The sequence below is a fragment of the Bos taurus genome, chromosome 11, assembly GCF_002263795.3.
Source record: "Bos taurus isolate L1 Dominette 01449 registration number 42190680 breed Hereford chromosome 11, ARS-UCD2.0, whole genome shotgun sequence".
Lineage (NCBI taxonomy): Eukaryota > Metazoa > Chordata > Mammalia > Artiodactyla > Bovidae > Bos > Bos taurus.
Window position 1 is genome coordinate 73184662 of NC_037338.1, and position 274464 is coordinate 73459125.

General features: G+C 42.5%; 6 protein-coding genes, 1 long non-coding RNA gene and 1 other non-coding gene across 20 annotated transcripts; 5 read left to right on the forward strand and 3 right to left on the reverse strand.

The window, feature by feature from the left end:
* The first annotated feature begins 12286 nt into the window (after positions 1–12286).
* On the forward strand, positions 12287–12768 carry LOC101906131 (immediate early response 3-interacting protein 1). The gene has a single exon (XM_010810273.4). It carries the CDS (start codon positions 12374–12376, stop codon positions 12620–12622), a length of 249 nt encoding a protein of 82 aa, XP_010808575.1. The 5' UTR covers positions 12287–12373; the 3' UTR covers positions 12623–12768.
* Positions 12769–20083: 7315 nt separating this feature from the next.
* Positions 20084–36239, forward strand: ADGRF3 (adhesion G protein-coupled receptor F3). 4 transcript variants are annotated; one of them, XM_059891809.1, is made up of 17 exons: positions 20084–21447; positions 23404–23553; positions 25520–25599; positions 25822–25980; positions 27653–27713; positions 28101–28241; positions 28687–28860; positions 29326–29544; positions 30085–30294; positions 30789–30932; positions 31109–31305; positions 31694–31873; positions 32737–34119; positions 34585–34626; positions 34700–34762; positions 35400–35455; positions 35582–36239. In XM_059891809.1, exons 4-17 carry the CDS (start codon positions 25897–25899, stop codon positions 35610–35612), a joined length of 2985 nt encoding a protein of 994 aa, XP_059747792.1. In that variant the 5' UTR covers positions 20084–21447; positions 23404–23553; positions 25520–25599; positions 25822–25896; the 3' UTR covers positions 35613–36239. The 4 variants fall into 4 exon arrangements, with proteins under 4 accessions (XP_059747792.1, XP_059747789.1, XP_059747791.1 ...); XM_059891806.1 differs by lacking the exons at positions 29326–29544; positions 30085–30294; positions 30789–30932 and having other exon boundaries at positions 28083–28241; XM_059891808.1 differs by lacking the exons at positions 29326–29544; positions 30085–30294; positions 30789–30932.
* Positions 36240–41571: 5332 nt separating this feature from the next.
* Positions 41572–71670, reverse strand: HADHB (hydroxyacyl-CoA dehydrogenase trifunctional multienzyme complex subunit beta). Of its 10 annotated transcripts, none has more exons than XM_024998284.2 (17): positions 71619–71670; positions 71055–71119; positions 65193–65267; positions 65040–65084; positions 62698–62797; positions 57753–57797; positions 55820–55919; positions 52749–52836; positions 51423–51610; positions 50909–51089; positions 50248–50369; positions 47237–47316; positions 47112–47159; positions 46326–46413; positions 45932–46006; positions 45197–45361; positions 41572–42345 (listed from the first exon to the last, which is right to left on the reverse strand). In XM_024998284.2, the coding sequence occupies exons 2-17, from the start codon at positions 71062–71064 to the stop codon at positions 42310–42312; spliced, it is 1446 nt and encodes a 481-aa protein (XP_024854052.1). In that variant the 5' UTR covers positions 71065–71119; positions 71619–71670; the 3' UTR covers positions 41572–42309.
* Positions 71671–71969: 299 nt separating this feature from the next.
* On the forward strand, positions 71970–114253 carry HADHA (hydroxyacyl-CoA dehydrogenase trifunctional multienzyme complex subunit alpha). The gene is made up of 20 exons (NM_174335.3): positions 71970–72071; positions 77405–77446; positions 77540–77610; positions 78893–79026; positions 84180–84318; positions 85276–85395; positions 86731–86833; positions 89760–89882; positions 90348–90466; positions 92442–92498; positions 97515–97624; positions 101851–101985; positions 104045–104216; positions 107353–107439; positions 110180–110320; positions 110962–111030; positions 111806–112001; positions 112694–112808; positions 113483–113628; positions 113716–114253. Exons 1-20 carry the CDS (start codon positions 72005–72007, stop codon positions 113859–113861), a joined length of 2292 nt encoding a protein of 763 aa, NP_776760.2. The 5' UTR covers positions 71970–72004; the 3' UTR covers positions 113862–114253.
* Positions 114254–116112: 1859 nt separating this feature from the next.
* On the reverse strand, positions 116113–133266 carry GAREM2 (GRB2 associated regulator of MAPK1 subtype 2). Its single transcript, XM_024999488.2, has 6 exons — positions 133074–133266; positions 129982–130122; positions 122102–122232; positions 120127–121182; positions 119026–119189; positions 116113–118500 (listed from the first exon to the last, which is right to left on the reverse strand). Exons 1-6 carry the CDS (start codon positions 133183–133185, stop codon positions 117477–117479), a joined length of 2628 nt encoding a protein of 875 aa, XP_024855256.1. The 5' UTR covers positions 133186–133266; the 3' UTR covers positions 116113–117476.
* LOC132346607 (uncharacterized) lies at positions 132523–170127 on the forward strand. Its single transcript, XR_009496498.1, has 3 exons — positions 132523–132703; positions 147857–147906; positions 168898–170127. It is a non-coding gene; the product is annotated as an uncharacterized lncRNA (long non-coding RNA).
* RAB10 (RAB10, member RAS oncogene family) lies at positions 158807–224161 on the reverse strand. Its single transcript, NM_001101288.1, has 6 exons — positions 223541–224161; positions 177701–177761; positions 167127–167265; positions 162670–162759; positions 162266–162367; positions 158807–160070 (listed from the first exon to the last, which is right to left on the reverse strand). Exons 1-6 carry the CDS (start codon positions 223665–223667, stop codon positions 159987–159989), a joined length of 603 nt encoding a protein of 200 aa, NP_001094758.1. The 5' UTR covers positions 223668–224161; the 3' UTR covers positions 158807–159986.
* On the forward strand, positions 212640–212712 carry TRNAC-ACA (transfer RNA cysteine (anticodon ACA)). Its single transcript has one exon. It is a non-coding gene; the product is annotated as a tRNA-Cys (tRNA).
* Positions 224162–274464: the final 50303 nt, after the last annotated feature.

Below are 274464 nucleotides of genomic sequence, written 5' to 3' on the forward strand. Positions count from 1 at the left end.
TGAGTTGAGGTAAGGCAAGAGGGGAGGTGAAAGGTAATTTCCCAGGAGGCCTTGCTCTTCGTCCCTGGGGAATGCAGGTGGTATGGTGGCGTCTGTGCGTGGGTAGAGATTTGCGGGTACAGTTTTAGTCTCGGGGGACAAGGTAGAATGGTTGTGTGCGAATCAGTTCAGGAGTTCCTCAGAAAAGAGGACTTAGTCCTCCTAAGTCGTAAAGTAAAAGCAGAAAAAGCAGCTGTGCCCAGCCCGCTTCCAGCTCGTAGCGCGGTATGCGGCACGCAGTGACTTAATGACTGTGACTTGCTGTAGAGAAGCCGGTGAGAGGCTGTTTGCAGTTGGTAAAGGGGCGTGAAAGGGCGTTGGAGACAAGCCCCTTGGGTCTGCGTTGTTTGTGAATTTTGAGCACAAACTCCGCTCTATTCCAAATGATAGTTGTTAGTGTCTTCCAAGCAGAGGCGTTGGCCTCTGAGTCTCTTGTTGTTTAGCCGCTAAGTCGCGTCCCACAATTTTTGCAACCCCGTGGACTGTAGCTCGCCAGGCCCCTCTGTGCGTGGGATTTCCCAGGCAAGGATACCGGAGCAGGTTACTGTTTCCTTCTCCAGGGGATCTTCCAGACCAGGGACTGACCCCGAGTCTCCTGCATTGCGGGCTTCCCAGGTGGCGCTAGTGGTAAAGAACTAGCCTGCCAATGCTGATAGACATAAGAGACAACGATTTCGATCCCTGGGCCTGGAGAACCCCAGGGACAGAGTAGCCAAGAGTCGGACAAGACTGAAGCGACTTGGCAGGCACGCCCGCATTGCAGCCAGATTCTTTACCACTGAGCCACTTGGGGATCCTTAAATGCGTTTGCAAGAAGTTAGTTTATATAACTGAAACCAATTGTAGAAAAAAATTATATCAATAGCTAGTGTGTATCAGTCTAGTAAATAATAGTAGTAGTTGATTGTGCTATTATTAATAGCATAATTATTAATTATCCTTCCATGTGGATCTATGTGGATCCTTACATAGCTTATCACCAACCTCTGTCACAACACTGAGATGGAAGACACTTTCCCCACTTTGCAGGCTAGGAAACCAAAATTCAGATGACCTAACCTGCCCAGGATCACTTAATTACACAGCTTGGAAATGGTCGACTCAACAAGGAATGTGGTCTTTGGTATGGAAAACCTTCACCTAAGGGAATCTCTCAATCTCTCTGGGACTCTGAAGCAAGGACAATTATTTTGAGATCTCATGTTCTTTACATTCATTCATTCAACAAATACTCATTGAGGACTCATATATATCAAGTATAAGTATTTTATTGTTTCTGCATATGTCTTACCTTCTAGACTTTAAGATTCTTATGAAGTAATAGATGTAAAACTATCATCATACTTGGTGCATGGTACATGATCAATAAAATTGGTTGTTCTTCCTCACTTGCCCTAAGGGGAGGAATTATATCTTAATAAAACCAAGTTTTCCACATGTTCCATAGACTTTTGTCATTGAGTCACTAAGTCGTGTCTGACTGCGACCTGGTGGGCTCTAACTCACCAGGCTCCTCTGTCCATGGCATTTTCCAGGCAAGAATACTGGAATGGGTTGCCGTTTCCTTCTCTAGGGGATCTTTCCAGACCAGAGATCGAACCCATGTCTCCTGGCATTGGCAGGCAGATCCTTTATCACTGAGCTACCAGGGAAGTCCCATAGCCTAGCAGCCTGCAAATAATACATGATCAATACATTTTGTTCCATGAATGAGCAAAGATCTCTGATATGCTGTGAAGTGCCCAGCTTTGAGAAGTACATTGGAAATGTGAATCTTCCTTTAAGAAGGAAATTGGCATAATTTTCATAATGAAAATTATGAAACCACCTCCCTGGATGTACAAGTATTTTCCTTCTGCCAGTAGGGTATTTAAATTCCTTCTGTGTACTGATAAGAAAACTGAATCAGGGTTTTAGACCATCAGACTGAAGCTATTCTCCCAAGTAATACACTACAGATTTCCCCTGTTCTGTGTTTCTTTTAATCCATATGAAGAGGAAAAAAACCTTGTTATTAAATTATTTTTAACAAAAGACCTGTGCTTACCCATCTGAGATTTAAACTTCATACTTTGAAAGATATTTAATTGTGAAAAACCATAAAATGTGACTTGAGTACATGAACCTAATAGTTAATAAACTGTACTTATTGTAAACCCCTTCAGATGTAAGCAAACTCAAAGTAACATTTCTAATTTTGTAAAATTTTTCCTAACTCTGATATTTTCTTCAAAAGTGATGTTTTAAAAAGAGCAGATTTTAATTTTGTGAAAGCAGCTTCAATTTGCGGCCTCTCTTCTGCAGAAGGAGGGGCTTCCCTGGTGGTTAAGTGGTAAAGAATCCACCTGCAGTGCAGGAGACTCGGGTTTGATCCCTTGGTCCAGAAGATCCCCTGGAGAAGGAAACAGGAACTCATTCCAGTATTCTTGCCTGGGAAATCCCATGGACAGAAGAGCCTGGCATAGCCTACAGTCCATGGTGTTGCTGAGAGTCAGACATGACTTAGCAAATAAACAACAACAACAAACAACTTCTGCAGAATGCTATAACAAATCAGAATCCGTTATGAGTCAGTCTGAGAATTTCTAAACTGAAACACAACACAGAACTTTGTTTATACTTTGACATGTTGCATACTGGCTTTGTGATCCTAGACAACTTAATTACCTAACCGTGTTCTCTTTTGTTAAAGAGCAGGCATTAGATGAAATCTTTAAGATACTGTTCATCTCTGAAATCTGATTAAATTATCTCATTTAACTTCTCTAAGATGAAATCAACTGATCTGTAAAGTGATCATGATGCTTGTCCTATCTTCTACACTTATTACATAAGAGCATGTCATAAGCCTGTTAAATTAAGCCCATACAAATTTAGAAAGACAGTAACAACGACCCTAAATGCAAGACAGCAAAAGAATCATAGATGTAAAGAACAGACTTTTGGACTATGTAGGAGAAGGTGAGGGTGAGACAATATGAGAGAATAGCATTGAAACGTACACTCAGTTCAGTTCAGTTCAGTCGCTCAGTCGTGTCCGACTCTTTGTGACCCCATGAATCACAGCACGCCAGGCCTCCCTGTCCATCACCAACTCCCGGAGTTCACCCAGACTCACGTCCATCGAGTCAGTGATGCCATCCAGCCATCTCATCCTCTGTCGTCCCCTTCTCCTCCTGCCCCCAATCCCTCCCAGCATCAGAGTCTTTTCCAATTGAGTCAACTCTTCGCATGAGGTGGCCAAAGTACTGGAGTTTCAGCTTTAGCAAAATGTACATTACCATATGTAAAATAGATGACCGGTGCAAGTTCAATGCGTGAAGCAGGGCACTCAAAGCTGGTGCTCTGGGACAACCCAGAGGGACTGGGTGGGGAGGTAGGTGGGAGGGGGGTTCAGGATGGGGGGGACACCTGTACACCCGTGGCTGATTCATGTCCATGTATGACGAAAACCACCACAATATTGTAATTAGCCTACAATTAAAAATATATATGTTGAGTTATATCTGAGTGGAAAAAGAAATTAAACCCATACAAATGTAAGGTATATATGGTAAGTATAAGCCCATATAAATATAAGGTATTATTTTTCAAAACCCCACGAATCCTAGGCCTGGGTGAGTTTTACTAGGCACTCTCACCTAAAAAGAAAACATCGTCAGGTAAACAAATTTGCCTTTGCAAGTAAATCACCTTCCTGTCTCCTCTTTCTTGAATTCCAGATCAGGGTGCATTTATCCCTAAGCCTGCCCAGGGCTGGCAGGGACCACTTCACATTGGCCTGGCTATTTACTCCTTTGTATACCCCCATGCTGTCTCTTCCTTCTGCATCATAGTATGGAGCATAATTTGGCACTGCCTGCTTCTCTTGTCTGCTTCCTCATCTGTTGAAGTTTATCTGTGCTATATCTCAAGATCAGGCTTTTTGCCTTTCAGTATGATAATCATAAAAGAGACCTATGCTCGAAACAGTGTCATCACCTTTGTAATATAACCTCAGGATAAAAAGTAGTATACTTCCTACAATTCCTGTTTTACTTAGTTTGAAGTAAGATGGTGTCAAATACATGGAGATATCTAGAAAATTGGAATAAGTTAAGGACTAATATAGGGCTTCTCGTGGCTCAGCTGGTAAAGAGTTCGCCTGCAATGTGGGAGACCTGGGTTCAATCCCTGGTTTGGGAAGATCCTCTGGAGAAGAAAAAAGCTACCCACTCCAGTATTCTGGCCTGGAGAATTCCATGGACTGTATAGTCCATGGGGTCGCAAAGAGTCAAGACACAGCTTAGTAACTTTCACTTTCAAGGACTAATATAGTTAATACCTCTGATATAAGTTATTCAAGCCATAAAAATGGGGAAGTTTTCCCAAGGAAGCTTATAAAAAGATACTGATTCGGTTTTAATTTTTAAAACAATAATAAAGCCTTATACTAAAGCAGTTTGACCTCTCACTCGATCATCCTAACAACCCTGCACCATAGCCAGATAGCTGATCTAATTGTACAAAATGGAACAACAGAAGAATTACATATCTAGTCCAAAAGTTTATGGCAAAGCTGACACAAGAGCACAGGTCATCAAACTTCTAGTTGAATAACTTTCTACTACACCCTGCTTCTACAAGTTACCATGGTAAGATGTTAAAAAAAAATCACAAGTTGACTTTTAATCAAGTCTAGAGGGGGAAAAAACTAGGACAGAACTGAACAGAGTCATTAAGTTGCTTGTTGTTTGTTAAAGATGAAATTCCCTACCTAGGGTAAACCTTCTCAGGTTAGGTTATGGCTGCTGGGTTTTGGCTGTTTTTTATATTTTTAAAGCATAATCCTACTAGGTAAGAATATATTGAGAACTCTATTTGAGTGAGTCATCAAATAACTTTATTACAGAAAAGGGCAGTGTGATATACTGAGTTTCAGCAGAAACAAATGCTGCCTTGTACCTTCTACTGCCCATGTCACTGGAGGAGGGTGGTTTCTCCATGATTCTGTGACTTGTCCCACTGGTTTTCTGGCCATTTTTCGTGCTCTTAACCTTTGAACGCCAACTCAGTGGTGTCAATAGTCATTCAAAACCAAAAGAAGCAGTGTAAAGATTCAGAGGAACTTAGAGGCCCAAGTTTTGAAGATGAATAAATGAACATGACTGTTAAATAAAAAGAATAATTTTTAAAAACTGACCTCAGCAAAGTTTTACACTGGGCAAAGTCTTATTGTCAGCATTCTTTGAAGTGTTGGTAGTGACCCAACATCTGTATTTTCTGAGCAGAGAGAGAATTGATACCTGTGCTACACACCCATCCTCCTCCCCATTGTTATTATACCAAAATGGAAGCAGAACTCTAGGTGTATCAAGTACACATCATTCAGATGGCTAGCCTAGTGGCATCACCCCGTCATGCCTCTCTCCTTATTCCTTTTTGCCTCATCTAATGTCAGGTCAGGAAATATAACCACACATAACCACTATTCTTCTTATTTTTCTTTCTCAAATTTGAACATACAGCCATGCAAGGGACTTCATTGGCTGTATGTTGGGTAGGGATCAATTTTGTCTTCATGAAACTTTGAAATCATTGGAGTTCAGGTGGATAGTTATTTAGTTTGCATAGAAGAGAAAGGTGCTGGGGGAAAAAAAAGACACTAATTGGAGAAAGTGAGTAGGCAAGTTTGCTATAATCCATTTTCCTGTAAGAATTATCAAAAACCTGGGGCAGGGGTTGAGGTAATAGTTGCCAACATAGATACCTACTACAGTAAGGCTTTGAGGTTGTTGCTGAAATCCCATGGCGTGTAGCCTGCTTGACCAGAAGTCTAGCAAAAGTTAGGAAGCAAGACATACAGATATGAGACAATGTATAAAAGTAGCAACTTCATTATCTCTTCATGTATCCTAGTTGAACATTCAGTTCAGTTAAGTCGCTCAGTTGTGTCCAACTCTTTGCGACCCCATGAACTGCAGCACACCAGGCCTTCCCGTCCATTACCAACTCCTGGAGTCCACCCAAACCCATGTCCACTCAGTCGGTGATGCCATTCAACCATCTCATCCTCTGTCATCCCCTTCTCCTTCTGCCCTCAATCTTTTCTAGCATCAGGGTCTTTTCAAATGAGTCAGTTCTTTGCATCAGGTGGCCAAAGTACTGGAGTTTCAGCTTCAACATCAGTCCTTCCAATGAACACCCAGGACTCATCTCCTTTAGGATGGACTGGTTGGATCTCCTTGCAGTCCAAGGGACTCTCAAGAGTCTTCTCCAACACCACAGTTCAAAAGCATCAATTCTTTGGCACTCAGCTTTCTTCATAGTCCAACTCTCACATCCATACATGACCAATGGAAAAACCACAGCCTTGACTAGACGGACCTTTATTGGCACAGTAATGTCTCTGCTTTTCAATATGCTGTCTAGGTTGGTCATAACTTTGCTTCCAAGGAGTAAGCGTCTTTTAATTTCATTGCTGCAATCACCATCTGCAGTGATTTGGAGCCCAAAAAAGTAAAGTCAGCCACTGTTTCCCCACCTATTTGCCATGAAGTAATGGGACCAGATGCCATGATCTTAGTTTTCTGAATGTTGAGCTTTAAGCCAACTTTTTCACTCTCCTCTTTCACTTTCATCAAGAGGCTGTTTAGTTCTTCTTCACTTTCTGCCATAAGGGTGGTGTCATCTGCATATCTGAGGTTATTGATATTTCTCTCGGCAATCTTGATTCCAGCTTGTGCTTCCTCCAGCCCAGCATTTCTCATGATGTACTCTGCATATAAGTTAAATAAGCAGGGTGACAATGTACAGCCTTGATGTACTCCTTTTCCTATTTGGAACCAGTCTGTTGTTCCATGTCCAGTTCTAACTGTTGCTTCCTGACCTACATACAGGTTTCTCAAGAGGCAGATCAGGTGGTCTGGTATTCCCATCTCTTGAAGAATTTTCCACAGTTTCTTGTGATCCACACAGTCAAAGGCTTTGGCATAGTCAATAAAGCAGAAGTAGATGTTTTTCTGGAACTCTCTTGCTTTTTCCATGATCCAGCGGATGTTGGCAATTTGATCTCTGGTTCCTCTGCCTTTTCTAAAACCAGATTGAACATCTGGAAGTTCATGGTTCACATATTGCTGAAGCCTGGCTTGGAGAATTTTGAGCATTACTTTACTAGCGTGTGAGATGCGTGCAATTGTGTGGTGGTTTGAGCATTCTTCGGCATTGCCTTTCTTTGGGATTGGAATGAAAACTGACCTTTTCCAGTCCTGTGGCCACTGCTCAGTTTTCCAAATTTGGTGGCATATTGAGTGCAGCACTTTCATAGCATCATCTTTCAGGATTTGAAATAGCTCCACTGGAATTCCGTCACCTCCACTAGCTTTGTTTGTAGTGATGCTTTTAAGGCCCACTTGACTTCACACTCCAGGATGTCTGGCTCTAAGTGAGTGATCACACCATCGTGATTATCTGGGTCATGAAGATCTTTCTTGTACAGTTCTTCTGTGTATTCTTGCCACCCCTTCTTAATATCTTCTGCTTCTGTTAGGTCCATACCATTTCTGTCCTTTACTGAGCCCATCTTTGCGTGAAATATTCCCTTGGTATCTCTAATTTTCTTGAAGAGATCTCTAGTCTTTCCTGTACACCGAATCTAGATACCATGTCATACCTTGGAGATACAAAATTGGATAAAACATGGACCCCAGTCAAGGAGTATGTTATTTCTACATTCTGTGAATGGCTGGTTTTATCATATTTCCTGGCTCTTCACAGATGCTGTCTTTTTTCCTTTCTCCTTATTCTTCTCTTTCTGACCCAGCCCCCTCCTCCCAACACACACACATGCATAGACACACACACAACACACACTCTCAGTCTCCCGGGAATACAGGAGTTTTCATAAATGCTCAACCACTTCAGACTGTACTTTGTAAAATTTCTATTCCTTTTCTCATGCCTGGCAAAATCCATCTCAGTCCTCAAGATTCACCTGGAATTTCATTTCTTCCTTCCAGCCTACTTCCACTGCCCCTAATTGAAGACAGTTCTGTTCCTCTTGTATAGCTACAGTGTCCTGTGCATACATCTCCCTTCATACTTACATGTTATGAAATTATCTATTTTCTCCTTATCTGTCTTAACTGGACTATAATGCCTGGCACGTAAGGACCACATCTGTAAACACCTGAACCTAGCATAAATGCCAAGTACTGAATAAGCCCTCAGCAAGCTTTGTTTGGGGCTTACTAGGTGGCGCTAGTGATACAGAACCCACCTGCCAATGTAGGAGACATAAGAGACAGGATCCCTGGGTCGGGAAGAGCCTCTGGAGGAGGGCATGGCAATCCATTCCATATTCTTGCCTGGAGAATCCCATGGACAGAGGAGCCTGGTGGGCTAGGGTGGCAAAGAGTCAGACACTGAAGTGACTTAGCATGCATGTGTCAACTACTAAAGCCCACTCACCCTAGAGCCTGTGCTCTGTAACAGGAGAAGCCTCCACAATAAGAAGCCTGCACACCACAACTAGCGAGCAGCCCCCATTTGCTGTGACTAGGAAAGCCCAAAGGCAACAATGAAGACCCAGCACAGCCAAAGAGAAATTTTAAAAGAAATTTTTAAAGGCAAAGTAGATTATTGGTGTTATACTAAAAAGAAAAGCACAAAATAACACAGATAATTTTTACAACCATAGGAAAGACAAAGGAATATCATGAACTGGTCTTTTTAATTAATGGGCTTTTTATCATCTTAGGTAAAGTTGTTTCAAATTTTGTACTGATAAAGGCATAGCTGCCAGGACATTATAGCAAATTGTACAAAGATAAACCTGTATAACTATAAAGTTCTAAAATATAACATAAAACTATAAAGTCCTTCTATTTTATAAAGTAGGAGGCAACAGATCATTGTGTTAATAGGGTGGTTATTAAGGATAACCTGTGTTTTGTTGGGGGACTTTCCTGTAGCTCAAGTGGTAAAGAATCTGCCTGCAATGCAGAAGACCCAGGTTTGATCCCTGGGTCAGGAAGATCCTCTGAAGAAGGGACTGGCAATCCACTCCAGTGTTCTTGCCTGGAGAACCCCATGGACTGAGGAGCCTGGTGAGCTACACGCCTTGGGGTCCCAAAGAGTCAGACAAGACTGTGTTTCATTGGTTGGGGGATGATCATAAGGATTTGATGTCAGTTCAGTTTAGTTCAGTCGCTCAGTCATGTCCAACTCTTTGCGACCCCATGAACCGCAACACGCCAGGCTTCCCTGTCCATCACCAACTCCCGGAGTCTACCTAAAGCCATCCATGTCCATTGAGTTGGTGATGCCATCCAACCTTCTCATCCTCTGTTGTCCCCTTCTCCTCCTGCCCTCAATCCTTCCCAGCATCAGGGTCTTTTAAAATGAGTCAGCTCTTTGCATCAGGTGGCCAAAGTATTGGAGTTTCAGCTTAACATCAGTCCTTCCAATGAACACCCAGGACTCATCTCCTTTGGGATGGACTGGTTGGATCTCCTTGAAGTCCAAGGGACTATCAAGAGTCTTCTCCAACACCACAGTTCAAAAGCATCAATTCTTCAGTGCTCAGCTTTCTTTATAGTCAAATTCTCACATCCATACATGACCACTGGAAAAACCATAGCCTTGACTAGATGGACTTTTGTTCACAAAGTAATGTCTCTGCTTTTCAACATGCTGTCTAGGTTGGTCATAACTTTCCTTCCAAGGAGTAAGTGTCTTTTAATTTCATGGCTGCAGTCACCATCTGCAGTGATTTTGGAGCCCAAAAAAGTAAAGTCAGCCACTGTCTCCACTGTTTCCCCATCTATTTCCCATGAAGTGATGGGACCAGATGCCATGATCTTCGTTTTCTGAATGTTGAGCTTTAAGCCAACTTTTTCACTCTCCTCTTTCACTTTCATCAAAAGGTTCTTTAGTTCTTCTTCACTTTCTGCCATAAGGGTGGCGTCATCTGCATATCTGAGGTTACTGATATTTCTCCTGGCAATCTTGATTCCAGCTTGTGCTTCCTCCAGCCCAGCATTTCTCATGATGTACTCTGCATATAAGTTAAATAAGCAGGGTGACAATGTACAGCCTTGATGTACTCCTTTTCCTATTTGGAACCAGTCTGTTGTTCCATGTCCAGTTCTAACTGTTGCTTCCTGACCTGATATAGGTTTCCCAAGAGGCAGATCTGAATTTGGCAATAAGGAGTTCATGATCTGAGCCACAGTCAGCTCCTGGTCTTGTTTTTGTTGACTCTATAGCGCTTCTCCATCTTTGGCTGCAAAGAATATAATCAATCTGATTTCGGTGTTGACCATCTGGTGATGTCCATGTGTAGAGTCTTTTCTTGTGTTGTTGGAAGACCAGTGCATTTTCTTTGCCAAACTCTATTAGCCTTTGCCCTGCTTCATTCCGTATCCCAAGGCCAAATTTGCCTGTTACTCCAGGTGTTTCTTGACTTCCTACTTTTGCATTCCAGTCTCCTATAATGAAAAGGGCATCTTTTTTGGGTATTAGTTCTAAAAGATCTTGTAGGTCTTCATAGAACCATTCAACTTCAGTTTCTTCAGCGTTACTGGTTGGGGCATAGACTTGGATTACTGTGATATTGAATGATTTGCCTTGGAAACGAACAGAGATCATTCTGTTGTTTTTGATACTGCATCCAAGTACTGCATTTCAGACTCTTTTGTTGACCATGATGGCTACTCCATTTCTTCTGAGGAATTCCTGCCCGTAGTAGTAGATGTAATGGTCATCTGAGTTAAATTCACCCGTTCCAGTCCATTTCAGTTCGCTGATTCCTAGAATGCCGACATTCACTCTTGCCATCTCTTGTTTGACCACTTCCAATTTGCCTTGATTCATGGACCTGACATTCCAGGTTCCTACACAATATTGCTCTTTACAGCATCGGACCTTGCTTCTATCACCAGTCACATCCACAGCTGGGTATTTTTTTTTTGCTCTGGCTCCATCCCTTCATTCTTTCTGGAGTTATTTCTCCACTGATCTCCAGTAGCATATTGGGCACCTACTGAACTGGGGAGTTCCTCTTTTAGTATCCTATCATTTTGCCTTTTCATACAGTTCATGGGGTTCTCAAGGCAAGAATACTGAAGTGGTTTGCCATTCCTTTCTCCAGTGGACAACATTCTGTCAGATCTCTCCACCATGACCCGCCTGTCTTGGATTGCCCCATGGGCATGGCTTAGTTTCATTGAGTTAGACAAGGCTGTGGTCCTAGTGTGATTAGATTGACTAGTTTTCTGTGAGTATGGTTTCAGTGTGTCTGCCCTCTGATGCCCTCTTGCAACACCTATCGTCTTACTTGGGTTTCTCTTGGGGTATCTCTTCATGGCTGCTCCAGCAAAGCACAGCCGCTGCTCCTTACCTTGGACGAGGTGTATCTCCTCACCGCCGCCATTCCTGACCTTCAACGTGGGATAACGCCTCTAGGCCCTCCTGCGCCCGCGCAGCCACTGCTCCTTGAACGTGGGGTTGGTTCTCCCGGCCGCTGCCCCTGACCCTGGACTTGGGTAGCTCCTCTGGACTGCGCTTAGTGTGCCGGTCGCAGCCGCCAGTGCTTATTGCCAAATTCAGACTCAAATTGAAGAAAGTAGGGAAAACCACTAGACCATTCAGGTATGACCTAAATCAAATCCCTTATGATTATACAGTGGAAGTGAGAAATAGATTTAAGGGCCTAGATCTGATAGAGTGCCTGATGAACTATGGACTGAGATTCGTGACATTGTACAGGAGACAGGGATCAAGACCATCCCCATGGAAAAGAAATGCAAAAAAGCAAAATGGCTGTCTGGGGAGGCCTTACAAATAACTGTGAAAAGAAGAGAATTGAAAAGCAAAGGAGAAAAGGAAAGATATAAGCATCTGAATGCAGAGTTCCAAAGAATAGCAAGAAGAGATAAGAAAGCCTTCCTCAGCGATCAATGAAAAAAAATAGAGGAAAACAACAGAATGGGAAAGACTAGAGATCTCTTCAAGAAAATTAGAGATACCAAGGGAACATTTCACACAAAGATGGGCTCGATAAAGGACAGAAATGGTAGGGACCTAACAGAAGCAGAAGATATTAAGAAGAGGTGGCAAGAATACCCAGAAGACCTGTACAAAAAAGATCTTCACGACCCAGATAATCACGATGGTGTGATCACTTATCTACAGCCAGACATCCTGGAATGTGAAGTCAAGTGGGCCTTAAAAGCATCACTACAGAGGGCGCGTTTTGGGCCTCGCTAGCTGCCGTAGGAAGCGCCGGACGTGGCGGCGCCACGTCCCCTGCCGCCGAGGGAGAGGAGTCAGTTGGGCCTTGGGGTGGGTGGCCATGGCTTTTACGTTGTATTCGCTGCTGCAGGCGGCCCTTCTCTGCGTCAATGCCATCGCCGTGCTTCACGAGGAGCGTTTCCTCAAGAACATTGGCTGGGGAACAGACCAGGGAATTGGAGGATTCGGAGAAGAGCCAGGAATTAAATCTCAGCTAATGAACCTTATTCGATCTGTAAGAACCGTGATGAGAGTGCCATTGATAATAGTAAACTCAATTGCAATTGTATTACTTTTACTGTTTGGGTGAAGATCAGTGGGGGAAACGGAGACTCCGAAGAAGAGCTGCCAGCAGAAGTTATTACTTCAGTCTTTATTGAAGTATACGTATCTTAGCTGGCTCTCCTTGGACTTGACAAAAATGTAAACCTGACAATAAAACCAGAGTCCCTATTTACCTGATTTTTAAAAAATGTTGTACTTAGAGTTTTATTGTAAAAAGATCGTATCATCAGAGGCCATAACTGTCGAGGATTGGAATACATTGGATTGCTGACTGCTGATAAAAGTTCATGCTATGGAAAAGATTGTTAAAAGGGTGCAGGACTGTCACTTCTGTGTTTTTAGAGATTTCTCTCTTTGACTTCTCAGGGATGAATTTTTTTTCAAAGTTCTTGTAACTTAGTTATGATGTGAGAACAATTATCCTCCTAGATAAAATTTAAAGGATTTTTAAAATATAAAATGTTAGATAATTTGGATTGTTTTATTTTGAACTCGTTGGTTAAGTATTCTGTCTGTATACTGTCTCAGCTATGAAAAATTCAAATCTATAGTAACTATTGAGGACCAATACTCTGATTTTGGGGAGAGTTCTAATTTTCTTAGGTTGGATAGTCACATGTTGATTGTGTTTTTAAGTTTCACTTTAAGTTTTATTCATGCATTTGTTATTTTATTAATTGGCCTGAATGATGAGACCAGATCAGTATCTACATATTTCCAAAGGTTAAAGAAAAATCTGTATAGAAAAGTCTATGCCCTTTTTAACAATGATGACTTATTTTTAAAAATCAGCATAAATAGTAGCCTGCAAGAGCAATCCTAAACAATCACCATTAAACCACACTATGTAAGAAGACTTTATTGTTAAGCATTTACCTCCCTAAATTATCAGGTTTCTTGGAGTAGCACATTAAGGGGTGTGATTGGTGATTCTTCATTCTGTCAGACACTAGAGCATTCAAGGTGGATAAATTGTCTTTTGTTTTGTTTTTAAGTCTTAGACCATCCCATATTTGTTTATCCCATAATACCGTTTTATGCAGAAAGATTAAGATAATGTAAATGGTTTTTCTGGAAATTAGTTAATAATGCTTTAAAAGGGGTGGAACGGCATCTGTGTTTAAAAGAGAACATTTGTAAATAAAATTCAATTTCCAAGTCAAAAAAAAAAAAAAAAGCATCACTACAAACAAAGCTAGTGGAGGTGATGGAATTCCAGTGGAGCTATTTCAAATCCTGAAAGATGATGCTATGAAAGTGCTGCACTCAATATGCCAGCAAATTTGGAAAACTCAGCAGTGGCCACAGGACTGGAAAAGGTAAGTTTTCATTCCAATCCCAAAGAAAGGCAATGCCAAAGAATGCTCAAACTACCACACAATTGCACTCATCTCACACGCTAATAAAGTAATGCTCAAAATTCCCCAAGCCAGTCTTCAGCAATACGTGAACCGTGCACTTCCTGATGTTCAAGCTGGTTTTAGAAAAGGCAGAGGAACCAGAGATCAAATTGCCAACATCTGCTGGATCATGGAAAAAGCAAGGGAGTTCCAGAAAAACATCTACTTCTGCTTTATTGACTATGCTAAAGCCTTTGACTGTGTGGATCACAAGAAACTGTGGAAAATTCTTCAAGAGATGGGAATACCAGACCACCTGACCTGCTTCTTGAGAAATCTGTGTGTAGGTCAGGAAGCAACAGTTAGAACTGGACGTGGAACAACAGACTGGTTCCAAATAGGAAAAGGAGTACATCAAGGCTGTACATTGTCACCCTGCTTATTTAACTTATATGCAGAGTACATCATGAGAAACGCTGGACTGGAAGAAACACAAGCTGGAATCAAGATTGCCGAGAGAAATATCAATAACCTCAGATATGCAGATGACACCACCCTTATGGTAGTAAGTGAAGAGGAACTAAACAGCCTCTTGATGAAAGTGAAAGAGGAGAGTGAAAAAGTTGGCTTAAAGCTCAACATTCAGAAAACTAAGATCATGGCATCCGGTCCCATCACTTCATGGGAAATAGATGGGGAAACAGTGGCAAACTTTATTTTGGGGGGCTCCAAAATCACTGCAGATGGTGATTGCAGCAATGAAATTAAAAGACGCTTACTCCTTGGAAGGAAAGTTATGACCAACCTAGATGGCATATTCAAAAGCAGAGACATTACTTTTTCAACAAAGGTCCGTCTAGTCAAGGCTATGGTTTTTCCTGTGGTCATGTATGGATGTGAGAGTTGGACTGTGAAGAAGGCTGAGTGCCGAAGAATTGATGCTTTTGAAGTGTGGTGTTGGAGAAGACTCTTGAGAGTCCCTTGGACTGCAAGGAGATCCAACCAGTCCATTCTGAAGGAAATCAGCCCTGGGATTTCTTTGGACGGACTCATGCTAAAGCTGAAACTCCAATACTTTTGGCCACCTCATGTGAAGAGTTGACTCATTGGAAAAGACTCTGATGCTGGGAGGGATTGGGGGCAGGAGGAGAAGGGGACGACAGAGGATGAGATGGCTGGATGGCATCACTGACTCAATGGACATGAGTCTGAGTGAACTCCGGGAGTTGGTGATGGACAGGGAGGCCTGGCGTGCTGGGATTCATGGGGTCGCAAAGAGTCAGACACGACTGAGCGACTGAACTGAACTGAACTGAAGAGGCAGGTCAGGTGGTCTGGTATTCCCATCTCTTGAAGAATTTTCCACAGTTTCTTGTGATCCACACAGTCAAAGGCTTTGGCATAGTCAATAAAGCAGAAGTAGATGTTTTTCTGGAACTCCCTTGCTTTTTCCATGATCCAGCAGATGTTGGCAATTTGATCTCTGGTTCCTCTGCCTTTTCTAAAACCAGCTTGAACATCAGGAAGTGCACGGTTCACGTATTGCTGAAGACTGGCTTGGGGAATTTTGAGCATTACTTTACTAGCGTGTGAGATGAGTGCAATTGTGTGGTAGTTTGAGCATTCTTTGGCATTGCCTTTCTTTGGGATTGGAATGAAAACTTACCTTTTCCAGTCCTGTGGCCACTGCTGAGTTTTCCAAATTTGCTGGCATATTGAGTGCAGCACTTTCATAGCATCATCTTTCAGGATTTGAAATAGCTCCACTGGAATTCCATCACCTCCACTAGCTTTGTTTGTAGTGATGCTTTTAAGGCCCACTTGCCTTCACATTCCAGGACGTCTGGCTCTAGATGAGTGATCATACCATCGTGATTATCTGGGTCGTGAAGATCTTTTTTGTACAGGTCTTCTGGGTATTCTTGCCACCTCTTCTTAGTATCTTCTGCTTCTGTTAGGTCCCTACCATTTCTGTCCTTTATCAAGCCCATCTTTGTGTGAAATGTTCCCTTGGTATCTCTAATTTTCTTGAAGAGATCTCTAGTCTTTCTCATTCTGTTGTTTTCCTCTATTTCTTTGCATTAATTGCTGTGGAAGGCTTTCTTATCTCTCCTCACTATTCTTTGGAACTCTGCATTCAGATGTTTATATCTTTCCTTTTCTCCTTTGCTTTTTGCTTCTCTTCTTTTCACAGCTATTTGTAAGACCTCCTCAGACAGCCATTTTGCTTTTTTGCATTTCTTTCCATGGGATGTTCTTGATCCCTGTCTCCTGTACAATGTCATGAACCTCAGTCCATAGTTCATCAGGCACTCTATCAGATCTAGTCCCTTAAATCTATTTCTCACTTCCACTATACAATCGTAAGGGATTTGATTTAGGCCATACTTTAATGGTCTACTGGTTTTCTCTACTTTCTCAATTTAAATCTGAATTTGGTAATAAGGAGTTCATGATCTGAGCCACAGTCAGCTCCCAGTCTTGTTTTTGCTGACTGTATAGAACTTCTCCATCTTTGGCTGCAAAATATATAATTAATCTGATTTCAGTGTTGACCATCTGGTGATGTCCATGTGTAGAGTCTTCTCTTGCATTGATATAAGCATCAGCAAAATACTCATATTGGATTTCTCTTCCTAGTTTGGCATGAGACTAGGAACAGGAAAGATTAAAGGGATAATTTGAGAAGCTAGTGCTTGAGGTAACTGCCAGCAAGTTCCCTCTTGAAAGCAGAAAGTAGGTAATCAGGAAAAAGTGAATTAACAGCTTCTCTAGAGAAACTGATATAAAGAATGGAAGCATTAACATGGACCCTAGAGCTAAGATTTCTACGAAGAAATAAGCCCGCAAATAGGAAAATTGATAAAAACCAAAGAGAGAACTAAGGAGAATAAAACGCTTTTCCTAGGTAATTTTTTTTTAAACCCCATCTTTGTACAGGCACAGCCCTTTAAATTTTATAAACTGCTAGAAGTAAAGGCTTTTCTTTCAGAAATGAAAACCTAGGTGTGTATTAGAAGAAACACTTTTCTCATAAAAAATGCATCTATGGCTAGGGTCCCTGAGGCGGCCATCGCCACTGTCCCCTCTTTGAGGAGGAAATGCTCTGCAAAGATGTGTGAAAAGATGAGGAGGAGCTGGATGGGGATGAGCCAGGAGCCAGGTAATGCCATGTCAGGGAGACCATGGAGTCTGACAGAGATAATCCCCAAGAGGCTCCAGCCCAAGGCAGGAGCCACTTTTCATCACTCTCTCTCTGTCTGTGGCTCCAATAAAGTACAGGTTCTGCAGAACAGCCTTGTGAGTTGAGGCCACCTCCTTCCTGATCTGGGCTCTTCCTGTTGTTTTCCACACTGAAGAGATGCTTCTAACCTCATCATAGGACTGTCAGGAGGAATGCCTGTAGCTCTACCTTCACTTCCTGGAAAGGTCTAGATGGTTCCTGCGATAGCTGAGGTGTCTTGGTGGGAAAATATTTGAAATTCAGTACTGTTTGGATTGCTGATTCCTGAAATAAAATAAAATACTTTCATTTTAAATGATGACACCTTGATCTCTCTAAACCTGGTGAGGAGAATTCTCTCGACTTTATCTCACACAGGGACTCCCAAGCTCATCTGTGCACATCATGTTGTTTTGACTTATACCTCCTGTCCTCACTCTGATGACAGAGTGCGGAGTGCAGACCCGTCCTCCCGCTCTGGCCATCCACTCCTTCCCCGGCATTGTTCCAAACCAGAAGATGTAGTGTAGAAGCCGGTACCAGTGGGAGAGATGTCCCCTGCCCCTGATGACTCTTTGGTTTTTATTTTAGAATGGAGATGCTGGGGAGAGACATGCACACATTAAGAAACAGACCAGATACATTACAGTTGTAGCATAAATCAGCCGCTGTGAATGGAGAGGGCGAGGGCCCACAGCAGTCAAACACCAGCTGGGACTGTGGGTGACAGAGCAGGTGCTCATTCCCTGTGTGCAAGTTGGCAGTTAGACCTCTGTGCCTGTGTTAAAAAAAAAAAAAAAAAAAAAAGCACTCACTTTTTGTCTTTAAATATTAAAATGATTCAAACTGGAAGGAAAAAAAGAATATATCTGTATGTTTAACAGTCAAGGTCAAGACCAGGAAAGGTTCCCCATCCCTCTGTCCAGCATCACCAGCATCATTACGCAGCTTAACTATCACACATAGAAAGGAATATAATTGATATCCAAATAGCCACCACCAGGAATTAACAGGGGTTAGTATTTTGCCATGTGTTCTTCGGAGCTCTTTTTTTCTTAATAATTTTATTTATTTATTTTGGCTCATTGAGCCTTCGTTGCTTCATGCAGACTTCCTGTAGTTGTGGCAGGCTTCTCATTGTGGTGGCTTCTCTTGTTGCGGAGCACAGACTCTAGTCACCCAGGCCTCAGTGGTTGCTGCACAGGCTCAGTCACGGCTCATTGGCTCTAGAGCATGGACTCAGGAGTTGTGGGGCACAGGGTTAGTTGCTCTGTGGCACGTGGAATCTTCCTGAACCCAGGGATCGAACCCATGTCTCCAGTCTCAGCAGACAGATTCTTTATCACTGTACCACCAGGGAAGTTTGAGTTGTTCTTTTTTTATGTTTCAGCTAAAGCTCCAGCTCTATACCATCTCTTTCCCACTTGGTCCCAGAATTAGCCACTATCTTGCAGCTGTTGTTTATTATTCTTATTTTATACTTTTATTACATAGGTTTCTGTCTAGATTCAGTGCAGTATTATATGGGGCTTGTGTGTGTGTACTTAAATAGGATCCCACTTTTTGGACTTCCCAGGTGACTCAGATGGTAAAGAATCCACCTGCAATGCAGGAGACCTGGGTTTGATCCCTGGGTTAGGAAGATCCCCTGAAGGAGGGCATGGCAACCCACTCCAGTATTCTTGCCTGGAGAATCCCCATGGACAGAGGAGCCTGGCGGGTCGCAGAGTCAGACACGACTGAGAGACTCGCCATAGCACAGTATACAGTTCCTAATCTCTTACAATATTTTTTACACTCAATATTGTTTTGAGGTTGATCTGTGTCTATAAGTCTAGTCCACTCATTTTAATTTCTGTGTGGTTTTGAAGAATGGAAGTAAAGCTGTCTGCAATTTGTTTATCCATTCCACAAGTGATGGATGTTAGGTTGTTTTCACATCTTAGACCACTCTTTAATAAACTTCCAGTCTAAAATTTTGTTTGAATTCACAGACTCTCAAGAAAAAAAATACAATCACATTCAAGTAAAAAACAACTTCTTTGCATATTTTTTTGTGTATGTGTGTGAAAGAGCAATATGAAAAGTTGAGGTCTTTTCATTTAAAAAAATTAATGGAATTTTTTTTTCCAGTAAAACTAACACTTTTCCAGTAAACAAATCAAAAGCAAGATATATATTGTGGTTTATTTTATGACCAGAAAGAGAGTCATAAGTACTTTCAGTTTCTAAATTACACATTTCTCAATTGTTTTAGGTTTTTTTCAACAAGCTGACATTGCTCTGATAATCCAAAGTCAAAACCACTTTAATTTTCTTATGTTCATTTGTTTACTTTCATATATATACATATATATGTATACATACATCAAATCTGGGCCCACGGAGGTGGAAGTGCAGAGCCCTAACCATTCTACTGCCGGGGAATTCTCTATCATATTTGTAATGCAGATATTGTGTTGTTCAAACACAGTAGGCTCTTAATTGAACACCATCTCCTATTTGGTAGGATTTATTCTTGAGCTTTGAGATAAAGGCCCAAACTAATTCTACCCAAGATATGAGGAGAGGGAGTGGTACCCAGTCTCACTTTTATTAGACTTGTGTATTGTATGGTCATTTCACTTCCCGTTGGTGATTGTGACCCATGAAATGGCCTCCACCTATCTCATTAAACCAATTAGACTTGAGGAAGAGGGATTTTATCCTGTAAACTTTACAGTGTAAAGAATATTTTCTTAATAAAAGGGAATAACTTGAGTGTTCTAAGAAAACTTGAATGTTCTAAGAAGTTTTTCTCAGAATACTTGAATATTTTAAAGAATACTTGAGAATATTCTTAAACTTTTCTGTAATGCATTTAAAGTGCTTTTTAAAACGAATAATAATGTTTATATGTGCTAAGCTCAGGCTATAAAGAGAACAGTGTTTTGAAGGAATGGATGTGGTTGCCATTCTCTAATTCATTTAAAGAAGTATTTAAAAACACATGTAATAACGGTAGATATAAGTGTGCTATGTTCATGCTACTTTGACAAGAGTATTATTTCAAGGGAACTGGAGTAACTTGAGAAAAAAGAAACTCAGGAAGATGACTCCTAGAGTATTATGAAGTCCTGGGAGTTTCTCCCACCTGTACATCCATATACTTGACCCTAAAGAGCATACCACAGACTTTGAGAATTGCGCTAAGACATAGACCTTCACCCAGGTCCCAGATGGGTTGCTGGGTGGCACATATATGCAGTAGATCTGAATAGTATCACAAAGACTTTGAAAAGGGAACCAATGTTGAAAATACAATTCACAGTAGATGGGTCAGAACTTGTGACCTGAACCAAACTAGGGCAGTTGCTTGCTAAAATAAAAATATCAGTATTTTCCATAGGATTTAAATAAGATCCAGAGTCTTATAATATTCAAATGTCGAGGCTACAATCCAAACTCACATGGCATATGAAGAGCCAGGAAATCTCAATTCGCATGGGAAAAGGCAATCAATAGACATCAGTGATGACATAGATGTTGGAATTATTTTTAAAAAGCCACTATTATAAAAATGTCTTGAGGGGACCTTCCCTGGTAGTCCAGTGGTTAAGACTCCCACTTCCAATGCAGGTTGGAACCTCAGGCTCTCCCTAAGGTCCCACATCCAGTTACACTGGAAGAGAGAAGTTGTTGGCATTAGATGTGTAACACGGACTCTACTGTTGGCAGGGGGGCAGCATGACCTTGTATAAAATGACCGCTTCTGTAGCAAACCTGTGAATAAGGGTGGAGGACACTTTCTACCAATTGGTTCAGAAAATATGTAAAATAAAGCAGAAACAACAGGTTTTTGCTCAAAGTACCTGCTAATTTTTGTTCTTGGCACACATTTCTCTAGGGCTTCTAACAAAGTATTCAAAAATATTCTCTAGGTTTGTTGACTTTACAAAATCCTCTTATGTGTATATGTTGACATTCGTTAAATGTAGTTTTTCAGTTTTCTCTGACTAAAATATTGAAATCAATCTTGTTATAATCAGTAAGTACTGCGTGGTATTGGTGCAGAATGCTATTCCTTTCTTCTTTCATTTCCGCAGAACGGAGGGAACTTCATTCCCCATAAGGATATAGTCTCTCTTTCCTCTCCCATTTCCCCAAGTGAACAGTGACCTATCGGATGGCTAAGAAGTGGAGAATAAGCCAAGAGACCTCCCTCTTCTGAAGTGGCCAGTCCTCCAGACCCACTCTCAGCTCCCCCATCTTCACAAGGGAGACCTGGAGATGCCCAGCTATGCCAGTGTAAGTAGCATAAGGGGTAAGTAGATTCAGTTCAAGGAGGATGTCTGGGAAGTGCTTCTGGCTCACATCCAAACCACCATCTCTCTCTCATTCAGCTTTTCCAGTAATGAAGCTAATTTTGATTTCCAGCTATCTGACTCTTATGTCTGCTTTTCCATTCATTACCTCTTTGCAAACCTTAGCATGTAGTTGTTCCCTCAGAGAAAATTGTTCTTCTTCATGGAGTAATATTACCATCTTGTAGCCTTCTGTAATTTGTATAAACCATCTCATATTTTTCATATTCAAATTGGTCATCCTGTCCTATGTGGTTTTAGGATTTCATTTCATGCTTAGGGAGGTCATCTATATCTCCATGTTATAAAATGATTTTCATAGATGAGTCTAAATAGATAGGGTGTGTGCTTAATAGATACTTAAACTTATTAACATTTTGATAGCCTGAATTGTACATTAAAATCAACAGGCTCCAGTATTTCCCTGGTGGTCCAGTGGTTAAGAATCCACCTGCCAATGCAGGAGCAGGTTCAACCCCTGGTCTGGGAACTAAGACCCCACATGTTGCCAGGCAACTAAGCCTGTGAGCCACAACTGCTGAGTCCACATGCTCTAGATAGAGCCCATGCTCTGCAACAAGAGAAGCCGCCTCAATAAGAAGCCTGCTCACTGCAACTAGAGAAAGCCCATGTGCAGCGACAAGAGCCCATGCACCACAGCAAAGACCCAGAGAAGCCAAAAATAATAAATAAAAAAAATAATTTTTTTTTAATCCATAGGCTCCTGCCTTAGAGGATTTGAAATTTTTTTGCCTTTGAAAGAAAAAATTCTGTTTCATTCCAATGTCCTAGTCCTCCCCGAATGTTTATTCACACACACATACCCCTTAAATTTTTTTGATGTGAGAAATACCCTTAGTTTTTATGAAGACATATACAGCACCTGCCTTTTTGTTAAAATACTTTTTATTGTCATATATTTCATAGATCATACATTATATGGCATCAAGCAATTTTAAACATGTTCTTTCTGTATTGGACCTTTCTGTCTCAGTCAAGAATTAGCTAATTAGCTATTACTGAAACTGTACTGCACCAAGGTTTCCAACTGGGTAAACAGCTGTGCATTTTCCCCTCCTCTCTGCACACCGTCCTCTGACATGCCCTGACACTGGCCAAGCCTTGGTAGCAACCAAAAAAAAAAAAAAATACTGTATTCCATAATAACTGTCACAGTCTTTGTGCCCAACCCTTGTTTTGGTAAATGCTCCAAGATGCATTTAGTCCACCATACCACTGAATGTCTAGGACCTAGCATAGCATCGGACACCAGTGCTTAATAAGTATTCATGTAATGGATATATGAATGAATGAATTAACAACAGAGTTCTTTTACATTTTATGTACTCTTATGACATTGAAAATATAGCTTGTTTCATTAAATGGGAGTTATACCATTTGTACAGAACACATTCATAGACCCATAATTATGGCAATATTCTCACTTCTTTAGTTCTAGTCGTAGTTTTATACACTTTGGACACCTCAACTTTCATGGACCCAGGAATATGTTATTCCCCTTGTTATACTCATTTCTCATCATGAACTCAAAGGGATTAAGATGAATTGAGTACCAATTAGGAAAAATTCTGTTTTGGGGCTTGAATCTTTAGGGGTCTCTCCAGCTCCACCTCTACTGACTTTCTTTTAAAAAAATCATTACTAATGTTATCATTTACTTTGGCAATTCTGGGTCTTTTTGCGGCACACAGGCTTCTTTAGTTACAGTTCTCGGGCTTAGTTGTAGCTTGTGGGATCGTAATTCCCTGACGAGTGATGGAACCCGGGCCCCCTACCTTGGGTGCCTGGAGTCTTAGGCACTAGACCATCAGGAAAGTCCCCTCCACTGACTTCCTAATGTCCTCTGAGTCACTTGTTCCTTTGGTGTTTCCGCTTCTAGATAGAGCATCTTCTCTCCAAGTGGTCTGTCCTTGCCTCTCCTAACTGGAAACTTCTGCTGCTCAGTGTCCACCCAGCATGGAAGCAGCTCACCTCCACGTGTCTCAAGTCCACCTCTCTCTCCTGTCATTCCTGTCCTCCAGAGCCCCTGGTGAGCACTGTCCAGGTCCACTCAGTTCTCTGACTGACCCCCCTTGCCAGCAATAGTTGATGGTGTTGGTGTCCATCTAAGACCACCTGCAGCTACAGTAGACACTTGCCAACATGCTAACAGTGTCCCACTGCAAGTACCTGTGTCTTGTCTCTCTGGTTCTCAAATCTGATTCTTCTTCATTATCATGTTTTCTGAAATCAACTATTTACGAAGTCTTTGCTCTCATGAATGTATTTTGCTCTATGTGTTTGCTATTTTTTCAGCAATGATTCTAACATGGGGTGGTGGAGAAAGTAGAAATGTATCGAGGCTAAATGTATCGAGGCTAGGTGCTGTGTGTGTGTGTGTGTGTGTGTGTGTAAGTCAGTTCTTTCTTTTCTTTTTTTGGCCATACTTTTTTTGGCCACTTAGTTCCCCCACCAGATATCAAACCTGCACCCCCAGCATTGGAAGCATAGAGTCTTAACCACTGGGAAGTCTCAGCTCTTTCTTTCTCTGTAATTAAAAAAGAACATGCCTAAAGTTAGAAAATATGTATATCAAACAGCACAGAGAACAATTCAGACTCCTAATCTCATTTTCAAGAGGCAACAATTATTGCTAACTTTCTAATGTATTCTTCCAGAAATATTCCAAGTATAAAATGCACAAGTATCTAATATGGATTCCTTTTTTTACCTAAAGGAAAGCATAACATACAGTTTAAATTTCACCATATATATCATGGTTCACTCCAAATAGCTACTTTACTTTTTTCCCCATAACAATGTTCTATTTGGAAATGCCATAACTTACCTAACCTATCCTTTTGGGGCATTTGGGTTGTTTAACTCATTTGCTATCACAAGCTCTGCCTTGAACATCCTTGTTGTTGTTCAGCTGCTAAGTCGTGTCCGACTCTTTCCGACCCCATGGACTGCAGCACGCCAGGCCTCCCTGTCCATCATCAACTCCTGGAGCTTGCTCAAACTCATGTCCATTGAGTCGGTGATGCCATCCAACCACCTCATCCTCTGTCGTCCCCTTCTCCTCCTGCCCTCAATCTTTCCCACCATCAGGGTCTTTTCTAATGAGTCAGCTCTTTGTATCAGGTGTCCAAAATATTGGAGCTTCAGCTTCAGCATCAGTCCTTCCAATGAATATTCAGGATTAATTTCCTTTAGGGTTGACTAGTTTGATCTCCATCCTTATACACATATTTTTGTACAAGTACACTTTTCTTAACACTTAAGATAACCAGTATCTCACCTTTTGATAATTAGTGGGTGAAAAAGAATATTCTATTTCAATTTGCATGTCTTATATCTTAAGTTGGGTGTTTTTATATGTTCATCAAACTATTGATATTTCTTTGATTTTTTTTGCCCATTTTCTTACTGATGTGTAAGATAAAAAATTTTTGTGTTAAGATTAGCTCTTAATCTTCGCTAGTGGTCCAGTGGTTAAGAATCCTCCTGCCAACACAGGGGACATGGGTTTGATCCCTGGTCTGAAAAGATTCCGCGTGCCGTGGGGGAGGGGGCAACTAAGCCAGTGCACGCAATGAAGAGTAGTCCCTATTGCTGCAGCTACTCGAAAGCCTGCTCGCAGCAGTGAAGACCTAGTACAGCTGAAAATAAATAAGTAAATAGATAACATTTTAAAAAGATTAGCCTTACAATCATAGCCTTACAAATATGTTGTCTTTTGCCTTTTTATCCCAACAGTCTTTTCACCCCAAATTTAAAACTTTGTATACTTTCTAATTTATTATTTCCTCTCTGGCTTCTGGGTTTTGTGTCATACTTAGAAAAGCCTTCCTCACCATGAAATTATTTTATGAAACTCCTTGATAATTTCTCCAGGTATTTTCCCAGATTCTTTGTTACATTTAAGAGTCCAGTCTATCTAGAAATTATTTCAGCATAGCCATCAGCTCTGATGTTTGTCTTCTCTAATCTTGCCTTTTTGATCAATGACCCAGCTTCATGGGAGCTTCAGAAAAATCCAGATTTTCCGGACCCTTGGAGATGTGATGGAACCTGGCTGATGGACACATGGCTGGTATTGTGACCTAGAGCCCCCAGCTCCTCTCCTGCTCACTGAGTCCTGGGCCCAGACTCCAGCAGGGAACCTGGGCAGACCACTCTCACTGGAGCCTATGAGCTCCAGGGAGCCCCACAGTGACCTGGCTGCCCATTTGACTGTAGCATGGGCTGTAACACTTCCTCTGTAAACTCAGCCTGGCTCCCTTCCTCTCTTCTCTCACATTCCATCTGTGCACAGCCCTGCCAGCTCTCCTCGGAGGACATTTGCATCATGCGGCAGCAGGTGGGCTCTTGAGGACAGCTTCAGTGAGCCATGGTCTGCTCAGCTGCCCCTGTGCTGCTCCTGGCCATGACTCTCCCTCTGGTGGAGCCACCAGCTGTCCGAGCATTCCAGCCTGTGAGTAAGCCTGGGTGAGGACCACGAGAAGGTCTGCAGAGATGACAGTAGGGGCCTCTGGGTGTGACAGGCAGCACGGTGTAGGACGAATGGATGGGTGGATGGGAGAGGGCTGCAGGGTGAGAAAGTCATGCTTTTTTTTTTTTTTTTTTTTAATATTTATTTGCCTGAGCCGGGTCTTAGTTGCAGCATGTGGGATCCAGTTCCCCGACCAAGGATTGAACCCAGGTTCCCAGAACTGGGAGCACAGTCTTAACTACTGGACCACCAGGGAAGCCCCTGTAACATATTTTTTTTAAAGAGGATGGTTTTTTATGAGAGTTCAGCCTAATTTTTCAGAGTGTGAGGATAGCTTTTGTTTCTTTATTTGAATTCCTGTGAACACCAGTGATGCCTGCTGCACTTTAGGTAAAGGCTCTTCTAGTCAAGCTTGCCACTTAAAAATGAAAATTAAAACTTGCCAAATTTGGGAACCATTGGCATAGAGGAGGAGAGAATCTGAGGCAAGTCAGCAGTGTCTAGTCTGGCACTTTATGATTTGTGTGTTCTCCCAGGTGGGTATCCATCTAGCCACATACTCATCTAGTGCATATCTGTTTTTAGACTGACCTCCTCACACACATGCAATTTTGAGAGAGGGAGGTGTGGGTGAGGAAATATTTACACACACCAGAGACCTAGGTATTGCTTCTGCTCACCCTCATGGCAATTGCTATGGAGGGAATAATCCCCAAGCTTCCCTGATAGGTCAGTTGGTAAAGAATCAGCCTGCAATGCAGGAGACCCCGGTTCGATTCCTGGGTATGGAAGATCCTCTGGAGAAGGAGTAGGCTACCCACTCCACTCCAATATTCTTGGGCTTCCCTGGTGGCTCAGCTGATAAAGAATCCACCCGCAATGCGGGAGACCTGGGTTCAATCCCTGGATTGGGAAGATCCCCTGGAGAAGGGAAAGGCTACCCACTTTCTGGCCTGAAGAATTCCTTGGACTGTATAGTCCTTGGGGCTGCAAAGTCAGACACGACTGAGCGACTTTCACTTTCTTTCTGGGTGCCAGGCAGCTCCACCCAGCCCTCCTCACTGGAGCTCCAGACCCAGTCATTTCAATCAGCCTAGAGGCCCAGGGATGGGCTTCCCAGGTGGCACTAGTGGTAAAGAACTCTCTTGCCAAAGCAGGAGACGTAAGAGACATGGGTTCGATCCCTGAGTTGGGAAGATCCTCTGGAGGAGGGCACAGCAACCCACTCCAGTATTCTTGCCTGGAGAATCCCCATGGACAGAGGGGCCTGGAGGGCTACAGTCCATGTGGTTGCAAAAAGTCGTGGAGGGACTTAGCACACACACACACACACACTCACAGACCCAGGGATGGGTGCATTCAGGAAGCAATTAAGCAAAGCTTGTTGACTCCCAAGGGTGTGTCTGGTTCCTGGGTTCGGGTGGGCCTTGCCAGCCTGGGAGGGATCCCTGGGGCTGCAGTCAGGCACCTTCTACCAGAAGCTGGCTTTCCCCTCCTGTTCTGCCCGCTTGATTCCAGTCAACAAGAGGAGCTTCCGAGAGACCAAGTCACAGCAGATTACCCAGGCTGCCCCCGCAGCGGCTTAGAGAAGAAGGTGTCCCTGGACAAAGGCAGGGTTCAGCTCTCCCCAGAGTCTCCCTGTGCTCTGTTTCAGGGACAGAATCAGGCTCGAGGGGGATCAGGGCCACAGCTGGACCCCGAAAGTGGAGCAGGTGGTGAGTGGACGAATGGGAGGGTGGGGAGCAGGGAACGAGGCAGAAAGGTCTGGGAGAGGCACCGCCGAGGGGGAGGGCAGTGCAGGTCAGAGACCGGGTCTGGCACCAGTCACAGGTGTGAAGGCAGCTCTCTAGCTGTGAGGTCTTGACAAAACCTTTTGCTCCTGGAGAGTCTCACCTGTGCAAGGGGGGTTGTTGGAAGGGCAACATGAAGTGGCAGGTGTGATGGGTGAGCAGAGACCACCTTCCTGGGTCCTGTCTGTGTGGACTTGTCTGCATGGGCTGTGGGAGGAGGAAGGTGGGACGTCTTCGGGTTCCTGGAGGGGACAGCTAGTGTCCGGTCCACAGCAGCCGCTCCTTTCCCTCCAGCTCTCCCCTCTCCTGCAGAACTGGTCCTGGTCTCCGTCTACATACAGCTGGACTTCTCTGATGAGCCCTGGCCGGTGGCACTCTCCCAGCCCCTGACTGTCCCGGCTGCCTCGGCTTCCTCGGCCCCAGTGACTCTCACTGGCCTCAACTTCACAACAGGTGGGGAAGAACCTCTCCTGACCCCCGGCCTTTCAATGGCTTTTAACTGCTCAGGTGGGAGGGGGAGCTCAGGGTGCGAGAGCTGCCCAGCCCTCCCACAGTGTCCTGATCTGAGATACTGTGGGGAGCTCCTCCCTATTTCTTGGAGGGTCTGCGTGCCCAGCTTCTTCCCCACCCCTCATCGGACAGATCTTCCCTTCCTGCTCCATGTCCCCATCTTCTAAACTTTGGCAGAGGCTCAAGGGGCAGATGATGCTGAGCCGGGGCTTCTCCACTCCCACCTCGGATGCCTTTGCCCAGCATGCTCTGCTGCTTTGAACCCTGGCTGGGAAGGCAGTGACTTTGGGATTGTTCCAGAAAGCTAGCCCTAGGGCCTCGCAGACAGCAGGCATTAGCCTTTCCTGGACACCCTGCTCACTTCTCATTTCCCTTCCTTCTGTCACAGAGTGCAATGTCACCCACGACAGGCGCAGCTACTGTGCTTGCCTCTCTGGGTACCAGTGGAACGCCAGCATCTGCAGCCATCGCCAGCCCTGTCAAACCACCATCAAGCACCGGCCGTGTGGCTGTCTTGTTCTGAGCCCTACTGAAGCCGGGTACTGCGAGCTGCTGCCACCTGGTGAGGAGGGCTGGGAACTTGGAAACCAATAGCCCCGAGTGAACAAAACCCTCTCTGTGTTTTTCCTCTCTGAGGGCTGTATCTCTGCCAGCTGGTCCAAGCCCAGCGGCTCCTCTGGGTGAGAGAAAATGCCAGGTATCACAGCAGATCACAGGCCCCGCGCTTGGGACAGGAATAGTGAGACTAACCAACAACAGGGCTCTGGAGACAGGTGGACAAGGAAAGTTTCCTTTCTGGTGGAGGGGGAAGTCTTAGGTCAGAAAGCTTCCCTGTGTGGTTCCTACTGACATATAGGGTCTTCCAGGCTGGACTGCAGCAGCCACACTCCTCCAGGGACAAAACAGGACAATTAGTGTTGGGTGGGGAAGGAGTGAGGAGAGATGGGCTTCGGAAAATGGGGGAGGAGGGCGAGGCTCCAGGGCCACAAGTTTCTGTTCTGGGGGTCCTGTCTCCTGCCTCCTGCAGTCCCCGCAACCCTGAACCTTGACTCCTGGCTGCAAATGCCTGGCAACACGCTGAACCTGACCCTCCTCATGAACCAGGAGACCACTGACCTGAACTGGTTCCTGTGGCCCACAGGAAGCCCCAGCCCCGTCCTCCTGCAGGCAGGGACCTGTGTGTCCTTGACCTCCAGCCGGGGCCAGACTGTCCTCAGCATCGTCAACATCTCCCATAGATGGGCAGGTAGCCCGCCTGTCGCTCCCTCCTCCTCTCCTGCCTTCTCGCTCCTCCCCTTCTTTCTTCCCTCCTCTTCCTCTGCTCCCCTCCATCTCCTCCTCCTCCTCCCTCTCTTCTTCCTTCTTGTCTTTCCTCCTCTTCATTTTCCTTCTGTCCATTTATTCATTCTGGGGAAATGAAGGCTAAGAGGCCCATGGATGTGAAGAATTTTGATGAGAAAACGCGAAAAGCATGGTCTCAATTTCAACTGAGGACAGATGTGGGCTTTTCTTCATGATGCCAAGATGGCAGTGGGTGGTGCGGGAAGAGCATCTCCTGGAGACAGGGAGGTTCATCTTAGGATGCACGGCAACAGGCTCGTGACAAAGCGTCAGGATCTCCTTTTCCTCCTAGCAGTCCTTGAGGGCACGGGGATCTTTCCTGCTGGGGTTTAGCTCAGGCTGGATGGGGAGGGCAGACCTAGGGAGTGGCTGGGGAGGCAGGAGGGACCCTGTAGTACATGTCGGGGCTGAGCAGCTGGGAGGTGCAGCAGGCGTGTGTCTGCAGGTGAGTACATATGCCGCTTCGAGGCCCAGGGATTCAGGTGGGAACTGCACCAGGTGGTGAGGGTGCCCCTGCAGGCAACAGACGTGACTGGGCTCCCAGACCAGCTCTCCGTCTCCTGTGCCACCTCCCCCGGCTTCCAGCTGAGCTGCTGCATCCCCAGCACACATCTAGGCTACACGGCTTCCTGGAGCCCCAGAGAGGGCGGCCAAGGTATGGAAAGGGGCTGACTGTCTCGGGGGTCCAGGGAGAAAGGGCAGCTAGTCGCCTCCAGGCAGCTGGGGCTCCGGCCCCCAGGAAACAGGCTGCAGTTCAAGCTGGGAGTTCCAGGTCCAAGTCCAGTACTTTTTTGACCCCAGTTCTATTCAACAATAACCACATGTGTGTAGACAACTTTCACATCATGCTGTCATCCACACGATCTCCTGGAACCCACCCAATGCTGCTGTGCAAGCTTCCTCTAATGCTGGTCCCATTTTACAAATAAGTCCACTGCGGCTTCAGGGCCTGGAGCTTGTAGGACACCCCCGACACACCACCAGGGTCTCCCGGCCCCAAATCTCAGCTCAGCCTGCAGTAGTCTGCTGCCCACATACCACTCAGCTTTTCTCCACTGTTTCATCTGCTTCTGAAATTGCTAGAAAGACCCCGAGGGGTCTAGGCGTGTCCCTGGTCCGGAGACCATTCCCTTCTCGTGTCCCCCTCAGCCTCCGTATTCAACAAGCCGGACTCCCAGTGCTTCATGCTGGCTGTTCAGCACTGCCCTACAGCCAACACCACATACATTTGTGAGCTGCAGAGCCCGGGTCTGAGCCCTCTCAGGGTCACCGTCTCTGTCACCATCATTCAGGGTACGTGGGGCCTGGGATCCGGCCAGCCATCTTCTCACTGCCCACCCTGGGAGCTCCCCCTGGGTGTCTCCCTGAGCTGGGCAACACAACCAGACTCAAAAGCCTGCAGGGGTTTCTGCTCAAGGAAAGGCTTGGGCTTGAATGCGCTGCTAAGCCCTCCCTGATGTCATTTTTAGATGGAGACACCACCTGCCCTGAGGACTCTTCAATTGCTGCCTGGAACGTCACCAAGGCTGGCCATGTGGCACAGGCCCTGTGTCCTGGGGACAGGACGGGCATGGTAAAGAGGCCCTGTGGGCCTGATGGGGTCTGGGGACCCATCCACAGCAACTGCACAGACGCGGGGCTCCTGGCTCTGCTCCTCAGAGCCCAGGTAAAGCTTCTGACCCTGCTGCCCACATGCCCCATCCTCCATGATCTATCCCTTCCTCAATCAGGACCCAGCTTTAGAGTCCTTTCCCCCCGAGGCCCAGCAGGAAGGTTATTCAGCTTCTCTGAACTGGAGCCCTAGCAGAGCCAGGAAGTAGGTGTTGAGACCCTACTACCCAGTGTTGGTGTAGTCCCAAACCTTCATGCCCTCAGGTATCTGCTCCACAAACCTTGGTGTGAATTCCTCCCACGTGGCTTGTTCCCCTCTCTGCTTCCTGCTCCCCTGGGATGGGATGTGGGGAGAAAGAAAGGAGGTGCTGGGCCGGGAAGGAGGTGGCCCTTCCTTCTTGACGGCTTACCAACTCCCCTCCTGCTGTCTTATCTGTCTCAAGCTGCTACAGGCAGGCCAGGGCTGGCCTGAGGAAGAGGTGTCACAGATCCTGGCTCAGCTGCAGGAGCAGGTAGAGGCAGTGATCTCCCCCTCTGACTTACTGGCCCTGGTGGCCACCATGACAGTCCTGGCCAAGGTGGTGGCAGACACCGGAACACAGCTCAACTGCAGCGCCCTGGAGGTGAGATCTCTGAATCACAGCAGGGGCCAGCTGGGTAGTATGGGCAGGAAGCTCTTCCCCCAGGCATTTCTGTCCCTCTGACATCGCCATGGGCTGTCAGATGGCAGACCTTTCTAGAGTCCAAGTGTCTGCTCTCCTGGTCCCTTTCTCCTCCTGCCTACACCAAGGCCATGGAGTGTGAAGGCCTGATGCTGGGAACACATGGGAGGCTGGGGAAAACAGGAAGGGGTGTGGAGACAGGAGTTCAGAGGCGTTCATGTGTGTGCAGGCATGTATGTGGACTTGATCTGAATCCCCCCAGGCCCACACACAAGGTACCTGCATGAGGATACTCAAACGCACTTGGCTTTGCGGGACTCACCTAAACCAGCTCTCAGTATAGGCACCAGGTGGTGACCCCTAAGCTGCAGCCAAAGGAATAATCAGGGACAATGGCCCGGCACATCCTTCATGTCTGGAACATGCATCACTTGTGGCTACAGACATGCAGGTGGTCCTCTACTTCAGAGAGTGTGCCCTCTACCACTGGGCACCACTCCTAGCTTTACAGATCTGGAGGGGCCCCCTTAGGACATTAGAGGCCCCAAGGGATGGAAGGGGAAGGAGGGTTGTCATACAGAGGGGTGGGGTGTTCCTCAGGAGCCACATATTGAAGGCACCCCAGCAGTTGGCTGAACAACCCCCCACCCTTCCCATTTAGAAAGGCTCTCTTCACAGGCCTGTCTTCCTCTTCCTCTTTCTTCCCATCCTTGGGTCCTGAGCTAGACTTGGAAGGATGGGTTTGGGGTCTGTGGTTCCCAGCGCCCCAGCTCAATACTGTGGGCTCTGGCAGCCAGGCCTCATCTCTCTATTGGGTGTTGCAGGCTGTCCTGAAAACCACAGACAAGGTCCTTGGCATGAACTCCAGCTCTCTGTGGACTCTAGCCCAGAGGCAGACGCCCTCAGTGGGCTCCAGTCTCCTCCTGGCGGTGGAGACCCTGGCACACAGCCTGTGCCCACAGGACCAGCCTTTCTCCTTCGTCTTGCCCAACGTGCAGCTGCAGAGCCAGCTCCTCGAGCCCACATTTCCAGCTAACTACAGAGTCTCCTTCCCTACTCAGCCCCCGCTGCAGGCATGGATTCCCAGGCACTCATTGGCGCCCCTGCGCCATAACAGAACCAACGTTAGTATTACTAGCCTGGTGCTGCAGGAACTGGACCACCTTCTACCCTCAAACTATGGGCAAGGGCTGGGGGACTCCCTCTATGCCACTCCTGGTCTGGTCCTCGCCATCTCCATCATGGCAGGTGGCCAGGTCTTCAAGCAGGGAGAGGTCATCATGGACTTTGGGGACACAGATGGCAGTCCCCACTGTGTCTTCTGGGACCACGATCTCTTCCAGGGCAAGGGAGGCTGGTCTGATGCAGGGTGCCAGGTGCAGGCAGCCAGTGCCAGCCCCACCACTCAGTGTATCTGCCGGCACCTCACTGCCTTCTCCATCCTCATGTCTGGACACACGGTTCCAAACAACCCCACCCTGGAGCTGCTGAGTCAGGTGGGCTTGGGAGCCTCCATTCTAGCACTGCTCCTGTGCCTGGGCGTGTACAGGCTGGTGTGGAGGTTTGTGGTACAGAACAAGGTCGCCTACCTACGCCACTCGGCCCTGCTCAACATGGTCCTCTGCCTGCTGGCCGCAAATGCCTGCTTCCTAGGAGCTCCACTCCTCCCTGCGGGGCCCCGCAGCCCACTCTGCCTGGCTGCTGCCTTCCTCTGTCACTTCCTCTACCTGGCCACCTTCTTCTGGATGCTGGCTCAGGCCCTGATGTTGGCCCACCAGCTTCTCTTTGTCTTCCATCAGCTGTCCAAGCTCCGAGTACTCTCCCTGATGGTGCTCCTTGGCTACCTGTGCCCGATGGGTTTAGCAGGTATCACCCTAGGCCTCTACTTACCCCGAGGGCAATACCTGAGCGAGGGGGCATGCTGGCTGGACAAGAAGGGAGGAGCGCTCTACACCTTCGTGGGTCCAGTGCTGGCCATCGTGGGCGTGAATGGGCTGGTACTCACCATGGCTGTGCTGAAGCTGCTGAGACCCTCGCTGTCAGAGGGACCCCAGGTGGAGAAGCGCCAAGCCCTCCTGGGGGTGATCAAAGCTCTGCTCATTCTTACACCTATCTTCGGCCTCACCTGGGGGCTGGGGCTGGCCACTCTGCTAGAGGAAGTCTCCATAGTCCCTCACTACCTCTTCACAGTTCTCAACGCCTCCCAGGTGGGTGACACGGTGGCAGGCATGCTCTTTGCCCTGTTAGACAGCCTAGGTCACTGCCAGTCCCTTCTCAAGGAGGTATCACGGTGGAGCAGAAAAACACAGGCACAGGAATTTTAAAAGGCTTAATTAAGTCTGTATCCCAGTTCCTCCATGGACTGCTAGGTAACTTTGGACAGACTTCTTTGAGCTTTGGTTCTCTTATCTGTAAAATATCTGAAATTGCTATTGAAGTCAGGGAATTGCCAGTACCCAATCTTTTGATATTCATCTTCCTCGTAACAGTAAGAAAAGCATCTGAAATGGATCCTATGCATCAAGTGATGTTAATGCTCAGAACTGAGATGGGAAGCCTCAGGATGGGAATTAGGCGAAAGGACAGAGGTTGAAGGAAGAAGAAAGGCAATGAGTTGATTTCAGTTGATTCCTTCCTCCTTGACTAACGGATCCCCATATCCCTCTTTTCAGGGTGTCTTCATCTTACTGTTTGGTTGCCTCATGGACAAGAAGGTGAGTCTGCTCGTCTCCCCATGCCTGACTTGCACTGGAAGGCCGGGCATAACAGCATTCACCTCTCTTGCAGGTCCAAGAGGCTTTACGCAAACGCTTCTGCTGCAGCCAACCCCCCAGATCCACCCTCTCCTTGGTGAGTTGCTGGCTTCAAGTTTTACTTTGACCCCTGAGAGCAGGTCAGAAGTAGATGTTCCACAGCCTTTGAAGGAGACAGGCACAGCTAGAATCCAAGAGAATACTGGGGATTTAGGGCCAGCTCTCCAACAGCAGAGAAAGCAGCCCAGGCAGAGGACAGATTCAGGTTCCCGGGCTCCTGATTGTATCCTGGACTCTTGGTAACTCTGGATTGTCCCTTGTTCCCCCTCTCTGAAAATCTGCCTCCAGTTGGCATTTGAAAAGTAGGATAGGTATGCATGGGAGTCACTGCAGCTGGGAGCAAAGTTTCTGCTGCCCAGGCAGGAAGGCAAGTGAAAATATAGAAATGGATACAATCCATCAAAGGAGAGATGGCAATAATAATCGCTCTGCAATTGGGCCTTTCCACCCCCTTCAGGCTTCCCTGGTGGCTCAGATGGTAAAGCATCTGCCTGCAATGTGGGAGACCTGGGTTTGACCCCTGGGTTGGGAAGATCCCCTGGAGAAGGAAATGGCAACCCACTCCAGTACCTTTGCCTGGAAAATCCCATGGACAGAGGAGGCTAGTAGGCTATAGTCCATGGGGCTGCAAAGAGTTGGACATGACTGAGTGACTTCACTTCACCCCTTCCTAGGCCACAAATGAAACCTACATCTCAGAACACAGCAAAGGAAGAAGTAAAGATGCCAGGTGAAAATGAAGTGTTCTTAGGGGCAGCATGCATAGCATGTGGTGAGGCTGAGTGCACAAAGGGCTTTCCAGCAAAGCTCTAAAAGGAAAACTCCTCTTCGTATACCTGTCCCAACCCAATGGCAGAAAACAGATTTCTTCAAGTGGACGTTTCTAGATGGGCTGAAGAAGGTGGAGGCCTCAGCTGTGGATAGCATCTCCTATTGCTTTCCCAGAAAGGTGGAGGAGGTGTCACCACCACCAACCCTTGACTCAGTTCACTCTGAAAATTCCTTTTCACACTATCAAAATTTTAATCATCCTGAAAAACCATTGTTTTGAAGGAACTGCTGTTGGTGGGCCTGGAGTGCAGAGGGGAGAGGGGCCTGCAGAGGCTTCAGGGAGAGCTCCTTGGTGGGGAAGACAGAAACTCTGAGTGACCCACAGGCAGAGCTGGTGTTCCTTCAAGGAGGCTGAGGGTATGTCCTTGAATCCAGGGATGGGTCCTGGCCAACGATCTGAACACTTTCCCCCTCCCAGAGCTCAGCCAATGGGAAAGGTAGCCCTCTGTTTCCCATTAGTCACACTCATTTCTCTTGTAGTCATCTGTCTCCACCTCTAAACTATCCAAGCAAGAAAAGCATGAAAAACTAGCTGAAGCTACCTAATGAATAAGCCTGCCTTTGCTGTAAAAATGATCACCAAAGTTCAAAGTAATTACAAGCAAAACTATCTCAACCAGGTTTTTAACTAATCAACAGTTTATGTTACAGAGATATTTGATAAAATGGTTTTATTTGAACTATTCAGTGATTTCTTGTCTAATGATTTCTTCCCTATAGTTACAAAGAAAGGATGACTTTAAAAAAAAATAAAAAAGAAAGGATGGCTTAATTGAAAGGAACGCTGATCTTCCAAACACTGGAGGCAAAGGACAGAATTTGGTTTCTTTTCAAAATATAGGAAAAAGTGAAGTTAATAGGTCTCTCTTTAAGCTTTATAAAACACATCACTATATGTAAGTTTCATACATATGTATGTATATAAAAAGTCGTTGATAGAAGGCATTCATAAGCAGGAGGCAGCAGTACTGGAATCAGCGGGGGCTTTGCCTTGCCGGTTTCCCTGACAACAGAATCATGTCTCAATTCCACTTTTACATGATTAACATTTACAGTCTTAATTTTTTTAATTATAATTTTTTTAAATTCAAGTAATATAGAATAGAAGCAGCAGACTCCTTTTCTGAGCATGCTTCCGAAGATACATATGTGTTCTCATCTTCCTTCTAAAATGATTACACATACTCAAAACACGCTCTGCTGCTAACAACACACTTTAGAATGGATAAATGAAATGACATTAAGCCTTTGTTTACTTGGCTTTCATCATTTAAAAAAAAAAAAAGTGGAATAAACAGAATGCTCTGGAGGTAAATCCAAGAAGGCGAGATTTAGCAGCAATTGTATTTCTAATAAGAAGGCTTAAAGAAATAAGTAAACAAGTGGACAGATAAATGTGCAAAGGATGTGTACTCTATGTTTGCACCCTTAAAAAAGAGGCACTTGGTGAAACCAATTAGGATATATCCATCCCAAGGAATGCTATGTGGTCACTAAAAATGATGACACTCAGCTACACCTACCAAAATGAAACAATATTTAGGCTACATATCTAAGTAATAAAAAAGGGTTCCAGAACAGTGTACTAGGCAATTACGTTCCATATGTCCATATAAATATGTATGCGTTAAAAAGAGATAGCAAAATATAAAGAGTGGGTATCTCTACTTGATTCTTCATTTTCTTCTTCTACTCTATATTGTTTGAATTATTTTTTTATAATGAGCATGTATTTTTATGTTAGAAAAAAAGATTTTCAATAAGTTTTCCTGACCATTTTGCATATTTAAAAATAGAATCTTCACAAGCAAGGAAACACAAAAAAATACATCCTGGAATTTAAGTTTGTACAGAAGGATAGACTACATTAGGTGTTCCTGGGAAAGCTCTGAACTTTCTATCTGGAGTTCTGCTTTGGGAATCAACTGATCACTGATATTCCTTTAAGTGTGAAAGGGGAAAGGGCTTCTAGTTGAGTATGACACTGAGTACAAACACTGCCAACATGTCTGAATGCTTCTTCTCTTTGACAATCATCTATTTTCAGAATAGTACTACTATTTTTGTCCTCCAGTCCCCCCATTCTCCAATTTCCTCTCAATCAATGATCACTCTTCTTTGAAGAAGCACGATATACCGGTTCAGAGTCCCCAGAAAACCACAGTGATACAGGCAGAGAGCCTCTGAGTCACCGACTAAAATCTGAGAAAGCCCAGGAGACCCTGATACCACCTTTTACTCCTCAAGAGAGACCAAAATTTGAGAGGCCTGAAGAAATATACAAAACTGAGAAAGGACACAGGGAGGAGCCAGGCAGAAAATTAAAATTCTTCTCTCAGGAAAGATGGAAGCAGAGACTGTTGGAAGCAAACAGCTGAGGGCAGGGGAGAGCCGAGGGGAAAGGGTAGGGGAGCCAAACTTCCAAAGTCTGAATGAAAGAAAATAAGGGCAAGTAAAGGCTCCACTCGCAATTGGTTATCAGGTAGAATACAGAGTGTAATTAAAGTTTTACATGGAAGACACTTTAAGTTGGGATCTTTACGAAGAATATAACCAGTTTCAGCTATTTAAGAACAAACTTTAAGGAGACAACTGTAATCACCACAGCCAAGGATGGGCTTTTGTAGCAGTCATGCAAATGAAAATAACGCGGGTGTCTCTTGTATGTATAAAATGTTTTGAAATGGTACATAGCTTTAACCTATGTGCTCCTTTCCAATCCAGTTCCACTGCCCCCCACCTAGAGGTAACCTCTGTTCTGAATGTTTTCCCTTACCTTAAAAAAAATTGTTTTTAACTGTGATAAAATACACATAGAATTGATTAACCATTTAAAAATATACAGTTCAGTAATATTAAGTACATTCACACTGCTGTGCAACCAACCTTAAGAATTCTTTTCATTTTTCAAAACAGAAACTCTGTACCCACTAAACAACTCCTCATCATCCATCCAAGCCCTGGCAACCACCATTCTACTGTCCTTAAGAATTTGTTCTGCATATTTAAATACCTGGTACAAGTGGAATCATACAGTATTTCTTTTGTAATTGGCTTGTTTCACTTAGCATATCCTCAAGGTTTATCCGTGTTGTAACATGTGACAGGATTGCCTTCCTTTTACTCATCCATTGGTCCATCAACGAACACAAGTTGTTTCCGAGTTTTAGTAATTGTGCATAACGCTGTTATGAACATGGGTGTATAAATATTTCTGAGACCCTGCTTTCAATTCTTTTGGCTATATACTAGAAACTTCTAGGTCATATGGTAATTCTACCTTTAACTTTTTGAGGAACTGCTATACTATTTTCCATTCCATCTGCACAATTTAAAATTCCCATCAGTAGTACCAAAGATTTCAATTTCTCCATATCCTCATCACTTGTTATTTTCAGGGTTGGTTTTTTTTTTTTTTTTTTTTTAAGTAGCCATTCTACTGGCTGTGAAGTCGCAGTTTAATTTGCATTTCTCCAATGACTAGTGTTGCGAAATATCTTTTAATGCACTCATTGTTCATTGTCAATCTTCTCTAGAGAAATGTCTATTCAATCATTTGCCAATTTTTAAATTGTGTTGTTTTTCTAGATGTTGAGTTGTAGTTCTTTATATACTCTGAATTAATAACCCTTATCAGATATGATTTTCCCCCATTTCATAGGTTGTGTTTTCAACGTGTCCTCTGATGTACCGACGTTTTCTTGTGAACTCCAATTTTTTTTTTCTTTCCTGTGCTTTTGGTGTCATATCCAAGAATCACTGCCAGACCCAGTATCATGTAGCTTTCCCTCTGTTTCTTTCTAAGGGTTTTATCATTTTAGCTCATGTTTGTGTCTTTGGTCTGCTTCGAGTTCATTTTGTAGAGTGTAAAGTAGGGGCCCAGCTTCATTATTTTGTATGTGTATTTACAATTTTCCCAACACCATTTGTTGAAAATACTGTCCCTACCCCACTAAATAGTCTTGGCACTCTTCTCAAAAATAATTTCACCATATATGTGTTCCTTTATCTGGGCTCCTTTTTAAATACTAACTCCAGATTTCATTCAAATTTCATCAGTTTATTAGTGTTCACCCAGGATACTAGCATTACCTTTAGCTGCCAGATCTCCTTAACCTCCTCTGGTCTGTGACAGTTATTCACGACCTTGATAGTTTTGAGTATTGGCAAGAATTTTGTAGAATGTCCCTCAATTTAGTCTGATGTTGTCTAAAGATTCAACTAGGTTATGGGTACTCGGAAAGAATACCACTAAGGAGAAGGGCCCTTTTGATTACATGACACCATCAGGTCTGTGATATCCACATGCCAACACTATGATGATAACCCTGGGCTCTTAGTTAAGCTAGCGTCTGCCAGGTTTCTCCACTGTAAGTTTGCCTGGTTTTCCATCTTCATACTTTTATTTTTTGGAGTTGAGTCACTAAGTCCAGCCCACACTCACCAGGGGAAGGGCGTGCTCCACCTGCGGGAGTATGGGGTCTACACATATTATTTGGAATTCTTCAATAAGACTTTTTTTTTCTTGTTTTGGAAAATATTTTCATCTCATATGTAGGCATCCTAGGAGTATACTTAGTTTTGCTTGTTTTTGAAATTTTGCTGTGGATGAACATTTTTTATTTATAATATTTTGCTATTAAAGAGCAATGCTGCTATCAACACTCTTGTACACGTCTCCTGATAACTCGTGTGCACGTTTCTTCAGGAAATATACCTAAGAGCGGACATGCTGGACTATAAGCCATGTGTCATATTCAAATGTACAAGATAATGCCAGACTGTTTTCTACAATGGTTGTAGCAATTTGTATTCTTACCAGCAGGTATAAAAAGTCCCTATTGTCCACATTCTCACTAACGCTTAGTGTTCTCAGTCCTGTTTATTTTTGCCAGTCTAGCAGGCATAAACTAATACCTCATCATGATCTTAGTTTGGTTTTTCTTGACGACTAATGAGCATATGAGCATCTTTTTATGTTTATTCTCCATTTGTGTATTATTTTCTTAAAAAAAAAAACCTGTTAATATCTTTTGCCAGTTTTTACCATGCTCTCTTCTTACTCATTTACAGGAATTCTGTATATATCCCAGATCCTTTGTAAAATATATCTATATCATGTATATTTTGTAAGATATCTATCCTATGTATATGACAAAGATATAAAAGAGATATCTCTATCACATGTATAATATACCTTTGTAAAATATATATATATATATATATATATATATACATATATGCACATTCTTTGTTAAGTTGTATCTGTATCTTCACCACATTTGTGGCTTCTCTTGCTGCTCTATCATACAAAGAACAAACGTTCTTATTTCAACTTAAGCCAACTTATACATCTTCTCTTTTATGGTAACACTTTTACTGTCTTGTTTTAAAAAAAGTACCCATCCCAATAGCGGTATTTTTCCCTAAATTTAAAAAAGTTTTTTACCTTTTATATTTCACTTATCTAGAGTAAATACTTGTGATTTGTAAATATACTGATTTACAGCATTAAAAATTCAAGTTATGTAGAATTTACCAATGAAATCATGGGGAAATGATGCTGGGATCCTCAAATAACCTTTTAAGAGGTTAGCACTTGCTCCCTTGCCTAAACTGTCCCTGAACTAGAGAATGATTCTGATTGCCAGTAACTTTCATACATCTAAACAACATTCACATAAATGGTTGCAGCTGAGACTTTGCTTCAAAGCACGAGCACACATGTTATTCAATGCAGTTTGGTTGTCAAAAAACTGAGGATTTTTAGTATGTGGACCAAATCTTTAAAATTTCTTTACACCTGGCAAACAGAAACATCTCCAAACAGTAATAAAATAAATTTACTTCAATTGGACAATGGGGAAAAAATGGTGTTATTCTAAAGCAGGACTTTATGTTCCTAGCAGCCTCATGGTGGACCAAAATGGTTAGAAGTTACAAATGAGCAGTCCAAGGCAAAATCTGTCTCTAAAACAAGAGAACCACCTCTTACCTCTAATAAAACAAGGCAAATGATTCTCAAACTTTTCTACTTTATTAAGGTTAACCAACATGGGCGTCCTTGTTGGCTCGGATGGTAAAGAATCTGCATGCAATGTAGGAGATGTGGGTTAGATCCCTGCATCAGGAAGATACTCTGGAGAAGGGAATGGCAACCTACTCCAGTATTCTTGCCTGGAGAATTCCATGGACAGAGGAGCCTGGCAGGCTACAGTCCATGGGGTCACAGAGTTGGACATGACTAACACTTTTAACAAGGTATTTATACATCTAAACATTTACTGTAAATTTTCAGTGATGCTTAGATTCTGAATTATTTTCCCATAATTAAGTTAATTTAGGCACACCGGTTTTGTGTTTTATAGGAAATGTTTATCGTTAGGTCACAAATAGGAATGAGTTATAATTTGCAAATGTTACAAAGGTGATCCCAAATCTCACCTAGTTTCTTTCCAAAACTGCAGCCACTCATTCAGTCCTTAATGAAAATAGAGACCAAAAACAATTGCTTGAACTTATCACTGTGAGAGATTCTGGTAACTAAGGAATCCCTGAAAGAGGAGTAAGCTGTGATTCTTGGAAAGCTCAGAACACCGGAAAGGCTTAATTGCAAAGTATTGAACAAAAGGCCACAAATTTTGCTTTCCTAAGAGGAGCTGGGAACTAGAGATATCATTGAATAGTGCATTGAAATGGCATTGCCTAGGCCGAGTGCTGCACAGAAACTCCAGGTCACCTCTTCTGGATCTATTATTTTGGATAAGCTTCTACTATCATAGCATGGCCCTGTAAAAGAAAAAAGAAGTCCAATTAGAGCAATGAAAGGCAATGAATCCAGCCAGTATGGAGGCAGCAGAGAACCATGGGAAAAGTACAGGCTTTGGAACTCAATCCTGACTCTGCCATTCAAACACTGTGTGATCTTGGGAAAATTATTAGCCACTCTGAACCTCAACTTCCTCTGTAAAATGGGGCTCATGGCGCCCACATCAAAGTATTTTTGTGAGCATTAAATTAAGCGATAGCATACAATGTGTGTGTATACATACACCACACACACACATACATGCATACACGTGTGTATCAAAGTCTGCCTAGTAGAATCTGATTTCTAGTAGATGCTCCATAAGTGGTTGCTATTAAAATAAGCCACAGTGGCTTTTTTTAGCTGTATAAAAATAAACACAATACAGTGAATTTGACAACAGTTTTCTTTCTTGGGAGAAAGATAAGAAAAATGGGGGCTTTTTATTTAAAAATGTAAAAAGGTTACATTACTCACCAAATCCAGAAAGCTATCAAATAACAGGGTCAGGACTTGAAACCAGATGATTCCAAAGCCTGGTCTATTCTTTACTACTCTATGCATGTGGAGATGATAAGCTGCGGTCCCACAATAGTCAAAAAGTAGAAAACCCCTTCCCATGTACTAGGCACAGTACAGTTACCTCCCTAGTTTAACCCTAGTATAGGAATGTATGATGTCATGAGTCTAAATCCTATCTGATAATCATAATCATTCTTTCTTCTGGACTGTTATCAATCCAGTTAACAGTTTAACTAATCTCCCTACTTCTAGATTCAATTCAATCCCCACAATATTTATTCAGTTCAGTCGCTCAGTCGTGTCTGACTCTTCGTGACCCCATGAATCCCAGCACGCCAGGCCTCCCTGTTCATCACCAACTCCTGGAGTTCACTCAGACTCACGTCCATCAAGTCAGTGATGCCATCCAACCATCTCATCCTCTGTCGTCCCCTTCTCCTCCTGCCCCCAATCCCTCCCAGCATCAGAGTCTTTTCCAATGAGTCAACTCTTCGCATGAGGTGGCCAAAGTACTGGAGTATTTATTAAGGAACTATTATTTACAAGGCACTGAGTTAAACACTGTGTGGGTACAAAGTTTTGTTACGTGGTTTCTATCCTCAATCTAGTATACACTGTAGTTCAAAACAAACTGTTAAATGCCCTTGATACAGGCACAATCAAACAAAAGAACAGGGGTGGGAAGGTCTGACTGACTTGGGGTTGTCCTAGAAGGATACATAATAAGTTAGAATATTTCTTCTCCTGTTTTATTTAAGCTGTGTTATTTTCATGTCCCAAATCTATTATAGTATTCTACATCAGTGATGCCCAACTGCAGTGATTTTGCTCCCCACCCTCCCCAGAGGACATTCAGCACTGTCTGGAGATATTTCTGATTGTCCCAGCTGTGTGTATATGGTGAGACAGGGAGAGGGGGTAATGAGGGGGGTTGTTTGCTACTGTTATCTAGTGGACAGAGACCATGCTAAACACGCTACAACACACAGCACAATCCTGCCAGCCAAACAAAAAATTACCTAGCCCAAAGTGTTACTAGTGCCAAAGCTGAGAAATCCTGCTCTAGATCCAATGACGGATTCCTCCTCTGATCTAATCATGTCTATACAGCACTCACTTGGCTCTCAATGAAACAATGCCAAGTTGAATCTAGTGTCTAGAATGCATCATCTCCTTCCTCACTACACTTAAACTTCTAGAGGAAAGTAATAACATTGGATATTATTCTTTGTTCATTTGCAAACCATCTAGCATTAGGTTACTAATCCTCTATGTGCTAGATTAAAAAATTAGGGAACAAACACTCAAAACCAAAGGACACTGACTGGTGTGGACTACGCACTATGTACAGCGTTGTGCACCAGTTATCTCCCCCAGTGAATCTTGGCATAGAAAGATAAGGAGGGCTCCAGTCCCGACCAACCATGGTTTTCTGTAAACGAAGTTACCCAGATTAGAAATACTTCCAATCATGAAGTCTAAAAGATTCTAACCTAAAAATAACTGACCCCTTGCTTTTTCAAAGTCTCTGAGGAAAAGCTATAAATAAAGGCTTTTAAATGCAAGATGTTTATACTTTTACATATCTTATTCATCTTGGTCAGCAACAGATAGATTCTATTATCTGGTGAAAAATCAAATCTGTTTCCAGCAGGGTTAAAAAAAAAAAAAACCAGATTACAGCCAGCCTTCCTTTGGATTGTAGTCCCACAGTGAAATGCTACAGGTAGGAAGTTTTGTCGGTAACACAAGTAAAACAGATAGAAAAAACCTGTAGAAAACAAAATTTTCCCCAGCTAAATAGCAATAAGTTATCCAGAGGTAAATTAATTCTCCATTGTATAGTTTACTTCTCAAGAAAGACAGTTTTCCTCTTGGAGAGATTTTATAGATAAGGTCTCAAGGTGACTAAATGAATAAAATTTTATTATTAAAGAAGAAAATATATCAAAGTATGATTAATGATAGTGTCTGATGAGATTATAAGTGATTCTAGTCTTATTTTCTACATACTTTTTGTATTTTCCATCATTTCCATAATGAGCACATGTAACTTTTATAAATAAAACCTGTAAACATTATTTTAGGGGGAAAAAATTTTGGATTTAAATAGCTTCTTTCATTCAAAGTACTCTCAGGACTGAAGTTGTACTCCCCAGCCCTCAAAAATGGGCTTTTTTTTCCCAGTTGTGTGTCATCAGAAAAATCACTCTAAGACTGTATCGAATTAAGATAAATTAAACATTCTTGGATGAGTTTGTTTCCAGAAAATAACTTTCTGGAAACTCCTATTAAGCTTCTGTGACCTACCTGCCCTCCAGCTGCACAGGCAGCTACTAGACCATACTGGCCTCCTTCCTTCCGTAACCTGTTGGCAGCTGCCATGACCAACCGACAGCCAGTGGCTCCAAATGGGTGCCCCAGAGACAGTGATCCACCCCAGTTGTTAAACTTCTCCAAAGGAGGCAATCCAACCTGGCTCCCACAAAAATAAACACAAATAAAAAGGTGAATTTACTTAAAAATCAGGCCAGGCTCTGAGTAACAGGAAGTAATAGCAATAGAAGGAAATAACTTTCTTAAAGACCCACCATATGCTATTTGACTACAAAAGAAATTCCAAATCAATTCTGAAAGCCAAGAGCCCTGTTTATTTTTCATCTGACATCAGAGTGGATAAACAAAAGACAATTTGAGTTTTTGCTTTTATTTTTTCCAAAGAATTTCCAGGAGGTATTTTTCAACTAAGAAATAAATACATGAAATAACACACAAAAATTTTCCTAAGAAGCAGCAGCCTTCCTCTTCATATTTTTATTAGCAGGTATTAAAGCTCCAAATATCATAGTGCTTTGGAAATTCAAAGGTTTTGGTGGGGGGGGGGGGGTCCCACAATGTGTGGCATACAGGATCTGAATTCCCTCACCAGGGATAGAACCCACATCCCATGCAGTGGAAGCATGGAGCCTTAACCACTGGACTGCCAGGAAAATCCCTCAAGCATATCTTTTTTTTCCTCAAGCATATTTTTAACCAGAAACTTACCTTGGCTTTTCTACCCATGTAGTTTTGTGCAAACCAATCAGAATCCATGGCCTTCAAATTAGCCAAAATCTGACCCTAGAAAGGAAAATAACTCAATAAAGACCTTCTTGTAGTAAAATCCCTCAAGGCTTTCTTTTATGCATGAGTTTGTCTAACTTTAGAGCTAAGGAAATCTTTATATCAGTTTTCCATGAATATTTTCTAAAGAAACAACCTGATACTTCTGAAGGGCCTCAAAGAAATAGCTTCAAAAGATATGTTTTTCAACACTGTGGGTGTAGCCCTGGATTTCCTCCCAGTAGTGTTAAGTCAGTACTTCAAACATAAAGCTCTACTTGTTTCACACATATTAAATGATTATAGTCCTTTGATATGTGTCTTTAAAGTGACTTACTGAGAAAGCTTCATGAAATTCAAAAACATCAATATCATTCATTGTTAATCCTGCCTTTTCCAGAACTTTTGGAGTAGCATACGTTGGTCTGAGAAGAAAAAATTTAGTGATACAATATTAAAACTTTCATTTTAAACTAAAGAACTCTTTCATATTCCCCAAACTGAATTTTACAGTTATTAGAAAGTCCTCTACTCATTCACTGATTCTACTCTACAAACAAAGTGTTGTTGATACAACAGTAAACTGAACAGACATGGCCTCTGCCCTCTGCAGTTGATATTCTAGACTCAGAGAAAGAGATAATAAGCAAGTAGACAATAAAAGAGAAGGGCAAGTTAATAATGTGAAGAGCCAGAAGAACACAGAGCTCAAACAGCAGAGCATAAGGGGCATGGCTAGTCAAATAACATGATGGAGGCTAGTGAGGGTACAGCCTTGTGAGGAAGGGAGAGGAGTCTATCTAAACATTAGGAGGGTTTTATAAAAAGTTATTCTAATTGTGCTGCAGAGTAAGTAGCAGTATAAAAAAATGCTTATGACATCTTAATGTAAAAAAGGATATAAAGTTGTATATATATGATAACTGTAGTAGAAAAGCATAGGAAAAAGTAGAAAAGTGATAAAACTATAAAACGATAACACAACATAAAGGATTATTATTTTAAAAACCCAACTTACAAAACAATTATGAACTCAGTGCTTTATATACTTTTAAAATCTATGTAATAAACATGGGTAACCAATATTTTCTAGAATAATCCAAGAATATACATTGCTACCTACCCAAGTAAAAGCTGATCTTTTGGATCCTGGGACACGTACATGAAATCCCTAGGTAAAAAACAGAAGGGTGAGCTCTGTACTAAAGTAAAGAAACCAGAGGAAACTTACTTGAATACTTACTTTACCTCAGATATGCCTTCGGCTTATAACCCATGGCCAGAGCTTTTTCCTCTGCCATAATCAGCACTGCAGACGCACCATCGGTCTGAAATGTTAATTGGAACAAAAATGTTAAATAACTGCAGCCTACCTGGTGCTATTTCTTCAGCCATCTTCTATGCTCTGTTCCTAAATTTACCAACACATCACACTTACAGAGTGACTCTCTATAACAAAATCTTTCCATTTTATCCATCATTAAGTCACAATTTGACACACACACACTGACCCATTTTGGGCAGATGAGGGTAGAAAAGTCTATTCAAAAAGTATCATAATTATCAAAATGAATGATGAGAATTGGTAACTCAATATGTATTCATAATAAACTAGAAGTTTTTTGCTTTTGGCACAGAATACGAGGGATTTTGTGAATTAATCCTCCCCCAAATCTCTTCTTTACTGATTTATTTTTGTATTTTCTGGATTGCTTCTCAGCTGTTTCTTGCCTGTGGCTTGTACATGATTTTCTTCAATTTAAAGACTCTATAACAAGCAAACCACGAAGAAGAAGTGGAGGACAAATTAGTACTACTCACAAAAGGCCTTTACTACTGTTTCAAAAGAAAAAGCTCAAAAAAAAAAAAAAAAAAAAAAAAAAACCCACAAAATTCCAAAGAAAAAGAAACTACTCTCTAGAATTGACAAAATTAAAATAATCTCTACCGTAATTTCAGACCATATTTTTTTAACTCAGTAACTCTGAAGAGGCTATGCAGCCACTACCAATAAGGTGGCCATAAAGTCTGGAAACACAGGTGACTATACATAATAACATCATATTACTATATTCAATGTGCAATTGTGAAAAACCGCAATGAATACGGTGCATTAACAGCATCTCTGAAAACCCATGTATCTGTGATGTATTACCTCTAATGACTTGTGTTTCTGATTTTGATGAATAAACCTGAACCTTTTGCACACCTCACAAGTATTCAAGGGGGTTCAGATCTGCCAAGAGTGTAACCGATGCCATATGAACCTATCATCCAATTTGGTTTTAGAAATAACCACCTAACCAGTCCTTCACTGCTCAGGCTTTACCAGGTGGTACACCATCCTGTTAAAATCACCTCAGGTATCCTTTCCTAAGCTCAAGAGCAGGCATTAAATTGTCATTTATCAAGGTCAAATATATCAAACATTTGCCTGTGTTTCTTTCTAGACTGTATGTCTGGGTAGGAGAATGATACTGTAAAAAGAAACACTGACCAGATGAACTATATCCTGAAGACTGCACCCAAGGTAGAAGGAGGGAAATCACATCTCACAAGCAGAAGCAGAATCAAGAGGGACATTTAATAGAGGAGGAAAGAAAAAAAAAACCCAAGCAAGGACATGAAGCTACCTGCATACAAGTAAAATAACAACCAAAAATGAGAGTAGATTTACTCCATGATGCTTATAGGAAAGTAATTTGGGGGTCAACATAAAACATAATTTTCTAACAATCAGAACTAGAAAAAGTATCTTGTCATTCTCTCTGCCTACTTTTCAAGTCTTATGTTGCTCAGTTGCTAAACTGTATCTGACTCTCTGTGACCCCATGGACTGCAGCATGCCAGGTTTCCCTGTCCTCCAAGTCATAGAGGACTCCCTAAATTCATATCCTGTGTTCCAACCAGGCTTTTCTCCAAAGAGGCCCTTTGTTCTCCTAACTCCCAAAGTTGCATTCGCCATTCCCTTTGCCTAGAAAGCCTTTTATACACTTCTTAAATTGACTTGTACCCTTCCTTCAAGATTCACTGATCAAGTATTACCTCCTCTAAAAAGACTCTCTTACTCACCCAACTATGTATCTTCTCCAAGAGTCAATGCTTACAGTCATCACAGAACTTTCTCACTACAATTAACTATTCTTTTTACCTCCAGTGCCCAGCACAGGCAGGCAAAATTTTTTGACTGCTGAAGTGACTGAAGAGAACAGCTTTTTTTTTTTTTTTTTTTGAGAACAGTGTTTTTGTATTAGAATGGTGACTGGATCAGGTGATTTTTATGGTTTTAAAAACAGATTCTGTTTTAATAGTGTTTGTAATAGATAAGTATATTCTATTTATTTTTGGCTGTGTTGGGTCTTTGTTGCTGCGTGAGGGCTTTCTCTAGTTGTGACAAGTGGGGGCTACTCCCCAGTTGTGGTGGGCAGGCGTCTCATTGTGGTGGCTCTCTTTGTTGTGGAGCACAGGCTCTAGGCATGTGGGCTGTGGCCAACGGTAACTGTGGCAGGTGGGCTCATGAAAAGTTGTTGCTGAACCACAAAAAGATGCCGGGATTCTTGGCCTCCAGAGGAGAAGAATTCAATCCGGGGCCAGAGACAAGGCTTGATCGCTCAGAGCTTTTGTGTACTAAAGTTTTATTAAAATATAAAGGAGATGAAGGGGGCAGAAAGTGTTAGGGTTAGCAATGTAGTTATATACTCTCCAATTAGTCGTTACAAGGAATCAAAAGAATGTCTGGAGGTTGTAAAGACCTCAGCAGACCTACTCCCATAATTTACATTTTAAGATAACAGGATTAGCTAGAAGGTTTAATCCAGAGACTGTCCTCAGGCAGGATACATTATTGTTATATAATCCTAAGGAATGTAGAGGAAAAAAAAGAAAGTTTGTCCTTTCTTCCTCCTTGAGAATTCCAGACCCCTCTCTCTTTGGGGACCCCTAGACTTATCAACCTGCCTAGGAAATGACTCTCTCACTCAGTAGTTGCGGCTGGTGGGCTCTAGAGCTCTGGCTCAATAGTGTGGTGCATAAGTTTAGTTGCTCCACAGCCTACAGAATCTCCCCAGACCACAGATTGAACCTGTGTCCCCTGCATTGGCAGGTGGATTCTTATCCACATCGCCACCAGGGAAGTCTGAGTAAGTATGTTTTTAAGTCTCTATTCGTAATACACACAAGTACATATATTTTAGGCTTTCCTATTGAGAATACACAAATATAAAAGATCACTAGTAAACACATATAGCACACATAGTTACCAGGAAAGAAGAATTTGCAGCTGTCACTGTGCCATAGGGCTTGATGAATGCAGGTTTTAGTTTGGCCATCTGATCCAGAGAGGAAGGACGAATCCCATTATCTTGTGTAACTGTATCTCTTCCTATAAAAATATGGAATTTTTAACTCTAAGCTCAATAAGCTTTATATATCTTCTACAGAGAAATATGCTTTAAAATTACAAGAACAAATAAAATGTAAACCATAACTATTCACTAAAAAGAAGGCTCTTTATAGTTATCAAGATGTTACCAAATACGAAAGCAAACTCTTAGGACATTTGGGAAATAATCTAAATGATTTAACATTAAAAAGGATCACTTATTTTCTTAAGATATTCATTTACTTTTGGCTCTTCTTTACAGAAGACTTATAAATACAGAACTTTAAAAACAGGCATGCACGTAAGAACTAAAATATATCTGCCAGACCTAAAGGAGACTTACAAAACATCTCTTTAAAATGCTTACGTATGTTACAACAAAAATTGAAACCTGAGTCAATATTTAAGAATAAAAGCTGAGTATTTTGGAAATATTCATTGAAAATCACTTAGGGTTTTTGGAGTTTTAGAAGAAATTCAGAACTCTCTAACAATATCAAGAAACATTTCCCTTTACAAAGCTGAGCGAGCTGTTTTACCTGGTACTTTGAAGGGCACAACATCAGAAAGGAGTCCTTCATCCTGTGCCTTTTTGGCCAGGCTGTGAGAGCGCAATGCGTATTCATCCTGCTCCTCCCGAGAAATAGCAAAGGCAGCAGCCAGTCGGTCTGCAGAGTGGCCCATGGTCTCACTGGTGGAGAACTCACTCACTGCAGGAAGCTGGGAAAGGAGATGTTCAGGACCAGGTACACTGTTAACAGGTGCTATACCACACCTAGGGCTATCTGGGAAAGTTAAAGTCTACGATCAATCAGGATTAGGACAAGGGAAGTTCTTTGTCCGCAAGGCATCTCTAAAAAAGGGGCTTCCAAATTCAAATCTTCTAACTGCTATTTTTTTCTCTGTCTTGACCTAATAATTAACCTTTCCTTGTAACTAACAGAATTCACAGCTATAGAACATAACTGAACCCATGCCATCTTATCTATCTAAATCTCTGCAGTGGGATGCTTTGGCAACATAAGTCTTTATGTTAGCATTCACGAGTCTTACCTCTGGCGATAGGAAATTCAATCTGAATTTAGAGATTATAGAGAGTCGCTGAGCCAGAGTCTTGGCCTTATTGAGATCCAGCATCATTTTCCTCATTTTCCTTGAATGGCGAATAGGGATGTCAGACATCAACTCTACACCACCCGCCACGACCACGTCACATTGGCCGGAAGCAATCAGGCCGACAGCTACAGGGCACGGGCACAGGTCATATGCACATGAGCATCTTTTGCATAAACTAACAGACCTCTGGTAATTTAAGCTTCTTTTTTTTTCCTTAAATTTAGGCTTGACTTAAAAATTGTACAATAGTTATTAGCACTGTACAACATGTGTAATTCAGGTTTTTATCTTTTCAGAGGGATTAGGATAATTTTTTTGACTGACTCAAAATACATTCAGTGCACTAGAGAAAACAAATTTCATTCAGGCTACAGGGACATCAACTTTTGGAAGTATCCACTGGACCAATTCTCAAACAAATCATATTCTAAAGCAGAACATGTGGCATATTTCACATGTTTCCAGCTTCAGTTTTGGTAACAACTCTTTTTCCTATAATTTCAGTTTCTACTACAAGCTAGATAAAGTATGGCTTTTAGATGTAAGGCAGCCCCCTGCCCTCTGCCCTTTGGCCACTGGCAAGTACTATGTTGCTCTAATTGGAAGCAGTCACATCCTGTGCAGAGTGGAGAATGCCCCCATTTCTGCCTCCAGCTTATTCCCTGCCACCTTTATGCTGGACTGGCCACTTGGCCTTGATGTCACTAAGAGAGCACATGATTACTGTATCTTTCAGGTTTCCTGTCTTTTCACAGTAAGGGCTGGTGTTACAAAATGTTCCACAGATTTGCTAAGTTTGTTGTGAGAATTTGTAAATAATTATAAAAAGGCCAAGATGTGGGGGAAAAGTAGAGCAAAGAGCTGTACCATCCAAGTCAGTGATTTATCGCTATGATGATGGTGGAGGGAGGGCCACCATCTTCATGGGGGAGTATCATGCTAGAATCACCTAATCTTAAAACCTAGCAGGTGATAAACTCCTCCTGCCTCAAATCCAGAAGCACCCCCTGCAGTTAATAATCCCTGTGATAGCCAGCCACACTACTGATGGAGACATTACACAAATGGTTGTGGTCCTCAGGTATGGAGGGCAAGAAAAAGGTGGAGAACTACCATCAAAAATAAAAAAATGTAAATGCTACCGTATTTTCTGAAACACACAAATTCAGAGATCATTTATTTCTGTTAAGAATAATGTTTAATGATCATAGAAAAGACAAAGGAGAACCAACATGTACCTTCTGCTGTCAAAAAAATACATACCTGTGGTCATGGCTTGGTTGGAAGAGATGCAAGCCATGGTGACAGTGTGAGCAGGAGTCTTGTCAGAGAAGCCGGCTCCGAGGGCAGCCTTCAGGAAATACAGTGAATGCAATGATCACTTATAAAGGAAGTGCAATATGTGAGTGAGTACTTCACTGTGAGCAATGCTGTGAGCAGTACTTCACTGTATGGTAAATCAGGAAAGGAGCTAACATCTCACAGAGGAATATTTAAAATACAACTAAGCCCATTATGGAAATGGTTTACGAATTTTTTATCTAGCTGTTAATCAATAAGCACTGCCAAATTCCTTGCAGTGATTTTCTAGTGTGGTATACAAACCTACAGTCCTCTGGCAGTTCACCTCCTCTCTTAGCAATGCTTTCCCCAGCACTTCTAAGAACATTAATATATAATTTGATTTTAACTCATTTAAATTTTCAAATAGACCTAAAGTAAACCTGCTACATATGGTTGGTGGAATGATGAAATATATCATGGGGTGAGATTCTCATGACCTGTGTTCCTGCAGTTATAAGGCTTAGAAGTAAAGCAAAGTTTTCAGATATGAAAATAATTTCTAAAGAACTGACCATTCATCAACAGATTCCCACACAGGTCCCTGGCTTGCTCTACATTCGTCTCTACTTTCACTGACTGCCTGATATTTCAGACAGCTCACTGTCAATCCAAAGCAAAGCCGAGTTGGAAAACATGCCAAGTATCCAAGAGTTCAAGTGAATGAAAAAATTTTGGAAAACTGCTTTGGCTACAAGTGAGTCTCTGAAAAATAAGGACTAGACAAGTTAACAACTGGAAACAAGGAAACTGGTCAGGAAGACGACATAAGAGGTGTTTCAAAAGAGAATTAATTTGAAGGACCTTGAGAAAAACTGAGGCCCTCCATTAATCTTGCAAAAATGGAAAAAGGATATCTATTATTTTATTATGCTATTTATTGAGTTAATTACACTGCCAAAAAAAAACAATGAACGCCTGATGCTATTTTTGTTCATGTAAAGAACTGATGCATAGGTGCAAAAATCAAATATTCAATACTTATTTTTATAATATTAAAGTTTCACTTTAAAAACAAAACTCTCAACACGTCATGTCCCCGACCACCACCACTTACTGTGAAATTCTGGTTCCTATTGAGGGAATTAATTTTTTCTGAAACTATTTAACAATCCTCAGAATACAAGATTTCCTATCACTTGATAAGATTAACATGCTTCCAAAGCCGAAATCAGAGGGTTCAGTTTTTTAACTGATTTTCAGCTTTATGCTTCACTTTGCTGAAAAGTACCTATTGGCAACTGCACATCAGCCTCTTGATGTAAACCAACCCAAAAGGAAGAGAAAGGCAAGTCTCCACCGGGAAGGGGAGAAGAGCTCCCCAGTAAGGCAAGGGTAAAGGGCACTCAGGTCGTACTGGCCTGATCCTCATGCAATCCTTTCTAGCAAGTGTCACACCCTTGGCTCCAAGTGACTCTCAGGACTGAAGGAACTTTAAATAGAAGTGGTTGCTGGTGAACCTTGTCTCCGTGCTTCTATTTAAAGTCTGAATAGATCTCAAGGCAAGCTTAGGCTCTAGATGGTGCAATGAAGGGAAAGGAGGAAGATGTGTCTTAGGTAAATTGGAGAGCAGGGAAATAAGCTGAGGCTTTCATTAAAGTCAGGTTCATGGGAACTCAGCATCAGAAGCCTTTCAGGATTTTATTATTACACTTGCTGGAAGTCACAGCAGCCTTCAGGTTGCAAAACAACTTTAAAAAGACATTCTTATATTCCCTGAATTCAGCCTTCAGTATTATTAGTACAGGGCCAGGAGAGGGATCTACCACATGTCAATCAATAGCTGAGATTTGCACATGGATATAAAATTTCCAGAAAAAAAATTTAGAAAAAAATAAGGCTAGATATATATATCTAGATATATCAAGAATAGATATATAGAGAAAATTGAAACAGATTCAACATTTACTTTTAAGTGCTCCTTTAAGAGTCACTTTGGTTTTTTCCCTAGAATATAAGAATTGAAAATGTATTATGAATAATTTGATATATTCATGAAATTGTCATGTTTGATACATTTAGAAGTGTGAAGATCAAGAAAACTCCAAAAAATTAGGAGGTGGGGGAAAAAACCTCTTCCTGTTCTTAATTCTTTCCTGCCTCCCTTACAATATACAACAGTTGATTATTGTAGACTTGAGTAACACCAGGCCTTCAACAGTTTGAACATTTACTTTTGCACATTTACTGATGAGTAAAAAGGTGGGACAAAACACATACTTCTAGTCCTATTCCTTTTCCTTTCTCTTGGCTGACAGTGGTGAAAGTTACAGCCCTTCCAACTATACTGAACGCAATAGTATGGCAAGCACAAACTAGAAATACAGAAAATGCTCAGCACACTGAAATGTGCTTTGGAGCCAACTTTATCCAAATAGCCACTTGCGAATGGAAACAAAGCTCAGAAAACGTTTTTGGAGTCTTCATTACGAAATGACTGTGGGACATGCCGCAGAAGTGCCAAGGCCTCTCATTATCTCAGTTGCTCAATAAACAGTACGTGGAGCTCTGCCAACTGGGGTAAAGGTAAACTTCTATGAACTAGTTAAGAAAAAAAAATGCCCTATGTGTCCACTAGTCAAAGGGAACAAATGAATAAGCACAACTCCCTCCAACAAAAACCATGGGTATGAAATAAGTTCTCTGTAAAATGGAAATTTTAAGTTGATTGGAGGTTGCTATATCTCACATTACAAAAAGTCACATCAGCCATGCTTTGCCCAAATCTCTGTTTTCCTAAAAGAAACACAAACATATCCAAAACCAGCTCAAATAATTGATTTGATTTATAATATAGCATAAACATATACTAGTAAAGTGTACATCATTTGATTTATAATTTTTTAAATATAAAATAATTCAAATAGTAAAATCATTTTAAATTAAATATAACTTTAGTGAATTTTAATAGCTTTTAAAGAGTAAATTCTATTAACTAAAATTCAAATTGATTCTCCTATCAATCTCTTCAAACAACATAAAGTTTGACTCACCTCTCTAGCCACATTGCTTGTTTTCACTTCCTGTATAACTGTGCCAAAGATGATATAATCAACAACATCCTTTGGGACACTGGTCCGATGCAACAAACCCCTGCAAGCAGAAGTTAAAAGCAAAGAAACATTTCATACATTCAAGACAGTGCAACAGATCATCACATAAAACATTACACTTAACTCTGGTTAAAAGGTTAACTTTGAATTAAAAAAAGTAGAGACTATCTTTTCCTTAATTTGACAAGCATGTGGCACATTATCAAATAAATTAAAGACTGATTTAAAAAGTCAACTTTTGATGCTCAATTGGCAATAAGAAGTTAAATAGAAAGAATCATCAATAATTTGGAATATAATCTATAAAAATTTTGAATCACTCTGTTGTACCTGAAACTAATACTGTAAATCAACAATATTCCAATAAAAAATGAAAGAAAAAAATAATTTGGAATAGGATAAAACAGATACATAAACCAAAATTTTCAGTCAAAAAGAAAAGAGAAACAACTAGAAAATTAGAAGAGATGGAGTAAAATCCCAAATATGTTAAATTTAAATTTGAAATATCAATATAACCACATCATTTTTTTGAAAAGGAAAGCTGCTCTTTACATAAAAATACCAACCAATAAATATAGGAGGAATAAAAGAATAAGTAAAGTCAAAATTGTATAATCTCTAACATAATAACTAATCCAGGCAAAAATTATCAATGAATGCTAAAGTCACTTGGTCAAAGGTTGCTGGGGAATATGGTCTTAAGATATCACCTTACAGATGACTTACTAATTGCAAAAGAAAAAAAATGCACGTTTATCACCAAAAGATCTGGTGGTTTGACCACTCTGACCAAAGGGTTCGATTTAACATTACACATCATGTGCCTCTTGACATGATGCAATAGCCATGTGCTTTACCTATGAAGCATTCTTACCAAAAAATGTTTAACCTGAATCTAATCAAGCTTAGAGATTAACTTTCAGTTTACAGGAAATTCACCGAGGAAAGTTAAATATTACTACAAAGATACATCCAGAATGTGGGACATTCTACAAACAGCTGGCCTGGACCTTTCAAAAAGTCATTATCATGGGGGGTGGATTGGGGGGATGTCCTAAATTAAAAGAGACTAAAGATATACATTCATTTGCATAATAATATGAATTCTGACCAGATCCTGGTCTGGGGAAAAAAAAAAAATTAGAGCAGGAGACCTGGATTCAATCCCTGGATTGAAAAGATCCCCTGGAGGAAGGCATGGCAACCCACTCCAGTATTCTTGCCTGGAGAACCCCCATGGACAGAGGGTCCTGATGGGCTACAGTCCATGGGGTCTCAAAGAGTTGGACATGACTGAGCGACTAAGCATAGCACCATTGGCAAAATGATAACAATTACTAAAACTAAAATGAGGAATCTTCATGTCTCATTCTAGGCTTCTTTCTAGATAAATACACACCTCCACCCCCACCCCACCAGGGATACGAAATTCTGAGGATGCTTATGTCCATTAGGTAAAAATGGCATAGTACAGTTGGTCTTCTGTATACACAGGTTCTGCATCTGTATTTGCATAATCTGTTCAGCTATCCTCATATAGTAATGAAGTTTCTGAGGTAACCATTAAATATACATATTGGTTTTTAGCCTGATCTAGTCCTACACTATAATCTGCAGCTAGCTACAGTACGTTAAGGAATACTATCATGCCAAGAGATCGTCAAGCCTGCAAAATAAAGATCACTGACATTCACCACCTGCTTGAATTTGTGTAGCACACACGGCTAAAATGAAGACTATATGAATCTTATAAAATCTACTAAGTGTTTTTTCTCACCACATAAAGTTAACATATCTTAGCTATGGGAATTCTATTAGACATGCTATTTCAAATGTAAATAAGATCTAAAATGCAACTGCATTTACTTACGAAAGTGCTGCTCTAGCCAAATCATGTGGCATCAGGTCTTTATATCTGGAGGAAGAAAATAAATCATTTAACCAAAAGCCTAGAGCTTTAATAAAAAATGTTTTTCATTCTATTTGAAATATCTAAAGAAATAAGCTAACTATAAGTTGCTATTAATATAAAAGCACTTAACATCATTCCAAAGTAACAGTGTGACTTTGCTATTTGTCATCCTTAAAACTCTGACAAGTCTTGACTCATCCTGCCCACTGTCTTACTGTTCAGCATGACATTGGCAAATATTCTTTAAAACTAAACCCCACTGTTTTAAGTTCCCTTTTATTTTATTTTTAAAAAATTCTTTAGTTATTTTGTGATGTCTAAAGGGACATGAGGGATATATTAGGACTTTTAAAGAAAACTTTGTTTTGAAGTTATCTGAGGTTTTACAAAGAATTGGAAAGATAGAACAGAGTTCCTTCATACCCTTCATCCGGCTTCCTCTAATGCTAATCTTATGTAAACATAATGCACTTGTCAAAACTAAGAAATTAACACCAGCACAATACTACTCGATAAGCTTGATCTGACCACATCAGTTTTTCCACTAATTCCCTATTACTGGTCTGTTCCAGGTTCCAATCCATGTATTTACTTGTCATGCTTCCTTAATCTCCTCCAGTGTGTGACAGTTTCTCAGTCTTTCCTTATCCTCCTTGACCTTGACACTTGGAAGACTGGGGTTATGGACACCAGGGAAGAGTATCACAGAGGTAAAATACCCTCTGCTTCTTATCAGAGTGAACTTGATAGCAACATGACTTCTTTCTAGTGATACTAACTCGATCACTTAGTTGAAGCAGTGTCTGCCAGTTTTCTTCATTACTTTTCCCTTTCTGAACTCAATTTATTAGAAGAGAGTCACTTCTGGCCCTTACTCAAGGGAAGAATTAAGTTCCACTTCCTAGTGGAAAAAGTAACAAAGAATTTGTGGACACATGTTAAAATCCTCACAGTAGTTAATAAATATTTCAAGGGAGAGAATTGAGGCTATGCCAATATCTTGTTCCTTCTTAACCTTTCTCACCCACGAATTTTAGCATTCATTCCTAGATCCTGGTTGCAGCAGCTATTCCTGTGATGATTTATCTATTTTCCTCATTCCTTCTGTATTTATTAATTGAAACTGAAGAAAGACTTGTCTTTTCTCTTTTATTTCTTTATTCAATCATTTATTTATATCAGATTGGAGTCATAGATATCTCATGTTTTGAGTTATAGTATAATATTATACTATTATAATTTATTTTATTAATCAAATTTTCCTAATTTTTGTCATTGGAAGTTATTTTAGGTTGGCCCTGTGTTTTTTTGGCATGCCCCTTTTTCTAAGCATTTCTTTACTTCCTGGAACTGAAATGTTCCAGATGCATCTGGATTAAATAAGAATATTTATTCTTTAAATTCCTGAAAATTAAAACCTGAAAATTCAGAAATGTTTTTATTTTTACTGTGAATAACTAGAAGAACCATCAGTGATTTTATTTTATTTTTTTTAATTTAATTTTATTTTTAAACTTTACATAATTGTATTAGTTTTGCCAAATATCAAAATGAATCCACCACAGGTATACATGTGTTCCCCATTCTGAACCCTCCTCCCTCCTCCCTCCCCACATCAGTGATTTTAAAAATCTTTTATAGGGAAAACCAGTTCCCTACAATTTAGAGCAGAGTAACTTGGGCAAAAGTGTATCAATTTTAAAATGCCTAAACCACAATTATCTATCATTTTACAATTTTTCTTCTCATGCTCCTATAACTCTCTCTCAGCCAGGATGCTGAAAGATTCCCACATGCCACGGCTGGAGTATATTCCTAAGAGTGCTTCCAAAATATTTCCAAAAGACCTATAGGTCTTTCAAGTGACACAAGTTGAAAGCAAAGCTTCTTCAAATTAAACAGAAAAAGATCTTTTTCCATCTAGAAAATTATTTTCTATTTTAGAAGACTCATTTTTACCTCAATCATAAGATTAATAATATGATTTAACTATTTGTCTTCTTTATAAATTCTTCTCTTTGTATTATTTTTAGTCATTTTTGTTTTGCACATGAATAGTACCTTAAAATTTTTATTCCTTCTTCTCTATTAACTATATTTGCCTACCATTACTCAACATTCTTCTCTGTGCTACTAAATTACTCATGAACTTTATCTTCTTCCTCAATTAGGATTCTAAATTAAACTAAAACATACTAATAAAAAATAACAAAAGGAATATAGCCTATACCAATGTGCTGAATATCTCAAATTTCACCTTTGGTAGTTTGATACCAACTATCAAAGGAAATGTGTAAATGATATCTTTGAGCATGTTCATGTTTTTTTAACAGCTAGTCAAACAGTTGGAATCAAACTTCTACACAGTATACAAACAGCCTTTACCACAAAATGGCCTTTCTAGTCAAGAATTTTCTTCTCTTGATGGAAGTTTCTTTTCCTACCCTGCTGCTGCTAAGTACAATAAGGATCCACTCTGCTGCTAAAGCTTCAGGTTCTTATTCTTACTACTGTTGTGTCCATACAAGAAAGTTATTATATTGAGAAAAGAGGGTGAAGAATCTTCACCATTTACTTACCTAAGAAGATATTCTCTAGGTCCTAAACCACTATTTAAAAATGAATGTTTCTTGTTTCTGTATGTACATGCATACATGCGTGTACATACATATACATACACACACATGCACACACACATCTGTATCTTCCATAAATGGTGGCATTATACACAATGCTCTGAACTTTGCTTTTTACACCTAACGTATCTTCAAGATTTTTTCATATTAGTATAGAAAGGTCTCATTAATTTTAACAGATACTCAACTTTTCTTAGCTTATTTTTAAGTTAGTGACTGCTAGTTCAAAACATGAACATCAAAAAATCTTAACAGAATACAACTAAATGTTTCATTTAATTTTCACTTAGTTCCCAAAGTCCATCATCAATTTTTAGAAAGACTGGGCCTCAGTGGGGAACAGAAAAGGAGAAAGGAAGTCTAGGGGGAACAGTAGTTAGGTTCTGGGGGCCTTGAAGGTTGGTCTAGGACCATTGTTATTCCATATATTTGGGGTTGTGCTATACCAGGATTTGGACCAGTCCATCAACTCCAATTCTGATAACTTCCAGAAAGCCAAAGCAGCAGATTAAAGTCCCTTCAAGATGCCCATGGGCCCACGGCCTCAGTATTTAAACTTCTGAAGAGGCACAGAAACAATGTACTTCTCTCCAGATGAGGAAAGGGCATCTGTTGGAAGCAAGCTACCTAGTTCCACACTAGGTTTTCAAAATACAGCTAGTTCAGTCTAACACTACACTAGACTAGCTCATGAGAAAAGATGAAAAACAGATTCTGCCACTCTATTTCACTACTGACTTGCCTTATTCTGTATTAATTTCATGAAAATATTGTTTATATATTAGTTGACCAGCAATATTATTAGGGGCTTCCTTGGTGGTTCAGATGGTAAAGTATCTGCCTACAATCCAGGAGACCTGGGTTCAATGCCTGGGTTGGGAAAATCCCAGGAGAAGGGAATAGCCACCCAGTCCAGTATTCTTGCCTGGAGAATTCCATGGACAGAGGAGCCTGGCGGGCTACAGTCCACATGGTCACAAAGCACTGGACACAACTAAGTGACTAACACTTTCAGCAATAGTATTACCTACTGGGTTAATTCACAAAGGTTCCTTTTGAAAACACCTTAAAAGAAGGAATAAATAAACTATATGGGGTGATGGATGTGTTAATTAACTTGATTGTGGTAATCATTTCACAATGTAGATACACATTAAATGTAGGTCAAGAAGCAACAGAACCAGACATGGAACAACAGATTGGTTCAAAATTGCGAAAGGGGTACATCAAGACTGTATATTGTCACTCTCTTTATTTAACTTATATGCAGAGTACATCGTATGAAGTACTGGGCTGGATGAATCACAGGCTGGCATCAAGATTGCCTTGAGAAACATTAACAACCTCAGATACGCAGAGGACACCACTCTAATGGCAGAAAGCAAAGAGGAACTAAATAGCCTCTTGATGAAGGTGCAAGAGTGAAAAAGCTGGCTTAAATGTAAGCATTCAAAAAGTTAAGATCATGGCATTCAGTCCCATCACTTCATGCAAATAGATGGGGAAAAAAGGGAAACAGTGACAGACTTTACTTTCTTGAGCTCCAAAACCACTCGGATGGTGACTGCAGCCATGAAATTAAAAGAAGCTTGCTCTTCGGAAGAAAAGCTATGACAAACCTCAACAGTGTATTAAAAAGCAGAGACGTCATTTTGCCCACAAAGGTCCATATAGTCAAAGGTATGGTTTTTCAAGTAGTCATGTACGGGTATGAGAGTTGAATCATAAAGAAGGCCGAGTGCCAAAGAATTGATGTTTTCAAACTGTGGTGCTGGAGAAGACTCTTAACAGTTCCTTGGACAGCAAGATCAAACCAGTCAATCCTAAATGAAATCAACCTCGACAATTCATTGGAATAACTGAGTTGAAGCTGAACCTCCAAAACTTTGGCCACCTGATGCGAAGAGCCAACTCACTGGAAAAGACCCTGATGCTGAGAAAGACTGAGGGAAGGAGAAGGGGGCAACAGAAAATAAGATGGTTGGATGGTATCACTGACTCAAAGGACGTGAGCATGAGCAAACTCCAGGAGATAGTGAAGGACAGGGAAGCCCAGCGTGCTGCAGTCCATGGTGTTGCAGAGAGTCGGACACAACTTAGTGACTGAACAACAATATACATTGAATCGTCACATTGTATTCCTTAAAAAACAATCACATTGTATAACCTAAATATATGCAGTTTTTATTTGTTAATCATACCTCAATACAGCTGGAGAGAAAAAAGAAAAAAAGGAATAACAAGTAACAGAATCATTTCATACTTACGAAGTGCCTGATAGCAAAAATGGAGTGCGAACACCATCCACCACCACAATATTCCTTATGTTGGGTTTGGCTAGGGTTTTTTTCGATTTAGTCTGGGAAGCTTTAAGATAAAGTTCAGAGAAAAAATTAATTAAAATACAAGAAGTCAGGTAAGTTTTTACATTTTTAAAGATAGACATTCTAAGAGGGATTTTATCACTCCATGCCAAATTGCATTAGTCATTTACCAAACCACTACAACTAAAAAAAAAAGGATTAAGAAATTAGTGAGCATTTTCAAGTTTCCAAATAAAATTTAAGGCAAATATAGAGATTATACCTAGTGATAATATCACTTATGCCATTAACAAATTATTTTTATCAAGTGCTTGACAATCCATTTCACTGAAAGCAACCAATTTAGTCTGCCCTTAATACCTTAATACTCTTGCTTTTCTATGTAGAAATAAAGGCATCTGGTTGGTGACTACTGCAATTTGACAAAAACCTAGCACGCTTCCTGACTCTGTCTGACACAATTTGTGTAGCTATTTTGTAACATCTAAAAAGCAACCTTTCTCTAATGTTTTAATTAAAAAAACAAAACATGAGTGGTGGTTAAAAAAGAAAAAAATAAATAATACTAAAATATGGAAAGTAAAACCCAAGTTCCCTCTTTATGCCCTCTGCTGCCCTATTGCAAACTAAAGCCTGTTCAGCACGAGTACATTCCCTTTTCCTCCCATCAAATCAGCTGATCACATTCCTTTGTCTTAACATGTGCCCTCTTGTACCACTATCAACATCAATGTTAAAACAAACCACTTGTAGGACAGTGTTAAACACCAGTAACATGACAAGGCTTAAGTCTCACAAAGGTTTACAATATAGTTGGGGAGAGAGAAACACAAAAACTGTTTAAGAGCAATATAAATAAGAATATTCTAAATGCCAGAAAAATGGTATTTAACGTGGTATTCAATGTGACTTTCTCCCAGCTGGCAAGAAACAGATCTATCTGTGTGACTGCAATAAGAATTTCTGAGTAAACATTAGAATTAGGTGAAATGTGAAATGAGATGGAAAGGAATTATTATTATTCTTTGTGAGGTTAATACATATCTATATTCTAGTTAGAGTTTAGAAGCCAAAGAAAATATATTTTTTATATGACAACATGAAACTTTTCTGGGTGGGATTAAATAACAGACCCCTGGGAATACACTATATGTAAAACAATATAAAATATCATCTTGTATTTCCACTGAATTTACAGATTTCAAAGTGTTTGAGATATCTTAATAACTACTTGAGGTTAACATGGCTAAAATTATTATTCTTTGTTAGATAAAAAACTATAAAGCAGGGAAATGACATGATGAGTTGAAGGTCAAACTGCCCAGAAAGAAGTAGAACTGAATCAAAGCAGAGTTCTTCTGAATCTTGGTAAGGTATTTTTTTTAATTAAGTGATTATCCAGGTAGAAATACCACAACAAGACCAAAATCAGAAGTCATAGATCAATATAGGACCCAGGCAAGTGAATATACAAAACTACTGCAGGTTCTACAAAAGTATGTATTCAACAGTGAAGAAGCCTAATCCGCTGGGTTTACCAAGGGTCTAAAAGACCATATAGTATCAACAAATTTCTTTTTTCACTTCATATTGACTAAACAACCTTCTTTTATTAACTAGTCACACCTATTTCAGGTATGCATCCTCTTGCACATGCACTAAGATGATACTCAGTAACAGAAGCCTGTCACTGAAAGTGTAAAAAGTTAACTTTTGGCTTCACAATCATTTTTAGGACTGGGGCTTCCCTGGTGGCTTAGCGGGAAAGACTCCACCTGCCAATGCAGGAGACACTGGTTAGATCCCTGGGTCAGAAAGAGCCCCTGGAGGAGGAAATGGCAACCCACTCCATTATTCTTGCCTGGGACAATCCCATGGACAAAGGAGCCTGGTGAGCTACAACCTGAGGCCACAAAGAGTTGGACATGAGTGACTCGCACACATGCATCTTTAGGACTGACAGCCCATAGCTGAGTAAACTAACCAGAACCTGAGCAAACTAACAAAGAACAAATGAACAAACACAGAACCTCAGTGACTCCATAGGCTCCAGATCCCAGAAAGAAGCCTCCTGCCAACATCCTCAAGCCACCTTACACCATGCACTATCATTACTGATTGGTCCTGTATTGTTTTAATTTGAAGGCAACAGTGATGTTCTTATCGATCATAAAAAGGGGAGAGTTAGAAAATTAGTTTTTGTTTTTATTCAAAATTCACAAATCTAGATCCTATAATCTAACTTTTAAATCAGAAATATTTTTATTTTTTACAAATTACTGTACCTGCGGCAGCTTGTAGCTGGGAGGAACTGCTCAGAGGTCTCATACCTGGAAGACAAAATCAAGTGTTTACAAAAAGCAGTACAATTCCATGTTTGCACAAGATGCTTACACATTCAAGTCTAATCTTAAAAACAAAGAACAAATGAAACTTACAAAATCTGAGGGCCCATTTTGATGTATTGGGAAGATTTTTTAAAGTGTAAGTCAAGAGGGAAATCATTCTGAAATCTGAAAAAGAAAACAAAAAGACTTTCTGGGTTATTTGAACAACCTGCAGTTTAAACTGTAGGCTATGATCTCTGATATCTCACCCATGGGTTACTATAAAATACTTAAAAATTTACTCTATTACCAACTACCTTTCCCCTAATATTATAGCTATGTAGACATAGCTTTCATAACATGCAAACCACTAATCTAATCATTAATTCTCATAAGGACCTGTGAAGTAAGCATGATTATTGTACTTTTTGTGAGATTAGAAACTGAAGTATACAGGAATTGAGTAACTAGTAAGAGGCAGAGCTATGATTTGAAGCCAGACAGTCTAGTCCAGCAGTATTCTTGGCTGGAGAATCCCATGACAGAGGAACCTGGTGGGCTATAGTCCAGAGGATCACGAAGAGTTGGACATGACTGAAGTGACTGAGCACGCACGCATGCTAGCTCCAGAGGTTATGTTTTTCTCTAGGGTCAAAGGGGTACAGACTATTCGATAGGATCAGGAAGCCACCAGTGTGACTTTCCTGATTTTGATGCTTGTATTGTGATGATGTAGAATGCCTTGTGTAATATTTGTATTTGAAGGGGATATACACTAAAGAATTCAAAGTATCACTTCTTACCTGATATAAGAAAAAAAGTTCATATACTACACTTGCTACTTTTTTATAAGCTTGATATTATTTCAAAATAATAAAAATACAAAACTCCTACATATTAAAACATATTTAAAATATATTAAAACATTTTCCTAAATTCCTCATAATGAGTTCCTATGAAACAGTAAGAAAAAAATGGGCAAACGATATGAACAAAGTGTTCATGGAAATGGAAACACAAATGGCTCTTAGATACATGTTCAATCTCACTCATAAAAGAAATACAAATTACAGCCACAGAGAGGTATACCATTTGACTTAGAGGTCTGACATTCACTGTGTGGTAGAGGCTGCACAAACAGGCTCTCTCATATATTGCTGCTGAGAGTATAAACTGCTGCACCTCCACAGGTACATTCCTATGGAGGCCAATTTGGCAATTAACTGTCAAAAAATTACAACTACACCTAACTTCTGATCAGTAACTCCACTTCTCTGAATTTTTATTTACATGGTTGGTCAGTGTAAACAAAGAATACATCAGAAGTGATGCTGCTGCTAAGTCACTTTAGTCGTGTCCGACTCTGCGTGACCCCATAGATGGCAGCCCACCAGGCTCCCCCATCCCTGGGATTCTCCAGGCAAGAACACTGGAGTGGGTTGCCATTTCCTTCTCCAATGCATGAAAGTGAAAAGTGAAAGTGAAGTCGCTCAGTCGTGTCCGACTCTTAGCGACCCCATGGACTGCAGCCTACCAGGCTCCTCCGTCCATGGGATTTTCCATGCAAGAGTACTGGAGTGGGGTGCCATTGCCTTCTCTGAGACGTCACTTTTTAGATTCGGCTGTAAGAGATCCTGCAGTTCCCATCTTGGTCTGTCTCTCAGATAACTCGCTCCAGGAGAAGGCAGCTGGCATGTCAGGAACAGCCCCACAAAGAGGCTCTCATGATGAGGCAGGAGGATGACAACTCCTGTCAACAGTCATGTGAGTGAGCTTGGAAGTGGATCCTCTAGCACAGACAAGTTTTCGGATGACTACAAGCCTGGACAACATTCTGAATGCAACCTCATGAGAAACTCAAAGCCAGAACAACCCAGCCAAGTCACTCCAGATTCCTGGCCCTCAGAAACTGTATGAGATAACAAATTTTTATTGTTTTAAGCTACTAAATTTTGGAGTAATTTGTTACACAACAATTGTTTGTTGTTCAGTCACTAAGTCATGTCTGACTCTTTGAGATCCCATGAACTGCAGCATGCCATTCTTCCCCATCCTTCACAACGTCTCAGAGTTTGCTCAAATTCATGTCTGTTGAGTCGAGGATGTTATCTAATCTCATCTCATCCTCTGCCACCCTCTTCTTTTGCCTTCAATCTTTCCCAGCATCAGGCTCTTTTTCAATGAATGGGCTCTTCCCACTAGATGGCCAAAGTATTAGAGCTTCAGCATCCAATGAAAATTCCTTCCGATGAATATTCAGGGTTGATTTCCTTTAGGATTGACTGGTTTGATCTCCCCGCAGTCCAAGGAACTCTCAGGAGTCTTCTCTAGCACCGCAATTCGAAAGCATTAATTCTTTGGTGCTCAGCCTTCTTTGTGGTCCAACTCTATACAGCAATAGCTAATATAAAAGCCTTATTTAATTTCTCTTAGGTCTTCATAGGCTAAAAAGAGATGTCCTGTGGCTTCCAAAAAGAAAAAAAAATCACGTTTATCAAATATATGGATTGAAAAGAGGAGTCCAACCTCTCACCAGCTCACCAGCTTGTATATGTTCAACGACTCTGGCCAGGAATACACAAACTGGCCCATGAGATGAGGACCACTTTATCCAGAAGCAACATTTGATGCCATTTGAGTCTGGAATACAAGTCTCCTTCAGTTCAGTTCAGTTCAGTCACTCAGTCGTGTCCGACTCTTTGCGACCCCATGAATCCCAGCACGCCAGGCCTCCCTGTCCATCACCAACTCCCGGAGTTCACTCAGACTCACGTCCATCGAAGTCAGTGATGCCATCCAGCCATCTCATCCTCGGACCTCCCCTTCTCCTCCTGCCCCCAATCCCTCCCTGCATCAGAGTCTTTTCCAATGAGTCAACTCTTCACATGAGGTGGCCAAAGTACTGGAGTTTCAGCTTTAGCATCATTCCTTCCAAAGAAATCCCAGGGCTGATCTCCTTCAGAATGGACTGGTTGGATCTCCTTGCAGTCCAAGGGACTCTCAAGAGTCTTCTCCAACACCACAGTTCAAAAGCATCAATTCTTCGGCACTCAGCCTTCTTCACAGTTCAACTCTCACATCCATACATGACCACAGGAAAAACCATAGCCTTGACTAGACGGACCTTTGTTGGCAAAGTAATGTCTCTGCTTTTGAATATGCTATCTAGGTTGGTCATAACTTTCCTTCCAAGGAGTAAGAGTCTTTTAATTTCATGGCTGCAGTCACCATCTGCAGTGATTTTAGAAACTGGTCAATCTAATCACACTAGGACCACAGCCTTGTCTAACTCAATGAAACTAAGCCATGCCCGTGGGGCAATCCAAGACGGGCGGGTCATGGTGTAGAGATCTGACAGAATGTGGTCCACTGGAGAAGGGAATGGCAAACCACTTCAGTATTCTTTCCTTGAGAACCCCATGAACTGTATGAAAAGGCAAAATGATAGGATACTGAAAGAGGAACTCCCCAGGTCAGTAGGTGCCCAATACGCTACTGGAGATCAGTGGAGAAATAACTCCAGAAAGAATGAAGGGATAGAGCCAGAGCAAAAACAATACCCAGCTGTGGATGTGACTGGTGATAGAAGCAAGGTCCGATGCTGTAAAGAGCAATATTGCATAGGAACCTGGAATGTCAGGTCCATGAATCAAGGCAAATTGGAAGTGGTCAAACAAGAGATGGCAAGAGTGAATGTCGACATTCTAGGAATCAGCGAACTAAAATGGACTGGAATGGGTGAATTTAACTCAGATGACCATTATATCTACTACTGCAGGCAGGAATCCTTCAGAAGAAATGGAGTAGCCATCATGGTCAACAAAAGAGTCCGAAATGCAGTACTTATATGCAATCTCAAAAATGACAGAATGATCTCTGTTCGTTTCCAAGGCAAACCATTCAATATCACAGTAATCCAAGTCTATGCTCCAACCAGTAACACTGAAGAAGCTGAACGGTTCTATGAAGACCTACAAGACCTTTTAGAACTAACACCCAAAAGAGATGTCCTTTTCATTATAGGAGACTGGAATGCAAAAGTAGGAAGTAAAGAAACACCTGGAGTAACAGGCAAATTTGGCCTTGGAATATGGAATGAAGCAGGGCAAAGACTGATAGAGTTTTGCCAAGAAAATGCACTGGTCATAGCAAACAAGTCTCCTTAAGTAAAGCTTATTTTGAAATAAAATTCATGAAAACAGTCAAGAAAATAAAAAAAGGGACACCTTGCTCTAACAGATATCAAAACTTTCTACAAAGCACCAGGAATTAAACAGTGCTGAACCTAAAGGAAATCAGTCCTGAATACTCATTTGAAGTACTGATCCTGAAACTCCAATACTTTGGCCACCTGATGCCAAGAACTGACTCATTGGAAAAGACCCTGATGCTGGGAAAGATTGAAGGCAGGAGGAGAAGGGGACGACAGAGGATGAGATTGTTGGATGGCATCACCAATTCAATGGATATGAGTTTGAGTAAGCTCCAGGAATTGGTGATGGACAGGGAAGCGTGCTGCAGTCCATGAGGTTGCAAAGAGTCAGACACGACTCAGCAACTGCACTGAACTGAATCAACAGAACAGGATGTAGTAAGTTCAGAAGCATACTCATGTGTATGAGAACTTAGTATATAATAAAGAAAACATTTCAAATAAGTGGGAGAAAGATGACTTACTCAATAGATTTTCTGGGGAAATGTCTAACCACTTGGAAAAAAATTAGATCCATAGCTCACACTGTATGTACAAATTACAGATGGATTAATCTAAATAAATACTTTTTAACCTGCTACAAGAAAATATCAGAGAATATTTTTATAATCTTAAATGGGGAAAGGTTTCCAACATATGGGATGACACCCAGAGGCCATAATGGAAAGTAACTAAAAAATCTGATTAAATAAGCATTTAAAATATCTACACAGTAAAAGATACTAAAATAAAGTTAAAAGGCTAACAATAGATTCAGAGAAAACATTTGTAACATGGAAAACAAGGGGTTAAAACTCATATTCCATAAAGAGTTATACTTGTGCTCGCTATTAGTATCAGTAGGTGATGGTATAAAGGTCTTTAGTTCCCCTTTATGAAAGCTACAATGAGAAAAATAGCATTTCTGTCCTTGATGGAGCTTATGATTTTGCTCAGAGTACAAGAAACAAAAAAGTCAGAGAGTCAAACAGTGACCTAAATCAGGGGCTGGCAAACTACAACCCATGGGCCTCTAGCTAATATAGATTTCACATTTTTAAAGAGTTGTAGAGCAAAATAAAACAAAGAATATATGGCAGAGATCAATGTGGGTTATAAAGCCTAAACTATTTACTACCTGGCCCTTTACAGAAAAAGTTTGCCATTCCTGATCTAAACAATAAGTACTACACTGAATTAAATGAAAAAGCATTGCATGGGCAGGACAAGCTTTGAACTGTAAAAACCTTATAAGTTGGAGGGCCTTTGTTGAACATCAAGAATCCTTTCTTGTAAATTAAGAGGTCACTGCTCATCCAGATTCTGCTTAACGTGCTCAGTGATGGAAGACTCACCATTTGACTTGAGCTTTAAACAGAAACCTCTCTTCTTCCCATACTCCTCAATTCAGTCTCAACTTCCCTGCCATTTCCCCCTGCCTCTTCCTTCTCCCTCTCCTGAGGAACAATCTGGTGAAAAGTGGCACAAATTTATGCCCGAATCTGGCTCTGCCACCTAGCAAGTAATTTATATAAATCACCATGCCCCCCAAACTTTACCTACAAAACGTTAAGTAACAATTTGGGGATCGTGCGGATTAAATGAGATGGCGGTGAAACGACCTAGAGGGTCCTCAACATCACTTTTTGGAATCAATTAATTTATTCCAGGGCTCAAGCGTCTCTCTCCAGCACAAAAACAGCTATCATGTAGTGCAGAGCTCTTGACTAGAAGTTAGTAGACACAGGCTACCACCTGTGGCCATGGGTAAACTGACTCACTCTGATTCATGGGCTTCACCGATGCAGTGAAGGAGATGAAAGACCAGATGATCTTCGGTTCCCTCCTGAATGAGAAAATTATCTTGAGCCTTGGCTGTCGGAGCCGGACACAGGAATGCCTCAGTTCCTCTGACAATCGAGTTCCAAAAAAGCCACACAACCGAGATTCACCCTCGAAAGCTTTATAAAAGGGGTAATACTCCTGGCCCTGTTGCGATTCTCAATAGCCGCCGACCTGCCTACAGGCAAAATAGGGGTTACAACACCACTGGAACACAGGCCAGCGCTTTTAACCGACACACACACACACAAATTAGTTAACTTGCGGTGATAAATTAAAAGGCATAGGCGACATCGTTGCTCGGAGCTACAGACAGAACGCTAGGCCAAATTACTGCCCAAACTGCACTCGTACCGGAGACCCGGACTGAGAAACTTCCTTCCGCTCCCTCGAACTCCAGGGAGTGGAGGCCAGGCGGCCGGGGGCACAGGCGTAGCAGGCGGGAAACTGAGGACCCCGCCGGAGAAAGGGCAGGCGGTAGCCGAGCGCACGTCCCTTCTCACCTTAGGTCTCGTCGGCTGAGTCTCCAGCTGCAGGCAAGGCTCCCGCCCGTATGACAGGACCCGACGGGTACCAAGAGGCGGGGCCTCACAGGCTTCCCTGCCTGCCCGCCGGCTGCCTGACTGGAAAATCCGGAAAGCTGTCCTCTCTGAGCTTTCTTCCTTCCCTGCGAAGAAAGTGTCCTTTGTTTTCGGCTAACGGGGCGTTAGCCGGAAGCGAAGGGCAAGGTTAAGGAGCCGGCGGCAACTCGCCATCGGGGTTTCAGTCGCGGGTTTTCAGTCAGGCAGTACGTCGGGCGCCTGGGCAATGCCAGCCTGAGGGAAGAAAAGTCCTCTACTCGGCTGCCATCACTTGAAGGGCTTTCCACTTTCGTCCGCTCCCGCTCAAGATGGTGGCCTCTCGAGCAATTGGCAGCCTCAGCCGCTTTACTGCCTCCAGGACGCTCCGTTGCTCAGGTGAGGCCTGGTTGAAGGCACCCCACGGCCCCGGGACAGAACTGCGGAGACCCGGGAGCCGCGTCTCCCCATGGCTGCCACCTCCCTGCCGCGGCCCTGGATGAGGGGGAGTGATGCTGCTCTGAGACCCGGTCTCATTCCCTGGCGCAGCGACTGACATTTTCTCTCTCGTTTTGAGTCCTGCAGCTGTTTCAGGCTTCGTAGCCCCTAACGTCTCTGAGTCTTGTCCACCCGGTCTGGCATTTTCCGCAGGTCTCCTCTTAGTTTCTTTAATGATGGCCTTGAACCTGTCCCTACTGGATTGGGAGGACTAAGAGAACAAGGACAGTCCAATCTGTCACATCTTCGTGCTTCACTGCACCTTGCCTGTAACGGGGAGCATCTTATTTACTTCTTGTATGAAATTAACCAGTCTTGCAAATGACTGCCATTCCCTGCGCTTTTCCCTCACAACCTTTTACCTTTTACCACACTGGGTGGATGCAGTCCATGGGGTCGCTAAGAGTCGGACACGACTGAGCGACTTCACTTTCACGCATTGGAGAAGAAAATGGCAACCCACTCCAGTATTCTTGCCTGGAGAATCCCAGGGATGGGGGAGCCTGGTGGGCTGCCGTCTATGGGGTCGCACAGAGTCGGACACGACTGAAGTGACTTAGCAGTAGCACGCTTCAACAGGAAGCTGAACTTTTGCAGCTCCAGTAATTCCAGTGTGAATGTATAATATGTAGAATTTCAAGAGGCAGATTCTGCAACTTTCCAGAAGAAGCACTTTAAAAAGAAATGCAGATACCTTGTATCTTAAAGAACAAGATGTTAGATAATTTTACCAACTATTTCTACCCTTGTTTCTGACTATACCCAGTTAGCTTGCATTAGCTGTATTGTCTTTTTCTCTTCAAACTGGCAGTGAAAGAATTAAAGTGGGTGCTTGTGGAAAATTAAGCATTTTCCTTCTGTCTGAAATCTGTAAGGTGAAATGTGACTGTTTGTTGCATGTTGTACTTAATATCGGTTACTTAATTAGAAATATAATTTATAAAATGCCTTCCTCCTTCTGAATCACTGTATGCTGTTTTTAGAGGCGTTCCTTTACTGTAAGGGACTAATTTTGAATGTTTGAACCTTTTCTGCTTTGTTATTTTGACCAATGTTTTTAGTCTCCACGGGACTGCTCTGTATGTGTGTGCATACCTGTCATAACACTACAGAAAATTGAAATGTTGCAAAGATTGGGGGAAAGGGTTAAGCAAAAAATAATCACCCTTTCTCTTACTACTCACATACCTACAGTTAGTATTCAGTCATGTTACCTGACAGTTTGATTGTTTTCCACATTTTTGGTTTAACACTTTAAAATTATCAGATGTATATTTTTGAACTTCCGTTTCATTGATTTTAAGGTAATGCAATTAAAAGCATTAGATTTGGAGTGTGACTTCTCAGTTTCAATCTGGCTCTGCCTTTTACCCACTGGTGACCTTACCCTTTGGTGACCTTGGGCAAGTCATTTCTATGTCTGTTTTCTCTTTTGTGAAATGGGGAATAATACCATCTTGTGAGCTTTAAAGGGCGTATTTTAGGTGTAAAGCAATTTTTCATGGAGTAAGTGCTATTATTATTAATAAATATTAGCTATTATTAACTCTTCCCTGCCCTGAAGAATTATGATTTTATATATCTGAGACTTTTTTAAAGTAATTTTTACATTGTGCATGTGTGATAAAGTTACAAGCTTACTTTTTCTATGTTTTTTGTATAGAAATATAGATACACATATGTGTATCTATATTTTGCATTCTGTTTTAACCTGTAAGAAAATATGGCTGAGGGGAAAGATAAATTGGGGGATTGGTACTGACATACACATGCTACTATATGTAAAACAGATAACTAATAAGAACCTGCTATAAAGCCCAGGGAACTCAGTACTCTGTAGTGACCTATATGGGAATAGAATCTAAAAAAGAGTGGATACATGTATGTGTATAACTGATTTCTTTGTTGTACAGCAGAAACTAAGACAATATTGTGTTGATAAATCAACTGTACTCTAATAAAAATTAATTTAAAATTTCTTAAAGAAAATATGACTTATTAGTTATTGCCCCTTTTAGTAACAATGTATAAATTTTGAAAAAAAAAAAGGCCTAGACAGTGAATTTAAAATTACTTGCATACTTGGATTGCCATTTAGACTGAAAAGACTAACACTAATTAAAAGTCTGTGCCTAGGTAGTGCCAGACTTTTAATGAGACTATGATATTTAATGATGGATGATTAAAATTCTTCACACTGATTTGTACTTCTTGAAGTTTTAACCCATTCCTGCATGAGTGCTATAATTCTGAGTATGACTATCAAATGAAGATCACATCTTGATCAAAATATCTTAATTCCCACTCTTATTCTCTACCCCCCACTCCTATTCTAATCCAAATTCCTAATTACATAAGTAGTAGAACAATTTCTCAGGTAATGAATTGAAGGCAGATATCTTAGCAGATGGTGTATATTTAAATTTGACTCTTACTTACATAATCCTGTCCCTTCACCAGGACTAGATATTGAGAAAAACTGTTAATTGTTAACAACCATAGTAACACGTTCATATTTGAAATATGTATCAGCATAATCCAGCTCTCTCCACTGCTATAGTATTAGGTCTTGTAGGTATCTTCTTGAGTTAAAATGATTAAAAAGTAGAGTAAAGGGTTCTCTCTCTTTTGCTGGTGTGGGAAATATGGGTGAAAGTTCACCCAGCTGCTCTGAAGTAAGCTTTCCTAGTTAGGTTAGTGAGTAAGGCTGTATTCTGAAAACAAAGCTACCCTGTATTTCAACTTAATTTAGTTTATTGTGATTTGGAATTGTTTTCCAGTTCAGATATGGTTGTATATTTGGTGATTTTTCTCTTTTTTTTAATCTCTTGATTTAGTGTATGTCTCTATGGGTGTGGGGCAGGGGGTGGCGCAAAGGCAAGTTGTCTCCGATATTTAGTCTTCAGAATTACAACCCTTGTCCCTCCACCTGCTCTATTTTCTTTTTTTTCTTAGGTGCGTATCTTCTAACATATTTACGTTTCTTGTCTTTTGTCTATCTTTCCACCTCACCTCTCCCACCCTGCATCCCTAATCAATTCACATTCACTAATTCAGTTTACCCTGTTCTAGTTATAATTGCTTATTACCTGGTTTCTCCCCCACAGAATGTTTAGTTTATTGGCAAACTCTCTTTTCATGCCAAACCTATTTTCACCTCCTCCACAGAGACAGGGATTTTTACCTTGCTGCTCACTCTGGGTGCCTGGAGCAGTTCTGTTAGACTGCACTAGACTTTAGTTGCACAATGAATGACTCCGAGATGATGTTGGAGGAGATTGCAATTTACTTGAGGGAAACAGCTGCTACAGATGCAATGATTAGAGAACCAAACAGTGAGTAATAAAGATAAAAATTGGGGCAGGGAAGGGAAAGATTGTCGTAGGCAGAATCTCAAAATAAGGCTTTGTGAAACTGCAATACTGTGGTGCTGGAGAAGACTCTTGAGAGTCCCTTGACTGCAAGGAGATCCAACCAGTCCATCCTAAAGGAGACTGGTCCTGGGTGTTCATTGGAAGGACTGATGTTGAAGCTGAAACTCCAATCCTTTGGCCACCTGATGAGAAGAGTTGACTCATTTGAAAAGACCCTGATGCTGGGAAAGATTGAAGGCAGGAGGAGAAGGGGACGACAGAGGATGAGATGGTTGGATGGCATTACCGACTCAATGGACATGGGTTTGGGTGAACTCCGGGAGTTGGTGATGGACAGGGAGGCCTGGTGTGCTGCGGTTCATGGGGTTGCAAAGAGTCAGACACGACTGAGCGACTAAACTGAACTGATACAGATATAAAAAAGGAAGAGTGATAAATACAGATGATACAGATTGCAAATAATGGAAAAGCAAAAGGAAGTTTATCATTAGTGAAACAGAGGCACTGGAGATTGAGGAGATGGCTGGCTTCTCCTATCTTAATTTACTTTAGTGTAGCACTTTGATTTACAGGTACTGTTATAATCATTACATCACTTCTACTTCTATCTTTGTAAGAACACTGAAATGCTCTAAGAGACTTATACATGGCCATACAGCTAGTGAATGGTAAACTTGATGGTTGAACCCAAGGCTTGGGACTCTCAGGTCCTTTGTCTTTGCCCTGTGAGTACTGATTTGGATTGCTTAAAGAAAAAAATGCAGACAGAACCGGTGATCACCCCGCTGTGGTTCTGGCACCATCTACAGTTTTCTTTCTTTAATAGCACGTCGTTTGGCCTTTAAGGCAGTACAAAGCTGCTGCTTTTCTGTGCCTTCTCTTCCCCTCCTTTAAAGAACTGCAGGATGGAGAGACTTGCGGAGTCTCTGATGCGCCTTGATTTTACTCTTCATGACACTGGGAAGTCCATCTCTCCATAAAAATGCAAGAGGACCCGGCTGGAGAATGTGCTTGAGATACCTTTGGAATGCATTTGGAACTGACGTTACAGATTGCTTTGTATCAATAGATTATTTATTGTCTTAGTGTATTTGTTTCCTATTGTGGCCCTAAATTTCCACAAACAGCATCTGAAACAATACAAATTTATGATCATACAGTTATGGACATCAGAAATGAGTCTTACTGGGCTGAAATCAGAGGTATTGGCAGGACTGAGTTCATTCTGGACGCTCTAAAGGAGAATCTGTTTCCTTGCTTTTTCTAGCTTCCAGAGGCTGCCTGCATTTTTTGACTTCTTCATAGCCAGCAGAGTGGGTTCTCATGCTGCCATCTTCTGGTTCTTTTGCCTTTTTCTGCTCCTTTATAATTACACTGTATAGCTGAATAATCCAGGCTAATCTCCCTGTATTAAGGTCAGCAAATTAGCCACCTTCATTCCATTTGCATCCTTTATCTCCGTTTGCCATATAACCTAACATACTCAATTTCTGGGGACATGGACATCCTTGAGAGGCCATTCCAACTACCACATTTAGTATCCAGGTAATCATATGACCTGATAATTGAAACAAAAAAGATACAGTAATAGTCACAATAATGATCTGGAACACTTTGTTCTAATTTTGGTTTTCTTGTTGTTGTAAACTCCAGCGTTGTTATATGTAGCAGGTATTATAGAAATTCATGAATTTCATGAATTTGAACAAACTCCAGGGGATAGTGGAGGACATAGGAGCCTGGCATGCTGCAGTCCATGGGGGTTGCAAAGAGTTGGACACGACTTAGCACCTGAACAACAAGCAACAAATAGAAATTCTGTTTTGAAAATAATTAATTGTGAAATACGTTTCCTTACAGGTTATATTTGCCGCAGTTTTACAAGGTCCTCTGCTTTGCTGAGTAAGTTTGATTTCTCAGTGACATGCTTTCATTGCTTTTTATACTTATTTAGCCATAAACATGTTTACAAATAAGTTTTCCTTCTCTTTTTAGCCAGAACCCATATTAACTATGGAGTCAGAGGGGATGTGGCAGTTATTCGAATTAACTCACCCAATTCAAAGGTACCTAATTTAATTCACTGCAGTTTATTTCTACTCACTGCATTCATTAACGCATTCCTGAATGGCAGAGAAATAAAACCACTAATTTGACGCTAATCTTGTCACATGAGTTTACAGTTTTGATAGAGTTTGAGAACTTGCCCACAGGATGCAGTTTTCTGCAGCAGACATCCTTGTTTAAGAATTATTTCTAGTTCACTGTAGAGGTATCAGATTAACATCAAGGATTAATACATGCCTTCTGTTACACTGTAGAATTATAAGATAGTTTATTAGATAAGAAGCCAAGTGCAAGCTTTGTTTATAAGAATTAAAATTGACCTACTTGTCTTAACTATGAGGTTCTTATGTCAACTTTCTTAACCTGCCTGACATGAGTCATTACTCATAGTAAGTTGACTGAGTTAAATGTCATTAAGGTTCCTGAGGGCCTTGAATGACTTGGTGCAATTCATGTTATCAGAAATCAAATTCCACTCAAAATGGGGCTTCATTTGTTTTTGGCAACTTCAACAAAATATGCAGCATTAATCCAATCTTTTGCCAAGAAAAGCTATATTTGAGGAGCTCATGCTTTCCCCCCACCTAAAGTTGCTGTAAAGATTTCCTGTTTCAGAAATCTTGTTACCAGAGACCTAAATGAAGTAGGAGGACCTAGATGCAAGCAATTAACATCTAACACAAATTAAGGAAAGTAAGAGCCAGTCCCCCTCTCTAGAGTGAGGTTGGCATTTACTGAGCAGTGATTCAGACTTACGGTATTTTTTCAGTATTTTCTAAGTTAAGCATTTTTCCTGAACACAAATATAACAAATGCCTATGGTTGGACATTTGAAAGCGATTAAGAGGAAAATAACAATCATTCATACTCCAAACCCCAAGATAACCACTTTTAACATTTAATCTAGTTTCAGCAAACAGTATTCTAAAAATTAAGATCATACTATTTGTCTAATTTTGATTCTTTTTTTCCCTTAACATTATACAAATTTTTTTCCATGCTGATAAATGTAGACTTACTTTATAGCCTGCATATGATTCAAACTCTTAGGACTATGAGTTCCTCCTTTAAGGAGAACTATTTTTTAGAGGGAGGCATTGGCCAAAGCACCTGAATAAATAGCTGCTGGCATGTTGGTTTGTTTATTTCCCTATTTCTTTTAACAATGTATTTCTCCTGGGTAAATATATTTCCTGTAATCAAAATAGCCTTGGGTGGTGATTTGTATGTCTACTACATCAAATTTAAACCATTAGATTTATGTGTATTTCCCTTTGGCAGGTGAATACTCTAAGTCAAGAACTGCATTCAGAGTTCATGGAAGTAATGAATGAAGTCTGGTCTAGCAGTCAGATCAGAAGTGCCGTCCTTATCTCAACAAAGCCTGGCTGCTTCATTGCAGGTGCTGATCTGAAGTAAGTTTCAGAAAATTTGAAATCACATTTTATCTTGGCTAAAGGTATGTTTTTTAGGCCTTATCATTTCTCATTTGAAAAGAAAGTAGAAGTAAATTTTCTCTGAAAGTTACTTTTTGTGTTATTTTCATGAATATAAATAAAGTTGATAGAGACTTGTTGCTTAAACCTTATAAGACTGAATCCAGCCTTTCTTTAAAGAAGTTGAAAGTAGTTCAAGGAGCAGTATTTGAGTAGAATAATTACTATAAAACCAAACTAACAATGAGATGCCCTTTTTTCCCTATCTGTCAGACCAGCAAACATTTAAAAGTTTGAAAATATGATGTTAGCAAAGACTTGGAAAAATGAAAAAGTTGAGTGTTACTAGGACTGAAAATTGGTATAGCCACCTTGGAGAACAATTTGATAAAATTTAGTAAAACTGAAAATACATGTATCATATAATCTGTTCTAGGTATGTATGCTGGAGAAATCCCATCCTTTGTTTTTTAGGACCCATACATGCATAAGGATGTTCAGTCCTGTGTAATTTACAATAGTGAAGAATTTGAAACAAACTAAATGTCAGTCATGAGGGTAATAGATAAGTAAATGTGGAATATTCTTAAGATAAAATGCTATAAAAACAATTCAAAGGATCTAACTAGATCTACAGCATAATGTTAGAACTCAAAAATATGTTAAATTAAAAAAAGCAACTTGCAGAATATTTGGTACAGTATATAGTTTATGTAAACATTTTAAAACAACACATAAAATACTTCTCTGTATTATTTATGGATACAAATACACAGTTGGTCTGAAGATTGTACTGCAAGTATATGATAATGGATGTTTCAGGGTAAACGAAGTAGCTGATAGAACTTGAGGAGGTCAGAGAATACTTTACCAATACAGCTAATATTTTCTTTCTTTTTTTCATGATATAATATATGTATATATAACTTTTTTACACTTTAAAGCAAAAATAAGGAGAGATGGTATCTTAGTGTTTGTTTAACGGGTTAAAATGTTGACAGTTGTTAATTCTGTAAAAAATAGGTATTTGTTTTATGATTCTTTGAAGTTTAGGCAATGATAGCCAGCATTATTGGCTTAATAATTTGTATTTAAGGTACTTGTATACTTTTAAACATTGTTCAGTATGGCTGTGAGGAGATATCCCACATCCAAGGTAAGGAGCAGCAGCTGCACTTTGCTGGAGCAGCTGTGAAGATATCCCATGTCCAAGGTAAGAGAAACCCAAGTAAGACAGTAGGCACTAAGAGAGGGCATCATAGGGCAGACAGACTGAAACCACAATCACAGACAACAAGCCAATCTGATCGCATGGACCACAGCCTTGTCTAACTCAGTGAAACTAAGCCATGCTGTGTGGGGCCACCTAAGATGGACGGGTCATGGCGGAGAGGTCTGACAGAATGTGATCTGCTAGAGAAGGGAATGGCAAACCAGTTCAGTATTCTTGCCTTGAGAACCCCATGAACAGTATGAAAAGGCAAAATGATAGGATACTGAAAGAGGAACTCCCCAGGTTGGTAGGTGCCCAATATGATAGTGACGATCAATGGAGAAATAACTCCAGAAAGAATGAAGGGATGGAGCCAAAGCAAAAACAGCACTCAGCTGTGGATGGGACTGCTGATAGAAGCAAGGTCCAATGCTGAAAAGAGCAATATTGCATAGGAACCTAGAGTGTTAGGTCCATGAATCACGAAAATTGAAAGTGGTCAAACAGGAGATGGCAAGAGTGAACGTCAACATCCTAGGAATCAGCGAACTAAAATGGACAGGAATGGGTGAATTTAACTCAGATGACCATTGTATCTACTACTGTGGGCAGGAATCCCTTAGAAGAAATGGAGTAGCCATTATAGTCAGCAAAAGAATCTGAAATGCAGTACTTGGATCCAATCTCAAAAACAACAGAATGATCTCTGTTCGTTTCCAAGGCAAACCATTCAATATCACGGTAATCCAAGTCTGTGCCCCAACCAGTAACGCTGAAGAAGCTGAAGTTAAATGGTTCTGTGAAGACCTGCAAGACCTTTTAGAACTAACACCCAAAAAAGACGTCCTTTTCATTATAGGGGACTGGAATGCAAAAGTAGGAAGTCAAGAAACACCTGGAGTAACAGGCAAATTTGGCCTTGGAGTACAGAATGAAGCAGGGCAAAGGCTAATCGAGTTTTGCCAAGAGAACACACTGGTCATAGCAAACACCCTCTTTCAACAACACAAGACTCTACACATGGACATCACCAGATGGCCAACACCAAAATCAGATTGACTATATTTGCAGCCAAAGATGGACAAGCTCTATACAGTCAGCAAAAACAAGACCGGGAGCTGACTGTGGCTCAGATCATGAACTCCTTATTGCCAAATTCAGACTTAAATTGAAGAAAGTGGGGAAAACCACTAGACCATTCAGGTATGACCTAAATCAAATCCCTTATGTTTATACAGTGGAAGTGAGAAATAGATTTAAGGGACTAGATCTGATAGACAGAGTGCCTGATGAACTATGGATGGAGGTTCGTGACATTGTACAGGAGACAGGGATCAAGACCATCCCCAAGAAAAAGAAATGCAAAAAAAGCAAAATGGCTGTCTGAGGAGGCCTTACAAATAGCTGTGAAAACAAGAGAAGCGAAAGCAAAGGAGAAAAGGAAAGATATACCCATTTGAATGCACAGTTCCAAAGAATAGCAAGGAGAGATAAGAAAGCCCTACTCGGCAATCAATGCAAAGAAATAGAGGAAAACAATAGAATGAGAAAGACTAGAGATCTCTCCAAGAAAATTAGAAATACCAAGGGAACATTTCATGCAAAGATGGGCTCAATAAAGGACAGAAATGGTATGGACCTAACAGAAGCAGAAGATATTAAGAAGAGGTGGCAAGAATACACAGGAGAACTGTGCAAAAAAGATCTTCATGACCCAGATAATCATGATAGTGTGATCACTCACCTAGAGCCAGACATCCTGGAATGTGAAGTCAAGTGGGCCTACAAACAAAGCTAGTGGAGGTGATGGAATTCCAGTTGAGCTATTTCAAATCCTGAAAGATGATGCTGTGAAAATGCTGCACTCAATATGCCAGCAAATTGGAAAACTCAGCAGTGGCCACAGGACCGGAAAAGGTCAGTTTTCATTCCAATCCCAAAGAAAGGTAATGCCAAAGAATGCTCAAACTACCGCACAATTGCACTCATCTCACATGCTAGTAAAGTAATGCTCAAAATTCCCCAAGCCAGGCTTCAGCAATACGTGAACCATGAACTTCCAGATGTTCAATCTGGTTTTAGAAAAGGCAGAGGAACCAGAGATCAAATTACTGACATCCGCTGGATCATCGAAAAAGCAAGAGGGTTCCAGAAAAACATCTATTGCTTTATTGACTATGCCAAAGCCTTTGACTGTGTGAATCACAATAATCTGTGGAAAATTCTGAAGGAGATGGGAATACCAGACCACCTGACCTGCCTCTTGAGAAACCTGTATGCTGATCAGGAAGCAACAGTTAGAACTGGACATGGAACAACAGACTGGTTCCAAACAGGAAAAGGAGTATGTCAAGCCTGTATATTGTCACCCTGCTTATTTAACTGATATGAAGAGTACATCATGAGAAATGCTGGGCTGGAGGAAGCACAAACTGGAATCAAGATTGCCGGAAGAAAGATCGATAACCTCAGATATGCAGATGACACCACCCTTATGGCAGAAAGTGAAGAAGATCTAAAGAGCCTCTTGGTGAAAGTGAAAGAGGGGAGTGAAAAAGTTGGCTTAAAGCTCAACATTCAGAAAACTAAGATCATGGCAAATAGATGGGGAAACCGTGCCTGACTACTTTTTTGGGCTCCAAAATCACTGCAGATGGTGATTGCAGCCATGAAATTAAGACGCTTACTCCTTGGAAGGAAAGTTATGACCAACCTAGACAGCATTTTAAAAAGCAGAGACATTACTTTGCCAACAAAGGTCCATCTAGTCAAGGCTGTGGTTTTTCCAGTGGTCATGTATGGATGTGAGAGTTGGACTATAAAGAAAGCCGAGCACCGAAGAATTGATGCTTTTGAACTGTGATGTTGGAGAACTCTTGAGAGTCCCTTGGACTGCAAGGAGATCCAACCAATCCATCCTAAAGGAGATTGGTCCTGTGTGATCATTGGAAGGACTGATGCTGAAGCTGAAACTCCAGTACTTTGGCCACCTGATGCGAAGAGCTGACTCATTGGAAAAGACCCTGATGTTGGGAAAGATTGAGGGCAGGAGGAGAAGGGGACGACAGGAAGGGAATGGCAGAGACAGTTGGATGGCATCCCCGACTCAATGGACATGAGTTTGGGTAGACTCCGGGAGTTGGTGATGGACAGGGAGGCCTGGTGTGCTGAGGTTCATGGGGTTGCAAAGAGTCGGACACCACTGAACTGAATATTGTATACTCTTCTTTGTTTATGTACAGTAATTAGAAATTTATAAATATTCTGTTTATTTTTTGAAAAAAGCAGAGTTATCTACATCAAGGACTTTTTCTTTTGCCTTGGTTATTCCAGCCTAGCAAGACATTGATGTACCTAATAGTAGCCACCTAAATCCTTAGGAAAGTACTTGCAGCTTCTGTGAGGCTAGCTGAGCCACTCCCAGCACACAGGAAATGTGACAGGAAATCAGTTATCTTTGATCAAAATGAAAAACCCACAGCTTAAATGTGTTCAGAAACAGTTAAGTAGCAAATGAAGGAAACTGAAATTAAAGGATGTTGAGGAAACATTGTTGTAAGAGAAGCTTTTTTCTCTGTCATTTCCACTGATGTTCAATCTGAAAGCTACTGATAATTAAAATGTTTAATCTGATCATGAAAATATTTACCAGAAGATTTGTAATCTAATGATTTGCTATCAAAGCAGATATAAATTATTCACCATGTTTTGTTCATGTTCCCTGAATTTTGTAGAGAGATGATGTCACTGATATTAGTGCTATCTGAGACAAAATCATTCTTCTTAAACTTCTGAGTATTTGAAGACTCACTACCAAATATTGATATATGGTACAATAAGGTTATGGTGGATGAAGTACTGAACAAAGTGAGTTATAGTTTTTTTTTTTTTCTGTTCTCTGTTTTCATGTTTACTACAGCATGTTAAATTCTTGTACGACCTCTCAAGAAGTAACGCAAATATCACAAGAAGCACAGAAAATGTTTGAGAAACTTGAGAAGTCCACAAAGCCTGTCGTGGCTGCCATCAATGGATCCTGCTTAGGAGGAGGACTTGAGGTAACAGATTTCTTCCAGAGTCATCGAAACGCGGGCCAGCTCATTGTTGGGATCCACCAGCTGCAAACCTTTAGGCCACTGTTTTGCCTTAAGAAAAGCTCTTGAGGGCGAGTCAGCTTTTTCTGAGTCATTAAACTTCTGGATAGGTTTTTAGTCTTAGTCTCATGGCACTGAGCAAGCAAATCAGAGTGGCACGTTTTCATTTATAAATTAAGAAGAGTTGAACTGGATCCCTAAGTTCCCTTTCAAATATAAAAAACCTTGTTCAAGTTTGCAAGGCAAAAATTCATAAGTGCAGTTCATGCTCTTGAGCTACTTTAGTTAAGACAGCATATAGTGTATGTCGTGTGTTCTGTGTGTAGTAAAGACGATAAATAACACAAGGTCTGAGAGAAGAGATATTTACCAGACTGGAACACATAGAAAAGAAGGAGGCGGGGAAAAAAGAACATTTTTTGGACATTTATCACGTGCTGGGTTCTATACTAGCCACTTTCACACATTAATGAAGGAAAGCTGTATCTGGTTCTAAAAGATAAGCAGAATTTGATTAACGAGAAAACAGTGGCAAAACATTCCACATGTGGCATGATGTGAACAAAGACAAGGATAACAAAGCCTAATTAGGATACCATAAGTAGGCCTACTTGTTGACTGAAGAGTCTTTATAGGGTATAGGGCTTCTAAACCTGAGATAATTGTATGTGCATTTCTCTATTGAAAATTTCCATAGTTTTTAGATAATCAAGGGGATCTGTAGCCCTAAAAGAGTTTAATAACTTAGGAAAGACAAATGAAGGAAGCCAGAAAGGTAAATTCTAGAAAGCATCAAATGCCAGCCTAAGAAATTCTGTGGGCACATTCCTGCCTTATAAGTAATTTTTAGACCCTCACATATCCTAAGATGCTATAAAACTAAGTTTTTTAACATTCTAATTTTCCTTCATTTGTTTGAAGCTTGCCATTTCATGCCAATACAGAATAGCAACAAAAGATAAGAAAACAGTATTGGGTTCCCCTGAGGTCTTGCTGGGAATCTTACCAGGAGCAGGAGCCACACAAAGGCTGCCCAAGATGGTGAGTTTAAGATCTCAATGTGAACTTGAGATCTTCAGTCCTATATATCCATTTGATCTATTTCCTCTTGTACAGAAGGTATTGTATGTGTACTCATGGTAAAATTTATAAACCAAATAAAATATGAATATATGAGATTAATGTCTGTTTATTTTTTTAATTCCTTAATCAAGATGATTGATCACGGGCCTTTGTTAGTCCCTAAAGAAGGGAAGAGATAAATAACATACATGTCTTGCTTTCTGAAACCTAACAGTTTAATTTGTTCCTTCTCTGCACAGTACAATCTTATCAGCTTTTCAGATCCTTGTATCTTATCTCATGATAACTATAAGAGACAGACCTTTTTTTTTGGCTGCACAGCATGTGGAATCTTAGTTCAGCGACCAGGGATCAAACCCTCAACAGTGGAAGTGCAGAGTCTTAACACTGGACCACCAGGGAAGTCCCTGGACGATCTCATTGTATTCTATAAAACCCAAAGGGACCCATCCGGCTTTTGAATTATTAAGAAGGGGAAGGACAGTGAGACCTGGAGGCTGCAGAGCAATCTTAACATCAAACATGAGGACCACCTGAACCTCATAGCCTCTGGCACTATAGATTCTTCAGGAAAACAGCAATCACTCCACAGAAATGCTCTTTGGAGAGAAGTTGATATGAGTTGGACACACAAAAATGGGAAAGCTTATGGTATTCATTCTGATTAAATAGTGTGTATTTCTTCATAGAAATTGTCAAGAGGATTTATTGAAAGAATGAATATGCCTATATGTGTGTAAAAAATATAGCTGAGTTTCTTTGTTATTGCTGGAAGCGGGGGGGCATTTCCATCCCCTACCAGGGATTGAACCTGGGCCCCCTGCACAGGTTGAGAGTACAGAGTCTTAACCACTGGACCACCAGGGAAATCCCAAGTCTGAGATCCTTTCTAAAGACATTTTCAACACAATGAAGTTTCTCAAAGTCTCTACTAATTCCATTGTAGGAATTTTAAATATTATACAAATGATAGAGAAGAAACTCAAAATGACATAATTGTACAATTTTAGAAAACATGAATTTTTTTTCTCCACTTTATCAATCCATAAGACAGAAATCCTACATACTGAATTAAAATATACAAAGGTGTTTTCACTTCAAGTGGAGGTTTCTAAAACTATAAGTTACCTGAATGTGTATCTGTATAAAATTTCATTATTTGATATACAGCATGAAAATCTGTTTTGACTTTTCTTATTTTAATAATTATTTTGCTCAGTTGTATGATTTGTAAATTGTAATTGTCACTCTGATATTTTTCCCCTTCTACTCAAATCCTTGCTTGCCTGTTAGGTGGGTATACCTGCTGCTTTTGACATGATGCTGACTGGTAGAGGCATTCGTGCAGACAGAGCAAAGAAAATGGGACTGGTTGACCAACTGGTGGAACCACTGGGTAAGTGTTAACATGACTCAGAATTGAGCCTTATGAAGTTATATATTTTCTTAAAAGTGTTAATATCTTGAATATTGGTTAAAGTGAAATTCATATACTTAAGAAATGAGTCATTGTATTTCTCTACTGATGAACAATATTGAGCATCTTTTCCTGTGTTTATTGGCCATCTGCTATATGTCTTCTTTGGAGAAATGCTTGTTTAGATCGTCCACCCACTTTTTGACTGGGTTGTTTGCTTTCCTGATATTGAGTTGCATGAAGGTGAAAGTGAAAGCCGCTCAGTCGTGTCCAACTCTTTGCAACCTCATGGAATTCTCCAGGCCAGAATACTGGAGTGGGTAGCTGTTCCCTTCTCCAGAGGATCCTCCCAACCCAGGGATCAAACCCAGGTCTCCCACGTTGTGGGTGGATTCTTTACCAGTTGAGCCACCAGGGAAGCCCAAGAATACTGAAGTGGGTAGCCTATCCCTTCTCCAGTGGATCTTCCTGACCCAGGAATCAAACCAGGGTCTCCTTTTTTGCAGGCAGATTCTTCACTGAGCTATCAGGGAAGCCCCTACATGAGCTGCTTGTACATTTTAGAGATTAATTCTTTGTCAGTTGCTTTGTATTCAGTTATTTTCTCCCATTCTGAAGGTTGTCATTTCATCTTGTTTATATTAATCATTTCCTTCACTGTGCAAAAGCTTTTAAGTTTTATTAGCTCCCATTCATTTACTTTTGTTTTTTATTTCCATTACTCGAGGAGGTAAGTCAAAGAGGATCTTCCTGCAGTTTTTGTCAGAGAGTTCTGTTTTTCTCTAAGAGTTTTATAGTTCCTGGCCTTACATTTAGGTCTTTAATCCATTTTGAGTTTATTTTTGTGTGTAGTATTAGAAAGTGTTCTAATTTCATACTTTTACATGTAGCTCTCCAGTTTTTCCAGCACCACTTATTAAAGAGGCTCGCTTTCTCTTTCCTCCATTGTAGTTTTGCCTTCTTTGTCATAGATTTCTTGACCATAAGTGTGCAGATTTACTTGTGGGCCCTCTGTCCTGTTCCATTGATCTATATTTCTGTTTCTGTGCCACTACCATACTGTTTTGATGACTAGTTTGTAGTATAGTCTGAAGTCAGGGGCCTGATTCCTCCAGCTCTGTTTTTCTTTCTCAAGATTGCTTTGACTATTGGGGTCTTTTGTGTCTCCATGCAAATTTTAAGATTTCTTTCTTCTAGTTCTCTGGAAAAAGCCATTGGTAATTTGATAGGGATTGCATTGAATCTGTAGATTGCCTTGGGTAATATAGTCTTTTTGACAATATTGATTCATCCAATCCAAGAAAATGGTATATCTTCCCATCAGTTTGTGTCATCTTCAGTTTCTTTCATTAGCATCTTATAGTTTTTAGAGTACAGATCTTTTGTCTCCTCAGTTCCCTACCTTTTTTCTGAGACCTCAACCTCATATATGTTAGAAGCTGTTTTTCTTTTTCAGTCTGTTTATATTTCTTTGCCATATATTCAAGTTTCCTGATTTTTTCTTCTTCACTGTATAATTTGCTACTAATCCAATCACCTGTATTTTTTGTTTCAGCATTGTTGTTTTCTCATATTTAGAAGTAACATTTGATTCACTGTTAAATCTTCAATTTTTCCTTATTATGTTTCTGTTTTCCTCTATCTTCTTGAACATACAGCATGAATTTACAGTAACCTTTCTAACCTTTGTATCTGCTTATTCTATCTTTCCATTTCTGCGTCTGTTTCTATCAGTCAGTTTGTCTCCTAGCTATAGGTCATTTTTTCTTACTTTTTTTCATGCCTTTATGATGGCTCTCTCCCTGACCTCAGATAGTTTCCTCTCATGCATGTGTAGAATGATAACTTGGCCAGAGTTTCAAGGGGCCCCTCTGTAGATCTCTGAAGTGCTTCTTTTCTATAGTAACTGATCTCCCATATTCTTCCATAATTCCAGCATTATGACTTCCATGGACCCTGTGCACTTTTGTTATTCGGAAGTTAGTGACTTAGTTCATTTTTTGTCTCCTCCACAGAGGCTGAAAATAGGGAAGAGTTTTTAAGTGTGGCTCTTACAAGCTTTTGATTGAGAGCCTGATGGGTGTGTGTTTTCAAAGGCTGTACAATCAGCCTTTGGGGTTTTTGAGTCTATCTTTTTATTTTCCTCCATTCAGTAAGTTTGGTGTCAGGCAAAGGCCTCAGGTGAAAAGTCAGTTGATGTTTTTGGCAAGTTCCTCTCTCTCTAGAAGTACTGCTATGCTAAACATTATGACACTATGGGAGATTACACTCTAGCTTCCAGCCTCTTGCACCACCTTAGAACTTCACAGATGTTCCATGCAGGAAAACTAGCTTTGTGTTTGATTTTTACTAGTTCTCACCTATTGTATGTGACCACCAAAAGCTCTGATCATTTCACGTTCTCTCAGTAGCATCCTTCTGCCTGAGCCACATCCAGTCCTCAGCCCATGCCCAAAATCAGCACATGCCTGCAGAAAAGAGAATGTCCGCAGTTCACCTCTGACAGGCTCTTCCCTCTCTGGAATTCTATTTATATAACCTTTGTTGCTTCTACAGCTCTCCAGTATCTTTACAGATGTGATTTTGCAATTAACTTTTTTCCAGTTTTGCAGCGAGAATACAGGTCTCATGAAACATAATACATCCTACTCAGAAGTGGAAGCCAGATTTATGGGGCTTAAGATTTGTTTTCTCCCTGGAGTAGGTTGTTACACCTTTGCTCAGCATGACTTCTCTTTTTGAGTCCATAGTTCATGACACTGCCACCCACCAGTTTCTAGTTTGACTTAGAAAACTGTGCTGAAAATGGGTACAAGTCTTTGGCTTTGGTTTTCCTGGGGTTTTGCCCACCTGGGACTGAGCCAAGCCTGACTGACATTCCAGTCTGTTGTGTTCATCTTTACAGGACCAGGAGTAAAACCTCCAGAGGAACGGACAATTGAATACTTAGAAGAAGTTGCAATTACTTTTGCCAAAGGACTAGCTGATAAAAAGATCACTCCAAAGAGAGACAAGGGATTGGTAGAAAGTGAGTGTCATTATTAAAAAACAAAGTCACAGCTTCTTTCCAGGGAATTTAATTTGATTTGCCATGAATTTGAATAAGGAAAAGATAAATGCATTGTTTACTCTTAAGTGTAAACTCAGCCTTAGAGGGTACAATAACTCTGCTCAAAGCTCTAGTCCTGGACCTTACATTGGTTAAAGACATTTTCAGAAAAAACTTTTTATTTTGGAAAATTTAAAGTAATACCAAAATGGAATAATATAATTGTGTAATAAATACCATGTGCCCAACACTCAGCATTAATACTTATCAACTTAAGTTTAAAGAAGTGCTTAGGTTGCAATTTAGATTGTGTATATCAGAGTAAAGAGCAGTTCTTACAGAGAGCTAGAATCACTGCATTTTTGTGGAGTTTACAGAACAAACTAATAAGGGAGGCTGGGCTCTTACCAGTAAGAAGCTAATAAATAGCATTTTACCTTACAGAATTGACGTCATACGCCTTGAGTATTCCATTTGTCAGGCAACAGATTTACAAAAAGGTGGAAGAAAAAGTACGAAAGCAGACCAAAGGCCTTTATCCTGCACCCCTGAAAATAATTGATGTGAGTCTTTACCCCATCCTCCAACATCTCTCATGTTTCTTCCCTCTGTCGAGAGCAGTACTCTTTATTGCCATTCTGCACCATGCATGCCAGCACTAAAGTTCTTCATGCTGCTGTCAAAATACTTAACTAAAAATAACACATGAGCACAGCAAGCTATGAGGATTTACAGAAATGGGTATTTGGGGGAAATTAGTGCCAGGCATACTTTTTAGTTGATGAGCTTAAAACTACCAGTTATAAACCAGGAAAGGAACCTATGTCTTATCAGTATAAGGCGGCCAGTAAAATATCAGGCATTAATTAAGAGATAGTCGAAACAAAATTAATGGCTGTATTTTGTCCTTAGTCAAAATGGTCATTACCTAAAATATCTCATCGACTCTCCAATGCCACAATTATGAAAAAGATGTAATGATATAGAGAAGCTCTGGAAAAGATAAGGGAGGATACTTAAAATCATCAGAGTTGAAGAAACTTCTGTCTAAAGGTAGACTTTAAAACTTATAAATTCTTCAATCTAGAAAGTCTAAGCTTTAAAGAACATAGGATCAAAGACTTCAGAATTGGAGACTGAATTGGTCAGCAAATATATTTGAGCCAAAGACACCAAAATACATTACTTATGAAACATGGTCCCCTACCCTCATTCACCTGATAGTCTGGGTTGGGGAGATTGAACACATGTATGTAATAAGGCAGATGTCAGGATAAAGGTTGGTATGCAGCTGCAGGGGGTTAATGCAGGTAATCAGGATAAAGGAAAATTGCTAAATTCACTGAGAAGGGAACAGTCCCTATAAGCCAGAGAAATTAGGTAGAGCTTCATGGAATTTGACTTGAGCCCTGAAAAACAGGCAGAGAATAGATGAAAAGAAAATAGTGCCAGGTAGCGATGGGCATTTTGAATAAAGTTACAGAAGTTGGAAAGCATGAGGCTCTTCAAGAAACATTAAACGAGATCAATTTTTGTGGAAGGATTATGAAATGTCTTCAGGCAGGCAGACTGAGGCTATATTTTAGAAGATAATGATTAAGTAAGAAATTTGACCTTTGTCCTACATAGGGCATAGAGAACCATCTTCATGGTGGTGAGTAAAAATGAATTAGAAATAGACAAAGTAGAACAATGAACTAGGAAACTATGCTGGTAATTCAGACTTGAAGTTTGAATAAGATCCTGAGATAGAATAGTAAAAGTGAAAATACGGGGGTAGTAAGAGACTTGCCAAAGAGAAGAGTTCAGTTTTAGAAGTGTTGAGATTAAATATTTCAGGAAGTTCAAGCAACAGTAGTTTAGACAGAGAAGTCAGTTCAGGATATAGATTTATTTATTATTTTTTTAATCATCAATAAATTATGGTGCTTGAGTACACAGTTATTTCTTTTATACTTGCCTTTGTACTTAGGATAGTACTTAACCCCAAATGTTAAATTGGATTTCACAGAGATCATGATTAACGTGGTAAACTAAATGATGTTACTGAGGATGGATGAACAGAGAAGGAGAAAGGGCTGAAAGTGGAACTTAGGGGACCTGCTCATATTTGAAAAACAGGAGACGAGCTGGATGAATAATTTGAGGAGGAGGGAAGGGAGAGAAGAGGAAACGGTAAACATACTATTGAACTCAGAAAGGGGTGACAACAACTCTTTCTCTGACAAAATAACAGGATTCAAAGGATAAGGAGGTAGGATTTGAGCTGTGGAACCTCTGTATGCTTTTCATGTTCTGACTTTAATTCTCTTTCCTTCTATTTTATTTCCTCCCATTTTATGCTAGGTTTAGCAGTAGCCTTAGAGATGGAGAATTAACTGTCTTAAGTAATAAGGCACTCAATCCTCTTCTCTTTCTCACTTCAGTTTAGACTTCTGACTTTTTGAAGACTAACAACACTAGCCATCTTTTTTCAGCATTACTGTACATCTCAACAGTCCATTCCAACAAGGAACAAGTGCTCTCTGTGTTTTTTAGGTAGTGAAGACTGGAATCGAGCAAGGGAGTAATGCTGGCTATCTCTCTGAATCTCAGGTAAAATTATTTCCTTTCAGTGTTTTATTATTGGAGACAGGAAAACCAAGATCTAAAATGCTGTGTGTAAAACTGAAAAAAGATAAACTATTCAAAGTCTAGTAAAAAATATATATGTATTTTCTTCTGGTGGTTGTCATTTCTTCTGATTAATCTCACTGAGCCAGTAGATGCTGAGAAAACCATAGTAGTCCCCGGATGTTGGGTTGGACAAAAAATTTATTTCAGTTTTTCCATTAAGATGTTATAGAAGGACTTCCCTGGTGGTCCAGTGGTTAGGAGTCCACCTGCCAATGCAGAGGACACAAGTTCAGTCCCTGGTCAGAAGGATTCCATAAGCCATGGGGCAGCTGAGCCCATGCACTATAGAACCCATGCACTGTAGAACCCATGAGCCGCAACTGCTGAAACCCACATACCCTAAAGCCTGTGCTCCACAACAAGAGAAGCCCCACAGTGAGGAGCCCAAGCACTCCCAACAAGAGAGTACCCCCACTCACCGCAACTAGAGAGGGCCCATGGCTGCAACAAAGACCTAGCACAGCCAAAAATAAAGCCATTTAAAAAGGATGGATTGGCCAAAAAGTTTGTTGGGGGGAGAAAACCCCAACAAACTTTTTGGCCAATCCAGTATTTGAACTTGCTCTCAGTAACGGCTTCCCTTAATTCCCTTGTGGCTTAGCTGGTAAAGAATTTGCCTGCAGTGCAGGAGACCTGAGTCCAATCTCTGGGTTGGACAGATCCCCTGGATAAGAGAAAGGCTACCCACTCCAGTATTCTGGCCTGGAGAATTCCATGGTCTATACAGTCCATGGCGTTGCCAAGAGTTGAACATGACTGAGCGACTTTCACTTTTCACTTGTGCTCAGTAACGAGGGTATAACTAGGAAAAGCAGAGACAGAGTTATAATCCTTTCAAAAGGAATCGTTTGGACTTTTTGTTCTGTGGATGGGCTGGTTTCATTATGACATAATGAATACACTGGTAGGGAAATATGATTCTTACTTGTTAGGCCTAGAGATAAAACAATCCCAGCCTCCCTTTGGTAAACTAGAAGGGAAATTTTTTGCACCCACTAAAACAAGAAAACAGAGTGACTCAGGAACCAACCTCACCCCTTCCACTTACTAACAAGTTGGTGGATCATAAATTTTAGTGGATTCAATTGTTTTGAAGTTTTAAGCAATCACTGAAGAATGATTCAGTTCAGTTCAGTTAGTCGCTCAGTCATGTCCAACTCTTTGCAACCCCATGAACCATAGCACACCAGGCCTCTGTCCATCACCAACTGCCAGAGTCTACCCAAACCCATGTCCATTTAGTCAGTGATGCCATTCAACCATCTCATCCTGTGTCCTCCCCTTCTCCTCCTGCCCTCAATCTTTCCTAGCATCAGGGTCTTTTCAAATGAGTCAACTCTTTGCATCAGGTGGCCAAAGTATTGGGGTTTGAGCTTCAACATCAGTCCTTCCAGTGAACACCCAGGACTCATCTCCTTTAGGGTGAACTGGTTGGATCTCCTTGCAGTCCAAGGGACTCTCAAGAGTCTTCTCCAAAAAAAAAAAAAAAAAAAGAGTCTTCTCCAGCACCACAGTTCAAAAGCATCAATTCTTCGGTACTCAGCTTTCTTTATAGTCCAAGTCTCACATCCATACATGACTGCTGGAAAAACCATAGCATTGACTAGACGGACCTTTGTTGACAAAGGAATGTCTCTGCTTTTCAATATGCTGTCTAGGTTGGTCATAACTTTCCTTCTAAGCAGTAATCGTCTTTTAATTTCATGGCTGCAGTCACCATCTGCAGGGATTTTGGAGCCCAAAAAAGTAAAGTCAGCCACTGTTTCCACTGTTTCCCCATCTATTTCCCATGAAGTGATGGGACTGGATGCCATGATCTTAGTTTTCTGAATGTTGAGCTTTAAGCCAACTTTTTCACTCTCCTCTTTCACTTTCATCAAGAGGCTGTTTAGATCTTCTTCACTTTCTGCCATAAGGGTGGTGTCATCTGCATATCTGAGGTTATTGATATTTTTCCCGGCAATCTTGATTCCAGTTTGTGCTTCCTCCAGCCCAGCATTTCTCATGATATACTCTGCATATAAGTTAAATAAGCAGGGTGACAATATACAGCCCTGACGTCCTCCTTTTCCTATTTGGAACCAGTCTGTTGTTCCATGTCCAGTTCTAACTGTTGCTTCCTGACCTGCATACGGGTTTCTCAAGAGGCAGGTCAGGTGGTCTGGTATTCCCATCTCCTTCAGAATTTTCCAGACGGTAAAGCGTCTGCCCGCAATGTGGGATGTCTGGGTTTGATCCTTGGTTTGGGAAGATCCCATGGAGAAGGAGATGGCAACCCACACCAGTACTCTTGCCTGGAAAATTCCATGGACTGAGGAGCCTGATAGTTTACAGTCCTCGGGTTTGCAAAGAGTCAGACACAATTGAGCGACTTCACGTTCACTTTCAGAATTTTTCACAGTTTATTGTGATCCACACAGTCAAAGGCTTTGGCATAGTCGATAAAGCAGAAATAGATGTTTTTCTGGAACCCTCTTGCTTTTCCGATGATCCAGCAGATGTTGGCAATTTGATCTCTGGTTCCTCTGCCTTTTCTAAAACCAGCTTGAACATCTGGAAGTTCATGGTTCACGTATTGCTAAAGCCTGGCTTGGTGAATTTTGAGCATTACTTTACTAGCGTGTGAGATGAGTGCAATTGTGCGGTAGTTTGAGCATTCTTTGGCATTGCCTTTCTTTGGGATTGGAATGAAAACTGACCTTTTCCAGTCCTGTGGCCACTGCTGAGTTTTCCAAATTTGCTGGCATATTGAGTGCAGCACTTTCATAGCATCATCTTTCAGGATTTGAAATAGCTCCACTGGAATTCTATCACCTCCACTAGCTTTGTTCGTAGTGTTGCTTTCTAAGGCCAACTTGACTTCACTTTCCAGGATGTCTGGCTCTAGGTCAGTGATCACACCATCGTGATTATCTGGGTCATGAAGATCTTTTTTGTACAGTTCTGTGTATTCTTGCCACCTGTTCTTAATATCTTCTGCTTCTGTTAGGTCTATACCATTTCTGTCCTTTATTTAGCCCATCTTTGCATGAAGTGTTCCTTTGGTGTTTCTAATTTTCTTGAAGAGGTCTCTAGTCTTTCCCATTCTATCGTTTTCCTCTATTTCTTTGCATTGATTGCTGAATAGGGCTTTCTTATCTCTCCTTGCTATTCTTTGGATGATTGCTCTTCAGTAACACAAAAGGTATCTGAGGAACTCAGGACAAATTCCAGAGAAAACTTTCTTTATCCTGGGTTGCTTACCACAGTGCACTCTGATGAATTCCTTTACATTATCACCAAGTGCAACAACACATACACATATGTACACTAAGATTGAAGCATGTTTCACAAAATAATTAGCCTGTACACTGTGCTCAGTATTTTCTGTCGGTTCTACTTATTACAACGCACTAAATTGGTGTCCACTGATGGATTTCTGCCTGTAGTTTGAAAAATCACTGACTTACTGAATAGAACCTACTTTACCAAGATTAGCAGAACATTGTTTCATGTTCTATTCAGACATGAAGGTAGCATTATTAGCAGGGGTTCCTCCTTTGAAATGCTATTTGTAACCATGTAATTGAACCAGTAAATTCTAGTAATGTTGATGATGGTAATAGCTAAAACCCAGTCATTTTACAAGTGCTCTCATTGACTCCCTACAACAATACTGTAAAATAGGTATTGTTTTTCCCATTTTAATGATGAAGAAAGCTTCACAACTGGGAAATGGCAGGGCCAGGCTTTAAACCCAGTTCTTTCAAATACAGATTCTAAATCTCATGATCTTATCCACTAACTTGAGACTTGTTCTCTGTAAACGTTAAGATACATTTAAAGTGGTAGATGATGAAGAAGGAAATGGCAACCCACTCCAGTATTCTTGCCTGGAGAATCCCATAGACAGAGGAAACTGGCAGGCTACAGTCCATGGGGTCGCAAGAGTTGGACACGACTTAGTGCACTGTCTCACCCCAGAGATCCTGCCACATATACCACAAAAACCAAACATCCCCCCAATGACCTTGGCCCCACTGTTCCAATCACTCCCAGGTGGGAATTCAGGCACATGTTCACAGAGGTCACAGACAACATACATACGGTTCTGTTATGTCCCATATATTACCCTTTCATGTCCCAAGGAAGACATTTTCGCTTAGAGATTTTCATTTAGTGTAGCTTTAAAAAATCTTGTGTTAAACTTGCCTCCATCTTTTTCTTGGGTAAGGACAACCCAGAAATGGCCCTTTGTGTCTGTGATGTGGCCATTCACAGCTTTCTTGATAGGCCTAGTACAGTCTTGAGAACAGGGTTGCTGTATGCTGAGTGTCAGACGGTAGCTCTTAGCTTTGCCTATTTTAGGTAGTTATGCTGTGCATTTTTTATTGGTGTACCATGTTTGATTTGTCCCTAATACCTTTGAAGTTTTTCTGAGAAATGAATAATGCAACATGAACTTATTAAAATACATTTTAAGCCTTTAAAAAATAAATAAAGTGGTAGATGACACATGGGGCAGCCTACTACCTTGGAAAGAGAACTGAAGTTGGGAATCATACTGCCCGGGTTCAAGTTCGCTTTCTGCCCCTTTGAGGCAGGGTAGCTTTGAGCAAGGTCACTTAATTTCTCTGAGCCTCCTCTTCCCAATCTTTAAAATGAGAGTGGTGGTTGAGATAATTGGCCCACTCTAGTTCTGTGAAAAAAGTTGCCACAACCTCTGATGTGGAGAATCTTGAGAGCTCGTTATATCCAAAACCTTGCAAAGCAGTCATCAGAAGTACAGATGAGGAGAATGAGAGAAAGACCCTCAGTAGGAATGACCGACTTCTGCAGCTCAGGACCTGAGGCTTTGCACATGTTGCCCCTGCTCTGCAGAGGAACTGACCCGAAGGAATCCATGTCTCCAAGACTGGGAAGCTCTACCTTTTCTTCTTCTCCTTTACTTTCCAGACATTTGGAGAGCTTGCAATGACCAAAGAATCAAAAGCCTTGATGGGACTTTACCGTGGTCAAACCCAATGCAAGAAGAATAAATTTGGAGCTCCGCAGAAGGAGGTTAAGTAAGTTCAGCTCTGCCTAGGAAGTCCCTGTGGATTTCAGCACATGCTAAGCTCACTGATGCCTCAGTCTTGCCCTAAACTGCTTTTGCCCTCATCGGTATATACCCCTATCCTACCATGGACTTCGTGGCTTTCAGAGCTGTGCTTGTGCTGAGTTTTCTCCAGACCTCTCTGTTGTTGTTTAGTCCCTCAGTCTTGCCTGACCCTTTTGTGACCCCATGAACTGTAGCCCACCACACTCTTCTGTCCATGGGATTCCCTAGGCAAGAATACTAGAGTGGGTTGCCATTGCCTTCTCCAGGGGATCTTCCCAACCCAGGGGTCGAACCCATGTCTTCTGCATTAGCAGGTGGATTCTTTACCACAGAGCCACCTGGGAGGCTCTCCAGACTTCTCTAATGGCTCCTATAGAGGCATTCGTGTGTCACCATTGATGTCCCCTAGAAATCTGGTTTAGGTTCCCGCTTCCTAAACCAAATACACACATTATGTCCTGATTGATGACCTTGTCTATCCCTGTGACTTGAAATACCATCTCTGGGAATTCATACATTTCCCTCATTAAAAAACATAAAGCCTTAGAAATTCCCTGGTGGTCCAGTGGTTAGGACTCCAAGCTTCCACTGCCAGGTGCCTGGGTTCAGTCCTTGGTTGGGGAACTAAGATTCCACAGGCCTCAGCACAGCAAAAAACAAAACAAAACCATAAAGCCTTATTCTAGCCACTAAAGACTTGTCCTTTGTTTCACTTGTAGCCTAAATATTTGAGTCCCCTTACCTATTTCCTATCTATTCTCTTTAGCGAGGCTTTCAGTGTTATGCTGCCTAAATAGGTCTTCAGCATCTGAAGTTTAATAATGTCCCTAAACTCACCCTCTTGCTCAGTGGTTCTTAACCTGGGCACTGTTGCCACTAGGGGACATTTGACAATGTCAGGAGACATTTTTAGGTGTCACAACTGGGGAGGGAGGGATGAGACTGGCGTCTGGTGGCCAGTGGCCAGGAATGTTGCTCAACATCCTGCAGTACATAGGAGAGCCACAAAACAAAGTAACCAGTCCAAAATGCTGGTAGTGCCAAGGTTGAGAAACACTGTCTAGCTGAATTACACAAAGGGGCTTGTGAAAGCAGCTAATGTTACTTCCTTCTCCTTTATAACCTCTCTCACCTTCAGTGAGATTCAAATCTAAAGCAGAAGAGGAAATCAGTAAGAAGTCCAGGTGAGACAGATAAGATTCTTGCCAAGAGGACTGATTTCCAAATTAGAATATGAAATACAATCTTCACTGCTTGTCCAGAACACATGGTGATCAGTATCAATCTGTTATCAATCTGTATCAATTGGTATCAATCTGCCTGTGAACCACCAACGTTGGCAAGTATCTCACATTCAGTGGCTGAGAGCATTTACTTCCATGTTGCAGTGGCATGATGATAGCACTTCAGTCTGTACTTCTTCACATATCCTATAGAAATTTACCATTAAATTTTAAATTATAAGTATTTACTTTTAAGAAACCTAGTTAGCCACTCCAAACTCTTATTCTAGTCTGCGTGTAACTCTTAGTATTTTAATATGTATGATACCACCCAGAGAAGCTGTTACTGTGTACTAATACACAGAAAAGACAGGCAGCATGCGTATGAAACCCATGGAAGAAGAAACCAATGAGAATCAAAATACTTAAGCTTATGAAAACTCTGCCCCACAACCTCACAGTGCAAAAGAAAACTGTAACAGAATGCTCCCAGACTTGAATTCTGTGACCTTAAGTAAATATTTGCTATAAGAAAAAGAATTACTTTGAATCAAAAATTTTCAAAAACTCAGAACTAAACAGACAGAAAAACAGGATGATGTAAGAGTTGACCTAACTTGAGGAAATAAATTGAAGGAAAAGATAACATCGTGTTAGAAATGAAGAATAAATTATAAGGTATGCAGGGCAGACTAGGTTGAACTGAAAATGTAATAAATTGAAGAAAGGGTGTCCTCCTTCCTGCTTCCCTAGTTATCAGTAATAGTTCCACTTCTGTTTCTCTAGGCCTCTTCCCTTTGACTTTGGGGGGTAATTTGAATTCCTTACCTATTTTCTCTTTTCATAAAATATTTTTTTATATGAAGAATGCATTCTTATTATCCTTTTTTAAAAAACTTTTTAAATACTAGATGAATCTGTTTTGTGTTTATGATTTGAATGTTTTATTAATAATATAAAAGGTCTATCAGTATGGATCCTGTAACTTGCTCTTTTTAGTCGGTGGTACAACTTGGAAGAGAGACTGTGTATGATGGTTACATACCAGTTAACTTGTTCCTTTTCATCGCCTACTGATGGACTGGTGGTTATTCCCAATTTTTTCATTATTGTAAACATTACATGACTCTTCATCCTAGCATATCATCTTATGCATAAGTCCATTTCCTTGGAGTAGATAGTAGAATTACTGGGTCATAGAGGATACAATTTTTGGTTTTAATACATTTGACCTCCTAGAATGGGAAAGACTAGAGACCTCTTCAAGAAAATTAGAGATACCAAGGGAACATTTCATGTAAAGATGGGCTAAATAAAGAACAGAAATGGTATGGACCTAACAGAAGCAGAAGATATTAAGAACAGGTGGCAAGAATACACAGAAGAACTGTACAAAAATCTTCACAACCAAGATAATCACGAAGGTGTGATCACTCACCTAGAGCCAGACATCCTGGAATGTGAAGTCATGTGGGCCTTAGAAAGCATCCCTACGAACAAAGCTAGTGAAGGTGATGGAATTCCAGTTGAGCTCTTTCAAATCCTGAAAAATGATGCTGTGAAAGTGCTGCACTCAACATGCCAGCAAATTTGGAAAACTCAGCAGTGGCCACAGGACCGGAAAAGGTCAGTTTTCATTCCAATCCCAAAGAAAGGCAATGCCAAAGAATGCACAAACTACCACACAATTGCACTCATCTCACACACTAGTAAAGTAATGCTCAAAATTCATCAAGCCAGGCTTCAACAATACGTGAACCGTAAACTTTCAGATGTTGAAGCTGGCTTTAGAAAAGGCAGAGGAACCAGAGATCAAATTGCTGACATCCACTAGATCATGGAAAAAGCAAGAGAGTTCCAGAAAAACATCTATTTCTGCTTTATAGACTATGCCAAAGCCTTTGACTGTGTGGATCACAATAAACTGAAAAATTCTGAGAGGGGAATACCAGACCACCTGACCTGCCTCTTGAGAAACCTATATGCAGGTCAGGAAGCAACAGTTAGAACTGGACATGGAACAACAGACTGGTTCCAAATAGGAAAAGGAGGACGTCCAGGCTGTATATTGTCACCCTGCTTATTTAACTTATATGCAGAATACATCATGAGACATGCTGGGCTGGAAGAAGCACAAGCTGAAATCAAGATTGCCAAGAGACATATCAATAACCTCAGATATGCAGATGACACCACCCTTATGGCAGAAAGTGAAGAAGAACTAAACAGCCTCTTGATGAAAGTGAAAGAGGAGAGTGAAAAAGTTGGCTTAAAGCTCAACATTCAGAAAACAAAGATCATGGCATCCGGTCCCATCACTTCATGGGAAATAGATGGGGAAACAGTGGAAACAGTGTTAGACTTTACTTTTTTGGGCTCCAAAATCCCTGCAGATGGTGATTGCAGCCATGAAATTAAAAAACGCTTACTCCTTGGAAGGAAAGTTATGACCAACCTAGATAGCATATTCAAAAGCAGAGACATTACTTTGGCAACAAAGGTTCGTCTAGTCAAGGCTATGGTTTTTCCTGTGGTCATGTATGGATGTGAGAGTTGGACTGTGAATAAGGCTGAGCACTGAAGAATTGATGCTTTTGAAGTGTGGTGTTGGAGAAGACTCTTGAGAGTCCTTTGGACTGCAAGGAGATCCAACCAGTCCATTCTGAAGGAGATCCGTCCTGGGTGTTCTTTGGAAGGAATGATACTAAAGCTGAAACTCCAGTACTTTGGCCACCTCATGCGAAGAGTTGACTCATTGGAAAAGACCCTGATGGTGGGAGGGATTTGGGGCAAGAGGAGAAGGGGACGACAGAGGATGAGATGGCTGGATGGCATCACCGACTCGATGGACGTGAGTTTGAGTGAACTCTGGGAGATGGTAATGGTTTATTGGATGATAACCTGGGCAATCCCACTTTTTACTGAATTAAGAGCTTTTATCAAAAGCCGTTTCATCCTTTCCTTTCAGGCAGCTTGCCGTTCTTGGTGCAGGGCTGATGGGAGCCGGCATTGCTCAAGTCTCCGTGGATAAGGGCCTACAGACCATACTTAAGGACACTACACTGCCCGCGCTGGGTCGAGGACAGCAGCAGGTGTTCAAAGGGTGAGCCTGCTCTCTCTGCCTTTGCTGGGAGAGTAGAATGTGTTTTGATTTTCACCATCACAGTTTGCTTTTTCCTGAACATGATCTGTACTGGATACTCCATATTTAAGTCTTATTTCTTTGATTTTGAGAAACACTAATTCCTTCTTTCACTTTTTTTTTTTTTTTTTTTTTGCTGTTGTTGCAGACAATGTTATTATAAATCATTAACATCATTGAGTCTATAGTCTTTGAGTGCAGAAGAGAAAACCTTATGTATTAGATGTTTTTAAATATCATGTACGTTATGCTTTGGTATCAGACTAGAAATTGTCCTATTTGTGAATTTTAATTGCTGTATTGTTTTAGAATATTGAAACAGCATGACTGGGTGTGTCTATGGAGAGAACTGAGGTTTGGGATATGAGGAAGCGTGTAATTGCATCCTGAAGATAGGGCTAGGATCTGCACTCATGAGCCTCGTATTTCTTGACTGGCGTGACCATGGAGAAGCAGTTAACTGATTTGGCTCCATAGTGTCTGGATCTTACAGACTGTGTCTCCATCTTCCCTCTGAATTAATAAAAGGGAAATATTATTCTTCCTCTTGCCCATCCCCCTTCTCATACCCCACCCCCAGCCGCATAATGCAGAAGGGAAAAGTGGAACAGCAAACTTGGCAAAACTGGGAATCGGTTTCAGCTTATTTCTCTGCTCCAGTGTAATGGACTCTCTGAGGCTGGCTGCACTTTGTCTTACATGTGACTTTTAGCTGAGTGAGCTTTTTGTTTCTTAAATGAATTATGTAGCTTACACATGTTTTTACCCCTTTTCTGCAGAGAGGCTCATATATTGCTGCCTTAATACCATGCACCACCTCGCAGGTTTAATCATGTTGGCAGATAGCCACTGTCTTAATGTCAAGATAGCAAGGTGCTATAGTAAAAGAGATTCAGAGCCCAGAAATGGCACGTGCTTGGTAACCATTCCCCTGAGGCCAGCACGCAAGTGTTCCCAAACAGCGTTTCATTCTGTCACCCAAATGAGAAATTGCTGCTCTAGAGTAACCTTTTCTCCTCGACCTCTTTTGGATCCAGCTGTCCTGGGTTTCCCTTTTGGCCTTAGAAACATCAGGCTCTGGTGAGTGCCCCTCACCACACTGTTGACTTGGGACATACACATCTCTAGTCCTCCCTTAGGAATAGTTCCATTAGGCATCAGAATTAGAGCAACTAATAATACTTTGAACATTCAGAGGCATCTTATTTGCTGACTGCCAACATAGCTGCCAGAAACCAAGATATTTGAATCCATACTTTAAGACTTTGACTACTACTTTGAACTCACCACGTGGCTTCTTCTTTTGGTTAAGGAAACTAATGAATGGATTGCAGCTCATTCTTAATTCAGAGGAAAACTCTAGGTCATTTATTCTGCAAGTGTGGTCAGAGTGAAACCTAAGAGAGCCTGTTTTCCTTGGCAATAAAAACAATCAGTTCAGTGTCTGAGTAGCAGGAATCTTGTTTAGCTCTCTGGGGAAGAAGAAATGTTGAGTTAATGTTTTATGTAATCAATATACTGTGCTACTAGGTACAGACCAGGAAATGGATTAAGAATATAAGACATAATGCAGGGTCTCTGTCCTCCAGTAGATCACAGTTACAGAATAACGCAATGATATGGAAGCGAGTATAAACTCATGTGGTCTCGGACCCGTGTTGGCTGTCTCCCCTGTCGTAGGTAGAGAATGACTCAAGCTGCTTTTTTGTTTGCCATTCTGGTGTTCATGTTTACTCCTCTTGGCAGATTTAGCTGTTGAATGCAGGTTGGGCATTAGAGGCATCTTGTAGTAGGAGGACTGTGGATGTGAGGGTCAACCTGTCTGAATCCTAGTACCCTCCCTTAACAAGTCTGCCTGAGCTTCTTTGAGCAGCTCAGCTCTCTCAAAATGGGGGGGCATAGCTAACCTCGCTGAATTGGTAGAAAATACACGGTACACTTTCTGGCCCACGGACACTCAGTAAATATTAGTTTCCTGTTCTCCCACTCCGACTAGAGATGTGTTTTGTTTTGTTTCCAGATTGAATGATAAAGTGAAGAAGAAAACACTAACATCATTTGAAAGGGATGCCATGTTCAGCAACTTGATTGGGCAGCTTGATTACCGGGGTTTTGAAAAGGCTGACATGGTGATTGAAGCCGTTTTTGAGGACCTCAACCTTAAGCACAGAGTGCTGAAGGAGGCAGAAGCGGTAAGCACAGGGCCTGCGGTGCTGACTCCTTGTGCAGTGAGTGGAGAACACGGAAACCGGGTTCTTTAAAAGAACTACAAGAAACTTGTGGTTCTGTTCTTAGGGCCCAAACGTAAGGGGTTTTGTTTGTTTCTTTGCGGGGGGTGGATGGGAGAAGGTAAAGTAGCTTTATTTTCTTTGCCAGGTAAAAGGGAGTACAGCAGGCTCCATAGCAGTTTTGAGGTACCCCTCAACGCTGTGTCCCCCCAGACATAAGTTTTTACATGAACCTGTACGCTGTGTGTAAAGATCAAATCAAAGTCCTCAGGGAAGACACACAAGTACCTTATTAACTGAAGCACAGAGTTCATTAGCCTGACATGGGAGTTTAGTCACCCAGACATACACAGATAACCTCATGGACTGTAGCCCGACATCTTGGCATTTCGGGTTGGCTGCAAGCTACAGCTCAATTCAGGTCTAGGCAGCAGAGGAAATAGGAAGAAACACTCTCCAGGCAGAATTCAGGTGCTCATTTTGTGGAAAATGCTCCTTTGGTCTTGAGTCCACATGCTGTGCACAGTCACCTCTTGAGATGGGATGACATGAACAAAACAAGTACTTAAACCAGGTGGTATGAAGGAGGAGGAAAGAAGATGTGGCAATACTCCAGGTGAGAGGTGGAACCAGGGCCTGGACTAGCCTGCAGTGAAGTAAACAGAGTGGAGGTCCGTAAACGGTGTACATAAAGTGGCACTGACTTGGCAACATTCCAGGCTTCTCAAGTAGTGGGCTGTGTTCCTAGGACTCCTGCCACTTGAGGACAATCTCTGCTGTACTCAAGACCGCGGGTTTAGAAACTAAAGAGCAGCAGCTCGGGTTGGGGACAGATTCCACTTGTGAAACACACATTCCAAAGTCTTCTCTTTAGACAGAGTGCAATGGAGAGTCAGCTGCAGGAGAATATTCAGAAGAGCAGGGTAGGTGTGTGACCCTCTGTCCTGAGGTGGCCCTGTCCCAGAGATGTATGCCCAGTGTTTCTGGGGCTTCAGGGGGCACTCCAGCAGGCACCAGAGGGAAGGCTGAGGGGCGGTAAAAGTAGACACAGCCATTCACCACTGAAAGAGCATTTGTCACTTGATGGGATGATGGTGTTTGCTTCCGGAAAATCAGGCTTTGGGAGGATCTGTGTGTAGAGAAGTTTGTTAGGGTTAGCAGTTGGAAAGCCAGTGATCACGGAAAAGAAGAAAGAGGGATAAGATCAGGAGATGTACAGGCTGTAAACAAATCAATACAGTACTTCAAGCCAAAGGGAGAAGAGAAAGGAAAGAGAAAGAAAAGCGAAGGGGTTTCCTGTGTCCATGCAGGCCATAGAGGGAAGGCACCAGGGAAAAGGCAGCAGACGGAGATAAGAAGAGGAGGGTGTTCAGGGAGTCATGAACTTTTAGCCGATAGTAAGAAAAGAGTAGGAAGATGATTGCCAAATGTAAAGTCCAAGATGTCATGTATGTTGTGGATATTTATGTAATAAATCACTGGCCTTTACCTCTTTAGTGAAGCTAGTGAAATCATCTAAGGTAGGAGATACTCAAAGAAGTCCTTCAGAAAGAGTAGAAAAGAGCAAGGTCCAGAACAGAGCTGTCTTTAGAACATCAAAAAATTTCAGGTGCAAGACCTTTAGTAGAGCCTAAGATCCTGGGCTCTGCTTTCTTTAAAGGCAAATGGTAAAGCTGAGTCCACCGAGTGTTCCTCAGGGATTCAAAATTTCACTTCTTTCCTCTCCACAGAGCTAAAGAAACTCCCTCCTTTGATATCTTCATAATCCGTATCTCCAGACTCCTCACTGTCTCGGTCATTTCTTCTGTTGTCTTCACCATGTCTCAGCGTTCTCTTGGCGTATGAGAAACCACCACAGACCACCACAAATCACCGTGACCTTTTCACAGTTCTGCAGTTAGGGCAGGGCTCCAAGAGGCGGCTTGCCCTTAACTCCAGGTGGCTTCCCAGTAGGGGTGCTCCCGAGACTGCATTCAGCAGAAAGCTTATTGGGGCCCCTCCCGTGGCCTGTCCTCACTTAGTGGCTGAACCAGAACTTCTTTGCAGCATGGCTGCCGGCGTCCAAGAGAGCAGAGCAGAAGCCATAGGGCTTCACTAGGCGAGGCCTGCAACTGGCAGAGTCATTTCTGCTGCTTTCCATTGGTAAAAGCACATCACAGGCCAGGCCAGGTTTAAGGGGAGGGGAAGGAGACTCCCCCTCTGGATGCACAGAGACACACATGTACCAGGAGGGACATGTTGTTGCCAGCCATCTTTGGAGACATTGGTTTGCTCTTCATAGAGAATTTTACCACCAACATTAGACACTATACCACTAATGACACAGCTTGAGACTGTTAGCTTCTGCCCATCGGGCTCTACTTTTGACTTACACTATACTTTTGATTAAATTAGATCACGGGGAACTTCCCTGGTGGTCCAGTGGCTAAGACTCCACACTCCTAATGCAAGTGGCCCAGGTTCAGCCCCTGGTCAGGGAACTAGATACCACATTCCGCAACTAAGACCCAGCGCGACCAAATAAAAATAATAAAAAATAAGATCATGGGCTCTGTACACAAGTTTACTGCCAAGCCAGGTTTTGCCCATTAGATGCCTACTTTTTTCCTCTTTCTTCTTTTTCATAAAATCTTAATACAGTCCTTTATCTTTATCCTCATTTTAATTGGTCTTGCTTTATACCCATTGTTTCAGTGAATCAAATGTATCTTGAACCTTGATTCTCAGCTCTGATGTTAGGATTCTGCTTGCCCAGATTTGCACAAGTTTGACAGGTGTGCATTCCATGTTTTTCATCTAATCATCTGAATAAAAGTGTGAATAAGTCAAGATTGTGCGCAGAATGCTGAGACAGTCTACATTAGAGACTATTCTCCAGTGCAATAAAGCTAAGTTAATAGTATTCTTGTACTGTAGATATAATTATAGTGGTGTGCCATTTCTGAGTATCACATGTGTAACATGAAATAGGCATGCACGTTATGGTTTATTCTTACAAAGATGAGGATGGCAGAGACCCAGTTGTCGCTCATTGACTGCTTTGGGCTGTCGTCACCTCCCGGGCCTACCTGACACATTCTTAAATGCTTTTCTCCTGTAGGTGATTCCAGATCACTGTGTCTTTGCCAGCAACACGTCTGCTCTTCCGATCGGTGAGATTGCTACTGTCAGTAAAAGACCTGAGAAGGTAAATTCTGAGCAGAGGAAAATTCTGAAATGTTTTGCTGCTTCAGGCTCACTGATGAAGGCTTAGAACTTGAGAAGGGAGAGGTATGGATTATAAAGTGGGTGAGGGTGATGATGTAGTCCCAGAAACTGGTCACAGAAAAGCTAGTAACATGACCAGTGTGAGATGAAGAAACAAGTGAAGTACAACTAAAATATACCTTATAGATGATTTGCATTCTTAATGGGAATTATTATTCAGGCTCAGACTATAAAAGCTACCTTTTTTTTTACAGTTGGGTATTGAAAGCCAGGCTCTAAAACAAGAGATGCTCCAAAAATAACACTTGAGCTACAGAGCATTCTCTGGTGACTGTCTGGAATGGGTTTGGTTCCCACTGCGGACCCAGAGATGGAAGATCTTGGGGTGCAGTGGGATGTGTCCACACATGGGTTTGCTTAGAGCTTCTCCCCAGGACAGGAGAGGGGTAGGTGTAGAAGCACTTCACTGTGAATGTTTGAAACAGTACCTGAAAATTTATCTTTGAGCTTCTGCTCTCTACCAGAGAAATCAAGTGCAATCATTCAAGGAGAAAAAAAACAGTTCACCTCTCTGGAGGACAGCAGTTAGCCTCAGCTAACCAGAACCAGCCAGAAGTCAGCAGGAAATATAAAAGGCCTTTAAACAGCCATAACTGTTAATACAAAGTCCATGTGCTCCAAACCTAAAAGTCTATTGATTGCTGTTCTAATAGCTTGCTGACACAGGGTTATCTTGTTTCCCAGCATGCAGCAGATTAGAGGTCACATGGCCTGATAGAGGCAGGCTCAGTAATGGCAGGAGGAGGTTGCAGGGAGAAGTAGCAGCTGTGAGTGTGGCCCTGCAGGAAGACACCAGACACAGGGTCAAGGCAGATCTGGCCACGTCATAACCACTCGCAGCAGCTCCTCAGCACTGAGGCAGCAGAGGAGACCCTGCTGTTGTGTCTGTGATGCTAACCTCTCTTTCTCCCCCGTGGAGTGGAACAAGCGGCACACTTTGTGTTCCTCACCCCCAGAGGCCTTGAGCTTTTGTCTTTTGCTTGCCTATGTCATTCATGTAAGAGTAAGGCCACGGCAGCCCAAGCAGGGCGACCAGCCATCTCGATGTGCCCAGGACACAGGCCCTCCAGTACTCTACCTGGGAAGTATTCCACCTGGGAATGTCCCAGAAATCTAGGACAGAGGTGGTCACCTTTTGGCACAACTTTTTTGAGCAATGTAAACAGGTTTTGCCTGGGGTAGTGATTACGTGGGTAGATACACAGTTATCAGAACTTAGCAAACTGAGTGCTGTTAAGGTCTGTGCATTTTATTGTATATAAATTACACATAGTGCAAACTCTTTTTGCTCAGGAGTATAGTCTGAATCAGGTCCTATCTTTTAAGTATTTTAGACATAAGTAGAAGAATAATTTAGAGGTTAAAAGCAACTTTGGGATTGATAAGTTGGTGTAACATTTCAGTGACCTGTGTGTCACATAATGGGACGTGGGCAAGCTGTGGAGACAGGCCCACCTTGATGGAGTCCCACCCTGCTGTTTACTAACTGACCCTGAGCTACTAATACTAACCTCCTGATTAAGCTTTCTTCCTCATCTAGATAATTAGACTGACTAGTTCACAGAGTTGTAATGGATTACATGTAAAGAATAAATGATAAATGTGCTAATGAACAGTGGATAGTAAGCAGTCAGTCAATGGTAGATATTAGTTATAGGTGAAGTAGGGGACAGGGGGCAAAACTATGAATTAATGGATAGACTTCTGTCACAATTTAGTTGTGAAGACTGCCTAATTGTTAGCTTATTGAGGCTGTTGTCAAATTTTAGCATGTACCAGAATCACCTGGAGGGATTCTTAAACACAGATCTGGGCCCTGCCCCTAGAGTACCTCATTCAGTAGGTCTGGGGAGGGCCTGAGAATTCGCAGTTCTAACATTGCCAGGCGATGCTAGTGCTGCTGGTCCGGGTACTTGACTTTGAGAATCACTGGTTTAATGACACTTGAGGGAATTTGAGTGTTGAGAAATGTTATTTAAACCCAGTGCAGTCATCCCTCTGTGTCCTTAGGGGATTAGTTCTGGAACCCCAAGTCCCTTATAGAAATAGTGCAGCACAGGGAATTCAGTTGGCCCTCTGTATCCTCAGGTTTCACATCCAAGGATTCAGACCAATTGATTGAATCAAATTCAGCCAGTTGGATCCTATTTTAGCTGAACCTGTATGTGCAAAATCTGTGAATGGGAAGGGCAGACAGTATCCTGGTGGTGAGACCCATCTGTGTAAAATCTAGATGCATCTCTGACAGTCCAGCATATTAAGTAATTCTTCTGCCTGTCTCCCCCCACCCATTAAAAAGTGGACCCTCTCACCCAAACCATTCATCATTAATATAATTGGAACCCTCACTCATTCTTTCCCAATAAATCTAATTGGCCTTTAGCTGTAGGTTTGGCATTAATTGTGGATAAGATCCATTGCCCTCAGTGAAAAGCCCTAGAAGCAAATGGAAGAGAATTTTGGGTAGCTCTCCCATGAACATACTGGACTCTTATTAATCAAAGAACCATGAAACCAAGGCATTTGACCATATCAAGCCAGTATTCCCTTACTACAACAGCCTTTCTCTGCAGTGCTTTCCTAGCAAAAAAAAAAGAACCCTATTAAGTTTCCCCTCTCAAGAGTTCTTAAGTCTGGCAGTGTTTTGTCCCCCTTGCCAGGTGATCGGCATGCACTACTTCTCTCCCGTGGACAAGATGCAGCTGCTGGAGATTATCACAACTGAGAAGACTTCGAAGGACACAACTGCCTCTGCTGTAGATGTTGGCCTCAGACAAGGGAAGGTCATCATTGTGGTTAAGGTAAGGAGCTGTGGATAAGAGCAGCAGATTCAGAAAAGAGCCATGAAAACTCCTTATATGTCCAGGCTTCTTGGTGACTCTTCAGGTCAAATAGATCAGCCTTTGATATGATTGGGCTTCCCTGGTGGCCCAGATGGTAAAGCATCTGCCTGCAATGCGGAAGACCCAGGTTCTGATCCCCGGGTCAGGAAGATTCCCTGGAAAAGGAAATGGCAACCCACTCCAGTACTCTTGCCTGGAAAATTCCATGGACAGAGGAGCCTGGTAGGCTACAGTCCTTGGTGTTGCAGAGTCAGAAATGACTGAGCAACTTCACTTTCTTTCTTTCTTTGACATGATTTCCCCTTAGTCATCTACAGTATGGACAGTGGTGTGACTACTGCTGAGTCGGGGTCTGGGACACAGCAGGTTTTCCCAACTATTCCAGACTTTGCAGGTGATGTGAGACTATCTCCTGTCCTCTTGGAATTGAACTAGGCTGCCCCCGGCTCTGGCTTCTGCAGTTCAATATTAAGGATTCTGACTGAGATTATAAATCACCTTAAATTTTGAAATGGCTCCTGGGGAAGGGAGACCACTTTCAGACTCGGGCAGTGCCCTCAGCCAAGGGGCCCATGAGCTCGTGTTCTCTCCCTTTGCAGGATGGACCTGGCTTCTATACCACCAGGTGCCTCACACCCATGATGTCTGAAGTCATCAGAATTCTCCAGGTTGGTATCACTCTCAGAATGTTGGAGGCATCTTCCACTCCTGAAACTAGTTTTCCAGACTGGTAATGTCAAGATGAAGAGCAGACTTCCTTCTAATACACTGACTGCTGGCTCTTCTCCAGGAAGGCCTTTTGCTGCCCTTCCATTCCACCCACTGTTGGGACGTCATGGGCGAAAATGCAGAATTTTAGCTCTGCTCCCCAAGCGTCCTCCCTGCTCCAGTCACCCCGAGGCCTCCCGACATGCTCTATGTGCTGTTTCTGCATCTTCATCCAGAACAGGACCCGTTTGGTCTGATTGGTGCTGTACCTGCTTCTGCCACACACAGACCCCTCTGGTAGCCATCCAGGTTGGTCAGTGGCAGAAAGGGCTGACCACACTCGCCGGGCTCCCATTAGACTCAGGGATCACGGGCTGCTGCAGCCCTGCTCCCTGGTGATGTCTCCTCTCTCAGGGTAGGGAACCTTACCACATCTGGCATGCAATCTCGGTATTCTTGAGATTCAGGATTGCAAACAAGAAAGATATGAATAATTTGTTCATGTCTAGACCTCCTTTGAATGCCATAGGTTAGGAAAGGTTCACACTTTCTCCTGGGGCTCTCCAGCCTCTTTGTGCTTCCCTGTGTGTATCAGTCCCAGTCCTGGGTCTGACCTGGCAGTGCCCAGAAGAGAAGTGGGCGCTACACCAGGCTGATTCTGAGAGTAGCACGGGGTGCCCTTAGGGGAGTCTGGGACAGCCTTCCCCTGAGGTCCTGGGTTTGCTGCCCATCCAGGAAGGAGTCGGCCCTAAGAAGCTGGACTCCCTGACCACCAGCTTCGGCTTCCCTGTGGGCGCCGCTACACTGGTAGATGAAGTTGGTGTGGATGTCGCAAAACACGTGGCAGAAAATCTCGGCAAAGAGTTTGGGGAGCGGTTTGCAGGTGGAAGCCTGGAAATGCTGCAGCAGATGATATCCAAGGGCTTCCTGGGTGAGTAGCCTCAGAGAAATGGAACTAGCACCATGAGTAACAGTCCCTGCGACCCAAGAGCTGCAGAGGCCTGGGTGGAAGAGTGTATTTTCTCAACAGAGCCCCCTGTCATAGGGAATTTAAAAATGATTTCATGACAGCCTCTTCTTAGGCTGGGCCTGTAGATTATGGACAAAAGGCGGAACTCTGGCCTCCTGAGGCTCTGCCATTGCCCATGCAATGCAAGATTGACAGGCATTTCATCCCACCCACAGCCTCTACTACACCCATGGTACTGCAGGAGCCCTGCACCCAGGCTTTCCATGTTCTCTGACCACCTGTGTGGAGAAAGTAAACCTCTGAGTATGTAATTGAGGCCCACCAGAGAGGTGGCTTTCTCTCTCGGTAAAGTAGCAACAAAATCAACACCAGGACCTGACGTCCAAGGGCCTGGTACTGCAGGCGTGGACATTAACACTCGCCCACACAGCCTTTCCCACCCAGGTACCTGGATTTCAAGCTCCAAGAAATATAAGCTCTCTTTTCCTTCTCTGCCAACTCTTCTGACAAATACTAATTTCTGGGGTAGGCTAGATCTACAAATTCAGGAGTATGGAAGAGAGGCTAGGGCTTTCTAGTAGACTAGCAGAGAAGAGAATTCTCAGTGCTGAGCTCTGAGAAATCATAACTCTCCCTTTTCTTGCTTATTTTAGGTCGCAAGTCTGGGAAGGGCTTTTACATCTACCAGGAGGGTGTGAAGAATAAGAATTTGAATTCTGACATGGACAGTATTTTGGCAAGTCTGAAGATGCCTTCTCAGCCTGACGTGTAAGTTCATTTGAGGGGCTATCAGTGTGGAAGTGTTCCTCACCAGCCCAAAGCTTCTTGGACCCTCCACAGTCCTTTTTTTTTTTTTATGATCACCATATGTGATCAGAGAAAACATTTCCTAATTCTTAACACTTTCTGCCTTTCCACATTCCACCTCATTCTCTACTAGACATCAGGGTAAGGACTGCAGCCAAGCCTTGGGAAGGCCTCTGGATAAGCCGTGGAGGGTGCCAGAAAGCAACTAGAAAGTTCTCCTGGGCTTGCTCAACCTGCACACCGTTCACTGTCATCTGTAGTCAGTACCTGCTGATATCAGGACATATTGTCTACCCTGCAGGGCCTGTGCTCGGTGCTCGTTTCCAGTTAATCAGGGCAGGCAGCTCTCTACTGTCCTTTTCCAAGGTCGGCTCCTTCTCTAGAGGCAGAAGTTCACTAGGGCTGGCCCCAAGCACCAGCGGAGAAGGAATTGGCAACCTGCTCCAGTATTCTTGCCTGGAGAATCCCATGGACAGAGGAGCCCGGCAGTCCATGGGGTCGCAGAGAGTTAGACATGACTGAGCAACTAACACCCGAGCTCCAGCAGCACCAGCCCTCACTCCCATTCCGTGCTGGGGCCCCTACATCCTCCCCTTTGACTCTTCCTCTCCCTGAATGTCTCTCCCTGTTGGCAGCTCCTCAGACGAAGACATCCAGTACCGCCTAGTGACCAGGTTTGTGAACGAAGCCATCCTGTGCCTGCAGGAAGGGGTTTTGGCCACGCCCACAGAGGGAGACATCGGTGCGGTCTTTGGGCTTGGCTTCCCCCCATGTCTTGGAGGTCAGTCTTGCAAGTCAAAAAAGTAGTTTACTTCACCCCAGAGCTTGTTTCGCTTCTCCTTCAACAAAATCCTCTTTCTGCATTCAGGGCCCTTCCATTTTGTGGATCTGTACGGGGCACAGAAAATAGTGGACCGGCTCCGGAAGTACGAGGCTGCCTATGGAAAACAGTTCACCCCGTGTCAGCTGCTTGTGGACCATGCCAACAACCCTAACAAGAAGTTCTACCAATGAGCAGGCCCTGTCCCCTGCCCACTCGCCCACTAACGCCAACCATGGCAGCACTGTTTCTCAACAGAGTGGCGTCTAGATTTATCAGAGTGACCAGAAGGAAGACGAACTCTGGCATTGGTTATGTGCCTTGATTAAAGTGCCTTTAGCTAGGACATCTCTCCCTCCCAGCTAAGTCTGGCTGTGATGTAGTTTGTACTTCCTGTTGGAAGGGGGAACCCTCTGTGTGCACCAATTTATAAGCCTCGAGCCCTAGGGTGGCAGTGTTTCTGGAGCCATCCTTGTTGCCTGCTCCTCCCGAGAGGCCAGTGGTGGTCACTGGTGGCCAGTGGTGGTGAGGACAAGTTTGCACTCAGCCAGATACTTAACAATAAAAATCAAACTGTTCATCAGTCTGACTGCCCATTGCCTTCTTTTCTGTCATTGCCCTTCTGGTGTAACCCCCTTTCCTTCAAAGAGTAAGCTGGAATAAAGCCCTGTGCTCTGGGGTAGGAATGTGTTGGGAGCTTGGAGCAGCACCTTAAGAGAGAAGTTGCGGTGATGGAGAATGGCCTTTGATCCCTGGGTCTGGAAGATCTGGAGGGAGGGCACAGCAACCCACTCCAGTATTCTTGCCTGGAGAATCCTCAGGAACAGAGGAGCCTGGTGGGCTACAATCCATAGGGTCGCAAAGAGTTGGACACAACTGAAGTGACTTAGCATGCATGCACATGTAAGAGCTTTGGCTGGGCTTCTGCTTACAGCAGGGAAGAGTCCTGGCTAAACCAAACAGTAGGAGAGGTATGGAGGGCCAGCGTGTGAGAGAGACTCCTTTTCCCAAACTGCATATCCTCGGTGGACAGTTTTACCCAGTTCCTTTCTTGGTATAACTCATTCCTGTGCGTGCTCGGAATGTTTATGGAACGTTGGAATTAGGCAGTTGTTCAGTTGCTAAGTCGTGTTCGACTCTTTGTGACCCCATGGACTGCAGCATGCCAGGCCTCCCTGTCCCTGTCTCCCGGAGTTTGCCCAAGTTCATGTCCTTTGAATCGGTGATGCTATCCAATCCTCTCATCCTCTGCACTAGGCAGAGGAGGTAACACTTTTCTGGTCAGTGCATCCTGCACATCTCAGCTGCCGCAGAGCACAGAAGGTAGACAATGCCCAAATACCTACCACTGCCTGCACTCGACTGACACCTTCACTCTGCCCGGCCCCTTGCCCTCAGGTGGAGTAAGTTCCTGCACTTGTATTCTGGCAGAAACAGTGCCCAGTCCAGGTAAACAGCTCTGGGGCTCCTCTCGGGTCTGGCAGAAGGATCCACTGAATGTACAGAATTGTAATTCAGGTCCTATCACGCTGCACCATCCTGACTTGGAGATGTCACCGATCCCTCCTACCTCTGCTCCAGCTGTGAGCACTTCAGTATCCCCCCCGGTCCCAGTTCTGCTGTGGGGACCAGCAAGTGGGGAGCTCTGCCCCAGCTCAACACTCAACAGTTGGCTGCTAGGAAGCCAGAGTCTGAACACCAAGGCATCTCTGAGTTGGAGTTTTCAGGTGACCCACAGAAGGTAGAGAACTGATCCTCTACACCAAGGCCAATGGCAGTGTCAGGGCAGGGGTCTGAGCAGCCTCAAGGCAGGCGTTTGGGCAAGACAGGAAATTAAACCTGGGTAGGAGCATGGGGCTCTGAAGTATGATCTTTCCACCCAGCAGCCCTAACTGCTGTGCTGTCGCTCAGTCGTGTCCGACTCTGTGACCCCATGGACTGTAGCCCGCCAGGCTCCTCTGTCGATGGGATTTCCCAGGCAAGAATACTGGAGTGGATCCATTTCCTTCTCCAGGGGATCTTTCTAACCCAGGTCTCCTGCATTGTAGGTGGATTCTTTACCATCTGAGCCACCAGGGAAGCCCAATACCGGAGTATGGGTAGCCTATCCTTTCTCCAGGGGATCTTCCAGACCCAGGAACTGAACCAGGGTCTCCTGCATTGCAGGCAGGTTTCTACCAGCTGGCTACCAGGGAAGCCCCAGCAGACCTAGGGAGGTGTGTTAAATTATGCTGAAACATTAATGGGAATTGAAGGTTCTTACAGTTTTGGGACAGGTGAGGGGTTTTCAAAAAGGAACGAGGGCCGCTCTATCAGCTGCCTCTGAGGAACAAGTGGGCCATATGCGTAACCATTTCCAGGCTCCTCCCCTGCCCAAGGGCACAGGCATCATGCCAGTCGGTCCCCACGGCCTTCTGAAAGAACACAGTTCCACGCACACTACTCTTCAGTGGTCTAGCATTTATTTCACTAGCCCTCGAGGACTCACTAAGTGGTCGGCAAGGAAACCCAACGTCTCAGCATCCCAGTCTCTGTGCTCTACTCTGACTTCCCTCCGTGCTGAGACAGCCTGCTCAGGGCATGAGTACTGGCACGGCTTCTCTACTCTTAAGATAGAAAAACAGAGGAAATAAATATCTAGATAAGGCAGACGAGAAGGCTGACACCCCTGGGCCTGACATTAGGAGAATTAGTGTGTTTCTGGTAAGTGAGACAAAGAGCTCGGGGGATGGGTGGTTGGACATGACAGCCAACCTGCTCTGAGTGCCAGCAGATGGCCATGCTCGGGATTCAGGGCGCAAAGACCTGCTCAGATGCAGATGAACAAGCGTAGGAGGGCTCAGCTCCAGGAGGATAAAAGTAGGTTCTCCCAAGCCACCTGCACCAGTGACAGCCAGGGAAGGACACCAGGTGTTTGCAGGAGTCACGGGATGGGGCAGGAGACCAGTGGGAGTGATTGAAGGCCACCCACCTTGGAATCAGGGTGCAGCTGCCCTTCCACAGAAACAGAGTCATCACAGACTGAACCCAACAGGCAGGACGGACGGCTAGATGCAATGAGATCGGGGCAGAGGCCAGAGTGCTGAAAACATGGGGAGCAAATGCCTCCCTCACCAGGTAAGTGGGTCAAGGGCAGGGCTGTGGCCTTCCAAAGGCATCACCCGAGAACCAGAGCCCACAGGTGGAGCTCTGCGGCACGGCGGCTCAGGCTTGTACGCGATACACCTGTGTTTGGGGCCAGGGACCCAGCACATGGTAGAGCGGGGGGGACAGGGGGTAAAGAGGGCATCCCAGAGATACAGAAATTCGCCCTCCCAACTCTGAGGCAGCTTGGAGCAGAGTCCACAGAGGACAGCGGGCACTTGGGGAATCTGTGCTTCAGTGGTGGGCCGTTGTCTTCCCTCGTCTCCAGCCTGCACCTACAGGCTGTGGACTGAGTGCAAGCTGTCAGGGGAGCTCCACAGCAGGACGGAGGGAGCTGTTAGGTCACCACAAAAGCCAGCTTCTGGCTGCCCCATGGGAATCACAGCCCTGGGCACCCTGTTCGCTGGTGCCTTCAGCCTCTCCCCCACGTACTCTGCACACTCAGAGGCAAGAGGCATGCAGGCGTCTGGCCGAGACGACGCCGTTTTCCAGCACGCCTCCCCTGGATTCACTCTCTGTGACTGCTGAGCAGCTGCAGTCCTGGCAGAGATTCTCCCGGCGGCAGGCCCCACCTCGGGGAGGGCTGTCCCCCTGCAAAGCCAGGGCTGGCCCCCCAGGGGAGCTTCCGGGCCAAAATTCCAGTCAAGCGGCCCCAAGCCGGAAGGTCAGATCTTGGGCCGCCAGCCTTTGATGAACTGCATGATCTTCTTGACCTGCAGCTTGGTCAGGCGGAAGTCATCTGCCAGGATGTCCTCACTGAGCTGCACGAAGATGCTGCCGTCTATGCGCTCTCGGGCAAAGAAGCTGACCACGTCCTCTGAGAGCCCAATGAAACGCAGACTTCGGGAGACCTCCTCCAGGGAGAGTGCAGAGAGGTCAGCGGGGGGCTGCCAGGAGGTGGCTTCTCGGCCTCCCCAAGCCGTGGCCCCATCCCGGGGACTGGCAGGAGGCCCTTCGAGGCGCCCCTGGGTGAGAAGGAGTCGCGCTCCACCAGCCTCAGGGCCCTGCGGGGCCACCGGTGACAGTGGGGCGGGACCCTGCCGCAACACCAAGCCTTCGGGCTCAAAGGCCTTGGGGGGTCCAAGTGGCGAGAGGCCAGGCCCAGGTGCCCCCACGGCTCTGGGCTCCTGACAGCGCAGCAGCTCAGGCTCTGGAGAACTGCCCCGGCCCAGCTCAAAGGGGTCGAAGGGCTCCAGGGAGGGTTCCTGCCACTCAGAGGAGGAAGACGAGGAGGTGGGACAGGAGGAGGCGGAAGCTGCCGAGTAGGCCTGGCCTGGAGAGCCCAGGCCTGGGGAGTAAGCGGGGCTGGAGGTAGCCAGGGGACCTGAGGGAACTGCAGGCCCAGAAGAGGAGGCTGCTGAAGGGCCCGTGGGGTAGACAGGCCCGGAAAAGGGGTTAAGAGCTCCAAACGGAGCAAAGCGTTTCTGGGGGTGGGAGGGCTTGAATGGAGGTGGGCAGCTGTGGTAGGTCTTGGCGGGGGTGTCGGCCCCCAGGAGGGAGGAAGCTCGACTACTCAGGGGCTCCACAAGGGCCCGGGAGGCCTGGCTGGGCTGCGTGGTCGAGGGCAGGGGGCCCGGGGGTGGACGGCTGGAGGACTCGCCCACCTTGCAGTCTCCCCAGGTGCAGGGGTAGCAATAGAGGGAGTAGGCATCGGGTGACGGCGAGCCACTGCCACTTCGGGACCCCGCCCTGCAGACAGAAAGACAGACACAGACAGACGGGTAAGCAGAGCAAGAGGGGAACGTGACAGGCACACACATGTGCCACCACAAACCACCATCCCGCTGGGTCACAGAGATCCCAGCCATGCTGGCCCGTCCATCTCCCAGCCCCCAAGGCCTGAGGCCCTCTGAGATTGCTCTATTCTTCCCTCCGGCAACCTGCACTCCAGGAAAAACTAAACTGAACTACATAGAAAATTTTCAACGGCAAGGAGTACTCCATCCTGCAGCAGATCTCAGTCTGGAAGGAAAGAGAGCCACACTCCCATGCAGTCATCATCATTTAGGTAAGCAGCCAACTGAGGCAGGAAGCCCCAGACCCCAAGGGCCCCTCCCTCAGGTTCGGCTCAGCAATATGCACCCTCCAAACCCCAGGGTCTGCAGTCTTCCTCTTCCTCACACTGGCTCCCTTCCCCGCCCTCTCCCTGGCCCCCTCCCCTGCTTCCATCCACCTGAGGCGCCCGGGACCCAGAGAAGGAAGGGAGGGGCTCACCCATCCTGGAGGCCAGAGGAGTAGTAGGAGAGGCTGGAGCTGGGGGAGTGGACGGGCTGCAGCTTAGGGAAGCGTGGGGGTACTGGGGGGCTACCCGAGAGCCGGCCACTGCCACCCCGCGGGGGCACAGGAGGGGCGTTGAGCAGGCGGCACTCCTCCTTCACCTGCAAGCATAGGGCCAAGATGCCACCCCCGCCTCCAGGCAGCTGGGCAAGGGGGGTGCCTGCGACTGACCCACTTTGCCAAAAGCCGGCCTTGCTACTCAGCCACCCACCCCACCCCTTCTCATCATCTCCAGCCTGTCAGACTCATCGAGAGTCCACAACACGCACAACTGTCTCGTGCGGCCTTCAAAATCCATCGTGAATGTAAGAAGAAACAGAGAAGTAGACAAAACAACAAGTAGACATATTCCTTCCTCAAGGAAAAGGAGAGAAAGAAGACAAAGGTGTAATGAGAAGAAGGGAAGGAAAAGTATCTGCCATCTGGATCCCTTTCTTATCGGTCAAACACTCAAAGTGGACTCCATGGGATATTAATAGGTGCTGTATATAGTCTGTGGACAAGTTCTGTTGGAAACTTCTGTGTTAAACCCAGATGAATGGGTTTCTGACCTGCAGGACTTCTCGAAGCCTTTATTATAACAGATACTCTGTGGCTCCAAAGTGAGGATGGGGAGAGCTGGGAATCAGGCTGTATTTTCTAAACTTTGTTCACCCTAGACCCTTCTTTTCACCAGACAACTTAATGGAGCCTTTGTTCTGTGAAACCTTCTGGGTAACGCTGTTCTAGGCTCATCCCATACTCTATGCGGCTAGGGACCTGCTGGTCTTTGTCCTACAACTCCCAAGGCCATGGTACCCCTTCCTACAAAAGCGCCTGCGTCTCTTTCCTCTTTTTTTTCTCCCCCCTCCCCACCTCTGGCCACCCTCTGTCGCACACCTCGGGGGCTGGAGCCCGAGATGCCAAGGCAGGGGCCCAGGAGAACGAGCTTTCCAAACCCAAACCCTGCCCCGTGGCTGGCCACCTCCCCGGAAGGCCGGGCCCGCAGAGCTCAGCGACCGGCCTCCCACCCTCTTCGTCTCCACCGCATCCACTCACCGCCTCGGATTTGGGAGGCACGGGAGGCGGCGCCGCCTCGGGCTCCAGGCGGGGCGGCCCGGCGGCTCCGAAGGAGATGAGGTCGGGCCCCGGGAGCGGCCGGGTCCTGCCCTCGACTAGGCCCTCGGCTGCCTGGTGCGTCCACAGCTCCTCGTAGGGGATCTCTGCGGGCGGCGCGGCGGGCTCGAGCCCGCCGGCCCAGTCGGGGATCACGTACTCCTGGTCGCCGTCGCCTGGTGGGCCGGGGCCGGGGGCGCGGGCGGGCACGAGGGCGCGCGGGGGCGCGGGCAAGCAGAGGCGCGCGCGGCGCGGGCTGGCGCAGTCGTCGGCCAGCTCGGCGGGCGCCTCGCGCACGGCGGTCGAGTACTCGTCCGGGTCGAAGCGCTCGCGACAGTAGGAGGCGCTGTCGCGCACCAGGCGCTCGACGCGCGGGTCCCCGGCCAGGAGGCCCTGCGGCAACGCGAAGCGCGGCGTGTTGGTGAGCAGCAGGAAGTGCAGCGGCGCCGGTCCCTCGCGGCGCAGCGCCAGCCCCAGCACCACTGTTTTGGAGATGATGCTGACCAGCTTGTAGCAGTGGCCCTCCCGCACCGGGTGCAGGTCGTAGGGGTTGCGGGGTGGGCGGCTGGGCACCAGCACGTTCACCGGGAGCCGCACGCGCTCGATAATGGCGCGCACCGTGTGCTCGCCCTCCTGCATCTGCAGCTCCAGCGGGCTGCGCGTGCTGAAGCGGCCCTGGCACTGGAAGGGCAGGCTCAGGCTCTCGTTGGTGCGGTGGTTCATGCAGATGAGGCAGGGCATCTTGCCTTTGATGGGCCTGGCGCCCCCGCCGCCACCCGCGGCCCCCGCGGCCCCCGCGCCCCCCGGGCCGCCGCCGCCGCCCACCCCGGCCAGCGCTCCGGCCCGGCCCAACTTGCGCAGCAGGGTCGTGAAGCGCGAGCGCTCCTTGGTGGTCTTGGCACACAGGATCTCCGCCTGCCCCATGAGAGTGAGCTCGTCACCCGCGTGCAGCGTGAAGTTGTACACCTCGCTATCCTCGCTGAACTCCCCTGACACCACCTGGGGAACCCAGAAACAGAGGGAGGCCTTAGCCCCAGGCGGGGGAAAGCCAGTCCGGGGACCCAGGAGGGCAACCCTTCTTTTGGGGCTTTCCCAAGATCAAGAGCACTGGACTGAGGGCCTGCATTCTGTAGAGGCCACGTGGTCACGGTGGTGCAGCCTCAGAGTTACCTCTTGGAAAGGTAATTATTTTATTTGCTGTAAGAATTGCTGTAAGGATTAAATAGACTATAAAGTAAGTGTTAATCGCTCAGCCATGTCTGACTCTGTGACTCCATGGACTGTAGCCTGCCAGGCTCCTCTGTCCATGGGATTTCCCAGGCAAGAATACTGGAGTGGGTTGTCATTTCCTTCTCCAGGGATAGGACTGGGTCTCCCACATTGCACACAGATTCATTACCATCTGAGCCACCAGGTAGACTTTACGTATACTGAAATACTTTGAAAATATTCAACATACAGCAACGCTTGTATCATTTTTTTACAATTGGGCAATAATAATCCTCCACCTATTCAACAAGACTACTCTGAAGAGGAATGAATTGATGGATAAGAAAGGGGTTTGTAAATAGTAAAGAGCTATCTGTACATTAAGTGGGGGACTGTTTGCACTCCACAGCCACCACCTCCACCAGTAGATGCTAGGATGGCTGCCCTGAAAGATCTCCAAGTCAAGGCATGAACCTCCACACACATACCTCCACACACACTTCCTGCTTCCCCACCTTTTGCAGGAAGTTCTTGGGCCCAGTTCCAGAAAGTTCATACACCTAGCCAAAGACTTTCAGGAGGCTGCCAGAAGCCACACTGTGACACTTCTACCTCACAGAACCTAGCGGGAACCCTCCATCCAGGGTCAGGCTTGCCCCTGAGAATAATGAAACCTGGGGGCACCAGGCCCAGTGCAGAAAGGACTGACCTTGACACTGAAAGTGATGGCTTCCATCACAAAGATGCGATCAGGAAAGACGCTGGCCACCTCCTCCACACTGCTGAAGTACCTCACTGGCTCCCGAACATCCCGGGCCTGCTCCAGGAGCTTGAACTTCCCTGCAAAGGACAGAACGCAGGCTGTAGGGTGGGCCTGCTTGCTAGGAAGCCTAGCCTGCATCCTGAGAGGCCTCATGTTCCCCACATCTTTCGCCCCTCATCTCAGCCAGTCCCTCTGGAACTCAGGTGGGCAGAAGGGCAGGTTTGCACTAGTGGAAGCTGGTCAGCTGGTTCAAGACTCAGCAGGGAGGTGAGCACATATTCATAGCAAATAGAGCACAGCCCTTACCCAGTGGAGAGTTTGTGGGTGTGTGACAAGGCCAGCAGCTGTCTGCCTAGAGAAACTCAAGGGCAAACTGGTACCCAAACACTTGACACCAACATTAGTGTGGCAGTGGGGATGCCGATGCCTAGCTTGGTCCCAGCCCAACTCTGATTTGCTGTGACCCAGACAAATCCCTTCCCCTCTCAGGGATTTTGAATCCTCATCTAAAGAAGCTGGAGCAGATGTTTGCAGGCCCTGTCTGAATCTGGCCTCCTGTGTTAGCTTTAGATTGCTAACCCACACTGATGCAATGGGCAAACCAGGGCCCAGCCCCAGGCTTTGGAGGCCCAAGGAGAGCCACTCTGACTCCTGATCTGTTCCCAAACCCTGCTGTGATCCAACATCCAGCGCCACTGTCCCAGAGGCCTCAGATCTGAGCCCAGCAAGCTGCCTCCCTCAGATGAGGTCTTCCCGATCTGCAGTCCAAGGCTGTGTTTCCACTGGCTCAGCAGAAGCCCCCAGAAGACATGGGCTTTAAAGAATGATGCTAATCTGTAATGCTGACACCCCTCTGTGTTAACTGACCTCACTGGCCACATACCTTTTATGTGCCCACCTTGTTGTTGTTTAGTTGCTAAGTCGTCCCCACCTCTTCTGCAACCCCAGGGACTGTAGCCCACCAGGTGCCTCTGTCCATGGGATTTCCCAGGCAAGAACACTGGAGTGGGTGGCCACGCCCTCCTCCAGGGGATCTGCCTGACCCAGGGATGGAATCCGTGTCTCCTGTATTAGCAAGCAGATTTTTTACTACTGAGTCACCTGGGAAGCCCCATGTGCCCACTTACATGAGCACAAAGACAGGCTGTGAACCAGGCCTCTTTTTAGGCCTTACACAGGAGGAAGAGAGTCTTGTATAGGCTGAGAGAAGACAAGATGACTCTAACTTGTGCAGGGTTTCTGGTGGTTGCTGCCTATCATTTATTCATTCCACAAGCATTTATATTCCACAAGCATTTATAGAGCACCTACTGTGTGCCAGACACTAGCCTAGGCCCAATGAGGGGGGCAGATGTGGGTAAGATATGATCTGCCCTCAAGATATCAAATCCAGATCCAGTATGTGACAGCAGGGTGTGACGGGATGGCAGGATGGCCACAACAGACTCAACAAAAGACGAGGAGACCACCAAGTTGGGGGAAATCTGCCTGGCCGTGTGGGGGGATCATAAGAATGAATTTTACAGAGTGAACATTCCACACAAAAGAAACGGCATGAGTCAAGACACATGGTCACAGAAGCAAACTGCCTGCCACCATGGTGAGTGCCTGGAGAGTAGGATTTGAGGGGGGTGATGACGGGTAGAGCAGACAGCAACTGGGCTATGAAGAGCTCTGAATGCCATATGGTAGGACTTTATTCCATAAGAATGAAACCCACTGAAGTGTTCTGAGCAAAGAAAGACCAAGATCAAAGGTGAACTCTATAAAGATAACAGGGACACTTAGGTAAATAACCCAGTAACGAGTTCTGGAAAAGAGCAGGGGCATCAGCTGAGAGGAAAGCAAAAAACAAACAGAACAAGGGGTACAGGTTCCAGCAGGGAGCCTCATCAGACTGTGGTGACTGCCGAGTGGCGAGGGAGGAAGGGGTTGCAGCTACCAGCCTGGTCAGAAATGGAGACAGCAGAGCTGTTAACCAAAACTGGGACCCTGGAAGGAACCAGTGGGGAGTGAGAGAGTCAATTCCTACGCAGGTTGATAAGAAATCTGGGGGTCCCCAAGGAGAGAGGGATCTGGGGATCTCAAGGAGGAGAAAAGGACAAACTTTTATTTTTTTCTTCTACATTCCTTAGTCACATAAAACGTTCTTTCCTTTAAGAACTGATGATTATACAACAAACAACTCAGTTTAAACTCTGTACTAAGGAACAAATTTGGAAAACTCAGCAGTGGCCACAGGACTGGAAAAGGTCAGTTTTCACTCCAATCCCAAAGAAAGGCAATGCCAAAGAATGCTCAAACTACTGCACAATTGCACTCATCTCACACGCTAGTAAAGTAATGCTCAAAATTCTCCAAGCCAGGCTTCAGCAGTACGTGAACCATGAACTTCCAGATGTTCAAGCTGGTTTTAGAAAAGGCAGAGGAACCAGAAATCAAATTGCCAACATCCGCTGGATCATCGAAAAAGAGAGTTCCAGAAAAACATCTATTTCTGCTTTATTGACTATGCCAAAGCCTTTGAATGTGTGGATCACAATAATCTGTGGAAACTTCTGAAAGAGAGACCACCTGACCTGCCTCTTGAGAAACCTATATACAGGTCAGGAAGCAACAGTTAGAACTGGACATGGAACAACAGACTGGTTCCGAATAGGAAAAGGAGTACATCAAGGCTGTATATTGTCACCCTGCTTATATAACTTATATGCAGAATACATCATGAGAAACACTGGGCTGGAAGAAGCACAAGCTTCTTCCCGGAATCAAGATTGCCGAGAGAAATATCAATAACCTCAGATATGCAGATGACACCACCCTTATGGCAGAAAGTGAAGAGGAACTAAAAAGCCTCTTGCTGAAGGTGAAAGTGGAGAGTGAAAAAGTTGGCTTAAAACTCAACATTCAAAAACGAAGATCATGGCATCTGGTCCCATCACTTCATGGGAAAGAGATGGGAAAACAGTGGAAACAGTGTCAGACTTTATTTTTCGGGGCTCCAAAATCACTGCAATGGTGACTGCAGCCATGAAATTAAAAGACGCTTACTCCTTGGAAGGAAAGTTATGACCAACCTAGATAGCATATTCAAAAGCAGAGACATTACTTTGCCAACAAAAGTCCATCTAGTCAAGGCTATGGTTTTTCCTGTGGTCATGTATGGATGTGAGAGTTGGACTGTGAAGAAAGCTGAGCGCCGAAGAATGGATGTTTTTGAACTGTGGTGTTGGAGAAGACTCTTGAGAGTCCCTTGGACTGCAAGGAGATCCAACCAGTCCATTCTGAAGGAGATCAGCCCTGGGATTTCTTTGGAAGGAATGATGCTGAAGCTGAAACTCCAGTACTTTGGCCACCTCATGCGAAGAGTTGACTCATTGGAAAAGACTCTGATGGTGCGAGGGATTCGGGGCAGGAGGAGAAGGGGACGACAGAGGATGAAATGGCTGGATGGCATCACTGACTCGATGGAAGTGAGTCTGAGTGAATTCCGGGAGTTGGTGATGGACAGGGAGGCCTGGCGTGCTGGGATTCATGGGGTCACAAAGAGTCAGACACGACTGAGCGACTGAACTGACTGAACTGAAGGATTATATGACAACAATGTATCCTGCTTGAGGACAGTTTCTCCTTCCTGAAAACCTTCTGGCTAATCCTGTTATCTTAAAATGTAAATTCTGGGAGTGGGTCTAGTAAGAGCTTTACAACCTTGAGACAAGCTTTTGATTTATTATAATAACTAATTTACATAACTCCTGATGTCTATGTCAGAAGCTTTCTCTGTCCCTTGTCATACTTTAATAAAACTCTGCTACACAAAAGCTCTTGAGTGATCAAGCCTGGTCCCTAGTTCCAAAGCTAAATCTTCTTCAGAGATCATGAATCCAACACCGTGCACCGTAAGCTATCAGAAGCATGGGCCAAACTGGGGAAGCCAAATGAGGCCCTGCAGGTGGTGCTCCTAGGGCAGGCAGGTGAGCATGTGGGTGCAGGGCTTGGGGAAGTGTAGTCAGAAGTAATGGAAGATCACCGGCCCACAGGAGGCAGTGTCAGCTGTGGGGCAGGCCAGATAGCTCAGGGAAAAGGAAGAAAAAAGGATCCCAACCCATCGGGGACCCCCTTCCCAGAGAAATCCCACAGTGTACTCCTAGCAGGAACACACACAGCATTGTATATACAACATGGGGGTTGTGGTGGGTTCAAAGCCCAACCAGAACCCAGATAGAGACACCTGTACTAATGCAGGGTGTGCAGAGCAGAGAGCCCAGAGCAGCGCCTGCAGCGTCAACATCTAAAAGCAGGAAAAGGGAGAATCAAGAGAGGGGGAAATGCCCAGAGAAAGCCAGAGGGAATGCATCCCATCCCTACCCCACACCCTGCTCCAACTACTCTGAGACCCTGGTGGAAAGAGGCCTCAGATGAGCCACAGCCCTAGAGGGCAGCAGGGATACCCTGGGGAGGGGACCGAGCAGGTCAGGAATCACAGGTCTGCCACCATCCAAGAGTGGCCCCCTTCCCTCATCCAGTCGCCGCCCCCATATCCACACACAACTACCACCACCCCCACCCCCACCACCAATTCCAAGCAGCCAGGCAGGGAGAAATGCCCACTGCCCGCTGTGGGGAGAGCTGGAGCCAAGTCAGGGCTAGAGCCGGGGGAGGATGTGGCAGGGAAGATCAATGTAACCATGGTAGCCAGCACCACCCCCTCCGCCGCAGCCTGAGCCCAGCACCGGTCATCACTGCCGGGAGGAAGGAAAGAAGACCTCTGGGGAGTGATGCTTTGGCCCCTGGAAGCCTTCTCCTCCCTCTGCGGCCCCACTGGGGGCAGCTTCCTCTCCTGCCTTCCCCCTACAAGAGACAAGAGGTCTTCCCCCCCGACCCCCGCGGCTCTAGGGACCTGCCCCACCCTGGCCTGCCCCTCCTCCCTGCCCGAGACTCCCAAAGCACATAATCGCGGTCCTGACCGTCCCTTCCAGCTGGGTCTTGTTTGTCACCGCTCCCTGCCAGCACCTGACCCAGAGCAGATGCTCCTTAAAGAATGGTGGGTAAATGCACAGACTTGACAGTCGGACAGACCTGGTGCCACCTGCCACCTGTATGGTCTTGAGCAAATTATTTAATCGCTATAGGCTTCAGTTTTCCTATCGGTAAAATGGAAGCATACAACTTGGCTCACGCGGTGCTCCGCGGGGTCCCAGAGAAGGCCGGTCTCCCTGCCTCCCCCGGGGGTGAACCTTGGCCTGGAGACCCGGGTCCCCAGCAGCGCCCCCTACCCGACTCGGGACCAGGCACCGCCCTGAGCGCTCCTCCCCGCTCCTTACCCCACCCCACCCGGCCCACCGCGGCGGCTCTCTCCGAGGTCCGCAGCCTCCGCCCCCGCCCGCCCGCCAGCCAGCCCGCGCTATTACTAATTCATTAGGAGGAACCAGCGTCGGGCTGTGCACTCAGAGCTTCCTCGTAAACCTGCCGGCGGCCCCTCCCCCTTCCCCTCCTAGGGGGGCTTCGGCCTCCCTACCCCCGCCCCACAACCAGGCGGGGCGCAAGCAGCCCACCGGAAAGATGGGTCAGGGATGCGAAACCTCGGCTAGCCAGCTGTCACCCCATGATCACCACCATACACAGTCAAGAGGCCACCCAAAGCGATGGGGGGAAAGAGCCAGGAGCCCCGTGGACCTACAGTTCCCTAGGAGACTCTGGATCTCGGTTTCCCTGATTTGTTTTGGTTTTTATTGGCAGCGGGGTCTTATTCCCCGACCAGGGATGGAACCCGCGGCCACTGCAGTGGAAGGGCAGAGTCTTAACCACTGGAGCACCAGGGAAGTCCCCCAGTCTTTGCTTTTTTGTCCCAATGAGATGACCTGGGACTTTTCCCTGGACCAATGCCAAATACCCAGGCTGGGAAGTTTCTAGCTTGGGCAGGCCTTCCCGGGGGCCCCAGGACAGAACCCTAGGTCAGAAAGATACTTGAGTTTCCTCATCTTCAAAATGGGGTGTGGGGACTACAGGGGTGTGGGAACTACAAGTTCACGGGGTGCTGTAAAAAGCGGAAGCCCTCTAAAGGGTTTGGTCCTGTCCCACTGACTCAGGGGAGAACCAGGCAGGGCCAGAGGGGGAACAGCAGACCTGTGAGGAAGCTGCTGGGAGCCTTCCCAGCTTCAAGGATTCCAACCTTTGTTGCAGGGTGAAAGTAAAAATTGCTCTGTCATGTTTGACCCTTTGCAACCCCATGGACTGTAGCCGCCAGGCTCTTCTGTCCATGGAATTCTCCAGGCAACAGTACTGGAGTAGGTTGCCATTCCCTTCTCCAGGGGATCTTCCCAACCCAGGGATCGAAACCAGGTCTCCCACATTGCAGGCGGATTCTTCACTATCTGAGCCACCAGGGAAGCCCTGTTTCGGGGTGGGTAGCAGTTAAACACAGAACTGATCTAACTCCTAACTCCTGGAGCTCTGTAAGACTTCCTCACAGGGTTGCTGTGAGGCTGTGATGGTGACAAAGCTCTGCCCAGTGTCTGGAAAGCAGCACATGTTGATACACAGGAGCTGTGGGCTCCTGGGTTTGCATAGGGGCATCTCTGGGCTGACGGCGACCAGTCTTGCACCCTTCTCATTCAGGGAACAACAACCCTGCATCCCTGATGTGGCAGCCAGCACCAGCCCAAAGATCGAGATGCCTGGGTGCTAGCCCTTGCTCTTCTGTGTGACCCTGGGCAAGTCATTTCCCTTCCTAGGCCTCTGTTCCATCCTGCGTAAAATGAAAGGGCTTCTTTTTTTAGAAGCAGAATCCTTTCTTCAAACAAAATCTTTAGGACATCAGCATCACATATAAAATAGATAAAAGTAAATATTCATTGTTGTTTAATTGCTAAGTTGTGTCCAACTCTTTGCACCCCCAAGCTCCTCTGTCCCTGGGGTTTCCCAGGCAAGAGTACTGGAGTGGGTTGCCATTTCCTTCTTCAGGGGATCTTCCTGACCCAGGGACCGAACTCAAGTCTCCTAGGTCTCCTACACTGGCAGTTGGGTTCTTTACCACTGAGCCACCAGGGAAGCCCTGGTCTCAAGCATAATTTTATTAAAAGTTTTAAATTTTAGCATTCACTTAAGAGTCAATCAATGGGGACTTCCCTGGTGGCACAGTGGTTAAGACTTTGCCTTCCAATGCAGGGGGTGTTGGTTTGATCCCTGATGGGGAACTTAGATCTCACATGCCTTGGTGCCAAAAAATCAAAACATGAAACATAAGCAATATTGTAACAAATTCAATGAAGACTTAAAAAAAAAAAGTCAATCAATGAAAACAATAAATTTAACACAAGCATCGGAAAAACAGGATTAAGGCTAGCAGATGCAGCCATATAATCAGCCTGGGCATCCCTTTGTTTCTATGTCTTTGGGTTGCGCAATACTGAAAGAATCCCGGCAGGAGATATTTTCTTTGAGGGTCTGTACAAAAAGGGTTAATGAGGCAGATTGTGGTACACACCAAATGTCTCTAGTCGGGGTTTAAGGTTTGACTTGTAGTGGTATGAGGGTGTGGATTTTTTTAATCATTAGTTTCAAATCTACTTTAAAATGGGAATCAAAGGTTTGCAACCAGAAACCCGGGGCTTCACAGACCAGTATGAAAACCACTGGACCCTAACTCTAACCCTGACTTTAGTCACCACCACCCCCGCCCCGCCCCCACTCATCAGCCATGCCCTCGCTCATCCCTGCAGCTCTAAAGAAAAGCCAGTCACCAGCATCCAGTGCCCAAGACTTCCTGCACCCATCCCCCTGCCTACAGCCCCCACTGGCTCTGTGCCATCTGTCCCTGGGCACACCTGGGTACTGCAGGGGGATGTCAATCTTGGGCCCGATGACGTAGTGGCCCTCCTCCAGGGTGTGGGCTGTCACCGTGGTCCACTGGCGGCAGGAATGAATGAGCAGGATGTCTCGCTCACTGACGCCCTCAGCATACTCCCCTGGGAGGGGGCAGGCGGACAGAGGAGGGAGGAGAGAAAAGAGAACATCAGGAGGGGCAGAGAGACAGGGTGACCTCCTCACCGAGACACCGCCCGAGGACAGCTCTCCACGATCCCTGTCCGGGCCAGCAATGCTCCAGGGATGGGGGCTGCCAGCTGTGAGCTTGGGGCTGAATCAGGCCCCGTCTCTCAGGGCTCAGGCTTCCGATGGGGCCTCAGAAACCAACGCTGCCTCCATCCTGCATTTATCCTTCGACTGGACTGCCTGCTGTCCCAGTCCGTGTGCTGGAGCCAGGGGCTCCTCCCTCCAGGAGCCCTGAGGCCCAGGGGGCAGGAGGTGGGGAGAGATGTGAACAGAGGATGCGGGCCCAGTTTGAGGCACTGAATGGAGGCAGTCTGAGCTCTCACAGAAGGGGCAGCAAACTAGTTGGGGGGGGGGGGAGGGGCAGGAGGGAGGATGGGAGACAGTGCTGAGCAGCAGACACTTGGGCTGGACCTCAGAACCACAACTCACACCCGCAGAATTCTCAGCCGCGAATCAGCTCCTGGGCCAGTCAGCTCCTCGCCCCCGCCTTGCTGGGGGCCCAGAGAGGGCTGAGAAGGGGTTGTCCATTGTGGAGTCCAGAGCTGTGGGTCACTTGGGTCAGGAGAATGGCGGGGCTTAGAGGAGCTGATTCACGGCTCCCTTGGGCAGCCCCTTCCTTCTCTCCCACTGCCACAGACAGGCTCCTTCATCCAAGGGACCCCAAAGGAGAGGGAACCTTTGGGGTCTCAGATACCCTCTGGCCCCACCTCAGAGAAGCTGCTTCTTGGCATTCCTTCTCAGAGCCCTTCACCTCCCAGTTTGTGGGACACAGTGATGAAGGCCAGAGCAGGGCGGGGGTGGGGGTGGATTTAGAAGCGGAGGAGGATAGTCCTGGGGGAAGCTGCACTGGGGCAAAGGTGTTAGGAGGGGCCGGGGCCCCAGAGGCTCCAACCCCAGCAACAGTTTCCAGGAGAGCAGGAGGCTGGCCCAGCTTCCAGGAGGCCTTGGAGCCGTTTCCTGGATGCAGCTGGTGGGTAGGGTGGGGGTGGGGGACGCTCCCTCCAACACAACTTAATAAATTTCTGCCACCCAACCAAATGGGAAATGGTTTACTCTGATGGCTGGGGACTCCCTGAAGTGTGTGCATTTGATGGGGGGAGAGGAGTGGGGGGGCAGAGATGTGTTCAGGACCTTCAGGGAGGGCCTGGCTCTCACCACGTATATGTGTATATCTGGTTGGGAGTGTGGGGCTTTCTTCTCAACTCCTCACCTGGAGCAGAGAAAGTTCTCCTACTCCGTAACCTCCTCTTAGAGCTCTCTTAAGCCCCCGCCTGCCTTTCCAAGGGATGCAGGCCACAGCCACACAGGACACACTCCAACCATGGATCAAGGTCACCAACAGTGGAGTCAGCACAGCCACCTGGATCACAGCGATAGGGGCTTGTCACCCCTATGACGCAACTCAGTCTCACAGTCACACTAATGCACGGGCCAAGACATACTTTTGATCACGTATTCACAACTCACAATTTTGATAACAAAAGGTGACCACAGCCATAGCCACCACTGTCACAGACAGATGGCTGGGCCATTACACCAGTTGCTCATGCTTTCATTTATTCATTCAATCCTTCCATAATCTTTGTTAGGCAGGATGCCCTACCTCAAGGAGCCCGCAGCCCAGTAGGAGGACAATAAACTGACCATTGTAACGGGTGCACAGCAGGAGACAAGACAACGGGCCAGAGGTCAGGGGAGCCCAAAGGAGGCTTGCCTGTCCTCAAAAGAGACCCCCAGGAGGGGAAGATGCCAACTAGGATGTATGGGAAAGTGGCCAGGCACGACCTAGGACCAGCATATTCCATTCACACCCAGACACACACACGGCTTTGCTGTTGACATCGGCATCACACGCTGATGATGGGCGACAAGACACCGGACCGCCAGGCACCCCTACCCGACGGCCCAGGCATAGATGCTTCACGGAGCCCGCTCCTGGACACGCTGACACTCGCTGTACCCGCTCCGGGCCGCCGCGGGTCGGCGGAGAGGCTGCTGGCCCCAGCGGAGAGGAGACGAGCCTGAAGCCGCGGGCCGCATTAGCATTCAGGGAAGCGAGTGTGCCAACGCGGGCCAAACCCCTATTCTTCTCACACACAAAACCCCCGGCCTGGCTGCCAGCCCCGGCTCCCGCCCCTCCCCCAGCCAAGCGGCCCCCTTTTCCTGAAACGGTCCCCTTGCTCTGGGCAGCCTCCGGGCACCCCTCTCGGCCCCCCAAGCATCAGCAGAGCAACCTGGCCCCCCGGGGCCCCAAGGAGAAGTGGAGCAAGACGTGGGAAGGGCCGGGGGTGGGGGGCTTGGGGGCGCGCCCGGAGGGATGACTCGCTCCTTCAGGCCCAGAGGTGGCCTGCCAGTCCGCGGGGGCGGAGGCTGCCCACCACCCCCAGGCCGCGAAACGAGGGTTTGAGAAGAGTCCCAAGAGGGCTGGGGTGGGGGTGGGAGGCGGCGGCAGTGTGAAGACAAGAGTCCGAGGCCCAGGGATGCGGGAGGATCGAGGTGAGAGGCCAGAGACAAAGAGATGGAGGGGGGCGCGGCCTGGACGGGGGTCCGAGGGCGCCAAGAGAAGGGGGTGCACCGACGGGGCGGGCTGGGTGGCTCCGCCAGGCTCCGGGGTCCAGCGAGGCCGGAGAGCTCTCTCCGGGGCCCGGCTCCAGTCCCTGTCCCAGGTTTCTGTCCCTGTGCCCGTCCGCGGGGCCCGGGAGGAGGCATCCCCTCGCTTTCTGGACCCCGGGTCTCCGGGGAGGCGCGCCGGGAACAGAGCGAGGTCCGCGCGGAGGAGCGGGAGGGCAGGGGCCGCATCCTCACGGCCCCGCTGGCACCTGCCGGGAGAGCCCCCCGCGGCCCCTCTCCCCAGCATCCCCGGTACCTGGCCCGAGGCAGGCGAGCGTGGGCAAGCGGCAGCGGCTGACGATGAGGTCCAGCGGGAAGGCGCCCATGCTCCAGCGCAGGCCGGCCAGCCCGGCCGCCAGCTTCTCCATGGCATGGGAGCCCCAGGGTCGCCGTCCCGGGGCCCCGACGACCGGTCCGGTGCGGCCCGGGCTCCCGCGCCCGCCGCCACCTCCTGGGGCCGCCGCGGCGCTCCCCGCCTGGCCGCCCGGCCCGGGGCTGCGGGCGTCACGTGGCCGGCCTCCCCGCGGGGCGCGGGCCCCCGCCACCCGCCCCTCGCCCCACCTCCCGGCCTCCAAGTCCCGCCTCCCCGCCCGCCGGGTTCCCTCGCCCCCTCCCCGAGCGTCCAGGTGACAGGCGGGGACCGGCGACCCCAGGCGGGCGCCCGGAGGGTAATCGAGGACGCGAAGCGGCATCTGCGGGGTCGGGCTCTGCTTCCCCGGCCAGCGTGTTGGGATCCCCGCTTCCCTGCCACGAGCAGAGCCAGTCCGAGCCCGCAGGTGCCCCCCGGCCTCCGGGAATCGCCTCCCCGTCCCGCTCCGGGTCCTGGCTTCGCTTCCTAAATCTTCTGCCCATAGTTCAGCCGCTGCGATCCCAGACTCGTATCACCTCCAAGGTGGTTGCTGCCTCCAACACTCCTATCATCTCCAGATTCACACATCCTGGTACGGCCGCCTTATTAACTCCATTTTACTGATGAGCAAACTGAGACTCAGAGAGGTCAAGTGGCCGCTCGATTTGAAGCCAGGTTTGACTACAAGTGGCTTCCCTGATAACTCAGTTGGTAAAGAATCCACCTGAAATCCAGGAGACCCCGGTTCGATTCCTGGGTGGGGAAGATCCACTGGAGAAGGGATAGGATACCCACTCCAGTATTCTTGGGCTTCCCTTATGACTCAGCTGGTAAAGAATCCACCTGCAATGGGGGAGACCTGGGTTCAGTCCCTGGGTTGGGAAGATCCTTTGGAGAAAGGAAAGGCTACCCACTCCAGTATTCTGGCCTGGAGAATTCCATGGACTGTATAGTCTATGGGGTCACAAAGAGTCGGACAAGACTGAGCAACTTTCACTTTCACTTGACTACAAGTCCCACTGCCTTCCCAGGTAGTCACCTAAGCCTAATACCACCCCTCTGCCCTCACCAAAGAGCCCTTTCCAAGTGCCCAGCCCTTTCTCACCGATTGTCACCAGTCCTGTGAGCCAGATGACTCCAGCATAGACACAGGCTGGTGCTGAAAGGGCTCCATGGACGCTAGTCCTCAGCCTGGGTACCCCGCCCCCCAATACATACACACAAACCTTCTCTTTGGAGATGACTGACATCCCACATATGGTGACCTGAACCCCAAGAGAGATGGCACCAGATAAAATGGACACAACTTCTCAGCCGGAAGGGACATTTCGCATCACTGTTCAATCTCCATCTTTTGCAGAGGAAAGAAACGGGAGATGCCAAGAGCAGAAATGCTTTGTTTCTAAGGTCACAGAGCAGGAAAGAAACAGAGCTCTGACTGGAAGATAGTTTTCATCCAGACTGGGACACTTTTGAGAGTGAAAGAAGTGCTAACAGGAACAATAGGCATAAACCAGGATGGCAAGTGTAAAGCAGGGTCGGACCATAGGGCCACCCTATCCCTGAGAGAGCCCTCTGAGCCCTTATGTAGATGCCACATCACACCATTCCTGGTTCACTTCAGCTCTAGACCTGGTCTCCAGCTAAGCCCTGCTACCCGCCAGAGTGATTCACAGGCATTCCATTTCAACAATCACACTTGAATTTGGTCCTCTTTTATTTTCTATCCTAACTAAGGCCATCACCTTTCACCTGGTTCCCCTCACCTGGAACTCTTCTTAATCCTTATAACCAACTGGTCACCAAGTCCTGGCGATTCTGCTTCTGCCACTTGTCGTCTGGCCCTTCCTCCTCTCTGACTCTGCTGTTGCAGCCTGTCTTCAGTTCCTCCTCTGATGTCTTTCCTCCCTTTGTATTTCGTACCGAAGTCACTCTGGATTTGGGCTGAATCTGAGACTGCACAGGTGTGAGACATCAAGCAGAGCTACCTAACTGGTTGCTACCTGGTTGCCCACCCTCTAAATGTTGTAGAATGTTCCAGAACCTTTCTAGTGCTTTTTAACCATTGGCAGATCTCCAGGGACCTCAGTGTGCCCAAACATATACATCCCTTCATTTGTTTAGGGCTCAAGAGTCATGTGGGAAGGAACTCAGCTTCTCTCAGATCTGTCCCTGGGCTGAGATGGCTGGAAGGCAGCTGGCAGCACGGAATGCAGAGAAGCACCTGGAGGGAGGAGGATACTCACAGAGAGGCCAAAGTGGGTGTGGGGTCTGGAAGCGAGAGCCAGGGGCCTGGATGGTGTGTGAGGCTGCGCCTGAGTTTCACCCTCCGGGAGAGTCTGTGTGGGAGACAGAGAGGTCTGAGGGGAGGAGGCAAGAGCTGGTTGACTGGGGTCCCAGCTGCTCTGCTATGGGTTCCCCCTCCGACAAGGTGGATGGTGACAAGTAGAAAGGACATACCAGAGGTCAGGTATTTGGAGGAGGAGGCTGGGAAGGGGGGTTGGCCCTGGCAGAGGCCCACTGTTGGCCCAGAGGCCAGGCTGTGGCAGAGGCTGGCCAAGCTGCCCGTAAGTGGGCAGAGTGGTCAGTGGAGTAGAAAGATGGTGAAAGTGGGCAGCAGCAGCTTGGGTTATGTGTAAAACAACTCTACTCCACCCCATCTAAAAGGACTGATGAACTTCTCTGAGCCCATGAACTCCGAAAGGACAGAGAACATCTGGCTAAGCACCTCTGAGAAGTCTAGGAAATGGTGTATCCAATTTTGCTTTCAGAAAATTTTTTTTTTTTTAAGATTTTTTTGATGGGCACCATTTTTAAATCCTTTATTAAATTTGTTACAATAGTGCTTCTGTTTTAGGTTTTGGTTTTTTGGTTGCACAGCATGTAGAATCTCAGTTCCCCCCGCCAGGGATCAAAATTGCACCCCCTGCGTTGGAAGGCAACGTCTTAACCGCCAGGAAAGTCCCCAGAAAATTTTAACTGTAAACTAGAGATAATAGTATTATGAATCCCCCTGTACTCCTCTGCCGGACGCCCGGCGGGGCCCAGCGGGAGCCTCCCCCAACTCGGAGAGGGGAGGCGCTGTCCATGTTTACCAGTCCGTGGCTGATCATATTTATTTCTCCTCCTTATCAAATTTCTAAAAAATAGCTTTATTGAGACATAATTCACATACTATACAATTCACCCATTTAAAGTGTACAATTTCAGTGTTTTTAGTATAGTCACCATACTGTGCCACCATCACCATGATCTAATTTTCAAACAAATCATCCTTCCCTAAAAGACATTGCTAACCATTAGCAGTCTGTCCCTTTCCCCAGTCCTCCTCCATCTGTAAACAATTGCGTCTACTTCCTGGCTCTATAAATTTGTTGTTTCTCTACATTTTCATACAAATGGAATAATAAAATGTGTGGTCTAATATGACTGGCTTCTTTCACTTGGCATTAGGTTTCAAGGTTCCCCCACGTTGCAGGATGTTTCAGTACTTCATTACTTTTATTGCTGAATAATATTCCAATGTATGGATAACTACATTTTACTTATTCATGGATAAGTTGATGGATATTTGGGTTGTTTCCACTTTTTTGGCATCATGAATAACACCGCTATGAACATTTGTGTACACGTTTCTGTGTGGACATATGTGTTCACTTCTCTACCTTGCGGTGGAATTGCTGAGTCGTATGGCATCCTGGGTGTTCATTGGAAGGACTGATGCTGAGGCTGAAGCTCCAATACTTTGGCCACCTCATGTGAAGAGTTGACTCATTGGAAAAGACCCTGATGCTGGGAGGGATTGGGGGCAGGAGGAGAAGGGGATGACAGAGGATGAGATGGCTGGATGGCATCACTGACTCAATGGACATGAGTTTGAGTAAACTCCGGGAGCTGGTGATGGACAGGGAGGGCTGGCGTGCTGCATTTCATGGGGTTGCAATGAGTTGGACACGACTGAGCGACTGAACTGAACTGAACTGATGGCAACTGTATGTTTATTTTTATTTTTTTGGCCATTTCAAGTAAAACGTGGGATCTTAGTTCCGTGACCAGGAATCAAACTTGTGCCTCCTGCATGGGAGCACAGAGTCTTGACCACTGGATTGCCAGGGAAGTCCACTCTGTGTTTAACATTTTGAGGAATTGCCAAGCTGTTTTCCAGAGTGACTGTACTGTTTAACATTCCCACCAGCAATATATGACAGTTTAAATTTCTCTGCATTCCTGCCAATGTGTATTGTTTTTTTAATAGCCATTCTAGTGGATTTGAAGTGGTATTTCATTGTGGTTTTGATTTATTAATATATTTTCCTTAATGACTAATAGTACTGGGTATTTTTCCATGTGCTTATTGGATATTTGTATATTTTCTTTGGAGAAATGAAGATTCAAATTCTTTGCCTATATTTAAATGTCTTTTTATTGTTGAGTTGCAAACATTCTGTGTATGTTCTAGATATAAGTCCTTTATCAGAGATATGATTTGCAAATCTTTTCTCCCATTTGGTGGGTTGTCTTTTCACCTGATAGTTTTTGGCAGCACAGAAATTTTTGCTTTTGATGGAGTCCAGTTGATCCATTTTGTTCTTTTATTGCTTGTGTTTTTGGCATCATATCTAAGAAAACATTGTCTAACTTAAGGCTACAGAGATTTACTCCATGTATTCTTTTACAAATTTTATAGTTTTAGCTCTTACATTTAGGTCTTAGGTTCGTGGTCTCTTTTGGGTAAATTCTTGTGTATGGTATGAGGTAGGAGTCCAGCTTCATTCTTTTGCATGTGGATATCCAGTTGTCCCCACACTGTTGAAAAGGCTATTCTTTCTCCCATTTAATTGCCTTGGCAATCAAAGATCAGTTGAACATAAATATCCTGATAGAAGTTTGAAAAGATCTTGGATATCTTATCACTTCATCTATGTAAATATTTCAATATGTACCTCTAAAGATAGGACATGGAACAACAGACTGGTTCCAAATAGGAAAAGGAGTACATCAAGGCTGTATATTGTCACCCTGCTTATTTAACTTATATGCAGAATACATCATGAGGAACTCTGGACTGGAAGAAACACAAGCTGGAATCAAGATTGCTGGGAGAAATATCAGTAACCTCAGATATGCAGATGACACCACCCTTATGGCAGAAAGTGAAGAGGAACTAAAAAGCCTCTTGATGAAAGTGAAAAAGGAGAGTGAAAAAGTTGGCTTAAAGCTCAACATTCACAAAACTAAGATGATGGCATCCGGTCCCATCACTTCATGGGAAATAGATGGGGAAACAGTGGAAACAGTGTTAGACTTTACTTTTTTGGGGCTTCAAAATCCCTGCAGATGGTGATTGCAGCCATGAAATTAAAAGACACTTACTCCTTGGAAGGAAAGTTATGACCAACCTAGATAGCATATTGAAAAGCAGAGACACTACTTTGCCAACAAAGGTCCATCTAGTCAAGGCTATGGTTTTTCCAGTGGTCATGTATGGATGTGAGAGTTGGACTGTGAAGAAAGCTGAGCGCCAAAGAACTGATGCTTTTGAATTGTGGTGTTGGAGAAGATTCTTCAGAGTCCCTTGGACTGCAAGGAGATCCAACCAGTCCATTCTGAAGGAGATCAGTCCTGGGATTTCTTTGGAAGGAATGATACTAAAGCTGAAACTCCAGTACTTTGGCCACCTCATGCGAAGAGTTGACTCATTGGAAAAGACCCTGATGCAGGGAGGGATTGGGGGCAGGAGGAGAAGGGGACGACAGAGGATGAAATGGCTGGATGGCATCACTGACTCGATGGACGTGAGTCTCAGTGAACTCCAGGAGTTGGTGATGGACAGGGAGGCCTGGCGTGCTGTGATTCATGGGGTCACAAAGAGTCAGACACGACTGAGCGACTGAACTGAACTGAACTGAAAGATAGGAACTTTTTTCATAAAATTTAACTGTAACTAATAAACTAACAGTTTACTAATAAACTAACAAAATTTAACTGCAACTAGTAAACTAACAATATTTTCCTAGTATCATAAAATATTTAGTTGGTGTTCATATTTTCCCAGCTGTCTAGTTGGAGAATTTATTTACAATTTATTTAAATCAAGTTCCCAATAAGCTCTATGCATATTTTTCTTGCTATTTATTTATGGGAGAAACAAGATTATTTGTCCTGTGGTTTTCTTATAGTCTAGATTTTGTTGATTCAGTCCCATAGGATAGTTTTATATGTTGCTTTATCTTCTAATTTTCTCTAAATTGGTAGTAGATTGTTGGTAGTAAATCAAATACAGATTATTTGAGTTTTGCTTTTTTGGCATAACTATAAGAGAGTGGTCCTTCCATCAGGAAACACACAATGTCACGTTGTCTATATTTCATGTCAGCAGTCATTGCTGATCCTTGCTTAAGTGTTACCTTCCCTTTAAAACACCTAATTTCCCAAGATAGAACTGACTCATTTTTTCTCAGTGTGCACACCACACCACTGCCATAGAATGTATTATGTTGTATTATTAAACACACCGCCCCCATTTAATCTATTGCTATGTGATTCTCCACATGGACTAATCATTATGTGACTTACAACGGGCATCAACAGATAAGGCAAAATGGTCCTTGAACTGAGAGGATGACATTTGAAGTCTAGTGGCTGTGCAAGTGACTTAATCTCATTCCAGTGGTGAGAGCCAATTGTCAAAATTACAGAAATTTGACAAGTGGGTTATTAAACACAGCTATTATCAAAATTTAAATTATAAAAAGTTACAAATAACTTACATTAGACAACCATAGTAAAAAGTTAAAGTGTTAGTCGAGTCTGACTCGTTGCAACCACATGAACTGTAGCCCACCAGGCTCCTCTGTCCATTGACTTCTCTAGGCAAGAATACAAGAGTGGGTAGCCATTCAATTCTCCAGGGGATATTCCTAACCCAGAGATAGAACCTTGTCTCCTGCATTGCAGGCAGATTGCTTTACCATCGGAGCCACCAGGGAAGCCCTGCTGCTGCTGCTAAGTAACTTCAGTCATGTCCGACTTTGTGCGACCCCATAGATGGCAGCCCACCAGGCTCCCCTGTCCCTGGGATTCTCCAGACAAGAACACTGGAGTGGGTTGCCATTTCCTTCTCCAATGCATGAAAGTGAAAAGTGAAAGTGAAGTCGCTCAGTCATGTCTGACTCTTCGCGACCCCATGGACTGCAGCCTACCAGGCTCCTCCATCCATGGGATTTTCCAGGCAAGAGTGCTGGGTTGGGGTGCCATTGCCTTCTCCGGGGGAAGCTCTAGACAACCATAATAAATACTTAAACTCATGACTTCATTATTTTATTACATTTTACTATTTTCTATTCTATTACAGTTATTTTTGTCTATTGTTTCTGTACAGTGGAAAAACTATATAATGGTGTGCCACTATTCATCTCTTCCCAACTCTGTGCTCAGTGATACCTTGCTGATAGCTTGAAACTGGCCATAGTGGGAATATTTATACCACGGAAGTTGGAAAATGCCATGAATCAGGACCTTTTTCTTAGAGAGTGGTTATAAAACATTTACCAGTACACCGTTGACTCTCATTGTTAAATGGGGATAAAAATAGTACCACTTCATGTAGGATGTACATAAAGCACTTGGCATGGTTTCAGATACACATTTTAATAAGTGGTAGTCATAAATTTTCTTACTTGTATCTCATCTCTGAACTGTGGCTGAGGGCAGCTGTGCTTTCATTAGGCATTTCTAAGGCAAATGTACCATGGAGAACTACACATCCATTAGAAATCATGCTGTGAAAGTTAATAAACAGAACCCTCATTTAAAATGGAGTTGGGAGGCCAGAGGGGTAAACTCTCACGTCCTACCATTCCACTGTCAACTGCAGACCCAACAGAAAGGCACTGTACCTTTGCATCTCCAATACAGGAAGAAGGTTACTACCTCACTACCTGGCAAAAGGAAGGCAGAATTTCTCCCTGCTAGGCAATGGCCTACTCAATCAGAGATTGTCACAACTCAGCCAATGAAAAGTCATTATATCTTGAATTCCCAGTTTCCTCCAATGGATTCTGTTTAAAATAGCTCCTCCCAACTCCCCCTTCTCCTCTGTAGAAGAGTTTTCTCTCCTTTTTCCTCCAGACTTGCCTGTGGTTCTACAGACTGCCTAGCCCAAATTGTTAATTCTTCTTTTTTAAAAATTAACCAATCTATTTATTGTTTTGGCCGCACTGGGTCTTCATTGCTGCACGTGGGCTTTCTCTGGTTGCGGAGCGTGGGCTTCTCGTTGCAGTGGCTTCGCTTGTTGTAGAGCATGGGCTCCAGGGCACAGGCTCAGTAGTTGTGGTGTATGGGCTTAGTTGCCCTGTGGCATGTGGAATCTTTGCAGACCAGGGATCAAACCCATGTCCCCTGCACTGGCAAGCAGATTCTTAACCACTGGACCACCAGGGAAGTCCCTCAAATTGTAATTCTTGCCAATTCCTGAATAAACCCATCTTGAAATGAAATAGATGAATTTAAGAAGGTTGAAGGTCAATATATAAGAATCAACTGCATACTCTATTCTGTTTTTAAATTCATCTGTTAGCAGGCTATATAGACCAAAGAACAGACTGGAAATCTTCCTACTGATATTGGGAACATCATATGGATATTGTCATCATGTGTTCTTATAAAGGGCTGGGACATTCCTAAGGCCATTTTTTTAATGAGCTCAATTTGTTGACTTTCAGCACTCAGTCAAGGTGTAACATTGTGTTTATTTCCTTTTCTTAAGTTCTCTATAATTAAGAAGAATTCATTGAAGATTTTCTTTTTTATTTCTGTGATATAAATTATAAAATGTCTTAGAAACCTGTGAAGTAGGAAAGAACCACAATTTGGTTGGCTTTTGTAATTTACCTACTGTAGTTCATTAGGCAAGGAAACCAAGAAAGGAGCTTATTCAAGGGGATTTTCATTGCATATTTATATTTTATCATAAAAGAAGAGAACATTATAGGGATAAAGAGAAATTGAAACCCAATCCTTATCTATAGGTTGTTCCTGAAGTGCTCCTTCCTAAGAATAAATAACTCATGAAATATTTATTTCAGGAAGCTAGAATTTTAAATTTTGGTCAATAGTAAACACAGTAAATCAAGCTACACCTCTTATAATTTGGACTTTTAATTTTTTTAGTGGATACACTTAGTTTTCAAGTGAATAATGATGCATGTTTATCCAAAACAAAACATTTTGACTGCAAATAGTATTTTTTTCATAATTTTATTTATTTAATTTTTGGCTGTGCTGGGTCTTCGTTGCTGTGCAGGCTTTCTCTAGTTGCAGTGGGCAGGAGATGCTCTTCGTTGCAATGTTCGGGCTTCTCATTGCAGTGGCTTCTCTTGTTCCTGTGTATGGGCTCTAGAGTGCACGGGCTTAGTTGCTCACTCTACTGTGGAGAGTACTGAGTGAATAGTTGAACACTTACTGCTTCAGTGGTTGCAGCACTCACGCTCAGTAGCTGTGGTACACAGGCTTAACTGCTCCGCCGCGCATGTGCCATCTTCCCAGATCAGGGATCGAACTGGTGTCTCCTGCATTGGCAGACAGATTCTTTACCACTGAGTCACCAAGAAAGCCCTATAAATGGTATTTTAAATAGTATTTTAAGCTTAAGAAAAAAGTAACAAATAACATGTTTCGTTATTTTCAATATTCCATATTTTTAAAAGATTTTTTAAATGTGGACCATTTTTAAAGTCTTTATTGAATTTTCTACAACATTGCTTCTGTTTTTTGATTTCTTGGCTGAGAGGCTTGTGAGATAGTCGTGTCTTGAACAGGGATCGAACCCACACCCCCTGTATTGGAAGCTCAAATCTTAACTACTGGACCTCCAGAGAAGTCCCATCATTCCATATTTTAAATTTTGTTAATTTCTTCTAATTAAGCTTCACAGTCACAAAGATGTTTTTAAACTGAAGTTTCATTAGCCTTTTCATTTCTTGCTTTTAAATGGTGATGTTTATGTTCACAACATGAAAAGCTTCAGAATCCTTTAAAAATTACTTTATTCAATAGAGAGATTTTGTATTACTTGTCTTTCATACCATTCAGAACCACACTAGCCTGAATAAACATTTCAGATGGGCTTGGTATCATCTGGGCCCAAGCAACAGCAAATAATGAAGCAAAACTGTAGAAACTGTCCAACCTCTTTTGTGTGAATCAAGTCAACGAATTAGCTGAGGCTCCGACAGCTTTGCCTTTGTCTGCTGAGACGGATTGTCCAATAACTCCACTGAAATTGCAGTCCCAGCAATAAGACACATAGATCAGTGAAAGAGAATAGAAAGCCCAGAAACAGACATAGGCAAATATGGTCAGCTGATATTTGACAAATGAGCAAAGGCAATTACATGGCAAAAGAAAGAACAGTCTTTTCAACAAAGAACAACAGGACATCCACATGCAAGAGGAGAGAACCTAGACTCAGACCTCACACCCTTCACAAAAACTAACTCAAAATAGCCTCATAGACCTGAATGTAAAACACACAACTATAGAACTCGTAGAAGACGAGAGCCAGTAGAGCTCGGCAGAGCAGGAGAGCCTAGACAATATTTATGGTTCTGAAAGACCTGAGTTTCCTTCTCCAGACTTAAGATCTGACATTTTGAAGAAGGCAGCACAACATGGTTGATATTGTATAGTCAGGCAAGTTATCCTATCATGAACTATAGATTTACCCTTACCACCTGCTTTGCTGGCATTTTCATCAGTCTTCTCACCACCAACTGGGCAGCAGGGATGGAAGACAGCAACTGGGCTTATGGTCAAGCCAAGAAGTTTCCAGAACTTGTGGGAAAGCTCCCACCCAGTTACTCACATTGTGAATGAACAGCTGGTAGCAATGCCTTCTCAGTAAGTTGAACTCTTGATCACGTATGTGAGAGTTTATTTCTGGGCTCTCTGTTCCATTAGTCTATACATCTATCTTTATGCTAAGACCATATTGTTTTATGTTTTTTTTTTTTTTTTAATTTTCTGTTGAGGTATAATTGGCACATAAGGCTTCACTGGTAGCTCAGTTGGTAAAGAATCCGCCTGCAATGCGGGAGACCTGGATTTGATACCTGGCTGGGAAGATCCCCTGGAGGAGCACATGGCAACCCACTCCAGTATCCTTGCCTGGAGAATCCCCATGGACAGAGGAGCCTTGGGGGCTACAGTCCATGGGTCACAAAGAGTACAGTCCATGAGGTCAGAAAGTTGAATTCTTGGTCACATATGTGAGAGTTTATTTCTGGACTTTCTACTCTGTTCCATTAGTCTATACATCTATCTTTATGCTAAGACCATATTGTTTTATGGTTTTGTTTTTGTTTTTTATTGAGGTATAATTGACACATGACACTATTAGTTTCAGGTATATAACATGATGATTCAATATTTGTATACATTATGTGATCACCACAATAAATCTAGTTAACATCCATCACCATACATAGTTATGGATATTTTTTTCGTGTGATGAAGACTTTAAAGGTCTAGTCTCTTAGCAACTTTCAAATATATAATACAGTGTTATTAACTATAGTCACTATGCTGTACATCAACAAAAATGAAGATTCAACCTACCAAATGGGAAAAACATTGGCAAATCACACATCTGATAAAGGGTTACCATCCAAAGTATACAAAGAATTCATGTACTCAATAGCAAAAAACCCCAAATAACCCAATTTAAAAATTGGCAGAGGATCTCAAAATACATTTTTCTAAAGAACAAATATTCAACATCACTAATTAGAGAAATACAAATAAAAATCACAGTGAGATATCACCTCACACTTATTAGAATTACTGTTATCAAAAAGAAAAAATAACAAATGTTAGCAGGGTATGGAGAAAAGAGAAGCCCCAAGCAGTGTTGGTGCAAATATGAATTGGTGTAGCCACTGTGGAAAACAGTATGAAGTTTCCTCAAAATATTTTAAATAGAACTATCAAATGATCTGGCAATTCCATCATGAGTATTTATCTGAAAGAACAACACTAACTGGAAAGGGTATCTACACCCCCGTGTTCCTTACAATATTATTTACAATAGCCAAGACGTGGAAATAACCCCAATGTCTGTCAATGGACAAAGAGAATGATAGACATATACACACATGCAATACAATGGAATATTCAGTTCAGTCGCTCAGTCGTGTCCGACTCTTTGAGACCCCATGAATCACAGCACGCCAGGCCTCCCTGTCCATCACCAACTCCTGGAGTTCACTCAAACTCACATCCATTGAGTCGGTGATGCCATCCAGCCATTTCATCCTCTGTTGTCCCCTTCTCCTCCTGCCCCCAATCCCTCCCAGCATTAGGGTCTTTTCCAATGAGTCAACTCTTCACATGAGGTGGCCAAAGTATTGGAGTTTCAGCTTCAGCATCAGTCCTTCCAATGCACACCCAGGACTGATCTCCTTTAGGATGGACTGGTTGGATCTCCTTGCAGTCCAAGGGACTCTGAAGAGTCTTCTGCAACACCACAGTTCAAAAGCATCAATTCTTTGGCACTCAGCTTTCTTCACAGTCTGACTCTCACATCCATACATGACCACAGGAAAAACCATAGCCTTGACTAGATGGACCTTTGTTGGCAAAGTAATGTCTCTGCTTTTCAATATGCTATCTAGGTTGGTCATAACTTTCCTTCCAAAGAGTAAGCGTCTTTTAATTTCATGGCTGCAATCAACATCTGCAGGGATTTTGGAGCCCAGAAAAAGTCTGACAGTGTTTCCACCTTTTCCCCATCTATTTCCCATGAAGTGATGGGACCAGATGCCATGATCTTAGTTTTCTGAATGTTGAGCTTTAAGCCAACTTTTTTACTCTCCTCTTTTCACTTTCATCAAGAGGCTTTTTAGTTCCTCTTCACTTTCTGCCATAAGGGTGGTGTCATCTGCATATCTGAGGTTACTGATATTTCTCCCGGAAATCTTGATTCCAGCTTGTGCTTCTTCCAGCACAACGTTTCTCATGATGTACTCTGCATAGAAGTTAAATAAACAGGGTGACAATATACAGCCTTGACGTCCTCCTTTTCCTATTTGGAATCAGTCTGTTGTTCCATGTCCAGTTCTAACTTGCTTCCTGACCTGCATATAGGTTTCTCAAGAGGCAGGTCAGGTGGTCTGGTATTACCATCTCTTTCAGAATTTTCCACAGTTTATTGTGATCCACACAGTCAAAGACTTTGGCATAGTCAATAAAGCAGAAATAGATGTTTTTCTGGAACTCTCTTGCTTTTCCGATGATCAAGCGGATGTTGGCCATTTGATCTCTGGTTCCTCTGCCTTTTCTAAAACCAGCTTGAACATCTGGAAGTTCACGGTTCACGTACTGCTGAAGCCTGGCTTGGAGAATTGTTAGCATTACTTCACTAGCATGTGAGATGAGTGCAATTATGCAGTAGTTTGAGCATTCTTCGGCATTGTCTTTCTTTGGGATTGGAATGAAAACTGACATTTTCCGGTCCTGTGGCCACTGCTGAGTTTTCCAAATTTGCTGGCATATTGAATGTCAGGTCCATGAATCAAGGCAAATTGGAAGTGGTCAAACAGGAGATGGCAAGGGTGAACATCGACATTCTAGGAATCAGCAAACTAAAATGGACTGGAATGGGTGAATTTAACTCAGATGACCATTATATCTACTACTGTGGGCAGGAATCCCTTAGAAGAAATGGAGTAGCCATCATGGTCAACAAGAGAGTCCGAAATTCAGTACTTGGATGCAATCTCAAAAACGACAGAATGATCTCTGTTCGTTTCCAAGGCAATGGAATATTACTCAACCATAAAAAGAAGAAAATCCTGCAATTCTTGTCAACATGAAAGGCATTATGCTGAGTGACAAATACTGTACGATCTCACTTAATAGTGGAATCTAAGACAAATGAAAAAGGAGCTCATAGATACAGAGAACAGATTGATGGTTACCAGAAACAGAGGGTTGAGAGGTAGAGTGGAATGAGTGAAGGTGGTCAGAAGGTGCAGACTTCTAGTTATAAAATAAGTCCAGGGATGTAATGTACATGATCATGACAGTGGTTAATAACACTGTATAGTATATTTAACAGTTGCTTAGAGAGTAGATCTTAAAAATTCTCATCACAAGGAAAAACAATCTTGCAGCTATGTCTGGTACAGGATGTTAACTAGATTTATTGTAGTAATAGTCTTGCAATGTATACATACATCAAATCATTATGTTGTGCACTTGAATATTATGTTATATATCAGTTATACCTTAATTTAAAAAACAGAATACATTGTTTAATTTTCATATATTTGTAAAATTTCCAGTTCCCCTTCTATTACTGATTTCTAGTTTCATTCCGTTGTGGTCAGAGAAGATGCTTTTAATATTTCAATCTTACTGAGACTTGTTTCATATAATGCTATTTCATAAATGACCAGAGTCTATTCTATTTGCTACTTATGTGAGCACTTTTCATTACAGTCATTACAATATTATGGGAATTCAAATTTTAATAAAGACATTTAATCAGTTTAAAAAAAGGAATTGTAAACTCTAATCAGTTGTATATAATATACCTCTATGAGGTACAAGATACCCATATTCAGTGGTAATATTATAGTATATACACATCTCGTATTATTTTCTAAAGTACTGCTCTATTTTTACAACAGATATCAAGGAGCAAAATTGCCCTCCATTAGGACATGGACTCCCAGGGAAGGTAAGCACCCAGACATGGGAATCAGACCCACCTGGGATAGGGCCTGAGTTTTTCTCTCTGCTAGCATGATTCTGACAAGTTGCATAATTTGCTGAGTTTGTATTGGGTTGGTCAAAAGTTTGTACTGAGTTAATCCCTAGGTTGGGAAGATCCCCTAGAGAAGGAAGTGGCAACCCACTCCAGTATTCTTCCCTGGAGAATTCCATGGACAGAGGAGCCTGGTGGGCTACAGTCCATGGGATCACAAAGAGCTGGACTCAACTGAGTGACTAACACTTTCACTGGGTCTTCCCTGTTGGCTCAGTCGGTAAAGAGTCTGCCTGCAATGTAGGAGACCCCAGTTCAATCCCTGGGTTGGGAAGATCCCCTGGAGAAGGAAATAGCAATTCACTCCAGTATTCTTGCCTGGAGAATTCCATGGACAGAGGAGCATGGTGGGCTACAGTCCATGGGGTCACAAAGAGCCAGGCACACCTGAGTGACTAGCACTTTCACTTAGGCATAAGACGTGATGCGATGGAAAACCCTGAATGAACTTTTTGGCCAGCTCGATATTCATTCACTTGCCAAATGGGGACAATAACACCTACCTCATGGAGGCTGTATCTAAAGTCAGAATTAACTGAAATCAGATTATAAAAAGTGGATGGCATAGCAGGGAATTACGGTGCACTGTGTCCAGCCCTTTCCCTTTGAGGGCTGAAACTAGCATCTTTGAGGACCCTAGGAATCCCTCCATGATCCTAAGGAAATACCACAAGAATGTCTGCTTTGCAGTCCCCTTTTCTCACTGAGAACTTCCCAGCAGAAAATAGGGGCACGAGAGATCAGGTTCATTCATTCAGCAAATACTTACTGAGTGTCTTCCACGTGCCAAGTCCACAAGGTACAGTACGTTCCCTACATATGAACCTTCAAGTTGCGAACTTTCAAAGATGTGGACACGCATTCGCATGTCCAGTATTGTAAGTTCACATTTCTGGCATACATTGTCACATGTGTGCGTCCTCTACAAGTGGTTGAGCTTCTGTATACCGTACAGTACCGGATAGAACACAGTAGTGCAGTATCTTTATTTCAAACCCAGGATGTCCAGAAGCAAGCATAAAGGCAGCGGTGCGGTAGCTGGAACTATTGTACTTTTCAAGGCACTGTACTGTAAGATTAAAAATACTTTCTTCATTTCTTGTCTTTGTTTTTTACATATCATTTGTGTGAAAACCTGTAACAGTATTATAAACCTATAACAGTACAGTACAATATAACTGATTGTACTAGCTGGGTACCCTTATTAATCTTGTTGGACTTACGAACAAATTGGACTTACAAACACGCACTTGGAATGGAACTCATTCGTGTGGGGGGGACTTACTGTACTGCAGACACAGCAGGGAGTAAGAGGAGTCCCTGCCTATACGGAGCTTCTAGCCCAGTGGGGAGACAGGCTATAAACTACTGAACAAGTAAATTCTAACATGTCAGGTGCTGGGAAGAACTATGGAAGAAAACAGAAAGCAAGGAGAAAAGGGTAGGGAATCCAGGGCTGGGGTGGTTGTTGCTGTTCTGTGCAGAGTGGCCAGGGAAGGCATGAGTGATAAGGGGACATTCAGGCAGGGACCAGAAAGAAATGATGGTGTGAGCTGTTTTGACTTATGGAAGATGAGTTTCTCAAACAGAAGAAACAGCAAATGCAAAGGTCCTGAGGCAGAGCATGGTCAGAATGGGAGGAGGGGCGATGGGGGAGATTTTAAGGATTTGCGTTTTTATTTTGGTGAGATACGAAGCCTTTGAAGTATTTTGCAACGAAGCATGATGTAATCTAAATGTCTTCAGAGGTCACCATCCACAGCATTGAGAAGAGCCCATGGGCAGGCGAGAAGCAGACCCAGCAGGGCTCTTTCTGCTGGAGCTGATGGATGCTGGCCTCGGTAGAACTGTGGTGATGGGGGAGGCAGGGGGGTTCTAGGTGTATTTTGAAGGTTCAACCAGTGGGATTTGATGGATTGGGTTTGAGGTGTGAGAGAAGGAGAATTCGAGGATGGTTGGAGCAACTGGAGGTTATGACTTGGTTGTTTTCTGAAATGGGGAAGGCCATGGAAGAGTTGGGCAGGGAAATCCAGAGATTCCTTTAGGACAGTTACAGCAGCGCGTGTTTGAACAGGCAGTGGATGAGTTTGGAGTTGTGGAGCTACTGGAGTCATCAAGACATCAGGGTGTCTAAAGCCATGAACTTGGATGAAGTTCATTGGGGCATCAGTGTAGGTAAAGGGGAAAGAAGTGGTCTGAGAACTGAGTTCTGAGACACTTCAAGACTTAGAGGTCAAGACGATGAAGAGGACACAGCAAGTCTGAGGAGGACAAGGGAGGGAGGGAGAAAGTGGTGTCCTGGGAGCCAAGTGAAGATGTTTCAGGAAGGAGTGAGACAGGAATGAATCAACATCTCAGGTTCGGCACTGCTGTGACCCCAGCAAGAACTATCCTGACAGGGGATGGGGATGCAGCGTTGACTTAATATATTCAAGGAGAAGCAGCAGAGACGAGTAGACAGCCCTTCAGGGAGTTTTGCTATGAAAGGGAATAGAGAAATGGATGGGAGCTGGAGAGGGATGTGGAGACTGGAATCAAGGGAGGGTGCTTTACTTTTGGGTAACTATTAGAGACCTTCCAGCATGTTTCAAGCTGTTGTTTGCCCTACTCTGGTGTGAAACATGAAAAGAGATTTCCCCTCTTCTAGTTTTCCACTTCTCTAGAAAGCATTTTCTTTCAGACTTCTCCAGTCAGTGTTATTCTCTTTAATTACTGTCACTGGTTTAAAAGGGGAAACTCAAGGGACTGTTTGAGCCCTGCCTTGTGCATCTCACTGGATTTATCACAGCCTAGCAGTGGAGGTTTTAACACCGTCACAGCCCTGTACTTGGTTCTTCTAGTCCTCAAGGAAGTGGAGAGGCACCAGGATAGAGTGGACACACCCTGGATTGGGAGGAGGGCTACCCAGGCTCCCTGCAACCCCACTCAGTTATTATCAGCTGTGTGATCATGAGCTGTCATGTTGCCTCTTTTGTATGTGTAAACTAAAGCCCTGCAATATGATTTCTAAGTGACCTATTTGTCCCTTAGTTGCCCTTGCTTTTTTGAGAATTTGACTGTGCATTTATTTATTTTTAATATTGATTTGGCTGCACCAGGTCTTAGTTGAGACACTTGAACTCCCAATTGCAGCGTGTGGGACCTAATTCCCTGACCAGCGATCGAACCTGGGCCTCCTGCATTGGGTGCTTGGAATCTTAGCCACTGGATCACCAGGGAAGTCCCAGGCTATGCATTTAATATTATCCTGCATTTCTAGGTGTCTGCTGTGTTGCCTGGCTCAAAGCACATATGTGAAGCTTGATCAATTCTCATTTATGTGTTCATTCATTCAGCCCTTTAGCATGATTGACTGGGCAGCTACTATGGTCCAGGAAGAGTCAGGCACTGGAGATCCAGTGGTAAACCAGGCAGATTTTATCCCTGCTCTCAGAGCCTGCTCCCTAACTAGAAGGGCTCTCCTTAGTCTTCACATGGACCATCAGCTCTGTAGTGTCCATCACCTGTCAATGTTATTTCTCCCATTGTGTTTCTGGAAACCACATCCTTGGGGTCCACTCGAGATCCGTTGTTTCCTAGGCCAGTGGCACAGCCCCACAGGATCTCCCTCTTTCCCGGTACACTTGTTCCTTTGGCTAGAGTATGTCCTCCAATAGATTCCTGAGAAGTCAAACAAGGGAAGGAAACATTTAGCTGTTTGCCTATTTGGGTACATCACTTTACATTTGACAGGTAATTAGAATGAGTGTAGAATTCTACATAGAATATCCTTTCACTCAGAGTTGTTTTCTAGGTCTCCATATTACTTGAGGAACATTTATATACATTCAGGTTCTTGATTCTTTTATATGTGACCTATTTTTCTCCTCTGGATTTAAAAAAAATTTTTCTTTTATCCTTGGAGTTTCAAAATGTCATGATCAGTGCAGATAATTTCTTGTTTTTTGTGCTAGGCCAATCTGGAGACTAAAATCCCTCAATTCTGGGAAGTTCTCTTATATCTTTTCTCTGATAATCACTTTCCTTCTGTTTTCCTATTTTCTTTTTCTAGAGTTCCAGCTAATCAGATTTTGGCCTTTAAATTGGTCCTCTAAATTTCTTATCATTTCCTCCTGTGTTCCATTTCTCATTCTTTTGTGTGTGTGTTTTTTAATTTGGGGAGATTTCCTTGACTTACCTAATTCTTCTCCTGAATCTTTTATTTCAGTTGACAGTTTTTATTTTAGAGAATCCTATCTCATTTCCTTTTTAGTGAACCCTCATCTTGTGGTTTTTGGATTCAATGTCATCTCCTATCCAAGAATATTAATTAAAGTGAGTTTAGCTTTTTCTTTGATATTCTGCTTTGCTTTCCCTTTATTTCCTTTTTTGGTTTTGTTGTTGTTGTTTTATTCTCTCATTTATGTTAACATGAAGAACTGAATATTCTGATTGAATGCAAATATCTGTTAGGTCTGAGTGTCAGGCATGCGGATTTTTATTGATTTGTCTATATATTTCTGTTTGAATGATCTTATATATACTAGGTAGACGAGAAACTTTACCTATGTCCATCTATCTTGATGACTGGAGACCTTCAACATAGAATATCTGCAATGAGCCTACCTTTTAGTTGGCAAACCTCCACGGACAGCATTTGTGAGTCTTTTCTCTTGGGCCAGGTTTCCAGAGAGGACATTCCTAATTTTCGGCCTGGCTGCCAAAGTTCTGGGAGAGGGAAGGGATAAGGAAGGAAAGAATCTGAGAGGAGCTCATTGTTCAAGATGCAGATGTTCACGAAAGTCCTGGTATTTGACCCTATGACTCATCCCCACTTTTCCCCCGTACCGGGTCTGGAGGCTCTGTCACTGCATTTCTGCCCATGTGAAGCCCCTAGGAAGGGTGGTAGCAACTCCTGGCTGTGAAGGGTGAGCATGGACACCTCAGGATCCCATTACTTCATATACAGACTTTCTACTCATCCCCATTTTTAACCCATTGCCACGTTTATCTTCTCTGCAGTCCCCAGTACCTCTAAATTCTGCAACTTGTGGGATTCAGAAAAAATCTGCTCACTTTTTATTGACATTCAACACTTAAGATTGTCATTTCTTCCCTAGTTAGCTGTTTTCTATCTCCCACCTAAAACACAGGTCAATTTTTGCATAAATAAAATTTTAAATTCTTACAGATCTCTTGCCTTTTTTCCCCCCGGTCTTTGTAGAATTATACTTTGTAAACTCCTTTACTCCCATCGTTTTGGGGGTTGAGAGAGGGAATTTAATTTTGTGTGGCTGCGTTTCCCATAAATTCTTGAAAATGGATCTCCGACCGATGGGCTTGGGGGAAGTTTCTGGTGTCACAATGAAGAAATGCAGTTCCCAGGAAGGGTCGCAAGGTGGCTCCAGCAACTCTGCATTTAATTTACAGTTTCTTCATAGCCATAATTAGGCAGAAGGGAACCACAGAATCAGGACATTTAAACTGGACTGCATCTCTGAGGGCTTCCTAGCTCATTTCCTTTTACAGACAACAGAGATCCATGGGAGTCAACCAGCTTATCCTGTATCTGGAGGTAGTTGCAGGAATAGATTGGGCTTGAATTTTAAAGTTCTTTTAAAGTTATATTTGAAGTTGCCTTTAAAATGGAATACAGATGTGAATGCCTGAAAATGGGGATGGAAACAAGGAGGCCAGTGCAGCAGGAGAAAGATGCAGAAGGAAATCACTGCTTCACTGACCACACGTCCTGAGCTCCTGCCTCATGGGCAGCCATGCGCTAAGTACTGTGAAGACACGAAGGAGAGGAGGGTCCCTGCCTAACAGAGCTTCAAGTCTGGGAAGGAGACGAGCCAACAGGAAACAATTAACCACAAGCCAGGAAGTCTGCAGTACATGTCCAGGGGAAATGTAACTCAAGTGCTACAGAAAGGAGAAGTGGGTGGTCACTTCCCTGCTCCAGACTAGGGAATAGCCTTACTGGTGTGACTTGAGCTGGCCTTGGAAGAACAGCCCTTCTCAAACTGGTATGTGCATGAGTTATCACCCAGGGCTATTTCAAAGCAGATTCTAATTCAGTATAGCCAGTGTGTGAGGTGTGTGGTTGTGCACGCCTGGAACTGAGATTCTGCATTTCTAACAAGCTCCCAGGTGACGTGGCTGACCTGAAGACCATACTTTGTAAGGGTGTAGGCACCGGTTGGTTCATGAGCTTGGCCGCACATGCAATCACACAGGAAGTCAAACAAAAAAACCAGAGAGATCTTGTGTTAATTGGCCTGGGGTAAAACTTTGGCATTAGTGTTTTTAAAAGCACTCCCCCCATATTCTAATGTGTAGTAAAGTTTGAATGGCACTGAAACGGGGCATTTATCATTCTTTTCGTCTATCCAGCACCCAAATTTCCCACCTCTGAGTTAGAGCCCACCCTTGTAGCTCAGTTGGTAGGTAAAGAATCTGCTTGCAATTTGGGAGACCTGCCCGGGTTTGATTCCTGGGTAGGAAAGATCGGCTGGGGAAGGAAACAGTAACCCACTCCAGTATCCTTGCCTCAAGAATCCCATGGACAGAGGAGCCTTGCAGGCTGCAGCCCACGGGGTCGCAAGAGTTGGACAGACTGAGAGACTACATCACACCCACTCTGGAAGCTGAAGACAAGACACTCCCTTTCCCCCACTTGCCTGGAATTTGGGTTCCATCAACCAACCCAGGCTTTGCAGCAAAAGCTGCGGAAACAAAGAAACAGAGGCTGAAATGAGCAAAGATTTTGCATTGGTGGCAGCTGTAGTTTCAGTGAGAATTCTTGGAGTGCGATACTCAGCAGCAGGCACTGTAGCACCTTGGTAGACCAATTCTGCTAAGCCTGATTGAGTGCTGGTCTTGGCTGCACAGCGTCTCAGACTGGTTCTTGTTCCTGCAGACTGTGTAGCATTTTAAACACACAGCACCCTTTATAGGTAAATACAAATTTTAAAACCCACGTTGACAATCATGCAGATATGTAATAAGGCAAACACCCTTGTAAACAACATTCATGACCAAGATACGATTTTACTGTCCCCCAAACCCTGTTGTGTGCCCCCATGATTTTTAACTCCATGACTTACCGGGTAAACCAACCCTAGTCATTTCCTTAATATTCCTTATAGTATGTCTGTACTTCCCTAAACACATTATGGTTTAGTTCTGCTTGTTCTTTCTTTCCATCTTTTGTTAATCTGCCATCTCTCTCCCCCAACTCAGTGAAACTAATTGAAGAGACTGGGATCAGTTGTCCTGTAAAATTTACTAGTCTGGATTTTATTGATTGATGTAATTTAATATATTCCTGTCAGAGTTCCTATAAAATTGGTAGTTGGATCTAGGTACATTTGATCCGACTGAGATTTGATTTTTGGTGGTGGGGGGAGGCGGGTACAGGACACAGCCTCAGCATAGAAAGTATTGTGTTCTTGGTCAGAAGATACATAAATATCTGGGTTTCTCTTAACTTGCATTAGAGCCTCTATCACTTTGTAGTTCAATGACATTTAATGTTAGAAGTTCCTGAGTTCTGTGCTACAGATTTTCTTTCCTTTGTAACTGTTATTCTCTCTTTAAGTGCAGCAGGAACACATCACCTTTTTGTCTTGGTGCTGAAGTTTAGGACTTCAATGTCCCAGCAGAACACTTTCACTTGGAGCACTCATATCCCCTGTGTGGCTCTTAATCTTAGGGTCATATTGATCTCGTATCAACCTAGGAGATTGGCATAAACTATACCCAGCTGCCTTTTCCTTCCTCCCCTATATTTTGACTTACTTCATTACTACTATTCACTGCTGCAGCCATTAATAAGTAACAGGAGTCCCCTTCAAAGTACATCGCCCCAGAAAGCCAATTAAGATAACTGTGAAAAGCAACTGCATTATCATTTACTTCCAGCCAAGAGGTGGTGTGAAGTAGGAGGAAACAAAAAGGACAAGCTGGTAATAAGGGGTGATACAGGTTTTAAAGAAGAAAAGCAGTAAACTGAGCTAAGCACTTTTCAAGGGCATTGTTCTTTGTGAGAGGTACGAAGGTCGGGCTAAATGGCTACATTAACTCGATAAGATTAAGGCTACACTGGCATTCTTTCTGCTGGCTCTAGCATATATTTATTACCCCCATTATCATCAGTGTAACAACCAAAGCTTAGGACCTTATCCTGAGAAACTGTGATATGGTGAAGAAGATGAAAGCAGACTGGGCCGTAGCTTGGTTTCAAAACTCGATTCCAGCACCAAGTGGCTGTGCAACCTTAAGCAAATCACTTAACCTGAAACAGTTTATTTTGTAAAGTGGGTACTACTTCACCAGGCTGTCGATGACAACCCGAAGAACCTAGAACAGTGCCACGAATACCTAGTCCGAATACCTAGTCCATTTCCTAGTAGGCAAGAAATACTCCTTCACATAATCCCCTGTACATAAAGCCTGCCCTCTGCCATCATTTTAGTCAGATCTTAACTCAAATTCGAATTAAAATAGCAACCTTGTATCTGACCTTTAGAATCCTTGTTCCTCTGCTTCCAGCCCATCTATATACTTGTTTTCCTCAAACACACTGCAGGGCTCACAGGGACTCCCCATCACACTGTCCAGTTGGATTTCTGGTTTTTCACACAAGCAAAGCATGTTTCTAATTTGCTTGTGATCCCTTCTTACCCTCCCCTTAGCCCATTCATTCAATCCACATATCTAAGAACCCAACTCCAGTGCCTCCTCCTTCAAAAACCATCCCAACTATTCTCACCAATTCAATCTCTTCTATTAACACAGCACCTAAAACCACAACTATTTGGCCCTTGTATACGTCTGCCTGATTACTAATTCCTTCTGCTTTCTAAACTACAAGGTAAACCTAACAGCAGAGGCTCTTGTGTCCTTTCCCTATACCAATCTCAAAGGCACAATCATAGGCTCCACCTTAAGACATAAAATTCTGTGCTGATGAGAGGTAAACCGGGAAGCATTTAAAATCACTCTAGGTGATCCTTCCAAAAACTACAGTTATAAGAAAACCTCTGCTATGTCCGTCCAGCAGAGATAATCTTGTCAACAAATGTGTACCTTTATTTATTGACTAATAAGGCCTCGACACATGATCAAACATTTCTTTCACCAATACTACATATAAAGAAAGCCAAAGTTGTTTCTCATGGTTCACAAAAAGAGTGGGAAACACTTTACATGTTTCAGGTAAGAGGACAGTCACTGCTAAAACAAGAATTTCTCCCCAGTGTGGTAGCCTTACCTTGGTGCCCCTGAGTAACAGCTGACTTCAGTTGTGGTTGGCACATTCTAGTAGTGTTGGCTGGCAAGTGACTACAGTTGCGTGTGCTCTCTCGACGCCAGCATGATTCTGCTTTTAAAATGCAGTTTCTTCCAACAATAGCTCTTGAGATTGCCTTCCCAGCTTTCCCTAGTTGAAAAGTTATTCCCCTCTATTTCTGTTCCTCTAATATCCAGTTTGCTATTGCACTATTTTCAGAAGGAATCCTCCATCTTAGACTCCATAAATAAATGAAAACCAAGTCACGCAGTTGGAAATCAAGTTTTGTTTTTATATGAACATAAGTAGACCATCTAGAAATATTTCAGTTTATTTAAATTGTTAAGTAGAATATGAAACCGAATTTGTAGCTAGTACCAGAGGATGGACTTAACTGTTTGGTGTTTAATGAGAACAGCTTCTACACAGGATCCCAAGAGACTTACAGAAAAAGGGGCAAAGCCCTATTATTAAGCAAATAAAACTCAGGTTTCAAACAGGTTATACAAAAATTGATTTATACTCCATTTCCCTTTTTTTTTTTTGATATTTAGAAAGTGCAGATTTAACAAAAGGTAGCCATATCCTTTCTATGTACAATGCCGATTATAATTTATTGCAAACAACAAAACTGTCAGTCTGTTACCCAAAAATCCCAGTGTTTAGCTCTCAAACCTTAAGTCACTGAATTGAGTAAGGATTAAAGAGGGTTAAAAGTAAAAAAGCTACTGCCACATTCCAGATAAAGAAAAACAACAAACACATTAAAAATTAATCTAACAACAATAGGTTTAACCTAAAACTTTTGAGAAGCTTAACATCATTTCATTATTATTTTTAGTGGAAAATTAGGGATTATTTGGCAATGCTGCTTTTACTAGTAGTAAACAATGATAAAGTCAAGTGAGGGGAAAACCTAACAACAACCACCAGTGAGGCATATAAAATCGCTTTTAGGGCACTATCTGAAAATTCATGGATGTTCACAGCAGATATGTCCCTGTGTTGTTTACGTGAGCCAAGAGGTCATTAAAATGCTATCCACGACACAGAAAGACTTTTCAATGGAAGCTGCTGTCCTAAACTCAGCCTCTGCTAGAAATGAATCATGCTATTCACAATTATTTCAACAAAGGTATCATCTTAGGATGCTAGCAGCATAGCAAACTTAACTTACCCTACCCTAATGATAAGCAGTAAAGCAAAACTAGAAAAATGAAGGGGAAAAAATGGCAGGGCAAGAGAGAGCCTAGAGTTTCTTATCTTTACATGAAAAGCCTTTGTTGTTCTTTTTTTTCAAATCCAGAGTAATACAAGTTTCCCAAAGGGATGTGAAGACAGGACTTAAAATCAGTAACAGCCTAAAGTACTTCTAAATCTTAAGGTAAAGACAACTTAACACTGAAAAAGTGTTCTTCATAGGCCAAATCTCAATATATTTGGCAAACGTGTTAATAAATTTCACTCCTCCTTCCCACCTTTTTAAAACAATTTTGGGCTACCAAACTGCTAGAGGAGTTGCCAAAATGGAGACTATTCAAATTTAGGTTAAGATATTTATTCTAGGAAAGTGAATAGGCTATACACTTAGTTAGAAAGACAAACCACAACACCCTCCAAACACTAGTGCATGCAATTAACTCTTCCATTTCATAAACTCAATGGAGACAGGAAGGGAACAAAGCGGGAGAAGAGAAGAGCAACGTGAAGTCAAGAGCAAATGAAGGAATCCGGGACAGAAGCTTTAGGGGACTGAGAAAATGAAGGGGAGGACACGGTTAACTGACATTGGATAGTAGGCAGTCAGGATTTATCTTTCAGTTTACTTAGCAAGTTAAATCAGTGCTTTATGTTAAACTCCACAAACCCACTAGTTTACCCCTTTCATTTTTAAATAACTCATACCACAGGGTGGTGGGGAAGAAGCAAATAAAGCAGCATGCAGGAAGAGACACGAGGAAAAAGTGGCCAAGGAAAAGAATTGGTGGCAGGAATAGTTTTAAATATCAAGGCCACTTAAAATGAGACTCAGCAAACCAAAGCGATCATTTCTGTATTATCCTTTGTCCTCAATTAACTACTTTGAAAATTACAGCCAAGCAAACCACAAACATTTTAATGCTTTATGTTTCGATGATATGTCTCCTGCACATGCTTCCACCAAAACAAAACAACAAAAAAAAGGAAAAACCAAAGAAGTTCCTTTCCACATAAGGCACAGGACAAAATTAATCCCATTTACATATTCAAGGCGAAAATGAATGTTTTCCTGGCTTTTTTCTTTTGCTATCACATGTCTATAGATTATAGGGACTCAAGCACATTTATCCATGACAGAAAATTCCACTGTTGTACAAAATAAAATTGTTAATTCTAACTTTTATTCTTATACAATTTGCAGAATAGAGTTGAAATGATTGCTATAGGTTTTAATGTTGATAAGAATTGGACTATAATACAACTGAAATGCAGTGGTGAGCTGAGCAAGTACATTTAAAAATGAACTCACAGACATGATTCTTCTATACATTTTTTGTTTGAGGAAAATTATAAAGTCAGCAAGCAGTCACAGATGAAACAACAAATAAAACAGGTGGACTAGAGAGTTAAGATGAGGAACGAAAATATCTGTTTAAGAGTTAAAAATGGGACAGAGTGGTTTATTTTGCAGCAAGAAGAGAAAACAGGGTGGTGGATGGCAACTGATGGAACAGCAGAGCGCTCAGCAACATTTGCTCTTCCAGCCTGTCACACCTCCTCCACTGCTGATATCTACGTTTTCACTGTTGGGCTCTTTTACAGGGGTCTGCAACAAACACACAAGGAGAGCAACCCGTGAAAAACACTGCCATAGATACACCAAGATTCAACAGAAGTATTCCCATAAATGTTAATTATGTAACAAGATGCAATTACAGTCACATGAGATACGTTTTCTCCTCCACGCAAAGTAAAGAAACGGAAGCTTTGTTTTTGACCTTCATTTTGTCTTCTTCCAATTGTGAAATGTCCACAGGCCTCCTGGCTTCCCTTTGTTGAGCTTCTGAAATCTGCTCCACCCTACCTCTTGTGATGAGTGGTATGTTATCTCTTAGATCTGAGCCCTGAGTACTTAGTACTTAAAAAAAAAAAAAACCCGTGCATATGCATACTTCATGCATATGATGAAACTAACGCTGTATCATCAGAGAGGTGAAATAGCCCTTTTCTGTTTCATTTTACTTGCCTTTTGAGACTGGAGCTTGTATTACCATAGCGTTGTTTTAAAAAGGCAATTTTATGATGATATACTAACATTAAATGAAGGAAATACAGTGGGCCAGAATGCAAAGTTGAATAATTCATGTTAAAGGCCAATATAGGAAAAGATCAAAATAAGAGATGCCAAAATTTTAACAGTAGCAACCCTTAGGTGGTGGATTTATGAATGATTTTATCTGGGGTGGGGGCAGATATTGGTATTTCAAGTATAAAAACAGAAAGGTTACCAGAAGCAATTAAATTTTCTCCTTTTCTCCTATATAATGTTTGCTTCTCCTTCAGGACTGTATCAGATTTTCTCTATTTTATGTCCATTTAAATATACCGGAAGACTAACAGAGAATTCAGGACTCATATCAAACCTGTGTATATTACCTAGTCATTTGAGGGAAAAATATGAATATCTCCTTGGAAGGAAAGTTATGACCAACTTAGATAGCATATTCAAAAGCAGAGACATTACTTTGCCAACAAAGGTCTGTCTAGTCAAGGCTATGGTTTTTCCTGTGGGCATGTATGGATGTGAGACTTGGACTGTGAAGAAGGCTGAGCGCCGAAGAATTGATGCTTTTGAACTGTGGTGTTGGAGAAGACTCTGGAGAGTCCCTTGGACTGCAAAGAGATCCAACCAGTCCATTCTGAAGGAGATCAGCCCTGGTATTTCTTTGGAAGGACTGATGCTAAAGCTGAAACTCCAGTACTTTGGCCACCTCATGCGAAGAGTCGACTCACTGGAAAAGACTCTGATGCTGGGAGGGATTGGGGGCAGGAGGAGAAGGGGACGACAGAGGATGAGATGGCTGGATGGCATCACTGACTCGATGGACGTGAGTCTGAGTGAACTCTGGGAGTTGGTGATGGACAGGGAGGCCTGGCATGCTGTGATTCATGGGGTCACAAAGGGTCAGACATGACTAAGCAACTGAACTGAACTGATGAATATCTGATTTCCCAATTTTGCTACAAGTTATTTGTACTGGCAACTTAGGCAATTCACAAATTAAACCCAGAACCTAACTGTGAGGTAAAATGAATTCCCTGAGATCAATTTTCAGCATTTTCTTTTTAAACTCACAGGTTGAAATGATTGGGTAAATGAAATTTGGTTATCAGTTCAGTTCAGTTACTCAGTCGTGTCTGACTCTTTGCAACCTCATGGACTGCAGCACGCCAGGCTTCCCTGTTCATCACCAAGTCCCAGAGCTTGCTCAAACTCATGTCCATCAAGTCAGTGATGCCATCCAAAAACCTCATCCTCTGTTGTCCCTTTCTCCTCCTGCTTTCAATTTGGGTATAGACTTACTCTATTCAGTATAAAGTATATACATCCCCTTCACTGGCACATCTGAGAAATGACTATATAAAAGAATAGGGATTCTGTAGCAATTAGGTACAGAACAGATTCACCTCTTGAATTTTAAAAAACTATTTATGAGAAGGCAAAGGTTATATAAGAGAAATTAATCAAAAAGACTCACAAGACCATGGACCAAACAAAAAGCTGAAAAAAGGAATATGAAATTGGGAATTAGAGACTGAGATTTCTATACTGCTCTCTGCTCCTTTCAGCTCCTTTCTTCTCTCTGGAGGATTAGATACTGTGATGGGTAAATGTACTCATCCAAATGTACTCAAATCCAATTTTTGTATGTAAATCTAGTACTTTAGAAAACAGGAAAATGTTCAACTGTTGACACCCGACACCTTAGCAGTAAAAGAACAGAAAAGAAAGAAATTTACCTTTCGAAGGATATCTTCAGCTAATGTGAGAAATGCCTTTTCGATGTTTATATTTGCTTTTGCACTAGTCTCAAAAAATCTAATACCATGCTCTCTTGCAATCTAAAAAAGAAACAAAATATCACAAAATTATCAAGTATAGGTTATCAACTGATGACTTCAGCTTCCTAAAGGAAAAAGTAATATTATTCTGAAGGTAGCAGTCTCAACTAGGTTATCTAAAATGAACAGATTATTTTAATGGGTTCAAGCTCCTTAAAAAACAAATAAAAAATCCACTCCAATGATAAGCTATCATTTTCAACAGCGTTTTTTTTAAAGGATATGAATAGCATTCCATTACCTCATTGTAAAAACAAATGCAACATCATCTTCACAAAGCTGTCTCACTCAGAGCTTTTTACCTGTTCTCCTTTTCCTTTAGGTACAACTCTTTTATCGTCCATATCACACTTGTTTCCTAGTAACATCCTTTCCACATCTTCATTCGCATGCTAAAATAAAATAAAAGTTTAGTTCACACACTATCATGAAACTGTGGCTTAACAAAAATGACTTTATTTTTCTCACTTTATGGTGCCATTTCTATAGTCTGAAAGTTTTAAAGCAGTGATCTCATCGCTCAGTCATGTGACTCTTTGTGACCCCATGGACTGTAGCTTGCAGGGCTTCTCTGTCCATGGAATTCTCCAGGCAAGAATACTGGAATGGGCAGCCATTCCCTTCTCCAGGAGATCTTCCTGACCTAGGGACTGAACCCATGTCTCCCATATTTCAGGCAGATTCTTTACCATCTGAACCACCAGGAAAGCCCAGTGATCTCAAAACCACACGCTAAAAGACAATACAAACTCTAGGTAACTTAACCTAGAAAGATACATATAATTTCTAAGACATATTCTTGGTCAAATTATTATTTTCCTCTATAGGAGGCTGTCTACCTTCTAGAAACATTCTCAACACCAGAGGACGTATATAAATATGCAGAAGAGAACATATAGAACTTCCTATACATAATGTAAATCTGAGCTGGATCATGACTTAGATAACGTATATATGGCCCTACAAGAAGCCTTAATTAAAAATTCTATAGAGCTCTTCAAGTTTCAAAAAGTCACAACACTAGGGGAGCCCATGCACAGAAATCAGACAAAAACAAATGCTGCTCCATTGAAATCCTGACACCTTTTACACAAATAAAAAATCCATCCTAAAATTCAAGTGGAATTTCAAGGGATCCTGAACAGCCAAAACAATCCTGAAAAGTAGTATAAAGTTGCAAGATTCATACTTATTTCCTTATTTCAAACCTTACTACAAAGCTGCAGTAATCACAACAGTATGCTTCTGGTGTAACAGACATGGACAAAGGAACACAACAGAGAGACCAGAAATGAACTCTTGTGTACACCATCAAATGATTTTTGACAAGAGCGCCAAGATCATTCAATGGGGAAAAGACAGTCTTCTCAAGAAACAGTGTTAGAAATAACACATATCAATATGTACAAGAATGAAGCTGGATCTTTAATTTATACCCAAAAAATGAACTAAAAAATGGATCCAAGATCTAAAACTATTGAACTCTTTGAAGAAAACATAGGGGAGAAGTTTTATGACCTTGGATTTGGCAGTGATTTCTCAGATATGACAGCAAAAGCATAGGCAACAAAAGAGAAAAAAATAACTGCACTTGATCAAAATTAAAAACTGTTTGTGTTCACAGCACACGATAATGTGGCTACAGGGATATTCAGGGAAGGGTACATTAGGCCAGAGATGGATGATGTGAGGTATTTTCCACATCCCATGGGTTGCCTTGTCATTTGGCTGACAGTGACACTGAGACTCGGTAGTTAAGTGTCAAAATAGGATTAAATTGTAGGATATCTACCTGATGTCACAGAATTAGAAAATCAGTTATTGTTGGAACAACAATGCATAATCTCTCTATATAAATTGCTCTTACTACACATACTTCTTGGCTCAACTATGAAATAAAGGCTTTTGTTGTTGTTGAGCAGTCACGCAGTTGTATCTGACTCTGCAACCTATGGACAGCAGCATGCCAGGCCTCCTTGTCCCTCACCATCTTCCAGAGTTTGCCCAAGTTCATTCTCATTGCATTAGTGATGTCGTCCAGCCATCTCATCCTCTGATGCCCTCTTCTCCTTCTGCCCTCGATCTTTCCCAGCATCACGAACTTTTCCAGTGAGTTGTCTGTTCACATCAGATGACCAAAATAGTGGAGCTTCAGCTTCGGCATCAGTCCTTCCAGTGAATATTCAGGGTTGATCTCCCTTAAGACGGAATGGTTTGATCTCCTTGCTCTCCAAGGGACTTTCAGGAGTCTTCTCCAGCACCACAGTTTGAGGGCATCAATTCTTTGGCATTCTGCCTTCTTTAAGGTCCAGCTCTCACAATCGTAGTGACCACTGGGAAGACCATAGCCTTGACTATATGGACCTTTGTTGGCAGAGTAATGTCTCTGTTTTTCAACACACTGTCTAGGTTACTCACTGCTTTTCTGCCAAGAAGCAACTAACTGTCTTCTGATTTCATGGCTGCAGTCACTGTCCACAAAAGAAACTTAAAGATGAAGGCTTTTTTTATTTCAAAATCTATGTCATTAATGGATTACTAAATACCAACAGACTTCTTACAGCAATGAAAAAGGTGACTGAAATTGGGAAACTGAAATCAAGAAAGGAGTACGTCAAAGCTGTATATTGTCACCCTGCTTATTTAACTTATATGCAGAGTACATCATGAGAAACCCTGGGCTGGATGAAGCACAAGCTGGAATCAAGATCGCTGGGAGAAACATCAATAACCTCAGATATGAAGATGATACCATGCTTATGGCAGAAAGTGTAGAAGAACTAAAGAGCCTCTTGATGAAAGTGCAAGAGGAGAGTGAAAAAGATGGCTTAAAACTCAACATTCAGAAAACTAAGATCATGACATCTGGTCTCACCATTTCATGGCAAATAAACAGGGAAACAGTGGCTGACTTTATTTTGGGGGGCTCCAAAATCACTGCAGATGGTGACTGCAGCCATGAAATTAAAAGACGCTTGCTCCTTGGAAGAAAAGTTATGACCAACGTAGACAGCATATTAAAAAGCAGAGACACTACTTTGCTGACAAAGGTCCGTCTAATCAAGGCTATGGTTTTCCCAGTAGTCATGTATGGATGTGAGAGTTGGACTATAAAGAAAGCTGAGTGCCGAAGAATTGATGCTTTTGAACTGTGGTGTTGGAGAAGACTCTTGAGAGTCCCTTGGACTGTAAGGAGATCCAGTCAGTCTATCCTAAAAGAAATCAGTCCTGAATATTCATTGGAAGGACTGATGCTAAAGCTGAAACTCCAATATTTTGGCCACCTGATGTGAAGAACTGACTCACTGGAAAAGACCCTGATGGTGGGCAAGACTGAAGGTGGGAGGAGAAGGGGATGACAAAAGATGAGATGGTTGGATGGCATCACTGACTCTATGGACATGAGTCTGAGTAAGCTCCAGGAATTGGTGATGGACAGGGAAGCCTGGTGTGCTGCAGTCCATGGGGTTGCAAAGAGCAGGACATGACTGAGTGACAAACTGAACCACTGAAGTATTATCACCTTGGGTCCAATAATGGATTAAAGACTTTGTTTTTATGTTTCCAGCCAAAACTTGCTTTACAGAGTTAGTCTTCTTTTTTTTTTTTCCTTTTGCCGTGATGGGATCTTAGCTCCCCAACCAGGGATGGAACCTGAGCCCCTGCAGTGGAAATGAGAAGTCCTAACCACTGGACTGCCAGGGATTTCCCAAGAGTCAGTCTTGATAGAATTCAAAGCACAGAAGTCAGCAACAAGACATGAAAATAATTTCAACAAAAAGCTACCCACACTGTCCACACAACTTCACTGTGTAAAAACTGACATCTTCCCTGGAGACGGAAATGGCAACCCACTCCAGTACTCTTTGCCTGTAAAATCTCATGGACAGAGGAGCCTGGAGGGTTATTGTCTATGGATTGCAAGTTGGACACAACTTAGTGACTAAACCGCCACTACCACTGTTGTTACTAGGGAAGAGATTTGTGTCATATATGGAATAGTCTCATTAACAATCTCCCGGGATGATAACTGCATGGTTAAAAATTTTATTACCCCTCCATACGTGTGTGTGTGTGTGTGCACGCGCGTGTGCATGCAGACACACAATATATCATTTATATTACAAAAATAAATATAGATTAACATAAAAAAAACTGACATCTTCACATGAAATGATACAGCTTGGTTAGGTTTTAATGTTATTAGTAATCTGTATCTTTCAAAATGTCTAAAAGGGATATGGTACTTCCATAACTTAAAAATACTTACAGACTTATTTTTGGCTGCACCGCACATTTGTGGGATCTTCGTTCCCTGACAAGGGATTAAATCTGGACCGTGACAGTGAACATGCCAAGTCCTAACCCTGGACCACCAGGCAATTTCCAAAAATATGTTTTAAAAATTACTACTGAAAATGTAATTCATTCATTCAAAAAAAAAATTCACCAAGAAAGAATTCACTTAGAAAAGTCTGTAAAACCACTGGTAGCTTCCATCTGGGGCCATCTTATAAGATGGCTGTATAGAGTTTTTGGGTAATTTGTTAACCCTTTGATGTGGTTCAAAACAGATCTGCCCAAAGTTTTAAGAAAAGGGTAGGCAAAAAATAACATTACCATGTAACAAGTAAAAATAATCAACAATAATGACAGCAAACACTATATCCTAAAGATCAACAGGGATATTTATTCTTCTTAACCAACCAAGGACACAAATGTGTGTTTATGTAGAGTTTATACAATTTCTAGGTCTTACCTCATCTATGTTTCTAAGCCACTTGCTGATGTTTTCAAAGCTTTTACCATTGGTGATGTCATATACTAGCATGATACCCATTGCTCCTCTGTAGTAGGAGGTTGTGATGGTGTGAAATCGCTCCTGGCCTGCTGTATCCCTGAAATAAACAGCCAATAATTTGTAATTAGCATTTTGATATTACTATGTTCTAGCTGAAGAGCAAAACAGTAGACTAGTTTAGTAAAAATAGAGATTAAAATCCACTATGTGACACAACACACAAGCGAACCACCACTTAACTCTTAAATAGTAAACAAGGTTATTCCTAAACATATATACGTATAAATACTGACTAGTCTAAGGAAATTAAAAACCTACCAATACTAGATGAAAATCTGAAAGGGAAAACAGTATAAAGTGACACATAAAATTCTTAAAGTTACTTAAAAATGAATACCAGCCAAGTGTAAAATCTGTAGGAATTCCATTTATTTAGTGATCTAGTTCTATAATGTAATACCAAAGAATGTAGAATTTTTAGAACATTAAAGGAATATACCATATTAGAGCCATATTTATCTTTGGAATCATTTACAAAAGTTGTATAGATAACCTCATTTATAAATAACAAGACAAAAATATGTAAATAGTGGTATTTTTCAATGCCTTCAAATCAAAGATTTAAGAAATTCTGTTCCTGTAATTTTTCCTTCATTTGCATCACCAATTTCTTCTTTTTATGGATTATAATTAACATATATACATGTTAAGGTCTCCCCTTCTCCTTTCTTAAAAAGGCAAACTTCAAACAAACAGAACAACCTCACTTCCAATTCCACACCCCTCCAACCAACACTGCATTTCTGTTTCCCTTCTCGGCAAACTTTTTTTTAAGTTTTATTTTAATATAACTATAGCCTCACAGGATATTTCAGAAAACAGTACAAAGAGGTCCTGTATAGCTTTCATCCAGCTTTCCCAAATGGTAACATCTTACATCATAGTACAAATTGACACTGGCACAATCTATAGACCTTAGAGTTTACTTTTTTATATGCACTTGTGTATGCACATACATGCACTGTTCTCTGCAATTTCACGGCATATAGATTTTTTAGTTATTACCACAAAGAAAGCAGGAAACTGTTCTATCACTCACTCTTCCACTTCCTACAGCCCCTATACCCTGGCCAATAATTTGTTTTCTATTTTCTGTAATTCTGCCATTTCTAGAATGACATATAAAACAATCTTCTTGGTATGTTTTTTTAAATCGGAAGAAAATTACAATGTTGTGTTGGTTTGAATGCAACTTTTTCAAATGGTTATTTACTTTTTCCAGCATAATGCCCTTGAGATTTATCCAAGTTGTTGCATGTAATACTAGTCTGTTTCATTTTATTACTGGGTAGTATTCCATTGTACAGAATATCACAATTTGTTTAATCACTTGCCCATGGAAGGACATTTGGGTTGTTCTAGTTTTGGGCTATTACAGATAAAGTTGATATGAATATTCATTTGTAAGTTCATAAGTTCATTTCTCTGGGATGAACATCCAAGAATATGACTGCTGAGTCAGATGATAAGGATAGGTTTAACTTTTTAAGAAACTGCCAAACTTTTCTAAAGTGGCTGTGCTACTTCACATTCCCACTAACAACGCAGGAGACCTACCTTCTTTGCATCTTCTTCAGCATTTGGTGATCTCACTCTATTTTATTTTAGTTGTTCTAATAGGGCATGCAGTGATATCATCAATGTAATTTGTATTTCTCTATCCAACCAGTCAATCCTAAAGGAAATGAATCCTGAATACTCATTGGAAGGACTGATGCTGAAGCTGAAACTCCAATACTCTGGCCACCTGATGCAAAAAACTGACTCATTTGAAAAGACCCTGATGCTGGGAATGATTGAAGGCGGGAGGAGAAGGGGACGACAGAGGATGAGATGGTTGAATGGCATCACCGACTTGATGGACATAAGATTGAGTAAGCTCTGGGAGTTGGTGATGGACAGGGAAGCCTGGTGTGCTGCAGTCCATGGGGTTGCGAAGAGTCGGACACGACTGAGCAGCTGGAATGAACTGATGACTAATCAATGTTATACATTTTTTCATGTAATTAACTGTCATCCATATATCCTTTCCAGTAAAATGTCTGTTTGTGTCTTTTCTGTGTCTTCTAATTGGATGGTTTGCCTATTTCTTTCTTCTTTTTAAACTACTGAGTGTTGAAAGTTCTTTTTACATAAAAGTTCTTTGTCAGGTATTTGATTTAGAATTATTTTCTCCAGGTCTATAACTAGTTTTTTTCATTCTTTTGACAGGGTCTTTGGTAGACCAAAAATTTTAAATTTTGTTGAAGTCCAATTTATTTTTAAATCTTTATGGATTGTGGTTTATAGTGTTGTATCTACTCTTCACCTAATCTTAGTTCCCAAAGATTTTCTCCTATGTTTTCTTCTCAAAGTCTCACAGTTTTGCATTCAAACAGATGATATAGTTTCAATTAATTAATCTCACTTAAATGAAACATGCAGAATAGGAAAGTCTACAGAAATTAGTGGTTGCCCTAACTCAAGATGGTTTGGATAGGATGGGAAGAGGCTGCTAAAAGGTATGGGTTTCTTTCTAGAAGTATAAAAACATTCTAAAATTGTGATGATGGTGAATATACCTTGGAAAATTACTAAAAAACTAACTTTACATTTTAAATGGGTGAACTGTAGCTATGTGAATTATGCTTCAAAGTCATTACAAAACAAGTGGAAAACATGACAGTTTAAAATACAAACTAAACATACCAATGACAATTCATTATAATCACAACCAATTCCAAAACCCTTGCCCTGAAGTTTACAAAGTGTTAACAGAATTTGCACTTTTCACCAGCCCCTCAAATTTTGAGGCACTCTTTTTCCCTGATAGCTTGAGGCATGTTTTTTCATGTCCCCAAATTCACAAGCTTGGTCTCACCTGACAGCTTCTGTACTGGCTATGCTCACAAGGGCACACATACATGGTTGACACCTCAACTTTGCATTTTAACCATCACCTTATCAGAAAGTCTTCTCTGTCCTCCAATTTAAAGTCTTCCAATATCTCTCCATTCCATCTCCTTACTTTACTTCACTTCTCTGCAAAGCACTTATTATAGATTTATTTACTGCCTCCCATGACCTCTAAAAGGTAGGTCCCATCAGAGATTTGTCTTGTTCACTGTAGAATACACAGTATTTATCAAAAAAACTGCCCCCAAAATGTAATTTAATCAAAACAAATAAATTATATATCATTTAAGAAAACCATCGAATAGACATGTAATCAGTTCTTCTATGTTGTATCCTAGAATTAGGTTAGACTACTAAGAGACTATACACATAAGAATCTGTATTTATATACATTCTTACACCACAATTTTTTATCTCCATTGCCTCAATATTATGTCAAAACTACTGAGCTAAATCTAAATCAGTGGCACCTAGGGAGGAAATTTTATGTTACAATCCTGCTTAGTTATGAAATACTAATATAAAAGATACTGAAATATTAATGTCCCCTCCAAAAAGATACTCATTATTCAGGTTCAGAGTTTTTGTTTTGATTAATGGCATACTATTCCATCTGTTTTCTGATTTTTGTCTCTTTCATTTTCCAAAACTTCTTCCATCCTATCTTCCTTCTTTTTTATATGCTCTCCTTGCCAAGTCTTTTAAAATTATCCTTTTCCTGGATCCTAATATCAGGCCGAACAACTGTTAAGGCAATCAACAACTTATTTCAAACTAGATAGTCCCTGTCTCACTACCTTTAGGCTAATTGTGACCCTTTGCCCAGAGGAACCGGAGAAAGCAATGGCACCCCACTCCAGGACTCCTGCCTGGAAAATCCCATGGACGGAGGAGCCTGGTGGGCTGCTGTCTATGGGGTCGCACAGAGTTGGGACACAACTGAAGCGACTTAGCAGCAGCAGCAGCCTAGAGGAACAAACAGCCACAGCTGTTTCAGTCAAATTATTTTTAGGTTTACATATACACATACACCCAGGTCTAAAGACTGGTTGACGCCAATCACCAAAAGCAGGTGTTTCTTATCTGAAGAGCAATTACACATTGTGCGTGTTCACATTATCTTTTTACGTCCCATATGACAGGTTTTTTTAAGCCTGTTGTCAAAAACCACTCAGTTTTCTTCTATTAAAATTTTTTTCTTCTCTGCCTATGTAGTATAATTAGGTTTCTGAACTTATTAATCAATGACAATAGAATTTCCCTTACATAAAATAATAGGTGCACAGCTAAGAGACTGTTATAAATCCCTATTTTTTCCCACTGACACATAATGAATGGAGTGATACTTTCCTAGAACGAAAATAGCATATTTCCTTAATAGTTTAGACCCACACACAGGGTCAAGGAAGCTGTGTACTCTGTATGCTATTATGACAGTTATTTTTAGTACGGGCACTAACAGCACTAGAACAGCCCAGAGACAACATTAACCTGCTCGGCAAAGCAGAGACTTCAAATTTCATGACTTTATGTTTTTGGTAACATAATGAAGCTATCCTTTACTTTAAAAATTAAGATGTTAAATTTCTCACATTGAGGTTTTTTTAAAAAAATTTTTACCTATTTATGACTGTGCTGGGTCTTTATTGCTGTGCATCAGCTTTCTCTAGTTGTGGCGAGCGGGGACTACTCTCTAATTGTGGTGCACACGCTTCTCATTGCAGTGGTTTCTCTTGTTGGGGTTCCCAGGCTCTAGACCACAGGCTCGATAGTTGTGGTGCATGGGCTTAGTTGCCCGAAGCATGTGAGATCTTCCCAGACCATGGATTCTTTACCACTGGTCCACCAGGAAAGTCCACACTGAGTTTTATTTTAACAAGACTTGGATTTCCTCACTGATACGCAATTTCTCTACACCCAAAATACCATGAGTTGAAATTATGCTCATCTTCATCTTCCAAAAAGGGTCAAAAGTCAAACAAAGCCTGATAACTGCCCTTGCAGAGATTACATTCCAGTCAGGGAAAGGAACAAGTAATATATATGATCCCAAATTGTGACAAATGCTAACAAGGTAAACAGGGTGGAACGATCAAGAATGACATAAACAGGAGGGAGGAAGAAATCTAGATAGTATAATCAGGGCAGTCCTCTCTCTAGAGGTGATACTGAAGGTTGAGTGAAAAGTATGAACAGAAATCAATCAGTCACTCAGTCAACAAATACATATTCAGCATCTGTATCTGCTAGGCTCTGTTGTAGGGAGTAGTTATATAGCCATAAATCAGACAGATGGGATCCCTACCTTCAAAAAGCTGATATTCTAGTGGGGGGAATAAGAATGAACACATTTTTTAAATGTGGTAAATTTAAATACTAAAAAATACTATGACAAAGATAAACTAAGATAAGCGTGATCATGCCTAAAGCAGCGGCCACCAACCTTTTTTCGGAACCAGGGACAGGTTTCATGGAAGACAATTTTTCCATGGACTGGGGGTGAGGTGGAGTGGGATTGGTTTGGGGATGATTCTCATAAGGAGCAGGGAACCTAGATCCCTTGCATGTGCCTTTCACAGTAGGGTCTGTGCTCCTATGAGAACCTAATGCCGTCACTGATCTGACAGGAGGCAGAGCTCAGGATCCAAGTGATGGGGAGCAGCTGTAAATACAGATGAAGTTTCCCTTGCTCAACCACCCACTGATCCCTTCTTGCTGGGCAGCCCAGTTCCTAACAGGCCACAGACCGATGTCAGGGGGATTGGGGACCCCTAGCCTAAAGGACTGGGGTGGCTCTAGCTAGTTATCAAGCAGGGCCTCTCTCAGAGGGTAACAATGAATTGAGACTGAATGAGAGATAGCAGCATCACAAAGATCTGATGAAAAGCATTCCAAGCAGAAGGAACAGGTGAATTACAAGGGCCTGAAGACGGGAACACGTTTCCTGCAGACAGGAAAAAAATGGCCACAGTGGTTGGAGCAGAACTGGTAAGAGATGAAGTCAGAAGGGACTGTAGCCAGAAACTGGAATTTTAAAATTTATTTCTGTTGAAATGAGAAGCCTCTGGAATGGAGTGGTACTTCAGAATGCTTAGTCTAGCTACAGTTGGGTGGGTTAAGGTATGTACAAAGGCCAGAAAAAAGCTTGCTGTGTCCACGGAACTGAAAGGAGATCACCTGAGGGTAGAGACTATATACACAGGGAGCAAAAAATGAGGTCGGAACAACGGGCAGGGGCCTCCTCTGTAAACTGTGGAAAGGAACTTGGATTTGGAACTTTGGTTTTCATTTGAAATACAATGGAAAGTCAAAATGGCTATAAATAGAGGAAGGAAAGATAACCATGATCATATTTATATTTCAAAAAGATTACCAAGGCCATTACTTGGGATAAGTACTGGAAGAAGGCAAAGGCGAAGTAAGGACTTGTTAGAATATTAAAAGCCTACAGCAATGGTCCAGAAAGGTAATGGAGGACCAGGGATAGCAATGGAGACAGCAAACTGCATTTGGATTCCAGACGTATTTTAGAGATAGGATCAGTAAGACTTGCTAACTTGAAAGCTGGGGTTAAGGGAATGGGAAGACTCAAAGATGACTTTCATGTATCTGACACTTCATGTAGGTAAACAGTCAATTCCTCTACAATATGATACTACTGGTTTCTGCTAACTGTGTTGATGCTAAAATGTGTTGCTGGTACAAGATATAGATGTTGACAGTGGCAAACATTTCTGACACCTCCCCTCCCTCAACAATTAACAAAAACGGAAAAAAAGAACAAGAGAGAGAAAAAAGGCAGACTTGAAGTAACTCACTAACTGTTTTCCTCACTACTCTGGAAAATGTAGTGAGTCAAAGATACTTCAGTAGAAACTTTCTAGAGATCCAGGATTTAAAATGCCCCAGCTGCTTCTCTATCAGCCAAACAAGCTAATTTTAGGCCCACACACTTGTGCAGGACAGGTGAGACCCTTATGCAACAGTTAAACTGAGAGATTCCTGGAAAGAAAGCAAGAAGTGAAGATCACTCAAGTAAGAAAAAAATACACAGCTTTAGTAGCACAGTCTAAAGACAGTTTCCAAAACAAATACTCAATCATAGAACAATTTTTCATGCTGAAACAAGAACCTGAATATATTCATTCAAACTAAAGAGATAAAAATCCCTGTGCTTTTTTTGTAGCACAGCATTTTGAAGCAAAGCATTTAAGTTGAGAATAGCCTTTTGAATTTTTAGAACAATCATTATAAATTATGAGTAATGGGGTTTTTCACACTATAAGCCTTCTTGAAACACTGTGCATATCCCAGATCTTTTAACCTAGAGCTACAAGACTTTTTTTTCTTCCCTGGAATATTAACAAGCACGTCAACTCAAGCAAAGAAACAAAATCAGCTGGCATAATGCTAACCTCTTATATTAAGCACAAATTTTAACCAGTCAACTCATTTCTGGTCTTTATAAGCAAATCATAGTTCAAATTAAAAGCAGTCATCTGTATACATGAAAATCTAAACTACAGCAAATATTCCTTCCAAAGTGTTTGGAAGGAAACACTTTCTATTAAAACTTTGTAAAAAACTAAACAACTCTAAATTATAAATGTTATCACTTCTGTGCTATACTTGAGTCTTATAGAAACAGTAGTAATCTTTTCTATATTAATCTTGAAAGCTATACTGGAAGATTTACTATTTCAAAAAAGCATCTTCTGAGGAAGGCTCTTTTTAAAACCAAGTATTAGTTAATATGTTACACTTCTAAAAGCTAGAGACTAAAATGATGAGGGAAGGGGAAAATGTTTAAAGTCACGAGTCAAGACACAGAAGGGAAAGTCTGTGGAGGACACAGTGTAGAGGAGAAACAGCACACTTAGCAGGGCAAAGGTCTGATACACTGCATGAGGAAACACACAGGCTCTGCTTCTGCTTCATACACACTCACATACACGCACGCATACTGAGTCACAATGTAATATGTATCTTAACTATTGTCAACAAGTTTGAAAATTATCAGCATAAACACTAACTGTATTCCCTGTATAGTTAAGAAGAGAGCCAATCAGTGAGGCAGAGCTTCAGAGAGGGCTTGAACGACAAACGTTTTGTAGGGACACGGTCTGAATAAGACCTGAGGCTAAGAATAAATAAAGGAGGATGGGAGGGGCTGGTTGAAATTCAGAATACTAAACAACTGACATCTTTTCCCTTGAGATCATTTTAATTATAAGGAAATTATATATGAGACATTTCATTTGCTGAGTTATTTCCTAGCTAAAGAGAAGAAAAGAGAAAAAAAAAACAATGATCAAGTGGACTGGGCTTCAGAGAACTATTAAATTTAGGAAATGCTTTCTCATCTTTAAAAACATTTTTATTAAATTTGAAAGATGTTACAAAGACTGGACTTCTAATTACATGGTGAGGTAATGAAGACATCCTGATTAGACATATACCACTTCTAATTATGCCTAACTTTTGAAACTATCTTTTGGATTCTGAGACAATGTCCTCTCCTAATTCTCCTTCTAACTCTCCAACTACGACTTTGCAATTTCCTTTGTTAGCTTGTTCCTCTAAATATGTTACTATTTTTAGGGTTTTAAACTCATCATGGGAGATCCCCAAATAATAACATCTGATTTCTTGAATTATGCACTGAAGATTGCTCCAAGCGCTTTACATGGACTACTAATCCTCATAACCATTCCACGATAGATCCAATTACACTACCTACCAAAGACAGTGAACAAGTGAAGTTGTTCAGTCATGTCCGACTGTTTGCGACCCCATGGACCCCACCCCATGCGACCCCATGGAGCCCACCAGGCTCCTCCATCCATGGAATTTTCTAGGCAAGAGTACTGGAGTGGGTTGTCATTTCCTTCTCCAGGGGATCTTCCCGACCCAGGTATGGAACCTGGGTCTCCCACATTGAGGGCAGATGCTTTACCCTCTGAGCCACTAGGGAATCCCAACTACCAAAGATAACATGAGTTCAAATTTAACACAACTGTTGACTGGCAATGAAGAAAGAAGAATGACAGTTACTGGAAAGAGTGACAAAATCAATCGACAAACTACTATTTAGAAGAGGCAGTACTGCAATTAAGAATGTCACTCCCAACCTTACGTTCAGAGCATGTAATGCCTCCCAGCTCTGCTATTAACATCCTGTAAGACCTTTGTTTAAACTATTTTGAAATAGTTTTTCATAAAAAAAAAATACACACACAAAACTATTTTCTGAAACTATTTCAAAATGCCTCCATCTCCGTATCTATAAAATAGGAGGAATTCAAGAGAAAAGGAAGCATTTGTAGCAGCTTTATGGTGAATAAAGATGTTGTATATCTTAACAATGGAATACAACTTAGCAATAAAAAGCAATGAACTTACTGCTACACATAAAATCATTGATAGCTTCCAAAATAATTATTGCTGAGTAAAGAAGCCAGACTCCTCCTTCTCAAAAAAGACAAAGAAAGGTAACACATTACATGACTGCATTTGTATACAGTACTAGAAAACGGAAACTGGTCTATAGTGACAAAAAGCAGAGAGTGGTTGCCTGGGAACCAGGGATAGGCAGGAGGGAGAGATTACTAAGAAGTTCGAGGAAACTCCTGAGGTGATGGATATGTTGGTTATCTTGATTGTGGTGATGGTTTCACAGATTTATACATATGTCAATGCTTACCAAACTATAATATGGGTGGTTTACTGTATTACTAGTTATACCTCAATAAGACTGTTGGGGGGAGGAGGGGAGAAGGAATAATATACATCTCACAAGTCACTGTGAACACCTAATATTCACTGAAAATACAGATATTATAATTTTAAAGTCTATGATACATACTTGAATGCAAATTTAAAGAATTTTTTTAATACTTCAATGGGTCAAACCCTTCACAAACTAATGAAAATAATGCTAAAGCTTATAAAGATTTATACACACTAAGGAAAACAAATATTTTAGCTTAAGACCCTCTAAACCAAAAAAAAAAAAAAAAGATTATATTAATTTTTATATAGTGTTCCCGAGCCAAGTATTGTGCTAATGGCATTACATAGATTACTTCATTTAATCCTTGTAACAATCTTTTAAGATAAATGATATTATCTCCACTTTACATGTGAAGATATAAGGGCCTCACAGTGGTATGTAACTTACCCAAGTTCATACTATAAATGGAAAAGGTAAAACACTCAAGTCAGCTCTCATGGACTCCAAAGTCCATGACAATTTTTTTTAAAACATCACTGAGGTGGGAGGGGGGTTCAGGATGGGGAACACATGTACACCCGTGGCGGGTTCATGTTGATGTATGGCAAAACCAATACAATATTGTAAAGTAATTAGCCTCCAATTAAAATAAATAAATTTATATTTAAAAAATACATAAAATTAAATAAATAAATAAATAAACATCACTGAAAGGTCACCTGACCACTGGCTTGGAAAGGGAAGTCTCCTAGAATTAAACAGTTGACAAGGAAGGATTTCACTGTCTAACGTTCAGGAAACTTGGCATTCTACCACATAAAGTAAGTAAATTAGAATCACTTACCATATCTGTAGCTTGATCTTCTTTCCTTGTAATTCAACTGTTTTGATCTTAAAGTCTATTCCTACAACACAGGGGAAAAAAAAAAGGTAAATTGTATCTATGGCTCTGAATATGGCTATACTAAATTTAATTGGCATAAAAACACGCTTTCAAAATGTCTGGTTCTGGAAATTTACTATGTATGCAATTTTGAGCAAAGTGCCCAATTTAAAACATATGTAAGATCCAAGATAGAAAAGAATTATATAGCTTTTTTACAATTAGGAAATTGAAAGAAAATTTTAATATCTAATATTTTAATGCAAAAGAATAAAAAGATGTTTCCTTATTAGCAAAGAACCATCGCCTTCAATAACTTGCAGAAAAGAGTACTACCAGGGATAAACAGGGTCATTTCATAATGATTAACATGTCAATGAATTAGAAGGCATAAAAATATTATATGTTTATGCATCTAGTAACACAGAGTTTCAAAGTACATGATGCAAAAGTATTATAGATCCCCAAGGACCTGTCTCGCTCTTTTTACCAACTAAATCTTAGCTAAGCCCTTTCAGTTTGTTTGCTGCTGCTGCTGCTAAGTCACTTCAGTCGTGTCCGACTCTTCACGACCCCATGGACTGCAGCCTACCAGGCTCCTCTGTCCATGGGATTTTCCAGGCAAGAGTACTGGAGTGGGGTGCCATTGCCTTCTCCATTCAATTTGTTCCTACACCCAATCAAAAGGAAAAAAGGGCCATTTGTCTGACATTTATAAACCTCAAACTATGTCTACAGCCTGTATTTTTGTTTCTCTGGGAATTACTGGAAAAAAAAAAAAACCTAAAAAATCCTAAAATGACCTGGTTGTCAAGACCAACTCTTGACAGGACTGAACAATCCAACTAACCCAATGAAATATAACAAGCAAACAAAAAAGGAAACCTGGAGGAAATGGGGGCAATGCAGAGGAAAAGATATAGTTCCTCCTTTTATCTTCTCAGAACAAGACAGAAGGGAAGGAAGTGGGGAGGAAGGAACAGAAATTCAAACTAGAAAACTCCCGGAAATTAAAAAGGCAGAAATAATATATTCAACAGAAAGGCTGTAAGGGAAAAATGAGATATCCCAGAAAATACAACAAAACGACAAAGAATGGAATATACGTGAGACATGCATGTCAAGGCAGAAGATCAAACCAGAGGCTGACATCTAACTCAAGAAGTTCAAGAAAGGACTTCCCTGGTGGCTCAATGCTAAGAATCCGCCTGCCGACTCAGTAGACACAGGTTCGATCCCTGATCCTGGAAGATTCCACATGCCTCAGAGCAACTAAGCTGGTGCAGTACGATTACTGAGTCTGTGCTCTAGAGCTCAACAGCCACAACTACTGAAGCCCAAGCCCCCTAGAGCCCATGCTCTGCAACAAGAGAAGCTACCACATAGAGAAGCCTGCACACCACAACTAGAGAGTAGCCCTCACTCACCATAACTAGAGAAAAGCCCGCACAGCAACAAAGACCCCATGCAATGACAGAATCAAAGAAACAGAATCAAAGGAATCTGAGACTGAAAGACTCACCAAGCGCCTAGCATAATTAATAAAATAATATCTACACCAAGTTATACCATCATGAAATTCCATGGCTAAAGATAAATTTCAGGAATAATATATACAAAAGCTTGTAGAGAAACAAACTAGGCCATATTAAATAATCAAAAACAACAACTCTGAACAACTCAACACTAGAATCCAGAATACAAAAAGGTAAATAAAAAGTATTTTCAATCTATATCCAGCCAAAATCAAATGAGAGAGTAAAATAAAGGTATCTCCAGACATGAAAGATCTCAAAATATTCAGTTTCCATGTATTTTCTAAAACAGTTATTAGGAGAGGTTGCTTTACCAAGAACAGGAAGAAAAGAAATCCAGCAAAGAGAGTGATGGAAGGAATTCCCTGACAGTCCGATGGTTTAACTACAGTGGCCCAGGTTCAATCCCTGGTCTGGGAACTAAGTTCCTGAAAGCTGCATAGCATGGCCAGAGGAAAAAAAAGACTGATGTAAAGGGCAGTTCAAACTGGCCAAGAGAAGCCACCAGTTCAAAAAAGAATACAGAAAACAACAAGACAAAATGCAGAGAAAGGGTCCAAGAGGTATGCCTCCTAAGATGGAAGGGAATGAAATGGTATGACTGAAATTTAAATGAAAAGAAGAATTCAGAGCGTCTGGTAATTCCGTTGCAGAGTTTGGGATAAAGTATGAATGGTCCCTTGAAATCTAAGCAAATGTAACAATGAAGGGACTGTAAGATACAGTGAAAACAAAAAGCTGTCCAAGAAAGGAAACACAATTATAGTACACTACTTGGCTTAGCAGTTAACTTGTGCTAGAACTAACTATAAGGAGAAGGCAATGGCACCCCACTCAAGCACTCTTGCCTGGAAAATCCCATGGACGGAGGAGCCTGGAAGGCTGCAGTCCATGGGGTAGCTGAGGGTCGGACACGACTGAGCGACTTCACTTTTCACTTTCACGCACTGGAGAAGGAAATGGCAACCCACTCCAGTGTTCTTGCCTGGAGAATCCCAGGGATGGGGGAGCCTGGTGGGCTGCCGTCTATGGGGTCGCGCAGAGTCGGACACAACTGAAGCGACTTAGCAGTAGCAGAACTAACTATTTGAGAAGATAAAGGGAGAGGTGCCAACAATGTCTCATATTATCAGAGAATTTACTTCTCACATTTCATAACAACAAGAGAAAATTTCTCAAATTAGCTTTAAAAAAAAAAGTGGAATATGGGGTTGAATACTGGGAAAAGTTAACACACAAGTGAGCATGGGGCAAGGATTTATTGCTGCTGTTGTTGTCTTGAACTACTGTGTAACTTCTAAAACTCTGCAAGTATTTATTACATTAATAGAAATAAAGATTAGGTTAACAGAGGAGGAAGTATGTTTACAAATGTCCTCTCTACTGTGCACGCACTCCAACTTGATTACTGAATTTCTAGCACGGCCCCAAGCCACCCCTACTGTCTTATTCCCTCCAGTCTCTTCTAACAGTCACTCTCAAACACAACTTTTACAACTGTGCACTTTTCTAATACCTTTGTCACGCACTTTCCACACCCCCATAGGTTGGAAAAACCTACACTTGAAGACAAAACAGAAAAGTTTTTGATACAATTTGATCAGAGCAGAACTGATAGCTCAGGTGCCAAGGGAAGCTAGGGAAACCTATCATCCTTTAAGATTTTGCCAGGAGGAATCAGATTCTCCTGCAACACTATCATTTCTTAAATTACCACAGACTAGAACAGAATCATAGGGTTTAACTCAACCAGAGATTTATCTCCAGGTTTTGCTTACGTAAAAACATACTAGAGGAAATCCTCGCTTTTTACAGACTCCTGGGATCCAGTTCAAATGGGTATTTCAATTTACCACAGTCTAGCTCATTTATCAATTTTCAGTTGCTCAGGAAAGTGAGAAAGTATCAGCCAAAACATTTGCTTTAATGATGCTATAGAAGCACCATCCAATGGCAAGAAAAATAACTGCAACTTCTAGTCACTATAAAGAGTAGTTCTCCAAAGCCCGGCTTCTGATGACACATCAATGGTAATCAATGCAAGTAGAAATAACCTATATAATAAACTCCAGACAACAAAAGTTTAACAACTTACAGCTAAATAATCAGTATCTGTGGTTTTTACAAGTGAAAATCAAGAGTTTCACCACACCAGAAAAGGAAATAAGAATTGCACACCTGTAATCCTTTGAAAGTAGCTTAGTCTGATATATTTATAAGGCCAAGTCTAGTCATAACCCACTCCAGTACTCTTGCCTGGAAAATCGCATGGACAGAGAAGCCTGGTAGACTACAGTCCATGGGATTGCAAAGAGTTGGACACGACTGAGCGATTCACTTCACTAGTCGTAACAGCACAAATTTTGAAAAGGCTATTTTCCAATATGCACATTAGCTTCCTTCAGATCAGATCAGATCAGATCAGTCGCTCAGTCGTGCCCGACTCTTTGCGACCCCGTGAATCGCAGCACGCCAGGCCTCCCTGTCCATCACCAACTCCCAGAGTTCACTCAGACTCACGTCCATCGAGTCACTGATGCCATCCAGCCATCTCTCATCCTCTGTCGTCCCCTTCTCCTCTTGCCCCCAATCCCTCCCAGCATCAGTCTTTTCCAGTGAGTCAACTCTTCGCATGAGGTGGCCAAAGTACTGGAGTTTCAGCTTTAGCATCATTCTTTCCAAAGAAATCCCAGGGCTGATCTCCTTCAGAATGGACTGGTTGGATCTCCAAATGCAAAATGCAGAAAAGTTCCAAGATCCTTTCATTTAATAGAAATAGCTTAGTAAACACTTTGAAAATTTACAACACACTAGGTACTGTTTTAAGCCCTTTGCATGGATATCTCATTAAACCATCAGAACAATTCTAGTCCATACTATTATTTCCATTCTATCAATGGAGAATAAAATCAAAACCAACAGCAGCAGCAAAGGAAAAATCAATTAACACTAATGTTTACTGGATAATTATTAAGTATTCTAAGCATTTCACGTGTAATATTTCATTTAATATTAACAAAAATCCTGATAAAGTACCAACATGCCTATTTTTTAAAAATTTCATTTTGGCCATGTGACACAGGTTTTAGGATCTTAAGTTCCCCAACCAGGCATCGCACCTGGCCCCTGGCAGTAGACTACTAGACTACCACTAGACTACTAGTCCTAACCACTAGACTACCAAGGAATGTCCCTAATATGCCTATTTTACAGAGAAGAAAACTTAACAGTAATTTACTAAAGGTCACAGAATTAACAGATGGTAAAAACCAGGACTCAATTCCATGTCTGTTTGACTCTAGGCCATAAGGCCATACACACTCAACCATTTTTCTATCGAGGGAAAATTCACGTAACATAACATTTACCATTTTAAAGTGAATGATCCAGTATATTCACAATATTGTGTGGCAGAACCTCTATCCAGTTCTAAAACACTTTTATCATCTCAGAAAGAAACTCCATACCCATTAAGCACTGGCTTTCCATTACCCAACCCCAACTCCCCCGGAAACCACCAGTCTGCATCCTGTCTCTATAGATTTACCTCTTTTGGGTATTTCATATAAAAGAAAGCACGTAACATGACCTTTTGTGTCTGGCTTCTTTCAGTTAGCATATTTCCAAGGTCCATTCACTTGTCACATGTATCAATACCCCATTACTTTTTATGACTGAATAATATTCCACCACATGCATATAGATCATAAATTGCTTATCCAATCATCTGGTGATGGGACATTTGACCACATCCTCCTTTTTGGCCTTGGTAAAGAATACCCAGGAATATGCATGTACATTTGTATATACCAGTACCTGTTTTGAATTCTTTGGGTTATACCTAAGGAGTGGAAGTTCTAGGTCATGTGGTAATTTTAGATTTAACTTTCTAAGGAACCACTGTTTTCCATGGCAGCTGAACCATTTTACATTTCCACCAGCAATGTATGAGCATTCAATTTTTCTACATCCTAAAACTCAACATTCAAAAAACTAAGATCATGGCATCTGGTCTCATCACTTCATGGCAAACAGATGGTAGAAAAATGGAATCAGTGGCAATTTTATTTTCTTGGGCTCCAAAATCACTGCAGATGGTGACTGCAGCCATGAAATTAAAAGACGCTTGCTCCTTGGAAGAAAAGTTATGACAAACCTAGACAGCATTTTAAAAAGCAGAGACATCACTTTGCTGACAAATGTCCATACAGTCAAAGCTATGGTTTTTAAAGTAATCATGTATGGGTGTGAAAGCTGAATTATAAAGGCTGAGCACCAAAAAATTTATGTTTTTGAACTATGTGCTAGAGAAGACCCTTTAGAGTTTATTGGACAGCAAGGAGATCAAAACCAGTCAATCCTAAAGAAAATCAACCCTGAATATTCATTGGAAGGACTGATGATGAAGCTGAAGATCCAATCCTTTGGTCACTTCATGTGAAGAGCCAACTCACTAGAAAAGACTCTGATGCTGGGAAAGATTGAGGCAGGAGAAGGGGGCAACAGATAAAGAGATGGTTGGATGGCATCACTGACTCAAGGCACATGAATCTGAGCAAACTCGGGGAAATAGTGAAGGAGAAGGAAGCCTGATGTGCTGCATGGGGTTCATGGGGTTTCAGAGTCAGATACAACTTAGTGAATGAACAACAATTTTTTAAAATGGTTATGCTAGCAATTTATAATACACATTTTTAACTTAGGACAGTCTACCTTCAAACAGTATTATACCACTTCTAGTATTAATACACAAGTACACTTCCTCTTTCTCCTATTGTTGTTTAGTTGCTAAGTCATGTCCGACTCTCTTGCAACCCCACGAACTACAGTCCACCAGGCTCCCCTGTCCATGGGATTTCCCAGGCAATAATACTGGAGTGGGTTGCCATTTTTCTCCATATCTTCCTGACCCAGGGACTGAACACACATCTCCTGCATTGCAGGCAGATTCTTTACCACTGAGCCACCAGGGAAGCACCTTTCTCCTATGACTGGACTATTTAAAAAATGTTTCTCTTCTATGTGTTACACTTCCACATTTCCCTAAATATGAATCCTACAAAATATAAAAAATTTTTGCTTTAAATAGCCAACTGTCTTTGAAAGAAATTAAAATTTAAGAAAAAGGTATTGCATATTTCCCACATATTTATCATTTCTTAATCTCATTCCTTTGTGTAGATGAATTATTTTCTTCAGCCTGAAAAACTTCCTTTAACATTTTTAATAGTTCAAGATTGCTGAAAAGAAATTCAGCTTTGACTGGAAAGTGCCTTTATTTTGGCTTCATTTTTTAAATATTATTTTTGTTAGGACTGAATTCTAACTTGAAAGGAAAAAACTATGTAATTTTATTGTCTTCTGGCTTACTCTGTTTCTATCACTCTTTCCCCCCATTTTGGGAAAACTGTAGATTTAAGAAACATTTTATTTTGAAATTATTTTACAAAAAAGTTACAATAGCTGAGTTTACCTATACGTTTCATGCAGCTTCTTCTAATGTTGATAGTATATGCATCAAAAATAAGGAACACTGGTACAAAGCAATTAATACATAACTACAGTTCTAATCCACCAGTCTTTTTTCTTTTTTTTTAACTGATGTCATTGTATTCCAGGATCCAATCCAGGTTCCCACTCTAAATTTAGCTGTCATGTGTCCCTAGCCTCCTCCAATCTGTGACAGTTACTCAATCTTTTCTTGTCTTTCATGACCTTGACACTTTTGAAGAATACTGGTCAGATTTTAGTAGCAGTCTCCCTCAATTTGGGTTTGTCTGCTGTCTCCTCATAACTGAGTAAAGTTATACATTGTTTTTTATAAGAATACCACAAAAACAGGACAGATGTAATGTTCTGCCTTTCTTGGTTCATTGTATCAAGAGGTATATATTACGGGTATCTTTTTTCTGTGACATTAACCTTAATAACTTGGTGCGAGTGGTATCCACAGTCTCTCTCACTCTCAGTTTACTGTTTTTCCCTTTGTAATCAATAACTTCTTAGAGAAATTGTCATCAATAGTATCTCTGAGACTATGCCAATGTTTCTCATCACACCTTCACCCACTGACTTTACCTTCTATCCCTGGATTGCCTGTAACAATAATCACTGCAGTATTCGCTTACGAGTGATTTTGCTTCAGTCATTGTTTTATACTTACTAACTGGGATTCTTCACTTACAGTTTGTCCCTTCTACTTACCTATCATTTGTTTGTTGGAACACATACCAATATGGACTAAAGGATGTTTTTATTCTATTGATAATAATGCAATACTAAAATTATTTAATTCCAACTTTAGACATCAGAAGCTCTTTCAAGTTGAGTCTTACATCCTTTTGACAACTCCCATCCTTTTTTGAGCACATCTTTGTTTTCTGGCAGCTCTAGGATCATCTTGGATTTCCTATAATCCAGTTCTGAAATCAGTCAGTTCTTTCATGAGCCCTGGTTCCTTTTGTTGAAAAATTGAATGAAGAGGCCAAGATCTGGGCACTAGATATGCTCACTGCTACTGGCACATCACTGCTTCTTCTAGGCATTTCCACAGGACAGAGAAAACATATTCATGTATGCTAATCCATCTGCATTTCCACAACCATCATAATGCATCTACATTAAAACCATCAGTTTATACTGATATTTCTGATTCCAATTCAACATCAGAGTTCCTTCTAGTCTTCTTCCTTCCTTACCTGTAACCTCTTTAACAATTAGAAACCTGGCTCTCATTATCTAAAATATATTTACTGATATGTTCAATCTTAGTATATAGTTTGACTTGCTAACCCATACCCTTATTAGAAATCAGATATACTAAAATACACACTTACAGTCCTTTTTATCTTTAGTCTTACAATATCAAATCAGAATAGGTACTTTGATTATCTTTTTCTTCCTTCTGTGTGGTTATGTTGCTCATTTGCTGGCTTACATTGTTTAATAACAATCAACATTTGCTGTAATCGTTGTTCTTTTGCAACTATAATATGGTCTTTTTCTCCCCTCTGGCTTCTCTTGAGGTTTTTCTTTGGTTTTTAGCCACTGATGTGTTTCAGTGTGCCTTTGTACTCATCCTTCCTAGTTTTATAAGATCTTCGGGATTAAAGTTTTCGTAGGTATTTGGGAAATTTCTAGCCACTATTTCTTCAAATACTTTTTCTGCAACCACAACATCCCTACCTCCCATCCTGGACTCCAAATGCATATATATGAGACCACCTGATGATAATGTCCCACACGTCACTGAGGCTCTTTTTGCCCCGAGACGTTTCCCCCTGTGCTTCATTTTGGACAGTTCCTATTACCTTACGCTGATTTTTTTCTTCTGCAGTGTCTTTTCTTCTTTTAATCTGCTGTTAAGCCCATCAGCTGAATTTTTCTCTTTCAATACTATGTTTTTCTGTTCTAGAAGTTTTTTACTTGTGACATTTCTCTCATGTTCACGCTTCCTTTCAATTCCTTAACTTAGCTCCATCTTAAAAATTCATCATCTCTGTCACTTCTGGGTCTGTTTCCATCAACTGATTTTTCTCCTAGTTAAGGGTTACATTCTCCTATTTCTTCATAGGTCTAGTAATTCTGGATGAATGCTGAACGTTTTGTATTTATTAATAGATGGATTCCTTAAATGTTGAGATTTGTTCAGCTAGTTGAGAATCAGCTGAATCCTTCTGAGGCCTGTTTTTCAGCACAGTTTTAAGGTGGAGCTTAAGTAGCCTCTTCTCAAGTTATTTTGACTCTATCCTTAAAGACTGCCATTGCTGGGGATTCTCTCAAATGGTTCTGATATTCAACAAAGTCTCTCCATTCTGGCTGGTCAAAACTAGAAATGTCTCCCAACCAAACGTGAAGTCCCAATATTCTAGCAAGTCTCTGGTAATTGTCCTTCCTCTAATAGTTGTTTTTTGCCCAGCCTACAGAGTTCCAGCCAGAGTCAAAGGAACTCCTCTGCATTATCTCTGCATCTCACTGTCCTGTAACTCAATCTTCTATGGTAATCACCCCTGCAAATACCAACCTCCCCAGTCTCTGTATTCTCTGACTTCTATCTCTTTCTCTCAACAAAACTGCCTCACCCTTCTTAGATTCTAACTGGAATCTAGTTTCAGAAACCAAGCCTGGGAGATAGCAGGAGTGAATGTTATATACCTTCTCACAGGGAATGCAGTCCTGCCTAGACTGTTACAAAATATCCAAAAACAGTTGTTTTATGTGTTTTGTTCAGGTTCCTATTTATTTATGGCCAGAGGGCTAATCTGGTACCCATAAATTGCTCTGTAATGTCCCAAAGTAAAAGTTCTCAACAGCTGTATTGTCTTCTAAAGATCAAGCAATCCTTAATCTTTTGGGGGGTATGTTCCAAACCATTTGAGAACCTACTGAAAAATCATGGTTCCTTTGCCTGTGACCTCACACCAATGTGCACACATATGAAATGTGAAGTAGAATCTCAGGGAATTCAAAGCCTCTGCCCAGTACCCGCCCCGCCCCGCCCCACCCCACCCCCACTGTGACTGTTTCAGAGGTTGTAACTTACAGTACTAGTGTACTATGCTATCATTCTTTCCAGGTTTAGGGTCAATTTTTATTTACTGAAAACTTGCTAAGGCTGAAATTAAAGTATTTGAGCTAAGGAAGTTTGTTATTTTAAAATCAAAAAAGACACACCATCAGATCACATCAGTCGCTCAGTCGTGTCCGACTCTTTGCGACCCCATGAATCGCAGCACGCCAGGCCTCCCTGTCCATCACCAACTCCCAGAGTTCACCCAGACTCATGCCCATCGAGTCAGTGATGCCATCCAGCCATCTCATCCTCTGTCGTCTCCTTCTCCTCTTGCCCCCAATCCCTCCCAGCATCAGAGTCTTTTCCAATGAGTCAACTCTTCGCATGAGGTGGCCAAAGTACTGGAGTTTCAGCTTCAGCATCATTCCTTCCAAAGAAATCCCAGGGCTGATCTCCTTCAGAATGGACTGGTTGGATCTCCTTGCAGTCCAAGGGACTCTCAAGAGTCTTCTCCAACACCACAGTTCAAAAGCATCAATTCTTCGGCGCTCACCCTTCTTCACAGTCCGACTCTCACATCCATACATGACCACAGGAAAAACCATAGCCTTGACTAGACAAACCTTTGTTGGCAAAGTAATGTCTCTGCTCTTGAATATGCTATCTAGGTTGGTCATAGCTTTCCTTCCAAGGAGTAAGCATCTTTTAATTTCATGGCTGCAGTCACCATCTGCAGTGATTTTGGAACCCAGAAAAATAAAGTCTGACACTGTTTCCCCATCTATTTCCCATGAAGTGGTGGGACCGGATGCCATGATCTTCGTTTTCTAAATGTTGAGCTTCAAGCCAACTTTTTCACTCTCCACTTTCACTTTCATCAAGAGGCTTTTGAGTTCCTCTTCACTTTCTGCCATAAGGGTGGTGTCATCTGCATATCTGAGGTTATTGAGATTTCTCCCGGCAATCTTGATTCCAGCTTGTGTTTCTTCCAGTCCAGTGTTTCTCATGATGTACTCTGCATAGAAGTTAAATAAACAGGGTGACAATATACAGCCTTGACGAACTCCTTTTCCTATTTGGAACCAGTCTGTTGTTCCATGTCCAGTTCTAACTGTTGCTTCCTGACCTGCATACAAATTTCTCAAGAGGCAGATCAGGTGGTCTGGTATTCCCATCTCTTTCAGAATTTTCCACAGTTTATTGTGATCCACACAGTCAAAGGCTTTGGCATAGTTTGTTATTTTAAAATCAAAGAAGACACACCATAAAAGGAGATTATTACAAAGTTCAAAAGCAATCCAGGTATTATTCTTTCTCTACCCATGACAGATAATATTTCTCACATATCTTCATTATGATATATTGGCATTCTGATACTACAGACTAAAGAAACAAAGCTAAAGTAATCTGGATTTTGCACCTGATTTTCTAATTAGCTTTCTTTCATTATATAATTATTAAAAAGAAAACTGTTCTTTATTATCCTAGATCTAGCCAACAGCAATACTGATGCAGAATTACAAACATATACATATTTCACATGCATATTTATTCACCATTCTTCTCTGTTATTAAAAGCTGGCATTCTTCTAGGATACGAGTCCTTAAGAGTACAAGCCAGCTGTCAGGTCACATGTATAGAAACAAAACACCTCAAAAGTCACCTTAGTCCTGTGTACTCACATTAAATACCTGCTGATTTAAGTAATGGAAGGAAATTGAAAGGGTAGAGACACTACTCAAAATTTTGGAGGCACTTTACAGAACGCGGTAGTCTCCAAATTTATCTTCATAAATTCTTATTTCACCACAGCATCAAAAGCTCTTCCTCAACTATCATGATCCTTACAAAACTACTACAATCATATTCTGATGATCCATTAGGTTATACACTACACATCAGGAAGCAAATACAAAAGTGTAAGGCTGACAGTGAACCTGCCTTAGGAATAAAGAAATGAAGCATGGACCAAAGTGATGAAGGATTCAGACAAATGTGTTATCTGACTGCCACACATTAGCTGTGTTGCGTTGGCGGAAACTTTAACCTCTCTAGACCTGTTTCCCCCATCCACAACAGTTATTAAAACTTCCATTGCCAATATGTTATGAGGATTACACAAGGGTTAAATGTGTAAAAAGTCTAGGATGGCACATAAAAAGCCTTCAATTAAGCTTTTCTATTGGTTTTAAACATTTCTTTCAAAGTCAGACAGGACTGAGCAACTAAGCACAGCTACCCAGTTTCATCCTTCTCCGACACTAGTCAGTCAAACTATCCTTTTTGGTCTGCCCTTATCTTACTCTCCTTGATCCAGACCAAACTGTACAGGCAGCAGCAACTCAAGTCAGCAATTTTGTTCTCAACTTCTCCAGAGTTTGCTCACTTATCTTCTACTCCTTCGCTGCATTCTACCTTCCTTCCCCTTTTATGGATATTCACAACTTTTCATGCATTAAAAGTGTTTACAGGGCTTCCCTGATGGTCCAGTGACTGAGATTCTGAGCTCCCAATGCAGGGAGCCCAGGGTTCGATCCTTGGTCAGGGAACTAGATCCCATATGGTGCAACTTCAAGATCCCACAAGCCACAATAAAGACCCAATGGAGCCAAACAAATATACAAAATTTTTAAAGTGTTTCTATATCATTAAAATGAGTTCATATACTATCTTTAAAGGCCATCAAATCTTTAGAATCTAGGACTTGTTGATTAATTGTTTCAAACTTATTAATGCATAATGCTTATTACTCTCTACACAATATCATGACAACTTGTTATTTGGTCAGAATAATGCTTTGCAATGGCACTTGTTTACTCTGTATTAAAGAAAACACAGCCACTTTAAACTCCTGCTTGTTTACTTGACTTCCCCAAATCTTTATGCTCTCCTCCCCTCTAGCTTTCAGATGAGGTGTTTTTTTTTTAATGTTTTCTCTTTCTTGTTCTTAAAATTCAAACCAAAAAAACCTTTCAAGCAACCTCTTCTCTGGCGTTTTTATCAGAGAGACAAAACATCTGCTTAAACAAATTAAATCAGTGCTGATCCACTCAGGATACCACCAGCCAAAGCACAAAACCATTTCATTCCAACAGAGAAGCAGGAGGAGGTGGGTGGGAAGGATCTTCAAATGGTATTAGGCAACAAATGACTTAATGGAGAAGATGAGGACTCTTCCCTACCAGAAAATAAAGGACATTTCTACTTTTGGCACTTAACAATTTAGGAGACACGGCTTGTTAAGAATGATGTGTATGGTGGGGGGCGGGGGCGGGGGGAGATGTACTAGTAAAATTTAAGCATACTGTTCTCTAATTCCTTAGCAATATCCTTAGCAATATTATCTCATCTTGGCATTTTTTTTCTTCTACTCTCCAGGAAGTCTGTACTCTCACACTGCTGCGCATGTAGCTGCTTCAAAATTTAGAACCAGACCTGTCTCTTCAAGACCTCCAAGTCAGTCTCAGTTTCCACTCCCAACAAATGTGGGAGAAGAACCTCTGCCTTTCACCCCAACTTATTATTCTTCCCAGGGGTCCTTGGCTTTTGCTACTAATTTTGTTTTATCTAACATTTATACCTCAACATCCATGCTCTTAACTATGAATGCCATCGCTTCCATTTTTTACTTTAATAAATAAAATCTGTCACTTACAGAATGCTGTGCAAGAAACTGAGGTTCCCTGATAGCTCAGTTAGTAAAGAATCCACCTGCAATGCAGGAGACCCCAGTTTGATTCCTGGGTCGGGAAGATCCACTGGAGAAGGGATAGGCTACCCACTCCAGTATTCTTGGGCTTCCCTTGTGGTTTAGCTGCTAAAGAATCCGCCTGCAATGTGGGAGACCTGGGTTCAATCCCTGGGTTGGGAAGATCCCCTGGAGAAGGGAAATGCTGCCCACTCCAGTAATCTTGCCTGGAGAATTCCACGGACTGCATAGTCCATGGGGTCGCAAAGAGTGCAACATGACTGGAAATTAGTGCAAGAAATTAGAGCAATGGTCCTCCCTTCGCTATAGGGCCAATCATACACTGTTACCAAAGGTGATAGATGACAAAGAAAAGGTGGAAAGACTGAGTCCTCAGGATCCAATCAATATAAACACTACCACTGCTACTACAGCCTTTCACTTTACCATTCCTTTTTTTTTTTTTTGTGGCTGTGCTGAGTCTTTGTTGCTGCATGGGCTTTTCTTAGTTGTGGTGAGCAGGGACTACTCTCTGTTGCAGTGCGTGGGCTTCTCATTGCAGTAGCTTCTCTTGCTGCAGAGCATGGACTCTAGGGCACATGGGATTCAGTAGTTGTGACACATCAGCTTAGTTGCTCCACAGCATGTAAGATCTTCCTGGATCACAGGTCGAACCCGTGTCTCCTGTGCTGGCAGGTACATTCTTTACCACTGAGCCACCAGGAAAGTCCTTACTGTCCCCTTTTAAAGCCCCAAAGTAGTATGCATGTTTTTTGGCCTTTAAGTCACTTTCCTTCAAATCTCTTGAAGAAATGTTGCTTTGCTCTCTCACAGAGGCATTACTTCTGGGACACTGCTATTTCTCTATAGGTTTGTAGGACTCCACAAACCATCTCTCGAACAATGCTAATGTAAGAACCAAAAAGACAACCCACGTAAACCCCTTAGTACAGTTTCAAGCATGTTAGCTAGCCTAAGTGTTAGATCGTATTACTTTTATTACAGACAAGAAATGAAGGCCAAGAGATGAAGTCATTTGCCTATTTTAAAAAATTCATTGTTAACCAAGCTATTTTTCTGTCTCCAGTATAAAGTTATGTCTACTATTATACTGGGCTTCCCTGGTGGCTCTGACAGTAAAAAATCCACCTGCAATGCTGGAGACCTGGGTTTGACCCCTGAGTTGGGAAGATCCCCTGGAGGAGGGCATGGCAACCCACTCTCTCTTGCCTGGAGAATCCCCAGGCACAGAGGAGCCTGGCGGGCTATAGTCCACGGGGTCGAAAAGAGTCATACAGTCAACTAGGCACAGCACAGCACTTCTATACTACCAAAAGATTACTACAGAGCAGAACAAAGGAAGTATTTAAGTTTATAGTCTCTGGAATTTAAAAATCCAAGGATTCATTCAGTCACTCAACTCAATCTCTCCATTCCATAACTTTTATCAATTGCTCTTTCTTCTTCTCTTTGTGCTATGCTACAAAATGATGATGACAGGCACAAATCTAAGAAGTTCAAGCCCACTTCTAACTCATACTGGTTTATATCAACCTCCCATTAATTGGTTATCTTGGTTATCTTTCACTGCAAGCATAGAACAAATAAGGAATTGTTTTTCTATTTAGAGGACTCCCAAGACTGCTAAAAACAAAGCACTCTACTTCTAAACTGTTAAAATTAACCATTTCTAAATCAAATAGAGTAACAATTATATAACAATATAGAAAGCATTAATTCCAAGTTGCCTGAAAGGAGCACCCTCTTACTTGCCCTTTACATTTCCTAAAACATTCCACATGCTGCAGAGTGATTCCATGCACGCCCACAGAAGTCTTCCTTACCTAGATTTCAAGTCACAAGGTTGTAAAAAGCTAGATATAACATGAAAATACTAATAAATAGAGAACTTACTATCATCTACCTCTCAGCCATCACATGGACATCCTTATTATGTCTCTTACTATATGTTCCAATAATACAGTGTAAATTTAGTTATAAACAGAGACTGAAAATCCAGTAAAAGGTGCACTGTGATGACAGGGAAGGAGTTCCCTGGTGGCACAGTAGATAGGAATCTGCCTGCCAATACAGAGGACAAGGTTTCAATCTCTGGACCGGGAAGACTACAGATGCCATGGAGCAACTAAGCCCACACTCCACAGCTAATGAGCCCAGGCACTCTGGGGCCCACGAGCCGCAACTGAGCCTGTGGTGCTGCAACAACTGAACTCCATGTGCCCTAGAGCTGCACACAGCAACCACTAGGCCTGCGCACCTAGAGCCTGGGCCACACAACAAGAGAAGCCATGGTGAGAAGCCCACACTTCACAACAAAAACCCAGCACAAACAAAAATAATAAAATTTTAAAAATGATAGGGAAGAACTGCTAAGTCACTGACAAAGGAATAGATAGTTAACCGATAAACAGATAAGCAGAAGTGGGCCTAAAATTAAAATTATATGAACAAAGGGTTAAGAGAGTCTCTTGAAGAAACAAGTAAGACTATTAAACATGTTTTTAATGACTTTCAATGTTCATACTATAAAAGTCAAAAGATTCAAGGATTTTATTTACATAATTTTATCAGAAAAAGTATGCCAACCTTTCCAACATTAGATTCCTTCTCTCAATGCCAAAAAGTAACCAAGAATTAGTTATCTAAATTTTGTCAAATACAAGACAAAACAAACTAGGTTTCATTAAGTTTTAATTCCATTTCTCAACAATTTCCCAACATTTTTGGGTTTTCCATTATTTGCTAGGAAATTTTACTGTTTTGAATGGATTCCCTTTAAGTGACTTTTCCCAATATCATTATTTCATACATTATCCTACCATTTGACTTTTCATTTTGTGTCAGTCTGTCCTACTAGATTACAAATTGAGCTAGGATGGACCACAGAGGCAATGAAGAGGTACACACCACTAGTACTCAAACTTTTTGTTCTGAGGACCCCTTGTAACTTCTAAATTACTCAAAAAGCCCAATGAGCTTTTATGTGGATTATATAAATTTATAGTTACCATATCAGAAATTAAAACTAAGAGAATTTTCAATTATTAATGCAAGAAATTGAGCTTCCCTGATAGCTCAGTTGGTAAAGAATCCACCTGCAATCAGGAGACCCCAGTTTGATTCCTGGGTGGGGAAGATCCGCTGGAGAAGGGATAGGCTACCCACTCCAGTATTGGGCCTCCCTGGTGGCTCAGCTGGTCAAGAATCCGCCTGCAACGCCCATGACCTGGGTTCAGTCCCTGGGTTGGAAAGATCCCCTGGAGAAGGGACAACTACCCACCCACTCCAGTAATCTTGCCTGGAGAATTCCATGGACTGTATAATCCATGAGGTCGCAAAGAGTCAGACACAACTGAGCGACTTTCACTTTCAACGTATTTTAAAATATATAAACCCATAAATATATTTACGAAAAATAATTATATTCTCCAAAACAAAAACAGCGAGAAGAGTGGCATGATTTTACAGGTGTGTAACTTTAATGTCCAGCTTAATAGTCCACAATTTTCATATCTACTTCAGCATTCAGTCTGTTGCAATTCACTGCTTTGACTGAAACATATGAGGAATATGAAGTATAGAAGAAAGCCTAGATGGATGAAGATATGTAGTTGGAAAAGGAGGACTATTTTAAGAGCTTATTCAGATAATCCTAAATATTCTTTGACATAAGAAAACTCACCAAGCTGTACTTTTTAAAGATTAGTTGCAATGTGGAACCTAAAATCATAATGAATTTTTCATATTCTATTACATTAAATTCATCAGTTACTTTACACTCTTAGTGGATCTTTTTATCCTTGCATGATTTTATAACATCATTTGGAAAACATTAGTTCACTAAGCTACACAATCCTTCCAAATGCTGACACATCTCATTACACAATATGAAAAAAATTATTTGCTAATATTAACATGGACCTCATCAAGAGAATCTCGAAGAATTGGAAAGCTGTCAAGTTCATGGAAGCAGACCCAAGTTTTCCAAAATTCTAATTTTCATTTAAAAGCATAAATTTTTCGTTGGCAACAAATACTGTCATTTCATTCATTTGAAAAAGTGTCTGCCAAATACTCAAGTCTGAATAACCACAGGATGCCAGTTGTTCTTTCAAGGATAAATGGAGTTTCTCAAAAAAAAAAAAAAGTGGCCAATTTAAACAATTTCACAAGTGCTTTTCCTTGAAACAGCCATCACGGTTACAGAATGAGGCAGAAGTATTTTATATTTACTTCCCATTTTGCGCTCATGGATCAAGATACCTAAAATTTCTTTTGGCTTCATCAAGGACATTCTTAGTGAAATTAAGCTTTGTTTTCTCCTGTGAGTCCATGGTGGTGAAGAACACAATACTAACAAGTCCAGCTTGGTGCCACTGTCCTGATTCACACAAAGACCAGCGATTTCATATAAAATGATAAACTTTACAATTTACCACAATGAAAAATGGCAAATAACATCTTGGAATTAATATGAAAATAGTTTTGACTTTCTGGTCAAAAAAAGATCCACAGGTGGGGTCTGAGAAGATCCAAATTTTGAGAACCACAGAGGTAGATGAATATATGTTGATAGTCTACATGCTATAAGATGTTAGATAGCTTTCATTATGTATTTTATTTGCGCCTTCCAATATTCTTGCAAGATTTTTTTTTTTCTTAACAGATGAGGAAATTTAGGTGGAGTCAAAAAAACAAATCCAAATGTTTCTAATTGCAAAGCTTTCTATTTCCATGTTTAAGACCTGGCTCTGATATAGCTGACACATTATCAAGGTCATTTAACTTTACTTCACACACATGAAATGTAATAGTAACCTACCTTGCCCTCTTCAGAACTGCACAAGGCTCATAAGAAGGAAAGTAGGAGTACTCCAAAAATTTTGCTGAACTATATTAAGTATTATGAAATAAAAATCAATTCCAAAAAGGAAAAAAAAATCCAGGAAGTTCAAAAAGAGGTACAGTCACTCCATTAAGTGACTGTGAAAATGTAATGATTTTTAAAATGGTTTAAAACACACACACACAGATAAAACCAGACTTAATAAATGTTTTGCTCAGATCACAAGTTCATGATTTAATCTATTCCCCACCATGTCTACTGCACTCTAGCCTACAAACAAGCTCAAATTTCTCAACTTTCCAGAAGAGCCAAAAGATTTTGTGAAAAGGCCAGAAGTCAAACAGAAAAAAAGAAACTTAAAGCTGAGAAACACAAACTTCCATGGTAAAGCTGGCATAAAAAGTTTCAAATCCAAGGAGCCCAATCATTAAAATCAAGAAGCTCTCAGAGTATTTATAGCTGCCCATCCTTCATGGTTCAATATAACAGGCAATCAAAAATAAGGAGAAATCAAAGACTAACACACATGGAAATATAATGCTCCAAAACCAAGACTGTTACCGATTTTTAAACATCTTGCTACCTAAGACATTAATATCTTCAACATATGCCTCAAAAGTTTAAATTATAGGAAAACATAAATCTGAAATGCCAGAACACTGTAATCCAACAGTTAAGACAGTTAGGATTACCTTTTTTAAATACAAAGGCCAACATGCAGTTTACTGACATCAACTAGACAGGTGCTTGCTACTGGTGACAGGACCATTAGCTTTAATCACAGTTTAAAGTCAATTTGGGGGCCATAAAAATTTCAAAGCATCTCGATGTCTAGAGAGGAAAAAGAGGCTGCCATTAGACACTAAGAATGCATTAACAGCTCTAATTAAAATATATATATATATATATATATGAAATTATAGATGTAACAGGCATAAGGCAAATCAGAAATTCTTAAATTTAAAATACAAAGAGGTGCCTCAGTAGTCCCGTCCCCTAGCTACAGTGTACTGTATTCTCTCTCAACAATGAATCATCTGTGTGGAATGATACAGTAACTGCTCTGCAAAAAACCTTTTTATTAAAAGACAATAAATAAAACATACAACAACTCTTTCTTTTCTCTAACTTCTACCAAAGAGGTATGAGATATCTTTAAGTTTGTTTAACTGGCTTTAATTAAGCCTTGCCCACAGAGTCTGAGAAAATGACTCAGCAAGACTCAGCCCATATGTTAACTAGAGTTAAGTGATTAACACAATTAAGTTAAACACACATTTCTCTAACATGCCCAATTTACAGATAAAGAGGCTCAAAGGTTAAATTACTTGCTTAAGCTCACAAAGCAAATTAACCATGATGAGAATTCTGTCCCCTGGCTCAGTATCTTTCACATGTATTTGGGCACTAAAAGATCACTTCTAAAAAACTAAAGGCTCAGTGTCACAGTCACCAACAGGCACTTTCATAAATACTTTCTTACGATCCTTGAACATTACTCAGTATACAAGTAAGAATTTAAATACACCTTTGATAAGTCTTCACTAGAAAAGTTCAACTCTAATCCATTCTGCATGGTCTGGACCAACCACCATTTAAAAATTTTAATCTTAACCATGTCACATACCTGCTTAGACTTTCAGTGTAATTCAAATTGTTAGTATGGACTACCGGACTCTGGATGATCAGGCCAGCATCTCTGCTTCAACAGCTACTGCTTCTGCTCGCCTTACCTGACTCACCCCTGCAGCATACGCCTTTCAGTTCTTTGAACTAGATAAGCTGTTTTACTCACCAAGGACCTTTCCCTGACTATATCCTCTGTTGAAAAATTTCTTCCTTCTCTCCTCATTCTCCTAACTTCAAATAGTATCTCAGATAGCATCATAAATTCCAGTTCCTCAGGACAGAATTCCATGAGCCACCTCCCCATTCCCTGATTCATTCTGATTTCACAATATATTTTCTATTCATAGTAACTATCTAATTAGAGAAATATTCTGGTTGATGTTTCTGTTTGATGCATGTGTATCACCCTCACCAACCTACTACAAGCATGGTGATCACTAAGTCTGTTTGACCAGAAGAGTCTTCATTTGCGATGTTTCCCAAAATGTTGTGTTCCAATTTACTGTCTCAGACTCCACATTTTAAACAAAGACGCATTAAAGTAAGTGGAGAGTTTGGCAGACTGGTAACTAATTTCTGCCAAGGTTCTACCAAGTAGTTATGTGAGGCACATGTTCAGTGCAAACAGTTATCACTTTTTAACACATGGTTACATCTAAAAAGATGACCAGAGATAACCTGTTGCTCTTTTCCAACCCTTTACAAATTTAAAACAACTGACATTTCCCTTTCTAACATAGCAAGCTGATATCAAGCGTAATAAAAGGCAGCCAGCCAGTTCCCTCTGATTTTTTGGGTTTTTTTGACTTCCTATGCAGCTTGTGACGGAGAAGGCAATGGCATCCCACTCCAGTACTCCTGCCTGGAAAATCCCATGGATGGAGGAGCCTGGTAGGCTGCAGTCCATGGGGTCGCTAAGAGTCGGACACGACTGAACGACTTCACTTTCACTTTTCACTTTCATGCATTGGAGAAGGAAATGGCAACCCACTCCAGTGTTCTTGCCTGGAGAGTCCCAGGGACAGGGGAGCCTGGTGGGCTGCTGTCTCTGGGGTCGCACAGAATCGGACACGACTGAAGTGACTTAGCATAGCAGCTTGTGAGATCTTAGTTCCCAGAACAAGGACTGAACCCTGGGCCACTGCAGTTACCAAAGGATCGCCAGGGAAGTCCCCAGTTCCCTCTGGTTTTAACAGATGCTGGAAAGAGAACGTTTGAAGCTGCTGCCTCGAAATGCAGTAAGTTATCAGGTCACCAGTCAGTGCAATAAATGGGAAAATTACTGGGTTGGTCAAGAAGTTCCTTTGGCTTTTAAGTAAAAATAAAAGACATTTTTCATATTCACCAAGAACGTTATTGAACAACATATTCCGTTTTGTTTCAGCACCTGCCATTTTCCAGGCAACTTTATAATTCCATCTTCCCCAAGCTTTTTATCTTTTTGAGCAAAGAACTCTTTCAGGTATGTTTTACAATCTTCAGGGAATTGAAATTTGTTCCACTAAGAGAACTCTGTAAAGACCGAAGTAAATGGAAATCCAAAAGTGCAATGTCTGGAGAATATGGCAGATGAATCAACTTTCCAGCCAAGCTATAACAGTTTTTGCCTGGTCATCCAAGAAACCTGCAGTCTTGCATTATCTGATGGAAGAGTAGGTGTTTTCTGTTGAATATTTCCTGACGTTTTTAGTTGAGTGCTGCTTTCAGGTGGTGTAGATGGGAGGAGTACCTGTTGGAACAAATCTGATGGTCTTCCAGAAGGAGATATAATAGAAGACTCCCTTCCAATCATACCAAGTACACAACATCACTTCTTTGGATGAAGACCAGCCTTGGTGTGATCCGTTTATGTCACTTGCCCTACTGGTCTCTTCTGTTCCACATTATTACATAGAATCCACTTGTCATGAACCATCACAATATGTTTTAAAAATGGAACAGTTTCATTACATTTAAGTAGAGAATCACATGTAGAAATATAGTCAAAAAAGGTTTTTTACTCGTAACTTACGTGGAACCCAAACATCAAAATGACTAACGTAATCAAGATGATGCAAATGATCTTCAACACTTGATTTGGCTATTCTGAGTATGTTGGTCTACCTCCCCGTATGGCTTAATGTAAACTGTTCTCAATTAATGTCTCGATTTGCTCACTATCAACTTCAATTGGTCTACCCAACAGTGGAGCATTGTCCAGCAACAAATCTCCAGCACTATACTTTGCAAACCACCTTTGACAGGTTGTCACAGCACCTTCTCCACACACTGCACAAATCTTTTTTGCCTTTCAGTTCCATTGTTACCTTTCTTGAAATAATAAAGTATAATACACTGAAAATGCTTTTTCTTCCATCCTCAGTATTGGTTACACAAAAATTCACCAATTTTCTAAGTTGGTTTTTTTAATGCACACTGATGTGACAGCTATCACAACAGAATCTATCTAAATTGTTTCAAATAAAGTTAAAGACAACTAAGTGCTACTAGAGCCATCTTATGGAAAAAAACTGAAGAAATTTTTTGGCTAACCTAATATATATGTATGTGAAATTATTTTAAAAAGTATTCATAATAAAAATGCTTTCACTATGATAATTTTATCATTATACAGTTTATATCTACAACCAAACTATATTCTACAGTAAGCCCTTTAAGCAGCAACTCAGAAAAAGTTCATGTTTAAAGTGTTAATACTGACAAAAAGTAACAAGTCTGAAGCATCATCAGCATTTAATTCAAAAGACAATAGTTACTTAAGACTGTGTCCAAAGAGGACAAGAACAAATGAAGCTACAAAAGATTTTTGTGAAGCATAGTTTAGGTCAAATGAGAGTTCCTCTAAATTTTCGTTTTTTTTCAATTTCTTTTCACTCAAAAACTTTTAATGAGTCAATAATCATTAATCTGTTGGCTTCATTAGCAGAATAACTTGACAAAAAGATAGTCATGTTTCAAATAGGAAAATCATCACCCCATTAATGGCATGTTTTCCTTCATCCAATTTATGGAATCAAAATTAAGCTTTCAGCACCTAAAATAATACCACAATTTGAAAATTACATGTAAGAGGACAGTTACACAAACACCATGGCAAAATGGTTATTTATACTTCTATAAATTTTAAAAATATTTTCAGAGTCCCAGGGTCATTACAAGTGCTATCTAAAAACACCAAGTAAGCCTTTCTGTGGGCAACAAACAGGAACAGAAAACACTTGAAGGCACATGATAAAAGACTGGGGACTTTCTAAGGAGGTTTTGTTTCACAACTGGACTCAACATGAAACCATGAGAATAAGAACTTGAGGGACTACTGGTTGTACCATACTTCCATTTACCAGGTACACCTCCCCCTATAAAGTTTTGTGGCTAAGTATTAAGAATAAAGCTTTGGGGAACTTCCCTGATGGTCCAGTGGTTAAGAATCCACCTTCCAATGCAGGGGACACAGGTTTGGTCCCTGGTTGGGGAACGGAGATCCCACAAGCCACATGGTACAGTCATAGTAATAATATAAAAAGAAATGAGAAAAAGATGAACATTTTCGTCAACCCAAAATGTTAACAACTGATTCATTCATGGATCAAACCAACAAGTAAAATGCTATTAAAAAAATAAGATAGACCCCAGTCTCATAGCACAGTCCTTACCCACGATGTGTTAATTACAAAGAGGGAAAATATCTTTAGTGGATAAACCCGGCAGATTCCATCTTACCCAAGGGCTCACACTTAGCATCTCCAGTAACAGGACAAAATAACATCATGCACTGAGATGTGATGCAATGAGAAAGACACATCACCTAAGCAGCATTTTTGCCAAAATGTTTAATTCTAATCTAATCATGAGGAAAAAATAAAAAGATTTTCACTCAGTCATGTCTGACTCTGTATGACCCCATGGACTATAGCCCGTCAGGCTCCTGTCCATGGAATTCTCCAGGCAAGAATTACTGGAGTGGGTTGCCATTTCCTTCTTCAGGGGATCTTCCCAACCCAAGGGTCTCCTGCATTGCAAGCGGACTCTTTACCATCTGAGCCACCAGGGAAGCAAATCCAAAATGTGAGCCATTTTCTTAATAAAATATTTAAGACATAAAATATTTAAGACATATTCATACAAAAAGGTCAATGTCAGGATCTGATTTGCTCTAGATTAAAAAAAGCAGAGACAGGACAACTAAATTCATAATCCTGAATTGGACTCTGGACACCTCCACCACCAGCCACCCCCCAGTCAAAGAGGCAAAAACCTTGAGGAAATATGAATAAGAGCAAAAAAGAGTCGGACCCAGCTGACAACTAAACAACAACAAATATTAAATTTCTTGAGTGTAATTATGATATTGTAGTTATATAAGAGAACATTCTTGTTTTGAGGGGATACATACTGGAGTATTGAGGGATGAAGTAACATGATACCTGCAGCTTACTTTCAAATTCTCAAATGGTCTAGCAAAAAAATAAAAAATACAAATAGTATGAGTGCACAAATGCAGCAAAATGTTAATAATCAGAAAATCTACATGAAGGATATATATGTGAATAGTCACATTACCTTTTCAAATTTTCAACGCATTTGAAAATTTTCAAAGTAAAAAGCTGGAAGGGGAAAAAGACATAAGGAAGAAACTGTCCCTTTTCCTCTGGATGATGTTATGACTCAGTATGTCTGGAGCCTAAACTGCTGCAGTTACCTCCACGCTGAGAGAGCTGGCTGGAGGACAAACTGAGTGGCAGGATGCAAGAGAACGTGGGTTCTTGGTGAGGTTTCGTTGTGCTGTTGTGCAGTCACTAAGTCTTGTCTGACTTTGCAACCTCATGGACTGCAGCATGCCAGGCTTCCCTGTCCTTCACTATCCCCTAGAGTTTGCTCAAATTCATGCCCATTGAATCGGTGATGCAAGCTAACCATCTCATCCTCCGCTGCCCCTTCTCCTCCTGCCCTCAATCTTTCCCAGCATCAGTCTTTTCCAGTGAGTCAGCTCTTCACATCAGGTGGCCAAAGGATTGGTGCTTCAGCATCAGTCCTTCCAACGAATATTCAGGGTTGATTTCCTTTAGGATTGACTGGTTTGATCTCCTTGCAGTAGGACTCTTCAAGAGGCTTCTCCAACACCACGGTTTGAAAGCATCTAATTCTTCAGCACTCAGCCTTCTTTAGGGTCCAACTCTCACATCTGTACAGGACTACTGGAAAAACCACAGCTTTGACTATACAGACCTTCGTCAGCAAAGTGATGTCTCTGCTTTTTAATATGATGTCTAGGTTTGTCATAGCTTTCCTTCCAAGGAGCAAGCGTCTTTTAGTATCATGGCTGCAGTCACAGTCCGCAGTGATTTTGGAGCCCAAGAAAATAAAACCTGTCACTGCTTCCACTTTTTCCCCATCTATTTGCCATGAAGTGATGGGACCGGATGCCATGATCTTAATTTCTTGAATGCTGAGTTTTAAAGCAGCTGCTTCCCCCTCCTCTTTCACCCTCATCAAGAGGTTCTGGTTGCTGAGCATTTAATAAACTAACCCTAGAAGTGACACATCCTCAAACATTTTGCTCTTGTTTAAAGTCAGCTGGGTTTGCAGGGGATGGCAAGGGGTGGTGGCAGGGGAAAGCAAGAAGCTGTCACTTCCTAATACACAAATGTATTGAAAAACAGTATTGCCATCAAAATTACATTGAAGGTGAGGAGCAAAGAATGGACTCCAAAGAAGAGGGACATCACAGTACTTATCCTTTCTATGTTATACATTCTTATGTGCTTAGTGGCTCAGTCACGTCTGACTCTTTGCGACCCTATGGGCTGTGGCCTGTCAAGCTCCTTTGTCCATGGAATCTTCCAGGCAAGAACACGAGCAGGTTGCCATTTCCTACTCCAGGCAATGTTCCAGACCCAGGGACTTGGGTTCAACCCCTGGTTTGGGAACTACGACTCCACATGCCACAAGGCAACTAAGCCCGAACCCTGCAACTAGCGAGCCCGCATGCTCCACAATAAGAGAAGACCCTCACACACACAGCAACTAGACAAAGTCCACAACAAAGACCTTGCACAGGCAAAAAGTTTTTTAAATTTTACAAATAAAGGGGTATGATGTTTGATGTTGGGAAGATCAATGGATACTTACAATTATCAACAGAAGGGATACATGCAGGAAAAACCTGCAGCTGAGCGGGCAAATCAAATTCTTTATCTATAAAATTATATCTAGTCTGTAAGTGAATGAAAGCTCTGAAAGTGAAGTGTTAAGTTGCTCAGTCATGTTGGACTCTTTTCAACTCCACGGGACTATAATTCTCCAGCAAGAATACTGAAATGGGCAGCCATTCCCTTCTACAGGAGACTTTCCAGACCCAGAGAACCTGGGTCTCCTGCACTGCACACAGATTCTTTACCATCTGAGCCATCAAGGAAGCCCAGTCTGTTTGTAACTACCACAAAATTATGTATTCAAAGAAATTACTCTTGAAAAAGAGATTTTAAATGATTTTACTCTTTTAAAAGTCTGTATTTCCAGGTTCTCTAATATATTGTACTGGAAAGAATATGGGCTTGAATCTGAGGGCCCTGGATTAATAATTCTGCTTTCACCACTTACTAGCTAGCTGTATGACCTTCTTGGCTCAATTACCTAATGTTTCTAATCCTCAATTTTCTGATTAGCAAAATGGGGATATACAAATTTCCTCAGAGGATTACTATGAGAATGAACTGAAATAACATACAGGCATACCTCGTTTTATTGCAATTCACTTTACTGTGCTTCAAAGACACTGTTAATTTTTACAGATTGAAGAGTTTGTGGCAACCCTGCAGCAAGCAAGTCTACTACTGGCATTTTTCCAACATGCTGTGTGCATGCATGGCCTTTTAAAAATCATCCACTGAAAACAGATCATGGCAGTTATGTGAGAAAATGTAATCGACAAATAGCAAGGAGGATAAGCCATGCTGTAATAGTACTCCATGGTGCATTTCAAAATTTACAAAACAACATATGCACAACTGTACTGCATATATCATGCAATACCAGGGAGACATATTGACACCATTGCTTTCAGGAAGATGTGTAAACACATCTTCCTGAAAGAAGAAAAAATTAACAAATATTTTAAATCATTTACTCTTAAAATTAAGTCAGCTGTAATGTTTTCCTTAAAATTAATGTTTCAAGACCTCCACTTGTTTCTAGCCACTCATTTCCATCAACCAACGAATTTCACCTTATAGCACATGCAAACTGTATTTGAAAACACAGTTCCCTAAAAAATTCTCACTCGACTGAAACAATTTTGAACTCAGTAAATTTGCTAAAATTCAATAGAAGATCAGGAAAAAGGCAAAATGTTCAAAGAAACATCCATTCAGCAGAAATAGTTTTATGGAGCTAAAGTTTCCAAGCAAGACTGAATGCCAAAGATGAGAATATTACCTGAGACTGAGGAAAGTTCTGAAACGGTAAACTGTGCTTAACTAAATCACTGCTGGAGTTGGAAATCATCATTTAATAGGAAGACCACAACTTACAGCAAAGAGTGAGAACATTCCTCACCAATGACTTAAACAGTGCCTGCTAAAAAGCATAACCGAGAAAAAAGTGAAAGTCAGCTCAAGAAAATATGTGTAGCGGTCTAAAGAAATTTCAAATTACTTGTGTTTAAAAAAAAAAGTCCTGTAATTTGTGGCACCTACATATAGACATCTTAATAAAGAAAATTTTTCAGAAAAGAAATTGAAGAAAAATTAGAGGTGGAAGTCATGTTATTATAGTATAGAAATTGTTATACTGAATTTATAGTTTATAAATTATAAATACATATTTATAGTTATATTGAACTATCAGGTTAACACTGAAATTATTTTTATTCCCTTAAGCACACATTAACCATTAGTCACATATAGAAGGAAACAGTACACATGTTGCTTGTACCTGTTATATAATATTTTAATTATAATATCTTACTGTACAGATAAACTGCTAAACCCTGTCTGAGTTATCCAAAAAGCCCACTATTATCAAGGGAGTCATATTTAGAGCATGGCTGACTTCCTGAAAGTCCATCATAGATGTTAGCTATAAGCTAGTTTCATTAAGATGCTCTTTATGGTCCTGACATTCACACATCTGTGCAGACCCTTCTTGAATCCATGTAAAACAGAGAAATTATTTCTGTAAATGTTTCATTCAATATGAAAAAAAAATCCTTATATTTATCCCAACTAGTTCACTCACATTTTAAAAGATAACCCTTCAACAATCCCAATACTTGAGAGTTAGTGAATAAATCTCAAATTTACCTCATCCACTCATAATTTTGTTTGGATTATATTCGCCCTCAGGCTTCACTTTTCCATCAATGCATCCCAATTTTTTTTAAATTTAATACAAGGAAGAATTTCATGATATTATAATAAATCATTCATCTATTATCTTGTACAAAAATTATTTCACAAAAGTTAAACTTTGATTAGGCATACATAAGGCACAAAAGCTCATTTTTTTTAATGTCTCCAAAATATATCAAAGTTTCTACCTTGACAAAGACTACCAGAAATAAAAGAACTTCTTCTTGGGAATTCCCTAGCAGTTCAATGGTGGGTAGGACTTGGAGTTTTCACTGCTGAGGCCCAGGTTCAATCCCTGGTCAGGCAACCAAGATCCAGAAGATCCAGCAAGCCTTGTGGGTTGCCCCAAAAATAAAAGAACATCTTCTCATTGGCCATAATCATCAATTCACAAATCTGAAACTGTAGGGACTTCCCTGATTGCCCAACAGCTAAGACTCCTCAATTCCAAGGCAGGGGGCCCGTGTTGGATCCTTGGTCAGGGAAAGTGAAAGTGAAGTCGCTCAGTCGTGTCCGACTCTTTGCCACCCCGTGGACTGTAGCCTAACCAGGCTTCTCTGTCCATGGGATTCTCCAGGCAAGAATACTGGAATGGGTTACCATTTCCTTCTCCAGGGGAATCTTCCAGGGAACTAGATCCCAAAAGCTACAACTAAGAGTTCACATGCCACAACTAAAGATCCCAGGTGCTGCAACTAAGACCTGGAGCAGCCAAATAAAGAAATACATAAAATTTAAAAAATCTGTAACTACTGTACAGTAATACAATCTTTAATCTTTGTTAGAGTTTTCAGGTTTCCTGCCTAAAATGTCTAGCTGGTCTCATTACTGCTGGCTGGGCATGTTACCTACATAACAGCAAAAGTCTGCTGCTTCTTCTGAGTCTAAAATAGAGTTAAAAATCAAAGTCAGTAAGGCGCTAAGAAAACACCAAGTACTGTGTGTGGCTTTAATTTAGGGGATTTCTAAGTATACTATATGTTTTGGGTCTGGATTATATTCAGAGTTGATGAAAGCTTAGTCTCTAGATACATGTAAGTGTTACTAGCTGACTGTTTAAAATTCTACATCTTAGGAAAAAATTCTTTCTTTCTTGAGGTATAGCAAACATAACTTTGTAAGATAAGACAACAAAACAAAAAAATGAGATGTCTTAAAGGGCATAAAGCTTGTATTTCCCACAAATATAAAACGTCTTAGAAGAGCAGCAAGTAGTGTTATATTGGTGCACTTTTCACAATTCCCCACTATAGCTGAAACTCCACAAGGACAGGCACCAAGTCTGTGCTACTCACCACTGAATCCATGGTGACTGACACACTGTAAAACCTCAACAGCAATCGCAAAGGCTTGTAATTTAATTTTCTACTTTATTTTTGAAAAGTGACTGTGTTCCCCTTGACATACAGATCTTCAATCTACTTTGAATCAGACACCACATCATATACAAAATAAACTCTAAAGAGACATAAAAGCAAATGCTGTAAAATATTGGCAATTGGTGAATGTAAAGGAAAGACGAAAGGGGATTCATTAGAGTAAATATCTTTTCTGTAGGTCTGACATTTTCCAAAAGAATGAAGTTTTTGGAACTCTTACTTAAGTAAAGAGCTGACATTTGAACAATCATTTTGATTTACATTTACCTTTCATAGCACTCTTGGAGAAGGAAATGGCAACCCCCTCCAGTATTCTTGCCTGGAAAATCCCATCAACACAGGAGCCTGGCAGGTTACAGTCCATGGGGTCGCAGAGTCAGACACAACTGAATGACTTCACTTCTTCCATAGCACTCTAGTCCATTTATTATCTTGAGTATATATCCCCACATACAAAAATATGCAGACACACACTACTGGATTTTTTAAAATTCACACATATCCATTAATGTCTAATTTAAGGAAGTCAAAGGCATGTTAGTAAGACTAAGAATATATAAAGAGGTAAAATACTCATACTTTACCAGTAGGTTTCAAACCAGCTAAAAATCAAGAGGGAGATATCTTATCATTCAAAGCCAAGTGCTACAGTATATAGGACACACTGCAATCCTCTGGCAGATTATGAGTTTGCTGAGTCACTTGTTAGTATTTTATAAAACAGTATATACGTCAAGAGAAAAAGACTGAAATTGAAGACTACAGTAATATTCTGTTCCAAAAGCAAAAAATACTCCTTCCCCTCAAGTAAATCAACCAAGATTCTATATCTAAAAAAAAAGAATATATTATACATCTAAATCAAACTTCTTTCCTTTTCTTTTAAATTTATTTAGCTGCACTGGGTCTCAGCTGAGGCATGTGAACTCTAAGCTGTGGCACATGGGATCTAGTTCCCTGACCAGGAACTGAACCTGGGCCTCCTGCAGTAGGAGTGCGGAGTCTCAGCCACTGGACCACCAGAAGTCCCAAAAGCTCTTTTAGCTATTGTGAATGCTGATTCCCTACTACATTTATCTAACTATTTTAAATAACAAAAATATCTGTATTTTGGCAACAAACTGGATATTTATAAAAACAGTACCAAAGTTATCATTCATCCCTAATTTTACTGGATGTTATTCATTAAAAAGTGGAGTTGAAAATCATTTGGAGTCAAAAATTACTTCAAATTCCAGTTAAACTACAGGAGAAAGATTTTTCTCATCCCTTCTCTCCAAAGTCACACCAAAACATTAAGGGAAAAAAATATAAATAGATTACCTTGATTTCAATAATAGACATTGTAACTAACCACAACAGATGAAGAAGTTTACGACCTTAGAACCCACTGAAGCAGATACCAATGAGGAGCAAGACAACTCATGTCTCAATATAGGAGGTATCAGATACCAGACAGAAAGTGAAAGTGAAAGTCACTCAGTTGTGTCTGACTCTTTGCAACCCCATGGACTATACAATGCACAGAATTCTCCAGGCCAGAATACTGCAGTGGGTAGCTGTTCCCTTCTCCAGGGGATTTTCCCAACCCAGGAATCAAACCCAGGTATCCCACATTGCAGGCGGATTCTTTACCAGCTGAGCCACCAGGAAAACCCAACAGAAAGTGAGGGCTTGATTAAAGGTTTATAAAGACAGCCTCCATTTCACATAACCAGATATTACCACTCCACTTACAGCACGAGTCTAAAGGTTTATTCTCTAGAAAATCTGAAACTGACAAACTCTGAATTTAAAAACAAGAAGCCCACTGGAGTGTGGAGATGAAACTAAAACCAGGGAGATTAAAAAGCCCCACCCATGTTCACAAAGCTCACAAACATCTTTCAACCACTTCTTTTTTTGCATTAAAAAAAAAAAAAAAAAAACTGTATTGAAGCATAGCTGATTCAATGACCCATTCTCAATTATAAATGTACACCCTGAAACACCAATCATTAGCAAAAGGCCTATAAAATAAAATATAGAATAAAACAAACATCGGGGGAGGGGGCAGAGGGTAGGCATGGAAAACCTGAAAGAAAAGAGTCAAAAAATAAAATGTAGAATAAACTATCTTCCAAAAAAGTTACTGTATTTATAAAACAAAAACAGAATACTTAAAAAAAAATTTTAAAGAATAAACAAGAAGCACTAGAAATTTAAATATATTACAGGTGAAATAAAGTCTTCAAATAGAGAAGTTAAAAGATAAACTCAAAGAAATCTCCCAGGAAGAATGAATTAGCAAGCTAGAAAATAGAAAATTATATGATCATCCAGGAGTCCAACATCCAAAAACAGAAAATAAAAAGGAACAAAATCATAGGAGGGAAAAAAGCAAGAAAACTTGAAGTTAAGGACCTGGAAAGACCCACCAAATATTAAGGATGGATTTATCTGAAAAAACAAAAGACCTACCCACTGAGATATATCATCTGTTACCAAGAATTCAAAACACTGAAAAACCTAAAAATCTGCAGAGATAAACCAGGCCAGAAATAATGGGTAAAAAATCAGAATGGTATTGGACTTGCCAGCAACATCAGAAAGGAACTAAAAGACAAATTTTCCGTATTCTAAGGGAAAATTATTTTCAAACCAGAATCCTAGGCCCTGTCAAACTTTTCATTCAGACAAAGAATTTAGGCATTGTTAAACATGGGTGGTTGTCTTAGGAGGCTTTACAAACAGCTAGCAGAAGAACTGATGCTTTTGAACCGTGGTGTTGGAGAAGACTCTTGAGAGTCCCTTGGACTGCAAGGAAATCCAACCAGTCCATTCTAAAGGAGATCAGTCCTAGGTGTTCTTTGGGAAGGACTGATGTTGAAGCTGAAACTCCAGTACTTTGGCCACCTCATGTGAAGAGCTGATTCACTGGAAAAGACTCTGATGCTGGGAGGGTTTGGGGGCAGGAGGAGAAGGGGACGACAGAGGATGAAATGGTTGGATGGCATCACCGACTCGACAGACGTGAGTTTGAGTGAACTCCGGAAGTTGGTGATGGACAGGGAGGCCTGGCGTGCTGCGATTCATGGGGTCACAAAGAGTCGGACACGACTGAGCAACTGATCTGAACTGAAAAGAGAAGAGAAGCGAAAGGCAAGGGAGAAAGGTAAAGACAAATCAAGTTGAATGGAGAGTTCCAGACAATAGCAAGAAGAGACAAGAAAGCCATCTTAAAAGAACATTGCAAAGAGAAAAACAACAGAATGCAAAAGACTAGCAATCTCTTCAAGAAAATTAAAATACCAAAGGAACATTTCATGCAAGGATGGGCATGATAAAGAACATAAACAGTAAGGACCTAACAGAAGCAGAAGAGATTAAGAAAAGGTAGGAATAATACACAGAAGAACTATACAAAAAAGGTCTTAAGTGACCTGGATAACCACGATGGTATTGTCACTTACCTAGAGCCAGACATCCTGGAGTGTGAAGTCAAGTGGGCCTCAGGAAGCATTACTATAAACAAAGCTAGTGAAGGTGATGGAACTCCAGCTGAGCTATTCCAAATCCTAAAAGATGATGCTGTGAAAGCACTGCATTCAATACATCCGAAAATTTGGAAAATTTGCAGTGGCCACCGGACTGAAAAAGGCCCGTTTTCTTTCCAATCCCAAAGGACAGTGCCAAAGAATGTTCAATCTACCACACAACTGCAGTCATTTCATACACTAGTAAGGTAATGCTCAAAATCCTTCAAGCTAGACTTCAGCAGTACATGAACCTCTGAGAACTTCCAGATGTACAAACTGGGATTAAAAAAGGCAGAAGTATCTGAGATCAAATTGTCAACGTTCTTTGGATCACAGAGAAAGCAAGGAAATTCCAGAAAAACATCTACTTCTGCTTCACTGACTTCATTAAAGCCGTTGATTTTGTGGATAATAACAAACAGTGGAAAATTCTTCAAAAGACAGGAATACCAGTACCTGTCTCCTGAGAAACCTGTATACAGGTCAAGAAGCAACAGTTAGAACCATACATGGAACAGACTGGTTCAAAACCGGGAAAGGAGTATGTCAAGGCTGTATACTGCCACCCTGCTTATTTAACTTATGTGCAGAATACATCATGCCAAATGCCAGGCTGGGTGAATCACAAGCTGGCATCAATATTGCTGGGAAAAATATCAACAACCTCAGACATGTAGATGATACCACTCTAATGGCAGAAAGTGAAGAGGAACTAAACAGCCTTTTGATGAAGGTGAAAGAAGAGAGTGAAAAAGCTGGCTTTAAAACTCAACATTCAAAAGAAACCTAAGATCATGGCATCCGGTCTCATCACTTCATGGCAAGCAGAAAGGAAAAAAGTGGAAAACAGTGACAGATTTTATTTTCTTGGGCTCCAAAATCACTGTGGACAGTGACTGCAGCCATGATTATCGAAAGACCCTTGCTCCTTGGAAGGAAAGCTATGACAAACCTAGACATCATATTAAAAAAGCAGAGACATCACTTTGCTGACAAAGGTTTGTATAGTCAAAGTTATGGTTTTTCCAGTAGTCATGTACAGATATGAGAGTTGGACCATGAATAAGGCTGAGCGCCAAAGAATTGATGCTTTTGAATTGTGGTGCTGGAGAAGACTCTTCAGAGTCTCTTGGACTGCAAGAAGATCAAGCCAGTCAATTCTAAGGAAATCAATCCTGAACGTTCATTGGAAGAACTTATGCTGAAGCTTCAATCCTTTGGCCACCTGATGCGAAGAGCCAACTCATAGGAAAAGACCCTGATGCTGGGAAAGATTGAGGGCATAAAGCAAAGAGGGCGGCAGAAAATGAGATGGTTGGACAGGATCACTGATTCAATGGACGTGAGGTGAGCAAACTCCTGTCATGCTGCAGTCCATGGGGTTGGAAACAATCAGACACAACTTAGCGACTAAACAGGGACTTCCCTGGTGGCTCAGATGGTAAAGCGTCTGCCTACAATGCAGGAGACCCGGGTTCAATCCCCGGGTCAGGAAGATCTCCTGGAGAAGGAAATGGCAACCCACTCCAGTATTCTTGCCTGGAAAATCCCACGGACAGAGGAGCCTGCTAGGCTACAGTCCATGGGGTCGCAAAGAGTCAGACATAACTGAATGACTTCACTCACTCACTAGCGACTAAACAACAAATACAGGAATTCTCAAGACTTCCCTTGTGGTCCATTGGTTAAGAATCTGCATTGCAATGCAAGGGACACAGATTCAATCTCTGGTCAGGGAAGTAAGATCCCATATGCTGTGGAGCAACTAGGCCTGTGCGCCACAACTACTGAGTCCCCAAGCCACAACTGGAGAATCCATGCTTTCTTTGTGGTCAAAGAAAGATCCTGCATGACAAAACAAAGATCCCTCATGTTGTTAAGACCCAACACAGTTAAGTAAATACAAACAAACATGGGAAGTCTCAAAAAATTTCCTTTGCCATACACCCTTTTTGTAAGAAGCTGCTGCTGCTGCTAAGTCACTTCAGTCGTGTCCGACTCTGTGCGACCCCCACAGACGGCAGCCCACCAGGCTCCCCCATCCCTGGGATTCTCCAGGCAAGAACACTGGAGTGGGTTGCCATTTCCTTCTCCAATGCATGAAAATGAAAAATGAAAGGGAAGTCGCTCAGTCGCGTCTGACTCTTTGCAACCCCGTGGACTGCAGCCTACTAGGCTCCTCCGTCCATGGGATTTTCCAGGCAAGAGTACTAGAGTGGGGTGCCATCGCCTTCTCCGCTTAGCGACCTATGACCCAAAGCAATAAAACAGCAGTCTCTCACATGAGTGATGCTAAGGGAACTGAAGCAGGAAAGATAAAGATGTAGAAGAAAGAGAGGTATCCAGGAAAAAAACATGTATCAATAATCTCTAATGGTCTGTCTGTGCAGAAATTCATTTTGAGAGGTTGTTGGAAGATGTAGGAAGACTTGATAATGGGTAAAGGAAATTAATCAAATAAAGAGAATTTTTAATGTCAGAGAAAAGGAAACAGAGTTGTAACAGACTATTTGGTTTTAAAGGAAATATTCCCATGGGCACATTAATGTACCCACGGGGTATCAATTTAACAAAAAAATTGGGATAAAGAGTGGGATAAGATTATAAAAGGTTAAATGTTTCATTTAATATTAAATTAGTAACTCAAAAGATGTTGATATAGCATATCTTTTGAAAATAGTAATATTAACTTTTGAAAAATATCAATATTTAACAGAAAAGGTAGACGATACCTCTAAAGAACAGGACTAGAGAGGGGATGAGAAAGGAGACTGTTTAATTTTGTTACTTCTATAAATCTTTTAGCAGTTTAACTTCAAATATGTGCACATATCACTGATAAAAATTAATTTTAATTTTTAAACCTTTCAGAAAGCAAAGAATAAATTATTGCAAATAAGAGTCAGAGTCAATCACTAAATCAACTTTCAATCCCACAGCATCATCCAGGGTTATCTCTGAAGCCTTCAGAACACCTGCATCAACTGACTGACTACTTTAAAAAAAGCCTGCACATTCAATAATGGTACTGGAGCAACTAGATACCATCTTAAGCAAGATAAAAGAATCTGAACCTAAACTTCATACCATAATACAAAAACTAACTCAAAATATACTATAGGCTCACATATAAAACAAAACTTTTACCAAACAAAAATGGGAAAAGATCTTCAGTGTCTAGAACTAGACAGAGTTCTTAGACACCAAAACACGACCTGTGAAAAGAAAAATTAATAAATTCAACTTCATCTAAATTTAAAATTTTTGCTGTGTGAAAGCCCATGTGGGGACTTCCCTGGTGGTCCAGTGGTTAAGAATCTGCCTTCCAACACACGGGACATGGGTTTGATCCATGGTGAGGGAACTAAGACCCCACATGTCGCAGGGCATTTAACCCTTAACCCCATGTGCCACAACTACTAACCATGTATTAGTAGTTGAGAAGTAGGGAGAAGCCCATATACCACAACTAAGGCCTGATGCAGCAAAATAAGTGAATAAATATAATCCACCCCCTCCCCCCCCAAAAAAAGGCCACATGAAGAAGTAAGAAAACAAACTATAGAGACTGGAAGAAAATATTTGCAAACCACATGTTCAACAATGGACTAGTACTTAAAATGTATAAAGAACTTTCAAAACAGGAAAAAACAAACAAACAAAAAAAAGGAACCAATCCAATCAAGAAACAGGCAACTGACATAATCAGATAACTCAGCAGAGAATATACAGATGGCAGATGAGGACACAGAACAGTTTTTAACAGCTCTGGCCATCAGGGAAATGCAAATTAAAACCACGATGAGATTACTACTATACACTTACCAGAATAGCTAAAATACAAAAGAGCACCACCACCAAATACTTGTGAAGATACAGAGAAACTAGATCACTCACAAACTACTGTGAGAATATAAAGTAGTACGGTCACTCTAGGAAGAGTCATATCCTTATGAAACTAAACATGCAGTTACCATCCTGACCCAGTAACTGCACACTTGGGCATCTATCCCCGAGAAATGAACATTTATAATCATATAAAAACATCTACACAAAAATTCATATCAGTTTTATTTACAACAGGCAAAAATCAGAATCAACTCATGTGTTTCTCAATGGGTGAGTGGTTAAACAAACTGTAGGGAATGCATGCCATGAAATACTATCAGCAGTAAAAGGAACTACTGGTGCACACAACTTGGATGAATCACCAAGGAATTAAGCCAACTGAATAAAAGCAAATCCCAAAAAGTTACAACCTCTTGATACCATTTATTTTATATTTGTGAATGACAAAATTTTATAAATGGAGAACAAATTTGGGGGGGGGACAGGGTATAGTTAAAAAAGAACACAAAGGATCCTTGTCCTTTGGAACTGTTCAGTATCTTGACTGTGGTGGTGGCAAAATGAACCTACAAAAGTCACAAAATTGCAGAGAATTTAATATACACAAACAAATGAGTACAAGTAAAACTAGAGAAATCTGAATAAGACTGGTGTGCTGTGCCAGACGACAATATCCTGGTTGTGATACTATAGTTTCACAAAATGTTACCATTAGGAGAAACTGGGCAAAGTGCACAAGGGATCCTTCTGTATTATTTTTCACAACTGCATGTGAATCTACAATTGCCTTAATAAAAACATCAATTTTAAAAAGTCCTGCATAAGCATTGCCATTGATATGAAAGAAACAAATCAACACTGCTTTCTGTTCTGATTTTGATACGTTGTACTTTTTGGGTCTCCAGAATAATGGTTTTTTTTCCATTTTCTAATGTTTTACAACCTTGGATGCTCTGTTTCTGGGTCATGCTGGAAACTTAGTGTTCCATCAGCAGTTGCTGTTTTCCTCAAAAATATGATTTTTCATCTCTGGAAAGAAGGATAAATATCAAGTAATCACTTTTGCTAAAGTATATGGTACTATCTTCAAACAAAAATTTATTTCTCATTTGAAATTTCCCTTCAGATGAGTTTTCTTCACCAAAATTTTATTCTAGTCATCATTTTAAATTCCTCTTCTTATAATCCAAATTGAAGAATTTACCCCACTAACCTCCAATATTCACCTCTTTGAAGGCAGCAAAACCTTTGTAAGACCTTTCCAGTCTCAGGGCTCACACAATGTTCTCAACACTCTCTATAGCTTTTATACTCTTCCTTCATGACTGGACCATCTCCATAAGCAGTGTTCCCATGAAGATTCTCTTAGATCCACACAAACTTCTATTTTTTGCTAAATAACAGTCTTATTTGTAAATCAACACTCAAAAGGCCCCTATTTCTCTGTTAAACTGCTACCACAGAACTAACCGGGCAATTCTCTACTGCTAATTGAAACAGACTGCCAGTATTTCTATCATTCTTTACTTTTTACAAACCAAACAGGAATATCAATCAGTATTTCCTTTGCCAATTCGTGTCTACCATTACACACCATAATGCAAAGAGCCAACTCACTGGAAAAGATTCTAAGATCTTTTGGAAAGATTGAGGGCAAGAGGAGAAGGGGGCGAAAGAGGATGAGATGGTTGGATGGCATCACCAACTCAAAGGACACGAGTGTGAGCAAACTCTGGGAGATAGTGAAGCACACGTTAGCCTAGCAGGCTGCAGTCCATGGGGTCGTAAAGAGTTGGACACAACTTAGTAACTGAATAACAACAACATTATTAGCTCAGGTTATGCTAAAGGAGTACGTCAAGGCTGTATATTGTCACCCTGCTTATTTAACTTATATGCAGAATACATCATGAGAAACGCTGGACTGGATTCAGAAGCACAAGCTGGAATCAAGATTGCCAGAAGAAATATCAATAACCTCAGATATGCAGATGATACCACCCTTATGGCAGAAAGTGAAGAGGAACTAAAAAGCCTCTTGATGAAAGTCAAAGAGGAGAGTGAAAAAGTTGGCTTAAAGCTCAACATTCACAAAACTAAGATCATGGCATCTGGTCCCATCACTTCTTGGGAAACAGAAGGGGAAACAGTGTCAGACTTTATCTTTTTGGGTTCCAAAACCCCTGCAGATGGTGACTGCAGCCATGAAATTAAAAGACGCTTACTCCTTGGAAGGAAAGTTATGACCAACCTAGATAGCATATTCAAAAGCAGAGACATTACTTTGCCAACAGAAGTCCGTCTAGTCAAGGCTATGGTTTTTCCAGTGGTCATGTATGGATGTGAGAGTTGGACTATGAAGCTGAGGACCGAAGAATTGATGCTTTTGAACTGTGGTGTTAGAGACTCTTGAGAGTCCCTTGGATTGCAAGGAGATCCAACCAGTCCATTCTAAAGGAGATCAGTCCTGGGTGTTCTTTGGAAGGAATGATGCTAAAGCTGAAACTCCAATACTTTGGCCACCTCATGCGAAGAGTTGACTCACTGGAAAAGACTCTGATGCTGGGAGGGATTGGGGGCAGGAGGAGAAGGGGACGACAGAAATGAGATGGCTGGATGGCATCACTGACTCAATGGACATCGGTTTGGGTGGACCCTGGGAGTTGGTGATGGACAGGGAGGCCTGGCGTGCTGCAATTCATGGGGTCACAAAGAGTCGGACACGACTGAGCAACTGAACTGAACGGATGCTTTGTTTGCAAAGGACAAGTGCCCTGAACAGACCCCTTGATATTTGGTGCTGATACTTGTTACTTTCCCACTTCTGTCAAAACTACTGCAACTCCACTTTTCAAATACAAATTGATGAGTAGGAGAATGACCTTATCCTTAATTTTTTCAAACAAAACAATGAAATTCTCAGGATGAGAAACACAGTGACGAACAGGATTGTATCTGGATTTTAGTCAAAACTCTTTCCACTAACTAGTCATATAATCTTTTGGCTTCTCTGGTGGCTCAGATGGTAAAGAATCTACCTGCAATGCAGGAGACTGTGGTTCGATCTCTGAGTTGGGAAGATCCCCTAGAGGGGGGAATAGCTACCCACTCCAGTATCCTTTTTGGAGAATTCCATGGACAGAGGAGCCCAGTGGGTTACAGTCCATGGGGTCGCAAAGAGTCAGATATGACTGGGTGACTGACACTTTCACTTTCTTACCTCATGAGTCTCAGTTTTCTGACTCTTAAAATTCACTGCAGAGTTCTTTCCTATATTAATATTCTAAGGGGTTCTATAGGGAGACACAAAACAAAAAGACAAACCTGCCTTTAGTATCTGAAATTACAGCCAGTAATACTAAGAATGGGAAAGTACCTTAAAGGATCCTCTTGACTCAATGACCCCCAGTTAACAGTAGCCATCACATGAAACAGTGAAGGGGCTATCTGAGAGTAAATGCTCTTTTAGAGAGCTGCATCAACTGTCCAAGGGTGTTTTGGGTTTGTTTTTCTTTTTTGGTAGTAAAATATACTGAACATAAAATTGACATTTAACCACTTTTTAAATTGCAGTTAAAAAAAACACATAAAATAAAAATTTACCAACCTAACTAGTTTTAAGTGTATAGTGCAGTAGTGTTAAGTGTATCCTCAATGACTTGCAACAGAATTTCAAAGCTACTTCATCTCACAAAACTAAAATTATATCCCCATTTCCCCCTCCTCCCAGTCCCTGGGAGACTATCAACCTACCTTCTACAATTCTACTTTGTTTCTAGGAATTTGACAACTTTAAATATCTCATGTACTTGGAATCATGCAGTATTTGTCTTTTTGTACATATTAAACATTTCTAAGTATACAATTCAGTGTCATTAAATATATTCCCATTGCTGTACAAACATCACCACTATTCATCTCCACAACTCTGTCATCCTTCTAAACTGAAACTATGTACCCTTCAAGCAGTAATTCCCCATTAACTGAAATGTTGTACCCATTAGGAAATAACTTCCCATTACCCAGTCCCTGTAACCACTATTCTACTTTCTCTATGAACTGACCTATTCCAGGTACCTGTAATACTTGTCCTTTTGTTCTGGCTTGTTTCACTTAGCATAGTATTTTCAAAGTTTATCCATGTTGTAAAATCGATCAGAATTTCATTCCTTTTTAAGGCTGAATAATACTCCATTGTATGTTATGCTACATTTTGTGTATCTATTCATTTGTCTATGGACATTTGAGTTGTTTCTATCCTTGGGCTATTGTGAATAATGCTGCTAAACAGACAGTAACAAGTGTTGGAGGATGTGGAGAAATGGAATCCTGGTGCCGTGCTAGTGGGAATGTAAAAACAGTGCAGCCACTGTTGAAAACAATATGGTGGTTTCTCAAACAATTTATTAGCATAGGACTGATTCACTCCTAGATATATACCCAAACGAACTGAAGGCAGAGACAGATACCTGCATGACAAGAGTTCATTTATGTCAGTCACCCTAATGGGTGTGAAGTAACATCACATAATGGTTTTGATTTGCATTTCCCTTATTATTAAAAGATGTTGAACATTTTTTCATGTGTTCACTGGCCATTTATGTACCTTCCTTGGGAAAATGTCTGGATAGTTTTAATCAATCCTAAAAATACATCTTGAAATGAAAGACATTTCTTATGTACTCTGGCATTTCTGCAGCATGAGCCACTGTCTGGGTATCACAGCAAAGTCCAGACACATTTAAATGCAAAAGGTTTTGCTCAATTTTCTAAAAAGCGGCCTCTCCATATAAAATGGGCTCAGTTCAATAAACCAATTTTTAAATTCATGTTAGTGGAACCTACTCCTCCAACATTCGGTAAAAATATGCAGAAAGCAACAAAAAGGACGCGTCCATTGCCTCTCCCAGAGGCAAGAGCCTTTACCAATTTAGTTTTTTACCTAGAACCCAGAGGTAATGCTTTCGTGACTTTGGCCAAATCAACCAATGAAATATGGTCATCCAAAAACCAGCAACTCTCTCTAGATCATATATTTAATGTTTAGAAAGTAGGTAAAGAAGAAATGTTAAAATGTAACTAGCTAATTCTAAAGGATCCTGGTTACACTGTACTTACCACCTGTCTGCCTGCCTTCATTATTTATCAAGCACCTATTAAATGCAGGGATTCTTCTAGGTGCTTAGCATCTATCAGCAAAAAAAACAAAAAAAAGACAAAGTCTTCTGCCCTTGTGCAGCTTATATTCTAGTGCCCTTGAATTTGCTTTGAGATTGGTGAGTATGGAACATACCATCATAATTTGTTTTTAAAACTGTCTGCAATAAATCTGACCATAAATGTGATACACAACTTCTGATATAGATGTGTGGAAAAGTACATAGAAAAATTTAAATAGCCTTTGTGAGCTTTGTAAATAAGGACCATAAGCCTATAAAAATTATTTCCTCCAAGAATCAATAACCAATGAGTAACTAAGATGACTATGTCTAAAATAATGACAGGCTACATTATACTCGCAGTTTGGCCCTTCTGAACCCCTGCAAGGTAACCACTTCCTTTCATACCTCAAGATGTTTTAACAATCAAATGCCAACTCAAATTTCAGTATCATTCATAGAGAATGCTCTTTATTTTTTAAAAAGCAAAGCAAAACAAACAAACAAAAATCTTAGCCAACTGATGAAATTTAAAATGCCCTAAAAGTAGTACATATTTCAAGTATCTCTAATCATCTGCATATTCGCCAACTGGCCAGTTTATACTGTTTAGACATGCACTGTCCAAATGTGCCTAATCTGAGATGAACCGTAAAGATAACATACACACTGGAGAAGAGTATAAAATGTCTCAACTATTTTAAAGTTTTGATTATATAATAAAATGAGAAGACTTCGGATAAAATGAGCTAAAAGACAGTATTAAATATTTCTTTTCCTTTTTAAATGTGGCTACTAAAAAATATTATGTGACTCACATTATGTTTCTTTTGGATAGCATTGATGTAAGACACCAGGAGACTTCTAAACATGCATATAGAGCTAACATATGCCACATGTTGGAGCTGAACTCAGAATTTTACATCCATATATTCTGTTCAACATGTCTTAGATATCAAAGTATCACACACATCAAATATTTTCGTATCAAAATATGAACATTCCAGAGTGTAAAGTGAATTGTTTAGCAGAGCACTAACCAATATTTGCATGACCACTGCATACAGGGCATTCAATCCATAAAGTAACTTGTTCTGCCCCACTACAGCATATGGGGCATGTGTTCCATATATAACTGATATGCATGCACTGTGCTCCTACAGTGCGCCTGGCACCATGCCAGGCACTTTGCTCTCATAAAATTCTCACAACTACTGTGATGGGTACTATTATTAACAATACTTAAAGAAACTGAAGTAGGAGAAAAGGTTAATTAACTTGTCAAAGTCCCATAACTAGTAACCTGTGGAACTAGGATTCCAACCCAGCAGGTGAGATCCAAAATCACCACACATTTTTATTAGTAAATAGACTACACAAGGGAATTTCCTGGAGCTCCATGCTTTCACTGCTGAGGGCAAGGGTTCACACCCTGGTCTGGGAACTAAGGTCCCAAAAGACTACGTAAGAAAATTGTATCATTATCTTACAGGACTGGGTTTTAGTTGTGAGTACAATAAACAACACCCCTACAAAAGGCCAAGAGTAGATGGGAGGTAACGTTTTGCTCCTACTTTCCACTCTACCTTTCTCAACCACACGTTAAAGCTGACCAACGTGGATTAAATCTCTGATCTTACTACAGGTTTATTCTACGCTCCCTTTTCCAGGAAGGCCCCATCCCACCCCTCTAGTTCAATTTCTACTTGTCCTTCAGACTTCATTTTAGACATCATCTCCATGCAAGCCTAGTTTAGACTAAGCGCCCCTCTCTCTATGCTTAGCCCCACTGTAGCACTGTCCACACTCTATTGTGCTTCCTCCCTAGACTCCCTATCATGTTCACCACTTATCTATCCGGAAAACAGTGCCTAGCGTTAGGTGCTCAATAAATATTTGCTGAAGGATCTAACCACCTGATCCACCCAGCTACAGCTCAAAGTGGAATATTAAAAGTAAAGTTAGTGGTAGGAAGTGCTAACCCACAAGCAGAGAACAAGTTCTAAGTCTCATGAAATTTACAACAGATCTAGAGAGCAATACAACATTCAGGAAACAAGAATTACAAAGACGCTCTCCCCACAAAACAAGTAAAATCAAAATCTAGTCAAAACGATCTAATGCCAAATTTCAGTATAATCTGTTTTATGAGAATGAATTAAGTAGCTGACACTTATCACAAGAAATCCAAATCAACGATTCCAAATGCTATAAATTGAGATCAGCTTAATTTTGACACTTCCCAGAGTTCAAAGAAAACTATGCTTGCTTTTTATAATCATTTCAATATAAACTTAATTACACTTAAAATGGGTTTTATTGCACTTGCCCCAATGCTGTGTACTGGTCCCAAGTGACAGAGACAACCTCGTGTTAAGATATTTATCGTGAGAGGGAAAAAAAAGGATCTCACATCCAACCCAATTTAACACAATTCGTGTAAATGACAATTTTCTCAGTAGAGTTGAAAGGGACTTTCCTAGAGCCTTCCCTTTTCTTTTCCTAAACAAGAAACCGATTTAAAAGGTCAATCTTTAGCTCTTACTTTCATACTAAATAATTCTGAAACATGAGGTGAAAAGTACATTAGAAGTCCCAAGGCTATGACTTGCAAGACACTTCCCTATAAGACGCTAGTGTAAAACAGAAGGGGAGAACTTCATTCTTTCAGGTTCGAGGACAGAAACTGACCATCTCCATCAGATTACTGCTTCTGCTGATGTCTCGAAAAGCACTGTGTGCAAACATGCCACAGAGTCCCACCCCAAGCACTAAGAGCCTCCGATTGTTTGACACATCAATGGATTAGTCAACGCGGGGCAACTCACTTTTCCCTTCTAATTTGCTTTAATTATTCCTTACACAAACCCTCAAGTTTACTCTAAGTTACGACCATATGGAATCTCTTCGCCCTGAAGTATAAATTCAGGTCTTTACCAAATGACCCCTACTGCTTCAACCCCAACCATCAAAATAATCCCTTACAAGTATCGTACATCTAGTAACGCCATACAAACATGGAAAAAGCCAACCCTGACGCTTAAAGAAACATGATTCTGGAAAGCTGTTAATGCTGCATATTTTGTAACAGCAGGCACTGAGCAGAGTGGGAGACTTGAGAGCAAAAGACCGGATGGAAAGCATGGGAAGACCCCGCCCCAGAAAGCTCAATGCCGATTCAAACAGTAACTTGGGTCTGTCGCTTGGAATCGGGATCACTGAAACAAAGGCGTATATTACGGGAAGCAAGATGTCTGGAGTAAAAGGAACGGTTTGCAGCTGCAGAGATTGCACACCATCCTCCCACAGGTCTTACCTATGGTGGAAATAAAGGTGGTGTTGAAGGCATCATCCGAAAAACGAAAAAGGACGCAGGTCTTCCCCACTCCCGAGTCCCCGATCAGGAGCAGCTTGAAAAGCAGGTCGTACGTCTTCTTCGCCATTGGGAGGAGCGGCTCAGGCTCTCGCCGCCGGCGGCCCCAAGGGATCGGTCCCTCTCACTACGGGCCAACTCCTCCTCACTCGGGCGTTCTCAGGCCGGAGGACCGGGGGGAAGCGTGGGAAAAAGGACGGCTCGAGAGGGCGCGGGTGACCTAGGAACTGCCTCGTCGAGGAAGCCCCGACGGTGGCGGCGTCCGGTGCCTCCGAGGGCGGCGACCGCTGCTCCGCAGCCTCTCCCAGCCGCTCCGCCCGGTTCCGGGGAGTCGGTCGGGACAAAATGGCCTCCCCTCCCCCCTCAGGGTTGCTCGGCCGGGACGCTCCGACGGGCGAGCGAGCAGGCTCGGCCGTCGAGGGAGCGCGGTGGGCGTGAGGACAGCCTCTCTCTCCCAAGCAGCAGCTCAGCGCTAGGACGCAGCGAAGTCAGCGAAGGAAGACCCGGAGCTGACGAGCTTAGCTACATAGCCACAGGAAACCGAGCCGCCCCGGCCAGAGCCACCTTTTCCCCGTGCCCTCTCACGCCGGCGTGCGCGCTGCCTGAGACGCACGCAAGGACGTACGCCCGCCCTCCTCTCGGGCCCTCTTCCTGCGGTCCGCCCCTGCGCACGCGCGCCAGGGGGAGTGCGGGACCGCTGGGGGCGGAGAGTGAAGCTCGCTCTGGGTCTCCCAGCCTCAATCTAAGGCCCGGCGGAGATGAGAGAGGGGTGGGGCGAGAGAGGGCGAGGCCGCGGGCGCGCTCCCTGCGGCCGCCTGATAGGGTGCGGCGGCCTGACGAGCACGCCCCGCGGGGAGGCGCTGTTTAGTGACTGCGCAGGCGCGGCACTACCCCGCCCCCCCTTGACACCCCCGATTTTTTTCTTCCGGTCGCTCTCCGACTTCGCTGAGGATGTTTCGGGTCCCGTTTGACAAGCTTATCGAGCTGAGGGTCTTGGCGTAGCCACGGCCTTGGGTGGCCGTGTGTTTCCTGTGCAGCTGTAGCTTGTAAATACGAGGAAAAGTAGTGCCCTGGGTCATTTAACAGCCTCTTCGCTAAAATGAGGTTCATCCTGGAGTGTCCTCCCCCTTTTGGGGGGAAACATACCAGCTCCAACCTGGTTTGCTTAAGGAACAAGAATTGGCATTCAAGAGAGCGGGAGTTTGAAATGGGAAAAATCTGGCCTCGCTACTCAGGTTGGGATGATGTAATCTGAGTTCCAGGGAGGGGGAGAAAGAATACCGAGGAACACCTGGGCGCTGGGGAAACCTCCCCGCCAAATGGCAGCGCCGGTGTGTTCTCAACACGGAGAACCCGCTCCAGAACTGATCCGCCTTTTCGGAACTGGGAGAATCAAGGAACGCTATACAGAGGAAGCCGGGCCCGCCCCCCTGCCGCCAAAATCGAACCCCCAGTGTCCCAAATTGGGGAATAGTGAAGCAAACCCCAACTCCGCTGCTTCTTACTTGCACTTTCTTTTCATACTTCCCATCAGTCAGTTTATACCTTCCCTTTCTTCTTCCTTTCTGTAGTTTAAATATGTATACTCCTGCCCTAGCATTCTCAGTGTGCTTCATGGCTCCTAAGCACACCGAGGGTGTGATGGCAGAGTAGTTGAACCTGGTAGGCTGGTTCAGCTTGACACTGGAGTAAACGCCGGGACATCCGGAAAACAAGAAACAGGGCTTGCCAGAGACGTAGAAACTATATTACACCCCACAACCACCACCAAAGTGTTCATGTATTTGAATCAGTTCAGTTCAGTGCACATTTACATATTAAATATGTAATTAAAATTAGTCTTTCAAGCAGTTAGCGTAATCGTATTTCAGTCTCATTCTTTGAAGAGTTGTCTTATATTCTTCCTGTACAACTACCCCTAAGGCTTCATTTCTGAAAATGCCTGTCTTCTCTAATCTCACTCTAGTTTGTTTCTGTGATTGCTCTTGTCTCTTACACCTTATTCTCTGTGACTCATTCTTTCTCCCATTGGGAATGCCTTATTCAGATAATACCAACAATTCTAAAATAGTCTAGGCATGCAAATCACAAAATGAGCTATGATGAGTACTTCACAGTTTTTTCACTAATTCCGAGTCATAACATTCAGGAAAATCTCCACTGTTAGTCTTCCTTTCAAAATAAGTTTGATTAACTAAAACCCCAAAGTTGTGAAGCACTCTAGAAATGCTATGATTTTTAAGTGTAGAAAGACTAATTCCACTACATAAATGTTAGGGATCAGTTCAGTTCAGTCATTCAGTCATGTCCAACTCTTTGCGACCCCATGAACCTCAGCACGCTAGGCCTCCTGTCCATCACCAACTCCCAGGGTCCACCCAAACCCATGTCCATTGAGTTGGTGATGCCATCCAACCATCTCATCTTCTGTCGTCCCCTTTTCCTCCTGCCCTCAATCTTTTCCAGCATCAGGGTCTTTTCAAATGAGTCAGCTCTTCACATCAGGTGGCCAAAGTATTGAAGTTTCAGCTTCAACATCAGTCCTTCCAATGAACACCCAGGACTGATCTCCTTTAGGATGGACTGGTTGGATCTCCTTGCAGTCCAAGGGACTCTCAAGAGTTTTCTCCAACACCACAGTTCAAAAGCATCAATTCTTCGGCACTCAGGTTTCTTTATAATGTTAGGGATAGTGGGCAGCTAAAAATGAAACTTCTTCAAGAGATGGGAATACCAGACCACCTGACCTGCCTCCTGAGAAATCTGTATACAGGTCAAGAAGCAACGGTTAGAATTGGACACAGAGAAACAGACTGGTTCCAGACAGAGAAAGGAGTACGTCAAGGCTGTATATTGTCACCCTGCTTATTTAACTTGTATACAGAGTACATCATGAGCAATGCTGGGCTGGATGAAGCACAAGCTGGAATCAAGATTGCCGGGAAAAATATCAATAACCTCAGATATGCAGATGGCACCACCCTTATGGCAGAAAGCATAGAAGAACTAAGGAGCTTCTTGATGAAAGTGAAAGAGAGTGAAAAAGTTGACTTAAAGCTCAACATTCAGAAAACTAAGATCATGGCATCTGGTCCCATCACTTCATGGCAAATAGATGGAGAAACAATGAGAGACTTTATTTTTTTGGGCTCCAAAATCACCGCAGATGGTGACTGCAGCCCACGCTTACTCCTTGGAAGAAAAGTTACAACCCACCTAGACAGCGTATTAAAAAGCAGAGACATTACTTTGCCAACAAAAGTCCGTCTAGTCAAAGCTATGGTTTTTGCAGGAGTCATGTGTGGATGTGAGAGTTGGACTATAAAGAAAGCTGAGCACCAAAGAATTGATGATTTTGAACTGTGGTGTTGGAGAAGACTCTTGAGAGTCCCTTGGACTGCAAGGAGACCCAACCAGTCCATCCTAAAGGAAAACAGTCCTGAATATTCTTTGGAAGGACTGATGCGGAAGCTGAAACTCCAATACTTTGGCAACCTGATGTGAAGAACTGACTCATTGGAAAAGACCCTGATTTTGGGAAAGATTGAAGGCGTGAGCAGAAGGAGATGACAGAGGATGAGATGGTTGGATGGCATCACTGAATCTATGGACATGAGTTTGAGTTAGCTCTGGGAGTTGGTGATGGACAGGGAGTCTTGGTGTGCTGCAGTCCATGGAGTCACAAAGAGTCGGACAGGACTGATTGAACTGAACTGAAAAGTGAAAAATAATGTAAAAAATGTAAAAAGTTTTCACAATAATTTATTCTTTATCCCAATCATTTCCAACAGTTTTATCGGTTAGAACCTTTTCTCCATGGACCCAATATTCTGGAGCTTTAAGAATTAATTATACTCTTAAAAAAATTTACTTATGTATTTATTTGGTTGTGCCAAGTCTTAGTTGCAGCGTGCAGGATCTAGTTTCCTAACCAGGCATCCAATCTGGGCCCCCTGAATTGAGAGTGCAGAGTCTTAATCACTGGACCACCAGGGAAGTCCCAACAAATGTTATTTACTATTGAATCAGGATCCTAGAAGTTTAGAGCTGTCATATCTTTTAAGTCATAGTTCAACTCCTACACATAATTTTCAGGTGAGTCTAAGGCTCAGGTTAGGGAGTTACGAGAGGTCACACTGGCAGTGGCAGAGCCAGCACTGTATGCTAAAGGGAAAAAGAAAGAAAACCTCTACAGGACATCATAGTGCATGAAGGCAAGAATTGGGAGGCTCAGCCAGTAATGTTTGGCTTCTCTAAAATTAAAAGTTTTGCTGGAGTGAAGCCTAAGCCTCAAACCCTACTTACCACTGAAGACCACTAAAATGATCAGGCATGATCTCTGATTCTGGTGGGGGTGGAGGGTGGGGAGAATAAAATGAGAGTCTATGTAGGCCTAAAAGGTAAACGTAGAGTTGTGAAGTAATGTTTGATAATAGTTGAAATAGTGAAAGAAATTACCGATTTAGTACTAGCTTAGGTTTTATACCTTTAAAAAAAAATTGATCTGTATAGAATCTAGTCCAAATAATTTGAAAAACCGAGAAAGAAAATAGGTGTATTTATATGTTCATATCAGTAATTATTGGGCTTCCCTGGTGTCTCAGTAGTAAAGAATCCTCCTCCCAAGGTAGGAGACGTGGGTTCAATCCCTGGGTTGGGAAGATGCGCTGGAGAAAGAGATAGCAACCCACTCCAGTATTCTTGCCTACAAACTCCCATGGACACAGAAGCCTGGAAGGCTGCAGTCCATGGCGTTGCAAAAGAGTTGGACACAACTTAGCGACTAAACAACAAACCAGTAATATTTAGGTATTATTTCTATATTTTTCTAGAAAGTGCACAGCTAGCCAGCACATGGTTCCACTCTTCAGCTTCAGCTTTCAGGCCCTGCCTCTATAGCATGTAAGAAATCCCTGCCTGAAAATATATTGACTCAGGATCATCTTTATCATTCTTCCCACTTATATTTTCCAGTCTCTCTCCTTGATTTCTTCTCCTTTAATCCTTCTACCCCTTGCTTTCTCTGAAGAATGAAGTCTTGCACCTTTCCTCATGGTCTGGTGGTTAAGAATCCACCTTTCACTTCAGGGAACTCAGGTTCAAGTCCTGGCTGGAAAACTGAGATCCCGTATGCTGCAGATCAACTACGCCTGAGTGCTCCAACTAGAGTCTAGAGAGTCCAAACACAGCAATGAATGCTCCCATGTGACGCATCGAAGATCCTATGTGTGGCAACTAAGGCCCAAGGCAGCCAAACAAATAAATTTTCTTTTACCAATTAAAAAAAAAAAAGAATTACATCTTCCCTCCAATGGCAACGCCACTGCTAAGTCATCACCTTACTGTAACACCTACCCCTCCAGTCTCGGACTTTGCCTGACTTCTACTACCTGGTTCCTTTGCTTCCCCTCCCATTCTGCCTAGGGCCATCTTAGAGGAAGGTCTTTGACCTTCCTGATGCTAGGTACTGATTGCGCAGAGGCGACCAGTGTTCTTATCACCATAGCCTGTCAATATTCTGCTCTGCCTACATATCTTGATTTAGTCCAACCTCCTGTTAGAGAATGATTGCCCCATGAGCTTTGCCCAGCGCACTGGATGTGTTTGTCCTAGTCTCCTCCAGGGATATCTCAGTTCTGAAATGCTGGCCTCCTCACCTTGCACTTAAGGAACTCCAGTAAACTATTTCCTACCCTATCTTCTACATACTAGCCTCTAGACAGTCTGAACTAGTCACCTTCCTTACAGTTATTAGGTATCCTCTTGATTTCATGCTCAGTTTACTGTGGTTTTTCTCCATGTAAAATACACCCTCAGGACTTTGCTGTCAGTTCAGTGGTTACCACTCTGAGCTTCCAATGCAGGAGGTAGTGGGTTCAATCCTTGGTCAGGGACTAAGATCCCATATGCCATTCAGCGCAACCAAAAACATTAAAAATACACTTTCTCCTCACCCCACTTACATCCCTTTGGCTTAAATGTTCTCACCATAGCCTGTCTTGCCCAGCACATTCTCCTGTGAAGAAACTTGTTTCCCTTTGAACTTCCATAGCACTTTAAAAAATCTGGTATGTTTCCTCCTTTTCATTTCCACAAATAACACACATTTACTTTTAGAAACGTAAAACCCACATATAGGGGACTTCCCTGGTGGTCCAATGGTTGAGGATCTGCCTTCCAATGCTGGGGACATGGGTTCAATTTCTGGTGGGGGAACTAAGATCCCACATGCAGCAGGGCAGCTAAGCCCATGTGTCACAATTACTGAGCCCACACCCCTCAAGGAGAGAGAGGCCCATGCACCACAACTGCTGAGCCTGTGCCCCTCAAGAGAAGCCTATGTGCCATAACAAAGACCCTATGCAGCCAAAAATACATAAAAAAAAAAAAAAACCTATAGGTAAGCAAAACAATACTAATTTGGAGAAATAATTTGGAGACATTTTCAGAATGTTTGGGGAAATTTTTGAAAATTCAAGAGAAGTGAATGAGAAGTTAATACATTTAGAGTAATATTTTATTAATTTTAGAAAATACATGAAGAGCTTACTTAACTCCATTACAGAGTTTATTTCTATGAACATGAAATACCAGTAGGACAAATGGTACATCTGTGATATAGTGGAATGAACACTAAATTTGTAGTCAGATAACATAGACTCAAGAAACAACTCTCCTACTGACTGGCTCTATGATTCATTTAACCTCACTAAGCCTATTTTCCTCAGATGTCAAAAGGATATAATACTTCATGAGACTGATTTAGAAATTAAATAAGAGAGTGCAAGTAAATGTACTTTATATAGCATAAAACACAATGCAAATATAAATGATTACTATTATTACTAAGAGGTAAGAGCTTTGCACCATAAGGAAAAAGAAAGCAGAAAATTACAAGTAAAGTTAGAATAGTTATAAATTATCAAAGCAACAAGCCAGGTAGGAAGAAAAATGATGCCATAGGAAGTTGAACAAGAACAAGAATAGGTCATAACAAGGAATGAAAGATTAAAACTGAGAGAAACAAGAATTGGAACTGACGAGCTGTGAAGCTTTCATGGAATTATCAAAAGGAGACAAAAAGAAAAATTCAGTGGCTGAAAGTAGCAGACAACTGCCCCCAATATAAAAAACTTCCTACCATCAAATCCAGCCATGAATCTCTATTCACCTCCATTGGAACAATTGATCCAGTCCCATGGTTATAAACATGGGTCTTGAGTTGGCTTCCCTAATAGCAGGCGGTAAAGAATCTGCCTGCAATGCAGGAGACCCTGGTTCAATTCCTGGGCCAGGAAGATCCTCTGGAGGAGGGATAGGCTACCCACACCAGTATTCTGACCTGGAGAATTCCCTGGACTATATAGTCCATAGGGTTGGAAAGAATCGGACACAACTGAGTGACTTTCACACTTCACTTGAGTTGGCTAGACCTAAGATTCTATATCTGTCACATTGTTAGAGATCTTGGGTGAATTACCTAACCTCTTTCAACCTATTTCCTCATCTGTAAAGTGAGAACTAGATAAAAACTACCATAGGGTTGAATGAGGATTTAGTCTTCAGTTAATGTTCAGAAATGTTATTACCACCACAAGAACAGAGAAAACTTTTTCCATTTGCAGGTCATTGACTTGTTGAAAAAAACAAATCTAGACGAACATAGATTTTTAAAAATCACATATTTTTGAGGCATGTAACATATTCTGTTAATCCATGGGGATCTCAAAAGGGAAGGGAAAAAATTCCTCTAAACCCATCTTTTGCAACTTTATGCCTACTCTAAAAGTGATTATTAAGCAGGAACCCTACCCAGGCTAGGGACTGTTTATTTACATTTGCATGCTGCTGCTGCTGCTGCTGCTAAGTCGCTTCAGTCATGTCCGACTCTGTGCGACCCCATAGACGGCAGCCCACCAGGTATACTAGACCCCTGAATGAAGCAATACAAAACAGGGCTATCAGGCACACTTGTGCTATCAGAGGAAAATTGGGATGTTTATGGCAGGAGGGGTCAGAGCTCTGAAGAGCAAAGCTAAAGAGGCTTTCGGTAAACTGAGAGAAAAGGTCAGAGAGCAAAAATTATGGCAACTTGACCTGCGTGAGACAACTGGAAAAAAATCCTAGTAGCCATGAAAAGTTGGGACAGAATAGAGTTGGAGAGAAAAGGTACTTTCTAAAGGCAGAACCCAGTGCTTCCCAGGTAGCGCAGTGGTAAAGAATCTGCCTGCCAAGAAGAGGCGCATATTCGATCTCTGGATTGAGTAGATCTCCTGGAGAAGGAAATGGCAACCCACTCCAGTATTCTTGGCTGGGAAATTCCACAGACAAAGGAGCCTGGCAGGCTATAGTCCATGGGGTTGCAAAAGAGTCAAACACAAATCAGTCACTAAACGGCCACCACCAAAGGCAGAACCCAGGGGAGAGTTGTCAAAGTGAGGAAAGAGGTCTGCTTAAGGAAAGATTTGAAACCCAAATGGAACGGAAACTCCAGAAAACTTTATCTCGAGAATCAAGACCTAGAGAAGGATTCATCATACTTAAAAATACAATGACAAGAAGAGAATGCTTTAACTCTCTGCCAAGTCAAGTAATGTGAAGCTACACTTAAGACATAATTCATAGATTCATGGCATGGTATAATGAAGTCATGGGGATCTGATCTTGATTATTTGTTCCATCTCATTTTAGCTGATTCATCTAGACCATTGTTTAGCATTTTGAACTTCAGTTTCCTCATCTGGAAATTGAGGTTATCAGTAGCTACCAAATTCAATTTATTGTAAAGATTAAAATAATCTATGCAAAGAACCTGGCAGGTGGACAAGGGATTCACTAAATATTGATTCTCTTCCCTCTGTAAGATGTAAACCATCTAAGGAACTATTGTTGCATCTCGTATCTCTAGCCCAGTATCTTGCATGTAATAGGGACTCAATAAATATTAATTAGGTTGAATTGCATCTGCATTAGAAGAAAGCTTGGATGTCATCTAACCTAATTTCTGTTCCGTGAAGAAATGCCATAAGCAACCTATGTCCGCCTCTGCATGAACATAGCCACTGAGCTTGCTGATATCAAGAGGACTGATTTCAGGGATGAGAGAAACGTCTAAATGTGCTCCCATGTAATATCATCCATTTATTTTAATTCTGTCCTCTGGAGCAACACAGAATAAACCTTTCCCTACATTCACATGACAACTCTTCAACTATTTAAAGATAGCATTGACATTTTCCTCTAAGCTGCTCTGAGCTAACCCTCTTCAAATAAGATGACCCTTAGATAAAATAGTGCCACCATTCTGATTTGCCTATTTCCCTTTCCAAATGTGGTATCTATCATTGAACGCAGTGCTGAGTTGAGAACATAACACCTGTGAAAATGCCCAAATCAAGCTACCACCAGCAGATTATATTGATAATATTAATGGTAAGGTCTTGTTGGGATACTCTTTAAAACTGAGATAGTTTGGTAACTGATTGAGAAGAAACTACCTTCCAGATCAATTTTGTGTTGAAACCATTAAGTACATTACTTTGCCAACAAAGGTCCATCTAGTCAAAGCTATGGTTTTTCCAGTGGTCATGTATGGGTGTGAGAGTTGGACTATAAAGAAAGCTGAGCGCTGAAGAATTGATGCTTTTGAACTGTGGTGTTGCAGAAGACTCTTGAGAGTCCCCTGCACTGCAAGGAGATCCAACCAGTCCATCCTAAAGGAGATCAGTCCTGAGTGTTCATTGGAATGACTGATGTTGAAGTTGAAACTCTAGTACTTTGGACACCTCATGCGAAGAGTTGACTCATTTGAAAAGACCCTGCTGCTGGGAAAGATTGAAGGCAGGAGGAGAAAGGGATGATAGAGGATGAAATGGTTAGATGGCATCACCGACTCTATAGACATGAGTTTGGGTAAATTCCTGGGGTTGGTGATAGACAGGGAGGCCTGGTGTACTGAGGTCCGTGGGGTCGCAAAGAGTCAGAAATGACTGAGCGACTGACTGAACTGAACTGCCAATAAACTGGTTCAGTTTATTTATTGAATAAAGTCATTCAATAAATTAGCATATAAATTACATTTTACGTATACAAATCTAAAATAGACAAAGGAGAGCAACAGCCGATTCACTGTCATAAGAGAAGAATATGTGAAAAAAATGTTCAAATTTTCTGTAATCAGAGAAATTCAAATTAAAACAATAATAAGGTAAAATTTTCTACCCATGAAAATGGCAAAAATTAAAAAGATGAGTAATACCAAGTGTTGGTGAGGATGCAGAGAGATAAAAACTCTCATGTACAGCTGGTGTGAATACATTCGATCCAGCCATTTTGGAAAGCAATCAGGGAGTATTTTTTTTTTTTAATTTTATTTTTAAACTTTACAATATTGTATTAGTTTTGCCAAATATCGAAATGAATCCGCCACAGGTATACATGTGTTCCCCATCCTGAACCCTCCTCCCTCCTCCCTCCCCAATACCATCCCTCTGGGTCATCCCAGTGCACCAGCCCCAAGCATCCAGTATTGTGCATCGAACCTGGACTGGTGACTCGTTTCATACATGATATTATACATGTTTCAATGCCGTTCTCCCATATCTTCCCACCCTCTCCCTCTCCCACAGAGTCCATAAGACTGTTCTATACATCAGTGTCTCTTTTGCTGTCTTGTACACAGGGTTATTGTTAGCATCTTTCTAAATTCCATATATATGCGTTAGTATACTGTATTGGTGTTTTTCTTTCTGGCTTATTTCACTCTGTATAACAGGCTCCAGTATCATCCACCTCATTAGAACTGATTCAAATGTATTCTTTTTAATGGCTGAGTAATACTCCATTGTGTATATGTACCACAGCTTTCTTATCCATTCATCTGCTGATGGACATCTAGGTTGCTTCCATGTCCTGGCTATATAAACAGTGCTGCGATGAACATTGGGGTACATGTGTCTCTTTCCCTTCTGGTTTCCTCAGTGTGTATGCCCAGCAGTGGGATTGCTGGATCATAAGGCAGTTCTATTTCCAGTTTTTTAAGGAATCTCCACACTGTTCTCCATAGTGGCTGTACTAGTTTGCATTCCCACCAACAGTGTAAGAGGGTTCCCTTTTCTCCACACCCTCTCCAGCATTTATTGCTTGTAGACTTTTAGATCGCAGCCATTTCAGGGAGTATTTAATAAATGATGTACATGCCTGTGACCCAATAATACCAGTGTTGGGTATGTCCAAGGGAAATTATCACATAGATTCATCACCAACTTTCTTTGTGGCAGTGAGATGTTGGAATCAATCTCAGCGTGTACTGCTAGGAGAATGAGTAAATAAAATGTGGTGAATGCAAGTTGAGTTAGCCCAGATCATAAAGACTTGGCTTGGGCTTAAAAATTGGGTAATATGACAACTCAGACCGGGTCAGGATTGTTATCATTTTGGTTTACTAATAAATCAGCAAACATACCAAGAAAAATGTCTTCTTAGTTCCTCACAGAAGCATGCCCAAATTCTGGTGATCAGTGTAGGCCATTCAGAGGGAGAGAACTGGGCCTATGACTTCGTTCAGTGAACACTTTTGTTAGATTAGGCTTGGAAAGAAGCTAGGTCAGCATTCAAGGGTCTACCCTCTACCATGAAAGAAGATTCCTGTGGCACTATTGGGCCTATTGCAGGCCTGACCATGGCCTACCCCACATACTATTGAATACCTTATTGCAAGATTAAACTACTGACTAGCTACACATTCAGCAACATAGAACACTGAAACAATAGAAACAGAAACTGACTTATAGTACAATGCCATTCATGTAAGTTAGAAACATACAAAACTATATGTTATGAGGTTTCATACATATTTAATAACATCTAGTCCATGGGGCAGAGAAGGCAATGGCACCCCACTCCAGTACTCTTGCCTGGAAAATCCCATGGATGGAGGAGCCTGGTAGGCTGCAGTCCATGGGGTCGCTGAGGGTCGGACACGACTGAGCGACTTCATTTTCACTTTTCACTTTCCTGCATTGGAGAAGGAAATGGCAACCCACTCCAGTGTTCTTGCCTGGAGAGTCCCAGGGATGGGACAGCCTGGTGGGCTGCCGTCTATGGGGTCACACAGAGTCGGACACGACTGAAGTGACTTAGCAGCAGCACCAGCAGCAGCATCCAACAAATCTGTAGAGGGAGAGGGCATTGAGAAGGGAGGAAGGGAAAAACATTAAATGAAATAAAATGAGAGAGGGAAATTCCCTGGTGGTCTAGTGGTTAGGACTCAGAGCTTTCACTGCCAATGCCCAGGTTCAATCCCTGGTCGGGAAACAGAGATACTGCAAGCCACACAGCATGGCCAAGTAAATAAAACAAAGACTTTTTTTAAAAAGCGAAAGAAGGGATTAACATTGTATATGGAGATAGAGGAAACATTGGTACTCCTTATAGATATAAGAATACTAGCAAAGTAGGGACTTCCCTGGTGGTCCAGTGGTCAGAAATCAGCCTTGCAATGCAAGGGACAAGGGTTCTATCCCTGGTCTGGGAACTAAGATCCCACGTGCCTCAGAGCTACTAAGCCTAGAGAATGCAAATACCTCAATGAAAAATCCCACGTGACACAATGAGATGTCTTGACTAAGACGTGATGCAGCTAAATAAAAAAAATTTTTTTTAAAAAGGGAACATGGACCATTGAATGCTACAGAGGATTCAAAGAAGTAGGAGACAAAAACTCTGCATTCAGTGCACTCACAGTAGCAAAAATAAGCCATTTTTTAGCATGAGAAAGACTGTGGGTGACAAACTTCAGCCTCAGTTTCAAAATCTGTAAAGTGGACATAGTAATCTTTACCTTGCAGAGTGGTTTTGAGATATAGATATACTATATGTAAAGGTGTGACCTCTAGGAGACGTTATTCTCATTGATTTTAAAAGGTGATAGTGAAAGGTTGTTGTTGAATCACGCGAATACACCGGGATTCTTGGCCCCCAGAGGAGAAGAATTCAATCTGGGGCCAGAGACGAGGCTTGATCGCTCAGAGCTTTTGTGTAATAAAGTTTTATTAAAGTATAAAGGAGATAGAGAAAGCTTCTGACATAGGTATCAGAAGGGGGCAGAAAGAGTACCCTCTTGCTAGTGTTAACAATGAAGTTACATACTTTCCAGTGCATCCAGAGAATGTCTGGAGGTTGTAAAGACCTCATCAGACCTACTCCCATAATTTACATTTTAAGATAACAGAAGGTTTAATCCAGAGACTGTCCTTAGGCAAGATACATTATTGTTATATAATCCTAAGGAATATGGAGAAAGAAAAAAAGTTTGTCCTTTCTTCCTCCTTGAGAATTCCAGACCCCTCTCTCCTTGGGAACCCCTAGACTCCTTATCAACCTGCCTAGGAACTGACTCTCAATAGTATGGAAATTTTACTGATAATGATGCTAATATCAAGTTAATCCCATAGATACTTAAGTTTTTAGTGGGAAGTTTGCAGATGTCTGCAATATATTTTGAAATGCATCAAAAAGAAAATAGTTTGATGGATGGAGGGAGGAAGAAAAAAAAAAAATAAAAAGGGAACATGTTCCTCCTTTAAAAAAAAAAGAGTAATATAGCAAAATGAAGGAAGAAGTCTGGTTTGGTTTGATAAAAAGAATACAGACTCTGGTTGTTTGCTTTTAAGTCTAACTGACTCATAACATAACAATAGTTATGAGAATTTTAAAATTTGTGGCAAATTGATTTCTTCACATTGATTTGATCACGGAAACTCAGACTTCAGGGAATTGGCTGTTCCCAAAGCTTGAACTCAGCTGTCACCTGTCAGCTCTCACCCAGCCCTGACTGGTTCCAGCTTTTCGGACTAAGCACCCAGTTATTTGCAGGCTGCCCAACCTCTTTCCTGAAGCCAGAGAGAGTGAAGAAGCACAGGGTATTAAAAGTCCTCATGCTACATACCAATTGAGTTAGACACTGCCAAGATAATATCTGAGCTCAGCCATCTCTTTTGTCCAAAATACCCCCAAGAGGAAGCCAGGCTCTCTCCTATGTAGTGTGAATATCCAGCATTCCGCTACCTTTCGCCCTAACTCAGGGGTCTGGTGTCCCTGACAATTGTACAGAGATCCTGTTTCTTTGCCTTGTTCTTACCAGCGCCAGTCCCCACCCCTCACGCGTTGTCACACTCACTTCTCTGTGTAAAAGGCATTTGTCAGGTCTTTGGCTGCCCAGCCTTGAATCCCCTTCCTTTGACTAAGAAACTCCCCACCGCGAGTTTTCAGTATGCAGAGCCCTCCTCCCACTATATTCCTGGCCATAGCACCCACCCCCACTGCACGTCCAAACACACACCTACACTGGGGGACATGAGCAGGCCTCTTCTAGTCTGAAGCACCAGCTCAAAACCTTGACAAAGGGGCTAAGGACACAAAGAAGCAGGTACAGTGGGGTGTGTACTAAGAAGGCAGTAGGGTACAGCAGTGGCACCTGGCTTCCAGGGCACCCGTGGGCCCCAAAACCAGGTGGTTTTGTCCAATGCTGGCTGCTGGCTGCAGAATCTCTTTAGTGCCTGTGCTCGCTCAGTCGCTCAGTTGTGTCCAACTCTTTTCTATCCTATGGACTTTGGCCCACCAGGCTCCTCTGTCCATTGAGTTTTCCAGGTAAGAATACTGGAGTGTGTTGCCATTGCCCGAGCCACGGGATGTTCTGGACCAAGGTATCGAAACTGTGTCTCTTGCGTCTCCTGCATTGGCAGGTGGATTCTTCACTGCACCACCTAGAAAGCCCCTTTAGTGCCTAGAGAGGGCAATGATGGCCTCATTGGCCTCAGCAGACTGCATGTGTGGCCTGTTTCTGTACCTCATTTCCTTAGCCTGGTTCTCCAGACCACAGTAATTCTGAGAGTGCCCCAATAGCCCTTCAATAAATTAATTTTCTGCTTCTATTTGCCAAAGTTAATCTGTGTTTGAAACCAAGATTTCTGATGAACACGCTTTTTTTCTGGTAGTCCCTGGGGTAACTCTAACTTTGCCTGACATTCCCATCATATCCACTTCTATTTCCTGTCTTCTGCTGTCCTTGCCACTTGGACCTGTCTCAAACTTGACCCCTGTCTGCCAGTCTCTCTCCCAAGGTGGCTGTATTTATTTATTTCTTGACTGCACCTTATGGGATCTTAGTTCCCTGAGCAGGAATTGAACCTGGACCCTTGGCAGTGAGAGTGTGGCGTCCTAACCACTGGACAACCAGGGAATTTCCAGGCTGCTATACAAAGGAGTACGTCAAGGCTGTATATTGTCACCCTGCTTATTTAACTTATAGGCAGAGTACTTCACGAGAAACGCTGGGCTGGAGGAAGCACAAGCTAGAATCAAGATTGCCAGAAGAAATATCAATAAACTCAGATATGCAGTTGACACCACCTTTATGGCAGAAAGTGGAGAAGATCTAAAGAGCCTCTTGATGAAAGTGAAAGAAGAGAGTGAAAAAGTTGGCTTAAAAATCAACATTCAGAAAACAAAAATCATGGCATCCAGTCCCATCACTTCATGGCAAATAGATGGCGAAACAGTGGAAAGAGTGAGTGACTTTATTTTTGAGGGCTCCAAAATCACTGCAGATGGTGATTGAAGCCATGAAATTAAAAGACGCTTACTCCTTGGAAGAAAAGTTATGACCAACCTAGATAGCATATTCAAAAGCAGAGACATTACTTTGCCAACAAAGGTTCGTCTAGTCAAGGCTATGGTTTTTCCAGTAGTCATGTATGGATGTGAGAGTTGGACTATAAAGAAACCTGAGCACCGAAGAATTGATGTTTTTGAACTGTGGTGTTGGAGAAGACCTTTGAGAGTCCCTTGGACTGCAAGGAGATCCAACCGGTCCATCCTAAAGGAGATCAGTCCTGGGTCTTCATTGGAAAGACTGGTGTTGAAGCTGAAACTCCAATACTTTGGCCACCTCATGTGAAGAGTTGACTCATTTGAAAAGACCCTGGTTGGGAAAGATTGAGGGCAGGAGGAAAAGGGGACGACAGAGGGTGAGATGGTTGGATGGTATCACCGACTCAATGGACATGAGTTTGGGTTGGCTCCGGAAGTTGGTGATGGATAAGGAGGCCTGGCGTGCTGTGGTTCATGGGACCGCAAAGAGTCAGACGCGACTGAGCAACTGAACTGAACTGAACTGTTACTTTTGATCCCTCTTTCCTGTATCTCCACTGTCTCCTTCCAGCTCCCTCCCTAGGGCTAATGCACCCTGTCCTGAAGCCTGGACAGCTGGGCAGTCATCCTAACTCTTTAGTGCGTCAGCACTGGACCTAGTACTGACCAGGGAGAGAGGCCTCAGATGGCAAGGAAAGAAGGAAAGAAGAAAGGAAAGGAAAGGAGGAAAGAAGCACAGAGGCAGAGAGATGGGAGGGTAGCAGATATTTTCCTATTTGTATCTTTTAATCTAAATAATACAAGTTATCCTTTACTGAGTTCCCATAGGCTGGCCCTTTATATGCATGACCTCACATTAATACTTTGAGGCTGGGTACAATATTTTCAAAGGACCAGACAAGAATTTAAAGAAATAAAAAGGGATGGAAGGAGATGTTGTCTGGGATCTCCTTTAAAATAATTGGAGGGATGGGAAATGGGCAGGATGTGGATGAGACAAGAAGCCCATGGGTTGATAAGTGTTTAAGCTGGATAACAGGCATATGGAAATTCATGATACTATTATGTTTCATTGGTATACATTTAAAATTTTCCATATTTAAAAGTATATTTTCTTTTAAGTTAAGAAATTTGATCAAAATCATATAAATAATAAATGATAAAGTTAGGTTTTGATCCCAGACCTTCCTGACCTCAGCACCTGCTCTCTTAACCTCTACCCCAGATTCCTGGCAAGGTACCTAAAAAGATCTAAGAGGGCAAATTTGTGATTTTCAGAGGATGCAAAGGGAATTCATAAGACTCTTAACTAACTTCTGCTCCTATTTTCTAGGTACGTTAAGGCAGGAATCAACAGGGTATGGTTAGGTTATTAATTCCTCACTCCTGCAGCTTATTATAAAGAAGATGCCCTCTTTTTCTCTGCCTGCTTCTGAGTAGGTGCAGAATCAGCCCATGAGAGAAGCTTTGGCAGCTAAAGTTTTCTAAAAACACCCAGGCAACAGCTGTCCTTGGCGGTCACCTGACTCGCCAGGCCCTGAGTCAGCACCACTCACCCACCCAGCCCCCTCCTGCTGAGCCAGATCTGACTTGCCCTTTCCTGGCTGGGCTGAACTGGTTGGACCAGCCCAGCCCAGCCCATCTGGTCCCAGCCTCCTCCTCAGTGGGTGGCTTCTTGCTCCCTTACTCTCACCAGGGATTCCCATCCTTGTCTTCCCACCTTCATGCCTGAAACTTTAGCTCCAAAGGGAGCTGAAAGACCACCCCTGAGCTGCTGGAGATGTGGACAGGACTCTGGAACCCATCCCTGAGTAGAAAGGATGAGCTGGACCCCAGCATCTCCCACCACCTACCAAAATAGTCTTCCTTTTCTTGGCAACTTGGGTTTGCTTTAGGGGAAAAGCAGAAGAAAATAAAAAGGCACCTCCCATCTCCTACAGAGGATTCCAGGCTTAGGCTCAAGCCCAGAAGAGACCAGGACTAGGGCAATATGGAGATCAAAGTCTTGATCTATGTTTTTGTGGAGAATGCTCATTGTCCTCTTTATTTTTTTAAATTTTTTTATTGAAATGTAGTTGATTTACAATGTTGTGTTAATTTCTGCTTTACAGCAAAGTGTCTCAGTTATATCCATATATATGATCTCTTTAAAAAAAAAATGTATTTGTTTATCTTTGGCTGTGCTGGGTCCTTGTTGCTGTGCGTGGGCTTTCTCTGTTGTGGCGAATGGGGACTACTCTTTGTTTTGATGTGTGGTGGCTCACTGTGGTGGTTTCTCTTGTCTCAGAGCACAGGCTTTAGGCGCCCGGGCTTCAGTAGTTGCGTACATGGGCTCAGTAGTTATGACACATGGACTTAATTGTTCTGTGGCATGTTGGGTCTTCCTGGACCAGAGATTGAACCTGTGTCCCCTGCATTGGCAAGTGGATTCTTTTTCTGGTTCACTGTACCACCAAGGAAGTCCTACATATATACATTCTTTTCCATATTCTTTTCCATATGGATCAAGGATATTGAATATTGTTCCCTGTGCTGTACGGTAGGACTTTGTCATTTATCCATTCTACGTAACATCTGGTGTCTGCATCTGTAATCTCAGCCTCCCAATCCATCCCTCCCCATTGTCCTCATATCATACCCTTTTCTTGGTCTAGATTTGAAGCTACTGTAAGTACTGACATGATATATTCCCCAGGTGTTGGTGCCCTGACACCATGACTGGGAATACAGAGACTGACCCCAATGCTAAGTCACTAAGGTTAGCTTCTTCTGATGCCAGCTCCATCCTTCAGGACTCCAGGCCAGCCTGCTCTGAATCCTGGCCCTGTCACTTAGATGCATGTGACCTTGGGCTAATAACTGACTTCTATGAGCTTCAGTTTTTATAAAATAGGAATAAAATACCTACCGGGTAGGTTCATTGTGAGGGTCAAAGTTGTGTATGTATAGCACATAGTAGGTGTACAATACACATCATTTTCCCTCACTCTACTTGGGGACTGGCTCCTGCTCAAATTGGACTGACATCAAAGTTTTCAGGCCTGAGACCTAGTGCTACCCCAGCTCTTGTGTCTCTAGTCTGGGGATTCAGACCTACTTTCCCACATGGCCCAGTGGTTTTCTGATCATCTGCCAGCCCAGACCACACTACCCCACTGTCCTGACTTCATGATTCTATACACTTTTAATTTGTCACCACCATACAGTTGCCCCTGATACTTTCTTTTTTTAAAACCACATGCTTCTAGGCACTGAGCATGCTTTTCTGAGGCTCACTCCCACCCTTTAAATATTAATTTATTTACTGGGCTGTTCCAGGGCTTAGTTGCAGTATGTAGGATCTTTAGTGGCCATATGGGGGTTCTAGTTGGACCAGGGCTCCCTACATTGGGAACACCAAGTCTTAGCCACTGGACCACCAGCAAAGTCCCTTGAATCTGATTATTTCTGTGTCTCCCACTAACTTCTTCTTCCCTTTCTTTAACTTCAGAACTCCTAAATGTAATGTTCCAGGGTCACTTCTCCCAGCATCATCACCTGTGCATGCCCAGTTTCTAAGAACCCTCTGCCTTGAGTCACACACGCAGATAAACAGCTAGCTTCCCACTCCCTTCTCTACTTGCCACTCTCTGGCCAAAGGAAGTGTGTTTCAAGTTTCCTACCAGGATCAGGGCTTTGTCTACGCTCACGAGTTTTCAGTTCCTCTGAAAAACTGGATTGGGAGCCACAGTCAGGACAATATTCCAGGCAGGGTTTGAGCTGGTGTGGTAGAAAAGACCCACCACGTCTCATGGTATGCGTAGGTACTGGGGTTAATGTAACCTAGGCGTATGGACTTGGACTTTGGCAACTGTGTCATAGTGTTGAGTATTTTAGGTTTGTGGCCAACTGAAAATCCTAGGCTTTTATTCACAAACTACAAGTGTCTCTTACATTTTGTACTGTTACAGCTGACTTTATAAGATCTAATTTTAGTATTACATCTATTTATTTCTACTGTCATTTTGTTATCAAGATTATTTTGGCTCATTAACAAACAAATTGCAAGGTAAAAAGTGGCAGAGGGAGCAACCTGTAGAATAAAAGAGACCTCACATCAACCAATTACAGGGTATGGACTTTTTTGGATCCTGATTTGAACAAATAAACTGCAAAAAAAAATTTAATATTTGTGAGACAATTGGAAGTTTAAAAAATGGATGTTTTATGATGTTTAGAAATTATTGAGTTTTCTTTTTAATGTAATGATAGTGCTTGAGTTTTGTTTTTAACAAATAGACTGGGATTTGCTTCAAGATAAAATGAGGGAAGGGAAGGTGGGGTGGGGGAATAGGAGAAAGAAGATTGGCCATGAGTTGAAAATTATCCAATCTGGACGATTGGTTCAGTTCAGTTCAGTTCAGTTACTCAGTCGTGTCCGACTCTTTGTGACCCCATGAATTGCAGCACGCCAGGCCTCTCTGTCCATCACCAACTCCCGGAGTTCACTCAAACTCACGTCCATCTAGTTGGTGATGCCATCCAGCCATCTCATCCTCTGTCGTCCCCTTCTCCTCCTGCCCCCAATCCCTCCCAGCATCAGGGTCTTTTCCAGTGAGTCAACTCTTTGCATCACGTGGCCAAAGTATTGGAGTTTCAGCTTCAGCATCAGTCCTTCCAATGAATACCCAGGACTGATCTCCTTTAGGATGGATTGGTTGGATCTCCTTGCAGTCCAAGGGACTCTCAAAAGTCTTCTCCAACACCACAGTTCAAAAGCATCAATTCTTCGGTGCTCATCTTTCTTCACAGTCCAACTCTCACATCCATACATGACCACTGGGAAAACTGTAGCCTTGACTAGACAGACCTTTGTTGGCAAAGTAATGTCTCTGCTAGATGGGGTTTATTGTACTATAATAAAATGTCTATGTTTGTGAATGTTTGAAATTATCGAGAAGAAAAAGAAAATTATTTTGAACCTTGCCTCTGTCATCCAACATATTAACTGCTCTTAGTCCTGTAATCTCCCTCCATCCAATAAGTATGACTTCTGTATCAGTATCTAAGTAGTTAGTAAACAGGTCAACCAGGTCACGACTAACAGCAGATCTCTGGGATCCACCAAGATCTACCAGGTTCACTTATTCATCAGTCCTTTTTGGAAATGGCTATCAATGAACCATGACTCCAGTTAACTCAGTTATCCAGTCTTTGTTTACAAAGATATCATGAAAAATTTGTCTGGCACCTTGCAAAAATCAAACTGCAAAATGCCAAGCATTTATCTGCCTCTTTTGCAATCTATTTTTTAAATTAATAGTTTGATCCATTTGTTTAAGTGAATTAAAGGTGACTTGTTTTAAATAATTCAATTTTGAAATTTATAACATCAACAATAACTCACTATATTTTGCACCCTATCATAATGCTGGGCCAATATGCACCCCCTTTGCCACACATATGACCCAGGCCACAAAAGTCACACCTAATCCTGGATTTTTGTTGAGAAACATATTTTCTTTCCCTGCTAAATTAGGTTGTAATCCCATAGACACCGGTGGCCAACTTGCCATCATTTGGAGACAGTCTGCCTGAGAATGAAACCAACATAGAGGAAAGCAGAGCTGAAGGGTGGAGAGAAGGGGATTCTTGGATTACAGCATTTGAGCTTCTGGATTTGACTATGCCTAAAAGTCAACAACCCCTGTAATTTTCAGCTACGTGAGCCAGTACATTCTATTCTTTTCTTAAACCAGTTTAAACTGGATTTCTGTCACTTGCAGAAGAAGACTTGACTAACACAGTGTGTGTTTGGTTGAGCAATGGAATACATAATCTAAAATGTTCCATTTTGTGGGGCTTCCCTGGTGGCTCAGTGGTAAAGAACCCATGTGCCAATGCAGGAGACATGGGTTCGATATCTGGTCTAGGAAGATTCCACATGTTGCGAGGCAACTAAGCCCGTGGGCCACAACTATTGAGCCTGTGCTCTAGAGCTCGGAACTGCAACCACTGAGCTCACCCACTGCAAGTACTGAAGCCCGAGAGCCCGAGAGCCCACGCTCCACAATGAGGGAAACCTCTGTAACGAGACATCCACGTACCACACCTAGAGAGTGGCCCTAGTTTGCTGCAACTAGAGAGGGGCCTGCGCAGCAACAAAGACCCAGCACAGCCAAAAATAAAATAAATAAGATAAAATATTCCATTTTGTATACAAGTTTTTTGTTTTTGCATTTTATTTTACTTTTATTATTTTAAAATATTTCTTTATTTGGCGGCACCGGGTGTTAGCTGTGGCACACGGGGCCTTTAGCTGCAGCCTGTGAACTCTTAGTTACAACACGTGGGATCCAGTTGCCTGACCAGGACTGAAACTGGGCCTCCTGCGTCGGAAGGGCAGCGTCTTAACCACCAGACCCCAGGGAAGTCCCTAAGAATTTTTTGTATGGTCACATGAATAGGCAACATTTTGAAAAAACAACTTTATTGAAATATCATTCATACACCACAAAATTCACCCTTTATTCAAGTCAGTGGTTTTCAGTATAGTCAGAATGGTGTGCAACTATTACCACCATCTCATTTTAGAACATTTTCATCACTCCCCCAAAGAAACTGTTATCTATTAGCCGCCACTTCCCAACTCCAGTCCATGCCCTCCCCCCACAACCTTCCTTTACCCCCTGCTGCTGTTGCTGCTCAGTCACTCAGTCTTGTCTGACTCTTTTGCGACCCCATGGACGGTAGCCCACCAGGCTTCTCTGTCCTTCAGACTTTCCTGGCAAGAATAGCAAACACTAATCTGCTTTCCATGGATATGAATTTGCCTATTCTGGACATTTCATATAAATGGAATCATACAGTAAGTAGACTTTCGTGACTGGCTTCTCTAAATTAACGTAATATCTTTAAGGTTTTTGCATGTTGCAGCAAATGAATAATATTTCATCCTGTGGAAATACCACATTTTGTTTATATATTCCTCATTGACGCGCTTTTGTGTTTTTTCTACTTTTGATTGTTATGAGCTATGCTGCTGTGAACGTTTATGTACAAGTGTTTGTGTGGACATGTGTTCAGTTATCTTGGGTACCTACCTGGGAATGGAATTACTGAGCCGTATGGTAAATTCTTGTTTAACTTTTCAAGGAATTGCCAAACTATTTTCCAAAATAGCTACACCATTTAAATTCATTCTAGCAGTGTATAAGGGTTCTAGTGTATAAGGTGTTTCCACCTCCTCAGCAACACAAGTTATTTTGTCTTTCTTATTTTAGGTGTCCTAATGGGTGAAGTGAAGTGAAGTGTTAGTTGCTTCAGTCGTGTCCGACTCTGCGACTCCATGGACTTAGCCCGTCAGGATCCTCTGTCCATGGAATTCTCCAGGCAAGAATACTGGAGTGGGTTTCCATTCCCTTCTCCAGGGGATCTTCCCAACCCAGGGATCAAACCTGGATCTCCCGCTTTGCAGGATTCCTTATTGTCAGAACCACCAGGGAAGCTTATGGTTTTGGTTGGTGTTCCCCAAATTAATGATGTCGAGCATCTTTTCATGTGCTTATTGTCATTTGGAGAAATGTATATACAAAGCCTTTGCCCAGTTTTAATATTTAATAAATATTTATTTATTTTATTTAATTATTTATTTGGCTGTGCCAAGCCTTAGTTTTGGCACATGGAATCTTTAGTTGCAGCATGTGAGATCTAGTTCCCAGACCAGGGATGGAACCTGGGCCCCCTGCACTGGGACTCTAGAGTCTTAGCCATTGGACCACCAGGGAAGTCCCCTGTGCTGTCTTTAAAAGAAACACACATTTTTCCTTTTCTTTGTTTATGGCTGCACTGGGTCTTTGTTGCTGTGTGCAGGCTTTCTCTAGTTGCTGCCAGCGGGAGCTGCTTTTTGTTTCGCTGTGACGGTTTCTCATTTCGGTGGCCTCCTTTGTTGCTCATGTGGAATCTTCCTAGACCAAGGATTGAACCTGTGTCCCCTGCTCTGGCAGGTGGATTCCTAACCATTGGGCCACTAGAGAAGTCTGTGTTTTCTTTTTAATTTGTAAGTTATTCATACAACCTCTTATCAGATATGTGATTTGAAATATTTTCTCCTAGTCTGTGGGTTTTCTTTTCACTTTATTGATGGTATTTACTGAAGCATAAACATTTTACATTTTAATAGAGTCTAATTTCCCTTATTTTTTTCTCTCACTTATGCTTTTGGTATCATGTCTTAAAAAAACCATTGCCTAATACAAGGTCAAGAAGATTTACTCCTCTTTTGTGCTTGAAGCACTTATAGTTTTGGCTCCTACATCTCGGTCTATGATCCATTTTAAGTTTATTTTTAAACGCTATGGTGTGGGGTAGGGATTCAACATCATTCTTCTGGGTGTGGCTATCCAATATCCCAGCACCATTTATTGTATTCTTTCCCCCCACTAATACAACATTGCTTTTGTAAACACGTTTTATTTAGGACAACATTAATGTGAATTTATAATCTCTGAGCACACCCTACTTGCTTCTGGCAGCAATGTGGCCTCTGGAGATTGGGAAGGAGACTGATTTTTCTGTGGGCGATAAAACACTGGACTAGAATATGCTGAGTATGTGTACGATGTTACATGCGATGCCCGATGTTAGGGTGCATCATAATCACCTAGGTAAATTTTTTAATAGGAATTCCCAAGCCCCACCCCAAACTACTGTATCAGAATTTCCTGGTAACATTCTGTCTCTTACATATATAGAATCACAGAACGTTAAAACTGAAAGGGCCCTTAGGGTCATAAATATACCTCCTCATTTTTAAGCTGATGGTCAGCTTTTGCTTCTCACTCTCTCTAAACATCAAGGCCAGACTGAGCAATTGGTTTGTATCCCCCCCAATACATTCAAATTCAAGAATATTTATGACTCATGAAGTTTTACTGAAGGCTTCATGGGAGCATGGAGAAGAAGATTACATCACACCCCACAATGCAAAACAATTAGATCCTCCATGTGACTAGCTAGACCTGTTCTTCCTCCCAAAGTTTTCTCCCTTGCTACCCTACTGTCAAGTCTCTTCTCTTTATTTCTCTCACCATACATCTTCTGAAATTCCTCCTTTTTTCCCAAACTAGTCGACGATGATCTCAAGTTTATACCCACTCAACAAAAGTATGCTAGCTATCTGAAAAACAATCAACTACTTTTCCCCAAGCATGCTCCTTGGGACATTGGGAAGTTTCCCAATTCATTCCACAGTCATAGAGCCATATCATATGATTTCTCATATCCTAACATTTCCTGAAGGGGCTTCTCTGGTGGTTCAGTGGTAAAGAATCCTCCCACCAAAGTAGGAGACTTGGGTTCGATCCCTGGATCTGGAAGATACCCTAGAAAAGGAATTGACAACCCACTCCAGTATTCTTGCCTGGGAAGTCCCATGGACAGAGGAGTCTGGTGGGCTACAGTCCATGGGGTCGCAAAAGAATCGGACACAACTTAGTGACTAAACAACAACAGTGTTTCCTGAAGGCTTACTGAGAACAAGATACTGGGCTAAGCATCTCACAAAATGACTTAACGTCACATAGCTCCTTAATGGCAAATCTGGTATAGAACTTTAATTGTAAGGGTCAAAGCGCAACTTCCAAGGCACTCATATTCATAGCCTTCAATTTTTTTTGCTTCACAGTTCTGTAGGATACATGAAAAAGGGTCTATTATTTCATCTTTCAAAGGTAGGGCAACTGAGGTCCAGTGACAATGAGTAACTTTGCAACTCATTTAGTGGAAGGTCTTAATTTGGGGTCTAGGATTGTTTTTCTTGAGCAGGATATGTGAAATTGTGGCTGAAATCGCCCCAGGAAGCCGCAATGGGAAATGTAACCAATAGGGACACTGTGTAATCCTGGACACTGACATGAAGTCAGGCCTAAAGGACTGAGGCGTTATGACTGACAAGGAGTATGGAGCAAGGGGAATGGGGCAGGACAGACTGTCAGTATTTCTCCCTCAGTGACAGGAAAGGGATGGTGGCATTGGGCAAGGCAGGATCCTGTTTGGCAAGGGACGTCCGTCCCCCTGTGGGAAAGCGTGACTCGTTGGGGTGCCACAGCTCAGTGACACAATCTCTTAAGATCTTTCAAGTGCCCTTAGTCCACTCTGTATTTACCAAGCAACCCTCAGATCTACTTTTGGCTTCTAAAATCTGCCTTCCCACAGAGTAAAGAATGTGCTGACTGGGGTTTCTTCAGGCCTATTGTCAATTATATTTTACAGGATGAATGAATAATGCTATATCTGGTCTCTCCCTCATGAGTTTGGTTTAGAGTGAATTTGTTCATTCAATATTAATTCAACATATATTTACTGAGTGCCATCCAGGCATCAGGCAAGCCCTTGTGATACAAGTCAGATAAGATCCATATTCTCAAGGAATGCACACTCTAATGAGGGGTGCCACGTAGCAGAAAAGCAAACAAGTGGATAGATCATTTCATACCGTGACACTCCTCACCTAGGATTACTGAATTCCTTCCCACAGGTTCAGCTATCCCCCGGGTTCTGCAAACCTTCCCCTCTCATACTCACCTGGGAAATTTAAAAGAGGCTTTAGCCTAATCTCAGAGGCTGCTGCATCAGATTTCCTTTCTGGTCTGACCTGGACCTGGGTGTGTTTCAGTGAGACCCATTGCCTCCCTTTCTGCTGGAGGTCTAGCCCCTGGACCTCAGTCAAGTATCCTAGGCCATAACTTGATAACCTTATCCATTTGTTTATGGAATAGATACTTTCTGAACTCTTGTATGCGTGTGTGTGCCTGCTAAGTTGCTCAGTCATGTCTGACTCTGCAGCCCAGTGGGCTGTACCCCGCCAGGCTCCTCTGTCCATGGGATTTTCCAGGCAAGAATAATGGAGTGGATTGTCATGCCCTCCTCCAGGGGATCTTCCCAACCCAGGGATAGAACCCAGGTCTCTTATGTTTCCTGCATTGGCAGGTGGATTCTTTACTACTAGCGCCACCTGGGAAGCTCTTCTGTACCCTTGCTGCTGCTAAGTCCCTTCAGTCGTGTCCGACTCTGTGCGACCCCAGAGACGGGCAGCCCACCAGGCTCCCCCGTCCCTGGGATTCTCCAGGCAAGAACACTGGAGTGGGTTGCCATTTCCTTCTCCAATGTATGAAAGTGAAAAGTGAAAGTGAAGTCGCTTAGTCGTGTCCGACTCTTACTGACACGACTAAGAGTCACTAAGAGCCCCCCAGGCTCCTCCGTCCATGGGATTTTCCAGGCAAGAGTACTGGAGTGGGGTGCCATTACTCTTACGGGGCACCAATAATTTGGGATGGGGACTCAGAAGTGAATACATCGTGGTCATGCTTTTCAGCTCAGAGTCCAAGGCAGGAGGCACATAAGAATGATTTCTGTGCTTCTTCTGTGGGTGAGGAGCAGGGTGCTGCTGGAGAAATGGGTGATCAGGGAAAGTGTCTCTGAGGAAGGAATATTTAAACTGAGGTTTTGTTTGTTTTAAAGTAACTTCTCTTTTATTTCTTTACAAAAATAAGTAATGTTGAAACTTCACAAAATACAGAAAGGACAGGTGTTTAAAGCCAACCATAAAGGCACCATTGGTAACAATTTGGTGGTATGTATCTTCCAGTCTCTTCGCTATTTGAACTTAGTTTTTAAAAGTTAATTAATCGTTTATTTATTTTTACTCTTTTTTTTTTTTTGGTTCTGCTGGGTCTTCATTGCTGTGCTCGGGCTTTCTCTAATTGTGGTGAGCAGGGGCTACTCTTCTTTGTGGTACACAAGCTTCTCATTGCGGAGGGCTCACCTTGAGGTGCACAGGCTCTAGAGCACAGGGGCTTCAGTAGTCGTGGCGCAAGGGCTTAGTTGCCCCAAGGCATGTGGAATCTTCCTGGACCAGGAATCAAACCAGTGTTCCCTGCGTTGGCAGGTGGATTTTTATCTGCTGCACCGCAGGGAAGTCCTGGGCTTGATTTTGAAGGGCAAAAATTTACCTTGACAGTGAACACAGGGAGCAGGAAATATTTGGTAAAAGCAATTGTCCTTAGGTTGCTTTAAAAGACCTGATGTAATAAATAAAGGCATGAAAGTATATAACTATATATATATATATAATGTCTTTTGTTCACTGAAATATCTCTGGCACCTAGCCAGCAGATGACAGACAGTAGTTGCTCAACACAGATTTGTTCATTAAAAAAAAGAGGAACAAGATATAATGGAAAGATGAACCTCTGACTATTAAAGCATAAAACACAATTCCATCTTTGAGGCCCAGCATCGGCCCAACGGAAAAGATGTCCCATGCTAGGCTGAGGTCCTCTGTCACTTGTTAGCAACAGTGTGAACTACAAAGACAGTTGTCCATGCTGTTCCGGGAGAGAACGTGTCAGAGGGAAGGAGGAGGCTCCTGAGTCGTCAGGTATGAGGAACAGAGGAGTCTCTGTATGCTGTGGCCTGGCCCCGGAGATGGAGGTAGTCAATAGGGGATGCTTATTTATACCGCAGCTTTCCTTCTGGTACTGTTTGGAAAAGCTGGCATGGAGACTTTGAGTCATGTATAATATAACTAGCATTCAGGAAGATGTGGAAAGAAAATGTTCAATAGATTTGATACCTCTACCTCTTGTTTCTCAGATGACTGGGAGGGGTTTTTCCTTCCAGAAGGAGAGGTTTTAGGGATCTTTATCCAGGGATACCAGGTACAGTGGTTCAGGCAGTGCACTGCACAAAGGCACCACATTGAAGGAGGCAATATTCATGGCCAGACGCACATATACCAAGCTGAATGAGAATGGGCAAGCTGTGCGGATAGTCTAGGCCTCCTGCTCCTGGGAGCAGCCCCACCTATGCAAACCCCACTTACAGACACAGCCATGCACAGACTTGACAGCAAATGCTTGCACACACTCACAGCCGTTCACAGCCATGTCTGCCTTAAGCACACTGCTGGTGGACCTGAGGTCTCTTTTCTCACCACCCATGCTCTCAGAACCCCAACTGCTAACACTCACTCCTCCCCCTCACTCTACACCTGACATAGTTCACCTAGGAAATTGGGGGAGGGTGGAGTTGTGGCGGGCTCGCAACTTGACAAGGGGAAAGAAGTGGCATTAGGCTATGTGGGAAAGAGCAGGGGTGTGAGCAGGCCTGAAACCAACCCTGGATGCTCCCCGCTAAGACCCTGACAGGCTCCCTGGGCCAAGCCCAGGAGTGGAGCCAGCACACACTACTGCACAGCTTGAGCTGGTTTTAAATGTTTTTCACTTGAAGAAGGGAACACTTTTCTTAACTCACAGAACCTAGTGGCAGTCATGGCCTTGCCCTATGTTTCCTCCCTATGTTTCACAGCCTAACAAGTTGTATAACTTTTGTTTCCTCTTGGGTTCCAAGGAGACAAAGTTCTGAAAGGATCTCAGCCAGAGTAACACATTAAATAAAGTATGTGAAAGAGCTTCAGAAACAAAGAACTAGTCCGAGACTGCAAACTCTTGTGGGTGCTGGAGGCAGAGAGGAAGTAGCAAGAACTTAACCTACATGTGTAACGCGTGCATGCTCAGTCCTGTCCAACTCTTTGCGACCCCATGGACTATAGCACCCCAGGCTCCTCTGTCCACAGAATTTCCCAGGCAAGAATACTGAAGTGTGTTGCCATTTCCCTTCTCCAGGGGATCTTCCTGATCCAGGGATCAAAACTCCCGTCTCCTCTATTGACAGGCAGATTCTTTACCACTGAGTCACCTGGGAAGCCCTATGTGTGTCAAGAGAACCTTTATTTATTTAATTTTGGGGGATAAGCTTCACTGAAGTGTAATTTACATACAATAAAATTTACCAATTCAATGACTTGACAAGTGTATTTAGATATGCAACCGCTACCACAGTCATGATATTGTTGTTCAGTTGCTAAGTCGTGTCTGACTCTTTGTGACCCCATGGACTGCAGCATGCCAGGATTCCCTGTCCTTCACTATCTCCCAGAGTCTGCTCAAACTCATGTCCATTGAGTCAGTGATGCCATCCAACCATCTCATCCTCTGTCGCCCCCTTCTCCTCCCACCCTCAATCTTGCCCGGCAGCAGGGTCTTTTCCAATGAGTCAGTTCTTCACATCAGGTGGTCAAAGTATTGGAGCTTCAGCTTCAACATCAGTCCTTCCAATGAGTGTACAGGGTTGATTATCACAATCATGATATAGAATATTTCTGTTACATCAGAAAGTTGCCTCATGGTCATTAGCAATCAATTTTTTCCCTCTAACTTCTGGCCTTTGGCAACTACTTACCTACTATCTATCACTGTCATTTTGCCTTTTCCAGAATTTCGTGGAAATAGAAGCGTGCATTCTGTAGTCTTTTGTGTCTGGCTTCTCTATCTTGGCATAATGCTTGTAAGATTCATTCATATTGCACATATTTCAGCTGTATTTTATTTATGTATTTTTGGCTGCCGTGGGTTTTCATTCCTAGTTTCCCAGGCCATGGGATTGTGTGTCTTGTGAACTTATCTGCCCTTTGTGTGCAGCCTGAGACATGCTTGGCTCTGGGCTCAGTCTGTCTACTTACGCTCGCTCTCCACTACTTGCATAGCGCCAGCTTCAGTTTCAGTTCAGTTTGCCTTTGGCTGGTCTGCTTTGTGTGCTCCATTCATGAGTCAGCAAGGGTTCAGAGAGGTAGATAGTCTGATTCTGTTCTTTCTCTAGTATCTTCAGGTAGTTCCTTTTTGTATTGAGCCAAGATTTTACCATGTTTTCTTCAGGGAAGAGTCATGTGGTAGGGTCTTAATCTATCACACCCAGAAGCAGAGTCACAGCTTACTTGTTTCTATTTCACCTTCATTTTAAAAAAAAAATATATTTATTTGGCTGCACCAGGTCGTAACTGTGGCCTGTGGGATCTTTGATCCTCATTGCGGCAGACAGACTCTTTTAATTGTGGCATGCCGGATATAGTTCCCTGACCAGGGATCGAACCCGGTCCCCCTGCATTTGGAAGTTAGGTATCTTAGCCACTGGACCACCAGAAAAGTTCCGCATTTTTCTCTTTATCATTGGTTTTTTTAGCCATTTGGTTGTGACGTGCCTTGATGTGGTTTTCTTCATGTTTTCTCTGCTAGGAGTTTGTCGTGCTTCTTTGATTTGTTAGTTTGTAGTTTTCATCAAATTTGGAAATGTTTCAGTCATTATTTTTTCAAATATCTTTTCTGTCTTCTCCTCTACACACACCCCCCTTTCTGGGACTCTAGTTGCATGTATATAAGGCTGCTTAAACCTGTAACAATTCACTCATTTTCTGTTCATTTTTTTTTAATCAGTCTTTTTTTTTCCCGCTGTGTTTTATTTTGAATTGTTTCTATTGCTGCATTTTCACAGTCAATAATCTTTTCTTATTTAATGTTTAAACTGCTATCAATCCCATTCAGTGTATTTTTCATCTCCAGGATTTTGATTTGGGTCTCTTTTATATCTATTTACTCTCATGATGCTTGTGCTCGCCTCTCCTTTCTTGAACATCTGGTTTCCCTGGTCATATCTGGTTTCCCATAGCTGTTTTAATGTCCTTATATACTATCAGCAGCATAATTTCTGGATCTGCTTCTATTGGTTGATTTTTCTTCTGCTTTGAGTGACAGGTAATTTTTAAATTGGATGCCAGGTATTTTGAAATTTATGTTGTTGGATACTAGGATTCTTTTTAGAATTTTTTTCTTTTAGATACTTGGGGAGTTTGGAATGGGATACAGTTCAGTTACTTGGGAACAGTTTAACCCTTTTACTGTGTACTTTTAAGCTTTGTTAGGTGGGGCCAGACGGAAAAGGCAATGGCACCCCACTCCAGTACTCCTGCCTGGAAAATCCCATGGACGGAGGAGCCTGGGGGGCTCTTAGTGACTCTTAGTCGTGTCAGTAAGAGTCGGACACGACTGAGTGACTTAACTTTCACTTTTTACTTTCATGCATTGGAGAAGGAAATGGGAACCCACTCCAGTGTTCTTGCTTGGAGAATCCCAGGGACGGGAGAGCCTGGTGGGGTGCTGTCTATGGGGTCACACAGAGTCGGACACGACTGAAGTGACTTAGCAGCAGCAGGTGGGGCCAGAACACCTCTCAGATGGGGGCTAATTTGGCTTGGTATTGAGGCAGTCTCTTTCTAAGTACTCGTTGCCCAGTGTGTTGTGAAGTCTTTAGCTGGTGGGAACACCAACTCTTCAGGAGTTCTGTCTCTCTGTGTGTGGTAGCCTGGGAACTCTCTCCAGATGGTGAGCTGGGACATTGGTAGGACTCATCTCGTTTGTTTTCATTCTCTCAGGGATCACTGTCCTGCCTATTATCCAATGCCTTAAAACCATTGTTTCATATATTTTGTTCAATATTATAATTGACTAAGAGAGAGGATGATATTTGGGCTTCCCTGATAGTTCAGTTGGTAAAGAATCCACCTGCAACGCAGGAGACCTGGTTTGATTCCTGGGTTGGGAAGATCAGCTGGAGAAAGTACAGGCTACCCACTCCAATATTCCTGGGCTTCCCTTGTGGCTCAGGTGGTAAAGAATCTGCCTGCAATGTGGGAGACCTGGGTTCAATCCCTGGGCTGGGAAGATCCCCTGGAGAAGAGAAAGGTTACCCCACTCCAGTATTCTGGCCTGGAGAATTCCATGGTCTGTATAGTCATGGAGTCGCAAAGAGTTGGACACGACTGAGCGACTTTCACTTTCACTTTCAAGGGTGAGTCTAATTATAGATCTTGCCACTTCATCATGGTTGAAAGTAGACATTGCTCTTATTATTTTTAAAAAAATTATTTTTTAATTGAAGGATAATTGCTTTATAGAATTTTTGTTTTCTATCAAACATCAACATGAATCAGCCATCAGTTCAGTTCAGTCGCTAAGTCATGTCCAACTCTTTGTGACCCCATGAATTGCAGCATGCCAGGCCTCCCTGTCCATCACCAACTCCCGGAGTTAACCCATACTCATGTGCATCCAGTTGGTAATGCCATCCAGCCATCTCATCCTCTGTTGTCCCCTTCTCCTCCTGCCCCCAATCCCTCCCAGCATCAGGGTCTTTTCCAATGAGTCAGCACTTCGTATGAGGTGGCCAAAGTATTGGAGTTTCAGCCTCAGCATTAATTCTTCCAGTGAACACCTAGGACTGGTCTCCTTTACGATGGACTGGTTGGATCTCCTTGCAGTCCAAGGGACTCTCAAGAGTCTTCTCCAACACCACAGTGCAAAAGCATCAATTCTTTGGCGCTCAGCCTTCTTCACAGTCCAACTCTCACATCCATACATGACCACTGGAAAAACCATACCCTTGACTAGACGGACCTTTGTTGGCAAAGTAATGTCTCTGCTTTTGAATATGCTATCTAGGTTGGTCATAACTTTCCTTCCAAGGAGTAAGCGTCTTTTAATTTTATGGCTGCAGTCACCATCTGTAGTGATTTTGGAGCCCCGAAAAATAAAGTCTGACACTGTTTCCACTGTTTCCCCATCTATTTCCCATGAAGTGATGGGACCGGATGCCATGATCTTCGTTTTCTGAATGTTGAGCTTGAAGCCAACTTTTTCACTCTTCTCTTTCACTTTCAATAAGAGGCTTTTGAGTTCCTCTTCACTTTCTGCCATAAGGGTGGTGTCATCTGCATATCTGAGGTTATTGAGATTTCTCCCGGCAATCTTGATTCCAGCTTGTGTTTCTTCCAGTCCAGTGTTTCTCATGATGTACTCTGCATAGAAGTTAAATAAACAGGGTGACAATATACAGCCTTGACGAACTCCTTTTCCTATTTGGAACCAGTCTGTTGTTCCATGTCCAGTTCTAACTGTTGCTTCCTGACCTGCATACAAATTTCTCAAGAGGCAGATCAGGTGGTCTGGTATTCCCATCTCTTTCAGGATTTCCCACAGTTTATTGTGATCCACACAGTCAAAGGCTTTGGCATAGTCAATAAAGCAGAAATAGATGCTTTTCTGGAACTCTCTTGCTTTTTCCATGATCCAGCGGATGTTGTCAATTTGATGTCTGGTTCCTCTGCCTTTTCTAAAACCAGCTTGAGCATCAGGAAGTTCACGGTTCACGTATTGCTGAAGCCTGGCTTGGAGAATTTTGAGCATTACTTTACTAGTGTGTGAGATGAGTGCAATTGTGCGGTAGTTTGAGCATTCTTTAGCATTGCCTTTCTTTGGAATTGGAATGAAAACTGACCTTTTCCAGTCCGGTGGCCACTGCTGAGTTTTCCAAACATCACTAGTACCCAAAAACCTCATGTTCCTTTCCAGGCCTTTACCTCTCCTCCCAGAGTAACCACTATTCTAATTTCTAGCATCACAGAACATGTTTTTGAGCTTTTATAAATGGAATCATGTAGTATGCACTCTTTTGTGTCTGGCTTCTTTCACTCAAACTCACTGTGTTTGTCAGATTCATCATGTTGTTATGTGAAGCAATAATTAACTCATTTCCACTGCTGTGCAGCATTCCATTTTATGAATATAGTGTAGAAATAGTGTTAGTTGCTCAGTCGTGTCCAGCTCTTTGCAACCCCATGACTGTAGCCCAAAGGGCTCCTCTGTCCATAGAATTCTCCAGGCAAAAATACTGGAGTGGGTTGACATGCCCTCCTCCAGGGGATCTTCCTGACCCAGGGATCGAACCCAGGTCTCCTCCATGGCAGACAGATTATTTACCATCTGAGCCACTAGGGAAGCCCATGCTGCTGCTGCTGCTAAGTCGCTTCAGTCATGTCCGACTCTGTGCGACCCCACAGACAGCAGCCCACCAGGCTCCGCAGTCCCTGGGATTCTCCAGGCAAGAACACTGGAGTGCGTTGCCATTGCCTTCTCTGGGGAAGCCCATATACCACATTATTTATCCTACTGTTGATGGGCATTTGAGTTATTTCCAATTTGGGGGCTATTATTAATAGTATCGCTATGATCATATTTGCACATATTTTTGTGTGTACATATGTATGTATTTTTAGCAATAGAACTACTTAGTCATAAAGCTAGGCATCTTTTCTACTTTAGTGGATAACACCAAATAGTTTCCAAAGTAGTTATCCCAATTTACACTCCTACCAGGATTGTATGAGAGTTCTAGTTGCTCCATACCCTCACCAATACTCACTATTTTGCCTTTTGCATTTTAGCTATTCTGATGGATTTTACTTACATTGCCTTTCAGAGCACCATACAGACATAATAAAACTACTGAGTGGAATGAATTAACAGTGTGCCAGTTTGAGATTCCTGTATATAAGCTGTTTCTTTCCAATGGCTTTGAGTATTTCTAAAAGCATCCCGTCACTACATTTGTGTTCATCAACATTATTTGAGCAGAATTTGAAAGCTAAGTGTTTGATGATTCACTAGGTGAAGATATGGTGAGAGGGAAGGCAAACAAAGGGCATTCTTGGCGAAGGAAGCAACATATGGAGAGAAAGTCATAAAAGGACTTGGCTCAGGGCTGCCTGGTACAATTGTGCATGACTCTTAGAATTGTTTTACACTTCTTTGTCTGTGTGAATGGCACCTCCAGGAATTGTGCAGTGCACAACCCATCAGGCTGTACACAGAAGCCATACCTGTAATGGTCAGAGATGATAAGAAGTTTGCTGTGACCAGAGGGTAGGGTGGGTAGGGTAGAGAAGCAGAAGTCAGATCCAGAATTGGGGCAATATAACTGACTCAGATTTTGACAGAAGCTTACTTTAAAACTCCACCCTGCCCCCACCTCTACTAGATGAGGGATTATACAAGCTTCCTCCTCTTGGATCCCTCAGCCTCTGAGCCAACAGGGCTGCCACTGAACTGAGGCTGAGGTGAAACTCATGCCAGGAAGGAGAAATGCTGAGCGTGCTCCAGCTTGTCTTGCTACATGACTCTGATGTCAGCAAGTTGAGGAACCAACACCCTGTCCTTCCTCACTCTTGGGCTTCCTTTATTGCTCACAGCCTCAGCACACTCCTATGCCTGGGAAAACTGGGTAACCCTGGATGGGAAGCCATGCCCACCCACCTACACCTAGGTTTATGTTACTGAGTCACTGGAGGTAGTTTCTGAAAGCACAAGAAAGTGAAAGGAAAACCCCAGGTCCCCCACATATCTTGGGGCTTCCCAGGTGACTTAGAGGTAAAGAATCCACCTGCAGGAGACCCAAGAGTCACCAGTTGGATCCCTGGGTCAGGAAGATCACCTGGAGGAGGAAATGACAACCCATTCCAGTATTCTTGCTTGGAAAATCCCATGGACAGAGGAATCTAGAGGGCTACAGTCCATGGGGTTGTAAAGAGTCGGACATGACTGAGCACAGAGCACAATACCACATATCTCCCCATGACCTGCCAGGGTGAAGGATGTCCCTCTGAAACACTGTCTGTAACCCCTCACTGCACTTTGTGTATGTGTGTGTTGCATGATTAAGGGCATTAAATAGTTGAAGTAGGGTCCCTCTGTTGGGATAGAAGGAACTACTCACTGTCTGTCAGAGAGGGCAGACTCTTTTCTGAAAGGTGAGGTTCATGTTCAAGTTCTGCCTTTCTTCCAGTTACTTGGACAAAAAGTATATTCCTTAAAGTAGAAACTGGGACTGATGGAAGGGCTCCAGGGAATGGCAGAGTAAGACTCAGTCTTGGGTTTGGCAAAAAAGGGAGTAGCTCTAAAGAAATAAGTGGTAAGATGGCACCTTCCCAGGTGGGCACAAAAGGAGCACAGGAGAGGTTCCACGGTTGCACCAGAGCTCTGGGACTAGAGTGTACATGATGAAACCAGATATCAACTGGAGATTCGGATCTGGGACTAAATGAACAATAATATAAGTAGATAGATACCTTTCCAACCTAGCTTTTTAGTTTATTTTTCTGCTTCTTCACAAGATTAACTTTTTTTTTCCTTGAGCGCTCCATGTGGCATGCAGGATCTTAGTTCCCCGACCAGGAATAGAATGTGCGCCCCTTGCAGTGGAAGCACAGAGTGCTAACCACTGGACAAGCCAGGGAAATCCCACAAAGTCAGCTTTTAAGTCCACCGGCGGGGATATACAGCACACTCAATGTGTGTTCCCTGTGACTTGAGGCTTATGAGGAGCAGAGAAGGAGAGACACAGGGTTTTCCCTCATAGAGAGTACTAAGTAACCAGAGAGAGGAGAATAAGGCATGTGAACTGCCTAAGGGATAGTATAACTGATACAACATTTTGTTTCTATTTGGAGCCAAAATGAAAATTAGTATGAACTCCCTGAGCACCAGCTGGGCCACAGTGAGAGTGTAAAGCATCCCAGGAGGAAGGGAGGAACTATCCTGATCCTGAGATCAAAATTGTTTCCAGTTCATCCGTAAGTGTTGACAATCCCTGTGTGAACTATCAAAGAAACTGTAGTAGCCCTAAAAAACAAATCAGCAAGATAGTGAAAGACCATAGCTAATTAAATACTAAACTGTGTGGGCTGAGGGGATCCACGGGTATCCAAGAGGCTCCAGGTGCTAGAAAAGGTCCCATTCTCTAGGGCTGAAGGACAGGTATGTCTGTGCAGTCACTCAATCATATCCAACTCTTTGCAACCCCATGGACTGTAGCCCACCAGGCTCCTCTGGGGATAAGCAAACAAAGGGCATTCTGGACAGGTGAACAGTATGGGGAAAAGGCAAAGAAATAATTACCTTCAAAATCACTCCCATTTCCATTGAATTTTAAAATTTTCAAAGAACCTTCATAGCCTCGATCTTTTTTTTTTTTAATCTTTTCAGCAGCCTCAAACATTTGGCAGAAGAGAGATTCCCACTCACAAATTAAGTCTTCTTGATTTAAGCCAGTTTGAATTTGTTTTCTGTTACTTGCTACTAACAGAGTCCTGGATGATTCAGAAAGCTTAGACAATACATTTAAATTCTGATCCTGTGTTCTTAAAACTATTAATAAGTCTAATAATTAGAGTGACAGTATTATAAGAAAGGATTATTAAGCATGGTGGAGTCTGCCTGGTTCAGATCAGTTTAGTCCAGTCGCTCAGTCGTGTCCGACTCTTTGTGACCCCATGAATCGCAGCACGCCAGGCCTCCCTGTCCATCACCAACTCCCAGAGTTCACTCAGACTCACGTCCGTCGAAGTCAGTGATGCCATCCAGCCATCTCATCCTCTGTCGTCCCCTTCTCCTTTTGCCCCCAATCCCTCCCAGCATCAGAGTCTTTTCCAGTGAGTCAACTCTTCACATGAGGTGGCCAAAGTACTGGAGTTTCAGCTTTAGCATCATTCCTTCCAAAGAAATCCCAGGGCTGATCTCCTTTAGGATGGACTGGTTGGATCTCCTTGCAGTCCAAGGGACTCTCAAGAGTCTTCTCCAACACCACAGTTCAAAAGCATCAATTCTTCATTGCTCAGCTTTCTTCACAGTCCAACTCTCACATCCATACATGACCATTGGAAAAACCATAGCCTTGACTAGACGGACCTTTCTTGGCAAAGTAATGTCTCTGCTTTTGAATATGCTATCTAGGTTGGTCATAACTTTCCTTCCAAGGAGTAAGCGTCTTTTAATTTCATGGCTGCAGTCACCATCTGCAGTGATTTTGGAGCCCTCAAAAATAAACAGGGGAATAGTTATGGCCCATAATATGTTCACTGAATTATACACACATGTTTTTTACTCTCTTCTGAATAAAATCATGATACAATGTATACTTTTGGAAAATGAAAAAGAAAATAATGTGGAGGTAGTGAGTGGAGAAGGAAATGGCAACCCACTCCAGTGTTCTTGCCTGGAGAATCCCAGGGACGGGGGAGCCTGGTGAATCCCAGGGACGGGGGAGCCTGGTGGGCTGCCGTCTCTGGGGTTGCACAGAGCCGGACACGACTGAAGCGACTTAGCAGCAGCAGCAGTGATTACAGAATGGAATGGAGAAGAGAGACCTTGAAATCAGAGATGCAGGAAGGAAGCTGTCTGAGATGGAGGCTTGGGGTAAAGAAGGATAAAGTAGAGCAGTGGAAATATGGATGGAAGCAGGTAGAGAGGTAAGAGATGCTTCCTGCATGAATGAGGGCATGAGAAAAATACAGCTCCAAATACTGGTAATGATGACAGATAAGGTAGCTGAGAGGGAAGGACATGGCTGGGGATGTTAAGGGGGTGTATGCGGTTATATTTTGAACTTATTCAGGTGGGAACATCCCAACAGTGGGTCTGTAATATCAATATCGTTTGGTGGGAAGGAACAGAACCCTTGTTGAGTTAACTCATGTGGGGATCTGGGAAGTCAGAAATGGAGGCTCTTCTCTTTCTATCTCTGGGGCGCACATGATCTTTCCTTGGCTCTCTTCTGCATCTGCCAACCAGGTCCTTCTGCCTCCTCAGAGGGATGGCCCCCCTGGAAGAAGCTGGAGTGCCCTGGGAACCTCACAGGTAGGCAAACCCATCGTTACAGCAGCTGAGTGAAGGCACCCCGTGGAAACTCTGTCCGAAATGTCTAGAAATGACCAGCTGGGTGACGAACAAGTCCTGGTGTGGACAAGGTGTAAGGTCTATGTTCAAGGAAAACCACAGGAAAAAGAACTTGGTTTGAGCCTGGGAAAGAGAAACAGCAAGGTTGAGAACAGAGGCCAAGCGTTGCTGATGCAGACAACGGTGCAAGAAAGGCCTTGTGGCCAGTGACGTTCTCTATAGGACTCTTGCTTCCAGCTCACACAGGTGCTCCCACCCCCAGCCTGCCTCCAGTTCCCCTTTGCCTCCCTTCCTTCACTTCAAACTCCTTCAAAGCTGCCTGTGCTCCCTGCTCCCCTCCTCTGCACTCCTCTACCCTCAGTCCAGGCCTACCCTGCTGGTGCTCCTAGAAGCATGCCAGCAAGGTCTCCAAGGACTTACTGGTCGCCATATCCAGGCAACAGATAATCCTCAACTCTAATCTTATTTCACTCATTCGTTGGTCATTCATTCATTTATTCAAAGAATATTTGTTAGGAGCCAACTGCCTGCCTGGTGCTGGGGATATGATATTGAGCAAGACCCATTAGGTACAATTTCCTGACAGAGAGTGTCTACTTCTTCCTAAGATGCCATACACTCATGCACACACACTCAGGCATACTCAGACAGGCACACACACTTGCTTTTTCTGTTTACACCTTCCCTGGAGCCTCTACTAGGGATCCAGCTGCTAGGCATGCAATCTACACAGGACACAGACAAATGGGAAGGAAGTTGGGCCAGTAGCCTAAGGAAGCTGGGAGGAAGAGGGCCAGACGGCCTGGAGGGGCACCCCAGGATGTTCGAATCATCACTTGGCCATTTGGTAGGGCCTGGGGAGTGTGTAACTCTGAGCGGCAGACACCCAGTGGAGAAGGGCACACAGCCAGGATCTCAGGTTCTGGCCACTTCAGGCAGTTGTCCAGGCAAGGCACTTCCCAGAGGGCCAGGGAGGAACCTGGGGGACTGATTGCAGCCTTTGGGGAGGCAAGCCATCTGGGCGCATGCCTGCTACATCATACTCCTTCACCGAACACTGGCTTTGCTCCTGGAGCATGAAACTCCTAGAACTGTCCCCATGAGGAAGGGAGTCTCTGGGAGGGACCCTGGATTCTGGGCTGGACACTGACACCCTATAAATTCAAGGAGCCAGCCTGTCAGGGGCCTGGCTGGTTGAACACTCAAGGGTTTGGGTGATGGAAGGTCCCAGAATTTTCCACTCTTTCTCTTCCTAGGGAATTATATAAAGTAAATGAAGAATAAAAAGAAGGAGAAAGAAGATGGGGGAAGGAGAAAAGGAGCAGGAAAAAAGGAGGAGATGGAGAAGAAAAGCATTTTTTAAAACACCATCCAAATCATAGTACTAATATTTCTCTGCTTAAAACCTTTAAGTAACTTCCCATTGCTCTTTGAATAACTACACCCCTCCCCTCACCCCTCTCCCCCTCCCTCCTCACCCCTTCCAGTCATAGGAGGCCTGCTAGGATGTGTGCACACAGGTCTTATGGGAAATTCCTTCATGTGGTTGCAAGTGAAACAGAAGGAGCAGCTTAACAGGCTCATCATAAGGAACTACAAGAAGGGGTTTTAGGGGAACACCATGGCAGTTCAGTGGTTAGGACTCAGTTTTCACTGCCAAGGATACAGGTTCAATCCCTGGTTAGGGAACTAAGAGCCCAAAAACTGTGCAGGCAAATGGGTCAGTAGCTTAGTTGTGTCTGATTCTGCAAACATGGACTATAACCCACCAGGCTCCTCTGCCCATGGGATTCTCCAAGCAAGAATACTGGTGTGGGTTGCCATTTCCTTCTCCAGGGGATCTTCCCAATCCAGGGATCAAACCTGGGTCTCATGCATTGCAGGCAGATTTTTTTTTTTACCATTTGAGCCACCAGGGAAGCTGGCAAATAAATAAATGAATACATATATTTTTTTTAAAAAGAAAGGGGCTTTAGTCCTAGATGTGTGACTAGAGGACTATGGGAAAATCATGGCCTAAGCCTCCTTTTCTTTACCTGGTCAGTGATCAGGGAGGGTAAAACCTGCCCTGCCGGCCTTGCTGGGTTATTGGGAGGCTCAGGTGAGATAAAGAGCCTAGAAACCTTTGTGAACTATCAAATACTAAACAAATAAAGGATTGTTCCTGCTACTGAGGAAACTACCTTGAGAAGTGTCAGAGGCCCACACCTCTTTCAGCTCTCAGTGCTTTCTTTCTAATAATCCTTTATCACATTATAACACCTTACGCCTTTCAAAGTACTTCAGTATATACATTGTGTCATTTGTTCTGAGCCATTCCTGCACAGTGGCCAGGCAGGGCTGCCCCTTGCTGGGCATATAAGGGCACAGGCTCAGAGGGGGTGAAGTCACCAGAAGGGCCAGTGTCACGGGGAGTGTTGTGGCCGAGCCAGGCAAGCTCTTCTTAGAGGATGAACTTCCCCATGGTGGTTAGCATGGCCTTTGAAAAGTAAAGTGAAAGTGTTAAGTCGCTCAGTCTTGTCTGACTCTTTGTGACCCCATGGACTGTAGCCTGCCGGGCTCCTCTGTCCATAGAATTCTCCAGGCAAGAATACTGGAGTGGGTTGCCATGCCCTCCTCCAAGGGATCTTCCTGACCCAAGGATCAAACCTGGGTTTCTTGCATTGTAGACAGATTCTTTACTGTCTGAGCCACCAGGGAAGCCCAGCATGGTGGGGCTATTTCAGGGGACACTTGAGCTTTTGCAGTGAGACAGGCTGGGTTTTGAGGATCTACTTACGTGGGGCCCCTAGGAGTTTGCCCAGGCTGCTCTGTCATTACTCTGCGACAGTGGTCAGCCAGCTATCAGGCCAGAGGTGTGCCTTTTGGATCGTATTAGGATCCTCCTAACCACAAAGAGTGCTGTTGCCTAGTGCTGCACAAACACCACTCGATGGCTCATCTGCACAACCAGGGCGTGTCAGCCCCGTGTCGCCTCTGGGGTAGGGCGAGCCCGCTCCCTGTCCCCAAGTTCTCACAGTTGGAGACACAGCAGCGCACGGGCAAATAACAGCAGAGAGTGGCGCGAGCATCCTCTCAAGCCAGGGACACTGTGATCCTCCCGGATAAGACAGAAGGAGCTCAGAAAGACCGAGACCTCTGGGGACTGGGAGGCTGGGAGGAAGCTTCCTGGCTCAGGACACCGGGTCCCCCTCCCCTAAGTCGGTCTCCGGGTCTGACTGAAACATTCTTGCTGTTTGTGAATCACACCAGGAAACCGCCTCTGCAACATTCCAGGATGCGAGAGCCACGCCCTCGGTCTGACTGCTGATTGGCGGTGGCGTGAGTCAGGGGAAAGGGCACGGGACGGGCAGTCTGGAGATGCGGGGCTCTGCGCCTTGATCTACAGCAGAGCCAGATCAGCCAAAGAGATTGGGGCGCGTTTCCTGTCAAGGTCAAATGGCTGGGTGGCCCCGGTCTGGCCTCAACCCAGGTCTCCTGAGTTTCTATTGTAGGAGCCTCCCCGCAAGTCGGTGGTGATGATGACGAGCATTCGAGAGGGGAGGGGGCAGGCAGGGAGACGCGATCTGGAAGGAGGGCGAGGCTGGAATGATAGCCCGCCGGGTGGGCCATTTCTCCCACCCCACCGCAACTCCACTTCCTTTCCCCGAGTCCCCCGAGGGGCTGAATGAGACTGAGAAGAGTGATGGGAGTTGTTCCCACGACATTTATAAGCGTTAAAACAAAACAAACAAAAAAAAAAACCAGGCAATCTAACTGTGCAATATGGAGAGTGATCTGAAATATATCCTAAAGTAACCATTCAAAGCAAAACTTTTAGAAAATAGAATGTGTTTGTGACCTTGGGGTCAGTTCAGTTCAGTTGCTCAGTCGTGTGTGTTTGTGACCTTGGGGTCAGTCAGTTCAGTTCAGTTGCTCAGTCGTGTCGGACTCTTTGCGACTTCATGGACTGCAGCACGCCAGAGGAAGAGTTTTTAAGCATAAGGCAAAAAGTGCTGATCATGGAAAAAGATTGATAAATGTTGTCTACATGAAAATGAAGAATCCTGGTTTTAAAAAGGTAACCACTGCACCAAAAGCATGAAATGTCAAGCCACGGTGCCCTCCTGCAGAGGATCTTCCCGACCCAGGGATTGAAGCCACCGCGTCTCTTGTGTTTCCTGCATTGGCAGCAAGATCTTTATCACTAGAGTCACCTGGGAAGGCCGTGTAAGCAACAAAAGGCTCAAAGCCAAAATAGAAAAGAAAAGTGACGGAGAGACTTGAAGGGAAGATTCACAAAAGAAGACACAATAGTGCTATATTAAGCATGTGAAAAGGTGCTCAACTTTATTTGGTGTCAGAGAAGACCAAACTAAAACCACTTTGAAATACCACATATCTAAAACTAAGAATACCAATATTAAGTGTTCTGGTTCTGGTGTGAAACCCCTGGAACCCTTGTACACTGCTGGTAATGAATATTGCTATTCCTGTGTTGGAAAATGGTTTGACATTATTAACTGAAGTTGAAGAGATGGCTTCCCTGTAACCCAGCAGTCACACCCCTGGGTATATGTGCAATAGAAATGTGTCGAGTGTGCATAGAACACATGAACAAGTATGCTCGAAGCGGCACACTTTGTAACAATACCAAAGGAAACAACCCACATGTCAGTCAAGAGACAATGATAGGTGATACATTCACACAACAAAATATTACCCAGTAGAAATGGATGAACGACAGCCAGACACAAGAACATGGATGAATCTGTCAAATAAAAGAAGCCGGAAGAAAGCCAGACACAAAAGGATACACACTTATGAGTTTATGTAAAGCTCAAAAAAGGGCAAAAGAAAACCATAATCTTTAGATGGTAAAAGAACAAAAAGAAGCAAGCAAGTGATTACCATGAAAGTCAGGAGAGGGGTTACCTTAGAGAGGAAGAAGGGATTGTGAGTGCAGACGGTCCTAAAGCAGATTCCTGAGATGCTGGCCATGTTCTGGTCTTGGCCTTGGTAGTGGCTACCCGAATGTTTAATGATAATTCTTTAAGTGGTATATTCATGTAATGTAGTGTTCTGAGTGTGTGTTTTATAGTGCTGAGTGAACTATGTGAAAGTGACAATATTCAACCATTCTAACCTAGTGGTTGGCTTCTCCAATGGCTCAGCAGTAAAGAATCTGCCTGCAATGCAGGAGACTCAGGGGACACAGGTTCCATCCCTGGGTCAGAAAGATCCTCTGAAGGAGGAAATGACAGTCCACTCCAGTATTCTTGCTGGGATAATTCCATGGACAGAGGAGCCTAGTGGGCTGCAGTTCATGGGGGTCACAAAGAGTCGGATATGACTGAGCAGGCAGCTAACTTAATCTAATGATTAAACCTAACAGTGATTTCATACGGTTCAACCTAATGTTTCATAATTTAAAATAACACCTTAAGTGAAGCAGTCTTTCAAAATGATGATCATGAAGGCTATTAATAACTTCATTCACTCATTTACCCATCAAACAAACATTTCCTGGAGGCTTGTTGTGAACAAGCCATTTTTGTAAGCACCAGGATACAGAATAAAGTTCTGCCCTGGTGCTCACATTCTAATGGGAAGATAATGCATAAGCAGATACTGAAACATCTAGAATGTCATATTGTGATACGTGCTATGAAGAGAAATAAAACAGAGCAAGGAGATAGAGAGTGATGAAGGGAGATTTCAGAAAGCATGTTCAGAAAGGCTTCTCTGAGAAGATGACATTTGAAAATGCAGCTGAATGAAGTGAGAGAGAGAAACCACGTGCAGCCACAGGAGAAAAAGCCTGTGGCGGAGGAAAGAGCAAGTGCACAGGCCCTATGGCTGGAATGTGCATGGTAGGACTGAAGAACAAGGAGGCCAGTGTTACTGGATTGGAGGGAGGGCAGGGGAGAGCGTGAAGACACGAAATGGGAGAAGCAACCAGGGACCTGTCACAGAAGGCGGACGCAGCTTGGCAAGGGAGTCGGGATTTGACTCCAAGAGTGATGAGAGGCTGCTGAAAGTTGAGAGCAGGAAGTGGTATGATTTGATTTGCAGTTTAGAAGGAAGACCTTAGCTGTGCTGTGGAGGAGGGAGTCTAAGGCATGGATTCCTCTTAAAGGCTACCGCAGTGTCCAGGCAAGAGATGAAGGTAGCATGGACTAGAATGACCGTGGTGGTGGCACGCAGTACTTTGGAGTCAGGATCAATAGATTTTTGTAGAAAGAACCCAGACAGGATTTTTTATTTATTTTTTTTAATGGATGGCATATAAGGGAAGAGGAAAAGGAGTCAATAATAAATATAATATTTTTCTTAAAAGGACGCATAGTTCTATAGAGGATCCAAACTCTTCAAAACATGTTCTTAAATCATTTCTGTAATGAGAAACTTAAATACAGCAGAGTCTAAGAAAGGCGGCTGGGGGACAGGATATTTTCATAGATGGATGGATAATACCATTTAGAAAAAGCAGAAGCTAGGGACTTCCCTGGAGGTCCAGTGGTTAGGACTCCAAACTTCCCCTGCATGGGATTCAGGTTCGACCCTAGGTCAGAGAACTAAGACCCACATTCCACACAGTGTGCCCCCCAAATTTGAAAAGTTAAAAAAAAAAGCAGAAGGTAACTGCCATAGGAGGCAAGGAAAAAAGAGACCCTCTGAGGCCTGGAGTAGGTAGGAAAGTCTTTACTGAGGAGGCTGAAGGTGAAAGGGGTACTGAAAGAAGAAAGCAAAGTTAGTCCAGGTGGGGCGCAGACTGAGAGCTAAACCTGGGGGTCTAGTACAGGGTGGTGGAGTTAGAGAAATTAGGCTTATGACCCAATATTGCCCTTTACCGATTGGGTTAGTGTGAAGGTTAAATAAGACAAATGTAATCCACCTGTTAGGTGCTCAATAGATGGTAGCTACTAAGGACAGCTCTTTTTAGTATTCAGATTTTTTTAATTTTCAGATTTTTCTTTATTTTGGGGGTTAGCAGTTGGCTCAAATTCCATTTACTAGAACTTACCCATGGTAGTGTATATATGTCAGTGAGGCTCTCATAAAGCAGAGGGAGCTCAGCTCGGTGCTCTGTGATGACCTAGAGGGGTGAGATGGGGGTGGGAGGGAGGCTTAAGCAGGAGGTGATATATACATGTAGCTGATTCACATTGTTGTACAGCAGAAACAAAAATAATATTGTAGAGCAATTCTCCAGTTTAAAAAAAAAGAAAGAAAAATATTACAGCACAGACAGGAAAAAATAAGCTTCTGGGAGAAGAGGAGCTATGAGTAATATAGACTTGGATACAATTGGAAACCCTCTAGTTAGATAATCTCACAGTGATTGAGAGCCCAGAAACTTGCAGCCCATCTAGTGACTTTGTCACATAGTCATATCTCCCTCTGCTGGTAGAATTTGTTTTTGCAAGGTAAACAAATACTGATCGACATAACACGTGAAAATTTGCAGGCTCCAACCCCACCCTACACCCAACCCTGGTGGGTTACTGAAAAGCCAACTCTGCCTTCTTAACACAGTCTCACTCTGACTGTTACTGAGACCATACCAGAAGAAGATGCTGGTTTGGGAATCCCTTGGGAAAAAAGAACTTTCATTGTCAAAGGAAATGCAGCAAAGGGAGCTTCTTCCCCCCTCTAAAGAGATGATGAGTCTGGACTCCTAGGAAACTGTCATTCAAACCAGAACTAAGAAGCAACTGTTCTGCCATCTTCACAGTACGCTCTCCCCATGACAAAGAGGAAAGACCCAGGGTTTCAGTTTGGGAGTCTGAAGACTGACTGTGCCACTTGGTGACTGGGTTTCCTTCCTTAGTTACTTGATTAGCCTGAAGCTTAGAGTCCTCACAATATGGGGATATTAATATTTTCTCTTTTCCTAGGGGGTTGATGTGAGGGTAAAGTGAGTAATGTATATGATCATACTCTATTAACTGAAAATCACTCTACAAATATGAGTTTATTACTATCACTTCTTTGTCTTGCCTCCCCATTTTCTTGTCCTGAACTCTCATTCATTTGCTTAGCAACTGATACTGATTACTTTAAAAAAAAATTTTATCAGCACCGGATCTTAGTTGCAGCATACAGGATCTTCAATCTTAGTTGTGGCATGTGGGATGTAGTTCCCTGAACAGGGATTGGACCCAGATCTCCTGCATTGGGAGCACGGAGTCTTAGACACTGGACCACCCAGGAAATCCCAGACAAGGGTTTTTTTTTTTTTAGAATATTTAAATAATATTGTATTTTTTATTTTTTTTATTTTTTTTTATTTTTTTATTTTTTTCCCCATCCTGAACCCTCCTCCCTCCTCCCTCCCCATACCATCCCTCTGGGTCGTCCCAGTGCACCAGCCCCAAGCATCCAGCATCGTGCATTGAACCTGGACTGGCATCTCGTTTCATACATGACATTTCACATGTTTCAATGCCATTCTCCCAAATCTTCCCACCCTCTCCCTCTCCCACAGAGTCCATAAGCCTGTTCTATACATCAGTGTCTCTTTTGCTCAGACAAGGGTTTTTAAAAGAATATTTTATAGAGAATGAATGGGTAGAAGTAAGAATAGACCTAAGGAGACCAGACTGGACACTCCCGTGGAAAGCCAGGCCAGTGAAAATGATGGCTTGGGTCATGATATTGGCTGTGAAAAGGGAGAAGAAGCTGATAGATCTGAGAAACATTTAGGAAGTTGAGTCAATAGAATTTAGCATTTGAACAGATGTGTTGAGGGTAGGGAAAGAGCTGTTTAGAGGCCTAGGGACATTCTTGGAGGAGCAAATGTGGAGGGAGAATGATGAGTTTGGTGTTCACAAGTACAACTTCAGGTACTTGGACCATCCAAGTGGCTGCATGTATTAGAGAATTGGATATATAAAAGTGGAGAATAGAGAAGTTTGGACTGGTAGAAATTTAGGTATCATTTAAACACAGAGTGAAGCCATAAGCTATAGTGATCACTAGAGGGTAGCATTGGAAGGAAAAGAAGACTTAGGACCAAGCTTTAGGAAACTCCAACATTGAATGTCGGAGAAGGCAATGGCAACCCACTCCAGTACTCTTGCCTGGAAAATCCCATGGACCAAGGATCCTAGTAGGCTGCAGTCCATGGGGTCGCTAAGAGTCGGGCACGACTGAGCGACTTCACTTTCACTTTTCACTTTCATGCATTGGAGAAGGAAATGGCAACCCACTCCAGTGTTCTTGCCTGGAGAATCCCAGGGACGGGGGAGCCTGGTGGGCTGCCATCTGTGGGATCGCACAGAGTCGGACATGACTGAAGCGACTTAACAGCAGCAACAGCAACAGCAACATTGAATGTTGGGGTTGAAAGAGGTCAGTTGGTTAAGGACTGCCAAAAAAGGGAGACACAGAATGTGAACAACCTTACATAGAGAGCAGAAAAGGAAGGAAAACTACTGTTTTATGAATATGTTCTATGTCCTAGGAGTTTTCACATACATTATCTGACTTTATTCTCATGTAAACCCCGTGAGTCAGTAAGTGTTCCTATCTTCACTTTTCCCACTGAGAAAATAGATGTTCAGAGAAGTTGAATAATTTACTTAGGGCCACACAACTTATAAGCAATAGTCTCCTCCAGTCTCCCTCCCATGTGGGAGGATCTGGGCAAATGCCTTGTCAGGTGGTAACATTCGGTGGAGAGAACAGGGCTGGAATCCCCTTTATTCAGCACTCTACTGCCAAGGTTGTAAGCCAAAACAGAGAAAGGGTAGTCCAAAAACCAAAGCCAAGTGCAACAAGAAAACAGTTCAAGAGCCAAATGGTCCATTCAGAAGTCAGGTCACCAAAGCCAAAACCTCACCCAGTAATTGGTTCAAAAGCCAAGTTAATCACAAGCAGTAGAACTTGGTCAAAGAGAGGGCTGAGAAGGTCAGGAAACTTCAGAAGCGGGGAAGCCACCAGCTAAGCTTCAAGCTTCCAGCTGAGCTAGCATTTGGGTACTGGGGATCTGAAGATGGGGAGGAGGTGAGGAGACAGGTTTTGTAGAATTGAAGAACTGAGCAAATAGAAAATAACATGACTGGAAATGTTTTGTGAAAAGATTCTTCTGGTGACTCTGTGAAGAAGGGCCTCAAGATGGGAGAATAAGGACAAGTCAGACCCAATGCATAGATTCAACTCCCCTCTGCAGAATGGAACAGAGGTAGGACACTGGCTTGGTCCCTGGACCTGAGAAATTATACTTGATTTGTATCCTAGAGGAAAAAAAAATATGATGATCCAAAAGTGGAATGCCAAATGTAGACCTGGTCTGTCCAGGATACTTAAGGAAGCAGAGCTGTTGGGCAAGCCATGCCAGGACACATGTATGTCTTAAGGGCTTTCTTAAAAACGAGTCTTCTCGTTGGTACAGTAGTAGCGTTTGAACTTCACAACCATTTTAAAACCAATGGCTTTAAATAGAGGAGGAAACTAAGGCTAGGGCAGGGTAAACTGTGTGCCAAAATTCACACAGTTGGGTGGAGACCGGAACTATAGCTCGAGCCCAGGTTTTGTTCTATGCAAATTCTGTGTCTCTGTAAAAGAAAAGAGATTGGTCAGGGAAGCTTCACAGAGGCAAGGGCAGGGCACCAAGTACAGAAGAGTAACAGGCAAAGGCACAAAGATGTAACAAGAAACAGCCAGAAGGCAACAAAATCTGGTTTCTAGTATTGTAAGCGCCTTGAGGACAAGAAGGTCTAGTTCCTAGAGTGAGGCCTGGGGTTTACCAGGCGCTTGTTGTTGTTTGTTGTTCAGTCACCCAGTTATGTTCGACTCTTTGCAACCCCATGAACTGCAGCACACCAGGCTTCCCTGTGCCTCACCATCTCTCAGAGTTTGCCCAAGTTCCTGTCCATTTCATCAGGGATGCCATACAGCCATCTCATCCTCTGATGCCCTCTTTTCCTTCTGCCCTCAATCTTTTCCAGCATCAGGGACTTTTCCAATGAGTCAGCTGTTTGCATCAGGTGACCAAACTATTGGAGCTTCAGCATCAGTCCTTCCAATGAGGGAAGGAAGAAATCAATTCAGGATTGATTTCCTTGAAGACTGACTGGTTTGAACTCCTTTTTGTCCAAAGGACTCTTAGGAGTCTTCCCCAGCACCACAGTTAGAAGGCATCAATTCTTTGGTGCTCTGCCTTCTTTATGGTCCAGCTCTCACAAACAAATGTGACCACTGGGAAGACCATAGCCTTGACTATATGGACATTTGTTGGCAGAGTGATGTCTCTGCTTTTCTGTTCAAAGGAATGAATGTCTAGAACACAGATTCTCTATAGGAGAGTAGCTGGAAGTGAGGCTGGGAAGTGGCAGGAGTCAGAAGATGGAGCGGCTTTTATACAATATGGAAGGCTGGTGTTGGGAGGAGGGAGGGGACCAGAGTGCATGTGCAGAAAGGATGCTAAGAGAGAATCAGCTGGGAGGTGGTTCCAGGAGAGGGACAAGGAAGGCCAGAAGTAAACCAGGGCAGGGAGAGGAGAAGACAGTCAAGAAGAATTTCTGCGTTAGAATGCCTGGCAACATCCTGAAGGGGAGGGGGTGACATATAGGGGTCTGCAGGCGGAAAGGCAGAGCAGGAGAGATAGAGAGGATGCTGGCTGTGGAGGAAACAGGTGTGGGCAGTGGATACCCCGCATCCTCCAGCAGCTAGGCTGCAACTTCAACAGTGACTCCTGAGGCTGCAGGCCAGAGAGGGAGGGGCCTCTCGGACTGGAGAAGTCATTAGCAACCTGCCAGAACCGGGTTAACAAAGGCAGGACTACAACTCCCAGCA

Coding starts and splice junctions, on each gene's coding strand:
- RAB10 (NM_001101288.1), bottom strand. CDS start 223,667: ATGGCGAAGAAGACGTACGACCTGCTTTTCAAGCTGCTCCTGATCGGG. Junction 177,762..223,540: donor CACCTTTATTTCCACCATAG/GTAAGACCTGTG, acceptor CCTGTGTTGTAG/GAATAGACTTTAAGATCAAA. Junction 160,071..162,265: donor CTGAAGATATCCTTCGAAAG/GTAAATTTCTTT, acceptor TGTTTGTTGCAG/ACCCCTGTAAAAGAGCCCAA.
- GAREM2 (XM_024999488.2), bottom strand. CDS start 133,185: ATGGAGAAGCTGGCGGCCGGGCTGGCCGGCCTGCGCTGGAGCATGGGC. Junction 130,123..133,073: donor GCTCGCCTGCCTCGGGCCAG/GTACCGGGGATG, acceptor GCCCCCTCCCAG/GGGAGTATGCTGAGGGCGTC. Junction 118,501..119,025: donor TCCTCTGGCCTCCAGGATGG/GTGAGCCCCTCC, acceptor TTCTGTCTGCAG/GGCGGGGTCCCGAAGTGGCA.
- HADHB (XM_010810174.3), bottom strand. Junction 52,837..55,819: donor CAAGCAATGTGGCTAGAGAG/GTGAGTCAAACT, acceptor TATTTCCTGAAG/GCTGCCCTCGGAGCCGGCTT. Junction 46,414..47,111: donor AAAGATCAGCTTTTACTTGG/GTAGGTAGCAAT, acceptor TTTTCTTCTCAG/ACCAACGTATGCTACTCCAA.
- LOC101906131 (XM_010810273.4), top strand. CDS start 12,374: ATGGCTTTTACGTTGTATTCGCTGCTGCAGGCGGCCCTTCTCTGCGTC.
- HADHA (NM_174335.3), top strand. CDS start 72,005: ATGGTGGCCTCTCGAGCAATTGGCAGCCTCAGCCGCTTTACTGCCTCC. Junction 110,321..110,961: donor AGGTCATCATTGTGGTTAAG/GTAAGGAGCTGT, acceptor CTCCCTTTGCAG/GATGGACCTGGCTTCTATAC. Junction 113,629..113,715: donor CTTCCCCCCATGTCTTGGAG/GTCAGTCTTGCA, acceptor TTCTGCATTCAG/GGCCCTTCCATTTTGTGGAT.
- ADGRF3 (XM_059891809.1), top strand. CDS start 25,897: ATGGTCTGCTCAGCTGCCCCTGTGCTGCTCCTGGCCATGACTCTCCCT. Junction 30,295..30,788: donor CCCCAGAGAGGGCGGCCAAG/GTATGGAAAGGG, acceptor TGTCCCCCTCAG/CCTCCGTATTCAACAAGCCG. Junction 30,933..31,108: donor CTCTGTCACCATCATTCAGG/GTACGTGGGGCC, acceptor TGTCATTTTTAG/ATGGAGACACCACCTGCCCT.